Here is a 288,358-nt window from a genome sequence, read left to right on the forward strand (position 1 = left end):
CTTAAGAAACAGGGAACTGAAAAAGCTTTCGGTGCCTGAATCATTAAAATAGCATTTTAAAATAGTGTCTTGCAAGGAAAAAGAGGGGAAGTGGAAGCCTTGGAAAGAGAATACTGCTAAGCTGTGTGTATTTGTTTTCCTAGGAGGAGCTGAAACACTTTGAAGCAAAAATTGAAAAACATCATCACTACCAGAAACAATTAGAGATTTCACACCAGAAACTGAAACATGTAGAGGAAACTGGAGATAAGGATCATCTAAACAGAAACAAAGAGAAATATGCCATGCTAGAAGAAAAGACAAAAGAACTAGGGTATAAGGTCTGTATAAATCCAGTGTACATATACATGTTCAAAGTTTAGCTCAGCAGTAGAGAAAATATGGATTTACCAGTGCTGATGGTACATACTGTTGAAATATTATTCATGTTTACAGTCCTAAGTAAAAATTGAAGTTCTTTTTGTGTTGAGCACTGTTCAGTTATAGTTAGAACAAGCTCTAACCCTGTAGGTGATGTAATTAGAAAGGAAGATGGTGAAAGGGAAAAACTAGCATCATTTCCAAAGTGAATGAGGCACATATGGTTAGGTCTGTGCTGTACAGTGCAGTGCCTTGCAGAGATGCTTGAGCTTACACCAGAGAAGCTAGTGGATCTATACAACGTACTGCAGCACTGTGTAGACATGCTAGCTTTGGTCCTGGAAGCAGCTTTGTTAACACACTACTGCACCTAAGTTGCTCAGCCCTGCTTTTGCTGTGATTTATTCTGCATCCAAATCTAACCCTAGCATTTAGCCTTCACTTAGGGTAGGCCAAAGGGCCCCTATTTTTCTGCCACCTATGTCTTCCATGAGGGCTTGCTATAGACACAAAAACTTGATGTAACTGGCTGCGTACAAAACAGTGGTCAGCTGTCCCTGCTGCCCCTATGAGGTGGCAGGGCGTGATAACTTCAGATTCAGTTCATGCAGTTGTTTCAGGGGCTGAACCTTACATCTCTCTCCTACTAGGATGTTCAGTAGCCATAAGCCTAGGACAACAGTTCCTGCCTTTTCCTGTCTACTGGGAGACTGTGGAATAGGCTCTGTTGTTCAGACTTGCTGAATTACTTCATGCAAGTTGAACGGCTTCCACAGGGGGGAATTTAAGACACATCTGTTTAGCACAGGGTGTTTCTTGATAAGCACAACTGCTTTTTATAGACCTCATAAAATACCTGAAATCTCTCTGGTCTCAGCTTTTCATGTTATCACATACACTGATAGGAAAATCTGAATGTAAGAAAGATACTGATTTTTTTTTTTAAAGTACTGTTCATTTGTTTAGTACAATTTGTTTGATTTTTTTGTTTTCCTCTTAGGTAAAGAAGCACTTGCAAGACTTATCCAGCAGAATTTCTCAAGGTCTTCAACACAATGAATTATAAACAACTTTTCTCCTTCATGGGATCAATCTGTTAACACAAAACAGAATGTTTTTCTGAACAAGATTTACCAAGGAGTCGTTCTGAAATACTGAGGATTGAACAGAATTGTCCTCTGTAAGAAATTTCTTTTTTGGTCCACTTAGTTACTAGTTTTGTAACTGCACTATCAAGTTAAATGATTAGATTATAAATTTAATTTGCACACCTTTGATAATGTAAATCTTATGTCTGAATCAAATACTAGCCTTTGAAATAAGCAGTTGTGTCAAAAGGATAAACGTGAACTTTCAAAAGTTTCCTAGTAGTAAAAAAAAAACAACAAGAAAAAATTGATAACCAATCAAGGTGTCATGATCAGTGGACACAAACACTGAGATGCAGGAAGTTAAAACAGAGGCAGAAAATATAAGCAGGTCTTTTACTGAATAATTTCAGTGATGTTTGGCCTGATCCAATTCCTACTGAAGGTAACTAAATATTTCCACTGACTCTGAGCGTTGGCTCAGAGCTGCACTGTATATGAATCTTACAGGAGTAAGGAGAGAACAAGTATTGAGGTCAACTCACGCAATTTAGTGATGGACTAACATGTCTGAAGTTACTGAATGTATGTGTACAATTTTCTCATTCATGGTTGCTTGGTTTTGTTACACTTAGTCCTTAAAAATCAAAACAAGATACCAAGAGCTTTTATTTTTTTCTTCTCTCTCCTTCAGTGAGAAATTATTTCCAATCTTTTGTTGAGTATGTATGCTCAGTACTGGGAATTAAAGTTCACTCACCCATAGGCTTTTAAGAGTTGGAGGGTGGGGGGGGGGGACAGCTGCACAAGAGTGTGTTTCTGTATTCTGAATAGGCAGGAGGCCGTCAAAGCCAGCTTCTGCCCTGTACGTGTCCTAGTAAAATCTCTGGTTAACATTATTAGCACTTTCCCTTTCAAGACCTGCTCTTTCTATTGAGCTTCAGAACTCTGGCAAACATTAGCCATCTGGGTTGAATTTTCCCATACTAATAATGCTGACCCTTTATTTCTAAAGTGTTTCCACATGAAACTGTTCCAGTAACAAGGCTAGGCAAAGGTCCAGTGTAGGTAAATCATTACAGCTATGTAGTTGAGATGTTCCACTGCTCATGCATTGCATAGCTGTAATGTGCCTTAGGAGGAAACTTGTCTTCAAGCCTTGCTTACCATACGCAGGCCATGAGAAATATTTAAAAGATCCATTCAGTTAAAATCAACCACTCATTCTATACATTTATCCTCATCCGGAGTCCCAGGTGGATTAAAAGTAGTATGATTCTGTATATAAAAACTATTTCATAAAGCATAAGTGGTCTGAATCAAAACTGTGGTAGCAGTCCTGCTTTGGGATTCTGCATGTCTTTCTTTGCAGCATCAATTTTTACTATGTTTTTGTTTTAATGTAATCTGACAGTTATTTATATTTCAAAGAATTACTGTTCATCACTAAAAACACAGGCTACCATTAATAGCAGGAGTAATTTAATAACGGTACTCAATAATAATAATAATAATAACGGAGCTTAGTTGCCCTTAGGGAATTGCTTGAGAGGAGAGCATCTGAAATAGCCAGTTCCAGTTGTAATGGCATTTCCAGGTGGCGGTGATGTGACAGTCCTAGACTGTAGCCTAAATACTGTAATTGATCGAACTCAAGTCCCATGAGAGACTTGAGCATAACCATATTCCTAATGTGGTTTATCTCTCTGACAGATTTTGTGTCAAACAAGAGGGCATTCAGCAATGTGCGGAGCTACATGCACTTCTTCAGATCCTGAATTTCATTCAAAAGTAAAGTGACATTCCATGATTACAGTGCAATTCCACCCCCACTGGAATTTAAGTACGGAATTTCCAGTAGTGGCAGTAGAAACAACCTCAAATTCCTAGTAAATATAATTAGAAATGGTTCAGTTAATGCAGTTTATGGTGTATGCCCCCTTTGGTTGCTGTCCTAAAAAAAAAAAAAAAAAGCAAGCCCAGCAATAGCTAAAATCCATTTATACTTGAGGGAAAGAGAGCTTAGGTGCCTTTTTTCCCCCTAGATTATTATATTAAAGATTGTTCAGCCTTCTTTACCCCAGCAGTTGCTGCACTGGCTCCAAAGTTTATCATCAAGATCATAATTTTTTTCAATCCTTTAAGGTGAACACAGTATAGAAATGTTAACTCTACACTATGTCCTTCAGTGCTATTTTCCCTGTGGTAGAATAAGCAATAAATTCATGTACCATAGGTCTGTTTGGTATTCGGTGGCTGTAGCCTTGTTTTGCAACTTGCATGCTGAAGGGTCTACACCATGGTCTCCTGCGTGAAGCATCTGAACATATGCACTCTATACATCAGGAAAGGAAAGGAGATAAGCAAAGCACTAGAAAATCCAAGCAATTCCTGCTTTCAGAGCTAACACCTGCTTGCGTTTGAATCAAGTGCTAAAATTCCAGTCGGCTTGTACAGATTGGTATGATTACACTTTGTCTGCTCTAGCTCAGGGGAAACTTTCAGTAAGAGTGTTCAGAAATTGGTGACAGAAATTTCTCCTGTGAGGGGAAGCAATTTGAGTTTCTCAGCCTACAATAAAGAAGGGCAGAGGAGCTGTATGCTCAGGAAGAGAGGGTGTAACACAAACCTGTGTTTAATCTGAAATGGAATATACTTCAAATAAGCTCTACTTGAAGAATTTCAGAATACTATGAGGTGGTGAATTCACAGAGCATATAGCCGGAGTCAGAGCAGCGGTACTAATGGTTGTCTTCAAGTGCACAGCTGTTACAGCATGCATTAGCAGCTATTACCCTGGTGGGAGGTCACTCTCTTTAAAGAGTACAAGCAAGCTGCGACAGTAATCAGGCTCAGAGGCCAGGTAGCTTCCCACAGAGAAAATGCTTGGCAAGTGCTTCAAAGAACAAGAGATTCACAAAATATTTGCATGTCACAGAAATTTCGAATTAGGAACCAGTCACAAATCAATAGCTGCAACACAGGAGATTGATATCAGCGCAGTCACCTCACTTACTTTAGTCATTTAATCCTGCTCTTAGTGAATCAGAACAAGCCCAAAGGCTGTCCTCATTTTAATAAGAAAACCACTTGATCCAAACAAACCTAGAGGAGAAAAAAATACCAGACAACAGTGGCTGCTGTCTCTGAATCCAACTTCCCCTGAAATACTCTGCAGCTGAGTTGGAGCCTGCTAGAGGGTAGAGAAGAAACTAGTAATAGTTTCAGTTTCTGTCAAGGTTTTTTGCTGCTGTCCCTACGTTTTGAGAGCTGGAGACAGCTAGCCTCCAGTTGAAAAGCCTAATTTCACTCTTGTTTCTATATTCTCTGCCTTCCACACATCAATATATGTACAAGTCAGTTAATTATTGCTGTTTTTAATCCTCCAAAGACAAATCATATGGCCAAAATAACAAGAGTGGGTGGTCTTAGAGATGTTAAAGACTTTAAAAATAGCTTAAATCACAACTCTTGTGTTTTCATAAATAGCAACAAAAATTCAAAGCCAAGAAAAAAGGTATAAATTAAATCTTTAGGTCCAAGTCCCTGCCTGGTTCATATATACAGTCTTGTGCCTAGTGAAAGGTGAATAATGGAGTTCAGGAGTGAGACTGCATGGAAAAAACATCTGAACAGAAATGAACTAGCAGCTCTTCCACAATGGTTGAACCTTCTCCTTCTTTTCTTTAATTGGTATCATCTGATCCTTTTGTAAATATTCAATTTGCCAAGATTTTCAAACCACTCTGAGAAACAATTTGAAATACAGAAGTGGGAGCAGAAGAGGAAGGATGAGAACTGTATGTATTAGAGGAAAATGATCAGAAGGTTTTGTGCTTTACCCAGTCTGTCAAATTTTGCCCTGAAAAAGAACCTCACATTAAATAAATGTGTCAGTGACTTTATTTATTAAATAGGTTGGGGGGAAGAAATGAGAGGGAAATAAATACACAAGGCATTAAATACAACAAAAATAACCAAGACTTTCTTAAAATAAATATTATGTCCTACATGCTGGTAGAGGAGCTCAAATCACCTCATTCTATCATGACAAGTAAGGAACAGCCACTCAGGCAAATTTATTGCTGTAACTTATTTCCCCTCTCCCCTCCCAAGGAATTTTCATGCCTAACAGATTAGGCAGTAGAGAGAGAGATCTAAATCCACCATGCAGTTATCATTTACATTTTGTAAGCTGCAGCGGAGGTTCTGTCTGACTTCCCAGCCCCCACTCCCAGCAGCAGCCCAATTCCTGCACACTGACATTTTCAAGACAGACCTGAGTGCTTGGGAGCTAATCAAAGCAGGATACTTCGGGGATGTGGCTCCAGTCAGGGAGGCTTGGTCCTTCAGGCATCCTTTGAGCACTCCTGCTGCTTGCTACACACCAGGCTCCCTGTGGGGCTGAATGTAGCCAGCGTAGCATTTGCACAGAAGAGAACAGGGAGCATCAAACAAACCACTTCAGCTTCCAGGAGATGGCTACCTCAACAGCTGAGCCAGGCTGAGGGATTAACACTTGCCCTTCAGGAGAAGGGCTTCCAGCTCTGAATGTGGAGCAGAAGGTGGCTCCAAAGCTCCAGGCTCAAGAGCATGAAGCACACCTGTGTGTACACCCAGCATTTCTGCTGCCTGGATGTCAGCATACCAGGTCTGCAGCTATGCTAAGGCTGTCAACGTGCTCCATGAATCCTAGACGGAGCTAATGGAGGCCCTAACTCCTCACCATACTTTCACTCTGCAGTTTATTCAATACATGAGTTCAGGTGAATTAGTTCATTTAGATTTGGTGACAGAACGTAGATCCCTGGCCCTGATTCAGCATGCCACAGTGCCCAGAAACCAGGTCACCGCAGCTGGGATAGGGCTGCTGAGGAACCCCTTCGCAGCCCTGACCCAGGCTCATGTCAAAAGCATGAGGACGGTTTCAGCTCAGAACTAACCAGACAGAGGTAACAGGAGAGATCATGTGCTTGGTTCTCAACATACTCATCAGCCACAGAGCCTTCCTGATCATCATTTGCCAGCACTTCAGAGAGGTATTTGGGGGGTTTTTTGTTTGTTTGTTTTTTGGGTTTTTTTTAAGTGCTATTGCACATATGAAAACTTACCAGTACTACTCAGGCAGCTCTAAAACCATTTTTAAATATAATTTTTCTTTCCATAACATTTATTTAGAAGAAATAAGTCATGAAATAAAAGTCAATAGAATAGACCTCTACTTTCAATACAAAGAGAACTATCCTTGTAACAGGAAACAGCGAGCTATGAAAGACAAAAACTGCATTTTGTGTATGCAGTACCTCATGTAACAGCTTCTAACCACCAGCATCATTTCCAATATGGTACACTGTTGACTTGTATTACAGGCCATTCACATAGCACCTGTTGGGAAGCAGCTCATTAATCTATAGAAAAAATGTGCGTCTTTTACTAGTACCCACAGTCGTAAAATAAAAGTATTCATAAAATCTGTCCTGTTGAGCCAAAATAAATTTATAAATTGTCTTCCACAGTAAGTGTTTCAAGTTGAGCCATATTCAGTGCAGGAACCAAATGCATTTATCAATAGCCCTAATGCAGTCTCACATATCCACATCAGTGTATATTATGTCACCACTCGACAGAAGGACACTCTCCAAAATCAAAAAGACAACTACACAAATATTAATGCTTAATATGTGAACATAAAAATGATGGGAACATTGACATAGCATGTAGGTATTCTCTTCCTTCATCAGCATGTTAGCTTATCAGAAAGCTGCTCACATTGGTTTTAATATAATTAATCATTTTTTAATCTCAAAGGTTGCATGTCAGGAATTGGTCTACCATAAATTTAAACCTGCTGATCTTTATAGGTCAAAGTGAGTGTTAAATCACTTTGAAATAAGCCTTTTACTGAAATAAAATACTATATAATGTTCTGCAGTTACAATCTTCTAGGCCACTTGCTTTAAAGGGGGAAGAAAGCTACATTATTTTAAGAAGAGAAAGGGTTAGAACTGCAAACCATGATTTTCCAGGGATGCTCTTCGGAATTGTTTTCCTTCTCATTTTATTGCCATCTGAATGAACTGTTACACTAGAATTTTCAAAAGGAAAAACAGCCAACATACCCAAAGAGGGCAGTCGTGTGTCCAAATCAGAGTCCTCCAGCACTGCATATCTGGCGTTAGAGAAGAAACAGGAGTGAGCATATTTAGCCACATGGCTACAAGGAGATTAAAAACTAGTTCCCCTTAGCTCCTTCAAATCCAGGAACAAACCAAATCATCCTGTTCAGCTGCAACCGCCTACAGCTTTGCATTGACGCAGCAGAGGCTGGGAGGAGGGGTACTTCAGCCGTGTCTAACCTCTCTCATATGGGCAATCTTCCCGTTTGGCCACCAGGTTTTGTTTTACTCTGTTACTCCCGGCTTCTCTGGCACTGTCCAAGGCAGGCACCTCACCAGTACACAGGGACTGGGTTCCCGTGACAATCCAAAATGAAGATGTGGCCAGCTGCAAACTATAACTTGCATCTTGAAGGACAGTTCCCCAACTGAGTGGACATCAATGAGAGGGTCTGAACACATTAAATTTTGTCAGTATGACGGAGGGCTTGGCCAGAGGTATACGTGCTATGAGGAATATCTAGTGTCAGCAGATGGCAAATGCAGCCCACCCGGCACTTCAGGCATGGTCATCACAGGAAATACATTCTCACAGATGTGACCTGTGGTCACAAGCACCATGCTTTAACTGTAAAAAGCACAGAGACAGCAAAAATTCATCGAAGAACCAACTCTTGGGCTTCCAAGAGACTTGATCCACCGCAATTAAAATTGCCCAGCTGTTGTGAGTATCACTGACAGAGCTGGAAGACCACCACCTCCTTGTCAAGGCAGGTTGCTCTCCGTTTCCTACCAGGACCCAGTTGCCACGACCATCCACCCAACACACACATTAATTTTTCATATACAGAAAGGAGAAAAACCAGACACAGACTAGAGGTTTAATGACTCCAAGGTCCAGACTGTACATACAGTGCAAACATGAACCATTTGCATCACCTGATGCAGGGACAGCATGATGCAGATACACACATTGTTGTGAGTACAGCAAGACAGCGTGGCGCTAAAAACTGGCCATTTAACCACCCCGCAGTTTCCAATCCCAGCAGAGACGGTGCTGGCACATCTTCTGTTTGACAGTGGAAACAGCGACCTGTTCCAAGAAACTTCACCTCATTGCTACAAGCACACGCTGTATGAAAAGCGACGCCCTAACCGGCAGTCTCAGTGCCGGCCCAAACACTGCATTTCACAGACAGACTCTGACACCCTTCTCTCGCCCAGCTCTCACCGCTGCCCTTCTGCCAGCGCTGACAGCCCGCTAGGAACAACTGTTGCTTTTCAGCTCTCTGCTGACATCTACCTACCTACCTCTCTGTCAAACTCCCAAAATGAATTTTTCATGTGCTTCTAATTTGTGTCCAGTACTGTTAAATATTGGTAGTAAAGGACAAGGCGTGTTACAGCAGGCAAACGCAGCTCCCAGGGTACCTCCTTCAGCCATAACAGCGAAAGAGACCCTGCTGCGCAAGGAATCCGCACGATACGCTCCATAACGGGAACTCAGGTATCCGAAGGCCAGGTTCCCTACTGAACGTGAAGACTCAAGCAATCTGCTCTGTTTTGTATATGTTGAACAACCCATAAATTGCAAGCTCACCCACAGATGAGTAAAATTTAACTTATACAATAGCAGGTTCTTGGATTTTTTTTTTCTTTTTTTTAAAAGTATTTCACAACAGTATAATATATTCGTACAGAAAGATTACTGTCATGCTAAATCTTTTTGATCCCACCCTCCCCACTGCACATTGCTCAAATAAATTGACACCTATTATTTCAGTAAAATGGTTGTGTTACGTACGCCTCTGTATATACAATGGGATAAAAAATTTGAATTATTTCTAGATGCTCTGATGCAGACAAATGTTTAAGCAAGTACATTTTAAAGTTAACAGTCACGAACTTTCCTTCAGCCTCAAGTTTCTACTTAACTCAAAGTTTACTCGGCAGCTGCATTTTCCTAAACATGCACACTGCTTTATAAAACTAGTTATTGTATTGCAATCCAGAATGTGATTTACATGCATTTTCCTGTCACCTCGAACTCACCAGCATGCATCCAAATCAACAATTTTCTTGGCACTTTTCCTTAATTCTACTCCCCTACACTGAAAAAGGATATGTTTACATAGCTATCCCTTCCAAATTTCCATTTAATAACTTCTAATTCTTCCAACCCTTTTCTAATTTGTTTTGCCTTATTGCTGTATGATGTTAATTTAATGCTTCCTTTCAACCTAGATGGCTAAATAATGTTTGTGTAACTGGCTGCACAATAGTAGAGGAACTTCTCAGGTAAAAGGTGACCTAAAAATATAACACAAGACTGTCTTCTGAAAAAATACATAGCTTTAATGGAAATGAGCAACTAATCACCTATAAAATCCTGTCTTCTTGCTGTGGTCATTCTAGCAAAGGATACGTGGGCTATTGCAGACAATCTAGAAAAGGTACTTATTGAAGATTGCGCGTTTCATCACCTCATTTAAAAAAGTGACTTTCATTCTTCCTCAGTCCACCATTCACGTTTTATTTATTTAGGAAAAAAAGTTTTCCATTTCTGTGAACTCCTGTTCTTCAAATGAAAAAAATTTAGTTTCTTCAGCAGAAACAGCAAGCCTATCTAACCTGAGAGAGAGGCCTGTGAGACACTGTAAGAACAAGCTACCAGTTTTTAGAAGACATGATAGTAAGGTTTAACTTGCTTCTTCAGCTTCCTAAATGTTTTGCAGCATCATTTAGTGCATGAGAACATGAACAGAGCTTAAAAAAATTAAGTGAAAATCACTGGTCTGTTTGTTTTATTCCAGCTAAGTACAAAAAGAGAAATAAAAGCCTAAACTTTAAAAAGTAGATTACTTCATTTGTGGAAAACCTTATGGGATATTTCTAACAACATTAACAAAGACTATAAAGATAAATGCACATTCAGCTATCTAGCTAATCCTAGCTGAAGTTACTACAATATACACACACACACACACACACACACAGGACCACATGCATGCACAGATTCACATGCCCATTTAACCGGAAAAAATATTTTTAAAATTGTGATGCCTCCTTACTCTTGTGTCAAATCTCCACCCATGCTGCAAAGACCAGGATTCAATGCAAGTAGTTTTGAGAAATGTATGGAAAAACAGCCTTTGTAGAGAACCTGGGTAATACTTGTTCCTGGTAAATATGTTTTTACAATAGAAATGTGGCAGCTTCATTACGTGGCAGCATACTGCAACCATCACCAGCATGCAGCAGGATCTCGAAATGCCGAGCCCATACAGACAGCTAAGTTGTGTCCCATGCAGATGACACATCAAGGCCAACTGACCTGGAGTCAGTACACGAGGACACTGCTCCACCCTGCTGTCACGCACACTAGAGCACTGTTGCAACAGGTAAAAAGCAGCTCACGACATCATGGCATCAGCTCTGCACTGGCACAACAGCAGCAGTACAGCACAAGGAAAGCCACGCCACTTCCACCTGAACCCTGGCCCTCTGACACCCAAGCTCTTACTGCAATACCAAAAACCAACCCCAGGCTGCATTATAAAAACCTCTGACAAAAAAAGACTAAAACTGGAAAGCACTGAAACAATTTTAATGCATCACGCAAGCAATGGACATTTTAAATATTAAATAGAAATAGCTACATAATAAGAGTTTTAACCCTGCAAGTCCTACACTGGAGAAACCTTAAGTGAACAACATTTCAGTTGGGCCTGGTAAGCACTGGGCCCTAGATAAAACTGGTCCCAAGGAGCTTGAAGTTCAGGCTCTTGCATTTGTACTGAACACATATTTACAAATATGTATTACATATTCACAACTGTCCATTTGTCAAATACGAAAAATCTTACAAAATTGGGAAATTCATGAGGTAAATATTTCTTTTCCCTTCATAAGTATTCTAGGCTGATAAATAGGAAAGTACATCTTAGGACAGGAAAAATGACAGTGGCAATTGTCAACTCTCAAACATATTTATTTATTTGAGAGGTTTCTAATATTTCACATTACTACTGAGGTTACATTCAAATAAATTTATAGGCTAAATTCTGCCTCAAAAACAAGCACCCTCCTCACCTCCCAAGTCACTTAGTGCAACCCTCACTGGCACCAAACTTTCACTCACCAGCATGAATTGTAATGCATATCTGAAAAAAAACAGAATTGGGCTGTAATACTGTATCTTAAAAGTGCACAGTCAAATAGTCATAATAATCAAGACATCACTTCTGATTTAACACCTGGAAGCTCAAAGTTGATATGCTATTGCAGGCCAAAACTCTCTTCTTCTTCGCTACTTTGCTAGTGTAGGGCCACTGACATACTGTTTTATTTAAATAACATTTTGTCCCAGGACAAATACATAGAATACAAGAATTACATACACCAAGAATACAACACGAGAAACTAAGTCAAGTTTTGAATCCTACAGTCTCACTTCCTATACAAAAGCAAGATGCCGAAGACTTAAGGCTAAAACTGTATTACAGCAGAGCATCCCGTTGTGCCTCAGCTCGGCGGCACCTCTGCAGACACCAGGCTCTCGCACAGAACTGACTCTATGCTACTTCGGGACAGCAGAGAATTATTCAACACAAGTTTCAGTTGCAAGTTGGACGATCTGATTTTGATGCTGGTTTCCATTATAAGGTATAGTTTTGGAGATACAAATGAAGGGCTTGTTTTTCAAAAGTCACTGGGTTTTTTTGAGTACCTTAATTTTAAGATATTCAATATGAGAAACCTGAGACCTGATTTTGAAAACAATAGGTCTGTTCAACTCCAGGAAAAGCTGGTAAGAATTACAGGTACTCAGCAACTATGATATCAAAGCCTAAAGTGTCTAAAACAGGGTTTTCAAAAAGAAGCACCCCAAATAGCCCTTCAAATGACTTGAAAATTTTTGCCTCAGATATCTCTGATTTATACACATAATTAAACACCGTGTGTGTGTGTGTTTACATGCATGTCTGTATATAAATACACGCACCCCTGACACTGCAGCTCTTCTAGATCAGAGCAATTTTAGTCAAAGGTACAGAACTCTTGGCGAGTTTTAAAACTGAATTACCCACAGGTAAAGTTAAGCATGTCCATAAAAGAGCATAAAAATTGAACAAAATTGTGCCTGCCAAAAAAAAAAAACAAAAAAAAACAGGCACTGAATTTTCTTGCTTTTGTAATTAAGAGCCCATTAATATATTAATAAAAGTTTTAAATATTTTATACATTCAGATATATACATATATTTTATCAGAGCAGTCTGTGCTTACATACAAAACATACATATGCATGCACACAGACACATGCATACATACACCACATACACACACTCACATCATCTTATCTGCACACATCCAAATTCTTTATCTTTAAAGAAAATGCTTCAGTTTAATAACCACTAGATTTGGTTTCAGATTCTTCCAGAATTTTAGAACTATAGAAAAAGTTAATTTACATCTATTGTATATGAAAAAATAATCTGGACTTTACAACCAAATTAAAAAAAAAGAAGAAAAAAAATACACACACACACACCCCTCATGCTACCAGCTTTCCAATTAGGAATCAAGATATTGGAATGAATCTGGTATAAATACAATAAACAATGGTAGCTTTTGTATGAGCATATTTTTAACAATAAATGTTCATCTTTTGAAAGTTAAATTAGTACCAATTTACAGTGAGCAAAAAGTTCTTTCCCAGACAGGTCACTGCTGAGCCCCTTTCTTCTTCTGCTCCAGCTCCTGCAAGCGTTCCTCCCGGCACTGGGCATGCTGCGTTCCCACTTTGTGGGCTGTCTCTGTGGCCGCAATGTCAATCTGCGCATATCTGGATGATCCACTCCCTGAAACAACATAAAAACATGTAACAGGCTATATCCCTCAGGCGTTCCTGGGCAAAACTGACCCGGGGTTACGCCATTAAGACTCTTCTTCCACAGATTTCCTATATGATATTAATTTGGTCTTAAAAATAGATCTATAAACGGAATAAGATGATTACCTGTCAGCACACATTAAATCCACAGTTAAAAAACCTCAAAAGCTTTGTTATCTACATATGTTAGGCATCTAATTTTCCTCAGAAAGTGTGTGCCTGAATCGCTTGCATTTCTGTCCCAGGTTTGAAACTGCACCCATATTCGTCCCAGTAAAAGACAAAACTGAACTCAACTCTCCCACTTCTGGGGCACACCTCTCATCAGTTAGCTCTTATACAGTAAATGAACAACACCTAATATTTGAAAAGAAAACAATGCTGGCATGGCAGCACTGACAGGGATTCTTCTTAGTCTGGATTAGTGATATTCTGTGAACATTCACCAGATCAACCATCTGCAGCCTCAGGCACCAAGATGTTTAGTCCAATAAATAGTGATAAGGTAGATAAAAGCAGCTCGCTAATGAAGAGCAGAACAGCTCTCTGAATGCACAGACTCTGGAGGCTCGGAAAACTTTAGTATGAAAAAATAAAGTATTTATGGTAATTAGAGGCATCTTCAAAGCTATAGAAGTTGAGCAGGGTTTGAAGGTTGACATTTAGGAAAGTTTATGTCAGTTTATGGAATTGCCTGGTTCACTGTCTTTAAAATGAAGTCATTACCACTTTCGTATCTCAACAGGATGTTGTACAGAGAACTTTAATGAAGTCTGGGAGAAACTTAGAATTAATTCAACAAAGCCAAATAAACATCCAAAAAAAACAAAGGGAAAAGTGTTAGCATTTCAAAGCTGTAAATTTGCTAAAATTAAAAGTAAAAACCATCAAAATTAAAACACCCATAGCTGAAAACTATATAGGGAAAACCTATCAATACCAAGTGTGAAGAATTAAATGTCAAATCCTGATTAGGAGCTTTCTGGAAGGAGCACCACACCTCTAAGTGACAATACATGGTACTATAATGCATGTTTAAGTGGTAATTCTCCATGTTAAGCTTTAGAAGTAAAATACCCAGAACCAGATGAAAGAATAAAAAAACAAAACAAAACCAAATATTTCTGCTGGCTTCATCTCTGCAGCACTTTCACACACCCTTATGGAAAGCAAATAGAAGAACACTATGTTCTGTTCTTAAGCATTTGCTGCATGGCTACAGTCAGCATCTCCAGGAGCAAGCCCTGCTCCCCTGCACCTACAGCCCTGTTTCCAAAGACAGGCAAGGAAAATTAGGCAAGCTTCTAGTCCTAGTACATATGATGAAAACCTTGAAAACATGAGCAAATTACTGTCTGTCAAACTCTACAGACTCAGAAATGTTCACTTTAGAAGTAGTTCATATACAATGCACCTGTCAGAAGGATGCAACATCTTATAGAACCTCATTAGTCAAAAATCTTTCCAAAAGAGTTGACAATTATGAGAATTGCCTCGCTTATGTAGTAAGGTAGAACTCCTCTATTAGCAGAAGGTCATGGATAGATGAGAAAAAAGGATTCCCCATGCCACTTGCACCTCTGTATTATTGCCTCCTTCGTTGTTTAAATAATATTGTAGACTTTCTTACCTCTTATGCTTGTGCTAGGTTCTTGAAGTTCCAGTTCCATGTAATGAAGTTGTTTTTTGGATGTAGGACTGACAGGAATATTAACATAGGTGGCTGTCTCACTGTGGGGTCGATCTGATGCAGGGACGTCAGCTGAATAACCTACTGCACCTTCTAAAACAAGTAATGTTATTATAGACATTGTTTGCAATGACCAGTGATCCATTTCATAAAAAAGCACTGTTTCATCAAATATTCTGAAAGCAAACATTCAGCAGTAACAACTCAGCTTGCCAGATAGTATATCCTCAGTCCAGGTGAGACATGAGAAGAGTAAGGCTTCTACAGTAAAGATCCTCAAAGACAGACTAAGCAAGAATCTGTGCAGAAGACCACAGACCACAGCCTGGGATCTCATCCTGCTGTGAAAGAAAGCAAATGTTATGCAGAAGTTTTCAGACAGAAGTACTGCATAGAACATAACACTTCCCAAGGCTTTCAACCCTAACGCAGTATTAGTAAAGCCTTATGGGTAGCAATCTGTCTTAGGAAGACATGGACAATTATATCATGCATAGGAGACCAACCAAAATTACTAGCGGTCTAGAAACTATGCGCTAAGAAAAGGGATTGAAGAACTGTGTAAATAAGGGGAAGGCACGCTTGAGGAGACAATGCTGACAGTCTCCCTGCACCAATTTGAAGAAGATAGGAACAATGTCTAGTGGGGACAGACAGTAACAAAAGACTTAAAACGCAGGACAGTAACAAAGGACTTAAATTGCAGAAAAGAAGTAGATTAGACAGTGGGAGAACCTGGCTAATAGTAAAGACCGTAAGAACACTAGAGGAAACCCCACAGAGGTGGAAGAATTTCTGCATCTAAAAATATCTAGGAAAAAGCTAGACTAACAGGAAGCTAGACTATCAGGAAACATTTTTCTATGAAGTGGTTCTGACTAAAAGGAGATTTTTTTTGCCTGTTCAATGACTTCTCAAGACTTCTTCCAGTCCTACTTTCAATTATTCTAACCTTGCCTGGAGTGAAACTAAAATGGAAGATACAAGGACAATGTTCCTTTCCTTGGCCAACCAGGCACTTCAGCTTTCAACCCCTTCCTGACATCAGGCACCTACACCTAGTTTTTCAAACTATGAATACCAAGAGAAAGAAACCTCCCAGAATGACCCAGGCTATCAGAAAGCAAATACAAACATGTATTCTATCTGTGCTCCGGCAGGGATGTGAGTTACATCCTCATTGCCTGACTCACTAGGCTAGTAACCGGTCTGAGGCTGATCTCCTTCTATTAGTCCTGCTGGAGCTTTTTCCCTTAAAACGCTGACTGGGCCACTGCTTGAGTTTATGGCTCCGTGGCTGCAACATTCTCGCAAGACATGGTTAACTTAAAAATTATAGTTCAAATCAGCACAGAAAGGTGCCAAATTGAAATCTGACATGCTACATGCAAATACCCCTCATCACCAGAATTCAAATATGCACCATTTCTCCCATCAGCTGTCCTTTGTGCGAGTTGTACCCAACTCAAAGCACTTTACAGGACAAAATGGAAAGCCTATTTTGAGAATACTGCTTCAGGATCTCCAGAGTTTGCATGAAGAAGACTGGGCAGCTTCTTTGCTCCTCAAAAGCCACAGTACTCACTAGGTTTTGCTTTTGCTCAGCAGTGTACGTTTAGGTAGGCAATGAAAGAAGTCAGGGGCCTAGGGAGCAGGGATCCTGAGCACATCAGTGATTCTTCCACAGTGCAATCACATGCTAAAGACGCAGCCAGATGCATAGCCCTGAGTATCCTAAGAAGTCATCATTTAAGTAACTACAGAGCAAGTTACTGCTGTTGGCTCCTACTTCAGTTAGTGCCAGGAGGAATGCTCTGTAGCCTGCAGGGGATCAGCAAGTACTCAGTACTAAAATGCTTCTGTCAAATGAGTTCACAGGGAAGACAGGCTTTGACTGTTATTGCCTCGATGCCATCATTAATTTTTAATTCATTTTCTTTTTACACAAAGTTTGTTAAATATAAAAAATAGATTAGATTAGCACCACTGACCTGGTGCAAATGCATTGCTATTGCATTTTATTGCAACACATTTCCCATCTTCCTTCTTTAAGGTTTGTCTTTGGCAATAGCCTGGGTGCTGGAGGAGGAGAGGGTGTTTTGTTTTTAACATTTTAGTCCCTAATCAAAGCTAGCTTTCTCTAGAACCAGAACAAAATAATCCCGCAATTATACATTTACATGTATCTGAGTAAGTTGATGGAAAAATAGTTATCATAGGCATGCAGTAGACTCAGAGCCACAGGCACTGGCTGTCATCACTTGAGAAAAGCACACTACTGAACAAGAGGTAATAAGATGCCTCTGTGTGGTTGATCAGCTGTTAGGAAGGGAAGAATCTTGCTCAAAGTATGCCATGACTTTCATTTGGAAAGTCCATCTCTAATAGAAATGTAAAATCCAATACCAGATAAGGAAATCTAAATCGCTCCTGCATATTTCTCTGAACTGCTCGAATGACAGTTTCTGAGCACTAAGAACTGCAGAGAGAGCACCTTAGGACCATCAGTTAATTCAATTTGGGACTGAAGAGTGCAAGAGAAAAATGGTATCACATTCAGTGTCTTCCTCTCCCTGAAGTTCTCCCATTCAGTCCTTCCTTGCCCCCCCAGAAACCCCACCTCTAAACTTCATTTGTTCCCATTCCCTTTTCAGCCCAGTCAGACACTGTCTGGAAGCAAATGGAGAGGCAAGAAGGTGGCCAAGGCTATTTACAGCACAGAAGAGAATGACTTCTTATATCCAACCAACAGCAGCTGTGAATGACCATTAAAGGGAATCTTTTCTTCTTCTTAGCCTGTATTATAAACAGCAGAGATGGCTCCTACGCAGTCGAGCCACAGTAAGAGTTGTCAGAGACTGAAGCAGGTTCCAGGATATCGGAATCTCGCCAGACTTAAGCTATTTAAATCAAAGGAGCCTCTGCTGTGCAGTCCACAATTTTCAAAGGCTTGAAAGTCAGTCATTTTCTTTGACAGACTTTCATTAAGACGACAATGGAACAACCATGAAGTAACCCACCATTTTCCTGACTGTCACACTTCAAGTCATTGTTCCAAGGCAAGGTGTTGGGGAGGGGGGGGACGGGTCATCAAGTATTCAAGCAAGAGAAATCACTTTATCTTTAAACATGGTTTACAGAAATTGCTAAATTATTCTGGATTCTGAAGGAATTTGACCTGACCGTGCCAAAAGGAAACTGGCAGAACCATAGCATGGAAAACCTGCATTCCAAACAGTTAAAGTTGTTAGCAACTGACAGTGTTAGGACTGACACAGAGCCATGAATAGTCATGAAAGAGAGGATAATTTGGGGGGGTCTCTCTATACACTGTTAAAGTGATGTACAAGGAGTTTGAGTGAAGTCTCCTCAAAGCTACCTGGCACGAAAACAAGCAAACTACAGAACTAAATAGTTGAGAGGTTTCCAAAAGCTGAATGTAATACCTCATCCAGACTACCCAAGGGATTTTCCTGAGAAGCATATATGGAGAACAGTCTATTAATTGGTGGAGCTTTGCGCAAGAGAGGCAAAAGAAGCACACAGAACAAAAAAAAAAAAACAGGCAAAAAAAAAAAAATCAAATATTCCTGCTATAACTTGACCCAAAGGAAAAAACAAATCAAGGATGAAGTTGGGCAAACTGTAATGGTAGCAAAGGAACAATCTCCTGTTGTTTAGTCTGCGCTGTTTTAACAGAAGCTAGGCTTTGTAAACATAGAAATACTTTGCTTTTCATTTTTCCTCCTAATAAAAAACTCAGACTATAAAACCTGGCTTATGCGATATTTATTTGAAGAGAGATATTTATCTGAAGAGCAGAAGACAGCCAAAAGCTCCTGCTTAGAAAACAGGGAGCACAGCGCCATGGACAAGGGCAATGCTTTTGGCAGTACTTTCTGGATGAACTGAGGCTAGAAGATGGGGATTTAGAGGACCAGGATTTGAGATTATCATGGAGGGTGAATTTGCGACAAAAACAGATTGAAATGTACAGTTATAACATGGAGACATTGTGAAAGAATTGGCAGAATATGATGACTGCCTGGGGAAAAAAGGAAGAAAGAAAAAACAGTTAAAATCTGTAACATCAGAAAAGTAAAACAGAAAATACGGTGGCATTCAAGAGTGAAAAAGAACAGAAAAGATAGCATGGTGGGAAAGGAAGAAGAGAGTGATGTTTGATACTGGAGCTTCAGCCTTTCTTTTAGTAAATAGTTTTCACATTTCAGACCCTATGTAAGCACCATCCTCGGACATCTGCAATACAAACAAGTAACTCAGAAAATAAAACAACCAACACCATAAACAGAGCCCCAAAACGTGTGTGTTTGTGTGTGCACACCTGTGTGGGTGCGTGCACATGTGTGTGTGCACACATGTAAAGCTAACATGTTCACAAGCCAACACCTGAAAAATTAATATTCGGAAGAGATACACAACATACGGGAAGAAAGAGAAAAAAACAGAAAATACTAATGTCTTCTGCTACAACTGGTTGCAAAGATCTTTACTCACCAGATTCCTCAGGGCTAGTAGGAGTTCCAGGTTCTGCAGAAAGTGTCAGCATCTCATAACCACCTTTAGGACCTAGAATACAGAAACACCGTCAATGGTTTTGGACTTAATAAATTGCACAACGAAAACAAAGCATATGATTTTCTGTTTTTGACTTCTAACCTTTGAATCTAAATAATACTGAAAAAAACTCAGAAGTGACAAACAATGGCTAGCATTTACTTTTCTGAGGTGGTGATCTGAGTATTTTCTGATGAGTTCAACAGCACGGAAATAAGCGCTAGGGCATTTTTCCAGGTATACACACTGAAGGCCATTGAAGTCAATTGTGTGCCTTGCTATATGTGGATGTGGGAGCAAAGCTGTCTTGAATGCATGAATCAGGGAGAAGTGCGTGGGTGATCTTGGGAGCATCTGGAAGACTCTTGTTAAAATTCCACCTCCAGCATGATGGATAACTTCTCCATTTCTGACAAAGCCCTGTAGAAAGTGCTTAAACTAGCCCTTCCAAAGACAACGTTGCTTTGCAAGTGCAAATCATCATCATCTTCACAAGAAACCAGACTGCACAAGATCACTGATGCTTCCAGAGCACTAAGCTGGAAAAAGATGCCCAGCTTCCCTCATGACCTCAAACTGCACTTGAGTTCAGACAAGGCAAGTTAAAAAGCTATGCTCATAGTATTGACATGCTGGGATTAGCTTTGGGCTACAAACACAATTTTATCTGCTTACTTGCAGGTGTTGGTGTTTTTCTTCCATTATCACGAAATATCTTTAAATGGGAAGGGTTTTTTTCCCCACATCTCATTGCTAGGATACAGGATTTCTCATGGCCTGAGGTGATTTTTTTTTTTTTTTTTTAGTGGGTGCCCTTTGTTAAAGTGCTGGCAGTATTTTACTGCTGTGAATAAGATTACTGCCTATGTAATGACACTTATCTCATCTGTCACTGCCTCTTCTAAACTTATCCCATCTGTCAATGCCTTTCTAACAAAACCCTGCAAAGCAAAAAAAAAAACACCAAAGAAATACATGTGTCTTACAATAGGGAATCAATCATATATTATTTTTAACATTTTAAATTTAAATTAAGTTAAACTTATGTGCACACACATACCTCCTAACCACTTATACCTACCAGCTTGCAGAGTGTGCCCTTTATGCACTTTCAGAGATCCAGAAGCTGCCATGACAGAAGAAGCACCTGTTTTCAAGGAGAGATATTCACATTAATTCTAAATTCCTGTTGCTATTATTAGATATCTGCTGTGCCTCAACATTCTTAGTAAATGTTTCTGAAACACCACAAAAATTCTGGTAAGAATTTTAAGTTGCTGTTCTTCATTCAAGCAACATTCCTTTTTTTCTTTTTCTTTTTTTCCCCTCAAATCTTTATCCTGAGGTTGTGCCATTATAGTCTAATTTTGCTGATGTCTGTCTTTTGGAAGAGAAGATGCCCTCTATAAACCTTGGAGATACAACCTGTCTGTGCTCAGTAGCACCTTACTTGGAGGGACAGTCTTCTTGAACTGAGGAGTAAAATGGCAGTGGAAAACTCAGAGTAAGGAGTTGCCTCTGCAGTCCATAAAGTAGCTTTGGTTTGAGCTAACCACAATTTTTAAAGCTGTCACTAAAATCTCATCAGACTGGATCCAAAAACTATTAAAGTTAATGGAAAGAACCGTATCACAATTCCAGCTGTCCACCGTCCAGTTTTTGGCATGAATACGTAACAATCCATGACAGGGTGAAGGGTAGGGGAAGGATGCAGCTCCAGCAGGGTCTGAATGCAGGTCATGGCCGGCTCTTGTGAAATACCGTTCCAAGCGTTACGGCCAGGACAGCCTTCCCGAGGGCACGGCAGACAGTACAGTCAGCCTCCTTTCCCCAGCCCTGTTCAGATCAGCGTGAATCTGCCCTAACTACAGGATTAGATATGGGAGCTTGAGGTGACAAGAGTTAGCAAAGCAATTCAGAGCATCCACAAACATTCAGAACAGTACACGTGTAGGGTGGTTTGCTCACATACATACGTCCCTACTTCATTTTACCAGCAAACTGATCGGCATCATACCTACCTATTCAGTGAGCATTATCCCTATCCAACCATGAGTTTCTTGCCTCCACTGTTCTTGCTGCGGGCACCTTAATCACGATGACTGCCATTTACTTCCTAACACGAGTAATTTCAAGGAAGCTTCTTGTCCAAGGAAATTGTACTTAACTAAGGTAGGAGACTGTGGTTATGAGTAACCCTGCCACTAGTGACAGGGTGGCTGTGCCATGTGCTGCTGGGTGTTTGGGATCACGTACAGAATTAACACTCGTCTAAACTGATGAATCGTCCCTGAACAGGCAGGACCCTTTTCTGCAACTTGTTTTTAAAATAGCATCCAAACCCAACACAGCTTATACTCTATCCCTGAAGAAATTCTGTAATATAAATAGCAGTCTCAAACACCTAAGAAATCTACATTACCTATGAATCTAAAGAAAACAATAATTTCTTGATTTGTTTCTTATTTCTGGTATAAATAACTAAAATATATAACTAAAATATATATTCATATAATATAATTTCTAATTCTAATAATTTACATGCTTAAAAAATTATTCCTATACTTTTATAAAATAAATCTGAGTAATAAACAGAGGTGATACCACTTAATGAGAAATGTGGATTAAGAGTAGTAAATAGGTATTTCAGAAGCACACGACTGAAGTAAAATCTTTAGTTCTGCAGTATTTGTGTATTCAGAAAGTATATCCAGTGTATTCCAAGGCTACAACAAAAATTTTAAAGCATATGTATTCAGGAACTGATTTGGTATGTTAACACAAGATCAGACTGTAGAACCTTTACATATCCTGGTGAGAACTTAACCAGTAAAAACACTTGGAAATTTTGTGTTTAATGAGACTGCTGACGTAAATAAATGCAAAAATAGGACAAATAAAGCATGCATGCTCTCTATTAGGGGATTTACTTATATTCTCACCCTATCTGGTTTCCCTTTTTACCTTCTCAGAGCATCCTGTCCCTGCATTATTAAGAGTACCAGAATGCGCTTTGTGCAGGTGAAAGTTTTACCTTGCTTTCAGGAGAAGATGACAGCTTTAGGCTAATTGCAGCCTAATCACAAACTAAGTGTTCTTCCCCTCTTCCCCCCACCACCCAAAAAAACCCCTGGTGTTATTCTGTAGAAATCATTCTGCAAGGAAGGTGGATTTTTAAACAATATTTTCAGGATCTGTGAAAAGTACACAAGAGAGGAAAGGAAAGTTAAAACAATAAAATATTCAAATCCATCTATAGTCAAGCTGAAGTTTTTCCCATTTGGGGCTGGTTTAAAAGAACCATATTAATGCTTCAGGATTTGACCTGTTGCATTTTTCTCATGTTCAAATTTGGTGACTAACAAATATTTACATAGTCAAATCTCATGGAATTTTCTTTAAGCTTTGAACTGCCTTGTATAAACACATGTCAATAGAGATCGGCCCAGATGTTTTCTTCCTTCTTCTTTATAGTTACCATATATATTGGCTTGTTTATCATTTAAGAATCCTAGAATAACTCTTGAAGCAACGGAAAGAGCCAATTAGTAAGAAAATTTTCCGAACGTACAAAGCATCTGGTAGGAGACAGACGCTCCCTTCCTCACTGCTTTTGTCTTCCAAGGTATTAAGAATTAATTTTTCCACTTTCCAGTGCCATCCTGTTCAGTGTGGCTGACTCTCTCAAGTCTTTGCTAAAACTGAGCAGTTCAGCTGGAAAGTTATTTCCATTCTACTTTCCTCAATGTGCAAGAGGAAGATGATATGCAAAATGTGACAAAGTGAAAGTATGCCGTCTCCTCCCAGAATATTTTGTATTCCTACCTATGATTAGAATTCAGACATCTGATGTAGATAGAACAAAAGCAACTGCTATTTGAATTTTTTTTTTTTTTTTAAACATCATAGTCACTTCTTTATGCCCACTCTTGAAGAATAAGTGCAAATTACAGCACACGTGCCACAAGAAAAAGCCATGGGGGGAAAAAAAAGAAGTAACAGATATGAGAGAAGCTGGAATACGTGTCCTAAACAGAGCCCAGCTGGTGACATTTTCATATCCTGTCACTTATTATTGTGTGACCAGTCAGGAGACGCATGCAATACATACCCTGTGTATGCTAAGTGCTCACTTCCTACTGCCCAGCCTCTTCTTTGCCTCTACAGCTTAGGGCAAAGTTTGAAGGCCCGGACTACTGGATCTTCTGACAAGGAGTCAGGACAGAAGAAAACACTGTGCTCCAAGATAAAGTCCTGCTTCTTATTAAATTACAAATATCTCTATCATGAGGTACCTTGATCCACTCAGCCAATCAGCTTATCTCCTTTGAAAAGAGATACCTTGCTTAAAAGGGCATCCAAAGCCTAGAGCTACTGCTTTACAGGAGAAAGATTGCAAACACGCCACTTTTTTTTTTTTTTTTTTCCTGTAAATGTAATAAAAGACTTTCTGGTGCTATACAATTCACTTCTAAAGTTTTCCTGATTTTGTTATTCTTCTGTTTTCAAAGTGATTTCATATATTTTATGCTATACAAATAGCATTATCCGCAATACATAAAAGTTGAGAGGGATGTGTAAAAAATGCTTATTTGCTCTACAGATTTTACCATGTTCAAAAATGCTTCCTGTCTAACTAGCAACTTCAGAAGTAGTAGAACCACTCCTAATCAGAAATGCATTCAAGCACATTGACTGTTCAAATATTGCTCCAAAAAAATCATGGAGGACCTAACCACCTGTAACTATTATTCATCTTCCCATGCTGTAGGGCCACTACAGCCCAACCTTCCATCCTTAAAAATGCAAAACTGTTAGGCTAGAATCATTATCATTTTTTGTGCCAAGGATCTCATTGAGTGTTTTTTGAAAACTATACTTTCAGAGTTGCACTAGATACTTTTGTTCCAAAAGTCCTAATGAACCCAAGTCAGGACCTGTGCAGGCCAAGAATGAAGGTCACAATGAAGGTTCCTTAATAGAGGAGGGGGAAAAAAAAATCCCAAGCCAAAATAATCACTATGTTGGCAAATAGGGTTTCTCATCTCTGTTATCTAGAAGGTTGGGATAAATAATCTCCCCAGATTTCAGTGTCAGAGAAGGCATGGGGAAGCAGATCAGGAATCGAAACAAGCATCACCATGGCATGGACTCACTTTCTGCCTCGCACAAAACAGGAAACAGGAACCTGCTGGACCTACATAGCCCTGATGAAGAAGCAGCAGCATTTGAATCATTCACTAGTGGCTGGTTTCACAGCAAAGATTTTTTTCTTACCAGGCTCCCAGTAATTCAGATATGCACTAAGACCAAGGTTTAGCTTGTAAATGCAGTGCATGTTTTAATCGGCTTACCTAAACCACTTTTGCTGAGCTCCTATTTTTCTTCTCCTACAGGAATTATTTTAAGTGCACTTCTAAAATAAAGCACAGTCAAGAAAGAGCATGTCATATTATGGCAGGGTTTTATTAATCAATTTCCCATTATAATAATATTGTTCTATTAAAATGTTCAGCTCTATGACGTATGACATCGTTATGGTGGCCACTGTTCAGCACACAGGCCTTTGCTGGCTCGATAAAAGCACCATAGTGTACTTTGTCTTCCTTCATCTGAAAAACTAATAACATATAAAATTGGATGACCCATTAAATTATTTTCAACGTAAAGAACAACAGCCAACACAGTACAGGCCAGATTCTTCTTTCTCACTGATCTAAATTAATTCCTTAAAGCTTATTCCTAAGCTTGGAATAGGAGCATCAGGCTGAATAGATTTGCAAAAAAATAATAATAATAATTAAAAAACAAGAGTAAAAAAGAAAGCCTAAGCTGCCAGACAGCTGAGCTCATTTTCAGTACCCATTGTCTCTGTTATATACTTAATTTTATTCTTTTCTTCATTTCTCCCTTCCTTGGCTCCCTACCTACCTAAGAAAAATTTAATGGAGATACTGTGTTCCTAGTCACCATCTTGACATTTTAGCTGAATTCCAATCCACAGCATTGTTTTATGTTTGTTCCCTAATACAGCCTCTCTGAACATTTCCAGTCAAGCATTGTGTAAGTCTTGTATTACAAGCAAAGAGGTTACCAGATAGCAAGACAGTCTGTTGCAATGCTGATGAATTTGCTCATTTATGATATGGAAAAAATGAAATTGCACAGACAGAAAAGAATTCAAGAGTCACAAAACTTATCAATATTCCAGTACACTGCTTCCAAGGGTGAGGGAAAAGATTTTTTTTTTTTTTGCTTATTTTCCAATTCAGCTATTGATTTTTGCATTGCCAGAGCCTGCAGCACTGAAGTACAGGGAGGTCATGAATGGAGATGGGAGTCAAATTCAGACCTCCCACTACAGTGATTTAACTTGGGTGTTGAAATGCCTGAGGCTGGGTCTGGCTCCTGGGAATGCCCGAGCACTCTGACTCCTCGTAGTTAATGGGAAGGGACAGGTGCTTCCAAAAAAATGGTTCAGAGAGCCTGCATGAAATGCCTTCTCCAGGGATTGTAAAGGGAACCTAAGCACTTCTGCAAACCCACTCCAGCTCCGAATTTGGTTTCTCTAAATAGGAGTCTATGGCTTCGCAGGAGTCTTGGGTTTCCAACTGCTCGGTTCACTTGGAAGGGTTGGCAACTAAGGACAGAACGAGTGGGCTTCCCCTCCCCCCCCCCCAAGACAGTCTAGTGGTTTAAACATCATCAGTGAAACAGGGGATATAGGGCTGAGATCTCCTCAACTGAGGAAGTCCAAATATTTTGAAGGAGAGCGTGAAAGTATTGTAAGTAAGGGAACTTCCTGTCTAAGCTGCTGCAATGAGCTGGAAAGCAGCACAAGATTTAAGTAATAGGCCTAAATTACAGCAAGAAAGATTAAAGTTAACTATTTGGAAATACAGCCTAAATGTAAGAATAGCAAAGCACTTTGGATGGTTTTGGTGGCTAAAGGATTCTCCATCATTGCAGAACACGCTAAACAAAGGACTATTGGAGACATGCACTTAAGTACATCCTAATCTTGGGCAGAGGCATGAACTAAACAACCCCTTGAGCCCTGCTTTCTCTACAGCCCTGTGATTTATAGTACCAGAAAGAAGATAATCAAGACAACCACCAGCTCTTCATCTTACTCTTCTGTGAAGGAAAGTGCTGGGTTCTGGTTCCAGCTCTCAACACTGAATGGGTACCTCATTCATGACCCCTTAATTCAAAACCCATAAGCTGCTCCTGAAACAGGAATTCACATACATATCTCTGAATTTGCATCCACTAGTTCAGGCTACAAAATTTCTTAAGCATTCATGGCAAACTATGTATAGGCCCCATAAGAACAACTTAGTCCAAAGTGTGCTAAGTCTAGGTGCCTCTTGAATCCAGCAACCTCCGATAAAAGGCAATCTGAATCACTCTCTTGAACCCAAGTTTCTATCACAGTTTTTTAAGGTCCATAATGATCACAAATACAACTTATTAATTATACTTTAGAGCAGGCACATTTATATCACATAACTCCAACGCATCCCTTACCTTGATCTCTGTTAAAAAGCTATAGTAACTATCAGAATACTTTACTCCTGCAAATGCAAGCAATCTAATTCAGTTTCTTTTTCTAATCAAGCTTTACAAAGTTATTTATAATAAAAGTAACAAAATAATTTAGATATAATTAAATTATTTACCCTGGTTTGGGTAAATCTTTTTTTTCCCCTTTAGTAAAACAATTCAAAAATGGCATTTAAATAAGTTATTTAAGTTTATTGCCATTTTTATGAACTATTTTCAGCTTGGCATTAGACTTGAGACAAACTTCTTTGAAGTTGCTCAGTCTGTTCTGTTGCTCAGTATATGTAACCAAAGCTAGAAGGAGAATATCATCACCTACAGTCACCACCAATAAACGGAGAAACATTGAAACAATTGATTCTGATTCTGTAACTCCATTTGGTGATACAGAACTGAGGCATTCAAGAGCAAAAATACCGTACAGAATGTGTGGGCATCTGTAGCACTAAGAGTTTGCATTTGTATATTGTATTTGAATGAAAAAATTCAATTCTTTGTGAACAAAGAAACGTGCATGTGACTAAGTGGACCGGTACACTCACAAGCAAGGCAACTTTATCGAGTCACTGTACAATCAGGCAGATGTTAATGTAGAAATATCTTGCCATGTACCTGTGCGAGACAGGTTTTGAAAGTAGCTACCTCAGATCAGTACTCTCCTATGTTATCTTGAACAACGAATAAAAAAGCATAGTAGATAAATGAAGAAAAGTTCTAATGGCGTTCTTTAAGTGCAGTAGAGCTGTCTGAATTACTGTTTGGTACCAACGGACTTTCAGCATGTGGCTTGGATTAAAGATAGTGAAAGCAAGAAATACAAATATGACAGCATTATGTTCAAAGCATTGCAACACCAAGTTCAATTCAATTATACTTGAAATGACCACAAATACAAAAGACAATACTTTAAAATGAAATATCTGCAGATAATAAATATGAGACATTACTGAATCAGAGAAAAGCTGGTTGCTTTTGTACTCTGGGAAAACAGTATAGTATTTAAGAATAAAGTTCTACAAGTATATAATGAGACTATTTAAGATAAGACAAAGATTGCACAAAGAAGGCTAACTTAGAGTCACTAGCTCCAAAGGCTGCATCTGCCTAAATCATTACATATTTATTCCAAAATGTGTTGGTTTTTTTTCTTAGGCAATATTTTCCCATTGTACAACATTTAAAAATCACCCAGATTTCTCCAGTATTTTATCTTCCCTTTCTGTGGATCCAAAAATCTGTCCTGTATTTCTGCACTTCCAGTCTGCTTAATGGCAGATTTTATCATGATAACTAACTCCTTCATCAGCATGAATAGTCCAAGATTAAGTTTTTGTCAGGTATTATTTGCATCAACAATTAATTTATCACTGAAATTAATGCAGAGACAATATCCTAACCACCACAGGCAGCTATAGACCCATGTTCCCCTGTATTTACACACACTTCCATCATACAAAGCCCTCTGCTTTACTCTGGTTGATTAGAGCACTAGAAACCTGAGTTCTGAAAGGAAAGATAAAATTAGAAGTAATGATCCAATTTGTGCTTCTACTTGCACCTTTGCAAATCTAGAGTAATTTCACTGACTGGAATGGAATAACTAGGAACAAAATTTGCTAGATGCTTCTGGATTTTCCCCTGCTAACACAAAGGAATAGAATTATTCATGACTTCCAAAAAAACCTCCTTATCCTAGGAATCTAACTCAATTCACTCATACAAGCATCAGGCAGCTATACTTCTTTATGTATTTGTCAAGAGGTTTAAAAGTAATAAAGAAACATAAGCGAAACCAGTTGTCTTATGTCTATCAGAAGCAGGAAACCAGATAAAATTAGTGGATCCACTGAATTATCAAAGAAGCAATGGAGCAGTTAAGGAACATACAGATGCTTGAGATGCTAAATGACATTTTTGCACCGATTTCTCAAAGGAGTAAGATGAACACAGTACACAAACCCCAGCATACTCAAAGAACTATGAAAAGTTGTCTTTGAGGTGAAGTGATGATACAACAGGTGCTAGAACAACTTGGCTAAATAGAGAACTCCAGATGACTAAGACATTTTACTGATATTTACTGTACAGATTTACAGTGCAAAGATAGGCAACATGTTACTTGTGCCTAAACCGTCTTTGCAGGCCAGATACTCAGCTTCCTTCCTTTACTGATTTTGTCTGTCAATCAGTAGTTACACTGACATGTGCGAAGCAGCTCCAGGTTGTATCAAGTAAGGCTCTAACCCGTGTTCATGTGTTATTTAGAAACCTGGGCCTACACACTAAACTTACAAACCAAGTTTACGCTGGGTGCTAATATAGCCTAAAAGAACACTTTCTTGACCTTTGACTATGTCAGCAGAAAAAGCACTAAGTAGCTTTATATGAAAACTAACAACTTTGGGCCTCTAGACAATAAAAGGGAGGAGCAAACATAGTAACCCTTGCAATCAAAGATTCTACAGTCGTAACAAGAATAACTAGAGGATGCTTCTTTAGTCTGCAGTCTTTAGTCCTACTCCCATCAATCTGCTGTTTCTCTCATCACAAGTTTTTACTTAAGTGTTATTATTTAACAAAGCAAATAACTAAATAGCTCCTACCTGGTATAGCTGGTAAGACTCCAGACTGTAAAACTGCTGTTCCCTAAAGAAAACAGAAAATTTTAGAATGAAAAATCTCTTCACAAGACACAGAAATTTTACAAAGTATAGGAAAAATGGCAGACAAATCACTTGACAAAAAAGGCTTAGCCTGTGTTTTAAAAACCAGAACAGGAGCAAAGCAACACGGGAAGGTGTGCAGAACATGCATATTTAAGTTGTAAATCCTTAGTTTACCTTAGTAAAGGCTACCTAACTTTGCTTTGGTTGTTTTGCAACAACTGTAGCAGGCACAGCAAAGCTTAGCACTATTGAATCAGTCCTGAATTATACTGCAAAGGGCAACAAAATTCACATTCAGAGGCAGCTGATACCAAGATGGGGTAACAGGATTAAAGTATGTAAGTATCTGCTTGGAATGGTAGGTGCTGTGAGCAGCCAGGAGCCTGGTGGCTCATGACTCAGCTCCATAAAACCAACACATCATATGCTAGAGCTCAGACTGACTTTAGACTGCTGACAAATCCCACCTGTAACTTCAGGGTCTTTCTGGAAAAGCTTTGTACCATCTCATCTGCTTCAGGTTGCTCATGTCATGGTGGTATGGTGGCAGCTGGGACACACCAAAGCAGTTGGGCACGGAGCACCAGCGCTAACTCGCATTTGACAGTAAGTGTGTTCCAAAGTATGTGTGCAGGGCAGGCTTCTCCCCAAGTAAATTATCTATATCATTCAAAGTTAACCTGGATGATACTCTGACAGGCAGCATATTTGATTTCCAGCCAGAATCAAGGCTGCTCCTGCACTACAACATCACAGTGGGCTATGAAGTCAGTCTGCTCTATGCTACTGAACACCACCCTCCCAAAGAGATCTCTCTTCTTTCTGTGATCTGGGCAAGAAAAGAATTCTTCACCATCATTCATTCTTTTCAATTAATAAATGCATCTTCTGGGCTTTGAAGTGGAAAAACACTATACATCTGTTAGAGCTGAGCAGCAACACTGCAAAATTCCAAATCAATAATATTTTGTTTTATATTAACACCTGACAGTAATTTTCTTATTCTAAATGCAAGACTTGCTTGTAGTCTTAGATACTGCTCTGCTTGCTCCACTTTCTTATGAAGTGATAGCTTTTTAGAAGCACTCAGGACTCTACATACACTACTCATCTTCTACTCTATACAGGCACTGTGTTAACTTGCCCCAACATTTTTTAGCAAAAAATAAAATATATTTACTTAGTACCCTGCAGAAATTCAAAACATATAAATTCCTGCACAAGATTTTCACAAGGCAAACATACCAAGATGCAAAGTTTATTATATAATGCACAGTTTAACTCAGAACAAGGCAACACTGAACAATAAGATGGATGGGGGGGGGGGGGAAAAAATGTACAGGAATTAATTCTCCCCAAGACAAATCTAACTACTGAAACACCCAGTCATCATGTTTTCTGGGAAATGATCCATCTGACTACTTTCAAGTGCTGGTGCTTACTGATGCAAAATCAGAGCTTATTTTCTTCATAGTATACTGGTAACTTTCAACTTGTATTTGTTTACTACTTCCAAATCTTTTTTCTAAGCTGCCTTCCACTTTTCAGAGGTTAAAAATGTGAATTCAAGAAGAAAAAAAAAAAAAAAGAATTAGCAACTAGGTAAAACCTCAGTTAAGTGGAAAGACTCTCACTGGCTTTGATGGAAGTTGTAATGAACTGGAAAAAGATGAGAAAAGAATATACTGACTCTGTTTCAGACAATAAAATATACACTAAAAGAGCTTAATCAAACCTTTAAGTTTTAGAAAAGGCCAGTATTGAAATGTGCAACACAAAACAACCTTGAACACGGAAAAGAACACTAGGGACAAGACGTTCTTGCCCAATCCTACTGCAGACACGCCATCTACAGCCTCAATATTTACTTGCGCATTCATGCTAGCTGTACTTTTTTTTTAGCATATCAGACGTTGAATTTAAGCAACTGTTTACAGTTCATCTCTGAAACAAAAAAAGCACTATTTCAGAAAATTGTGTGTCCTATTATTAAACTGTAATGGATGATATTTGTTTCTATAGTTACTGTATGCCACCACAGAAGTTGCTGCTTTCAATGGGGAATGTGCATAGGCATCTGCATAGGTAACATGCAGAGGACTTTGGAGTCCACCGTGAGGAATACTCCATTTATTTAGGAAACCTAATATTTTTCCATTACAATAGAATTTATGACAATTTTTGGCATCTATTGTTTATAGCAGAGTTGAAAAATGTTTTTTCTCTACCAGCAAGATTTTATTAAGGGTTTGCTAATACATAATATCAAAAAAAAAAAAAAAATCCCAGATTTTGAATGTGTCTCTGGATATAAAGTGGATTACACCATCCTGAAAGCAGCACCTACTAGTTTAGTTAATGGACTAAAAATGGCAGACTGCAGTGCTGAAATGCATAAAATTCAAATCTTGCTAATGATAAAGGATTTCATATCTTTTTGGCAACTTTTTTTGCTTAAAAAAAAAAAAAAAAACGTTTTAGTAACTTGCAAGATGGGGGAAACTGTATGCTATTTAGTTTCCAAAGTCAATCAAAAGTTATTTGGGGGAAAAATAAAACCCTTTATCTTCCTCTCTGTTCTTTTACCTCTAGATTCATTAATCTGCACAGCCTTACTGTCATTCACAGCATGGACTCCCTGCATGAAAGCAGACAACAACCCCGAAAAATATTTAAATTTTTTTTTCCCCATAAATGCATTGCATATCAGAATAACCTAAATTACGGTACAAACATGAATAGCAATAGAGGACAGAAAGCAGAAGACCTGAAAGGAGACCGAAAGCCCTTTGAATAAAGAATGGCATTTTGATCATTTGTTTATACATAACCTCCCAGAGCAGGGTCCTCTTTCATCACCACACATCTTATGCAAAATAGCATTGGCTCCTACTTACTAAATAGCTCAATTCACCATGAAAATTCACATTAGAGCTACTTGCTTTACTTGCAAATTAAGGTTTGCTATTTTTCCCTCCTCTCAAAATTGCACAAGTATAGCACTTTAGCAAGAAAGAGCAAGATTAAAAAGCCAGAAATACTGAACCGTTAACAATACTTCAGTTGCAGAAACTTTTGGGGAGTGGGGGAGACATGCTGCTTAACATGAGTTAAAAATCAATCAGAGAGGCGTTCCGACCTCTGAATGTGACAGCAGAGCTTAAACCATCATTATCCTTCTATACTGAGCATCGTATTTGATATGGAAATAACTGAGAACTAAAGAGATGACATTTGTTAACATATGTACAGTTTGTTCCAAAATGGAGTTTTATTTCATGACTGGAACTCCTAGTCACTCTTACAAAATAAATTCTAAATAGTTTTTCATAAAAATGCACAGATTGGGTAGGTAAGAAAATTGTTAAAGGCTGGATTGATGATATCAAAAATATATACTTCCAAAGTCATCATTAAAAGATTAGATTAGATTTGCAAAAGAAAGATGCAAAGAGGCAAACAGATCACAGAATCACAGAATGGTTGAGGTTGCAAGGGACCTCTGGAGATCATCTAGTCCAACCAGATGTGTGAAATTAGATGGGATATGGTACACACTGATAAAATATCAGTGGAATTATAGTGAATGGATGGAAGACATCAAATAACTAGGAGAATCAGATATGATTAGATTAAAAAAAAGTCAGGGATAATAAAATAAAACAAGTCTTTTATTATGAGATGATTCTCCAGACTATAAAATTATTGTCATTTTCATTCCAAGATAGTACATTCTATTCCACAACTATGGGGCTTCCTGCCATAATAAGAGAGAAATTTCACTAACTCACAGGAGCTACTACTAAGGCAGCTGAATAGAAAGAATGGGATCAGAGACTCGCAAGCTACCTTTTTTATTCTACATAACTAAGACAAAATATGTTTTTGTCTGTAGGAGAACGTTTTAAAATTATTATGGCATAATGTACAAATGTAAATGCATGGTTTTCAGATGCAAAATATAATACAAATCTCAAACTACCATACAACTAGGCCAGAGAAGAAAATTACTCAGATAATATGCCTTTGTTTTGCCTGGTGTGACATTTGGACAATAATTAGCAACACATATATCTCCAATTCCAACAAATCTACTATTATTCATAAAATAATTTAAGTAAAATATCCTTTCTAATGTAGATTCCTTTATCTGTGACCCAAGAGCTGAGTAATGAAATATGTGATGCATGGACTTACTTCAAACAATCTCACCATTAAACACCCCCAGTAAGCAGATATGCGCCACTTGTATATCACACATCATGAACTGCATGTCCAGGGCTATTTTAACTCTGGTAGTGATCTGGCTGCTGTCAGATGACATTCATTTTTGATGTTCTGCTTACAAATATCTTGGGTAGGGCTCAATGATATATGTTAGGAGAATCCACTAGTTTGATACGCTGGATCGTTATTCACAGATTAGCTCTGTTGCCCTAACCAGATAAACAGAACCTAAGCTTTGGCATGTATTTCTGTGTGTGCAAATAACCATCACTGTACATAAATCCTTTTTACAATCAAAGAAGATTTTTGTCTTGTGAGTACTGGTAGCAATATCTTCCTCTTTTTCTTTAAAAAAAATATAAATCCATTTGATCACCTCAAATACCATGAAACATATGATTTACCAGATCCGTCTTCAGTTTAAAGAATTACCAGTCACATATGCAGTCATATATATATATATGTGTGTGTATGCGTGTGCGTGCATGTGTGTGTATATGTATGTGTGTGTGTGTGTGTGTGTGTATATTTTTTATGTATATATATATATATATATATGGCAATATACCTTTCTCTATATACTGAAATGACCTTCATGGGCTACATACCCAATCCTGCTCTGCTGCTGAGAATGGGAGCTTTAGTCTTTGGACACAAGATGCAGCCCCAAAGTGCAGATCTTCCTGTCTAAGCTCTACAACAAAGAGCAAAGAAAATGTTCCACACAATTTCCTCCTGTTGGAAGAATTTTTGCCAGATGCATACCGACAGAGGCATCACAACCATTTTGTAAGCCCATCTCTGTAGTGTAAAAAGGAGCCAGGAACTTGCGAGTCAGATGGACAGAGCAGGGGAAAAAAGGAATATTTGCTCTTCCGACTAATCCTTCCCAGTACTGGCTTTAAGGGCAGAAACTGAGAGCTGTTCTAAATAAAACATGTATTTTCAAAGAACCAAAACATTTTTGTTTCATATTTTTTAAACATGGCCAATTACAAAAGAGGAAACCACACTTCCAAGAAAAAGCAGATCAGCTTCTGTAGATTGTAATGCTGAGCTGGGCTCCATCATAGCTGGCAAGAGGAATGAAATGCCATTTGCCTGATAACTGTCAACATTTCAGACACACCTCATCAGCCACAGCTTATGTCATTCCCTGTGTGTATCTTTGGAAAGAAAGCTTTTCTTTCAGCTTGTTTAAGTTTGACAGCTTTTTATAGCTCCATTATTCGGAACCGAGTAAGAGCCTAGCTGTACAGATTTTAGGCACCAGTTGCTTTAGTCTCAGCTTTTCCCTAGTCCGGATCATCAGACTAGAAGAAAGGCTCAAAACAAATGAGAGGGTCCCGACTTCTTGTTGTGAAAGAGGAATTCATATTCAACAGTGATAGAAGCAACTATTTGCATTGTGAGATTTCTACCCTACACTTACAAAAATATACACATAAATGAAGCAAATAGACTGCAACATTGGTCAGCTGCTCCATTTACAGGAAGAATATGATCTAGATTTGCACCACCACCTTTTTGTAAAGCCATTATGCAGTATCAAGATGATGCAAAAAGTCCAGTTACCCAATAGAAAACCATCAAAATCGTGGCTCAGAATCCTGAGGATGGTCCCTGAAAAGTGGAAAACTTGAAGCAGACTTCTCTAACAACGAACAATCACTCTCATGCCTGCTGCATACAGCTGATGACCCTTGGTCAGCATCGTTTCACTGCTTCACGGAGTTTGTACACGGAGGGAGTTAGCAGGCAATAGTTATGAAGGATATATTTTGTGCCTAGAAGTGGCACCAACAGTCCTACGGTGATATACTGCTGGTGTCCTCAAGCCCAGACTCAGCTGTAGCAATCCACACTAGGAAAAGGAACCACAAAAATAACCATGACATATGCTGAATTCAAAATGCCAGGATGTTACTGAAAGTAACAGGCTCTCAGGAGATGCTCTTGAAGAGTTTCTGCAATCATAACTTCAGTCAAACATAATGCTTTTAAATATCGCATCTTGTTTGAATTAAATCCAAACTGTTAGGATTATCTTAAGGGATCTGCAACCAACAAGATGGACCTGTGTTTCTGTCAACAGTATCTTGAACTGTGAGCAATTCACAAAGGAGCAAAGGATACAATCAGAAATCCTAAAAAAAGATCCTGAGTTAGCATAGCAAAAATGGAAAAGTCTAAATTGCTTTTAGAAAACGGGAAAAATAAAGTCCTCAACATGCCCAAAGTTCTGCAAAGCTCAGATATTTCAGCAAAAAAACAGTCCCTTGTGAAACTGGCAGTTAAGGTACTTCTGTCCAGAGGATCAAAAACTATGACTTATTCTTGGAGCAAACCACCCGTAAAGTTTAAAGCTGGAATGGCTAGGCTGCCACAGAAAAAAAAAGTTCCCACGAAAGGTCAACAAATACGGACACATGAAGTAACCTTTAAAGGTCAGCCGCTTTGATGGGCTGTTTCACAATGCCTAGCAGTTGATCAGGTTTTAAACAAAATTACAAAAATTACGAAATTAGTAAAATCTAGACTCCTTCATGACAACTCCAAATGAAACAGAAACTCCTGTCCAAGGCAGGCTTCAGATGCAGGGCTCCAATTTCAGCCATGAACTTCTGATTACTCAGCTTCATCTGTTGCAAGCCAACTGCCGACTTACAGAAAGATTGCTGAAGTCAGTTCAGAAACATCTCAGTTTGCTCAGCCAAACCCAAACATCAGCTATTTTCTGAAGCAGTGAAGTTGATGATTTTAGTGGCACTGGCAACCAGCTCTTTGTCACTTTAAAATATACCTCCTAAAACTAGTGGGATAATCACAGTTCAACTAACCTACAGGCTATAGGTGTTGCTTAAACAAAAAAAAGATGAAAAACAAATGAAGACTATTGGTTAGTTCTAGTCCAGATTAGTATACATTTTTTTCTATGTTTTACAGAGGAATGCTTAAATTAGGACCTGGAAGTCCTATTCCACTCAAAGGCTTTTGTTGAGAGGGGCCTTTTTGCTTCTTGCCGTGGGCTTCCCAGCTGCCTGCTGGGAGGTAGTGCCTCAGTCCAGTGCATGACCATTGGTATCACACTGCAGCAGGGAAAACAACACGCTTGAAATCACTGCTTCCCTCTATCATCCTCTGAAACTGTTTGCTCAAGAGGGAGAAAGAATAGTTGGGCTGAGCCCTCTGCCACAGCTACCACAAAAGTCAGTACACAGCTCCAGCTGCCCAGCCTCCACCCCGAGATAAAAGCCACCTCCAGCTGCCAGCTAGTAGCAATAGCCCTGAAATTCAGATGGCAGGAGCCTCTGCTGCAATGTCAAAGGGTCAAATTTCAAGCCCTGCTACTGCAAATATAAGGGGCATGGGGGAGCTGACACAGCAGCAAACAACAGGGTTTGGGCTTGTCTTCTCCTTTTTGAAAACATACCAAAGAGCCGCAATAGGAGCGGGAGGAACAACCGGTCTGTAATGCAGTTACACGGCCACACAGCATTTTTTCCATGGGATGTCTGCCTCATTCACTGCCCAAGAGGGACACGTGTGGGCAAATCAAGATGGCATGAACAACTGTCAATCTGTCAATTCCTTAACAGTCAAGGGCTCTTCCACCTAAATAACATCCTTTTAACATCACAGGCATATCTAATTTTGCACAAAGTATCTGGGCAAAATTCTAGAGGAAACGGATATGCAATACTATCCAATACATACAAAATATGTGGTGTAAACACATCAGTGATGTTTGTGTCTGTTTCCAGGCACTACTACAAATCACGCTTGAAGCTTCCAGGCTAGACACAAAAAAAAAAAGTTAGGAAAAAAAGTTAGGACCACGTGCTGTTGGCCCAAAGCAATAATGTTCCCCCCAAGTAAATAACAAACTGAAGGCACACAGCACCAACCTATCATACACTGTCATAACACTGATAACAGCTAAAAACCCTTCAAAATCCCTTATGTTGAAGAAAATCCATTGATAACAGATAGAAAAATGTTTCAACCAGAGTCAAAATGCAAAAGTTTATTATAAAAACAAAAAAAAAACAAAAAAACCCCACAAACATAAGAATGGTGAACAGAAGACAAATTTCCAGGGCTCATGATTACAGAGAAATGCCCAGAAACTTAACAACTTAAGAAAGAAATAAAGACTCTCTGCCACCTCATTCAAATACATATTTATTTTCATTTTTAAGTCTTAAGATTTTTAAACTAATTTCAAGGTTTTAAACTTTCAAGGTTTGAGGTTCTCGTGGTTCTTGAACAAATGGGTATGACAAATACAGATGGAATAAGGTTACTAAATACCTCTGTGAATTTGAGTGTCTATCTCTCTGCACCCCCTTTAACCCCAGGCAAAACCAGGGTACAAGCACTGTGCTACTTCATGGAGGTATTGCAAGGACAGATGCACAGACAAGCCCTGAGAGAGCTACTGCAGTAGCAAATCCTCTAGGTGGATCCATAAGCAATTCAGATGAAAAGCCAGACACTAAGGATCATGAATATTACCAGAGGATCTCATCTAGTGTCCCAACAGCCCTCACAGCACCAAGACATTGGCGTATGAGCAGAATGCTCTTCACTCGCAGTACACGGCAGAAGAGGACTTTCATAGCAGGAGCTCTGACTGGGCAGAGGAGTTTAGCAAGCCAGAAGAAATGGCAAAGCAGGACATCCCAAATTGCCTCTGAGAACAATTCACTGGATTTGATAAACATGCCCAGAACTGAAGCAAGGGTTAGAGAGCAGAAGTAGAAATTAAAAACTATTCTTCATGAAAAATAAAAACACCATATGCAAATATCATGAAGTATGTTCATCAGATACGACAACTGGGGCATGGCATTTCCTGATTTCAGAGCACATAACTCTGAACAAATACACCTATGAATTGATGCTAGATACATAATAAAATGTATTAACATCAGCCTTGATTGCCTCATCTTTTACCAGATCTTTCTCATAACAATCATTCTGCCATTCAGAACATGAAAGCCTCCTTACGCAATTGCCATTAAAATAAACCATCAAATTCACTCAACTCAGAAATGATAACTTCTTTTTTTTCCAACTATGAGATTCCTCTTCAGAGAGATTCAGGTCTAAGATCCAGGGCAGGCAGCCCTGACGTATCGTAGGTTCAGCATATCATAGATTCTCAGGGTCATAATAAAGAGGGCCAATTCCTCCAGGTAATAAATTAGGTACATTGACTTCCCTCCAACCCCTTCGATGAACTGTGATGATTTACAGCAGCAGAAGATCAGTTCAGGAATTTTAATGCAAAAGAACAATTTTTTTATTATTATTATTTAAGCATAGGACACCCAGCAGATTTTCTAGTTCAAGATAGTATAGTCAACTACTAATCTGTTCTATTCATTTTTCTTTTTCTTCATGGGAGAAGGTTTTAGGGATGCTTTAACAAAATACTACCATCCCTTTTCTCCTCTTCCAAGCCTTGTTCAGCTAGACTCCTGTTACTTAAGCCACTTCTCCTAAGGTACATGCAGTAACTCCAACTGTAAGGTTTAAGCAAGAGTTCAAGTTCACATTTGTCCTGACTGCTGAAGGCTCAGCAGGGCACCTTGAGCATTACTTTAACCATTGCCACTCTCACAGATGAGCACACATGTACCGTTACTCATAATGCAGCTCAGTAACATTGTCTACAGCAGCTTTAGCCATGCAAAAAGACAGGACTGTGTTTCTCTTTTAGAAGTGATAAGGCCTTTTTGAGTAGACATATTTATAAACAATAAAAATCAACATTAGTGATCAGAATACAAATATATAGCCTATTATAGAAAGATGGTAAAATTGCAAGAATCTTTCCATACTGCTCTATTTTAACATCAGAAGACAACATTTTAAACTGAATTTAACTCTGGTAACTGAAGGAAAAAAGTCTTACATTCACCCTCATAAATATATACATTTTTTAAATCAGACTGGCACTTATTTAAGGGCCTATCAAGTGCAATGGAAAGTTATGAACACAGAGTCAAACAGACTTCACTTCCATATATTACAATTTATATTCCATATTTTCCAATTTCCAACAGGGGGTAGCATTACACTACTACAAGAACTTTAGATATTTAAAATACATGCAATTTCCCCACATTTGCTGAGTTTTCTCCTGCAATAGATCTGTTAAATCCCACTCATTCCGTACCAAGGGAAATCCACTCAGGCAGAGACCTCAGATAAAACTACTGCACCACTGAAAATACGGCTCAGATGGCACCCAAATAGGTACGAATAAGAGCAAATTTTACCATACTGTGCAGATAATAAGTGCTGTGGTGTTCTGAGCCCATTCTTCTTGCTCAGCATGTAAAAGGAGCAGAGAGGCCTGGTGCAGGAGAGACTGGATGCAGCACCTCACATGATCAGTGTCTTTTGTATTTTAACGTTCACAGGCCTAGTGGTGCCACTATCGAGCACCTCAGGACAGCAGAAATGCTTGGGAAATTAGGACAGCTTGACAATCGGAAAGTGTTGCTCTACACTTTTAGGATAGCACATTCCAGTAGAGAGAGAGTTCTCCAGCACAAGGAATGTTAGCCCATTTCAAAATTTTAAAAGTCAATATAAATATACAAAAGTACTGTTTCAGACTCTTCAAGCTGACTGCTAAAGCAAATGAAAAGGACAATCATAACATCCACATGCACACTCAAAGGGATTCAGATACTCTTGCCTTCTTGATTAGCCAATGGGCTATTTATGGCAAATTTACACCAGAAGAGACATATTAGACAAAAGGTTCAACAATTCATTAATTTCTTAACATTGAATCATTTCCCCTCTGATGAGGAAAGGGGATGAACTTCAACCAAAACGCATAACAGACATTTCTGGAAATTTTCGATGTAAAATAGCTTTTGTGCCACTGTACTCAGAAGCATCTTAACTTACCACAATTATTCTTGTTACAAAGTTTCAGATTAACAGAAAATTAATTCAATCAACTAGACAAAATTGCAATATGTTTTCCCTTGATGTAAGTTTTCTGTTTGCAACAAGACTTTAATACCAAGAAATCCATTCCTGAAGAGAAGGGAGATCTTTGCAAATAAAGGAAACTCAAGAATTTAACCACAGCAGCACAGCTACAGTGACAAACAGTAAGTGTAGAAGGGCTCAAATGTGGAAATATTTCAAAAGTTGACAAAGGGAAATCTCAGAACAGACAAATTAAGATCCACACCTCGAAAAATCTGTAGACACAAGCAAAGCAACCAATGAATTTGGCATTTATGTTAAACTGCAATGTTTTGAGATGTTCACCTAGGAACTGCTCTAGGAAGAGTCTGCTGCTGCTTCTATTCTCCCCAAAGAGGGTTGTTCCACAGCAATAGCTTAGCTTGTACTTCCCTGGACAAGCACTAAAAATACACCTGGGCCTGCTCTGTAGTTGATGGAGCTTTGCCAGTTTACATTAGACTGGTATCTGATTCCTTCCTTCCAGCCCATTCCATGTAAGGACAGGAAGAAAAAAAAAAAAGAGAGAAAAAAAAGTCTTGTGATAACTTGTGCATCCTAGTCCACAGAGTAGGATAGACAGAACTAAAGTGAGCTAAATTACGAACCAATAAAGAATAGAAAGGAAAAGCTTGCAACGCTACCTTTGCGCTCATTTTTTTCTGTTTTCCAACTGCAACCTCACATTTATAGCCAAGGCTAGTCAACTCCTCCAAAAAATAGCTAACAAGATAATCAGTAATCATTAGAAGGAAATGGACAGAACTAAAAGGACAAACAAGGGAGAGAAGGCTTGAAATAGTAAGATTAAAGCAAGTGTTTTCCTTTACCCCCAGCCCATCGCTGAAATTATAGTTTGTCAAAGGTAATGAAACTATAATTAAGCTGCACTGCTTCAAAGGATAGATACTTAACTATGCATGGGGGCTGCTCACAGCCTTTTCCTACATAGGAGAGCTTGGTTATAAGTTATTAGGTATAATTATTCTGTAGCTTTCCAAAGCTTTCTATAGCAGTTATTTCCATAGCCCACATGCTCTCCTTGACTCCGAGTCTCAAGGAATGAGTTGAATTGGCAGACTTCATCTGGAAAAGTTTTCCTAGACCTACTGAGGATTCAGGGATACAGTTACTAACCCTGATATAGCCCACTTAACATTTCTCTGTTCTTGTAATAAACCAGAGTTGGAAAAGGTTTATATTTCCTTAATATGTTCCAGGCTCAGATTTCTCGTACGTTCAAAATTGCTTCCAATCAGCATTGAATTAGCAGCAGATTCCACAGAATCCAGAGTCCTGCGAGGGATGGGGCTAGGGAAGAGGGAACACAGCCAGAGTTTATGTCCCACTGATTCCCAGCTGTTGAAACAGTCATTTTGCTTGATTGACACCTGGCTGCTGCAGTTCATACTGCAAATACCCAACATCCTGATGTCTCAAGACTTTGGAGCAAAAACTCAATTTTAAAGCCCCTTTTCCATCTGCCCTTTGGACCCGTGTAGGATTGCACAGCATCAGAGAAAGCCTCCTCATGAACTCTTTTCTTTCAGATGAAAGAAAAACCCTGCTTTAGGAAAGGAAACATGGAAACATAAAAGACAACAGAAAAGGAGACACACAAGCAGAGCAATAGAAAGGCTTTACTGCAGCCTAGACCCTGTACGTAGGACTGGTATTCACTCACCCCATCCTGGTTGTCATTTATATGTCATTTATCACATGGATCACATTAGTAGCAGTCACTTGTTTTGGTCTTAAAATACCCTCTCTGCCCCAACAAGTTCAGTTTAACCTTAAAAAAAACAACAACAAAAAAATCATGTTTTGTTGCAGATGGATGCATCAAACTTCACTGGAGCTAAAGCAGAGGGGATAGAAGAGCAACAGTAACTTCATGTTATATTTTTCCCACATTTTAGTCCTACACCCATGAATTGAATTAATCCCTGAAGCAAGTTAGAGTTGTTCAAGGGATCCTGTAATGGTCGAATGTTATTACACTAACGAGGATGGCCAGAATGCAGGCAAGTCCTTTCCTCCCCATCCTTACATAGGAATGGAACAGAAGTGGTTGCGTGTAACTGATAAAAGTGAACTAGACAGCATTTTTTGCACTATAAAAAGATTCACTCAGCTGCTCAATTAACGTTAAGGTTTCCTTGCGTCACCTTGATTCTGGCCCAGTGTTCCTACACTTAAAGCTAAGTTAGCCCTGCAGCAAGGAAACTCAACAGTGAGTATCTGCTTATTTAAGATGGGACTGACTAGCTGAAACACCTAACTGCGAGAACCTCAGACAAACTGAGTTGCTCCAGAAGTTCCTTGTGGTCTTCTGCTCTCACACGTCCTTCTGGGGAGTAAGTCTTGCAGTTTTGCTTAATCCCTGTTCAGGCAAAACTGCTTTTGATCTCAAAGGAAAAAAAAATATTAAAAATCATCACTAGATCAAAAGAATTAGCCAAACTGGATTTGACCCAATATGACTCTCCATAATGCTTTGTTAAGGGCAGAATATATGTGTCTATGGATCCTGAAAATGCAAATTTCTCCAGAAAAGAGAATTTCTTTGATGGGGCTGTGGCCAACTTTTATGGTTTTCTTCTTTTTTTTCCTGCTGCTGCTGTAATAACCTTGCTTGAATATCCGTCATATTCTCAAGCATGTTCTTGGTGTCTTGAACCTTTCTAAATGCCAAAGAGTTGCTCAACCCTCAGGTTAATCCCATAGTTGGAAAGAACTGATTTTCAATTGCCATATCCTCATCTGCATACCTTCTGTATCCATGGAGTGTAAAGGTTCCTGCATTAATAACTTCTTTCCAGTAACTTTGCAGTTCTTGAAAGACTCCATTCTTCAAGCACAATTTCACACAAAAAGTATTTTTGCAGATAATACATTCAGTGCCACTGGTCTGTGACATTTCATTTAATAGAGAATGGTTCTGAACTATTTGCTGAAGTTATAAAAATTAGTGATAGACTTCCCACTATTAAAAAAAAGAAGAAAGAAAAAAAATCGTAGAGCAGCTGCTCCATCCTGGCTGGTTGATTTTCTTTTTTTAATAATAATAATGTTATTAGAGTTCCTTTTCTGTCCACAGTTCACATGAAAGGCAAACAACTTTCTGGCTCTCATTGCAACCTGGAAAGCGTCATATTTAACAATATATTTAGCACTTAGAATTGTCCACATCCAAAGTACTAAACAAACACCATCTGATCAATCCTGACAATAGGCCTGAGAAGGATTATCCATGTTTTACACATAGGAAGACTGAGGTACATTGGTCAAAGCCACAGTAGCAAAACCATAAGGCAAAATTCCTAGTTCAATCCTAATCTCAAACTTTTTACCTATATGACTCTTAAAAGAAAAAAAAAATTTTTTTTAAACAGTCCATCTCAGAAACTGCTTGGCAGGCATCTATTGTTTTTTTTTCCTCTCTCTATACCAGAAGGGCTTACCTACATTTTCTAACCCTTCTACCAGTAAGAAGTATTGCTCTGAAAATATAAAAATTCATAGTTCATTCTTCAGATTGGTTTCAGTGTGTTTTTTTGTGGAGCAGGTAACGATTTTGTCTTCAGTACATTTGTTGCCACGCCTCCCATCCTCTTGCCAACCAATGCCAAAATCACAATACAAGTATGAAGATGTTGTTACTAGGCCAATATTGGAAAGCCTTATTTGCTCTTTACAGATCAAGCAGTACAACTCTGTATAGGGTTGTACCCTTATATTAGAAAAACTTAGATTTTGCCTAAGTCACAACCTTTACACAACTGATCCCTTACAGATCTAATCTGATTAGAAACCCATCTGGGATATTATCAGCCACACTGACAGGATTTTCATAGATACCTTGGAGTATTAGGTGTATCAGGCATCCTGATTCCCAAACTAACGTCATTCTTTTGCCTTCTCATGGGTTATGGAAGAATTTAAGCACGGTTTGTACAACTTTGTTTTAACAGAGTTCATCCATCTAATTCACATACTTCCAGTTTTAAGTGCCTCTGTGAAAAAGGGTTGTTAGGAAAGGTCCTATCCCTACTGACCATCTATTTTCACCTGTCCCATCTACCCACAGCAAGCTGCTTCAATGCTCCAGACATCCAATCCATGCGATTGCTATCCTGTGGACACTCACCAATTCCTTTTCTGAGCCATGCAATTACTTTTACATCAGTGAATGTTAATCAAAGCAGAACATTTGCTGCATAGCCTTCTTTACTCCATGATCTTAAAATATAATATTGATAAATACTATAATGACTTTGCAGAAAGGGAAGCCAGGGCAGTATTTTTTTTTTACTTAACTTTGTTTGTGCTGCTGTAGGAGGAAATAAATCAGATGGGAGTCAAACCTACGGCTTTCAGTCTGGGGCTGGCACTGGAATTATTAGCATCCCGCTGAGCTCACTTGGTTCACTGTAATCTGCCCTTTCCTATTCCCTTTTCATGTTTTCTTTCTCTGCAGAGGAATTCTACTTTCTCCTTTTTAGAAAATGAAGATAGAAAATGTTCCCTGCTAACATATTTTATAAGATTTTGTAAAATTATTCCAAAAAGAGATGGATTTCAATTCAGAAAAAAAAAAAAAAAAAAAAAGATTTCTTCCACATTCCCATTTTGGCCATGTTCCTGGAGAGCTAATGACTCTCTTTACCACTGAATCAAAAACAAAACCCCAAAAACCCTGCATTCCAAAGGAAGTAATTTTTCCCAGCTTTCATTATCAGACTCCTCTTTCTTCAAGACACTTCTTTCTCTCTCTCTTCACATCAGCTATTGCTACCAACAGAGGAAGAGGCAGTCATCAGCTGTGGTAATAATAAAAACTATTATCCTGCTTGATTGAATTTAGGGGAGGAAGTAGATTTTCCCATTTGTTCATTCCGAGGGGTATAAAAGGTCAATACTGTGGTTTAATCAATATCTTCACTGGCTCTCTGACAGAAAAACAATCCAATAACTGTATCTACTTAGGAGAAAAGAATTAACTCTGCTGAGCTGCATCGCATACATTCCAAGCATGCATGAAAGACACTCTTCTCTTGGCATTATTGACACTATTTCACTTACCAGTGCTTCTGTGGCAGGCACTTCCTTCCCATGGCAGATCACTCGCCATCTGTTCCGCCTAGTGTGCGATCCCCAAAAGTGCTGAGAGCTTAATTCTTACTATCCTGAATGGAGAATAGAACTTTTACTCTTGTCACAAACACTATGGGGAGTCTTTCATGATAGACAGAGAATATCTTCATTTTATATCGTTTTTCAGATTTCTGTTGTTCGTTGGGTAAGATGGAAGGCAGCCCCCTGCAGTGTCAGATCCGCGCAACTCTAGTGGGGCTGGCATGCCTATATTCCACTGCGAAGCCTGATGTTATATCCAGTAAGTGACCTCCTCTGAGCAAGCTTGGGAAGAGCCTAGTCACCTTTATCAGTCCTTACCAGCAACAGCAAAGCAAATGGAAACTAGATGTCTTCTTGCTTATTCAGGAGCGAAGCCTATTTCCAAGAAGCATTATAATATTGTAGAAAATAATGACAATAAACCAAGGGGAAAAAAAAATCCTTCCCCTGTGGACTGCCTCAAGCAACATCTTAAAACAGCATATAAGTAGACCTAAAAGCAGTTTAGTAAGAGGATGGAAGTTAACTCTGTGGAAGGCTTGGGATCCTGGCCAAGAAAAACAAAAACTATGACAAAAAAACACCCACAAGCCCTGAGCCCGACCCCTTTTATGCCCCTTTTCCCTGCCAGTTTCAATCAGAGAACTTTCTTTTGCTCCAGTCTTAGATGTGCACCGTGCTGCTGTGTGCTTTTGTCAGCAGAGACAGCCAACTCCAGAAATGACTGCATTTTAGCGTCAGGGATAGTAATGATCATGAATTTCTTCTATTCCAGAAAGACGTTGAGATGTTTTTAAAGATGCTTTTGAGTCTGTGCAAAGTCCCATGCATACCACTACTTCATTGTAACAGTTTCAGAGCCTTTTACAATAACTGCAACAGAAGTAAAATACCAGATTGCTAGATCACTGTCCAGTGCATAAGGTTACCTCACTTAATGGTGATATGTGCCATCAAAGATGCACCTCATTGCAAGTTAAAGTATCACAGTCAGAGCTTGAAGAAAAGCAAGTGTAATTAAATCTTAAAAGGAGGAGGGCACAAATGTAAGTTTTCTAATTCATGCCAAATGCCAACAGTACCCAGAACCAGTAGTCATCAAAGCATAAGAGAGCCTCAGAAAAACACTATCATTCAGGTAAATATAACTGACTAATGACATCCATATTCCTCTGAGGTGTGAACTGCTCCTGTTATAGCTCTGTTAATGTGTGTGTGTTGCCTTCAAAAAAAAAAAAAAAAGAAAAAAAAAGAGAGAGACAGAGAGACGGAGAGAGACGGGGGGAGACGGGGGGAGAGAAAGAGTAGATTGCTTTTATCACTGTTTATCACTAGAATTTGCCTGTATTACCTACTGCCCTAATGTACATGGGAATGAAGGCTTCTTTACTGCTTTCAGGCTGTATTAGGAAGAAAAAAAACATAAAACAAAACAACACTTTAATGGATTGACCAAAAAGAGAAATTAAGAATTAACTTATGGAAAAATTCTGCAACTCATTCTGTAATTTATCCAGCACCCTCTGCAATTGATGGCAAATCTTAGATCTCATGGTACAAGAATTCTAGCAGGTGAGTGGATATATAACTAGGAACTGCCTGGAGCTCTGAGGTTTAAGCAGAAATACAAGCAGGAGCAACACCGTAGATAAGGACAAATGCATCCTTTTCAACTGAGAATTTACAGCTGCCAATCTAGATAGGCTGAAGCTTTTCTGAAGATGGTAGGTAGCATAAAATGTTATAGCTTCATACATCAATAATGTAAAAAAGTTAAAATCTTTGAAAAGAGATGTAAAAGTTGTGTAATTACTAATAATCACATTCCTACACTTTAACAGAAAGCAGGGAAATACACATACTATAAACATAAGGTGTTCAGTCTCATGGGGGAAGAGGTAATGGCTTCAACAGAAAAAATAGCTACATAAAGTTATATATAACAATGCATCATGACTTCTTTAGTACCTATTTTAAAACCAGATTAGAAAAGTACCTGATTAAAATGAAAAACACTGAAAACATTCTCAATTGCATGGAAGCAACAATGTACTCTGCAGCCACTATTTCTCAAGTCTCACTACACAAGTTTACACCTTATAGGCCTTCTCTTTGACCACTTTCAAAAGCAGCATTTACAATAAAAGGAGACTTTCCAGCTAAAACCAAAGTTAAGGGTCTCACAACCTCAGTCTTCTGTATCCTGCACATTTTCAGCCCTGTTACAGGCTTCTCATGACCTTGGTCACATCAGTTCTGGCAAGATAACAAAACAGACCACAGCACAAGCTGTTCTTTAGAGCTCAAGCCCCTTCTCTGGCTCACACATTAGCCGTGCTTCTCTCTAGCTCCTCCCGGTCTGCAATGCACAATGCAAACAGACATTCGCGGTAGTTCTACATCTAGCAAGAGGCTCTGCGCTCACAAGAGGTTGCATTTGATTAACAAGCCCTGCAGGTACATGGTGCTACATGATTAAAATATACTGGGTACAGTGCCTGCTCAAACATGCATATGTCAAACTCTCTCAGAGCTACTGAGTACTTTATTTTTTTAATGCAAAATAAAGCAGTTTCTACAGAACAGACTAAAGGAGATAAATTTCCTATCAGCTAACTGGAGCAACTCCCCACTTAATCTGGGATGCACTTCCCCCCTGAGGCAGGTACCAGATCTCCCTATCACTGTGTAGGGAGGGGATCTTGCCCACTCACAGCTGTGCATCCTGCTACAGGACAAAGCACCTAAACTCTTTTGGGAACCAAAGCATTCCCGCGTTTCAGCTTACTACAGATATGCTGGGAGGTTCAAAGCTCATGAGGCATTCAGTTACAGTCGCAGCAGGAACTGTATTACAGAGGATTTGGGTAGAGCTGTTCCTAATTTGGGATCCTCATTTCCAAAGAGCTTTAGGTATTTTTAAATGACCAGCAAAAACAGGTGGCTGAATATCAATACATGATTGATGATAGCAGACACATACAACAAACTGGTGCTTTCTTTTCTCCTCTGTCATGGCAAGTTTCCTACTAAAACTGTAATCAAGCTATATTTCTACACACGTAAGGACTCCCACCAACATAAATATGAATTTAGGGTAAGCCAAAAAACACAGAATTCCTCCTAATAGGCACATTTCAAGTTGTCGACACTGATGTGAGCGCACCACTAAGTAGTACGAAGAAACAGCCAGAATCATTCCACATTCATTCAAAATGCAAGGAGAGGAGGGTCAGGGGAGAGAAAGCAAAGCAAAAATAAAACAGTACTTGGCAGACGGAAAGGGACAAAAACAGTTGGAAAAGAATTTTATTTTCAGACTTCTAAGAAAATTTACAAACAATGGTGGAATTTAAAAAAAAGAGACACCCTGTAAAAAAGGTTGACAATGTTTCTCAAACTATAGCATCAAATGAAGTTACAGAGCAACATATGTACAGTGAAATGCTATTCTTCAAACTATTACCAGCTAGGCATTTGAAAACTGAAAAATAGAACCTAATAATAAATCTCTAGAGCTTACTTAAAAATCCCACAGCAATCCAACATTCTGAGCTTAAAATATCCTTATACTACACAAAGAACCCATCTCTGCATTTATCTATAGCGCTGAAATCACCTAGGCAAAAATTAAGTGGCAAAGGCACACCTTGTCAAGTGTCTAGCGAGGAACCTCTTCAGCATGCTGCAATACCGTACAACAGAACACAAACCACCCTGCATGCTTGCTTACTAATCCCCAACGTCTAATACAAAATATGATACAGAAGTAATAGAAGCAACGTTTAGTGGTTTTATTCGTGCTATTTCTATTCTTCATCCAGAGTGAAGCACAAATTCCTTGCCCTATGTTCTGTTTGAATTTTGGCACTCTCCCAGGGTATGTTCTCCCTGCATTATGTTCACCATCATCCTCATCACTGGCAAAGCAGGTGATTCTTAACCTAGGCCATCCTGACCATAAACGCCACCATCCTTCCCCATATGCATGACTCCATCCTGCAACCTATCTCCAACCCTTCACATGCTGAACTCCTATACCCTGCCCAGATCTCACCTTGATTTTCCAAAGTTTACATACAGAGCAGAAAACAGACACTTAGGTGCTTAATTATTGCTGTAGACTTCACTTTATCCAGGTCACACATTCACTATAAATAGTAGGCTTTCGAAAACCATTAAAAACACAATTTTAAGCAAAATTTAATTAACAGCTTAACTTCAAATTGCACAGGCACTCCAAACATTGGCACAAAGCCTTCTGAATATGAATTTCAATAAATGTGAAAAATAACTGCAGCCCTAATGTGGCCCTAACCATTTCTCAAACATTCTTTTCACAGAATGAGCAATAAGAGTAATTTTTTTAGTTATAGCATATGGATTTGTGCTTTCACTGTATTCATCATGAGAAAAAACAAAGACAGTGTCCATTAAATACTCATATATAATAATTCATTTTGACCATTCAGGAAAATGTATCAAAAGGTTATTTTTTTCTTTTAAAAGTAGAAATAAACCCATGAATCATTTAATGAAGCTTCTTTTCAGAATACTTTCAAATGGGTATTAAAAAAAAAAAAAAAGAGCAAACAACATACCTCATGCTAAACCATGCTGCACCATTGTTTTTCTGTCACTAAGTTAAAATTCTGATTATTCCTGAGATTCTTGCCAACTGGTATTATTAGGGCAACTAGAATCACTCTGAAACCTGATGGTACATATAAAAATATAAATGAGACTTAGGATGTTGGGGTAGGAGAGGGAGCAAACAGGTAGCTACGGAAGGAGTGGCATAATTTAGCCTTAATGGTTTTGAAGATGTACAACAGGATTCGCTGTTTCAAGTGCCTGCCTGCCACGCTGTGGGGTAGACTTCAGTAAATTGCTGAAAGTATGTCTGAACTGACAAGTCAGGTCATCCACAAACACTTAGACCATGTGAACTAACCCCACCCCAGCCAATTCTTTCCCTGCTGCTTCCAACAAATCAATCCGGGAGCTTCCTGATCTCAGGGCAGAGCCCTTCTACGAATCAGTCTTGCGCCTCCTTCCCCGCGCCTCTCTCATCACAGGCAACAGACACGAGAAGCACACGGCAGAAAGAGCAGAACCAGGAGGCTGGATCACAGGCCCTTGAGTCCAACAGAGCTTTCAGAAGTAGGCTGGAGGGCTAAGGAGGGCCTTTGACATAGACTGTTGGCAAGGATGGCCTTGAAAAAACACTGACCCTAACCATCAGTGCAGACACAACCATAGCCTGTTACACCAACGCTTCCCTACCACCCAAATGCTGCAAGTATAAATACATGACACAAAGCAATGTCCAAGGTGCTCACACTGCTGTGATGCAGGCCATAAAAGTACCTCAGACGCAGAGCATCATCTAGTTTTTGGACATGTGAACACAGTCAATGATACAAACACATGAAAAGCTTCAGAACAAAATAGTCCCTCAAGTTTACAATCTTTTAGTTTCTCTCTAACGTACTGTACACTCAAGCCCTTTTCACAGCACTGATTTATGTAATCCCACATGCTCATTTAAAATGTACACACTTCAGTGGCAGTACTTAATTCCTCAAACAAACGTCTCTCTGCTGAATCCCTACTTCACACATTCCCTAATTTGAACATGCTCTCCAACCCTCCCAGCCTTTCAAGACCTTACCAGCACAAACAGCTTTATCTTGTTCCAGTTTAGCAAAAACATTAACAAAAAAAGTCTTCCCTAGAAGAGAGAGAAACGGAAATATTTTCTTCACACAACACACAATTAATTTATAAAGCTTACTGCCATAAAAAGCCAAGAATTTAGTAGCGTTCAGAAAGAACTTAGAGGAATATCCAAGCCATGCTAACAGAAACTGAAAACAAACGTGTTTAGAAAAGACATATGAATCTCCATGCTTCAGCATTTAAGCCTTTCTGCAACTGGTGATCAAAAAGAACTTTCCCCAGAAAGAGGTAATCCTGTTAGTGGACCGGTGATGAATTTCTGCACAACTCCTCCAAAGCATCTGGCTCTGGCCACCAATTATAAATATGATACCAGATTAGGTGACCGGTTATGGACTGCCAGGCTAATTAGACCATCTTCTCTTTCCCCAGTGAGATCCTTCACTGAGCTGGCTGCTTCTTGTGCAAGACATGCTCACAAGCATGATGAAGGAAAGAAAAACATCAAAAAATAAATAAAAATATGTACTATGGTCACCCTATATAGCAGCACATACTATCTGGCCTGCCTATGTTCTTCTCATGAAACAGCAGCAAGAGAGATCAATGTCCTTATTGCTACAGGACAAATTCAGCCCTCTTATGTGCCGTAAAGCTTTTATCACTGTCTCTGCAAGTCACTTACATACACCCAAAATCAAAACTGGCCAATTTAGAAGTAATGACTGATGGCTTGTATTGTTCAGTGTTTCCTTGATCAGGCACAGATTTTGAGGAAACCATGTACTAAGCCTCTCAGCTTGAGCATAAACACCACAAAAGTTATTACCTGATAAAAATATAAAGAAAATAACAACATTTGTGACTTGTAACTTAAGTAATTTTTAAATTAATGGTGTTAAATTAAGGAAGGCTTCGTTAGCATCTGCTCAGTGTTAGGTATTTACCTTTAGTCCACCACAGATTGGACAAGCTGAAAAAAGAGCTCTTGTCATCCCAAGGTGGGGGCTACATATGTCATAGGGGTCAGCTGAGACTCCACTAGGTGGTGCCAACTCACTACTTTTGGAGTCTGACACCTGTCCTTGTGGTTTTGTATCTGACCACCTGGAAACAAAATCCACATATGTCTCATCACTTGAGTCCTTGGCACTTTCTGAGAGTAAGGATGAAGGTCTCCCTCTGCCCTGGCTGTGCTCAGGTGCCCTCCGTGCTTCCAAGTGCGGTATCAGCAATTTTGGGTCACTAATGCCTTGAGGTGACAGGGGCTGGTCCTTGGGTTGTGTGGAATTGGCACTCTTCGGCTGCACATCTTTAGCAGCTGCCTGTAACAAACCCCTGGGTATATCATAAATATGTCTGAGAGCGCTGGGAACCTGATACTCTGAGCCTGCACCTCTCTGGGGCTCACTGTGAGGACAAGTACATAAATTCTGATCTGAAGGAAAGTTCAATGGCAGGCTTAGCAATGATCCAAACTCATCACCATGGCAAATGTCCAAGCTCCCAGCATAGGAAGAGAAACTTCCAGAGTAAGAAGAGTGACTACCAGTAGCTATTCCACTGTCCGAAGAACTCTGACGACCAATTTCCTGCAGCTGTCTGGATCGGAGAGGCTTTGGAAGTGGTTTTGTCATGCCACGTGCCCCTTCTGGATGGGTCTTTTCTTCCCCAAGATGAATGCCCTTTGCAGCTGCCAGTCCATGACTCTCTTGAGAAGTGCTGGCTGAAGACTGTTCAGGCCAAATTGTCAATCTGCTCCCAACACTAACATCCGAGTGGCTGGTATCTGAGGATGAACTTGAAAGACTTCTATCATCTCCTAGAAAAAAAGAGAACAGATCAACCCATGTTTAAAACAATGGATAGACTGGTAGCATGGCAAGAACGTTCAAACAGAAAGGATGACGAGACTCCATCTGCTTTGTAAGGGGAACTTCTGTCAGAAAGCCAGAATGCCTGCAAAAACTCCTATCTCCAAGGGAAAAATAAGATGCAAATAGTATACTACCTTACCATAACCCTATCACATTGCGGAACATACTGCATTCAGGGCTACATTTTTAGAGCTTATGCACCCAATTCTCCCCTGTTCAACCATAGTTACTCCTGTACAGTTAGCTGGCTTTAATGTTGATACTCCTATCTTATACCAGAAGGGAACAGTCACAAAATTCCATGTTCTCAGAATATCCGAGGAAGTTCTGAAGAAAAGTTTCCATTACCTATACCCCAAAGACTTGCAAGATATTTCAATGTTTCTGCTTGAATCAGCCAAATGATTATCTTGTTTTACTTTTTTATCTATTTAAATCTTACCTGAATGGTATCAAGGTGAATATTAAAGAGACAGCAAAAATAAAATCCAATTTAGACTGCCCTGTTCTCTGATGTACACTACATTGTACATCTCTAATATCCATATCAAAAACACAACCATACATCACTGGAACAAACAAAAATGAAAATACTACCATTATGACAACATTTCCATATCCATATGGAAAAAGATCTCACAAGATCCTTTTATGCATATATTGCAAAAAGTTTCTTCTTCTCACTGATACTTGCAAGAAGGACATTTTTACAGGTGACTACAGCTATGCAAGGCATCCAGTTTAAGAAAAAATTAATCATCGGCGTGAAAGGGCATGAGGGCACTTTCATCACAAAAAATATTCTCCTGTAGTAGCATATACAACACGCAAAGTTATTTTCCTCCTTTTTAATAAAACCAATGTGAAAACAAAGGCTGACAGCAGGATCATTTTGTAGGTATTATTTTTAAACATTGGGCAATAAGTTGCCAGATGGGGCAGGAAGGGTCCACTGCAAATCATGTTTATTTGCACGACCTGAGCTTCTGGTATTACAAAACTTTCTATTCTCAGTTGCTGGGGCAAATATTTAGAGCAATTCTCCTGTTCTCTGTGGAGTAATTCTAGATATATACTACCACAGAACAGCAACATTCATCCTGTGAAATCTAATCGTTTCCTTTCCCCCAATGCCCATTACATGACATTGGCTTGTGACTCTGACGTAAGTCCCGAGATGATATTATACAGCCTGCTAGTCAGAAGGCATGAAATACAAAAGTATAAGTGTATTTCTCAGCAGTATGTCCAGAGTCTAAAGAAACATATCTGGGAAATAAAAGTTACTCTGCTTATAAAAACTGTACATTTTTACTGAAAAAATAAAATTCTTGAATTTATTTGAAACCACTTCTAATAAACTATTTTAGGCACCAGGACTTTGGAAGGGAAGCTCTCTCACAATCCTGTAGAATATGCTCTAACTATGCAGAGCTCTAACCATGTTCTCCAAGGCAGTGGCGGAACCTAAATCTCCAGATCCAGGCAAATGCACTCCCAGCAAACCTACAGATGGTTGGGGAGGGAGGGACACTAAGAGGGATGCTCTTTCTATTGTAGGATTTCCCACAAATATTTTCCTGTGCAAGATTCAAATAATGGATTATGAAAACCCCACTCTAGGACTCCTCATTCTCTGAAGACTATGACATTCTTAGAATAACAGGGACATAAATGGAAGTGATCTCAAGCAGAGGATGCATATGAACCTGGACCACAAGTTCTCTAACCACTAAATGACTGGATAAAAGACAGTCATGTCTCTATCAGGTCTCATTTGTTTTGCATCATTCCAGTAGCTATACTATAACTAAGAAAAACCTCAGCAAGTCTCAGAGGAATTTAGTCACAAGCCAAATTACTCAGCAGCGTCAAGACTAAAGTAGTCATGGACATGTACAAAAGCACATAATCAAGCTTTTGAGGATCTTTATTGGTCAATTTTTAGGCTTGTAGACTTTAAATTCAAGAGTGAAGCAGAGGTTTTGAGGAACTAGAATTGTTCTTAAACAATTAAAATGGCAGTCCAGGGCATAGATTCTTTTACAAATCTAGTGCTAGGCACCAATTCTACTTTCACGTGTAAACAACTCCAGAAGGGACATGTACAGATATTACCATGAAGAAAAAGAATAATAACAAACAAAACCAAAGCATAGGAGTCCTGGGTTTTATTTCAAAAGTCTCCTATAAGTCTGCTGTGTGAACTACACAAATCACTTGATTCACTCCAACCTGTGAGATAAAGTACTTAATCAGGTATCAAACTTGATGCACGCAGTTCTTTTGAAGTTGCATATGCACAACTTCAGCAGGATTCAACATACTAAAGGATTTTTCTGTATTAATAATGCTTGATCCAAAATTCACTCTGCTCAGCTAAGAAACTCCAATCCACATCAATGGCCTTTACACAATGCTGTTAAAAACTGCCCCACAAGCAAGAGCAGCCAAAGCAAATATCTTGAACATTTATTTTAAGCTCAGCATCTTACAATTTTACATATATATGTGCATGCGTGTGTGTGCATATATAAAAATACACATACACACACACACACACACTTTTAAAAATATCTAAAGCCTAGGAGGGGAACACCATTTGTCTTTTTTTCTTTTAATGATATTTCTTACCTCCACTGCCCTGGCGACTTGTATGGGACAGCAAGCTCAAGCGCTTCTCTAATTGCAAAGCTTCATGAGCCAATCTCTCTTCTGAATAGGCTGGATTTGTACTGGGATCTTTAAAAAGGAACAGAAAATAAATAAATAATAACAAGAGACATGGTAAACATGTAAAAAGAAGAGAGAGAGAAAAAAAAAAGATGTATTCCTCTGTGTATTCTTATGTTAGGTCTTTATTACAGAAGAGGGAAAATCTTGATCAGAAAATGTCCAGGACAATGTGCCTTACAGCACATCCCAGAGAGATGCTACATAATCAGTCATAATTCCAAGTGTCACAGACTTTCGGAGCTCATACTCAAAGACTGTATGAGTCACCACCAGGGACAGATCCCTGAACACCACAGCACTCAAGGCAACAGGTACAAAGAAAATTAGCATCTAGCAGGTCTAGAGCACTAAAAGGTAACAACATGTGACCTGTAGAAGGAGTTGCAACTTCACTGATCTCATTAAGAAAGACCACATCCTACAAATGTGCAAATCTACATAATAAAACTGGAATCACAGTGGTTAAACTATTTGATATCCTCATAACTGATACAGATCATCTATTTACAAAGACATCACTTTAATGTTTGATTAGTTTCAGAAGTCAGAGAAGAAATAAACCCCTAGTGGGTCTCTATCTTCCTGTTTAATATAAGATTAAAGTTAGAATGATAAAAGCCATTTAAATGTATTATATAGAATTTTTCCTTACAATACATTTTAGTGGTTTTGCCATTCCAGCTAAAATTGCTTCACCGAAAAAAGTTCTCTTCATAGTAAAATGGAAGGAAAGACCAAAAGTTGTACAGAACGTGGAAGAACTTTCCACAGAAAATGGGCCAGTTTCCTCTAAATCATTTTGTTTCCAATCAGACACAACAATAAAACCAGATGTTGAAAGAAATCATCACCATCATCCCAAGAGGAATCTTACAGATTATTGCAAACAGCACTGACAAGTGTGCCATGTTTGGCAGTTGCAAATGGTCTGCTAACTCGTTCGTTATCAGAAGTTTCAGTAGCCCATATAATTATATACAGAAAGGAATTAATGACAGATAAAACATAGGTTAGCTTCCTCACAACTACCACTGTGTATCTGATCAACCTAGTAGTAAAGGCATACCACAAAAATCATTTAATCACTGAATCATTTAATAAGAGTTAAAAAAAAAAAAAAGTGGTGAACAGAGATACACATTGCTGTGGTTGAGTCAGTAAAATAACAACCAGCTGAAATAATGAAAAAAGTTTCATTTTCAACCCATGTCTTTTCATTTTAAAAGACCTGAGTTTGGTGTTGTCAACACATGAGGGTAAACATTCACCTCCACACAGCAGTCAAAGCAAGCTCAGTCAGGGGAAGCAGTTTTTTTCACATGAGCTGAAGCTCCAGGAGAATCTCTACTTTATTAACTACCTGAGAAACAAGCTGTCACATCTCTCCTCCCTGCCCCCGTTAACTTTCTGATCTACCTTGGATAGATCTGAGCACATCACAGGAGCCAAAGTGACAATGCTGAGCTTTCTTCCCCACGTAGAGGGGTTTTCCATCTTTGGCAGACTACAGTCTGGATGAGGTTAGCAAAACAAGCCAGACGTACTATACACAGTCCTGATATAGCAGCATGTATTGAAAATTAAAGATGTTCTAGGAGGGACAGGACAACTTTGCCCATCACAGCCTGCAACAAACAGGATCTGTGACCTTTGTGTTTCCCAGCTCAAACAGGGACTTGCTTGATGTCAGTGCCTGACACCCTCCAAACCTAACTTTCAGAACAGAAAAGAGGACCGTTTGATATGGATTATCTCCATATCAAACCCCTATTTCCCCTGCAATACAATTCCTACTAAACACTGACTAGCTCCAACCTGTGTAAGCGCTTACTCAAACAAAATCTTCATCACTTCCATATGGATCTTTGCCAAAGAAGATACAAGATTTGGCCACCAGCACCTACAGTGCAACCCAGACAGGTCTAAGCAAGGATCTGCCCAGTGGCATACGGTGCTACAGGCTGCTACTTGAATCTGTTTTAGAATGTCCTCTGCTCAAATTACCTTTACTGTATCTAGTTAAATGCCCTGAAACCCAAAAAGTTTCAACAAAGATGTTTTAGGAGCACTCTGAGTATAAAGCTGGCATAACAGATCAACAAATATGTCAAACCAAGATGCAACAAACACCAACTCTTCTCACAACAAAAAGCTGTCAGTAGGAAAGATCTTCCACTTTCCTCTGAAATATGATTGCATACAGATTTTTTTTAATGTTACTAGGGCATATACACAACTATTAGATTTTTTTAGTAACTGATACCCCTCTTGCAAACAAAAAAAGATATTGCAACTAAAAAAAAAAAAAAAATCTGGTCAAGCAACTGATCCTGCAAAACTGGCCTGTAATAAAATATGGGGGGAGGGGGGGGAAGAGCCAGGGGAAGAGGAAGCAAATGAGAAAGTTCTGCATTATGCATACTCAAGTGCTACTACTAGCCAACTCCCCTATCAGCTAATACACAGCTAAAGAACACAACAGGTTTCACCCAACAACAGGGAATCTCCAGGCATAGTCTTTGTCACGTAGGCCTGACAACTGTTTTGTTAAACATCCCCTTCAGGACCTCCTTTGATAGGAGGTAGATATTCTTTCCCCGCCAAGTAGCTCATTGAACAGAAACAGCTGTCTGAAAACTGGACTCATAGTTACATGCTGTGACCTCTCATTGCCCAGTTTTATAGAAAACTGAGACTAGAAGAACCCTTTCTCAGCAAACACTGAGAGATACCTGAAGAAACAACTTCAAAGCCTGCCATATACATATAGACTTAAAGTCTTAGGCAGATACTAATAGCAATTGTTCATCAGTCTTACTGCAGTCTTTGTTTCACCCTTAACTTTGAAAGAATAAAGCTATTTATCATTTAATCTTCTCTGCTAAAAAGCAAGACTTCTATTGAAAACACACACAAAATTATTCCCACAGAAGCAGTAAATTCTTACACCAGTATTTTCAGATACAGATTATCCAGTGCTAATCAGGACATTCTGCTACAAGATCACACTAAGGACTGAAGTCACTGGCCTATACCTTTTGGAGAACAGTCTTTACTGGAGAACAGAACCTATAACCTCCTGCCCTATGAGTCCAGAAATAAGGCCAAAAAAAAAAAAAAAACCTAAAACAAAAACAAACAAAAAAAACCCCACACAGTGATGATTATGCTTTTGTCAACAGTGAAGACGGATTTGTTGGCATCATCCTACACTTTGTACATGCACAATGAAAAGCCTCTAAACAAATATGCAGTAATTTGCCATATCACTAACTCAGCAGGACAACAGCAGCATGACCGGTACTGAGACAGCTGTCCAGGGAAGTTGGGACAGCTTCTGCCCACACAACATCCTACAGTAGCTCCAGCAACTCTAAGTGCAATTGGTACCTTCATTTCCCAAACTCTAGACAAATCTATCCTGTGATGTGATTTAGTCCCATGGAACCTAGGCAATCAGATTCACTCAGGCCCTTCAATTAAGGGAGCACTTTATCTTTTCCAAAATAGAAATGGATTCTTTGCTATGAAGAAAATTCTTTTCTGCAAGGTAGTCATTGAAATCTCCTTAAACACTGTTTTGGGGCAAAGCTGAAAGATTACATGAAATTTGGCTGGACTAAAAATGTCTCTGATGGAGATTTTATTTTTATATTACGTTGGTGGATATTCATTACAGCCACATCAGCTGCTCATCGTGGGAGATTTTGAATACTTGGGTAACATATGAATAAAGTTTCACAGTGATTCAAAGCTCCAGGGTTGTTTGGCAAGCACCTGTCAACAAGAATGTATCATATCAAGTTAAGTCAACAGCTACCTAAGATATTCTCAAATTATATCCATCTTTAAAATGCAGCATCAGTTAATTACTCTGTTAAACAAAGTCAGATAAGTTAGGCTGAACATCTGTCCTTTCTTCCTTTGTAATTGTAGGTACATTCGCAAATCAGACCTGGACCCTCACCTTCATGCTAACATCTCCACACCTTGTAAGATGTCTGGAGGAATGAAAAGATGTAAAAGTCTGAGGAGGATCCACTTGGTACAGATACTGTAGAAGGCAGCCACAGAGCTGTCTTGCAATGATCAAAGGTGCATCAAGCTTCGACAAAAAGAGAGCATCAGATAGATCCTCAGCAAGCAGCACTGCACACTCTCCAGTCAGTCACAGAGCAGCCTGGAAAAGCTTCCAAAATTAAAAGAGAGCATCAAGACTATCAACATTACACTTGGGGTCTCTCCAGCTTGCAGGACCAGACTGTCCTTTAGCCTTAGCCAGATTTGCGGAGTACTGATCTGCCCAAGCACCAAAAAATATCACTGATAGGCTGCTAGGTCTTTGCCTTGTAAGATTCCTCTTAAGTTCCAAACATGAACAAGTGAACAGAAAGAATGTAACACACACCTGAAAAGAAACATTTCTCAAATAATACACATGCAAATTCAGTATGGGTTACAAACCATGCAATCAGTGACTCATTATTCTGTCAATATCTAGACTTCTGTCAAGACAAGAACATAAAATTCTCTGGTCTACTTTCTAAATACCCTCTCCAAGGAGAGGGGGAAAAAACAAAAACAACAACAAAAAAACCCCACAAAACTACAGAAGTAGCCAATTATGGCAATTATTTTTCAACTAGCAGCTGGGGAAAAACAATCCATCCAATGACCTCCTGCCACTCAAAGAAGTCATTTATTAAAATGCTAGGCTGCCTAAAAACGTCTATGGATACCTATGCTACCTTTGCATTCCCACTCAGTGCCATCTGCCTCAAATTGAAGACCTGATCATTCAGCCTTTAACAAATAAAAACTTTCAATTGCCAATGGTGTTACCAAAGGGAGTATTTTGGTACAGTTCTGCATCATTAAAGGGCTCCAAAAATAAGCACCATGCAGTAGTAAACTGTAACAACCTCCTAACCTTCTGTTCCTTCTACATTTTATTTTAGATTTACATGTATGGGATTATTTTTATTGTGAGAATATTCACGTTCCTATGATAGCCACTTCCACAGAATCACAGAAGAGTTCAGGTTGGAAGGGACCTCAGGGGATCTCTAGTCTAACCTCCTGCTCAAAATAAGGTCAGCTGTGAGATCAGAACAGATTTTGATACTTTGCAATGGTCAGTCAAGTATAAAAGTTCCACTGCACAGTATTTTCATTATATATTTTACAGATGACATAATAAAATAAAGGAAATGAACAAATACATTTATATTAAAAGAACACCAAGCTTTCAAAGAAATAAGCTATATTTTTCAAAACTATATTCCTGAAGTGCAGAAGTGAATATTGTACTCAAGCAAATTTCGCTTGCACATGCAGTTTACAAGCTCCTTATGGATATGGTGCATTTTACACTTGTTTAAAGAATCACTATGGCAAGTAAAAACAAAAGAACTGGTCATTTTCCAGTCCTTCTCTTCAATCCTGTCTCTGTCACTTTCTATAAATTCCATGCTGATATTTAAATATTTCAGTGCTCCATTTAGTATATCGTTAAGCAAGCTGTTTGTACATAAGGAGTCACTGGCTTTATTTGTTATCCTTTTTCCAAAGATAGACTAAGCAAATGTTGACTGCATTACTTTGCTAGATTATATTTGTTCTGTGAGTATTGCTGTCCAAGAACACTGTCAATCTAACCTCTTCTCACCACATTAAGTTCTTTTCTCTGTAAAGATGCCCTTTGTGTGTTTTCCTTTCTTGAAAATACTTAAGAGTTACTCAAGCATATTTCATGCTTAAGTAGTCGGAGTGGCACAGCCAAAAGCAAGAAGCCAAATCCAAAAGGCAAACTGTGGAGAGAAAGCTGCTTCCTATGAAAGCTTCTAGGCAAATTAAGTTACATAAAACCAGAACATTGCATACATAAAGCACAGTTAAGGCTGTGTAGCACTCTACACTGCAGCAAATACCAATAACACTGACTATATGTTTCTGGGTAGAATCCACAACATGGAAGTTTTGATCTAGTTAGCTAAGGTGTGCAGAGGATTAACCTAGTTAACATATCACTTTCAACAGATTGGGTGAATTTCACTACTCTTGCCAGATACAGTATGCAGCTGGTAGAGACTTGATCTTTTCAAGTAATACAGTACATTCTGTGTAACGGCATAGGTAAGGAAAATCAGTCTATGGATGAATCACCAATGTTGAACATGTCTATGTGCATTAAACAAGTCTCTGCAAGCTTCTGAATGGGATAATAAACAAATGTCTGAGGAGAACATAAAAAATAAAGGATGTATGAAGGGGCAGGTATACAAGGGGTGACAGGAAACTGGGAGAGACAAGGGTAGAGATACAGGAAAATAAAAGTTATAGGGCTCAAAGTGTCTGCGAAAGGGGCCCCAGAGGAGCCTGCAAAAACCACAGCACATTTCCCTATTTAACATCGAATGGATGCCACTGCTCCTGTCCAGGGAACAAAGTGACATCTAGTGGCTAAGTGCATCTTCATCTCATTTTAGTGGCAGGCCCATGAAGCAGATGAGACAAGCAAGACAGATCCCAGAAAAGAGGGCTTCCCTCACTAACCCCCAGGATATTCCTGCAGCTGCTTCATGCACTCAATGAGGTCAGACTTCTTGAAGGAAGGAAGGGAATGTGGAATGTGACTATGTATAATAATGCACAAACACAAGGACTGAACTGATAACTGTAAGATGCAAAAGCAAATGCAAAAAAACTTCTAAACTCTCCTAAAAAAAGTTGGGGGGTTTTTTGGTTTTTTTGTTTTGTTTTTTTAAGTCTATGACTGAGAGAATGTGCCGGGGGGGGGGGGGGGAGGAGGGAGGAATCAAAAAACTCGAAGCAATTATTTTACAAAGATAACAGAATAATATATATAAGTAATAGAGAACACCTTATTTGGTAATTTGGGAGCATAATTTTTCTAGATATACATTTTTGTTAAATGAAAGATTTGGGGTTGTATATGCATAATACAGTTCTAGAAATGTAGAAAAATATGCCTTCACTGGCAAAGTTTTAAGTGTCAGTATTGGTTTTTTTTTCTTTTTTTTTTCTTTTTTTTTTTTTTAACACTCCACTTAGTTCAATGTGAGCACACATCATCATATAAAAAGAATGAGGTTTTACTGCCTGCTGTGCTTCTTGGTTATTTTATTCACTTTGGTGTTACAACTATGGGAAAGAAAAGATAAACTGAGCCTTGTATTTATTGCATTTGCCTTAATTTAACTAACTAATTCATTTCCACAAATTTCACATCTAGACCTAATCTTTTCCTTCACATTTCCTTCCCACAATGGATTATCTTCATGCTTGTAAGAGCGATAAAACTGTCAAACTCTTATCATTTGCCTAACACGAACATAAACTCTTTAACATTTTCTACAAATCCTGTCTCATCCTTCGCCATTCTTACAGCCTATTCCCTTCCCACAGCCACTTCACAGATATTTTTCTGCAGTCTCATTTTTCACACTCTTGCCCTGTTTGGCACAGTCACTCCAACTCGATATTATATTTCTTCATCTGCTAAAGTCAAAAGGCAACAGGGCTTACTATGATTCCATCTAATTTCCTCTCTGAACGTTACAGTGCATGCAGTATTTACCACGAAATGGGAAAAGGAATGTAATCCTCACACACCAGAAAAAAAGCTCAAGCTGCAAAACTGTAACGTGATCCAGAGGCCTGGCAAAAGTTTTCTAAGGTTGGCAGGACTTTGGGATGAACTCAAAATGCCCAAGTTAGTTTTCCAGGTTTCAGCTCATTAAACTATCAAAATACTAATTCAGACTTGGATCCAAATTGAACTGTGCAAGTTTAAAACTAAATGTTAGGGTTCATCTCAATTCAAATTACTATATTTTAGTACTGTTAAATAAGAGAAGGCTAAAGTTAACAGTATCATCAGAAATATGAATGAGCCAGAGCAGCAGCAGAAACTGGGTACATTCAACTGGTAAATTCGTACTGTGACATTTCAGAATGAAAACCACTTTGCACTTTCTATGCCCTTGGTGTCTGCAAGCTGTTATTACAATCAGAGCAATAAGTGCTAGACATGGCAAGTTGCTGCTTTGCATGGTTACTCTATACTTCCTATATTAACCTGGTAGGACTGGACGCAAACCAAAAGGGCCTTTCGTCGGGGAGATGCCACGGACAATGCAGTCGAACAGAAAGCTGATCTGCTCTCCTTCAGCACAAGAAAGGAAAAAAACACCAGCCCCTGCAAGAAAGCACAGCATAAAAATGTTTTTTACCTCAATACATGAGAAATGTATTTAGCTGAAGTTAGTTATAGTATGCCAATCCAAAGAGTGTTAATTGCAAGTCATGAACAGAAATCAACAAGTTCTACAGAGAAAAGAAATAAGAAGATAGATTTCAGGTCAGCACACATCACATCTTCAAAATACACATAAATTCAATAGCTGCTTAATCATTTACACTGATTTTCTGAGATCTGGGCAATTAGAACAATGCCAAAATACAAGCCACGTGCCTAACAACTGTCTGGGTCTTTTTTTCCTAGTTACACCTGAAACTTTGTAGATCAAATTTTAGCTATGCAAATGTTAGGGATTCTGAAAGTGTATTCATCAAATGAACCAGGTTAATTCTACTTCTACCCAATTTTAATGAAGAGCAGCCTTTTATGTCACAGTGGATCAGGTTTTGGTTATATTGCTGAATTATATTATAAATTAGTAGCTATTTCACCCATTTTCCTACTTACCAAGACAGCTCGTATATGCCTATTATTAACAGAACATAACATGACTCCACATGTTGTCATCAGATCTCTACCCTTTCCTCTATTCTGATATTTTGCTTTCCATTCATTAAGAATAGCCCTAACCAAATTAGAATGAGAATCACTAAACAAACAAACAAGTTCTGAGCTGCAAGGCTACATGGACAACACGCAAGACTGAAAATGCTCCACAGAACACTTTATTTGAAAGTTATCAGTCCAAATGTGACTCACATCAGGAAAAAAGTATGGTTGATCTTTTGGATGACCTTAAGCTGTCGGGCAAAAGTCCCCCCCTACCCCATCCCAAAAACAAGTGACTTCAAGAAATAATAATCAGATAGAAATAGAAATTTAACTAGTGTACACACCTTTAAGAAGTGCTGCAAGTTCACCAGAGCCACGCACACTAGAAATCCAGAATACCCAATCTTAGTCCTGCGGTAAAATGTTGCACAGTACTCTCCTAAGGACTTGGACCCCTAATTTGGGCATGAGTTTGAGCTGTACATGCCTCTCTAGTCTCCTGAGTGACATGCATATTTCTGACATTTTTACCTAAAGCAGTAGAGCTGAACTTGACCAAAATGCCTGCACCTCCCATCACATTCCAGACACACATCCAGTCACATGAAACAGGATACCATTTCACTTAAGCAATGGATATGCTTTTGATTGCCTGACAAGGGACTATGGGATTCAGAGAAAGGGGATAGCAAGGAGCAGACCACAAACCAAATGAACTATTTCAGTTAATTAGATCCAGCTCGCAAGCAGTAAATTAACCATCCAGGAGAGAACATGCTCTGATCCACAGTCTTATGTCATTCTCAGTTTATGTCACATCTAAGTCTCTGCCTGTGCTCCGCTTATATCCATTCAAGACAATGTTGCTAGAAGCATCTTCATAACTTGATTTCTTGCTCCACCACATTTCTTCTGCTTCAATTCTTACTGGTCAACACTTCTCTAGTCAAAGAAAGAAAAACTCTGCTCCTGGAACAATTTATTTCCTTTGGGGAACTGCTATAAATTGTACTGGCATTAGAATTGACTTGCTGGTAAAAGTTATATCTATACTTAAAGGTTAGCTTGCCAATCATTTCTAGGGTACAAGGTCTCAAACACATTACTCAGGATACACAAATATTAACACTATGTTCAAACAGCTCAGAAGACTGACACCCGCACACACAAGCACAGGAAAAGCAACCCAGAGCTAAGCCTAATTTCCTCTGCACTTCTCTGATGTTGTTTTCCTATTTTTTTAAAGCAAATTTGTCCCATATTTTCTCACTGCACGTATGTGTGCATTGCCTTCACTATTAGAGACCACCTAGGAGATTACAACACTAATTATACAGCCTGAAAGGAACTAGTATGTTATCAGAGGTTCGGGTTGCGACTCATTCACAGTCTTGTCCTCTAACCTCCCATTTCCCCTCCCCAAAAGACGACTAAGAGTCATAGAACTCTGCAGTGGAAGAAGCTGGGTGCAAAGTGTGTATTCAGGAATGATTCAAAATTTAGCTATTGCTTTGAGCTGCTTTCTCCTTTCCCCACTGAATTGAGGGAGCCTAGGAAAACAGTTTGCCTAAACATAAGAGACTTCCCCCATGAATCACACTGATGCCAGAAGCCATAGGACCTGCATTTCCTGAGGGAGCAGGGCAGCACAGGGGTTTGCTGGGCTCTGGACACACAGCATGCCCATCCCATGCACCAAAAGCAAGCAGGATATGGAGACAACATAACAGACGACATTTATTTCTCAGGCATGGTGATGGACTATGTGGCTTGATAACTTGGCAAAATCCTACTCATCCATGTTGTCATTCAGGAAGAGACGACTGCTGAAGTATACTTGGAACACTTCCTTCTTTTATTAGTATTAAGAAAATTCCTACTTAAACTCAAAAGCCTCTGCAACCCTTTATGCCTTTAACAGAACCAAAAACAGTAAATGTGTGCAAAAATTCATTTCCATGTCAGCTGGCTGATTAACAGAAGGGATGATTTCTGCAAAGAACTATTATACATTTGGAAATCCCCAGAACAAGCACGGCAGTCTTTATATAACAAGTGCAAAAAATGTATGTGCATTTGCACATGGATACTAATCTAATATAAACATATGCATAAAATATTTCTTTGTAGGTCTGTTAGTCACATAATCACCATAATATCTAATCAACTCTCACAAGAAATGTCTTCTTTCTTGTTTTGCTAGACAGAACTAGATTGAAAAGTTGGGGGGTCCTTGCAAAACACATCAGAATAGATGAATGAATAGCTGGTGTTTAACTGAGGTATGTTTTAAACATATACATAAAAACCAGCAATTACTTCTTTTTTTTCATGCTGCGTTAAAGAAAAAAAACAGCTGAGGATTTCTCTACTAGAAATTATACATCTCAGTCATGTGTTGGAACAGATTTGGTGCACAAGCATTTGGAAGCTGAGGAATATGTGGTATGCATCACTGTAATACCGTGCAGCTGTTTACTAGACTGAAGAGCTTGCTCATTCTCTCTTCACGGGGTAAGAGCCTTAGTGAAAAGCAGCCTGCAACCACTTGCACAAGGCTGAAACACTAAGCCAGTCCTCAGTGGCATTTAGCAGTAAAGCACTGTACTGTCCCCCAAATGTTAAAGAGAAGTTGCCAATTTCACAAAACTTCCAAGTATTATTAAACCTTGCTTAATGTTTGACTTTAATTCATCATATTAAAAAAAGCAAACCTCTGGGCAATCACATCAGGGAAATGCACGGTACCAGAAAATTACTTACTGCACTACCTGTGAAACCCAGGAGGAAGAGCCAATCATTCACCATGAATTACTATTCCTAGCATTTGCCAGACAATGCTGGAGCCTGAAGTCTCTTAGCTACAGGACAGGTACCAACCATGGCAGTTCAGTTCATGGCAGTCACCATGCTGTTCCACTACTATGCCTCTACAGACCTCCTTTAGAAGGCATCTCGGACTACCTGGCTCAGTCAGCCCTTGTCCTCTCTGCTGAAAATGCTAATCGGGGTTCCCATCATTGCCAACTGTGACATGAGCATGGCGATTAAAAACAAAATAGTAAAGTAAAAATACAGTTTACAGTCTGCAGTAGGCTTATATAGGAGACAACAACAGAACAGTATCTGCACATTAACACAGAAGTTTTCATCTACGCAAGCCAGTATCTATCAAGAAATTCCAGATGTTGCTCCAGGTCAACCATCTCCACTGCTTTTAACTTTTGAGAAAATTCCCACAAAAAATTTCCACTTGTTATATGGCTCTTCTCCTTTGGCCCTTCCAGCATGTCCACAGCCACTTCCACTATTTCAGAATGATTTTTAAGAGTCAGTTGCAAAGTCTTTAGAGTGAAGGCAGGAAAGCCATTTTACCAAAATATCAAAAAGATCACAGAAATACACCTGTTCATCCTGCAGCCAGCTGCAGCACTATCACTTATTCTTTGAAACAGGGCAGCTAGGGGCCCTACAAGTTCCTCTCCTCTAGGAGTTAGGAGACACTGGTGAAAAACATAAGGCACCTTCAAAATAGGCTCTGGAACTAGGCAAACAAAAGGCTGGGGGGGGGTGGTTTCTCCAATCTGATCCTGTAAGGAAACCTCTCAACTGCCCCACACTTTTTTTTTTTTTGGCAAATGGTATACGTTATTGAGCTTCTGCTACAGAAAGGCCGGGGGCATGGGAGGGGGAGAGAAGAATTCTGCCCCAGAGATGAACTTATCTGAAGCTGCCATAAACAGAAGAAAGGATTTTCTGATCTCTCGCAGTACAATGCAGTAATTGTGATATCAAGAGCAAGAGAAATTCAAATTGTAAATGCTTTTTTCCCTGTTTAAGTATAATCTAGTGTTATCTACCTTGAAAATCACCTAGATTTAATGTTTGAAATCTCAGCATTATCTCAGATGGGGAACCTCTATGTGGACAGAGCACCAAAGACTTGGGAGTTGAAAAAAAAAAAAAAAATCCACTGAACAACTAATTCAAAACCTTGATTAAGTACTTCACATTTATGAAAAATTCTGTGAGGAAGCAAGGAACAGAATGGTAAGAAAGATTCAGATTTTTTTTAGACCTCAGTTCTACCACAGCAATATCCAAAATTGAACTCTGCTCTTGTTTGGGGTTTCAGGGTGGTTTTTTTTATGGAGGCGGAATGGCAAAGAAAAGCAATCTACACTACAAGATCATCAGTTCTGCTTAGTAAGGAATTTATTATGGTGATATTTATCAATAAATCTTTAAATTCACTATTCCTCTACATTCAGAACTTTGCAGGAAGAATGGGAGCAAAGGGATGGCTTTACCTATAGGAAAGCAACATTAATAGATGCAGCATAATATTATAAAACATTTCTATGACAGGGTACTGGAAAGTGCTTTTGTTTAAGAATTAAAACAATTGCTGTAATAACAAATCATTTTTTTCCTCCACACTGTATGGTCTACTGCTGAAGAACTACAGAAGAATGAGGTGAAAGAGTCAGATACCTGAAGAAAGATGTTCTCTTCCTTTACCAACACTTTTCGGCTAAGAATAACCAGAGTTACATTTCTATTTAGGCTCCATTTACAAAAGCATTTTCTTCTAGGGGCGGTACTTAGTCAAATACTACGACTCAGCACATATTTAAATGTTGTTATGCTTATAGATGTGTGCAAGTGCTCAGTTAAGGGCATCAGCTCCTATAACTTCAACTCAGCATGCAAAGAGCTTCCAGCCATGGCAGGCTGTTTTGCCCCAAAATGAATGTGCTGTTCTTCCCTTTTAAGGTACACATGCAGAGGACAAGATGCAAAGATGCAAAAACACCCTTCCATGGCAACTGAAGGTTCTCAGCTATGCCAGGTATCAAGACAGACATTTCTGAAGAAAGAAGAAAGCACTAAGACAGTGGACAAAACTATAGTGCAACCCTTTCCAAAATACTTTTCCATAGCTCTGGTTGCCTGTAACCAAACAAAGATGAATTCATACCAAAAAAACAGGTACATAGGAGAGCTACTGAGAGGCTCCCATATCTTATAGGGAAAAATCAAGACAGTTGAGCTTATTTAAGTTAACAAAAGAGACAGACTAGATACATAAAGGCTCTATAAATACTTCAGGAGGTAAACATCAGGGAGAGAGAGAACATTATGCTAAAGGACAATGCTGGCACAACAGCAATCTAGGATAAAAGCGCAGATTTAGGTCAAAATTTTTAAAAAGAACATAGATATAAAAGGATCTCCAAAACTCAAGACCACATTCTATGCCTAAAACGCACTTTGTTTCTTTTTAAAGGATTAAAGAGTCATGACAACACCAATACTCAAAATAACGCTGGACCTTCAAAAACAATTGACAGTCACTCAGAAATCAGATTCATTACTTGTGCATGCCTCATCTCAGCTTCAAAGACCATTTTAATTAATGGTATATCAAGAAATGCAGCAAATCTTCCTGGAATCAGATGAGTTCTCTTTGGAAGACAAAGCATCACATTTGTTCCTTTTTACATCAGTTTCATTTTGACAATGATATTCCTGGGAAATATTCCTGATTTACGTTAGTGTGAGAATCGGGCATACACAATATTCCACCAGGTATAACCAAAATCCAGAAGATATAGTAAGGTTCTAAAAAATTTGAATTTTTGTATAATGTAAATAATTCCGGTGCTTCATGCTCCAGTAGCAAATTCATCACCATTCATATTTGCATCATCCATCCACATTTTATACCACAAAGTTCCTTGGGCAGCTGGCACCCTGACCTGTGAAATGAATCATTTAGGTTTTCTGCAACATGGAGATAAGATAGAGTGGCACTTAACATGCTCAAATCCAGAACAAGTTACAACTAAGGAGCATAAATGTTTATATTTCTCATTATTTCTGAGTTTTCTTATACAACTAAGCATTTAAGCTTGGGAACAGTGACCAGAATCTAGGGTCTGTACCAGCAGCTGGGCTCCTAATCACAAGGCTACAGAGTTACACTCCATTCTTCTCTTCTAATCCCAGTGACATTTGCATTCCTGGTTACACAACAAGGCAAATTCCAGCCTTTCCACTGATGCAGAGCTGTTCTTTCTCTAGGCACCAACCACTCTTCAGCGAGAGGGAAACAAACACTTGAAGCTCCGCAGGCTGAAGCAGGCCTGGAACCCAGGCTTTCCACTCTCTGTGGAAGTGCACAGAAAAGAGACACAGAATGGCAGCACCATCACTTCACGTTTTCTAGTGATGTTTTAGAGAAAGAGCACCCTCTCCAGCTAAACTTTTCCTAACTGAAATTGGGTCTTTTTTCCAAGACCCCCCCTTCTCTCGCACTTTTTTTTTTTCTTTCTTTTTTAACTGCTTACCTAGGGACCTAGAACATCAACTCCTATTTCCGAGAATCAGTCTGCAGGAGCAGACTTGGGCCCGTTCAGGGACCTGCTTGGAAGAATCTCATGGAACACAGCCCTGGAGAGAAGTGTCCAGGAGAGCTGTTTGATTTTGGAGGGTCACCTCCTCCAAATTCAAGTCAAGCAAAAGTGGTAGAAGGCCCGCACAGAAGAACATGGAGCTTCTGACAAAACTCAAACATAAAAAGGAAGTGTACAAGAGGTAGAAGTATGGTCAAATGAGCCAAGAGAATTATAGACACACTGTCCAAGCATGCAGGGATGAGATTAAGAAAGCCAAAGCTTACCTGGAGTTAAATCTGGCAAGGAAAGCAAAGGGCAACAAGGTCTTCTACAAGCATATCAGTAAAAGGAAAACAAGAAAAAATGTTGGCCTGCTGCTGAATGGGGCAGGGACCTGCTGACAAAGGACATGGAAAAAGCTGGGTACTCGATGTCTTCTTCACCTTGGTCTTTACTGGTAAGATTCAATTCACCTTCAGTAAATGCAGGCCCCTGAGACCAGTGGGAAGTTCTGGAGGAAGACTTACCCTCAGTGGAAGAGGATCAGGTTAGGGATCATTTAAACAAATTGGACATATATGAGTCCATGGGACCTGATGGGATGCAGCCCCAGGTGGTGAGGTGCCCAATGTCATTGCAAGGCCACTCTCAATTATCTAAAGAAAGGTCATGGGGATTGGGGGAGGTTCCTGAGGACCGGGGGGGGGACAAAAAAAACCCACAGATGTCGTTCCTATCTTCAGAAGGAAAAGAAACTTTTTACTGTGAGAGTGGTCAAACACTGGAACAGGTCACACAGTTTGTGGAGTCTCCATCCTGAGATATATTCAAACCATAGCCCTGGACAACCTGCTCTAGTCAACACTGCCTGAGCATGGGGGTTGGACTAGGCAATCTCCCTTCCAAACTCAATGTTTCTGTGATTTTTAGACTGTGACATCCAAACTGGAAGTTCCTCTCTGATCTCATTCTAAAACATTAGCTACTTACTGTATAATAGATGCTTAGTAATTAGCATTCTACAATGCTGCATAACAGATAGAAGCTCTTCTATGTTATTAAAGTACTGATGAGTGCTATAGCAAATTCCCTCTACTAAAGCACCACTAATCTTCGAAAATAAGCTACCGCGTTCATTTGTATTACCACACAACTATGCAAAAATTGACAGAAAAAAGTTGTTTTAGATCAATATTTTTGTTCATTTACTTGCTAGCTTTCAAAATCCAATCATTAGTGTGAATTGGCAGTATTCTGTGTATTAAAGAATAATTCTTTCAGATCAGTTAACAGTAAGTGAAAATTCCTAATATATTAGTAATGTTGCAATGTGTGTTAGCATTCACTACCCAAATGCAATAAAAACAAGAAGACTGAAACTGTTATTCCCTAACCACTGTACTCGAAATGCACAAGCTGAGGTGGTCCATATTCACATACAGGCTATTGAACATTTTTGATACCACATAAAAACAATTCATATTACTGGTCTGATTTTATTCAGGAAAATATCCATCATTAACAACATAGCATGAGCAATGCATAGAACTGTAGGGTGATAAACACGAGTACTACATTCCATTCCAATCATAAATACAGATCATGAATAAACAGTATATAGTCAACAACATAGATCCATTTCATTATAAAATCAAAGGAAGGGAAAAGATAAGGAAGAGAAGAGATGGAATGTTTGCTTAAACATGGTAACTCAGGACCAAGTATGTTAGCTAGATCTTACAGAAATGTACCTTTATTCTCTACCTTTATGTCCAAGTACCTTGTTCATGAATACTCAGAAGTTAGGTCACCTCAAATGAGTGACTGTGTAGGTGCTATACTCAGATTTCTGGACACAGGCAATCCTCAGACAGCAAATATAGAATGGAAGAACAAAAGGTTTGGGTAAGCCATACAACTAAGGAACATACACTGCATGGCTCAAAGCAAGGCTCTACAGGGCCTCCTAGGAAACTGCCGGGGAAGACACCTTCAAGCTGACAAGAATCCAGCAGGGAGGAGACTGGCTCAGAATTTGCTGCAACTTACTTCCTGTAGACCCTCTCCTTTGCTAATTCGTGGGGCTCAAAGCTACACAGGTTATAAAAGGAATATCAGTGGTCTCTACCTCCTTGAGAAATGTTTCCAGGTAAAAAATTCTTGCATTAAATACTAAAGACACTTCTTTACTCATCCATCATTCCCAACAGCACTGGGCTTAGAAAGCCAGCCTCACCCTGTGTATCTCCTTGCAGCCATGTTACACACTGAGGTGGTTTGACTATAGCAGTAAACACCACAGTAGAAAATTACTGGCTAGCTGTAAGACAAACATCACAAATGAGCCTGCAAAGTACTCAGGTCTAGTGGTGAACTCCGCATTTTCCAAACACCTTGGTTGAGGCAGCCACTAAGAAAGACCCTTCCACACAGAATGGGTGATAAACAAGTCAGTGCATTTCATTTTCATCTGCAATTATCCCTTACTTTTATCTTTTTGAGAATGAAAGCTGAAATTGGAATCATATCCATTCATCCCCTTATCATAAAAATCGTGAATACTAAGTAGTCCTAAATCTCTCGTCTGTATACCCAATCACAGTGTCCCTCTCAGAAAGAGTAACACACATAAGAAACGGACTCTTCAGACAGTGTGCTGCAAATGCTTTGTTAGGCAGTGCTGAACAGCCCCTCTGGAAAAGGCAAGAAAGAGAAAGACCCAATTGTTTCTTTTTCAGGGGAACGAAGTCCTAACAGCCATCATTATTTTCTGCTAGTCATTTTCATTTTTGGATATCGCTCAGAATAATATGTTGTCTCCTTCCACATTCTAATGAAAGTCTGCATAAAACAGATGCTTGCGATCCACAGACACTCCATTTGCAATCAGCTATGTACTCCAAATACAAGTCATTATGTAAAGCCCCTACTGGTAAGAAGATAAGCTCTTCCTTGGAGGCACCTGTTTGAAGAGTAATAGGAAAAACTGATGCCAACATATCACAAGGCTGTTGTACCTTTTACCCAAATTTAAAAAAAAAAAAAAAAAAAAAAAAAAAACCACACACACACAGACATTCCACTTCCCTAGACAGCCTCAGGACAACTAATCACTTAAATAGTTAAGTTTTATATTCTCTCATTTGATGAATTACATATTTACACAGATTAAAACAGTTATCAGTCTACCTAACCATTGCTAAACTTACTCAAAGGCTGCTAGCATTTCTATTTCAGTTCCCTATACTTTTTTAAATACAAGTTCTAAATATTTAAATAATTTAAGATTTCATTAGCTCAAAAATTGATACTTTACATAAACTGCCCAGAAACAGCAGCAGCTGTGGGGAAACAAACAAACAAAAAGCAATTCAACTCTAGAATGCTTACGGGGGGGGGGGGGGGGGGGGGGGGGGACGACACAACTTTCCAGAGGTGTTTATTCAGAATGTAAATTTTCTGGGGTATGTTTTGGACCCAAATTACAGCTGCACAGAAGAGCACACACTTAAGACAAACAGAAGTCTAGTTTGTATTTAAAGGGGTGTTTGCACACAGAGGCAGAAATGAACAACTGCTTTATTCTGCATGGAAAATAGCCTGCTCAAACCAAACCTGCAGGTGTTGATGGACCTACACAAATTCAGCCTGGGCCACCATCCACCAGAGAAGGGAAAAAAAGGTGATGCTGCTGACTTCCCCTTAAACTCTATAACCATTTAGTTAACTCAAGGTCTAGACACACCAGCAGGAAAAAAAACACTTGGGTTCCAGTTCCTGCACTGCTTAATATTTAAGCGAAGCAGAATAACCTTAAAAGAAAACAGATTTGTCTCCTCCCAGGCTATACCTATAATCCATTCCTTCAGAGGCTGGAGACCACACTTTAACCACAATCTCCGAATCAGCCACAGAAAGATTTGAACCAGAATTTTTCACATAACAAATGTCCTAAATTGGGAATTTTAAGGTAAAATGGAGTACAGTCAATACTTGCCATCTTTATAACTCAGCTCTGTCCTTTTTCAACAGACAAAACAGATAGAAAGCCTTCACTGTAGGAAATGAGTCAAAATAATTTATTTTCCCTTCCTTCCCAAATTTTGCCAGAAGTCCTGAAGAATAATCACCTTTGGATTTGGATCAACCAAGAAACCTTTTACTTTTTAGTTTGGCAATTGAAGAAATCAATTATTTTCACATTTCAATACACAAGTCAAACAGCTTCACATCTGAATTGGTGATGTGCATATCCATTTGCAATCACAGATCATCAATATGGAGTGGTTCCAAACTCTGCTTCTGAGGCTGAAAACTTAGCGGGCATTATTCTGAAAAATTAGGCAAGTATCAAACTGATCACTCCATCAACTATTCTATTCTACAAACCAGAATAGTAGGATCATTTAATTACTATACATCTTCGTGATTCCAGATACTTCAAAAAGACTTTTCCAAATCAACATTAAGTTGCTCATGTATATATTATGACCAGCTGCATTAACCTTCTCCCTTCTTTTTCAGGTTTTGCATAGATGCTTTGCATCTTCCTCAAGTGAGGATGTGAAAAGTCTCAAAACAAGATATTAGAACCAGAGGTTCCTCCCCATCTAAAGGGGTATCTTAGCTACTAGGCTACAGAAGCATGCTTCATCTTGCTTTCTTTCCTTTTGATCCAATGAATCTTATGTTTCCACAGAGTGGCAAAGACACTAATGGGGAAGGGAAGTAGCAGCAGACTCCTTAAAGTTGGGAACTTAAGTCCTCTACTGGATTTCGACATCAGTGTTTACACAAGAGCTTTGATTCTGCCTGTAACCTCAAAGCCTCCATATAATTCTCCCTCTGTAAATAACAGAATTAACCATAATTTCACCATCAGGACATTAAAACATTTTGCCTTACCTCTTGCATGACACAGGCCATAAAATTTCATTATCTTTTTCTTGTTGTGTCCAGTAGCAACAGTTGACTAAACATCTTCTGGAGAGCCACATAGCAATGCTCAGTTAGGATTCCACACAATCACATTTTTACTGAAAAACGGGTTCAGGCCTGCAGAAGTCTACTCAGTAGAACATAGTCTCTGATATCACAAGGCTGCTGGTATGACTGAAAGCTACACAGTTGTTTCTCAAAATTCAACATTGACAAAACTAGCACTGACATTTCTACAAAAGGTTTAAAATAACTTTTAGAAGGTAGTTTCCAATTGTACTTACAGAAGCCACACCTGGTACCCCCTTCAAAGATGAATCCATTTGGGACAGCTCCATATCGACGCAGATCTGAGAGCTTCCACTGCCCCATGACACTAGGAGGAAGGTCTTTTACGAGGACGAAAATGTCGTTGCAGAAATGCAGGGTAGCAGGCCCGCTCTCTAGTTTAGTGCCAGGTGCTACAAAAACTTGAAACCTATGAACTATTAGATAAGGAAGGAAAAAAAAGTTACTATAGAAAACAGAAGTAAGGTACCGTGACTTCTGTAACACAAGTCATTTTGTTCAACTGTGGTGTGAAGACTGATCCATGTCCACACCACTAGGCTCCACCATCAAGATTTTAGGTGAAGCTCAGACAACTCTATGTGAGCAGCTATAAGCTCATTACTCTCTGTTAGGCCAATTTAGTATTGGGAAAAAAAAGCATCTTGCCTTAATACTAGAACTGATTAGACACTAATTTATGCAAAGCCTTCCAGGCTATGCCCTATCTCAAATTAGCCAGTTATCCAGCCCACACTTCAGTCATACCCTTCTCCCACTCCTGCATCACTACAAGGGATTCTGTCTCTTCCTCCCAACAGCCTATGTCTCTTTCTTCCTACCTGCATGCCCATTTAACAGTGTCCAAGGAGCCCAAAAGGCAAGACTGAAAGAAACAGGCAAGTTCTAACCAGTGCTCTGTCACTGACTCATTTGCAACCTTTAATAAATTGCTTCACTCCTTTCCACATACTACCTTCCCTAGCAGTAAAACGGGGAAAATTATGTTTTCCTACCTTTGTGAATCTTTTGAGAGTTGGTGATTGTAGATGCCCAGACATTTAAAATGACTAGGAAATTAAATGATTCATCGGTAACTGACATCTAAGAATGTTTATTAACTCTTCATAGTTCACAATCCGAACTTCAGAAGAGTGGGAGAAAGAAAGACACCTCTCTCATTTGAGTTTACTAGATTCAACTTCAAATCCCAACTCTGATAATCCCCATATTGCAAGGATCCTTATCTAAAACATTGGCTGTTCTAGGCTGGTCTCCCATCTCCTCCTCCAGAGCTGCTGCATTCTGAATAATACACTCAAGGGAACACTTCAAAGGCTCAAATCTTCAAGTGTTTTAAGGGAACAATTTAGGTGAGCAAGCCCCTAAATTTCAAACAATTGTCTTGACCTCCACTGCTCCTCTAAGGTTTTGCTTTATGGTTAGACAAAAAGTCTATCTTGACCCGGAAAAGTGTCAGGACTGCTACATTTCTAGTCAAAGGTTTTCAGTAGGGCATTTAATCAAGAAGTGCATAGATTAAGCTTTTTGATTATCCATTAAAGATCATACAAAAGCTTCCTACCTATGAAACCTACAGGCTAACCTTCAAGTAGTCTCATTTCTTACAACCACTCTTGCCTTCCTCTTGTTCCTTCAAGCATCATGAATTTCAACCAGGTCTGAATCTCGCTTCTCATCTAAATACTATCTTTATTCCTAGTTACCAACTAGCAGTAAGTCAACTCCTCATCTGTGACATGCATTTGGTAAGTCCCCTGAGGCTCCAGCGGAATTAGCCACAAAGTCATTCAAGAGAAATGTATAAGGAGCTCGAGATAGATCTAACCACAGCTCTACTTACAGCTTTGCCACTAGTACTGCTAGGAGCAAATCAAGAGTCACATGATGTCCCCTTTTGGGCACACAACTATGCAACACAAGCTGTTTACCCATAAACTATGAAAAAGACATCAAAACCACCCGAATAAGTAATGTTCAATAAGGAATCTTCAAAACTATTCACGCACTTCTGAGCAGTTAACTTCAGAGTTACTTCGCTAGTAATGAAACCATAGGAACAGAAGCATCGGGATTTTTTCTGCCTCACATAAATGAAGAATGGGGCACACCGACACAACCTGTTGCAAGCTACAATGACTCCCAAAAGCAAAGAGCTGCAGCTCAGGTTCTAGAGCACCGCAGTGAAACAGAAGGCCCAAATCTGATCAACCCCAAAGTAGAGGAATATTCAAGTCTGGATGTAAGTATTTTGTCATATGCTGCTTTCATGAGAAGTCATAATTTTTCCAAAACTCTCCATAGCCATCTACTTCTCCTGTTCAGGAAAAAAAAGAAAAAAAAAGAAAAGAAAAACAACAGCTGCTTAGCTGAATGAACCCATGAAGAAAAGGTACTAAGTTCCTCATCTCCTCTAGCTAACCTTTTCCCTTTTCAAAGCGATTCACTGACCTGTCTCCCAACTTCCTCAGTATCAAGCTGTGGGCTCAAACACTCTTTTTCATACCTGACTTGTACCTCGCTCACTTCTGTGATTTTTGCTCAAGAACAGCATCAACTCCGTTCCATGTTATCATTCCACGCTTATAACCCCCAATTCACTGGGGCACATGGCATTGTCTTCTCCATCTCTCCTTCCCTGCCTGGCCAGATCCGCACTGTCAAAATTCAGTAAAAACTTCCTCTTTCCTGTTTAGACTCTCTTTTCCCAATACCTTTCTAATTTCACTTCTCAGATCTGAGGTCATCTCTCCATAGTCTATTTTCAGCACCCAATCACCTTAGCCCCAGGGCAAAGAACACACCCTTGTTAGCCTTTAAGAAAATAAGACCCAACAGTCACCAGCCTCTCTCCTTATAAAAGCCTCCCCTCTTCTGTCTACTATAGCCAAATTCCCTTCAATTTGGCTTCTACACTCAACTGAGTCTGCAGTGAAAGACAAAATCCTGACCAAGTTTTCTATGCTCTGGTCTATCCTCACTCTCCAGAGCTTTTCTGCAATTAATGTGTTCTAAAAATTATTGACAATTCAACCAGTTACATTTGTGCCCCGACTTCTTCATGTCTTCACCTCCACACACACTCTCACCTGCTGTCTCTACTCCAATGCTGCATCTGGAACTGCAGCTTCATCCAACAGGCCAAACTCTATCCTTATCTCATTCAAAGCTTTCTTTAATAACTCTGCTTCCCTCTGCTCCTCCATCACTATCACCCTCATCATCCTCACATGCAGATTTAGATCAAATACTCCTTCCATCCCAGGACTGCACCAATGCAAGATGACAGAATAGGTCTGGTTTTCGTGAACTGCACACTCTCCTCCAACTCTTTTAGTACAAGTTTATGCTGTACAGAGATCCCAGATTTAGCAAACTAATAGAACTGGAACACAATATAGCTACATTTTCAAAGTGCACCACGTACTTCAAATATATACGCCTGTATTATTCAGGGACCCACTCTAGCCCTTCCCCTTGTGCAACAGTTTGTATTTGATAGCTCCAAGTGGTATATCCATATGTCTCTATTCTGATACTGCTACCCAGATACAAGCTCAATAGCTATATCACATTTGTGCAAAATTCCAAGGCCACCTTTCTAGGCTCACATTGCCATGGAACAATTCCACTGTTATATATCCTTTGCCGTATGTTGCCGTAAGTGATTGTTTAAGACAGTTAATGTGCATCTCCCACACATCTATCCTCTTTCCCTGGTCATCACTAAATAAACCTAAAGGACAGTTACTCTGGATTATCAGTTTACCATTACTTGTTCACCACTGCATATTTCAGAGCTGCTGACCAGGAAAAAAAAGGATGCATAAGAGTGAAATTAGATGGGAAAATTGTGTCTGATGACACTCCTTATTATGAGAAGTCCCATCCTGAAAGAAGACACTAGCAGTGACATATTTTATCAAAGAGAATACCTTCTAGGCTAGTAGGCTGTTCATAAAACCGGGATTTAACCAGACAAGTTCTATTTAGGACTCCACTTCTCTTAAGTCGGGTTCCTTCTAAATTCTGTCATCAAAAACCCAAGTAAATTGCAGGGACAGAAGTGGAACTTGGATCACTAAAAGCTTTCAGTGCCCAAATCAAAAACCAAGTTGAAAGCTCTCACAGTTAGCCATCAGTACTGAGCAGTAATATACTCAAAAAATATCGTAAGAGACACCTGTTTTAAGGTGTAAAGGAAAGAACAGACTCTTCATCAACAAATGAGTGACAGTCTTTTCCTTAACTGTACTTTGTTATTTGCATTTTAGCTCTGCTTTTCTTTGCTTTCTTCCCAAGGAAAAAAAATGGAATATGACAAGACAAAGGTTACCTTCCCCCAAACTGTAGCGGATTCGTACATCCCACGCATACATTGTTTCCTTGTTCTCAAATCCCAGCATCACAACTTGAGAGAGACAGATGATTGCAAGTGTGTGATTCAAGCCCTCATAGGAGAGCCCAGGATCCAAGCCACAGATGTCTTCTAAGGTCACACTGCTCCTCTCCTTATGCCCTTTCACTCGTTCAGATTTATCCTTGTACACCAGCATGAGCAAACAGTCTAAAAGAAGCAAAACTGTCAGAGAGGATGAGGCAGAACAGAACACAACACAATTCTCAGTACTCTGATTCAAAGTAAGGCTGCTTTTGACAATTGGAGGGTCAGTCTGATCAAGTCAACATAAGAACTCAGTTTCCTCCCCCAGTAAGTAATTTGCAGTCCTCATGTGCAGGGAATAAATATTGAAGGCATTTTTCAAGTGTAATCTGCAGGCTCAGAAACAAGAAGGTAAGTAAAAACTCTTCCCAATTATTCTACTTTTCAAAAATCCAGTGATTTTCAGATAGCCTTCTGCATCTGCAAGAGAACTGACTCATTAATTCTGAACATTAGGAGTTACACTATGATAGCTATTCACATTGCAAACACTAAAGCTGAGAGACTATTGTCATCTATATTTCCATTAGAACATATTGAACCACAAATGAAATTCTTACAGTAGTTCACAGATTACTCAACTACTAAATGGTGAGCAGACTACACTGCCAGAGAGATTGTTAGCGTCAGCTCAGGTTTCCTAGTTAAATGTTACACAGTAGCTATTGCTAAATAATCATTATGTGCCGCATTTATTTATTTTAATATTTGCGTCACCATTGGTTTTTAACCCCTTCCTGGAGGTGTTTATTGCCCAGTAACTATACAGTGGCAAAATGTAATCCAAATGTCAGGGTCATATGGGAAAAGTACATTTCTTGTCCTTTGTGTTTGATCATGAAAAGAGAGCACTCCCCACCTTTTGCATTCGATAACAAGAGCATCTTCCTCCAGGTTATGTTCCTATCATACAGCACTCAATTCTAACTGAAAACAACGGTAAATATTGAAGTTTTAATATCCATAGCATAAGCTGATTTACACACTGCAAAGCAGAAAGCCCCCCTGTGCTCCATTTTATGAATGTTGGGGGGAGGGGGGTGCTCTGAGTCTTGGCAAGGCGCCTCTGCTGTGAAAAGGGCTGGCAAATCTCCAAAGAGGTGAAGAACGACTGAAGGACTGAACTGCCTGTTAGCTAAAGCAAAATTCTGCATGCACTCCCGATTGTTTTCTTGCACCTGTTAGCAGAAACAGCTGCAACTATGATATTTATGGATTCCATAATACAGCTGTGTGTTTGAAGAAAGAAAAACTAAGGTTTACAGAGCAAATTAGCAAAACATGGGGGGGGGGGGGGTGTTCAGCTACCATGGCTAATTTAAATGGCTATAATAAAAATAGTATCTCTGAGGAATAAGCTATATTATCAGTCAGTGGATTTTCAAAGAAAGTTCCCCTATCTTCCTCCCTTCAGACTTTGTTTCCTCATGTTAGAAATCCAGACCCATACTCACATATCTAAAAATTAACTCTAGGACCAACAGATGCCCATTGAGGGAGGGAAGTTCAAGAAATTCAGTCAAGATACAGGTTAAAATAAGTATTCAAGATGGTAACAAGTTAATTGTAATAATCCAAGTAACAAGGAGTTGGAGCTGAGGTCCAATTATGAAAAAAACATTAAGTCTACCAGCAACAATCTAGAAATAATTCCATAATCCATTCTGAAGCAATGTAGATTTACATTTTGTAAATGCAGGCAACAATTAGCCCTGGAAATACATACTTTTCAGGCCAAATATTTTCCCCTTTGCAAATAGATGGGCTTCTTGAAACCTATTTTTCCCCTCTCCAATAGTAAAACATCAGCTCTGAATAACATCTTCAATTTTCCCTTCAAAAACATGGAAATGAAGTTTTCAATTCAAAATGTCATTTTATTTTTAAATTGAAGTGTTTTATGTCAAAACACTGATTCAAAATAACCACCGAGCTTAGGATGCCAACTTTTTACAGCCTCCCTAGAAAAAAACTTTTTTTGAAAAGCTCTGAACTGACATTTTAAACGGGAACCAAAAAGGAGTAAGTTATGCCTTGGAACATCGCTTTTTGAAACTGTTTTACTTCGTATCTGGTCAGAACGCCCAGACTGCTTGAAGCTACTAAAACCTTCATCCTGGAGGCCGGGATTTACAGCCGCTGGCAGCGCCTCCCCAGACCGCTCGCGGCCCGACGTACAAACACCACAACCAAGCACCAGCGCGCGGGCTTCATCACCGCAAGAAAAACTCCTGCCAGCCGCAGCGCTACGAGGGGGCTGCAGGGATATACAGCGTGTAACCTGCCAGGGCCGCCACCCCCGGATTTCGCTCAGGCAAAAAGCAGTCCCCCACAGGCCCGCCAGCGCCCCGCCATTTTGGGGGGCCGGGGGAGGCCGCCCCGCCATTTTCGGGGGGCCGGTTACCACCGCGGGGGCGGCGCGGCCGCGGCGGGCGCAGCGGCGCCAGGGCCGGCGGCGGAGCCCTGAGGCAGCAGCAGTTAACGGCCGCCAGCCAGAGCGCCACGAGCTGAGAGGGAGGAAACATGAAGCCCTGCAGCTTTGCTTGCGCGCTGCCCTCGCCTCTGCGTTCATTACACTTCGGGGCTCCTTCAGTAGTCTCTATTTTTGGCTGCCTGGCCTGTTGCTAACCGAGCCCATAATTTCCCCCCCCCCTTTTTTTTAAACGAAAAAGGGGAAAGAGCAGCGATGGCTGGAGGAAAGCCCCGCTGAGAGCCAGGGGCGCTCTCCTCCTGCGACACCTAATCTCGAGGGGGTTGAGTAAACTCGGCTGGTGGCTCTTGTTCTCCAGGGCCCCAGACTGCGTCTCCCCGCCGCCGGGCGGAGGAGGAGAGAGGGGGCAGCCGGGGAAGGGACGCCCTGGCCCCCCGCCGCTCTTACCTGCCACCGGCGACGGCTTGCGCAGCACCAGCCACCTACTCTTCCACTGCAACGAAAGGCAAAAGGACAGGGTTAGCCAGGGCCGGGGCGGGCTCCCTCTCCCCTCGCGACGGGGGGCGCCGGCCGGGCACCCCCGGCCCGCAGCAGGGCCGCGCCGCGCCGGAGGGCCGCCGCGAGCAGGGACCTTTTTTCCATCTCTCAACTTGACGTGACCCTCCACCACCACGGAATCCGTCATCTTCAGTCATGATTCCGGACAGCTGCGCCCGGCTCGCTGCTCCCTCCCCGCGCTCTGGCCGAGGGGTCACTTTCAAAATAGCTTTATTAGGTCCCCGCACAGGCACAGGGAGCGAGGCGGGCGCACGGCCAGGGCGGCGCGGCGCGGCCCTCCCCGGCGCCCCCCGCCCCACCGGCCGGGGGCCGGGCCGGCTGCCGCAGAGGGGAAAGGTGGTCCCAGCAAACTCCCCGGGTTTTGTTTCATTATGGTGTTTTACTGTGTGGTTTTATTTCTCCCCCGCCCTCCGATTTGGGTAGCACGAGGCGCGAGCCGGGGCGCCCAGAGCGCCGCAGCCCCGCGACGGCCGCCACAACGGCGCTCCTTTGGGAGCGACCCCAGGCCGGCGCCCAGCTCCCGCGGGCCTCCAGCTCCGGGGTTTGCAGCTGGCCGCTGAGGGAGCCCCGCGCCCCGGCTCGGCCGAGGGCCGGCACGAAAGACCGGACCGGACCCCGCCGCCCTCCAGCAGCGAGGCGCGGAGCGGGGCGGCGGGCGGGACACCCCCTTCCCCGCTCCTCTAAACACGCGGCTTTGCCGTAACTCCCCACTCCTCTTCCAGCAAGTGCAATTGCCGTCCCCTCGGCTGCCAGGAGACATTCAGCTAACCACCCCAGATAAAAATATCCTTTTTTTTTTTTCCTTTGCAATGCAACTGTCACAAGATAGCAGCCCACTTGCACGGCACCCGGAGCTGCTACAATTAATAAAATAAGATGTGATAATGATGTCCTCAGATTTATTTCAATGAGCAATGGCCTAATTAGAGTCCATTATTCTAAAAATACTCCTACTGCATCTTATTTGATGATAATTACATCTTCAGCTTTTTTTAAACAACACCACAGCACATTTTTCTTTCAATAGGATAATAGAAGGGGGTATTTTTTAGATGTTTGCGTTTATTTCTCTTCTTTTAATTGGTCAGTTTGCATGCAATAACATATAATTTAATAAAACCATCTTTAAGTGCGTTTCATAATGAATTTCGGGTATGTTTGTTCAACTGGTTTTGCATTCTAATTCAGTTTCTAGATAGATGTTAGGAAAATTCCTATCAGACAAAATTTTGCTAGTAAATTTATGTTGGATTTTCATTCTAACCAAAGTAATAAGCACTTAAATAGAGGGAAAAGTGGGGCAAAATTACCATGGGGATTGCTCAACAGGAAAGGCAGGAGGCAGAGAGTACTGGAGCACCACATAGGAACGTGACCAGTATCCTCCAGGCATGGACCCCTCGCTTAACCTGGAAATTTGCTTCCCTCCCTACAGCCACAGAGCTTAGGGAGGCTGTTGGGTTTGGGGGTTTAGCACAGGGCTCTTCACCAAAGAGCAGATCCTGAAGCCATGAGCTTTGTGAGCTTTGTGACTCAGACTTCTCCACTCCACATCTTCTGTCTCCTGGAAATCTGTGTGACACTTGCATAAAACTGGGAGCACCACTAGCTGAAATATATCCTTATGCAGAGCTTTTCAGATGCTTTCCTGCACAGAGAAGTGTTATTTAATTTTTCATCAGCTCTCAACCCATTGAACAACCTACATAGTGATTCATATATTTAATTGTAATCATATACAACACAGACAAAGTCCAAGGAACAGACCATAGGCATTTTTATTAAACAGTCTACATCATTTATCTAGATTAACACTGTTATATCTTTGTTCTTACACAAATTCAGTTTTTGGTTATTTTTCCTTACAGAGTTTCTTTTAGGTACAGAAATAATTCACCACAACTAAGAAACCCATGAAGATACTGCTGGTATTATCAAACAAAATACATATCTGAGTCTCCGGTCATCACTTTTAATTTCTATACCCTGAAGACTAGCTTTGCTTGAAACACTTCAGACAATTCAAAAATGTTCACTACCAGAGACGAAAAACATTTCACGTCAATGCTTCCAAATGTTCATATCTGACGTGGCTAAAGGTTCCCTATATTTAAAAAGTTGTAATTTTCCATTCTCCTTTAACAGATTATATATATTTTTAATACTAAATCAGTTTCTGCCTTTTTGCCAACACAGCAGAGTACACAGCCACAGTCAGCAGCTATATATTGTAATAATTTCTTCAATTGTTCCCATAATAATTCCATAGACCGTGACAGCAAAGCATTAATGGTTAATGATATCATCAAATGCCTGAGGAAAATCCTAAGCTGTTCACCTCAGCCATCCAGTTTAAAAATCTAGAACAGAACCCACGTTTCTAAATCATCAAAACAAATCTTTACTACAAAATCTAAGACATAAAAATGTGCTAAAATGTTTTGCTGAATCAAAGCCTAAATCTTCTGTTTTTTTCCCCAGAACTGGTTTGCCGCAGTTAGCTGGGGAGCAGCTTGATCTGTATCACTCTGCTGGTGTCGCTCAGCGTGAACTTCAAGAGATTGCTTCCGAGGGGAAGGGAATTTCATTCTTGGTGCTCCTCCCTTTATTTATTTCCTTCAACTCAGCTGAGAACACAAGGACAATGTTGTTATGAGCTGGTTATGGGGTCTGACACCTCCACCAGAAACTGGGCGAAAACACTGAAATAACTCTTTTTATGTACCCCACCAGGCAGACAGCAACAATTGTGGGTTTGGTACCCTCTGTATTAACATATTTGTATCACTAGGCCAAATAATGACAGGCTCGTATACGGAGTTATCCACAGCCCTACAATTCTAGATCAAAGATACTGACATCAGCTGGATTAGACCTACTTTTAGGGATCAGTTCTGAAATTTCAAAGAATTACTGTGACAGTTTTCATATTATTTTACAATAAAATATTCATGCCAACTTAATGAAACCGAAAGACTCCTGCATGTTGCTTGTGCAATGGTAGCATGTTTAAGTGTTCAGCTCGAGCTTTTTCGGGGGGCTATCTTCTCATTAATCCAGTTTACGTAGTTAGTCACTCGTGTATATACTCCAGGTCTGTTGACTCTGCCACAGCCATCTCCCCAGCTGATAACTCCATACAGGTAAGAGATTTCATTTTTATCACAGGCCAGAGGTCCGCCAGAATCTCCCTGTGTTAAAAGGAAGGAAAGATTATTTAATTTGATAGAAAATAATTGGAAAAAGATCAGTCAGGGAAAGTCCCAAAGGGAGACTCACTGGAAAAGATGATAACTTATGTTTCTGACTTGTACAATGAGATTTCTAATGCAAAAACTTTTACCTTCGTGTAACCATGCATTAAATGGAAGTACAGGTACGATTAAAAAAAATTCACTCAATAAGAGTGATTTCTAAAATCAAGGTTCAGTAGACTAGTGCTTCCATATTCATTTTTTTAATCTAAATCTCATATGCAAACATTCTGAAATATGATGGGGAATTTTTTTTATTCCACATTGAACAGGAGTATCAAAATACCAGATCTTGCAAATACACGTTTTGAAACACTCTTAGATTCAGGTGCCTACTGAAGAGCATGGATGACTTGGCTCAGTTTCAATGGGAGCCAGTCAGGCTTTGGGGCTAACGCTTTCAGTTGTGATATGGATGGATTACATAAGGCAGAGAATGTTTGAAGAGTTTCTCAATGTATTGAAACCCTCAGAGATCATGAAAGTGTTCAGAGAGGTGTTGCATACACACACACTTTTCCATGTAACTGTGTGATACTGCAATTTTATGTGGCCTATGCCCAATTTTGCATGTGTTGAATGTGATGCTACTGAACATTTAGCATGCCATTGAAACCGTAAAGCAAAAATAAGACCAAACTAATCTTTTCTGACACACCACAGCAAGAATGAATTTGGCAAATTGCAGTCCTTCAGGGAAGGTATTCATTTTTTTTCTTCCTCTTACAGTGGCTTTCTATCGAAATGGAAGTGTTAGAAATGAAAAGGAAAACATGACTTAGTAAACAGCACTGGTGAAAGCAGCCACCCTTCTGATTGTTTGAGACGAAGAATAAATTTATATCTTCCTATTTAAAAAGAAATTCCCTGAGAGCAAAGCAGGAAGAAAAATTGTGTTGCCCTTATATTAGGAGATTTCTGTGATAAATGAGGGACATCAAATGCAAACTTGTCTCCGAGATTAATTTACTTCTCAGGACCTTGCTTATTACTCCACAACTTGGAAGTACCACTGATTTCTGTATCAATTCACTGATTTAAAAAAAAAAAAGAGTTACCAAGAAAAATCTTTAAAAATAATCAAGTAGAAAACGTTGTCTACTTGGTATTTATTGGTCTTGAAGTATTTTTATACATAACACATGGTTTATAGCTTAATTTCCTGAGCACACATTAAGAAAATTCAAAGGTCAGCTACATTTGCTGTGACATTAAGAGGTCTACACTATTCCTATTTAGACCGCACTGCAAGTCTGCTGGAAAGAAAAAAAAGGAATTATTGATTCACTAATAATGATTTCAGGTCATGAGCACTGTGTTGCAGCGACATCTGTGACTCTAAATCAGTGTTTCTCAGACTTTGCAACTCTCTTTAGACCATTTCTCCTTGTGCAGCTCCTCTCTCCCTCATTCCCTCGTTCTTTACCTTCTTTCTCCCTCCTTCGTTCCTGAGCAGCTCTGTTTCTCCGGGGCAGGGAGTGAGAACCAGCTATAATACTGAACACTTGTATTACTTCCCGGGCAAAGCAATGAAAACTGAGCAAGCGAGGCAGTTTCCAGTTCTCTAGCTAGTATGAACGTTTGCAGCCAATAACTACAACCAGCTCTTCCTGGCCTGGAAACCCTGAGCCACTGCTGGCTGCTGCCATTTCAATCTTGACACCTTTCTTGGGGCGCTTATGATCTCTGTGGGGGTTCCAGCACACAGTACGCATTATATTCTTTACTTAATCTCACTGCCATGTATTAGGTATGTGCTGGCTGTTCCCCAAATTACTGCTAATGGAGTGTAACCCTCCTCCTGCAATACTAACTAAAGAGACAATCGAAAGTTTATCCAAGTAACAGCCTGATCCTTAGTTTGAAAAGCAGTCTGATCTATCGCCACAACAGCTCTGTAGCCTCCCTGAGAGCCAGAGTGTGACACAACTCCAGAAGAGATGCAAAGCAGTAAGAATACGAGGTTGCTCCATGAAGGGTGGGAGTCATGAAAAACAGTTTCCAACAGACTGATATTCTACACTGTTAAAACCCATCCACTATAATAACCTCAGCTCCTTCCTCCTCCAAACCACACCTCCCACCCAGGTATCCTTATTTCCATGCAGGCAAGAGGCAGCAGCTACTGGCACTGGCTCCGCACGAGCTGCCAGCTGGCCACTGGAGCACTGCCATCACACTGCAATCTCCCAGCCACAAGCTAAGGCAACTCACCTTCTGCTGCATAGCTGTTTTTTGTGAAGCTAGGAGGAATATAATGCCGTCGAGGTTTTGCCCCTCTGTGGAACTTAGTTGACACTGAGCGTGTTAAAAAATTACAGTGGAAGCAAATGGTGTGGTCACATACGTTTCATTTCTTTAGGAAACAGGGCTAAAGAGTTAGCTATCACTGTAATGTCAAAAGGCAGTATCGTAACGCTGCAACATATCTTATGATAATACGCATGTGAGTCAACTCCAGGCATTGAATTCACAACACTACCTGGCAAGCATCAGACTTGCTGTCGAAGTAGCCAGCACAGAACATATTTTCACTGATTTCTGTTCCATAAACTTCAGGGCTTCTGCACTTCTCTTCAGGAATAATTGGTATCAGAGTTTCTTGCAGGACATCTGAATAATCAGATATATCTTTAAAAAATTTCCAGAGAGGACAAAAAATAAGTCATTTTCTTAGAATGTGAAGAGCGTAACATGGAAACACAATCCAAAATACAGCATAAAAACACATTTAACATCTCAGTGATGTTCATGTTGTGGATCTCTTTAGAAGATAATAATTATTCTAAATGATCAGATCACTTTTTGCTTCTTTGGTCAGATCCCATACCCTTTAAAATAGTACCATTTCATATCCAGGCTTTAATCTACTTTAGGTGCTCTCATTTCCTAGAGATTCAGGAACACTCCTTCAGCAGTCCTGTTTCAGCCCTTCAGTCCACTCCTCTTTCCAGATGTGATGTTTAATCTGCTATTTAATCATGATCATATCAAAGGCTCCGTTAGCTTTTGTTACCTTTAGATCACACAGTTAGATCAGGACTATATTTGCTCTTGCTAAATCTCTTACCAAATGAGGCAGCCAGCTCCCCCATCATTCTTGCCTATCTACATAGGTCCCTGCTGCCTCCACATCAAAGCAGCATGGTCAAGCCTCGCAATCTTGAAATTCCCCATCTCAAAGGATGGGTGAGAAGCAGTATTTCCTTCTTTTCCCCTTTCTCAAGCTGGACATTGCACTGCTTAGCCCCAGGTCTATCTGCCCCCCTTCAATAGACCTTTCCAGAGTTTCCTGCCTGGTGAAGGTAAAGATCTCCTCCATCATAGACTTCTGTTTAAGTAGATTGTGGTTGGTTTATGTTGATATCCACCTTGAGAAATCAGGGGTAGGATTCACTGGACTAAATGCAGGTATGCATGGTGTTGGTACCTACAGCTAAGCTACTTACGGTGAGATCCCCTCACACTCCACAGAGACCTAATGAGTTGACAACTCATCTCATCCTAAAATAGATGCAAATGTTTGGTCAAATGAACCGCACTCCGAACTCCAGCGACTATTAAGGATGTTCAGGATGACTATTCCAGATGTAAATATTGTAAACATCTACAGGCAGGTAAAATGAATCCCACCAGAGGTCCCTTTAGAAGTATTTTCTGAAACTATAAATTGTATAAATTGTATAACATATCCTTGAGCATTATGTTTTAATTACCATCATTTTTTACCCCAGACACTGACTGTCATTAACTCACTCTCATGCTTGTGTCCCCATCCAGAAATCTGACATTTGGACTGCTCGGGGAAAACGGTGTTACTTTCCGGTAAGCAGATTGGCTGGACAAACTGGGACTTGACGGCACAACGCTGGCCATTCTTCTTCAGCTTAATCAAAACTGCAGAACAGAAAATATAGGCGGAATAAAGCGACTATTCTCTTTTTTTAATGGGATTGGCAGCAATGGGTCTCAGATACAACTTTAATTATCCCCTAAGCTTCTCTTAATTAAGATATTTCAATCAAAAACAGACAGACTCATCTTAACAGCACCTGATTTCACAGTAAATTGAAGGCTGAAACATTCAGCTCCTCCTCTTGTGGGAATATTTGTTTTATGCTGCACTCGCTGAGTAGATTTTGCTTCACTGCCTTTGCAGAGAAGGGGGAAGAGAGAAAATATGTATGCCTCCTCCCACCTTAAATAACAGTGACAAATCCACAACTTCAGCTGAAATCAGTGGGATGTGTAGTGCTCACTGTTTCTGAAAGTCTGGCCACATGCCTAATTCCAGTTTGATTTAAAAAAATTAATTACTGAAAGAGCTGATGTAATTCAAACTCCTTGTTATCACTGAGTTCAGCAAAATTGAAGTTCTCTAAAACTAAGGAATGAAAAATTAGGATATTTCAAAACCAAGCTTCTGGAAATGACAGAGAACTACGCTACCTCCATAACCTTTACTCTGCCCTCACAGGGCTGAAAACAGCAAAACCTCTGGACCAGTCCTGACTGGTCAAGGGATTGCTTAAACCATTTTAGCAGTGCTTTGGTTGTTTCATGAGATGATTTCAGCGATTTGGGTCCCTCTGGGAGATGAAGCACTTGCCCTGAACCTGCATGTGTGACCATTGCATCTCACTGCACTGGGGGAAGGATGGGTCAGTGGTCAGGCAAGCTTGTCAGGAGGGAGGTGCATATAGTCTAACGAGTACATGTAAATACAGAGTTATACGGTATCATGAGCTTGATCCTGAAAGGAGACATCAGAAGTAGCCGAAACGCTGGTCCTCTGTAGAGAACTGCCTGTGTTTGGCTGTAGAGCAAATGAGAGGACTTTGTGTTTGGTGTAACAAGGGCAGTTGTCCGGTTTGGGCACACCACTCAGAGGTGGCCGAGCTGAGGTAACGTGGGCACATACATTAGCACTTTGTATCATGGCTTCCAGAAGCTGGCGGTTTTCTGAGCACAGCTGTGTGGAAAGCAAGAGATCCTGCTGGATAGTCTACTGGCAAGACTTTTTGTTTTTTATGGTACATGTAAACAGTATCTCACAAAGTGAAGAGCCCACACAAGGTGCACTTCAGCACTCAACAGCTTGCTCTTCCTCGCCTCCTCTCTCTTCCCTGCCAACTCTGCCCACTTCCGAGTCCTCTTTACTTCCCAGCAAACACCCCTGTGGTGGTTTGTTTCCTTTTGAAATGCAGTTTCAGCACCAAACAAATCTTCTGTTGCATCAGTAGAAGTCACTGACAGGGCAGAGTATGCCCCCTTATTTTCTTTTCCTCCAGATTTCTGCCTGTGATCAGGCCGTTGGTTTTTAATGGAGAACGTCTTAGGACCTCCATCTTCAACCAACCCTAGGCTTGGACACTGCGTATCTGTGAGGCATGCCAGATTTCAGAGCAATCAAAAGAGTTAGGAGATCTCGAAGTGCCAGCTCTAATTTACACCAGGATAGTTCAGAGCAGAGTAATACCTCAAATCAAGTTCAATTCGTGCTGTTCTGACAGAGCTCCCACCAGCACTGCATCTGAATGCTTTTTGCTATATAGTCAGAAATATTCACCATCCAGGAGCAAAAAAAGACAGTACATTCCTGACCTAAGATATCCCTGATGCCAGGCTATTAAATACACTCATAGACAGAGTGCTCACACAGCTTGATACCCCAGGGAGACATGCCAGCTTCCATAAGAGCAGATCAGGAAAAACGAAGCGAGTTTCTCTTCTATTGTCATTCTGACTAATGTTATAAGGTCATTCAGAAGGGCATTTAACTTTTGACTGATAAGACAGCTGATTTTTAAATCTCTCTTTCATGTAAAAAAGTGTTTCTTAGTAACATAGCTTTTCGGAGCAGATGGGGCTATTATATTCAACTAGTCAGATCCTCTATACAATACAGACAATAGAATTTTACCAAGTAATTCCTGCATCAAGCCCACGGTTCTTGGTTCAGTTGAAAAAGACACCCAGTCCCACAAAGACTTGAAGTGATGATGAATCTGCCATACATCTAGGTAAATTGCTCCAATGGCTAATTACCATAATTATTTAAAATTTGCAATTTATTTCTCATCTGAATTTGTCTAGCTTTTAGATGCTGCTATAATTCTGGTGGAACTAAGAACCCTCTGCTATGAAAAGCCTCTCCTAATGTCTCTGATTTTTTCACTGTGAAGGCAGTTTTCAACAGAACAACTGAAAAAAACTAAGTCAACTAAACAGGATATAATATTGTAAGAACAAAAATACTCACCAATATCATGTTCAGTAGGGTTGAACACAGAATACTGAGGATGCAAGATATATTTCTCTATTTCAAATGTTTGTGTTACATCAGTCGTTCTATTAAATATATGCTGACCCAGAACTACTGTAATGGTGGATTTTGGTGGACTATAATACAAAAGAAAGAACAAGCAATTCTGTGATTAACAGGACAAATAAAATCCAGTTTTCAATGGCTGTATGTCCCATGAACTATAATAACCGCAGCTCCCCAGCACATCCATTATATTACCTTCTCAAAATACCTTGACTTGTCTCCTAGGCTCCCTACCTACTGCTGGCTGGGAAAAAGATGATTATGGTTATAAAGAGATCCAGGCTCTGTGGGTCCTGATTAACCTAATTAAAGGCTGTTGCTCCTTGACAGAAAGAAATGACAACCCAAATATACTGCTGCCAAGCTGCTGGCAGACCAACTGCTGTAGGGGCTGCAAGCACCTCTTGTTCCAGAAACTCAATTACCTCTCTGTCAATCTTGACCAGACTTTGCCAATGAGTATAAAAATTAAGGAAGAAATGAGAGACTGGAAAACTAGTCAGTGGTGGATTTCTCTAGGAAACCAGGATTTTAAAGATATTGCAGGCATGGGTCAAGTTTTTAGAGGTGCTGGCAAACCAACAACTTGGGAACATCTGGGCAGCATTCACCTAATAGCTACCACCACTTTGCTGCTGAGATTAAATTGATCTATGTTATATCTGCTGTCTACAATCACAAACAGCTTAGTGGGGAAAGGTCTCAACAGCACACTGATCTAATGTGAAAAAACATATTCAGAGGAGATTTTGTTTTTTGTAATTCACATCATCTTTTTCAGTCATTGATTGTTTACTTTAAAAAGACCACAGTACTCTTATATCCAGTGTCCAAGGATGGACAACTAAGAGGAACCAGTACAACAGCTGGGAAGAAAGGGAAATTTGGGAACAATCAGGAAGTATTTGGAGAAGTAGTAAACTCTCTAGCTTTGAAAACAATGGAATTCAAATTTTGCTCTTGCTTTAAAACCAATTTGATCCAATTTGCAGGTGTCTTCCACATCAGAAAACTCATATGTTTTATTATCCAGTGCAGGAGTAGAAAACATCTGTCATACATCATGCACAGATGCAGAGTGATCTACACTACTAAGTTTACCTAGATGAAAAAATTCTGACTAACTGCAGTGCACAGAGAAGGCAGCTATCCTACAACAATAACTATGCTTACAATTAACAAAGGATAGCTCAAAGTTTACTTTTTTTTTAATGACTGGAAAAATAAAATACAATAAAAGATTCTTCAATGACTATCTAAGGCCAGGATTTTTCCCCTGTTCTTGCAGGGTAAACTGATCCCTTTGAAAATCAGATTTGGGGCCTGTAAAACAAAGCGGAAGTTTGCTTCCCAGGACAGTACTTAGACTAGATTGTAAAGGCTCTAAATGGTTCTGCTGTGACTATCTATGAATCCATGGTGAATCACTGAGGAAAAGAGAAAAAAAAAGGGAGGGGTTACAAAAAAGGAAGAAAACAAAAAGTTAGTTGCCCAGGTATCTATTGTCGCCTAGCGGAAAGCGATTGAAACTGTGGCTAACTCAGAGGTACTACCCAAACGGAAGAATGCAAATTACAGTGCAGCAATTAGGGAAAAATCTGTATGTACGAAACCACCAGCTGGAAGTGGGTGGAAATGTCCTGAATAGCTGCCAAAGTTAGTAGCTATTTCACAACATTTGAACAACAAATGCATTGTGGCTCGAGCTCCGAATGCCTGAGTACAGCATTCACAGTGGTATTATTAGCTCTACAAGCTATCAGGGTATGTATTCTGGCATGAGGTTTTCTGTTTCTCTTGGCTTCTTTACGATGCAAAGGAACAATGGGTATGAAATGATGTAATATTTTTCCCATCAATGTGATCAAACTGAAATCAGGAAAAGCATTCAGCATTTGTGGAAAAAGAAATAGAATAAAATAAGAGCATCCTATAATCAACATTTTCTCCAGTGGCCTACAGCTGGAAGAAAGAAAAAATCTCTCAAGGAAATCAGCCTCCAAAATCCCACCGATATTCAACAGTGGTTCAGTTCTTCCCTTTGGCTCTTGGAAAAGCTCGGCCCACTCTATTTGTGTCAACCAGTTTATTGTCTCTAATAAATCACTGCTTGGCTGTTTCAGCCTTTTTGAAGAAAACACAGCAACGAGAGTAGTCGTCTCTGTTATACCTCAGAGCAGGCATAAACATGCAATCAGGTAACTGCAAAGAAGTGAAATACTTACATTCCCCCCCTAGATGCTTGCATGTGCAAGCCCCTGTTCTGTACCCTGCCATCCTTAGACCCAGCACTACCTTATTCCTTTAATCAGGTCACTTAACTTCTTTAAGACTCCTTAAGGAACAAGATAAAAGCTAGTGAGAGAATAGGTCTCCAAGGTATTTGCCAGCTCATGAATTGCACTCAGTTTGCCCATAACTACTTTGAAACATTGGCCTTCTTTTCCGCTGTTGCAATTCAGGTTTGTTGTGATTCACAAGTGGGCTGTGACTATGAGGAGGGAACCTACTGTCATACTAATAGATGAGTTTACCTGTTAGCAAAGCAATGTGCTGCTGACACCACCCAGCAAGTCTGAATAAGGCTTCCAGCACAGAAACTGTCTCCAATATATATAGCTGCTGTCCAGGGATGAGATCCAGGCAAAGATGAAGATCCCCCAACAATCCTAGGTCTTACAAAACTTCTTTTTCTGTGTCTTCTCCCACATGGTCTTCTAGCAATTGCAAAATTTTCCACATCATCTGGAGCTGGTGGCCTCCTTTCCTTGCTTGCTGAAATGTAAAGGGATATGGTATCAGACTATAAATTCTAGTGATTTCAAAGGACTGGAACTTCCATAGAAGTCTTTCAAATAAAGACTCATTAAATTATCATTAAATGCAACTGAATCTCACTCAGGAGAGTTGCAAGATTGAAACCTATGCCTCTTCCAAACACTTTGGCTACACGTGTATTAGTATAAATTAAATGTGCCTGGGAATGTATAATCAGACACTGTTTCATTTACAAGTACAAATATAACTTTTATTACTGGCAGAGACACAATGCACAATACTGCACATCTTCATTTTCACATATTGGGCTGAGCTTTGTCATTCTAATGGCAAGGACGAATATGATTGTGTTAATGTCATCAATCACATGTATTTGAATCATAAATGTGGAATAAAAGGACCACCCTATACACTGACTTTTCAGATTATGACTCTGTTTTAAAGGCCTGCTTTAACATTAACAACAGTTAAATATTGATCTAGGCAAAGAGCAGACCTCTTTAGTTTTTGGATTTAATATACTTTACGTCATATGCCTTCAGGATCTAGTCATCTATTTACTCACAGAGGCCCATTCCCTCCTCTAAGCCTGCTTCCCTGAGTAAGGACAATTTGTATCAAAGCATCATTCATTTCTGAAGTCTTACATGTTCTAGCAGAAATTCTTGTGATATTGGGATGACTGTGGTCACTAAACTGTGACAGGGTTAGTGTAACACTGCTGTGTTGCAGGAAAAAAAATCTCATGTCGTATCATGACTCCAAAAAAATGCAAAAGCAGCTTGTTTTGGTCATTTGATTTACTGCAAACAGCAAGATATTCAACATTCTGGGAACAGTAGAACATTCAAAATTACACAGTGAAAACTTGTTCTAGTATCAGTAAATCTTCTTCATTAATTCATAACATGGATTTTAAGACAACCTTTACATACCACAAGATTGAACGTTACAATATTCCCAAGACAAACTGTTGTCCTTCATGATGTAACACCATGGTTTCTCATCATCATCTGGATTTCTAATTAATTCAAGGGGAGAATGAATTACAAGCATTAACCACAACGTTGTTCTGCACTTCCCAGATGTTTTCAACGATTTCTCTTGCACTGTGCAGAGGGCTGACAGGACAGCCAAGCATGGAGCCATCTGAACCTGACCTAACAAAGCTCCCCTAAATGGGTAAGTAGCCTTTCAGTAGGGTTACTCATGCTTAAAGATAAGCTGGTTAAGCTTATGGACAGAGGCCAGATTTCTTAGGTTCTTCAGGACCTGAAATGCAGACACATGACTAAATACGATTAAAATTTTCTTACAAGTATTTGGATGCATGAGCATGTTCACATGGTTTAACTACAGCCCACACTGCAGTACTTCAGCAGATTTCAGATCAGCTATTTTCAGGACTAAATCCCATGGGAGAGAATCCTTTTTTAGATGAATTTTTAAAGAGAGGAAATTCCAACACAGATAGATTCATAAAAAATCCATAACAAGAATAACTAGCAGAAAAATTTTTGAGATGCTCAAGTTCACATTCCCTGGAGAGTCTGTGGAAACACAAGACTACCTCAAGAAAGTATTACATTCCTCAAAAGCATTTTAAGAGGGGAAAAAAAACCAGAATCAATTTAGTCCTCTGTTACTTTTGTGTGAAACGGGTCTTTTCACTTGATTCCACTAGGTTTCTCCATGGTACAGCAAAACTGTCTTTGCCAGTGCTGCAAAGTAACAAGAAATTTGCCCAGTTTACTAATTCAAGAATATAGGGAAACTTTGAAGACCCAGAAAGGTCTTCAGTATGACCAAAAAAACAGACAAGGTAATTCAGGGCTCCAGATAAACCATAATTCTAATTTCAATTGAATTTATCAGAAGCAGTATCTATTATTTTAAGGTTCTTTTTTTTTCCTTTGCAATCTGAGTGCTATTCAGAAAAAGATTAAAACACTTTCACATTTTGAGAACTGAAAAAGCAATACAGGTTGAGTCATCTTCCACCAACAATGTTTCTAAATTAGACTATTTGAAGAAAGAGATATCTGCAGGATTATATAGTATAGCAGAGAGAGCCCCAGAAAGTGACAAAAGTGAAAAGCTTTTTTCTCAGCTCTACAGAATATGATAACATCAGCTCCTACACCATTTAATTCTTTGCATTTCAAATCTGCAAGGGAATATTTTGCTTAAATGATGCAAACTGAAGGAATCAGGATTTATCAGAGCACTAAGTATGTGCCCAATAATTTGCCATGCTGTACAGGGATACTGTAAATCTCATACTTAAGTGCTTGAATCAGGACCAAGCATTGGAAAGCAAGCCAGTCTGGATTAAGGGAGGGTATAGGAACCGTTCATTAGCTTGTTTTAGATCACAGAGAAGAGGAGCTACTTTGAGCATTCATGTTTTTTATCACCAGACAAATTAGGAAGTACAGTACATTCTGATCTTCCTGAAATACTAGTCTGACTTCCACACACACAAAAAAAATACAGATCAGCCAGTAAGTTATGGAGAAGCATCTAAACTTTGCCATTTCTAGTGTTTGCTCATCTCCAGAATTCCCTCTAAATGGAAATATTTCCTTATTTATGGATATCCATTGATCTCATGAAGACCTCAGAGACAGGGGGAGCATAAAATGAGAGGAGAAAGCCTATATACCACAAACCTTTTCATTATAACTATACAGAAAGTTTAGTAAAAATGTTGTCTCTCACCTGTGTAGTTCCATCAACATCAAAACACAGTGAAATCTTATTTTGCAAGAATTTTGTTTTGGAAGAAATCCAAGAAAGAAATTTGACATCCCATTTTGACATTATGTAAGTACAGTGTTTTGATTTCTCATTCTGAAATAACTTTTCACTTTCAAAATGGTTTTCTTTTCCTTCATATTGCACAGTTCACAAGTTAAGAATTTGAAATAAAAAATTAACCTTTTCAGTCCGGCTAGTGTGTTTCTTTCTCCTTGTGAATATACAGTTATGAACAATTTCAAAATTTTTGTGGTATGGTCCTATTTGAAAAAAAATTCTGGGGAAAAAAAAGTACCAGGAATTCCAAACATTATTTTATGACTAGCCTTCTCTTGGCAGACCCAGCTTTTGATCTAGCCTATCTATCAGATCTAGTCTTCTCCACACGTACATCCCTTGTGTCAGGCTGCTAAAGTCTGGCTTTTCTGAGATACGGGAAACACCTGCTTTGATATTCCTGGCCCTTCTCCCTGCCAAAGCTGCTCCTACAATACATCCACCTCTTGGCTTACAATTACAGGAAAAACAAGAACTTTTCTCACCTGCAGTAAGAGAAAGGTCCCAAGCCTAGCAATATTGCTTTTTCAACACTATTGACATGAAGCTCTTCATAAAGTAAATCTGAATTCCAGGGCAAGCAGCTGTGTCCAGAAACTGTCGTCTTCGCAGTACCTCTGTATTCTGTACCATTGCCAAGATAGCAACGATGGCTAGGAACTGGCAAAACATAACATACTGGTCAGGATCAGAGCAAATTACGCATTAAATAAGTACTTTTTTTCATGTATGAGGCCCCAGAAGAGGGTCTATGGGCCCAATTCTATAGTGCCCTTTACCTTTCACAGGGATTTGTTCCAGCAAATGAGAACTTAAAAAACAGTGAGTGGTAAAAACTACTGTTTAAAATGAATAGTGAGTTAGCCTCATTTCACACATGCACAAATGACTATTCAACAGACAATACGGCAGAGAATTAGACCTAACATTTTTACTGTGTATGGAAGATTTAGTCAGCAATCTGCAGCAAAGTCAGCAATATGGTTGGGATTCATCTAGCCTAATTTTAGACACTTACAGCTCAGCTCATTACTGGAGGTTCCCTTTTTAGTCAATTAAGAGAAACAGGCATTTCTGGAGCAAAACCGATCTAGCCTGTTTTAGGTAACTTTTTTAAGATGAGATGAATCTTGCCATATACTCCTGAAGGGAGTTTAAGTCAAGCAGCTCACATAGAGATGTCTATGTTGTAAGGTAGCCAAAACAATTCTGCCCTGCCAGCAAATGCTTGAAAGGCCCGATTTTGGAAGACTTTTTTTAATAACCTCAAACACACCTGTATACGTGTGTACGTGTGTATACACATATATGTATATAACACATTTATACACATACATATTGCAAATACACCAAATTCACGAAAGTTAAGCTAGTGGGTTGAATTCCCATATTCAAAACCTATTTCTTTGTTACCTGCACATGGGGTATTTCTTCAGATAGGTCTGACACATATATATTCTATGACCTGTATACTCAGCTGCCAAGATCTATCAATAGTACATACCAGCATTATGGCTGAAAAGCATATGGGGATGCATTTGTATACAAATAGCTATACTGAGCAGAAAGCCTACCCTCAAAACACAGCTCAAACTATCCCAAAGGAAACACAAAACCATCTAATGTACAAAGAGGATTAATTGTGACCAAGCCCCAGAGGGTTTCTTATCCCAGCCATGTCTGCGTGACCTATCCATGACATCTGCAAGACTGCTGGAATGTTCATTTAAACATATAAACATGCTTAAATATGTAACACCATAATACTGCTTGACTGTTGAGAAACAAACTGTGAGAACGATCTGTCACAACCCCCAGTGTGGACAACTATTGCCAAAGATCTGTTTATTTTGACAGAATAAGGTGACGTGGGAAATGGGGCATATAACCAGCACTGAACTAGTGAATTGCAGCAATAAACCTCTGATGCTGATTATCCTTCCCAGTCATCAGTGTAGCAACAGACTTCAAAATTACAAGCAAGCTCATGACATAAATTTGGGAGCTGGATGTCAAGGACATTGGTGCGGGAATTTAATGTGAGCTAGCAGACAAATACTTTGCAAAATTGTCTTTCTTGCTTGACTTGGCAGACACTTCTGAGATGGTGCAACAGCGTTTCCTGATCCCCTCCCCACCTTTAAATCAAATTCCTTTTATTTCAATAAGGGTGAATATAATATTAAAAACAAACACATATTTTAACAACCATAATCTTAACAGAGTACAGAGCTGTCTTCCATTTGTATCTCTAGTAATAGCAACCATTTCTTGGCAACACTGCCATTTATTTTTTGGGCGAGTTGCAAGTTAAGAGGCTCTGTTTGCCTGTCATGAAAATATCACCATCATGCTGTATGCTAAATTCTTTCATTTATCCAGGGACATGCCAGGTGCTGTTTTTATTTGTACTGTATTTATTACATTCCAGAATGATTTAGTGTTGCCTACTTTGGGGAGGATGAAACAAGAGATTCTGTTTCAATGCAGGATTGGGGCCATGTTCTGCAACACCAATGACTTGGACATCTTGCAGATGGTGTTTACAAGTTGTGTTCAACCTTGTCAGCCTTAAAATCCAATGTATCTCTGTTTCTGCAAGTTTGCCAGTCAGTGCTAAAGCTGCCAGGAGATTATAACTGGAAGATTTTGGCACCTTTCTGAATCATCCCTCATGTTCTCCTCCTGTAACGAAGAAGTTTGGCTCATGTGCTGAGCTTGCCGAGAGCAACAGTAATAGCTCTCACACAGTTTTTTTGTTTGTTTTTGGTTTTCTAAGGAGTATTTTGGGAATAGAGTAGAGTAACTTCATCTCAAAACTTGTGGAGAAATGTTCAGGTTAACGCAGTCATTAGCAACTTTCCATCAGTCTGTTGTTCACTCCAACAACCTGCATCTGCCAAGCTTGCAGTAGCACTCCAGGATCCACTGCACACCTCATTAAAGGGCACCTCATTATGTATCTAAGGCCATTAAAAAGTATACACAAAGCCTAATACAGATCATCATCTGTAATTGAGGACAAACAGTTCTTTAAAAAAATCTCTGGAATTTTTGCAATTTTATAGCCCTTTTGCTTCTAATAGTCTTTTTTCAACTGTTGCAGCATTGAAAAAAACTCCTTTTCCCTCTTTGTCAGAAATGGTGTGTAGGTGGTCTGCTTTCAGCAGTTTTAATGGATTGCTCTGACTGGGAATTGTTCTTTCTGAATTCTTTATAGCTTCTGCAGCTTCTCATAACTCTGAAACATATTTATTTCTTATGCGGAAGAAAGTAATGGAAGGCAGAACATATGTATTCTTCTTGCTCATTCACTTCCCTTTGGTGCTGCCAATCAACGTTAGAGTGGAACCAGCCTAAAATTTCAGAGGGAGCTTTGGTTTCCCAAAAACCTAGCTCCAAGTTACTCGGCAGATCTAGGTCAATCTTCTTTTTAGATAAAAAAAAAATTTTTGAAAATAGAAATAATTCCCTTTTATGTTTTATTTTTGAAAATCCCAGAGGTTTAAATAACTGACATCAAACATTCTCATTGTATCGGGATGGCACATTTTGTCAGAATGTCACACCAAGTTTTTGTGTTTTACTTTATCAGTAAAAAGCAGTTCCAGATCTTAAACCAAATTAAAAGCAAATTGAAATAGAAGTTATCCAACCAGTTCAAATTGCTGACTTCCTGAAAACATTTGACAAGATCTTTCTGTCACCATATTGTGTCTCAAGTTCTGTAGTTATGTACCTGAACATTTTTATGAATAACTTTCAGAAGTTTTTCTGTAGAAAACAATGCATTTGGGGGGGGGGATTTGCCCCAAACATCTTGTCAACCATTTTGCTAATGTTTTTGAGCTTTGACTGTGGGTTTTTTTTTTCCAGCTACATATATTCTGTTTCATTCTGTTAATAGAAATGGTTTTTTTTTCCTCTGATGGAATCCTGGGGCAGGACAGTTTTAAGAAACCCTTACATTCAATAATGCCTTGTCTTATCCCTGACCAACCTGTAATGTTTTTATTAAATACCATGTTAGATTAATTTCTAATCTGTATCGTTCTATATGAGCTAATGGCAGGAAGGGGGAAGAGGACAAGAATAAAAGTTCTGTCTCTGCTTACAACCACCCTTGAAGAGATTTTCCCCAGTGTCTTAATTACCAATTGTCCAGATGAAAAAGACCTTTAGAAAGTCATAAACTAAAGTCTTGGTGTAACTGGGAGGACATCGTCCATCCAAAGCTTCCTTCAAGCACACTTCCAGTCCGGATTCCGAGCCCTTTACAGGGTATAAGTTAATTTTCTTTCCTGTGTGAGCTCCGGCTCGGTCAGGTGCTTGCAGGAGGGACAGTCTTTGCTGATTCACCTACAAGTCCCCTGACTCCAGCCCTGGCAAACAGCTGGTAGCTGCAAGCTCACCACCGCAGAGATGACAGCTGTGAAGGGCTTTGCTTTCAGGAAGCGGCCGCTTGCCGCGCTGCAAGCCCAGCTAACCACGAGTCTGCACTGGCAATAAACGTGCGACGGAGAGGAGTCGCCAGTATTCCCAGAGATCGCTCTTACAGGTGTCTCGCTTCATTGTATAAAGCATTCAAAACCCCTCAGGTATTCTGAGAGCAGTAAGGCAGCAAGACATTCCTGCGCGAAATGCAAAAAACACCGTGCTGAGAGCTTTGAGAAACATTGGCATTTACCTAGCACTGTTCTTAATCGTCTTCCCAAAGGAAAATTTGGTTTACCTTCAGAATAAATTCTATAATCTTATCATTTGTTTGATATATATATGTATGTGCATGTTTGTGTGTGTATATGTATATAAATATATATATATATATTTCAGTATTTCTATTTGGGCATATGATTTAATACAACAGCAAATAATGAATGTAACTAATTTCTAACAAATAACTAATTCATATTATGTGCTGCTTTCCAGTTTGCTGAATAGCAATAAAACCTCCAATCTGACAGCACCTAACACTGAAATAAATCTCCACTGGAACTGTAGCCTGGTTATGAAACACACAAACAATCTGTCTGAGCCAAAAGCTATGCAGAAATACTGGAAAAAATTGGCATCCCTTTGTAGTGAATTAAATGTAATAGAAACTTAACATGTAAAATAAGAATGGGTTTAGTCCTGGGAAAACAAAGTGATTTGTAAAGCATAAAAGATCTCTTCAAATTGCGTCATAACTCCAGGAGATTGCACACTCCATTCATCGCAGCTAGACTTACTAATGTATTTCTCCCACAAAGTATCTTCATATCATTGCACTTGCAAATGCTTGTAAGATCAACTGAGCTAAAATTGAAGAGAGTTGTGTTTGTCATAAAAGCTAGTGCGCAAATCTACTTTCTATTTTCTTCGTAAACTGAATCCTTTCACTTAAAGGTTTAAGTCTAGAAAACTATAAACTCTACTGGTATTCTATTACAGCTTGGAAGAGCAATATCCTAGATAACAAGAAGGACTGGTTCTTTTTTCCATTTCATTTTTCTAGTGATAATCTTGAACTCTAGCACAACCATTATGATTTACAGGGCAATCAATGCAATCAAATATCCAGGTATACAGACTTAAAAGGAGCAACATCTTCAGGAAATAGGTTGTCAGTATGTAGGCAAAAGAAATTCTAGTAGAAACAAACAGATCCCAGGGTTATATTACCTTGACAGTGAAACTATCTCTTGTGTGGTTTACCTCATGGGATTTTCAAAAGTATCTGAGTGCCTAATTTGCATTCAAAGCTGCCATTCTTTTGAATATATACCTGTAGGTCTTTGCGTTTAGATCTTAAGAGCATGGTCCCAAGAGCAAGTCAATTTTGTAGGCTAAAGTAATGCTAATGTGAACCTGAAAAATGTGAAGAGGTGAGCTGAACACCTGTGAGCTGCCATACCACGAGTCTACCACATCTTCCCTTCAACCACCTCCCTAATTAACAGCTATACGGCTAAACAGATTTTATGGACTAAAAGATGTCAATTGCCTCACATTTCAGGAAAAGGCATACCCTCCATTAAAACTAATTAAAAATTAGCCAATACCACTGTCATGTCTCTTAAACAAAAACAAAACAGGACTAAAACTACAGTCATGTCCAAGGACCATATGGCTGCCAAGCCAAGGACCTTATGGTAAGAGTAAGGACTAAGCAGCTGCTACTGGTCCTAAAATGAAACATAATTCAGAAAAAAGAACAACCAACAAATCATTCTAGCTTACACTAGGATTACAGCAAAAATTTGTGATTTAAAAAGGCACTGCTGTATTTAACCACAGAAATAACTGGAAAAAACACTCTTTTGTAAAAATAAACAAATCGTCTGTTGACCTCCTACCTACACTTATCTCTAACTGAAGAAATTTTTGCTGACTCCTTGCTACTTGCCTTATCCTCAGTCCTCATAGAGCTATCACTTGCTCTACGCTATACCACCGACATCTCAGTAGCTTTCTCCCCTCTAGCCCAAGTTTGCTGAGATGTCCAGCATAGGTGACTCATCCATAACCTCCATACAAACAGTGCTCCCTTCTTCTTTGTTTGTGTCTTCCTCCATATCAGCCAAGATCTTTATGCTTCCTAACTCTATAAAGAAACCTGAGACATCAGAGTAGCCTCACTATTATTGCTCACATCTACCACCTCCATAGGCTATGCTTTATGTTGTTTTGAGAAGCCAGTTATCGCTGATCTCCTCTCTGCTAACTCATTTATTGGCACTACCTTAGTGCAATGAATCTCAGGTGGATTTTCAGTTGGTAATGCCATCCTCACTCACTTCTCTATCTTTCACTTCCTCCTACCATTTATCATTACAGCTGTTAGCCTAACACACCTAGTTTTTCCTCAATGAAACTAGCTCCAACAACCCTCTTGGAAACAATCCAAAATCTGGTAAAATCCCAGCCCACCCCTACTATTTCTGCAAGGGTACTGTAGACTTTCTCTTAATTATCCTTGCCTTACTAACCCTGGCCATAATCTCCCCTAATCTCCTAAGGGACCTGTAAAACTTTACCCCTGCAAACCATCTCTAGTCACTCCTCCAAACCATATCACACTATAACAATACTTTTTATCTATGCTCTATCCCTAACAACCCTGGCAGAGTACTAGCTTTATTATCTTCCATCTTACTTTTATTACTAATCCCAATGCTCCATACATGCAAACAGCATGAAACATCCCAATCACGCTTACAAATCTTCTTCAACTATTAGTAGTAGACCTACTTATCCAGCCTTAATGGGGAACCAGCTGGTTGAATATCCTTTTATTATTTTTAGCCAACTCACCTTGTTATTATACTTCACCCTATTACTTTTTTTTATTCGCTGGGATGCTAGAAAATAAAGAATTAAACACAAAACTGAAAGCATTCTTGTAGATTATAGAATGCATAACATTGGTAAACATAAACCAAAAAGTTAGGACTCATGGACTTCTTAGAGTTTCAGAAGAGAAAGATTTAAACCTTTCCCTTCTGCCCTCAGAGGTGGATTTCCTTTACTAAACTGCCTTTTTTGGCAGAAGACTGCAAACACCCTATTTCAGTAAAGCATGTAACCACTAAAAAGGTGGGCTCCTGTCTTTTTTTGTCTGCTTTTATTACATCAAACTCCCCCAGTTTAACCCTCAAAGATGTGGCCAAGGCATTTATTTTCCTGCATGTAATCACATATTCATCTATTCTCTCATCTTACTTTTCTAAAAATCCTCAACCTACTTCTGACATAAAACAACACTCATCTCCTTATATAACCATACATCTTCCACAATTAGCATCCCAACCCATGCTTTCTTTAAAGCTATGTTATCCCTCTAATCCCATCACCCATAGCCTAACTAGCAAACAAACACTAGAAAACAGGAAGGGTTTTCAAAAATACCCCCAACAATTTCATACTTCATCATGAACAAAATACTAGAAAAAACATTACTCTTACCTAAACCTTACTCCAAAGAGACCTCAAAACACATAATCCCAAAAAACCTCAAAACACATAATCCCCTGTGCCATCCTCCCAGTACTCTCAAGCCAACCATCTCCTGTAACCCACAACCACAGTGACACAAATCCAGACTTCTCCTATGCCTGCCTTCTACCCCATCACTTGTTTAAGCATAAAAAGCACTGAAATCTACCCTCAACTCATCAGTCCCAGTGATTTTCTTTATTACCCAGCTACCTTAATTTCATAAATAGTTCCACAAGAAAAGACCCTGAATAGCTGCTAAATCCATTCTAACTCCCCCAAACACCCCAGCTAGCAGTCAAGAACATTGTACCACCCAATGAATAAGATAATTCTACAGCACAAAAACCGATTGAGTAGCTAAACCCCACCTCAGTTACCCACGTATAACTACCATCTATTCCTCCAATCAACAGTAACGCAACAAAGTTATCAATATGGATTAAATGTTTCAGGAAAAGGCTTGGCAACTAATGAAACAGAATAAATAAATCCTACTAACATACCCCCCAGTAAATCAAGAATAAAGCTAAAAATAAAAATGAGACCTCCAAATTAACTAGCATCCCACATCTAAAAAACAATACCAAAGCAAGAACTCCACAGGAAGGAGGAAAAGGATTAGAAGAAATTGCTATTATCCCAGAAATAAAGCATAATATATACTAGTTTCCATTTGCACTCCAACTGAAGCCTGCAGTCTGAACACAGTGATGGTTTTTCAACCACAGAAACTTAAGGGCACCAATCCCTCAACAAAAAAAAAAATTCTCCAACTCCTTTTAACATCTCCATTAACCCCTTTCACATCTGCATGAATACCTAGTATAAATGAATAACCTGTATCCTCTGGGCATATAGCACCTCCTCTTTCTTTAGTTTTGTCTTCCTCTATATTCAGCCAACATCTCTACCATGGCTCCTACTTTTAAAAAGAAACCTAAAATATCATCGTAATTTTACAATCTCTTATTTATAACTGTTTGACAGACAGTTAGCTCCTCCCATGAAGTTAAACTTTGCCTCAAAAAAATAATCTTCACAATCCCCTTTCAACTGACTTCTCAGCTAGAACTATACCAGCTTGGCTGGGGGTAAAAGCATCACCCTTACGTGTTTCTTACCTATCACTTCTTCCTCACGTGTATCACTGCCCCTTGCGGCCAGGCCTGGGCTCTTTTGTAACACTTTCGGTACAAATAATACAGGTATTGCCACTCGTTGTTAGATAACTGATTCTAAGTTTTTCACTTAGTGCCTGGATTCAGAGCTCCCTCATCAAGAGCTGTGTCTCAGAAGTTACTCTTCATACAAAAATGATTTCTTTCTGAAAGTTTACAAGTGCATATTTAAGTGCAATTATTGTGAATTAAACTTAATTAAAAAAGGATCCTTGAACAATGTTGAACAGCATCTGTTTTGGGAGGGATTTTTCGTATCCAAACCAAATATCTAGTATCTAATTCTAATATCTAGTATGTAATTTCCTTTAGAATTATGCTCCATTGAAATCTTTTGCCTAAACTGTGTTAGAATATTTTTAAGAAGGCAGTTCTTTCTATAGTACTGAAGGCCTCTTCTTTAAGGGCTAGAAAACAATGTATTACTACAAAGAATAGAAATCTGTATTAGACACAGTCTTTTGTATATAGATCTTCTTTGTTACTTATATCTACTGTGTTACACTTGTCACCTCCTGTGTTTTTTAAGTCAGCTCATAACTTTTCAGCAATTGCAGAGCCATTACGAGAAGGGCTTGGCTCTACTGGTTGCATGCAAGAGAATTAGAAGAACAGCAGAGAGGAGATTTTGAGCCCTGACTGGGACTCAGTAGTCTGAAAGAGAGACAACTAATGGACAGATAAATAGAGATCTATAAAATCACAGAAGTTATGATTAATCTCTGTTATTCACAGTACAAAGTGGGGAAAAATGAAATGATCAGGCAGTAGGTTTTAAACTAATAGAAAATGCTGCTTCTCATCACAGCTTTTTATATTCTGGAACTTTTTGACACGGCGTGCTATGAAAGGCAAAAGCATAAATGAGTGCTAAACAGTTCAGAAAAATTTGTGCAAAACAGGTAAAGGTATATGAAATAGGATAGCCTGGCCTTCTACTAAGAAAATCCTCAAATGAGAAGTATTTCTCAGTACATTCTCTGCTACTTCCATTACTCCTCAGTCATCCTCTACTTTGCCTATGCTGGAGTCTCACTAGTAATGAGACTTTTGATCTGATCCAGGATGACATTTCATTTATTAATACTTGTGAATGTGATGGTAAAAAAAAATAGCTGTTCTTCTATTAAAAACATATGAAGATTGGTTATTCTTTGTAAATGTCAAGAGCAAAAGGCATCACTGTGATCTCACACATCAGAGCCCAGCAACATTTGGGGGTATTTTGTGTTTACTACATTGATTGTTTTCTTTTTTTGGAAGAGAATAAATTTTTGAATCACAACTTGGGGTTAAGGTTGACTCTATAAATTAATAATTTAGAATAAATTACATTTTAGAGATGCTGTAACTTTCTCTGAATCAAGCATTATACCCATAGGCTATTCAGATTTAAGGGTAAGCTCAAAACTCAGTCCTGTTAGGCAAGGAAAACTATACAAGATTGCAGAAAGCAAAACAAAGAAAAAAGCCAGCTGTGCTCACAGCATCAAATTGAAGGGTTGAAGCATAAATTAATCCAACATATATTTAAAAATCAATTCCACGTACTGTGAGATTGCAAACCCCTGGTGCTTTCATCAGAACGACATTGCTTTTGTCTGATATTACTATCAGGTCAGTAGACCCCAGCACTAATTTATTTGCTTGAATTTATAATGACTAAATCCTGACAAAGACTTTTTCATTTTTAAACTTGTCTGCAAGGCCCTGACAGATAAACACACTCTTTCAGTTCCCCGTTTTGTGTGTGGGTGTTAGGCAGCCGAATGCAGATGGTTTGTAAGCATCTAAAGCCATTTGTTTAGCAAACCAAATGCTTGCTTTATTATTTTCAAGTAATCAAAGAGCACCTGCTTATTTCTTGTTCTCAGCTAGTCAGACAGAAACCAGTATTGGAGCTGTAACACTGTCAGCCTGATATTTATAATCCAGGCCACACTCTGAGGATGCTTATGGACAGCTTTGCAGCTTTGGGCACGGGACATTGATAACTAAATATGAATTTGAAAAGCAGTTTCAGCTGAAGATGAGCAGGGCAGCGTCCTTCCCGGGCTGCCAGGTTGCACCCGCGCCATACGTGTGCCGCCCCCACCCAAACCCGTGCAACAGCATTGGCAAAGCCTGCGACAAGTCTCTACTGGTGCAGCTAAAGGACAAAGAAGCAGAGCTGCAATATCCTTCCTCCCCGTAGACCAGGGACTTGCAAGAGCCACAGGCCCATTTCACCAGGTTAGTCTGGTACCAGGGGACCGGCTATGTTTGAGGGCCAGGTCATAAGTCATTCGGTTGCTCATTCATTTTTGATGGTTACACCATTTTTTAAATATCAGAATAACAACAACAACAACAAAATCAAATCCCAATTAATATATTAGTGTTCATTAGTCTTTTTTTCTTTTTTTTTTAACTCAAGCACTCATTCAGGTCCAACTAGGTAGCATTGTAGCTGCCGGAAGCCTTGTCTTTGATTTTGGTGGGACCTATATCAAAGCCTGGGGATTCACGTACTTGGAAAGACTCAGCCAGAGAGCTGACAGGATCACAGACTGGTATGACCTATTACACAGCACCCGCTGTATTTGAAAAGTAGCCACTGACATAACTTGAAGATATAGTGCACAGATAAGCTTTAAAAACAGATTTAAACCCTGCAGTGAGAAATGTTAAATCTTCAATCGGAAAGTTATATCAAAACCTATGCAGCCTCAAACCAGAAGTAACACAGGACTAACAAGGAGGACCAAAAGCCAGATTTCTCTTCCCCGACCCATCAGTGCAAATGAGGATATTTAGCGGAGCTAGGCTGACCTAAATGTGCTGTTAATTTAAGGTACAGGATAACCAAAATAAAGTGCTGCCCTTTTATCTTCATCTATTGCTCACAACAATCTAAGGCTGCCAAATATAGTCAGCTGCAAAATTTTGTCAGAATATAAGTCCTTACTTCATGAGCGGACAGCATAAGAGTCATGAATCTGTGAAGAAACATTTGCGCTAGAATATAACCCTGGGACTCTGCTCCTGCAAAACTGAAGTATGTGCTCAGTTTTATGGGCGTGAGTAATTGGATTAAAATTTTTGTGGTTAATTTTCCATAAAATTAAGAACATAAACAAATATTTGTAGAATCACGTTCTTGGTGAAGAAGACAGTGTTATGTTTTGCACTGGAGGAATGCAGTAAATACTTGTGTGTCACGTTCTACATGACTCTCCAATTCAGTTATTACATGAAATACCTGCAAAGGCAGAATACAACACAGAGGCTGAAAAACGCCAGCTTCACACACCTGTGAAAACTCTGGATTGCCCCCTTCCCCAGCAGCTTGTTATACTTACCAATGTTGCAATACTTTCCTACAAAATCTCCTTTGCAATCACATACTATTTTCCCATTGAAGGTAATCATTTTACATTCACCACCATTCAGGCAAGGATTTTGAACACAACCTACAAGCAGAAACTAGAGGTCAAATGGAAGATACAGACTATACAAGAAAAGCAGTCCATTTTAACTTATTTGAGTACACCTTCTCTATGCATGCCTATTTTGAGGAATGTTTTCCCTTTTTACTCATCTCAGACTACAATTGATATAAATTGAAGACAAGAAAGCTATGCTGATTTACACCCACTGAGGCCTGGCTCACTGTTTTTGCTTTTATTGAATAATGTCAGCATAGCTACTAAAAATATTATCAACGAACAGGAGATAAAATGGGGGTGATGATTATTATTACTAGCAGTGGTGATGGTGGTATTAGCATTTCTTTCTGTGCAGATGGCTCTGCTGATTCCACATTTGCCCCTAAACTTCATTAAAATTTACAGTAAGTTATCTAGGAGGGAGCTTGGTCAAGTATTTAGAATCTATGACCAGGAATCATAAAGGAAATATTAAGTTATAACGATTTGTCCAATGCTCCTACAGACTCACAATGTGTCCGAGAAAGCCAGGATTTCTCCATGCTTCATTTTCCAGTTCTGTGAAGTAGGAAATAAAGTGCTTACCTATTTCAAAGGGCTTTTATGCAGCTTACTCAGTACTGCAAGTTACTTGGGAGTCTGGGCAGGATAAAAGTCATAATTAGCTGACAACACAGCCTGGCTGAATAACAAGGTAGCCGTACTGCAGTTCCTATGCAGATGAGGCCTCTCTCTTGCCTCTTCCAGAACGGAGATGCCGTGCTGGCTTCATCAGCTAAACGATCCCTGAAGCACATGGCCTCCAGCTAGGTGACCAGCTGTGCCCAGCACCTGGCAGCCACCAAGCAAGGAGCAGCCTGCAAAGCCTCAGAAACATCACCCTGGCCAGGAATGGGGACGTCAGCCCAAAAGCCACGAGGGTTCAGGGGCAGACGCAGGACAAATGGGATCCTGGAGGTGGGTACAGTGCATATGCTGGGAATTCAGGAGCTGGACAGGCTTAGGAAGAAACCCCAGAGGTGAGATGGCAATTTAAGGAGGTTGTAGGTGTGCAGGGAAAGAGTAGGGCAGGGTATGGCTCGTGGGCATGTTACAGCTCTGGAATACAGCTCATAAGGTCAGAAATTTTGCCACTTCTATCATATAATCTACTGCATATTCTTACATGCTGCAGCTCAGGATCAGTTCCCTGTTGAAGAAAGCAAGTGGGCATGTCTCTAAAATTCAGCTTAAAGTGTTTAATTGCTTCCTCAAATAGGGATCAACATACTGAAGTGATTTCCTGGATCAACATTACTGCTCACACGTGGAAAGGAAAATTAAAATGTTCTCTCTTGTGGGGTACATGAGCTGCAAGAGCAGCATTACTGTGTTAAACACCACGAGGGCTTTGACATCCCTGCTTTCATTTATCCCCACTCCACGCAGGTCGACGGGGTAATACAAAATACTGCCCAGCCAGCATTGCCCCTTACTTTGGTGTTCGATATTCTGGCACGCAATCTGGCCATCCACACACACACACTGCTCCACCACTCCTTGTCGGACTCTTGACCACCTCATGTCCACATCGAAGAACTCATGGAGACTGTCATCAAAACATTTCTCTAAAACACAGTTTAAAAAATAACACAGGCTTTCTGAGGTTATTTCTTGCAAGGGATGGCACCACAATCTCTGACATTCCCTCTTCATCCCTTCGTCTTGTTGAACGGACATATAGTTGCTGGCAGTTGGTGCTTCTCAGACAAGTTAACCACCATGGTGTGGAGGCCCTTAGCCACTGTAGCAGCTGCTCCAAGTACCTCCAGGCAGAGGATTTTCTCCTAAGGTCCTAAGAACATGACAGCATTACCTTACTTAAGCCCTCCTAAAAGTTCACTCAGGAAACACAGGTAATAAAATCAGTGGTGCATACTTGTCCCTCTGCACCACATCTTTTGGACATAATTCTCACAGGTGATGGGCTCTGATGGAGCCAGTGCTTCAGAGCACCAAGACTGAAAAAGGCATGTTTGCACAGGAGAGAAGTCCAAAGCCGCAGAAAAAAAGGCTTCATTAAACAACAGCAAGCACAACTGAAAACCTTCTGTGTAAAGGCCTAATTCCTCTCCTGAAGTGCAGTAAATTGGGAGTGGCACCGCTGACATCAACTGCTGCAAAACTGGAGGAATAACCCAAGGAGAACCTTTTGGCCTGACACCTCCTTTGGAAATAAATCCACTGAAGGTGGAGGAACTATATAGTTACAAAGCTGGCATCGCAATAAAAATTTTAATGGTCCTATGTGTGCATAAACAAAAGGGACAAGGCGTCACCTGAAATTTTGCTGCCTTTTCATGTCTCCCTGCCCTACCTACTGGATGATATTATTAGTCATTTCCAAACATGTAAGTGATATTTAAATCTTAAAAACAGCAAAGGGAGGGGAAGACGCACTTTGTGCTTCCCATAGTTTAATACCTCTCTGGCTCAGAGCACGCTTGGATTTATAACTGTATGATCAAGCTATTTTCAGCTGTCCTGTCAGTAATGGGTTGTCTGTCATAACCATTTGGAAACCCGCCTACACAAACAGTCGTGCTGCAGTGGTCTCTCCCATCACAACAGCACTACCTTTTCATTAAGCAAACTTTAATAAGCTCTACTTATGCATAGTATTTCATGTTGCAACATCTCATGGAAGAAGATACTCACTCATCTCACAGTCCTTTCCCGTGAATTCCTCTGGACAGGCACAGTGGTACATCCGATGGCCATGAGCGAAGGAACAGGTCCCACCGTTTTGGCAAGGGTTGTTTGCACAGTGATCTAGAAATGCCACATAAGAAGTCAGCATTAATAACAGCCAGATAAGCCACACTGTGTTGTTTTAGGCGTCTGCTTGGTTACATTAACCATTTTGGTTCGATGCACTGTCATTTTAATGCCACCTATTAATCTAACTAGAACAATGTTTATCCAAACAATTTAACTTGTTTTTGTTTTAAGCTGCATGGCAACTATATTTACCCAGCTTTCTATAACCATATAGTAAATCACCGAGCTGAACCTTTTCCCCCAGAATAACTTGTCCAAAGCTGGTGGGTTCAGGGAGGCATGAGGTTGCCAGGGCTGCCAGTACCATCAGAAAGGAGATGGGAGGAATGCCCACGAGATGGAGCTGTGCCTTTGCACTGGGGAGGGGAGGCTGGAGTGCTTCTTTCACCCACACTGCTGGCCTGCATATTTCGCATTTCATCAGAAACGACTGGGATTAGGCATCTCTCTTTCAAATGACACAAAGGGCAATTCCTTACAGAAAAGATATTGCTATGGATTTTTGGATTATTTCTAAAATGAATGGACAGTTGAATAAAGCCAAAAGTTTTGAAGAAAAAGGACACAGCTAAATAAGTCAGACCAAACAAGATTAAACTGGACCAGTCCAGTATATCTCCACCTTTTTAAAGGAATTTTCTAAATCATGGGAAAACTGAGTGGGAGAGGAAGGGGGTTGCCAGGACTACTCTCTCATCCCTGTTGGAAGCTTAGCAACGCGCAATGTAAAAGTTGTAAGAGCCTTGGTGTTGGACAGTGTCATGAGGTATATCTCCCCTGACATCACATTTACACCTGCTGAAGAGCTGGCCCAACAGCTTGCCTGCATTTGAATCCTCTTTTTTAATGCTAGTCAAACCCTGCAGGGGGAACTGCAGAGTTATTAAAATCAGGTGCTCCTTCAGCTAGACAGTGTGTTGCTACGCATAGTGCGTAACCTATAAAAACACGGACACACACACACGCACACACACACACACAAAGCTGAAGCAGAGCACTTCAGGCTCATTCCTGAACTTTGCTACAGCAGTGTAAATGTGAAGGTCCCTCTGCAGAGACCAAAATATTTGCTTCAGAATACAGTGGTGTAATTGATATCAAATACCAGTCCTGGGTGTATTCACAGGTAGTTTCACTGCAGGATAACATCAAAGAAGAGCATGTAAAGGCAGTGACTATTCTACTGCTCCTGCCACTTGATAGTTATGAAATTTTTAATGCTGTAATGTTTCCTCAAAGGCAAATTCTGTATTCCTTATCTCTGTCACATTCAAACCATGACTTGTTCTTCAGGCCATCTTCCAGTACAGTAGCAGTCAGGTCATTTTTTGTGCCCGCACTAAATCCACAGAGCGCACTGTCAGTCCTTCCTTTCTGTTCCCATTGGAGTCCCCCATTGCATCCATTCACTATTCCTCCTGGCACCGGCAGCCAGGCTGATTCACCTATGGCTGCAAATGCCTCCAAGATGTCTCCCTAAGCACATAAGCACATTGCATCTCCCTGTAGGGACTCCTGCCCTCAGTTAGCAGTCCCACTGACCTGCAGAGTGCCATGTTTCTGCCTTCTCAGACAACATCTAAAGCCGCCCAGCAGTAACTCCCCACCTCCAAAGGAAAAACACTTGGAGCTTGCTAACAGTCACTTTGACTGCAGCTTCACCTCTCTGAGGCTCTGCCAAAGAAGCAGTGAGCTTGTTTCGCCTTTCTAACCACATTTTCCCACCATAGCTTTCTACTTCTGCCACACACCTTCCCCAGAACTGAGCCTGCTCTTCCCCAGTCACTCCTGGGATGATGCTCTTCTGTCTGCATGTGCAGCCCACACCAGTCTAGTTCTTCTTTCCATATCAGTCCAAGCATCCCTTGAAAAAACTTGCTACTGGCACTTTCCTCACAAGTCACGAGGCTCATCACAGCATCACAGAATGGTTGAGGTTGGAAGGGACCTCTGGAGATCATTTAGTCCAACCCCCCTGCTCAAGCAGGGTCACCTAGAGCACGTTGCACAGGATGGCGTCCAGGTGGGTTTTGAATATCTCCAGAGAAGGAGACTCCACAACCTCTCTGGGCAACCTGTTCCAGTGCTCTGTCACCCTCACAGTGAAAAAGTTTTTCCTCATGTTCAGATGGAAGCGTCTGTGTTTCAGTTTGTGCCCATTGCCTCGCGTCCTGTCACTGGGCACCACTGAAAAGAGTCTGGTCCCATCCTCTCGACACCCTCCCTTCAGATACTTGTACATGTTAATAAGATCTCCTCTCAGCCTTCTCTTCTCCAAGCTAAACAGGCCAAGCTCTCTCAGCCTGTCCTCATAAGAGAGATGCTCCAGTCCCCTAATCATCTCTGTAGCCCTTCGCTGGACTTGCTCCAGTAGTGCCACATCCCTCTTGTACTGGGGAGCCCAGAACTGGATGCAGTACTCCAGATGTGGCCTCAGCAGGGCTGAGTAGAGGGGGAGAATCATCTCCCTCGACCTGCTGGCAACACTCTTCCTGATGCACCCCAGGATCCCATTGGCCTTCTTGGCCACAAGGGCACATTGCTGCCTCATGCTTAACTTGGTGTCCACCAGCACTCCCAGGTCCTTCTCCGCAGAGCTGCTTTGCAGCAGGTCAACCCCCAACCTGTACTGGTGCAGGGGGTTATTCCTCCCCAGGTGCAGGACCCTGCACTTCCCTTTGTTGACCTTCATGAGGTTCCTCTCCGCCCACCTCTCCAGCCTGTCCAGGTCTCTCTGAATGGCAGCACAGCCCTCTCGTGTATCAGCCACTCCTCCCAGTTTGGTATCGTCAGCAAACTTGCTGAGGGTGCACTCTGTCCCTTCATCCAGGTCATTGATGAAGAAGTTGAACAAGACTGGACCCAGTACTGACCCCTGGGGGACACCGCTAGCTACAGGCCTCCAACTAGACTCTGTGCCACTGATCACAACTCTCTGAGCTCTGCCATTCAGCCAGGTCTCAATCCACCTCACTGTCCACTCATCTAACCCACACTTCCTGAGCTTGTCTATGAGGATGTTATGGGAGACAGTGTCAAAAGCCTTGCTGAAGTCAAGGCAGACAACATCCACTGCTCTCCCCTCATCTACCCAGCCAGTCATTCCATCATAGACGGCTATCAGATTGGTTAGGCATGATTTCCCCTTGGTGAAGCCATGCTGACTACTCCTGATCACTTTCTTGTCCTCCACATGCTTGGAGATGGCCTCCAGGATGAGCTGCTCCATCACCTTTCCAGGGATGCAGGTGAGGCTGACTGGCCTGTAGTTCCCCAGGTCCTCCTTCTTGCCCTTTCTGAAGACTGGAGTGACATTGGCTTTCTTCCAGTCTTCAGGCACCTCTCCTGTTCTCCACGACCTTTCAGAGATGATGGAGAGTGGCCTAGCAATAACGTCCGCCAGCTCCCTCAGCACTCGTGGGTGCATCCCATCGGGGCCCGTGGATTTGTGGGTGTCAAGTTTGCTTAAATGATCTCTAACCTGATCCTCCCCAACCAAGGGCCTCATATGGGCCTCCCTGGGTTTTTGGCCATTTGCCCAAGATTTCCAGACCCTCAGCAGCCCTGTCAGAGCAGTAGTCTTAAAGGACTGCCCAAAAGCTGGAAGTCCCGCAGATAGGGGCATTTAAGCCTAAGCGTACATACATCAGCCGTGCACAGCCCAGCTGGCCCATGCATGCCAAGGGGCTCCAAGGCAGCCCAGGCTCCCAGCCTGCCCACACGTGGTGAGTCTGTGCCCCTCAGGTCCCCCCAGACTCCCCGCGGGTGCTGGCCCCTGGTGCGGCAGTGGTCCCGCATCAGTTCCTGCACCAGCACTCCTTGGGGATTTCCAGGGCACAGGGTGGAGGATCCTGCTGAAACCTGAATAAATATCCACCGAAGGCAGCGATAAAGCTCCTGCTGCTTCAGTGGGCTTTGAACATGTACTTCGGCATGTGATTACTGTGAACTCTGGCTCTGCAAAGTGCAGTACTAACATCTCCATTCAGCGGAGCTTTTGTACATGAGCTTAACTTTATCCTGAAGCTAAAGGCTTTTTGGTTAAACTTTCTCTGGAAGTTGGCAGAGGTGTTTTTCTGGATCAGTGCCTTAAACACTTGCTCAACATTAATTTATAAGCAGCTCCAATGATTTCAAGTAGATTTCTCAGGTACACATGATAGTCTGAGTCTGGAGAGAGTCTATGCTTCAGCCTTCGCTCTCCAGCAGTTCCTTTTCCCTCCCTGGTGTATATACTCCTCACCAACCTTTCACAGCCAAACAATACTTTCTCCCCTGTCAAAATATTTTTTTTTTTGTTTTCCAAGTGTCCAAGATTCCCTCAAGAACATCGTGTTTCAGTGCTTTTTTTTTTTCACAATAAAATCATATATTTGTCAGGTTTAAAAAAATCAGCATTGTTTTGTCTGACTGCTTCTTCCTTCTCAGCTGTCTTCTTTTGCCACTCCTTCCTTTTGCCCTCACCATACACCTTTTCTCTTTAAGTTATGGCTGATGTTCTGTCCAATACTTTCCAAGTCAAAATATAGTGTCTGCTGCTTAAAAAAATAAATGGGCCTATGTTTATAAATAAATAAACAGCTAAAGACTTTTTTTTAATTTTACAAAATTCTTAATACTAGTAGAAATAAAGTAACAGCTGGCAGTGATCTGTTCCCTCTACCCCAGCCTTCTTACTCTTTCCTTTCCTCTCTCTTGCATGTATAACTCTTTCTGCCACATGCAAGAGAGCAAGACAGCAGCGAGGGTGAGCCCTCACTTGGGAATTTGCAGGGGCTAAGGGAATCCCTCACTTTAAAGTAGATGCTAAATTAAACCACTGAATGTCCCCAGCCAGTCACTAGAATCAATGCCACGCAATATGAAACTTCAGTGAAGCTTCCCATGGGAAATTTGACAATAATACAGATTTTGGCAGCACGCAAGTGAAGCTGATAGCTCCTGCTGGCAGACCCTCCGGGTGGTGGTGTGTTGACGGAGATAACCCTTGGCTGTTTCCCTAGCAGGAGCCCAGAGCCAGCTCCAGCTGCAAGGCAGGGTGGGAGAGGTGGCACTTTGGCTATAGAGAACTTCAGAGCTCCCAAAATGGATGGGCAAGCGGAAAGCCAAAGAGGTGGGAGCCGAGAGGAGGTGCAGCGGACAGAAAGCCCTGAAGAGCCAGGCTGCGGCAAGCTGCAGGAGACTTCAGCTGTGTGGGATAAGGCCAAAGTGCACCAACATGCCACATCTATAAAGTTTAGCAGAGGATGAAATGCTTATGTGTGTGTGTGGGGGGGGGGGTTGTTTTTAAAACCATCCTAGTAAATGCTATGGTTGGTAACAGGCAAGAATGAGCTGGAAAATCCAAAAAGGCTTGTACATGGCCCACCAGCTTCAGAGGGCAGGAGACAGCCGTGCACGGGGCTGGCATGGCCACGGTGGTGGGGAAGGAAGCACAGACGTGGCACAAGGCACCCCCTGGCCAGGCATGCGGAGAAGCAGAGGATCCCAGCGAATCTATCCCTTAGAGGGACCCAGAGACACATGCTGTGGGACAGCTCACATGTGGGCACAACTCCTCAGCTTCACTGGGAAGTCCTGGAGAAGCAGATAATGGGTTTGGAGAGAAACCCACCCGGGCCAAATGGACTGTCTTGGGTCCCAAAAGTGATGCAAGTCGTGTAAGCTTAACTAGGTGCCTGTGTGGACACTGTGCTCATGTGACTGCCGTGCATTAGCCCTGTGTTTTCCTGCATAGAGGAGCAGCAGGTAGTGCTGGGATGGTTTGCATCTCTTCATGGCAATGGAGAAACAGCACAACAGAAACCCAACCTGAAGGACTAAAGTGGGAAATGAAAAGGGCCTGGAAAATCTTTGCTTTCTTAGGAGGGGGAAAATGAAAACAGTAAGGATGTAACAGAAGGGAGAGAGACAAGGGTGAGGCAGGAGCCCTCCTGTTAATCAACCACCTGGACAGTCAGTGTTTCACTGGGGGATCAAAGCAGTCACTAGTTACTGCTTCCAACATTTCAGTCTCTGGGAGGACACTCATTAATAAGTAAGTGAAACCCTCATAACTTGATTCTTTTGAGTGCAAACTGTCCATAAAGTCTATGTCTGTGTTTGACATGCTTGCATTACAAAGACACTTACATTGCTACTTGCTTTGGGGTTAAGTCATTTGTCTGTGATCTCCTGTTAATGTTTTAAAGGCAGGTTGGAAAATAATTTGAAGCTGTTAAGTTTAAAGTGATGCTGCTACACACCACTTAATTTTAGACTCTCAGCGTGATTCAGCTAACATCAGCCTTTCAAGTGTTCTGGTAGATTGCAACCAGTTTGGCAATAAGGCTCCTGACACGACGGAGAACTCCCTGCGAGGGAATGCTGAAAACCTGCCATTCATTTGCAAGTGAGAAGGGACCCTGTGAGGCTATCCAGCTGCATCCTGCAGACTAAACAAGACAGGTCACATCTGAAAGTAGTATGAAGGAGAAAAGAGGATTATCAGCATTTAGACACACATCCGAAAAGAGACTTAGGTGCATCAGGTTTGATCAGTGCAACACCTGACTTTTCAGTGCTGATCTGTCACTATATAAATTGCGAATTAGACATGTAGGTTCTTATAAAATGAACAGACTAAGTTAGATGCCTCAGAAGGAGATTGATCCACAAGCAGCCAGCTCATTAAATTTAAAGCTGGGGAGACAGAGGCAAGCAAGAGCTAGCTATCAAGGTAATGCTGAGGATGGGGATGCAAGCTGCCCAATGAATTGTTTGGGACTTAGTGCATTCACCCAGTGTGTCAGGGACCCTTGTTCAATACTTTCTTCAGCTTGGGGGCGGTGTCCCCAAGTGTCCTTTTCATCAGATGACAGGACATTTCTGCAAGACGAAGGCACTCTCTACCCTTTTGAGTAAACCTGTTTTATTTTGCCTTAAGGCACTCAAAGGCTATTTATTGGGCCTTGTGAAAAAGAGGGTACCTGACACCATGGCCTTGTGATGTAATTTGTTTGAGAAAGGGGACTCCCAATGTATCTTTAGTCTAAAATGTGTCCTAGGAATAGACTATAATGCTCTGGTCTCCTTTCAGAATCCCCTGCCATTTCCACTGAAGTTACAAGGAACTTATGGTGGGTAGTAGTCTGCATTTTACAAGGACAGGCTTTGCAAAAATAAACAACCCACTCGATTAAAATTGACTTACAGAGAAAGGAGAGGTTGCCACAGACCTTGGCTTCCTGTTTTAGACAGACTATCAGAGTGAGGTGGTTGCAGCACTTGAGTATGGTGACCACATGAAGCTGTGACATTGCTCAGCTGAGTAATCCTTGTGTTGTTCCTCAGTACTCCTGCCATGGATGCACCTATCTCTTTATATTCTCCAAAGCAGTCCAAAAACCCACTGAAGGCCTGCATTTTTCTCTGACAGCTTGAGGAAGGATAACTGTAGGTGATGAATAAGTGTTGTGGGCAATGTTTCTGTATCTTCTAAAAACATTAATTCCCCAAAGAGTCAGAAAATGTAACTGATTAAATGAGGAGAAAACTAAAAGGCACATCTAAGCTGTGAGGGAGAGGAAGACGACAGTCTCTGTGGTCAGCTTCCACAGGAGTTCAGGTTTCCATGTTGGCGCTACCATAATTTCCTTCCATGACTTCAGATTGGTCAATAGAGAGTTTATTAAAGATAGCACAACCTTATGCTGAGGCTATGGGGTGTCACAGAGGGACTCCAGAAACAGTTAATGTCAAGGCTTGTTCGGTTCCAGATAAAAGTAGCACAGAAGACATCCTTCCTTCCTACTGAAGGAGGCAAAGTAAAAGCCAGATATCTGGAGCAACTCAGCAGTGACTTGCCTTACCTGAGTGGTCTTCAGGTAACAAAGCACAGTATCCCCATTGCCTGTCACGGTCGTAGTTATGAGTCGTTGAACACCTAAAAAGAATTAAAGCGCAGTTTAGTGAAGCTTTAAACAACCTGGATATCGCACCAATTGAAGCAGGAGTATCCCTCATGATGACTGAGCATGAAGGGCGAGCACGGGAAGCTTTTCTGCCCCTGCTGTTGGTGGTGGAATCTGTATATTGGGAATGCTTACTTTAAATAAAAATTCCATGGAGAGGAAGATGCTCATGAGGGTTTACAGGCTTAGGGCCACTACAAACCACTGTGCCCCTGAAAGCATTACTTCATTAGAGCCAAGGGCCTTCTTTTTACTGTCAGTCTAGGAATGCCAAATATACATTTTGCACTAAAATTATATGATCTTCACACTTTTCAAGTGACCCCTTGAAATTCATACTAATTTCCCCAATTCCCTGTTTAATTCAAGCTCTCTTAAAAAACACCAGAGAAAAAATATGGGTTTTTTTGTTAAAGATGCTCTGCCTCATTTCTCTCTAAAGACAGATTAAGAATGAGATGTGGAAGCAGAACCTGAGATCTCCAATGAATCCTCTGGAAAAACGTGACTTTCTTTCTATTTCTAAGATTAAAAAATGAAAGACAATAAAAGGCAAAAACAAAGGAAGTAAATTACATCTCCTTTATTCATTACAAAACAAGCAGAACAGGACCCAATCCATTTCCGATCCCTGCCTGCTACCTTTAATAGTCTGTGGAGGCAGAAGTCTTTGTCCACAGAGGGACTTTTTCCTGGCTTTCAGTGGCAAACGTATTTTGCACCCAGTTCCTTTAAAGTATTTCTACTTTTTAGCTGGCCTGACAAAATGAGGAAATGACTGACATGGGGTGGTTTCCAAACGCACAGATATAGCCTCCCCTTTTTACCGAGCAGTGGGCTGCATCCTGCACACCGGGCTGCCTGCGGGAATCCTGCTGAGGCCCCAGGGAGACAAACTTTGACGATTGTTTTATCTACCTATCTGAGCACTTTTATTGCCCTCATCAGGCTGTTACCTTTCAGACTCGTAGCACTTCTCGGGAGTAGCAAGAGCACATTCACGCTTTGCAGAGGAGGTAGACGCAGAGGCTTCCTCCAGGCCACCCAAGGAGTGCGTGTCTGAACCGAGGCTGAACCCTGGAGGTCCACATCCCATCCCAATGCTCCCTCCACCAAAACATCCGCCCTGACCAGCTCTAATGCAGCGTAATAAATATCAGCTGTACCAGCTGTCACTACACAGGGAAACGTATAGCTACAGGGTGTTACACGAAATACGAGTGCACTTTATTTAAAGTGCCAGATAATTTATTTTTATTCTGCTCGGTTTTATTGTACATTGAACAGTTGCCTTATCAAATATCTTTTCACCCCAGGACTTCACAAGCTAGATTGCAATTTTATTGCAGAGTACATCTACCATTTTAGCTGCCCTACTTTGCTTCTTAATTAGATGCTATGTGATATTTAAAATGCTTTAATTGCTGCAGAACATCTGAATAGGCCATGCATATTAAGTTTGGTGACCTCAATTAAATAAGGTGCATAAAAAGAACAGTGCTCAATAGTCTAACACAGATTAATGCAACACATTCTTAAAGATGCTGTTTTCTCACAGACATTATGGCCCATGCAACTCTGCTGGGGGTTAATGGAAATTTCTCCATGCCCTTTTGGTGGGGAGTGGATCAACCTCTTTCAAAGGATGGTCTGTTCCACATTAGGATTAAATTGAGTATAAGTTAAAAGCTATTCTCAGCGGTGCACTTCTTATGTCATTGTTGGCAAAATGGCCTCAGATTTTAACACTTCACTTGTGCCAGCAATGGCAGGGAAGGAGAATCCAGGGTTTTATAACTGACACAATTATTGACTTAGCAAAGTAAAAGTACACTGAGCAGCATGGGAGAGGAGAACGGAAAAAGGCCCTGTATACTTGCACCTAAACGCAGAACTACCTGGATATTTGTCACAAAGAGTTTAAGCACATTCTGATCATTAAGGGAAAAAAACAATTTATACAAAAAGTAATATTCTTTGGATTCTCTCCAGCAACAGCTAAATTCTAAGCAAATGGAGAACTACGTCCTTTTCCATCCTAAATGTTCCTTGTCATTAGAGGCCCTGACATTGCTCTTCCACTGGCTTCCCACAGTCCTCTGGCCCTCACACCCAATGCTCTTCACCACTGACCCCCTCATTCCCTATCATCTTGCAGTGGCTACAAAGACACTGATCCTCTGCTCTGATGCCAGTCTGCCTCTCCACTGCCTGACATTTTGCATATTCATATAATCCTCCTTTATTTTCTGCCATGCTTCTCTTACTGTTTGAGAGAATTTCAGCACATCCTCAGAGCTATTTCATTTTTCTCCTTTCTTTCCTTTTAAAAATCTCTTCTTTGCTGGGAGACCAACCAAAAATGTGATGACATTTATGTCTCTCACGGGATTTTACCTCCAACAGCCAGACTGACCAGTACTGGCTTAGTATTTCTTTGTGCTATTTCTTTGTGTTTGGGCCCATTCTCTAGATTTGTGAGATTACAAATGTCTTACATGAGCCTGTCACACAAAATTTTTGATAAAAGAATAAAATCCTAAAGGAAAAGATACTCAATTAATTACACCAGAAAAGTCTACTACTTGGGACTGATTTAAACAACATTTTAAACTCATGTGTGGTAAACAACAGGGGAATGGAATCAGGAACAGGATGGACCAAAATGGTGCATCACAAATTAGGCCTAACTAGTAGGCAAAATAAAGAGGGGAGGGCTATGTTACCCCTTAGCAACATTTGGGGAGTCTTAAAAATAAAATTTTTTGGAGAGCAAACAAAGCCTCAGGCTGTAGCCAGATAGTTAGGAACAAATGAGCTCCACCATCATGCCTGTTGCTTTCACCATGGTCAAGGACCATAAGTTCCCTCAGACTTTTTAGGTGTTGTCCTGATCAAGAAAGAGGGCCTGACTATACCTAACAACACCAGAGCAACCACCAATGTCATGAGCATCAGCAAAATCTAGACTCTGAAGCTTGGTGTCTGATCACACTGTCGCTCATCCCAACATGTTCGTTCCCTGTCCAGAATCTAACTTGAAAATAATTTCCTTCTGCCTTCTGTCAGCTGGCTAAAAAGACCTCTTCTGCAATGCTGTTTTCAGTCCGTGGCCAGGGTACCAAATTTGCCTGTTTCCAGAGAGGATGATAAGATTGTAGCCTTCTTGCACAGTCCTGAGCCTATCCCTGAGACCTGATGCAATGAGCACCCACACATCCAGCACTCTCACGCGGGACAACACTTCTCTGCAATATAAGTCAATGCCTTCAAAGTCAAAGGAGTAGACCTGCCCTGAGCCAAAAATCTGCCACCTTGAGGAGGCGGGGTTGAGGAAGCAAGGAGCAACTTCTCAAGAACCATCTTGGCTACCAACCAGTGCTGCCACTGCTGGTACATCTAATGACATGAAACAGCTTGCCTTCAACTATGCTTGTCTCTGCTCACTAGAAAATGTGGCTGGGTGAAGCAAATGCTAATATTCTGACTGTGTTCCCAACAAAAGCTAGGCCAGCTATGCGTAAGGGATATAACTATTTGCCACGTAAGACCTGCAAGGTGTGCTAGAAGAGAGGCCGTAGCTAAGGGACCAGCCTGACGCTGCAGCTAAGCCCAGCTAAGTCACTGAAAGGGGTAATCGCCTCTCCACCTCTCACCCCATCAGCACATGCTCCCACCACTTCCCTTGAGCTGGACCTCAGCGGAAGTCAATTCAATTGGCTGACCAACAGAACATCATTCCTTCTTTGCATTTTTTTCCACCAGATCAGCCAGCTCACCCTGCAAGTGCCCAGCCACGGGCTTCCCCCTCCAGAGAGCGGGCAGGGGCCACCACCGCTCACCGTCCCGCAGCAGGGTCACAGCTCAAACCGCCCCCCAAGAGCTGGACCTGCAAATGGGATTTGCTGTCGCGGGTATTCATTGCACTCCCATTCTGTTTGTCCCTATGCTGTTTTGCCTTAAAGGAGGTAGAAATGAACTTTAGCAAAACTTCCAACTATTTTTTTTTTTTTTTACTTTAACAGAAAAGGTAAATTAACATGCCACCTTTAGTACCTGGTAAGAGACTGCTAAATAGGGATTCAGCTGTGAAAACAGATCATTATTTATAGGGAAATGCAATACAGGATACTGTTAAAGGAAGTTTATTATTTGCAAACTGCAATTCTTTTGTCTCCTTTCCTGTGTTTTCAATAAATGTTTATAAAAGTATAATGTTGTTTGTTGCTATCGGAATAAGCAGGGCAAGGTTTCTGCAGTCAGAACTCTGACAGATATTGAACTATTTAATGCTATAAATCAACAAGGTCATGTCTAATTGTCTTACTACGCTTATTCCTTTGAACGAAGACAGCAGCTATCCGAAAAGACGTAGTCTATCTTATGTTTTGATTGACACTGCTCTTAGATGAAGGAAGGACTGTCTTTTTATTGAACTTAATACAACAGGATGGTGCACTATATCTGTGTCATAGGTCGTACTGGAATACATATAATAAAATTAAAGCCAATGGGAGCAGGCTTTGGCCCATAGTATGAAGTATTGCCTTTAGTAATACAGCCTCAGGACTAAGAACACAGACTCATTAGGTGCATGATCCAGAGCTCACTGAATTAAATGTAGAAAGATATCTAAAGTGGCTACCCTTCAGTTTGGATCAGGCGGAAAAAGCCACTTATTGCACAGAAAACCTCCAAATTAAGCCAAGTGTCTAGAAAGCTTTCAGTGAACGGAACAATCCACCATTATCTCCTGGTTTGGTTTCATTGCAATCATTTCCAAAGAGCCAGGTTGCATCCCACCTACCACAGTCTCCATCCTCACTGGCAGCTCACACGTGGGAAGCAGCCAAGCTTTGCCCTTGCCTGCCACCCGGCAGGGTCCTCTGCAAGAAGTTGTTCAGCATCAGCCCAGCATGGCCTCATGCCAAGTCAGACAAAAATGCCCAGAGCAGGTCTCGCAGTTGCTATTCAGACCTCATTTCCTGGCATCACAGTGCCTGAACTTACGGTTTGGGTTGCTTTTAGCTTATGAAAGGAGGGTGAACACTGGCCAGAAGGTCAGCCACTGGGGTGAAATGGCTTGTCAAAACCAGGCAGCTCCAGCTGTCCTCCTCCTGATCTCCCCACTTGCAAACGGCTTTTCAAAAACAGGAAGCACAACTGCTAGTTGTCCAAGGTCAGCTCTAAAGTGTGCACTAACCTTGGATCCCATACAATCACTGGTTTTCCATTTCTGTGGCATAACTGGCTAAAAGCAAATATGCAGAATGTCATGTCTTAACAAGAACCATCTTAAACATTACATGAAATTCAGTGAGTCCAAAGGTCAAGTGCCTTGTGGCTACAGTTCATCAAAGACAGAGTTCAAACTAGAAAATTGTTCCAGTTCCTTTCCTTTTGTTAAGATATGCTTGTTTCTTTGAGGCTTTTCTTATCTGGTTGCTGTCTATGGACGTTCAGGAAAATCAGAAATGGTCTCCTAGGCTGAAGCTCTATGTCTATTTGCATAAGAAAGTATGTGTTGTGTTGTTTATATTACACCAGCACTTTACACTTAAAACAGATGTGCCATCACAGAAAGATGATACAGATCATGGAAAAAAATAGACAATCCAGTATAAAAAATAAGGAGTCTATCATGCATGTGCAAGTAAAGCCCATTCTATAAAATGATCTAATTTATCTCTAACAATGCATGTATGTGTTTTTCTGTATCTTATCTGTGCATTATTTTCACATTCCTGGTACCCACACATTACTGGTACTGGTACCCTGCTTTATTGCCTTTGATTTCTGTTAATACACTCATCAGATATGTTTGCATAGGTGTGTCTGCATAGATATGTTTGCATTAGGTATGCCTGCAAAGTTAGTCTTGTTTGTTTGGTGCTTACTGCAATAGGGTTCCCACCTGACTGCCTCTAACCCTAAATGTAAGTAAATGAATAATGAATACTTGTAACAGCTTCCACATATGTGAAATAACCTTTGCCCAAAATAAGGAGACCTGGCTTTAAGCATATTAGTAGAATAAATCATTACCTAAAGAACAGTAGTAATGACTCACCTCTTAGTACTGCACTGTCCAAAAGGGGCCTGGTGCAAATCTGAACAGAAATTAGAGACAAGGGAAGAAAAAAAAAATCCCTCAAAAAATGTCCTGTGCTGCAGTACAAAGTGTACGGCCCACACAAGTCAAACAATTCTTTAAAAGAGCACCATTTATTACCAGTGTTTATATATCTCCTCTTTCCTTGAGTAGAGGGGTTCTATCAGGTGGTTTCAGCATTTCTGCTTATTCTGTAAAATAATATTCTGTAAAATATTCTGACAAATATAACTGGAGTTCCAGTGTGAAGGCCAGGGAAAAGACTTTTCTGCAGTTCTTGAGCTTTAAGTGGCCCTGGAGCTCCTGCTCTTGTGCTCACTCCCTTCTGTGCATGAGTCTTGATCTGAGGGCCACGGACATGAGCAGGAGAACTTCATTGCTCCCACTGGGCATGGGAACAAGCCCACATTAATTATTATGAAAACAAGATTAAAGCCCTAAAACCAAAAATACATTTTTGTTCGAACATTGTCTTCTTTTGTGAGCAATGTTAACTTACCATTTCTTTCGGGAAAAGAGATTCGATAAACACAAGTGGTGAAACCGTCCACCGTACCGAAAAGGAAATCTACACAAATTCCCATCCTCTGTAAACACTGAAATACAAGAATAAAAAGCTCATCATGCAGCTGAACACCAACCCACAGCTGTATCTTATCTTATCTTATCTTTATAAAACATTACATTAAAGATACATAGCTTCAAGTTTTTCAACAGTACTTTGGATTCTGTGTCTTCACAACTTCTAGTATGTAAGAAGAGGCCTAGATTCCTGTGCAATGACTAAATTAACAGAGATTAATGGGTTCTGTGGTAGAATAAAAATCTCAGATCATTTCAGCTCAAAGTATATTGTTATTCTTGGTACATCAAATGTCAATTATATTCATTAATTGCAGTTATCATTTCTAATTATATATTATTGTAACAGCATATTAAATTGATTTCTGAAGTAGTATCCTTTTAGGCTCCGTATCACACTATAACATCAGTTTTAAATGATTAAGGCACCCAACAGCACAAATTGATATAGAAATAGTCAGGAGAAAGAGGGTTTTAAAGGTTGGGGGATGACAGATAACTTTGATCGTGTTGTCTTCCTTTGGGATAAGCAGATCCCTTATAAGTGGAGAGAAATAGATGGGACTGGGCAAGTTGTATGTCTAAAAAGGGCAAGTTCTACATTTACCATCTCAGTGCTAAAAGTCTGAGGAAGAGCAATGAGAGACTAACAGAAAAAAAGTCAAGTCTTTAGAATGAAAGAGACCAAAGATAAAAAAAAAAAGCCAATGCAAAACTGTTGGAGGTTGTTCAACTATTAAACTAAAAGCAATCAGTTTTAAGAATCAAGAGCATGAATGTGAAGCCAGCCACTGCTGCAGGTGGCATGTGGCAAATACAAAGGACCTTGCAGCGCCCCGTATTTCCATTTCTCTATGACAACGCACAGTTGTTACTTGCCCTGGGTTTGCCCCTTTGGTTGTGATCTGAGCTCCTGGAAGGCAACCCTGCTCACACGTATGACATCTGTTAGCACTCAGCCACAAGCCCAAACTGGTCACCTCAAAAAGCTGCTGAGGCCAGTTATTAGCATTACGGTGTACAGAAAATAACCCTAACACAGCCCTGTGGTCTTAATCTTCCCCAATCAATTAGATTTGTGGTCACTTTATCTGCCCTACCTTGTCACTTTATCTGCCAGTGCAAAGCAGCTACTGCCAGTTCATTTGCTATCACTTTTCAAGCCTGGTTTTCATTGTCTGGACTAATTGGGCAAATATTCAGATATTTACCTTGGCTGCCTCATACCTCCCATTAAAAGTGGCTAGAAGAGTTGTGCAAATACATCCATTTAGAAGACATAGTTCATCCCAAAGGTCATCAAAGAGTGTTACAAGCTATAAAGGCACCACTAATGGCCCAATCCATGCAATCCGAAACAGCAAAAGCACAAGACAATCAAAACGGTTCGTAATGTCCATGCACAGCAAGGCTGTCTGCTTTTGAAGGTACCATCAGAACAAATGCAATGGAGCAATTTACATGGAGCTCAAATCCTTCTCTCAGAAAGAGCCAGGGCTGTGTTGACTTGGTGGAAATTGAGCCCATATATCCAAAGAGCTTATATACTTTAAAGTTGCACGGCAGACACAGCCCTGATTAAAATAAAGGGAGTTGCCCATCTACAGCCACATCATGGTATAAGAGAATATACGCCACAGCAGCTCAGAAGAAATAAAATCTCATCAGCACCTTCCCATTAATCCATGCCTGAAGGCAAATTACCTTAGGTTCCTGAACTAATCCCAAATTCCCCTCTACATAGAAAGTAATATTGTCATAACCATTCCATAACCCTTATTCAAGAATTCATGTTGAAACAAAGACAGGCTTACTACTTATTTGCACAGCACGGATACAGACAGGCAGCGTGTTCTTACTGTCGTGAAACCTATTGGATTTGACTTTGTACCTTGTGGGCGAGTGAACTCATGTTTTGAGCTGCTTCGTGCCCCAGATTTGTGGTGCTACAAAGAGAAAAAAAAGAATGTGGATTGGAGACACAAATTCACTCTGGGAATCACTCTGTAGAGACAAGTGTACATTCCAGGAGTGCCACGAAATGTTGGCGCTCTCTCTTTCTTCAAGGATCTCATTATTTATGTGTAATTATAGCTGGGGCACATTCTGGTGAAAGAGGGTAGATAAACACCGGCTATTGAGAGGTCTCTGTTAAACCAGGAAAACCCAGCACAGCACAAAAAAAAAGCTGAAGCTCTGCTCCACTATATCTTTCAGTTAACAGGGGACACATCTCCTATTTCTTTCTGCAGGAAGCATATATGTATTCTGGAGCTAATTCATAGCTGCAAATAATAACCCAGACTTTGGCCTTTCCTGCCATTTAGCTGTATCCCCCAGGGGATTAGTTAAAAAAGCAATCTCTACTTTATTTGGGTTTACCAATCAGCAGGCAAAGAGCACTAGGCTGAGCTGATTTTAAGCCACAAGAAATAATAAAAAATGGTAATAAAGTGCTGCTGCCACCAAAGGTGCTGACAGCTATGCTGTAGTGAAATAAAAATATCACAAAAGCAGTCAAGGAAGCAGCAGATTACGAATGTAGAACTGGATATGGGACATAATAAGTAAGAAATAAGACAAAGGTGTTGCTTAGATATGTAAGGAGGGCTTGAACAAGTCTGAGGAAGAAACAACTTCTGCGCTCCCCGGTTTCCAGAGGCTCCAACCAAGGCTGATCTTTGTCCTAGGCACTATGAATTTTCTTTTCTGCTCCGAAGTGCAATGTCTAAGGATATACTTCTGTATTTCACGGGGTTAATTAGGCATCAATCAATTAGCATCATTTAAGCATATCTGAGCTAGTTTTAATCTAGCTGGCAAAGTAAGAACAACCATAGAGCCACACAGCTGTGGGTCCAGGGAGTTAGTTGAGCAGTTATTCCACGATGAATGCCAGCCCATGGCAGGCCCTAAGCAAACTAGCGGAGTCGAGCTCAGCAGTGCTGCTATTGCCATGCAGACATACCCGAAAACGAGACGCAAAAAACCACGTGTTCAAAATACTGAAGAACATGGCATGAAAATAGTAATAGGGGCGGGTGGTTACCTAAGCCAGTGTGTTTGGCTACCACATACCAGCAGATTCTGGTGGGTAGCACTCTTGCTCCATGCTATTGCAGGTACCTGCTTGTATCATCACATTTCTCAGATGCATTCTCCGAAGTATTTCAGTTGCGGTAGTGCCTGCCCCCCTGTTCTTCCTCTCTGGTAGGGCATGGATGTGAGTAATTTCTTTAAACACAGGCAACTAGTATATACGGGAGCAGCTGGGCTACAGGCCTGCACTTAGTCAGTACTGCTGTGAGCCTTGATCTAGCAAATCACTGCTGTGCCTCACTGGAAGCGCTCTTCCTTTTGGTCTGGTCGGCAGCTTCGCTCACTCAGCACTGAGGCAATATCGTCCTGCCAGCCAGCAGGTAGGTGAGCTCCAAAACATAAAAATCGGACTTACCATCCTTGAACAGTCGCTGCTCAGAGTCAAAGCCAAGCCAAGAGTGAAAAGAGCACAGGCTTTCATCTTTGCTTTCCTTTTGCGGAGGTTTTGCCTGGCAGAGGTAACTTTCCAGGGCTGTGCTGAAGCGGGAGGGTGAATCAGCAACGAGCTTTCACAAGGGACTGTGATTTACTTGACTTTAGGGTATTTTAGTTTTCTAAGTAAGCAGAGCTCTTATCGTTGTTAATCATTAATGTCTTTGTGGATAGATGGGAATGCCATTTAGCAAGATACTCTACCTAAACCACAGGGAGTGAAGAGTTTACAAAGTGCCTGACCCTCTCTGATGATCACCAGTGAACACCCTTCCTCTCCTTGAACTCAGCAAGCATCTCAGAGCACTCCAGAGGACCTCATCCAGTGTTGTTTGCAATCAGAAAGCATTTAGCATCCAGACACTTCCCATCGCTTTCCCTTCGCTAGCTAATTAAAAGCATGGTAAGTAATAACATGGAGCTCCAAACAAGCCCACTCAGGAAATGCGTTATATTAATGAATTATATTGCAAAATATGGAACAGATCAATGCCAATATCAGGCACAAGAATTACTCATTAACAGATGGTTACCTGCCCAGGAGTTACTTATAATAACAGTCCTTAAGCAACAGACTAGGAAAATTAGAAAGAAAGAAAATACATATTAGTCTGACAAAACATTTGGTGAACTAAAAAGCTGCCTTCTGCAGCTACCCGAATAAAGCCATATCTGTCCTTAAGCGCTTGGCTGAGATAGCGACACCAGAGAAGCACTTCTAACAGGGATGCAGAGTACACTGCTAGAACTGAGATTTCACCAGCAGAGTCTGCTTCAGCCCCACCTTGCCCCACAGCCAAAACCCACAGGTCTGGCTGGTATAACTATGTCTACGCTGGAGGCTTTTGCCAGCCACGGTCTGTCAGTCAGGGGCCACACCTCTTCACACCCAAAATCTGCAGAGCCACAACAGCAGGAGGAGTTTCATAGTCCTTGCTTAAGTTCTGCTCTACCCTTTGAAGTTTTACCAGCGCAGCTAGGGAAGGGGGGTGGTTTTGTGTTTTAACCCAGCACGGCTATGCAAGTAAGGCCCTGTGGTTCAGTGCAGCTACCCCGGCACAAGTTTGCCATGATGGTTTATAATGTTTGAAGGGATTTCTACTAGATGTGCCTATCACGCTACTGCGACTGTCGCCACAGTAATAGATCTTGATAGCATAGTTATGCAGGCATAATTTCATCTGCAAAACTTTCCTACCGTCAGCAAATTCAGCAGAAAACAAACAAATAGAAAAAAAATCCTTACTCTTATGCATCATTTGTTGGCTGAAGATTTGAAATAAATAAAGCTTCACAACAGACTAGAGGAATCAACCTGTCTTACTTTTCCTCATCTCACAAATGGGAAATAAAAGGTGCAGAGAGTCTGACTGAGCTGCCTGGGGACACTTGGCAAAGCTGAACATAGATTTCCACTTCCTACCCTCATTCTTGACTTAGCTGACCAGGCTTCAAACTGATCATTCCTATACAATGGTCTGTAGACATATGCTTACCGTCCTGGCTTCTCCAAATAGTGCAAAGAAAGTGAAACAGCCATTAGCTTGCTGCTTCATCCAGACTTCCCAGAAGCTCTGCAGAAAGAGGGGAACGGAGGAGTGAAGACCAGACAGGGAGGGGAGAAGGGCAACACCTCTTTAAAACTGTGGAAATAGCCTCCTCCACCCATTGCCAGAGCACAAACCATCCACTTCTGGGACCAGAAACACTGTATTCCAGTGGTGACCAAGGCAGGTTGTAAGATGATAGCTTTTTCATGTACCTAAAAGTAAGAAATGTCTCATGAAGTGCTAAGGCTGCTGTAATGAAGACAAGGCACTGAGCAATCAAATGTCACTTTGAAGTTATCCCTGCTTTGAGCAGGAGGTTGGACCAGCTGACCTCCAGGGTCTCCACCAACCTCAATTATTCGGTGGTGCTGTGGTTCTGTCATTCAGTCCTGGTCATGCTGCATGTGCTGTCTCTATGTCTATCCCTGGTTGCTCTTCGTAGGCATTGAACTACGAGCAAGAATTGCAGTGTCCTTCTGGGGAGTAACAATTCTAAACTTTTAGCTAAAGCTGACACTTAAATGTATGAAAAAGAAAGAAGCAACGACACCAGGAGCTACTTCAACTGATCCCCAGCACAAAGCAAAGGGGAAAGACATCAAAAAAAGTAGTTGCAACAGCTGCTTCCAGGAGCTGCTGGAGGAACACCACCACATAGTGGGAAATACCCCTGAGTAAGGGCTGAATAACAACTGAACAGTGGTTTCAGGCTTCGGATAGATATGAATCATTAAAAATCCCTAACTGCTCTGCACTGCCTGCATTGGTTCAGCAGAGAGATGTCTGAACAGGTCTTACTGCCATAGAGAAAAGGCAGAATTTGGGATGTTTTCTGTAAATTATGTTAAATGATTGGTGACCTTGTGGGCTATCTATAACCAGAACAAAGTCTGCCTTCATCAGGTTTCTCCTAAAATCAATAAAAATTAAGTAAGCCACATAATATCTTTGGTGGAAGAAACCTTTTATCTCGCTGGTGACAAACTACTCAGAAATATGGAGATTTAGTTTTGATCCTGAATTAGAAACCCCAGAGGGCAGCGGGAACCTGGGAGTTCATGGGGATGGAGGATGAGGTATCCTGCAGAGGTTTGTGTTATGTCAGCGTGACACTTTTGAACAGCAGCACAAGTGTGCGTACGGGGGCATCAGGGAGCAAACTTGGGGAAAGAAAGCTGACCTGCACAAACATCCACAATCACGTAAGCTGGTCTCATTTAATCCTTCTTCACTTTTATTGCTTTCCAGGTAGAGCAAGGCAGCAACACAGGCCTGGGGTTATCTGGGAATGACCCCATAGGTCAGGGAGGCACCATGCAGGGAAGGGACATCCCTTCTCCTAACACTCGCGTTCATGCCTGACTCCACGGCCGCTCCATGGAGAACCCGCAGCACTTGCGCGCACCTCTCAATGTGAAGACCGCAATGGGAAAAAAGCAAGCAGCGCAGAGCTGAAGCCTCTTCCAGTAAGTGGAGCTGGTTTTATTTACTCGTGTACACCAGTGCTGCAATCAGCAGCGCTCAGATAGTTTACAAGAATCTCAGCCCAGCCTCGTGAATTGACTAATCTGAGGCCAACGCACAACCAGCGCAAACAGTTGCTTCCCCTTTATGCAGAGCAGTGAATAAGCCAAACCAGCAGCAACACTGTGTGTCTTCCAAAGACTGCCGGGCTGCTCTCACGTTAAGATATTGCAAGACTGTATGTCGTTAAGATCTCTGAGGAGGCCTACCAGGAGAGAAATCTCCTTTGCCCTCGGGAGAAGACACTGCTTAGTGTCACCGCACCTGAAAACCCGCTAGCCCACTTCTCGCTCTGCCAGCACCCGTGTGCGGGGCACGAGACATGAAATGGTTGACTCAAAAGCCAGGCAGAGGAGTGTGTGAGTTGCCTTCCACAGCCTCTTAAATCACTTCATCTACGCTTCATTATTCCTGATGCACTGAGGTAGCTTCCCATAAAGGGAGAAAATGCACAGGTATGTTTGAAGCCAATGTAATAGCAACAATTAGAGAAACAATAAAAATATGGAAACAATCCCCAGCACATTCAAGAAATGCTAAAGCGTCTAACATTAGATTTCCATAAAATACTAAAAATGCGTTTAAGAAAGGAAATCTGAAAATAGGTAATAGAGGAAAGACCTGACTTTTGGAGGACAGAGTATGCGGCAGCTCTGAGAGCTGGAGCCTGTATTATAGCTCATCCCACCAGGGAAACTGCAAGTAAGATCTGGTTCTTGTTTTCTAAGAAACTTCCACTATCCTTTTAAAGACAGGCAAGTTCTGATTCTTAAATTTGCTACACATAATATTGAACATTTCCTGTGGAGCACACAATCCGAATGCTTTTAGAGCCAGATCCTGCTACTGCTGAAGTCAACGAATGGTTTCAAAATAAGACTAGGAAGCCTTTATCATGTTTGCAGGCTGTATCAAAGGCTAAAATCCCCCAGTTTCAGCAATCACTTTCACTTTATACTGACATCAGCACGGGAAAATGAAAAGGCAAAAAAACAGACAATAAACCAGCAGAAAGTGACAGAAATCCTTGCTGCAGGGGGTATATCACATACTGATTATGCTGCCTTTTGTACGTTCGCCTTTTTGTCACTTCCCACGTTGCAATGATTTTTATTTCTTTAAATTTAACATTAATTAATAAAAGCCAAAGCTGAGACTCTGAGCTCCTTAGTAATAATGAAACAATATTAACAAGCATCCTAAATCATTAAATGCTAATGAAAAGTAAATTGAGTCAGCCATCATATTAAATGATAAAATTTAATCTTTTTCATCTGTTAGTGCACTAGACGTAAATGGAAAAGCCAAGCTTAGACACACCCACACATCTATTTGCATTTTTACCTGTGCAGAAACTATGATATAGATGGAGGGGAGGCTGTCATATGACTGAAGGTTCATCAGTGTTCTCAATTTTTACATTATTTCCTGACCAACACCCATGTTTCTGAGAAATCTACCTATTGCTGCAAAGCTGAAGACAAATCGTAATCTTTTCTAACAAGTTACTGATCCCCCATGTATTTTTGCAAACTTCTATGTTTATTCAAGTAATAAGCTTTTCTTCTTTCAAAGCCAGTTTCTACTTGCCTTTTGAAGTTAACATATGGCAGCCAACTAATGGAGCAGTGTTGCCTCCTGAGATGATCTTATTACCAGGCCTTAGTTGACATTATTGTTATAAAGTCCAAACCCAGCTTCCTGAGTAAGAAGGCAATTCCAGGCAATGGGATCGTCAGCATGATGAACGGGTGTCAGATCTAGAGCCTCTGCATGAACCAGAAGTGTGCTGCGTCGAAGACACATTTATAAAACCCGATGGCTGCATGCAACTTGGAGGTGACTAAAAATATGGCTAGTCTGAGAAATGCAACTTTTTCTTCATCTTTTGGGGAGGGGCAGGATGCAAGAGCTCATGTGTGGCAACGCTGTTTCCTATGCAGCAGCAAGGGCTTCAGGAGAGCTGTGAGACAGATGCACAAACCCTCCCCACCCTCTTTTTTCCCTTTGGGGGATCTGGACAGGCAGTTACCCCACTGCAAACCTCACTGGAGCTATCAGACGCTCAAGGATTGCCTTCATCTCTGTTGCTGAGATCATTCCCATCTTCTGCTCCTGGGAGCAGTTACCAAAACTCCTGTCCCAGTTATGTGACGCAGGACCCTAATCACCAAAACAGGGAATAATACGTACGTGCTCCAAGGTCAGTGAATTTTTAAAGTTTTTAAAATAAGGGAAGATATCTGCCCCAGGAGCGCCAGAAGGAGCCTTCCCCTTTCTGCTACCACCTAGCGCTCAGGGCGCCCGGACGCGGGGGCTCGGTTCGGACCTGCCTCAGGAGAGGAGCCACTTCAGTCCGACTGCTCCCATCTAGAAGCGGGGTCTTCATCGCTGGGCAAGAAGTGAGCCACCGCCTCCTCTTCCTGCCGGGTTTGGAGCGGTGCCTAGAGAAAAGCTGTGGCATCGCTCTTGCTAAAGACACGTGCTATGGAAAAAAGTTGAAATCGTTTCACTTTTTTTTATTTCAGCAAGAAAAAAGCAAAGTTTGGGCTCAGATCAAACCAAAAAGCACCCCAGACTGCTAAGTTATTCATACGGACCTTAAACAATGTAGCACCCAAAAGGCTTCCGCACCCCACACTGTGGCCGCAAGGACCTCCGCGTGTCACCCCCCAACACACACACAGAGCAGTTTCAGAGGCCCTGGGAAAAAAAAATCTACATCTTTTTAGCCTTCAGGGAGAACTGGAGTCCTGTTTCATCCTCTCCCGCCCCAGACTTTCCTGTTAATATTCACAGTCCCAAAGACATGCATAACCTCTACCGCACTGTAACAGAAAAAAATCTTTCTATAAATCATCCTCCCCTCTCTTAGTGGCAGCAAGGCTGGCAAAAGCACAGCTGCAAAAGACTGGTTTCTGGGCAGCTGGGATCCAGCAAGCACAAATTTGGAGCGGCCGCATTTTAGCAGATAATCCTCGGATTGAAAGAAACGCCTTCATCCAAATGTTTGCTCCTCCTCACTCCTCTCACCTCCCACGTTTCTCCAGCACCACTCGCATCTCTCCTGGCTTCCCTCACCCTCCAGCTTACAAATCTGGGGTTTTCTGCACTGTTCTCCTTTCTCTTTTCTCCAGGGACCGAAAGTGCTCTGAAATCTATCATTTTGCTCATGTCACTCTACCTGACGCTTTCACCCCCCCATCTCACTTCTACCCCTTGGAGGTTGCCTCTTTGGTCTTGCTTTCCCCTAGGAACTTCCCATCCCACGCCACTCATTCCACCCGCCGAGCAATACCTACCTTCAGCTAAAAATATCAGACTTGGTGACTCACGGAGGACTTCCACATTCACCTCCTCTCCCTAACCCAGCGCTTCACAGCCTACCTGCTGCAGCAGCAAGCGGAGGATCCCAAACAACATCGCACCGAAAGGCAGAGCCTTTCCAGTGGCCTGTGCTACAGCCAGCAGCTCTGGGCATCCCCTCCTCCAGCTTCAGCAATCCTAGGCAGTCTATCTGCATTTTTTGGTTTTTGTTCTTCTTCCCCAGAGGTTGCAGCCCTGTTTCATCCATTCACACACCAGTCTTTCCTGCTAATATTTACTTTTCCAAAGAGGCATATAACATACTAATCAGACTGCAAATCTGCAAGTATGACCTTGTATTTACTTTTTTCCCATTGACATATGTGGCTTTGTGTTGACGGGCTACAGTATCAGACAACACCCTGCCTTAAATTTTTCTCTTTTTCAACTGACCACCTTTATGCATGCTGACTTTGCAATGGCTTCCTGCTCTCATCTCTGTGAAATCACATTTTTAGCCACATTCAGCCACTGCAGTTGTAGCTACAAATTAAAAATGCCCTGCCTTTACTTGCAGCTGTACTTAGGAATGTTTCATTCATGCATCCAGAAAACATTAGTTCTGATGTGAAAATCAAATCATATAAAGGTAAAAAATGGAATAGCTGAGCTTGAGCTGCAAAAAGAAAATCAGATTTTGATTACATCCACCTAACCACACAAGTTTATCTGGGATTTGTGGCTTTGCTACAAGACGCTACGTGCAGAAATTTCATTTATACAACCCAGAGCTGGATCTAGTCACAACAATTAACCAAGATTTTAGAAGAGGTCTGTTTCAAGCTGATACTTTGTTCTGTTCATACACCTAGATGCCATGACATATCTAAAATACTATGCCTGCAACCAGTCTAGGGTGTGTTTGCATGAAGAGGCTGTTCCTCCTACTGTATGAATAAAGAGTAGAAAGCAGGAAACTGTTTTTTCCAGGGACTTTGATACAAACCTTTATCGATAACCCTGGCTGAAACAGTAGGCCCATATAGCGAGGCGTATGGCTTCTTTTTTAGCCATGTACTCACTGAAAACTGACAAGAAGAGGTGTAGAGGCACCCACCTTCAACTGCTGCCAACCCATTTAGGTAACTTCAGCAGAGGCTGATTTGCAATTGTTAGGCATGTACATTTTTAGCAGCGCTCAAATTCCTGCTATTCCACCCACTTTCTTCATTAGCATATTAGACGCCCCCATTGCTTTAAAATGGTCTATAAGTCAGGCATGTGTGAGGGAAGGTGGCTTCGCTTCTGCAGCTGAAGGCGGCTGAAATCTTCCCTTTTGAAGGGAAGATTTCTCCTGTCTGGCTCAAATCTCCCTTGACCCCTTTTCTCCTCCTTTGTCTTCCCCCCATTACCTTTCGCCCCAGCTTCTCTCCTCAGTCCCTCTGCCTCTGAGCTCTTCTTTATGAGCATGATGAATGGTACAGCCCCAGCATGTCCTTTGGACCTCCAGCCCATGCCTTGGGGTAAATATGAGAGAGCTGGCAGGGAGAAGAAGTCCGCCCCTGACAAAACTTACAGGCCCTCCATCCCACAGTCCAGAAAATAAGGCAGGGGTCCAAGGTGTCTGATGTCCAAGGATGAGGTTGGAGTCCCTCTCGGTGAGCAGCCCTCTCCCTGCTGCGCCAATCCTGACTTCAAAAGCTCTTTGTGCCCCACTCACTACCTCAGTCCAGCCTCAAGAACAGACTTAGCTTGAATTCCACCATGTGACCAATATGCCGGCTGTATTTCTTTCTCTCTCTCTTTTTTCCCTCATTTGCCTGTACCTCCAGTGCCACTCCTTGTAATTGCTGCAAAAATATAATTGCTGCTCCTTGTAATTGCTGCAGAAACAATCCGAGCTGTCACCGACGTTATTGTTCACACGTCAGGAGGAACTGGCAGCTCACGTTCACCCCACCTAACTTCACAGATCTACTGCATATGTATTTACATCTGAGCTAGGTATCTAGGCTCCCAGCATAATCAATGGAGACCAAGATTCTAAGGTACGAGTCACCTGTCCAAATGTATGGATCGGCTCTAGGATGAAATAAATTATTCCTTACACTCCATTGACACTATTAACTATATTCTAATGATATCTGTATCCTGAAAAGCTGTGTCTACATATAAAGACAGCTATGGAGTAGTCACCTAAATTTAGGCAAGAGGATCCCACCTGGGGTCTCTTAAGAGCAAAATCAAGGCCCAGAAGAACTTCCAGATCAGCTCTGTTATGTCTATTATTTTGAATTAAACTGGACTTACTTTTCCTCGTACATGGCCCAATCATGTTAATTATGCAGTTGCCTAGCAGGGAAAATGAAATCTTATGGCACTGCAGAGTGAGTCCTTTCACAATACAAGCCATGGCAAGGATTAGTTATATGTCTTTACATTGAATGGCAGAAATCTCAAACCTTTTCTGTATCTGTCCCTTTGCTCACAAGAGCACAAAATAGGCAAGACACAATTGCAGAATCAGCTTGCTCTAGGGGACTGATATATTCTAGACCAATAGCACTTGCATAGCCATCTAGCACCTTCTCAAAGACTCAAGCTATTAAGAAAGGCCCCCGTTCTCTCTCCAAGGAAGACAATATCTCATGGGTACAGTTGAACACTGCAGAGAACCAGAGTGGGACTGACTGGCTGTTCTCAACACATTAACAGGGAGCAACATTAGTTTGGGGTTTGTGCCCCGACTTGAATTAAGATTATGCCACTCCAGGAGAATTAGCTTTAATGACATGAACTGCTTGCTGGCCTTGAGTTTCTTTATCAGCCTGCTCTGGAACGGAGGCTTGAAACTGGACATTAACCAGAGTAAGTTTTGTCAGTGTGAGCTGCAATACCTTGAGATTAAAAAAAAGATGGGAAAGCTCCTTTTCCAGAATGAGATCCTAGATGGGTCTGTTAAGAGTGACACCAACTGCTTGTAACTTCTGCAAGGAGCAAGTGCAGATAAGATACAGGTTGGTGGGTCCTGCCAGAGCAGATTCAAGATATCTAAGAATACATTTCCTGGAAATGGACTGCATGGTCTTTTCCAGTGAAGCAGATGATCAGTGTTTACAGTATTTGCCATGAGGCTTGATGCAGGCTATAGGCCTGCTTGCTATAGGATTGCTCTAGTGGTTTTACAACTCTGTGTACACATGGAGATGGGATTCAGCATCATCACTGGAAAGCGATACGAGATTATCCAGGGTGGCATAGCAGTGTCGGCATAGACCTGGAAGACTTACTTACATTTCATCCCAGTCCCATCAGCTATTACTTCCTATTAGTACTTCAGACTTCTGCATACCTCCTTTCTCCGGCCAGGAGCGCCAGAAGCACAAGTGGATAGGGTGGTCAATGAGAAGGGGACTGTTTCAGGACCATCATGTCACTGATTCAAGTTAGTGTACACAGATACTCATCCCCTGGGTCTCCAGTTTGCTCCACTCTTGCTCTCTGGTAGATAGAGCCTTCCTGGTTTTAGCAGTGCCTGCTGCAAGGCAGAGCAGTTTCGATGCATTTTGTCCACTCAGAAGTCGCACAGTTAGCCAACCCACCAAGAACATGCAGAAGAGCAGCCAGAGGAGGATTACACTATACCTGGAAAACGTTCAGCTCCTGCCTTACCTCAGGTTTGCAATCCCTTTGCATTGCTAGTATGGAGCAAAAGGAATTAATTAAAGCCTAAAAATCTAATCCACTACTATTAAATTCCAGAAGATGAGCTATCTTTTAGGTATATAAATATCTGGCAAAAATTCCCTTCTGAAGGAATTTATTTGTGTAAGCTAGGTTTAAGAAGATATCTTTATGAAATCTAATAAAATGCAGGCCATTTTCATATTGCCTTATATTTTCCTTAAAGCTGTGATGTACCTTCTGTGCTAGATTCAAATGGCAGGAGCCGAGCTCTGAAAATGAGAAAAAACGAGGGCAAGCGCTGCGACTGCCTGGAGGAGAGCCACCATTTCATCCTTTATGCCAGGGCCTGGTTCAGTCACGCTCTATCACAAACAAAGTTCTGGATAAAATACCCCCTTTTAAAAATATATCAACTTTAGTTCACATATACAATGCTTTTTATAATAGACTTGTTCTTTGTGAATAACTGAAAGTATTTTTTCTGTTTTTCCTTGTATTGAAATTAGTTGTCAATGAAATAGTATCAGCTACAGTGGTATAAATTATTTACTTACTACATACACAATTAACATTTTAAATGAATTTGACACACTTAAGATTCTATAAACATCCTTGTGCGGTGCAGGATTTCTCAATACTTTGGGGAGACAAAGCAAGAGAAATTAATCCAATGTGCATATTCATATTACAAATTCATTATATAGATGTTTAAAGTCAAAACCACAAATAAAACAAGAATACAAATCAAACTCTGTGCAACCACATTTTTAGACTGTGCAACAGTGATCACTTAGAAGAAAAAAACGTCAACAGCTTTCTTTCCTTATCTTCCACAGAAACAATTTAGAAAACACATTGGTACATACGCAATATATACTGGGTTTGCTAACATTTTGAGTAACGTGGGCGAGATTTGCGGACACCTGATCATCCAGCACTTCTGAGCAGATAATGGTTTTCTGAAATGACTACAAGCAACCAGGCTAAAAATAAGATAATATGTGGGTCTAAAATAAGTGTATCAACAGCAAGGAAATATTTTAGTAAAATCCACAAAAGCTTCTGCTGTGTTTTAATTGGCGTTGGACTAGGGTTCACAGATCTACCCGTTGCTCAGCACCCTGGCTCTGCGTACTGAGCTTCAAATGCTGTTGCAAGAGCAGAGGCAAAGCGCAACATTTGGCTCCGCCACTTGTTCTTGCCGCAGGGTGAACACGCTCACTCTCCTCAGAGGCACACCGCCGCCACGGTGTGCTGCGTTCCCACGGCCTTGGGAATCGGCCTTTTGGTGCCGAAGAGAGGCCACCTCTGAACACAGCGCCCCGGCCCGTGGCTGACGACGAGGACGAGTGGCTTGCGCTTGCAACGGCTTTGGCTCCTCACACGTTTCGATAAGGACTGGCTGCTGGGCTGTGCCCTTTGCCTCACCGAGCCCTGGGAGACATTTCAAAACCTCTCCGGACTGTTGAAAAGATGCGGCCGGGTGGCTGCGTCACGCTGCTGCGCGCCGCTCTGGTCCCCAGCTGCACCCTGCCATAGGAGGGACCATTTTATACGACGGCATTCGCTAACCATATCCGTATATCCTCGGCACGTCAGGGACGCTCGGCATGGCCGGTAGCACCAATGCGGAGAAGCGCTACAGGCAAGAACTTCAGTTTTGTGGGGGAAACCAGGCAACTTCTGAAAAATCAGAATAGACTCATAAACCACGACTGTCTCTACTCCAGTGAGACAAGGAGGCAACCGGCTGAGCCACTGTCCTTAACAGCTTTCTGTTAAGAATTGTAAATTCCAGCATAGGAAGAGAAGGAGGAACAAAACAAAGTGCTCTGTGGCAAAGGCAAGAAAACAGACCAAAACTTTCAGGCACAAAAAATAGGGCAAGAAGGACTTGTCATCTTTGCAAGACACCAAATAGCCCCCAGAAGACTTTCAGGGGCATGAAAAAGTACATGATACAGCCAGGTATCGGCTCCTTCCCGCAGAGCAGTAAATCTCTGCAAAGTCTCTTTGCAGAGCCTGTTTATGTGCCTTTATAAAGCATTGGTTTATTTGTCGTGCAATCCCCAAGAGCTAAACTGCGCAGTGGTTTATTTGGCGTGTGTGTTTTATCACAAATCTGTTGACAAGGCACACTGTTAGAGTAGTCCTAAGGGGGAAGTCCCTTTTAAAGTTTGCTTAGACGTATTTCTTTTATTCTCCATAGAGCCTTTTAAAAAAAAAGTCACTGTTGCTGAAACTATGAGGCTGAAACTACCATTTGAAAATCAGATACCATGACAACGAATGAAAGATGAGAAAATTGGTACATTAAATAAGATTTAAAATGCTGCAGTATTTTCTAAGTGTTTTTCGGATACCACTGGAATTATCAGTTTTTACAGTTTCAGGTTCAGGTACTTGATATATCATTTCAGTGGAGCTCTCTCATCCATATAAGAGGACTGGAAGACCAAATTCGCCTTTCATGTATCATTGTGGGACTGAGGAGACATAAGAGCAACTCTCCATTCGAGTGGAGTTTCAATGGAGGAAAGCTCCAGAAGTAGAAGAGAAATAAAGCCACATGCAATCTGATGACCTTTAGGAACTAACTGGCAAGATAAAGGGTTAAGCTATCAAGCAGTGCTTCGATAGGCCTGCTTTTTTAATTGCTAATAGATTTCATTAGTAGTGGAAATCACAGTATAATGAGGCAACTTAAAATCATATTATAATGTTGAAGTCACACAGTAATTAAAACTGGACAACATCCTTATAGCACAAAGCTTGGAAAACATCAGCCAGAGACAGGCTGTACACATTCATTTTTATTAACTCCAAGATCTGCAGCAACTGATTCCAGCAGGTTTAGATTTTATATTCTGCCAGATACTGAAAAGTACAGCTAATATTATTCTAAGTAATGAATTTCCTAGCTAAGAGGTCATTGTTTTAAACAATATTCCAGTAGTTGGCATTTCATATTCAGGTTTAGTTTTGAATAAAACAGTGCAGTTTATGGAAGAATTTTTTTTCCCATGTTCCTTGGGTTACAGGATTTCTGGCATTGTGCCAAGTTTTTTTTCCCCTGTGTTAAAGAAAACTCAGTTCTTTCACATCTTTCATTTCCCTGCCCTCAGCTTGATTCTCCAATGCTGTCAAATTCCATTTGAGTCTCTGATACAGTCAAATTTAGTTTACTGCATTCAGAATTTTAAAACAGCCTTTTTTTTTCTTTTTTTTTTTTGAGCTCAGCAGCTTTTGGAAAGAAAAGAAACTAAATTCTACTGCCTTCAAAAGATGGTGAAAGAACTATGATAAATATACATTTTCTCTTAGGTGAACATGCCCCATCCCAGTGCTATAACTCCATACTCATGCCTTAAGGTAACCAATTAGTTCTACCAGGTATGGATTTACAGAGACCGAATAGCTGAATGAGCTTGAATTTTGTACATCTGAATCTTCCACAAGCAGCTCCTTGGCTCAAACAGTAGGATTTCACCTCATTCCTGGGCAAGCAAAGCACAAGAACTGAAGGCGCAGGCCCAGGCGCCTGGGCGAAGGTCTGTGCAAAATCTGAGCAGCTTTTGGTTGAAATAGGAGCTCTGGCTGCAAAAAGGTCTTACAGAAACATAAGCTTGGATGTAGCAGCTCAGGCAAAGGTCCAGCTAGCGCTGCGCTGCCTCTGGCTGTGACCAGAACTGCATGTGCAGGGAAGAGCAAGAGCCCGGCAAGCCCAGAGACTGCTTCACCGACAGCTCTTTTCCACCTCCAGGGATTCGCAGCTCAAGATGTTTCCTGGATCCTGCATGCTTCGCCTGTTCAGTGACCCCCAATAGGTCCCTCTTAACTTCTTCCAAGTGCAGCCCTGGTAAACATCTCACATCCTCGTCATCCCTTGGCCGGGGGTTTCACCAGCCTAATACTCGTGCGTGAAGAGACACCTCTTTGTTTTCAGCCTGGCTTCTACTAGCTTCATCTGATGTTCCCTAATTCTTGTGTTAGGAAAGACAGTGAATAGTCAACCCCTATCCACCCTTTTCATGGCACTCAACGTTTTTAAGACTTCATTATATCTCCCCTCAGCTGTCTCTTTCTCTAGCTGAAGAATTCTCTATTACTCTCCGGGAGTAAGTCACTAAGGCGCACTTACCCAACGTAAGGTAAGCTACCTCATTTCATCTAAAATACCAATCAGCGATTATTTCCGACTCTAATTACTGTATTTGAGTTTCAAGTTTTTGCCTATATGAGGTCAGGTTTTCATTTTCCACGACACAAGGAAAGTGCAAGGGTCAAAGAGTCCTCTCTTGAGTTTTACCAATGTAATGTTGGTCTTGATTAGAACAAAGCAATTAATTTGCTGGAAGATAGGAAAAAATGTGGCCATTTATCTGTGCAAATAAATACCCTATTACAGGCAATGAATTAATATTAAAAGGCTACCAAAAAACAGAAAGAAACAAACACGGCAAAAACACTTAAAAAACATAGAGATGTTTTAAATATTTCTCACTATCACTGTGCTAATACTATTTAGTTATGTTGTGTCCCACTACAGATGATATATAATAAAATATATAATAACATATCCTATGGATCGAAATGAGCAAACAGTACAAAAACTTTCCCCTTTTACCTCTTTACCCTCAGCACAAGTATAGTCTGAGCGGTTGCAAAGTCAGATTGCTTACACTGTGTCACGGATATACTCAGATAGCACAGTCTGTTAAAGCATAGTATCAAGTTACATCGGCTTCCAAGCCTATTCCCTCACTCCCCGCTCTGATTCAAGGTGCTACCGTGTTCCTCCGACACGGATGCGCAGCCACGCTGGGAAGTGAGCTCCCATAACCAGTTCATTTCATTCACTGCCATTAGGAAACAATTTTTAGCTACCATCTGGAACTGAAAGCCTCAAAATACCACTGTAAATTCCCCAGGTTGCTAAAATTGTAACACCAGCGTGATTTTAGCGTGACTCTCAATTCAGTTTTAATTTTGAAAGTTTTCAGGGAACTGCTCTTTTCATAGCATCTACCCTCATTCATTCACACACCGAGTCGAACCTAATGCTAACAAGCGTATTCCTCAGTATCAGGAGTAAAAGTACTTACCAGTGAAAAAGAATGAAACGCTATTAAAGCTAATGGGTGCTGTGTCCATTTCTATCACTAGAGTATCTGACTTACAATTCTTAAGCTTTAGAAATCTTACTTTAGGGCTGTAAAATTATAAAAATCTGTACACCTTTCTCATTACAAACTAAGTTTAAAAAACTGAGTAACTGCCTCCAATAATCTCTGCCATTCAAAAACTTCACAATTCTTGGTAGGCCTTAGTAAGAAGGAGCACAGAAAGACAAGTTAATGAAGAATTACAGAAACGCTTTGATTTACTGCCTGTGTGGCTCTGCAGCCTAGGAGCTATGCAACATGACTCTGTGAGCCTCACAGTAACTTCAAAGCAGTGAACCGTCAGGACAGCTCAACGTATACACTCAATATTGTTTCAAAGAGACGAATGGAGGTCCAACGCTCCCGTTTCCTCACGTACCCCTTTGCCTGTCCAGACTCATAACTCTCTCTGAAGAAACAGGAAAGGAGGAAAAGGAGAAGATGGCAAAAGCAGTATATTTAGTATATTTACCTAAGCATCTTTTCTTTCTATCTCAAAACTCTGCCCAAGGCTAGAAGATTAACTGAAAATACTGTCATCTACAAGAAGAATGAGGTGTACTTAACTTCTTATGGAAAAGCAATAACAAAATCCAACTTATCCCGAAGCCAAGACACCAAGAGAACAGTGCTGAGTAGCAACCTGGGTGACCTTCCCACCACTATGTAATCAGTATATATATTTCTGCTATGGAAACATCACCAGTGTAGGCTACTGGAGCAGCTATTCTCAGCACAAGAAATTCACAGCTTTTTTTGCTTCTCAATTCCTGCTTGCATTACATAGGTCTTATTGCATATATCCATCCAGATAACCTGTAGAACAAGACTGAATTCCTCCTAGGCCTCTTCTCAATTGTTATCAGACAGATAGGAAGATATTAACAAAATAATCCTAATCTTTTTACGACAGTAACTGATTTTACTTCCGCTTTACAAGTCTACCAACATAATGGAATCTTGCAGACCAAGAAAAACCTTAGAAGGTTAAAGTGAATTCATCCTAAATAAAAATTTTGGATAGGGGAATTTAAAATGAGTTTGTCTTTATTAAAGACACTGAAGGATAGGGGTGGAAACCACGATAATTTTAATTGCACTGTGCAATTGAATCATGACAGGGAAAATGACATAGAAACAGTAAGAGAACAAAAACAAATACGTTCCTTTGTTGAAATACTATTTTTTCATTCTGCAGGTTCTAACCCATACAGGAACAGACTGCAGTCTCACTGAAGGCAATGGGTACCGAAAACAACTTACAACTTGCAGAAGCATTTCCCTAAGGCATATCTCCATTGCTGCTGATGCCAGGCAAAAATACCAGAGCTCTTAACTGAAAACAGAGACTTAAACAAAAGTAGCTTTATATTGATTCTCCGTGCCCTTATTTTTCTCACTCTTGACACTAATCAGAGATGGAAGGTCTGATGTCCTATAAACTCCAGTCCTCATCCTCCCTTGGCAAGACCTCAGCTCTGAGATGTAGCCTTCAAAGCTGAGGTTGCCTTCAGAGTCATCGCAGGAGCGGGTGCCAGCATCTTCCAGCTTGACTCCATCCACGTCGATTATCCTGTTCACAGGGAGCTCCTTAGGGGGCTTCTCGCGCGTGCCAGGAGGGTTAACGCTTCTGCTGGTCTTCGTTTTGTGAGAGGTCTGCTCACAAGCGTTTCCTGAAGCCTCTTGCGAATCTTTTCTCTTTTTGTGGTTTGCACCTAACAGAAGAATTAAAAAAAAATAACAGAACAGTTATATGTCTTTTAGTTTTTAGCAGTTTTCAATATTACAACTTCCTCTGAAGTATAGTGAGCTGGGATATTCCTCTGCCCCACCAAGGAGACTTATTTAGATACCAAGTAGCTAACTAAACACTGGATCTTAAAGAAGCATGCTATCTTAATCTGTATCTTTCTTAATTTAGCATTATTCAGCATAGATAAAACCCCCATTAAAAAATAGTTATTTACTATGAGTTTGCACACCTCTCAAACAAAAAATCTCACACCTCAAACCCAAACCCAAAGAAGAAGAATAAAGAACTTCCAGTGGGACAGACTGGGAGACGTTCCTTGATTTTAATTGACCTCCACTACCAGATCCCCACTGAGGTATTACTTTTACTTGGCTAGAGAGTAATCTTTTCCAGCAGATAAATCTTTTTTCCAGCAAATCAAAAAGATGGCATGAAGTTTGTGTTCATTGTAGTGAATTGCAATCCAGCAATTACGGACCAGCGTTTATAGGACAAGAAAATGAGAAATAGCTTAGTTTGTTGAAGAGACTTAAACACTCAAAAACACCTCAGTGATGATGCTGAGTTAAATGTGATTTTTAACTTTGAAGTTTCTCCTTGGAATAGCATTTCTAAAATCACAATTTGTTAGGATTTGGGCCTATTCTCTAGAACTAATCATATAAAATCATTGCTACCCCAAGTTTTCCGCATTCCCAGTGCTGCCTCTTTCACAGATACTGTAGTGGCAAAAAAAGCACCTTGGAATAGAGATATTGGTTTTGATATTCAAAGATTTGCATAAGATGGAAGATAAGAAATTTAAAAAAAAGTCGATATGCTTTAGCTAACACAAAAAATGACTTTCTCCTTAGTAAAAACAGGAACAATCATATTTAGAACGGGGATGGCTAGCTGGGGGGCTGGTTAACCCCGGAGGAAGGCCCTAAGCTCCAGAAAAACAGCTAGCTTCATTTCAGATATGACGCTCCAAACCCCAGGCACTTGCTACAGCAGCTGCAGCGCGGAGGGGAGGCCGGAGCACGAGCTGCTCTCTGCTTCGCACCATGTCTAGCAACACGATTTCTGTAGCGGAGGTGCCCTCACCGTAATGATGTAAAGTATGAAGTGGCAAAATTTGCAGAGAGCGCTAAATTATTAGAGCAACTGATATAACTACAAGAAAAAACAGAAAAACTTTCAAGGCACAAAAGTAGAGCTGAGACAGGGCTTCCATTTCACATGTAATCCTTTTTTTCCATCTCTATCAGCTAGGCTATTAAAAGATACCATTTTACGTAACATACCTTACCTACAATTTTTTTAAAACTTTTTGCCACAGTACACGTAACTGTCTGACTAGCACATTTAGCAGCACAAACCCATGAGACTTGTGTGGTTAAATCCCACAGCTAGCTTTGAAATCCTTTATTTGTATTTGTTTTATAAAGTGAACTGTACACTTCTGGCATTTTTAAGAAAAATAATTGTCAACATATAATCATCATAATCAAGAACTTTTTGATCTGGAGAAAGGGAAAAATGCATAGAATGGAAATTAAAAAGGAATAGAAAAGCAAATTTCATCTGTTTCATTCAAATCACTCTGAGGCTTGCACAAAGGTTAAATTTTTTATTAATGAAAATAAGTTAATATTCTAAGTGATGCAATACCATTTTAGTGTTTCAGCTATAGTGCAGCCTCGCATTAAAAATGTGGCTATTCCAAGTCAGTAATGCTTGCCTTTTTCATGTCCAAAGGAATTAGATCAAGCTCCAAACAATCAGCTGAGTAATTGCAGAGAGAAGGCAGAAAGCTTTCTCGGCCCTGCTAGCCCAGCACAACTCCAGCCTACCAGGCTGCAAGTAACCTTTAATGGGGCTATATTATCCTTCATGTTTATACCTTAATACTGCAAACAGAACATCAGCTTAATTTTAACTCCTGTTTGTATGGCTGCGGTGTAAAATGTTGTTCTTCTATCCTAAAATGTTTATTCTATATGAATGTACTGAATGGTTCTCCTGATCTTTTTAATCTACTGCTCTATGATGTCCTTTGAGAAAGATCTCTGATTCTTCTTTCATGTTGGCTTAAAAGAGATACTCTTTTTTAAAAAGCTGTATTAATGATAAATTACAACAAATAGTTTGCATTGACGGAGCATGATTCCTCTAGTAGTCTTATTATAAGAATATATCCTTCAACTGAACGTAAAGAACTTTTATGGTGGAGTAAGATATTGTAGTTTATTGACTTGAGCTGAGCTGGAACAGTTTCCACAGAAGACACGGTCCCCACTAATGGGGTTCAACTGACCAAAGTCCCTGAAAACTCCTGCTGAGGAGCACTATGGAAGTTGTAAGTATTACTGTATTTATTTAGTTACTAGGTCTTTCTATAACTTTCTATAACTACATATAAGAAATGCCACTGAAGTTTTGGGATGATGGTGCAATTGACTCCCCACATGCAGCAATTTGGCTTTCAAGTAGCTTAATACAAACTAAGCAGAAGCAAGACAGAACGTTAGTTCTCAGGCTTCACAGGACGCAAGACCATCTGAAGAGGAGTGGGATAGGAATAATTCATATTATGAGCAGTTTTTGCTATTAATGCCCATTGCTGGTGCAATCCCCCTGAAGCAGCTAATGAATTACTACCAGAGTCAGGACAGTAACCCAGAAGGCCTTATCTAAAATACTGGTTCTGAAGAATATGGAATTACTAAAGAATAACACTGTGCAGATGATTTCTCTTTTCCTGGCAGGGCAGAAAAATCCCGTCTCATCGATGTCACACAGGAAGGTGATTTCAGGAGCAGCACTGTGTAGTCACTGAAAAAGTAATTTAACATGCTGCTTTTTCTTGTTTTTCAAGCCAAAGCATTTACAAAGGAAGTATGAAGACTGTAAGAGATTCCTACAAGCAGCTTGTACAAAAGTGTATCCCTTCAGTTTTAAAATAGACTCAAGATCTGCATGTACTCAGTGCAGTCTTGTAACGGAGGCCTAAATGATGCCTACAAGAAGTCTGCACTGGTCTCCTTTCCATATTTGCTTGTTAAATAACAAAGATCTGAGCAGATTTAGCTATGCATGGTACTATTTAAAGTGTAGAGAGCTTCCACAGATAAAATTTCTCTTCATTTCTTTTTCTTGTACTAAAGGGATGAAAAAGTCCCTGGATTTCTCTGCAGATTGCTTTGCCTTGCACAAAACATGTCAGGAATGATATTACATTTTCCTGAATCTAATATGTCCAAGTTTCTAACTTCCAAAGGGCAAGAAAGCCTGTTCTTACAGCAGTAGTTGCACAGAATAATTTCCAAACAGACTGGAATAACATAATCATGTCTATAGGTAATCTTCAACTCGCCTGCTAAGCACTGCATAGAGCTCTAGGGGAATTTCCTTGTACATCTGATCCTGTTAATATGTTCCAGCTGGTTTAAAGATTAGATGATACGTGTCTTCTTCAGTCTTTAATCTGGAGAACTGCTGTTTTACACACTTGCAGCTAAATGAACACTTAGAAGGCTATATGTACAGGTCTGTATTTTTTAAAAGGTAATGATCAGGCAATATTTTGGGTGATCTCCTGCTTTCCTTTACCAACATTTGTCTTTTTCTGATACCTAGATTTTGTATATTACTTGTGTGATAAGGAGACTTACTTGTGTAAGCTTTCTCATTTTAAAATTCTGATTGTGGAAAGGTGTTTTTACATAGGAAGACAAAGGGCACCCAGAGAATTTTTTTTCTACTGTATAAAATCAAGCTTTAAGTAAGGTCTAAGCAAGATATCTACCTTTACCTCCAAGTAGTTTAAGACCATGGGAGCATTTGACCAAATTCTGGGCAGAGATCACCAAAAAAAAAAACAAAAACAAAAACGACCCAGAAATTTCAGAAAAGGAATTAACTATCCATGCAGATGATAGGGTCAAATAACCATAACTCTAATGGAAATGTCTTGGGTTTGTAGGTCCACCCACAACATCTTGCAATGGATGCAATGCAAGTGGTGATATTATTTCTATGCCATAATTAATAGATCCATTTCTTTTCAATGTGTAAAATTTTATAGTTATGATTCACTTCTTAAAGCATAATTTAGATCAGATTTAAAATTCAGCAGCTTTACTTCTAAGTGATTAATACGTGTTCTACTTCCATTCATACCATATTTCTAATTTTTATTATAAAAATAAGCAGATGTTTATTAAGTTTCACTGAGAGGAGTTATGCGTATTTGAAAGTCCATAATGAGTGGATTTCATATATGACATAAGGTTAAATTCTATTCCATAATTCTGCCAACGTCTGCCATTTCCACATAGACACCTGTTCCATATGGATTCATCATTTCACATAGTATTCTAGTTTTGCTAAAATTCTATTATTCTCATCAAAAGCATTTATTACATGCATGGCTCTGCGTTTTATTGGAAGATAATAAGGATACTCTGCTGATTGCTATACCATGCATTCAGCAAAGGTTAGAGAGAGAGAATCAGATTTTCAGTTAAATAGAATGAGCTGCAGGTTAATGTTTTTGTGCTGATTTACATCAGGTAAGAATCTGCTTGAAGTGTTTCCTAATGCTCATCTACAACTCATGTGAAATCACCTAAATTGCCAGGAACAATTTACCGGCATTTAGCACCACCAAAATTAAGCAGTCCAACATCATAGACGTGTGTTCTTCAGTGCTGGAGTTTGGGCAGATCCTGTTGCTGTCTCTGAATCAATACAACGGACCTGGGTTAAGATGGTAACGTGCTGGGTGAGAGGGCATTTATTTACATGGGAGTTGAAAAAGGAGCTTTGCTGAGGTCACCTCTGCTGTGGGTGTTCACTGTGATGTCCTGGAAAAATTTCAGGATCACTAACTCTATCCCCTAAGATACAAAAAATCTGGTACTTTCACTCTGGGAAAGATACTTCTCACTTCCTGTCCTAAACTGTTGTGAAACAGTACGCACTGGTCACACTGGTTGTTAAGTGCTTTTTACATTTATAAAGTGACTCACACTTTGGAAGGGAAAAGGATACTTTACATTTAAGATTTATCACTCTGCATGTTAAATACTTTTCAAATATATCCTTCCTTCTACCTCTAACTGATACAATGCTGAGGACGTAAAGGATTTAATAAAAGAACTCCTAGCTACAGCTAAGCTTAATCTTTTCAAAGGAAAATTGACATTATATGCTGTATTTCACTTGTATGATTAAATACCAACGGAACCATATGCTCGGTGCCTTCAAATTAGACTCTGTAACAGTGAGTGCATCAAGCTCGGAAATGGATTATTCTACCAAGAAGCAATAGTCAGCTTTGCTACCCTATCCACTTTTGTCCCGGGAAGTTCTGGAATACCTTTGTAGTGGTAAGTTTAGAAACCCAGGTGGGTAGGAATTCTTTCGTTGCTCTCATATAAAGAAGAACAAAGCACAAAAACATTATTTGGAAAGACGTTCTGAATGTTACCTAAAGAGGGAGCTTGCGCGACTAGAACTGCTCACAAGTGAAGCCTATAATTGAAAAAAGGAAACAGTGCAAACTGTTCGTTAGCGGCAGCGACTTCTTCCTTGCACGGTGACAAGAGCTGCAGTAGGCAACTGCGCACACTGTCGTTGAGAAGTCAGGAACAGCCCAAGAACGAGTAAGATAAAAAATTCTGAGTGCTGATCCAGACAGAGATGTATGTTCCCCAGTAACTTTGGGTAATTTCCTTAAACTTTCTGTTTCTCTACCACTAAAATTGAAATAAATTTCAACTGAGTATTTTCCAAATAATAGACATGGAGAAACACACCTGCAGTAGTCTGCAAGTATCCAGTCCTCAGCTTGATCTTCCAGATTTATTGTTAACATTCCTCTCTTTTTTTTTTTTTCTGTAGTTAGTAACACTAGGTTTAATTATTGCTGAGAGTAATATGTTGGGAAACTTATTAATGGATTGAATTACTTAAATCAGTTTAAATTTAATCTGCCATTATTTTTTTTTAATTAAAAAACTCTAAAATGTGGTTTAGCTGGGCTACCAGTTAGATTTGGGCTAATAATTATTAAGTCCTTTTCAAATGTAAGTAATGCTTTTGAATAGACCTGGTTTTGGCCTGTGTGCATTTGGTGCAAAGAAGAGGGGTAGTAATTTTTCTAGCATCGCATCCAGTCCGTGATACGCTTGTTAGTTCTCTCTACAACGTGTATCTCGCAGTTTGATTCAAGTGAGCTTACACCTCCAATAATTATCCTCAAGGCCTTCCTCACTTCCCAGCTGTTATTCTTAGCATAAATCCCTCCTTCTCCTTTATTTATCACCATCTCAGTCATGCACTACATGCAATCCTCCCAGGTAATCACGAGTCGCTGACGAAAGGATGAACACATTCTGGCCCGAGTGTTATCGGCCCCCCAGGAGCACCTCTTTGTATTGGTACAGAATCCAGTTATCTCCAATACAGTGGCATGTAGCCAGAAAGAATAGAATTACCTTCAGGACAACAGCCTTTGTTAAAAATAGTGATTTACATTACTTTTACATCTTTTAATCATAATCCCTTTCTCTTCTTAAATTTTTCTTTCATTTAGGTTTTCATTCTTGTGCTTAATTTATATAGGAAACACCTCTGGATTTTCTCTAAAATACGCTACATGAATAACAGACTATGAAAAATATTAAATATATAAAATTATAGAATTTATTACAAAAGTAAGGCTTTATTTTGCATTCTTTTTTGAAGTTATATTTACAATATTATTTAGTCTCTTTACCTATCACAAACTTTACTACACTTGGAATTCATTACCCTTAAAACTGAAAAGTTTAGTAGCCAAAAAGCGAAAGTCACAGAAATATGGCTGACAGGATCAGATGTTTATCCCTTCGCTACAGTGTACTGCAACCTCTCTGTGAATAATAAAATACAGCAGTTGGGAATTTTTTATGTCATTGAGAGCAACTGCCAGCCCCAGGCTCTGAGTCCACCCTGCATTTGATTTCTGCACAACTAATCTTTCAACGAGAAAATCCTAACATGGGGACTAACTATCCAGGATCCGAAAGAGTACTTTCCAATACGAAAGGAAGCAAGTTTATTTTGAGGATAATGCTGCCCATCTACTACAGAAACGTACCTTCAGAAATATTGCTATTGTCAGAAAAAAGTGATATCTTCAGAAAAAAAAAGTAACCCTTTATATAGTCTAAATTCGTTCTTTACCTTTCATAGCCATATTACTTAAACGCAGTTCCAGAGAGTTCGACATTTTTATTTTTCCTAGCTGACTCTTTTATCTTAACCAACAATATTATGTACCTATAAAAGGGAGTTTTGAATAAAGTTTTTATTGCAGTGGATTGCTGCATCCAAAATGTCTACACATCTGCTCAAAGCAAAAGAGTCCCTTCCTACCTGGTAGGCAATAATTCGATTGACTGTAATTTCATCTTAAGTATATTTCTCATCCTAAATGCATAAATTGGATTTTTTTGTAATAAAAGAGGGAAGAACAAACTGATGGAATCAAATCTGTAGTCTGTGTACCTTCAGTCCTGATTACTGCAAATTATCCTACCTAAGCATGAAAAGATTCCTCCTGAAAAAGACCAGTTGCTAACCCAGACTAAATGCCTGCCTACTTCGTAGCAGATTCAACAACCACAGTGAAAAAATCACTGGCCACAGTGGAAAATCACAGAATAAACAGTCCAGTTCAAGGCCTCTGTCCCAATATTTGCAGCTTGAGAAGGGACCATGGGTTTGAAAACCTGCCTCTCCCACTGACAGATGTTCTTCACCTGGATAACGCAGACACCTAACCACCTGGGAGAAACTTATGACTATGGAGGGCAGCATCCACAGTACCGAGATTATACCATGCAGTTTAAAAAGATTAAAGCCAATAGTTAAAAATTAATAATTCAACACTTTCAAAAATCAGTGCTTCACTTCAAGCCAATTGTTCCACATACTAATTAGTTATTTCTGCCACAGACAGGTACTAAGAGCAGTATATGTAGAGATATGAAGCAAGCACAATTCAGGATTAGCCTTCTGATTCCGGAAATCCCTGATTTTCAAAATGGGATGTTTGCCAGAAATAGTAGGCTCACTCAAAAATAAAGAAATTTTCTCTTGATGAGTAGCACAGTTAGAAACAAAGATTCTTATATTATAAGCTTATTTAATAATATACTCTTTATAGCTAACTATCAGGACAGTATAAACATATTTGTTTTACTTCACATACTCAAGAAGATTAAGACCTGTAAGTGTTTGAAAAATTGTTCTCAAAAGCTCTGAGCAGTGCAAACTTGATATGTCAGTTATGCTATTTTCCATTATTCACGCTTTGCTTTCTAGAACCTCAGATGAAAACGCCTCAAGAGTTGCCCCTTACCGGGAAACACCCACGGGAATTGGCCTGGCTTTGCTAAATCACCCTGCGCCTCGGCGATCCGGCCCCTGCAGGAGGTCTGCGCACCCGGCCCCGGCACGGCCCCGCTGGCTGCAAGCGCTGGTCACCCCTGCCCTTCTCCCAACATACAGAAACCCAACAGGTAGCACAAGCAGACGTGGCATTTGCCTATATATCAATTTCTAAACAAGGTCACAGATCACTTCAATTTACACAGTCATTAACTTCTGTTGTTTCCCCTACATTTTAATTTAATAAACCAATTAAATAAAATGCATTTTCCATTGATAGGAGATTATGACTGGAGAACCATTAAAGCACTTAAAAAAGAAATCATTATTAATAATTTAGTTTTTTAAAAATTGATTATTGACTGGAGATGGTATCCAGCATTCCTTGTTATAATTACTATGCATTACTGAACAGGCTTTACATGCAAACTCCATGAAATCATGAAAATAGGAAAGTTTTGTTTCAGCCCACTTGTTCACATAAAACCAAATTAAAAACAGTGGGCTTTTTTGTAGAATGTAGTTCCTATAAAATAATATACTGTGAAAACAGTGTAAAATAGTTAGTCTATGTAACAAGATTGTAGCAATGAAGGAAGGTGTTTTACATACTTTAAAAAAAAAAAATTCCTGCAAAAAAGATAAAATCTGGTTTGTCACAAAACCAAGAGAAACTAAGATTTTAGTTTTGCAGAATAGTTTCATTTGATTACTTAAAGGTCTCTCACAGGTGACTATGGCAGAAAAATAAAACACAATCACCAGTACTTGGAGTACATGAAATTAAAATCTGTAAAAAAAATTCTAAAATAATTCAATATGTAGGATATTAGTTATCTGTTGTGAAACAGTTTGAATGACTTTAAAATGGGAACTTCAACAGGGACTTAAACTGCTTCACTTTCTTTCATGGAGGCTCACAGCTGTGTGGGAATGCCGTGACTTTTGGAAAAATGACATTTGCAGTCCTCAGACCACGGCAAGGCCTAGATGACAGTGCCACAAGCTTTTCTATAGTTTTATTTTATTAGGTTTCACCATATCATTACGGAGGACCACGTCTAAGAACAAAAAGAGTAGTTCCATCTCCAGCGCCCCACCAACCCTTCATTTCTTAGGCAAGACTGCCAGATAAAGAGGTTGTTATATTGGTTACTCCACACCAAAGGAACTGAGATCACCAGCTCATTTTTTAAAGACCAGGGGAAAATTACTTTAGTTTAAAATAAGAAGAAGAGTAATGAATATAAAGTTTAGCCCAAGACCCCAAAGACAGAAAAGACTCTCCCTTCAGGAGTTCCTGTTATGACTCATTTAAAAGAAATCTCCTGTCTTATCTGCCTTCTGGTGCACATGTCAATGCGATGAATTTCACATGTGACCTATCAGCATCTCAAGACAGCATTTGCCCTTTGATATTTAAATTATTAACAAATATTAATTTGTCATCTTTGCCTCACAGTAATTGCTAGTTCATACCTGTTAATCTGTTTGTTATTAGAAAACAATTTTAATCAGAATTCTTGATCCAGGAGTGAGAGAGTTTTTTGTTTTAATATTTTTTTAATAATGAAGAAAATCAAAGCTTAAAACCAGTTTGCATAACTAGGTCTAGAATTTATTACTCCTGAGAGAACAAAGATACAAAATACATGTGAAAACTACACAAAGATTTCTACAAAGTAAAAAGTAGAAAGTGAGAAAAGGGAAAGCTACAGTTCAGTGGTTACACAGAAACGTATGGCATGCATTAAAATATTGTAAATTCATGAAGTTTTTTAAGTGCAAATGGTTTTTTTAACAGTTCTCACTGAAAAAAATGCAAATTGATATCTATGTTGTACACTTGTCACATTATCAGAAGGACACCAACACAAATCTATGCATACACACATCAATAGGTCTGAAGTACATTTTGTGGTTTCGTATTTGTAGGCACTGGTTACAAGTCTGTTCCATATTCAGTTTCAGAAATTAAAGTGGTAGCGTTTATAGAACATTGCTCAAATACTACTAATAAAGGAATTTGTTTTTAAAATACCAAGAGGATGAAATAATTTGCATTGCCATTTATAAGCATCCAACAATCAAAGAAGTATTTACAAATCATCAACCATACAGATAAAGAACAGTATCAAATACTCTGTGTAAAAAGATAAATAATTAAAATGTATATTCCCACATCACAAAGAAATGTGATCATACAAATTATGGCACCATGTGTGTGAAACATCAAAAATAAATGTAGCACATAGATACCTCTTCTTATATTTTACATTAAAATGTACAGTACAATGACTGTAAAATGTCAATGTCACAACACCCATCATCTTCAAACTCTTGTTTCTGGTAATGGCAATTATTATTATAGTCCGTGTTTATAAAGAAATTCCACACTTCACTCTTGGGCTAATATTGCTCTGTGATATTGCTAGACCGCGAAACTTGCATCCTGAACAAATTCACGTATTTTCTTTAAAATGATCTAATAGAAAAAGCTATTTCACATGTGAATATTCTGGGCAAAGGTGTGATAAATGCAACCTATTACTCTGGGTAGCAAAGTATGGATTAAAAAAACTAGCATTTTTATTTTTAGTCACAAATATCTAATTTATTAGAGAAATATTTTTTAAAATTAAGGCTTAGCCATTTCAAATTTTAATCATAAACAGTACTGCAATTTTCAACACATAATTAGTGTTCCTGCTAAAGCACTTAAACTTCCAGGCCCTAATCATGTATCTCATTATGACAAATGGATCGGAAAATCTGGAATGCACCAGTGTTGTGCAGCTCAAAATGCTGATATCCTGTTCTGTACTCCCTGGGAAAGAATAAGATAATTACAACATATGGATGTATTTTAAAGGTTTGTCTGCACGTGTCCATTTTTGGCCACATGCCAAATCCAACTAAAAGTACATTTTTAAAGGCAACCAGAAATATTACTGTTAACATAGACTAAGGCAATGAAAATCTTTTTTTATAAAAAAATTAAGGTGCAAAGAGAGTTTTCTTTCTTGTTTTAATGGGTGCCAAATACTGATTAACAGTGCCAGAGAAAAGTAGTTTTACATGAAAGGAAAGACTATTAAAATCTAGAAATACCTGAATTGGATCTTTCATATCCAGATTTTTCCTGATTACCTGCAAAAGGAGTTGGGGGTGGATAGTTGGCTTCTGTGAGCTTACTGATGTCTGACGGTGGTGTTGGCGGCGGCGGTGGCAGCAAAGTGCTGTTAGGGCTACTAATATCTCCTTCAGCCACAAGAGTCAAGTCTGCCACATTCTCATCATCTACCATCTGTATGCCTTCAGCTTGTAATTCTCTTGATTGCCTTTTCCATATTGTTGTACTGTTTTCCTGTGCATGTGGAATTGGAGACAATGTGGTACTAAAAGGAACACTGTAAGTCTTCTGACTGTTGACTGCTGTCAAAGCAGATTTATGTTTATTTTCCGAGTAACCCATTTTCTTAACTGAATTTTCATTATAGTTTTGTACAGACTCCAGTTTTCCACTTGGTGATGTACATCCATCCTTGCCATCATTTTTTGAAACTCTCTTGTTGAGGCCTCTAGGGCCTGCTGGAGTAGATGAGGATGGTTCTGGTCCAGTGGGTGGTAAACGAAGAAAGTCAGGCAGAATAAGGTCTTCTTTCCTTAGCAGTCCACGTTGGTCATCTGCTCTGTTACTTTGAGCTTTGGATATGAGTTCAAAAAATTCTATTGGGGAAAAACCCAAAATTGACAAGTTTTTGTCAGAAAGTGCAATGCCATTAAAACGTAAATTTTCAGCACATTTATTTTCCATGAAGATCTTCAATTCTTTCAATGCTGCCTTGAAATAAGATCCCATGTTAATTAGGAACTTTTTCAATTGCAGCAATGTTCACTAGCATCACTATAATTAAGACCATCAGGATTGCTATTGTAAGAGGAGTTTTGCAGTTTAGAACAGCTGCAATTCACTGAGCCTTGAACAAATCTTCTATTTTTATTTCCTATTTTATGCATTTAATAAATCTTTACACACACAGGCTTTTTTAATTCTTTATACAAAACAAGGCTCTGGTCTCACACTGACAACGCGTGCACTTCTTTATATTCTGGATGGGTTTTACCCATCTTAACTCAAAAATAGCCATGACATCTGAAAGTTCATAGATTCAGAATGTTGAAGACTTCCTTGTTATACTGAATTTCTCTCAGTTTACTAATATTTTATCACAGTTTTAAATTCAATTCATAGTGTAGTTTTAATCCAGGATTTTATCATCACAGGGCATGATCAGATGATGATTTAAGTAACCCCATTTTACTTTGCTCTGCAGTGAATCAATAGCACATAAATAGTCAATAACCATCAAAGGAGCCATTACTAAGAGTGATGGGGCAGGGCTTTTTTATGAAGTTTTTAACACAATTAGAAGCGATTTTCTGATCATGTCCTTAGCGATGTGCAATAGTTTAATATGTTTCTATATATATAAATAATACTTTTAATAATTCATCACTCTGTGGAGAAAGCCTCAAAACTTGGCAACAAGAAACTTTTCAGTCATAAGCCAAGAATTATACCACTCCTCAAAAAAGAAGCATTGGAAAAATAAGCTAATTCTTTGGTACCAATCATCTAAATATAAAAAAATATGTAACTCATAATATAGGGTCTCTGCATGTCCTCATTTTTCAAGAAAGGAGCACTGAGACTATGCAATATTAAAGGTGTTTAAAAGGTCATCTCCAACAGATGAATCAAAATCAATACTTTCAATCCAGCTTATAAACACTGTTTGAAGCAAAAGCCATTACAAAAAAAAGCACTGGATATTAGCATCAATTTTAACTTAGCATAATATAAAGTCATACACTTACACTTGTATTGTATGACCTTATTTATAACCCTCTAACCATATTTGGCAGGTTCTGCAACATATTTGTGAAAATGATTTTTTAACATGCTTTGTCAAATGCCATAAAATCTGAATGTGCCAAGATGGAAGCTTCAAAATGCTTCTTATTGCCAAAGTTTTGCAAAATGGCAGGATGCATATTAAAACATGCAACATTCTGAAATGTGTCATACAAAAATGTTCCTTTCTGAAATTTCAAACTTCATAGAACAGGTTTTTCATTAAAAAACAATCTACAACATTTGATAAGTATTTTCCAAACTTGGACAAATTTCACAAAATTCAAAATAAAATGTGAAAGCCTCGCATTCTGAAGTTTTCAAATTATGTTAATGATTTACTCAGCCCTAGGAAGAAAAATGAAAATATTAAAATATAGAAAACAAGTTAACAAAAGAGCAAGCAACAGAAAAAATAATTTAAAATACACTAATATTTTGTAATAACACTTACATGTTAACAAACATCTATTTTGCAATAAAGGTTTTAATTATAGCATTTTTCTCATTCAGGCAGTAGACACTTATTCATAGATAAAAATTAATATGCTGTATAACCATGCATAACTAGACTTTGGATATGCATATTTGGTGACATCAGGGGAACATTTAAATCTGTGGGTAAAATATGCCCTTTGTGTTTTCTGTTGGGCAAAATGGGGAAGCTGGCAAGACAGGCAATTGCTTCAGTTAATCCTCTCGGGCAGAGGGTAGTGTGTCAAGATTTCTACAGTTACACAGTTAGTATTCCTCCTTCTCCCATGGATATACTTTCTGTGAGGAAACAAATTCATTCAAGTTCATTTCCAGTGATATCACCAAAACTAAAAAGATGTAACTGGAGGTAAAAGTATGACTCCGAACAGAAAAGCTTACCAATAAAGCCTTTGCCTATCTCTGCTTCTAAGCACCTTTTCAGATCAATTACTGAATGTAAACCAATCTCACTCCTGCCTATCGCATCTCCTCCACAGTCATCAGATTGTACTAACCTGGCTATCATACACTTTAGCTAAGTTTTTCAAAAACTCTCACCTGAGTCAGTTAGGGCCTAGCCGACTGTTCAGGATGCCTTTCGGTGAGCTACAGAATCTCACCCACATAAGGGGCTTTTGAAAGGTGAACAGAAAGGCAAGTTTTTACCTGGCTTGTAAAACTGCAAAGGGTATCGAATAGGATATTCAAATGTAATTAAGTAACTAGTTCCTTTAGATTTCACCAGGAGTCAGGTAACTTTCGCACCTGAAAATGCCCCTAGGCACCTCCGTATATCTTTAGGTGCTTAACAAATTCTAGTGTCTAGCTTTTAGGTGTTCTTAAAATTTCACCTTCAGCTTTAAAACCTTTACAGTTCAAACATAATAGCAAACAAAAATATAAGGATCATGACTATGATTTTCACAATGCAGTATTAGATAGATGGTATCTTTTCCTACACAGAAATAGAATTACCATTTTTTCTAGAATATTTACATTATTACATAAACTAAAAAGTTCACATACCCTCTGCTTCATCCAAATTAATTTTCTGACATTTTTTTTTCCCAATCTTTGCAATAGAGTCTTCTCTCTTTGACAGCCGGACATCCCTAGCATTTTTTCCATTTTCGCCTTTCATTTTGATAGAATTAGACTTTCCTAGAGTTCTTCCCTCTCCCTGTATTAGAAGGAAAGTTAAGGTACTACTTACATTTAGGCTCTATCATTTGTACATAATCTAAGTCAATAGAAGTTATTCTGAAAACCATTTCTCCAACAACACCACAGCAAATAGTTTAAGCTTATTATTGCTAAAAAATTTTGCCACAATACTCCCCGAAAATGCATATACAAATATAATACTTACTCTGAAAAATTCACCTTACAGAAAGGCCCTTGAATTTCAGAGTAATTCAAACATTTTTAATAAAGATAAACCAATGAGACAAGAAATAACAAATATAAAACAGTGAAAGAGCTGTCCGATTCATCATGAAGACAAAATTCCCACAGATAAAGGCTGATGACAGTGGAAAAATAATGGATGAATTCTAACTATACTCAATCTAGTTACATAATCTGACAGATTCAAAATCATGGATGAATGCAGCTTTTAGTATAGGATTCCAGTAGAAAATAAAAGATGATCTAAGGGACAAAAATCATTGCAGAAGACTTACAGTAGATACTTGATTTCTTGAAGAAGTAGTTACAGTTGCACTCTGTTTTACTGATGCACCTTTTTGTTTATCTGTAAACACTGAACATAAATATACCTTCTATAACTATAAATCTGTAATTTTCCAAATAATTAATATTTAAGTGACAATGAAACACAAAACAGATTTATTTATTTTTTTGCTACAAAATTTCCCAAAGGTGTATCTGGAAAATAAACAGTGATCACAGTTGACATTTCCAACACTTTTCAACCGAAAGCTACCAGAATCTCCCACTCATCTTCAAATTTTCCTAATACTGGAAATGCTTATAAATTTTAAAGATTTTGTAGCTCCACTTAAATTCTTCTAAATTTTCTGTTGATTTAGGTCAAATAACTTTTAAAAGCTCAGCTAATAACACATTTTGTAATTCTCAAATTTAGAATACCCAGCTTAAATGAAAAAAATAATAATTTCTTTTCATCAGAAAAGGCCACTGAAAGGTCACACTGAATCTCTTCTGTTTTGTGCATCAATTGTTTCCTGGACATTGCCATATCCTCCTTGTCTACTGGTAAGCAGCTAAATGGCTCCTTCAATTTACATCTGCCTACAACAAATATACTGACCTAAGCCTCGAACACATAATCCTGCCCCTTTTTCACTGATATGCTGCTGCAGAATCAGCCCAGCATTAGAATGATCCTCTATGATTTTGGCTTTTATAACAGCTGGGAGCACATATGATTACAATTTCACTTGTAATCCTTAAACTAATTATCTTTGAGCATATTTAGATTGATAATCTCTTTTCGAAATGACAATTGGTTCTGCTTCCTGGAAAAATGACAAATCTGATTCTCCTCAATAATTCTCCTTTGCTCAAAGAGGATCTCTGCTCTAAGTCAATTTAATTTAACCAAATCTAATTTCATTTTTAAAACTAAGTGTTCTGTATCTATAAAAATAGCTCCTAATGAAATTGAACCTTTACTCCCAAGGCTGCTTACATTAATCTAGCACATGTTAATTGTGACAAAAGATTGTCTTCTAGCTGTTCAGAAGTTGATCTGAAATGAATTGAGTTTAGTTCAACTTCTATTTTACAAATGCTTTTGTCCAGAGAAATCACAAATTATATCCTTTTTGGTATTATTTACAGAAATCATAGCTTACAAACTGGAGATGTGGGCTCTGCTACTTTCTCATGTTAAGGAAGGGGTTTATCCCAGTAGTGTGTATATAGTTGCTGCCCAAACTGCATCTGTCCTATGCATGCAGAATGTCTTTAATGAATTAACTGCCAAATTCACAGAAGTTATTTGGCATTTTATTCTCATTATTATCACTAGGCACTATGTCTCTAGATCTGCGTATGCATCTAAGCTTCAATGCAAGTAGAATATTCAAGTTACTAGTTTTTATAATATCAAGTTATTATATTAGTATAATATGCACAAAATTTCTTAAAACAACAGTAAAGTATTTGGTATTGATAGATGAATTTAAACTTTAATCTTTAGAAACTGTACTCCATTTTATTTAAAATATATATGCTAGATGTGACATACCCAATCCTAACCCCCATTTACCTCACTTTTGCACCCATAGAAGAAATTAATCAAATTCAGGCTTCATGAAACTGGTTTGATATCATAAATAAAAGCTTTTTTGCCAACTTACCTCTACCCTTTGTTGGCTCTTTTTCATCTAGAACAACCCGCTGACCATCCAGATTAGATATAGGGACACCAAGATCAAGTGGTTCCTGCTCACCATTCTAAAGTCGGATCACAGTTTGTATATAATAGAGAAAGAGCTGTTTTCAGAGCAACTTTATGCAGTCTGACACTTTTTAACAGAAAATTAGCAAAGTGTTTTTACATAGTGTAGCACCAATGAATCCTTCTTCTACCTTTCCAAAAATGTTTATTCCAAGAGTGTGTAAAATTGCCTTGATTGCAATGAATATAACCCATTCATGTGAGAAGAATGGTATTCAGGGGAAAAGAAGATAGAAGGAGGTGAAATCAGTTTGCAAGCATGCACAAATAGTCTAAGACTATTATTGCATATGTTTAGCAAATCACTCTCTTCAGAGGAAGTTTGAGATTATTCTGTATTCTAAAGTGTCCATACACCGATTTGTTAATTTTCTAATTCATTAAATGAAATTATCTCATACCAACATGTTTTTCAGGCATTTGAAAAATGTGGGTTGGTGCAGCCAAGACAGTACACATCCTAGAAATATCACAGAAGCAACTTCCCATTACCTGATATTTCAGGAGAAAAAATGCTAGGAAAGTAGTAGTGAACAAGTTGAGTCAGGCTGCTTTCACAGAAATCGTCTGCAAAGGGACTTGATGCAACTTTCATGATTCTTGGGATAACGGAACAATAGCTTTAACTAATCTCAAGCAACTCTTTCTGGCTAAAAGATGGAAATGTTGGGCCCTGGAAGAATTTATGTTCAGGCTGCATTATTTAGGATGGGGGATTTATTGTGAATGAGAAGATAAAACAGATGCAGAATAAAGCCTTAGGGTAGCTACTCTTAAGCAAAATGATTATGACTATTATGCATTTTCATCTCAGCACATAGTCATATATACACATTTGAATGCCTAATTATAAAGATAAGAAAATTTTAGTACTATCATATGCTCTTCTCCAGACAATAAATATTACAGATTGAATTACATCAAAAGATACTTACTAGTCTTGCCACAAGTTCATTAAGATTTAAACCATATTTTGCAACCACAGGCCTTAAGACCTCTGTTACTGGTTTCGTGGGTTTAGCCTTCAAACCGACTGATCGATTGATTGGAACAAGATCCAGCCTGAAACATATCAGTTGTCACGATAAGTATAAATTATTCCAATATATAAAATATAGAAAATGTATAAATGCAATATACAGCTAAATAAAGTAAAAGCTGTTGACCCTGCATATACTGCAACTTAACTAATACAAATCCATCCTAACCTGAAGATGCAAAGCACTTTCAATACAAATAAAACCTCCACTGTTTCATTCTCTAGCGCTAAGTGAAGTCAAGAGCCAACCTAATTGTACGGTGACACTTTAGACCAATTGAATCCATTCTCTAGCACTTCCACATTTCCAATGAGATTGCTCTGACCACTGTGTTACTGGAACACTTGCAGACACTTCATGCCTTTTCTATAGCCATGGAGGCAAGAAAAATATTTCTTCTCACTGTCACAAAACAGACCTGCAATTTATAATTCAATTAGTGGAGATGGGCTTTCACAGTAACCTTTTTTTTTTCTTTTTTTTTAAATACAGGAACAAATACAATGGAATTTCAGATAATGATAATTTCTGACTAGATGCTACCATATCACAAGAATTTGCTGTAAGAGAAACCTAGATGGAAAAGCTTTAAGAGAGATTCACTTGGAATTTAAGCAGCTTCAGAGCCTGTTATGCCATTTCACATCACTTCATCAAAATAGCAAAGAACCAGGAAAATAAAAAATAAAAAGAAAAAGCTATTCCATTTACATCCGTTTCCCTGCACAGAACTAGGCCTAGCTTTTTTCACTGCTCTTCTTCAGGTGTGCCAAGATTCCTCCGTAACGGCCATGTTTGACTATAACGGCACAACAGGATGCAAACAAGGGCAGGCTGACGAGTAACAGAACTTTCACAGAAGAAATGGACATCACCAGAAGAAATTAAAATTATTAGTGATTTTGTCAGTCACAATTAAACATAAAACCCTTCTTTTCTCTCACGCAAATTACTTAAATACAAGATCTTTAGTCTCACTGATTCTTCCCTTCCACAAAAAACCAAATTGCTGAAACTTCATCTTTCATATTTTAGCACACAACACCTACTAAATAGAAATAATCAGTTTGAATGATTAACTGCTAATTGACACAGAAGTAACAGACATTCACACAACTGAGTATTGCCACATTGTATTTGTATTATGACGGAAAAAATTCCAAATATTTAAGTGTTTTTGCCAAAATGGTGTGTATCTACAGAAAGAAATAAGGTAGAGCATTTCTAAATTTTAATTAACACATAAGTAACATATGGTGCAGCTTATTTGAAGTTCTTTTTTAATTTGGCAACTGAACAAACACACACCTTAATAAAAGGCTGCTTAGTTTCAATTTATAAATTGAATATGTTATACCATATTCATAATTTTAAAGTACCCTTACATAGAAACTAGCCTACTTCCTAAAGAAAAGTAATATGAAGCTAAAAGTAAGAATGCTTGACAAAATACGTTTTATTCACTTAAAAAATGCAGCCAATAATGTAATAAAATTAATCAAATAGAACAGAATTGAGTGATTGCTGTGATCACACACATTCCGCTTCACAACTTTCTCCTAAAATAATTATTTCAACATTTTTCGTAATGTTAGTTGGGATTTTTAGAATTTAGAAACATTTAAAATGTTCTAGAATTTTCAAATAAAAGAAAAACATGGTTTTGAAATATAATTGTAACATATAATAATGCATTATATTATATATTAATATGTTCATCTTAATAACTTTGACTTGTTTAGCATTCAGTGCTATAAATCTATGCTCAGATGAACTTTTATTTATAGAACTAGACCTACCGAAATGTGCCAGTCAGGCACATAATTACAGGTAATGGAATGGGAACAATCTATTTAATCATAAAGGCTACATTTTTTATTGGGGTGTTTAGGATTAGACTAGGAGGCCCACAAATCAATTTCCATCTCATTCTTGTGCTGCTTCAATCTAGTAGGCATGTCTCTTTTTGACACGAAGCTTTCCTCTGGGCCTGCAGATCTGTTCTATATGCTTGTTCACAATTGTACCAGCTTGAGCAGTTAAGACACTGACACCATAAAAACATTTAAATGTTCACCTAGCACCTAAATTACCCTTGTATCCAAGAGAGCAATCCATAAAGCTTCCTTTTTCAGCACTGAAAACTCACAATGAGCTGCTCTAGGTGGTTGGAAATGTCGCTGGGGACCCACATTTCTCCCATTGATCCTTAGTCTGGTCGTCCTGATCTGAATTATCTTTTAGAAATACCTTAATCTTACCATTACCTGTAGAGACAGCACTTAGTAGCTAGCTCAGAATCTAAGGGACCCTAGTGCCTGAATTTAGGCAGAATGTCTGACTTAAGCACCTATGTACACTCAGAGAATCCCCACGCTGAATCCCTGCCTCCGGCTTAAGTTTTATTGCAATCTAGACTAAAAATGGACATGTGCTTATACTTAACAAAAATCCCAAACTGAGAGTTAACCACAAGACACGGTAATCATTTTCAATTACAAATGCTGGGTCATCCACCTTCACATCAGGCTGCTTCTGCTTGATACTATCAGCTGTTTCTTCTAATGTGCCTATACAATGGATGGGAACCTTAGATACCTAATGCTGGATTCTGGATTGCAATCTAAGATGTTGCATGGCTAACTGGATTATTTACTGAATTCAGACAAATTCTGTTCTGTATTAATTGCTGTTTTGCTGCACAGGTAACTCAGAAACTACATTAGTCCAATTACAAAAACTAGAGGCAACAAAGAGCACGAAAAGACAGTATTTTTGACTCTTACCGAAATAAAGTGCGTTTTTCTAAACGTAGGTCCCGAGATTCCAGGATGCTACTGTCTTGGTGCAGTACAAGTGGCTAAAGATCCCATGGCAGAAGCAGAAGAACAGAGAACAAATAGATTTTAAAATATGCAGCAAAGAAGAGCTGCATGATTAGAAAAGCTTTTCAGATAACTCAGAAAGAAAGAAAATTATTAATATAAGTTGTATGTATTCTAGTGTATATTAATTTACAATAAGCAACATGATTAAGGTGTACTTCTCCCTGGTTAGTTCTAACAGAGCAGAAGCCTGTGAGACAATGACCAAACTTCAACTTCCACTGCAGTCAGCAGTATTCTGGAACTCAACATTTTAAACCAAGCCTAGACCCTTCAACTTGAATAAACGATCACATAGAATGATACTTTAGAAAATATTGTAAATTAACAGTTGTTAAAAGATTTAAAAGAGTAGGCACATTGTACACTCATTGACTTCTGTCACTGTAATCATCTAGAGTGATCTCCACCACAAACTAAAGACAATAAATCTGCTTCACATCCACAGCTTCCCTCTGAACCACAGATACTTCTGTTGGAATGAGACCCATCACTTCCTGTCAAGGTAAACTGCTGATAATTTTCCTCCATATTAAAATACACACCTTAATTTTAGCATGAATTCATCTTGTTTTAGCTTTGAACAACTGAGTGACATTACGTTTATTTGCTCTTTTGAAGTACCATCTAAGACCTGCTATCAGTTTTCCATGTTGATATATTTTATTAAGTATGCTTTATCCCTTCCCCTGGACAAACTATGTTGACTAGATACCGAAATCAAGCTATTATTTTAAGGCAATCCTTGTCACAAGCTCACCTCTGCTTTTTGTAATGTGGCTACTCTGACTGGTCACAGTACTTCAGTACTGGTTTGACCAACATTCTCCTTCAACTAACGTACTATTGCCAGTGCAAAGCTGTAAGTAGAACCGGCAGATACGTATCACTATCGAGAGATCAGAATTCCTTATTAGTAAAATAACTCTGCACAGTCTTTAAAAAAACAAACAAAAAAACCCAACAAAAAACAGCACAGGAATATGCAGTACCTTGTCACCTCCAACTAAAAAAAGATCCACTGCAGCTATGTTAATGCCATGTTTCTCGCAGAGTCCAGATAGCATCTCTTTGATGGAGAATCCGGATTTAACAACCATTTTGCTGGACGAACCATCTGGAAGGTTTACAGAGCAGTATTTTGGGGATTTCTCTTTATCTGGTACAAATGCCGGTAATCTAGAGGCTTCAGACTTGGTAGAAAAAAGAAAGAAAAATCAACACCCAATGGGAAAATTAGGAATATGCATAAGCATTTAGAATCTGTACAAACCAAACTAAACCAAGAAGCATAATTTCAGCAATATTTACAGTTTAGTAATTCTTCAGAATATCAAAAATATCAGATGAATTTAAATACTGAAAAAACTCTTTAGACAAAGATAGCAGCACTGCACAAACTAAACAGATTTCTAGAATTGCTGAGTTTTTGACAGTGAGTGGATAAGACAGGTTATAAGATTCTCAAGCTGTAAAATAGAACACCTAATCAAAAAGCGTAACAAGTAAATGAAATTTTATTTAAGTTGCAGATAATCAAGTGTCCATACTCAGTAATTTTCTGCTGATGTAAAAATTATCATTGGACATTATAAATCAACAAAGCATTTTGGTGATGAGGAACACCTTTAAAAGTCTTCAAACAACACTTAATCTTCTTGTAACATAATCTAAATGATACACATATGAATATCCCACAGAGAAATTAAAATCTTAAAATAATTCACTTGATAACCATGCATTTCTTTATTAAAGGGAACAAAAAGTATAGTGTTAATCAGTTATGGGTACAGGGTACAATCTTAATCTTTATTCTAATGTCACAGGCATTAACCCTACTACAAAATACCAGAAGTATTTTTTGAAAATTTAATGAAAAGCTCAATTATAACTTAAAAGGACACTACCAAAATACTACTTCCAACATTATTTTAGGGTATTCATTTTACTTTTTCTCTTCTATTGTACTCGCTTCCTCTCATCCAAATCCCAACAACTTTTTGACTCAAATCAGTTGGAGCGGGAGAGAAAAGAGAGGTTGTTGTTTTAGGGAGGGTTTGTTTTTTTTGTTTTTTTTTGTTTTTTTTAAGATATGACTTTGCTGCAACAGAAATAAACATGACTTTGCCATGCTTACTTCCCTGACCAACATTTGTAGTGCAGGCAAAATACACATAGTTGATAGAATCCAGTCAACTAGAGGGATATACAGGCCTACAAAAAAAAAGCCTTTAAAATTACTTTCCATTTTATATACTTCCCCTGTGTTAGCCTAGTTAAAATAAGTTTTATATATTACATTTACTTTTTATAATTAATACTATTTTAATTTTGCCCTGTGAAGGTAGAACTTGATTGTTTAAAATCACAACATCACTACTTATTTCCCTACGTGCTAGCGCAAAATCACAGGGTTGCTGAGAAATTTTCTACCTCTCTCTTATCAAATTTTAGAAGCAGAGCTAAGTCACAATGTCAAGAAGAAAAACTCACAGTTGTAAAAGAAATGAGGAGGAAAGAAGCAAGACAGACACTGCTAGCATAGAAATCATCTTAACACAGCTTGAGTACAGGTCAAGCAGAGGAAAAGCTATAACATGCAGTTTTTCAGAATAGGCTCTCAAAGCTCTGGTAGAGGGAGTGCACTATTTATAATAAAGAGATGCAGGTAGCTCCCTTAGAAAGGCAAACTTTTATTCTAGAAGTTTACTGGTGCTTAAAGTTAGGATTGACAGGAGACAGGATGAAAAGGATATCCTTCTCATAAAAGGACAAAACAAGAAACAATATACGAACACAAACGCTATTGCATTTCTATATTCTAAAATTGTTTAATATTGCATCATGCCCTCTAAATGTATCATTTTAAAATGCTTTCTCAAAGTACTGCTTTAAACAAATGACTTCAGTCTTCTTAGAAAACAATAATGCACTGTTTTCACTGCTCCCCCACTATGTCATTATTAAGAACTGGCCATTACCAAGTCAAGACTAGCAGCTGATGACATGGAGCCTTGTGATTCCCGTCTGTAGGATAATCCATTGGGCTGAATAGAATCTGTTTGTGGAAAGAATCAGTGATTATTAGTAATCCTTAATTTTATTATTTGTTATAATACAGAAAGCTATTGCAAAACCTTAGCTCCTCTGGTGAGGAAAATCATTTTTTTATTAAAGAAAAGAACTCCAAATCTTCATACTATGTACTGAAGCATAGAAAAGCAAAACAATCTTTGGTTGAGTATTTCTTGGTCATGTAATCCTTGAACAACCCCACTTGTTTTTTACAGAGGGCAGAAACAATTTTTAAAACACATAGGAACATTTTAAAATCTTTAAACATTTTTAGAAATATTTTACCTATTCAGATATTTTGAAGGGAAATAAGTAGGTTTTTTTAAAGGGGAGTGCAGGTATGCGCTCTAATCTAAACAAAATCTAAGAAAATCACTAGTCACTTTCAGAAGTTTAGGCCTGTAATCTTAGCAAACGCCTCTGAAATCTTTTTGTATATGAGCATACTGAGAACACTTAAACAATTCATATGATTAAAGATTTCTTGTGGGACTGGGCCTTCACTCAACATAGAAAAATGAAAGGCTTTAACCCACAGAAAATAGACAAGCAGAAACAACAGAAACCATATGGTCTAAATTCGGTGCCTCGACGGGATTTCTCTATTACTGCAACTCAATGGAATGAACAATCCAAAACTTCTGTCTCTTCCTCTAGAGGCCATGTACTGGTGCTTTTTCTAGGGAACTATTCCTTCAACTTTGGAAAACAGTTGAGTAACAAAACAGCAGATTACAAGGTTTTTCACAACTCTGATTCTTTTTTCTTCATTTTAGTCAGGAAAGGGGGAAATAAGAATAGTGAGAGTGTTGAATAGAGAATGTACTTGTGTGGTGCTAATAAGAGAAGAAAAGATTGGATAGTGCACATGAAGAAATTTTAAAATAGCTGTAGTTTTAGCACTATTTGTATATACAGCTCTTGAACTCCTATGTAAAGAGTTGAAATTACTTTACTATAACAACGGCAGGTTCCTGCTTGAAAAAGAGATCGCCAGCGCACAAAATTGCAGAGTATACTGGAAAGCAGGAAAGTCTCTTGGAAGTCAGTAAAATCAAGTTTAAACATTCTCAGATTTTTATCTATTTATTTTCATATCCACTTTTATAAAAATCCCAGAGATACTAGCCAGGCTATGGGCTTCTGATTTAACAGCTTCCCTCTGTCACGTTAAAGGAAGTGCTTAGAAGCAAACTAAACATGATGATATTAGTCACATCTACTGCTGAAACAACTGTGCAGCAAAGTGGAATGTGAAAACTCACCATTTGGATAATCACCATTTTCTTTTCTCTTCTGTGATTTTCCCAAACTCTTACTTCTTGACCATGAGAAAAATGTTCCCCTTTTTTTCTTCTCAGCATCCTCCTCTCCTGACTCTTCATTTAAGGATCTTCCTGACTTTGATTTACCACTTAACTATCACCAAAACACAATTAAATCACTGGTCAGACCACAGTTGTAGGTATATTATCTAAAACAAACATTCCACACTTCTCCTAAAATGAGAGTGTGATCATCAGGTTAGCAGTCTTCACTACCCCACCATTACTGTATGTGCCAGTCTACCTCTCAGTAGCAATCAAAAAAAAAAAAAAAAAAAAAAAAAAACAACCCAAACCATTGGAAACCACAAGATATACATAGACAGAAACATACTACTGGGTAAGCAGAACAACATAGGAGCTGAAAACAAACCATGGAGAGCTCATGTAAACATGAAAGAACTCTCCACGCTCACCAGCAATGACCAACTTACTGCTAGAAAACCAAAGATGCAACAGATTGTGGGAAAGCCATTTGCCTTATTTTTGAAATGCAGAATTTCATTTATATATTTTTCCTACACTTGACACATGATATGGATTGAAATAATGAAATATTGGTTTTTATACATTATTGTTGATCTTCTAAAGAACTTGAAAAACAATAGTTAAGAATATAGTTTTCAATCAAAGATAACCTTTTTCGGTGTAGAGATATTGGACTTCTCTGAACTGATACTGTGTTTAGAAGTGGGGCTGCTGGGAACACGCTGAGGATCAGGAAGAGGACGACCTTCTACTTCAGCTAGGATGCATTCTTGGTAAAGGGGGGATTTGAGAAAGCGCGTATAGCTATCAAACTTCATCAGGTTAAAAATCTGAAATTAAAATTCAATAAATAATTGTTACGCAAGCTTAAATAACACATCAAGAAAAAAGCACTATTTTGCAACAGCCAACTTCTATAAAACTTAGGACATTAACCTGTAAACAGCATTAGGCATGATTTGGTTTAGATCTTTTAAATACCTTACACCAATTAAAAAAGAAACAAGATTTAATCTATTCCCTTAGCATAGATTACACTATGCATTGTACACAGTGCAAAGTGCAAAAGCAGAAGAGATGATGTGTAGTCTTGGCAACACCATCATCATATCCATCTTTTATTGTGTTTTTATGTCTTCACACATTCCTCACAAAGCACAGAGCAAACTAGCCATTTTAAGTATTTTTAATAGATTTTTACATCAGTACTACATACAACTTAAGATTTGTAAAATTATACAAGTGTGTTTCAAGGTAGCTGTGAACAAGAAAAAAGTTTATGCTCTAAAACTCAGGAATATGATCTAATCACGATATACAATACTATACAATGATATAGGATATGCAAGGTTAATTATTGATGCGGGTAGGGGCAAAGAGGGGAGAATCCGTAAGGTTACAATGAGTCCATCAGGTTACAAGGTTAAAATGGCTGCTCTGGGTGAGACCAACATCCATCTTTAACACCACAATAAGGAAGCAGCTCGGTACCAGACCTGGAGCAAACGCCTGAAACTAATTTAGCCAGACTAGCATGCAAGCGAAAGAAAAAAGTTGTTTTAACTGCTAAACATAATCTCATATATGACATAATATTATATCATAATTTCTCTGTTTCATTACACTGTCTTTCTATTTCTTGTTTTAAGTCAATGTGTTTTTTTACCTTTATGTCTTGTCTTGCGGTTAAACTAATTATACATGACCTGAAAAACACTAGGACTGCCTCTTCTTTGATTATGATAAATTCCCTACCAGCAAAGAACTTAAAAAATCCTAGTGTCTACCACCCAACTGGTTATGGCCTTCCCAAGTGTCTACAGGGAAATCCATCACTAAGTGACAGTTGCCCAGTTGCAGACAGAAAGCATCTTTCAGACCGTGCGGGGACACCTCTCGCAACAAGTACTAGCCCAAAGATTTTTTGACAAACAGAAAGTTAACGCAGAGAGAACGTTAGGCTGCAGTTTCACAGAAACCTAATCCAAACTGAATGCTAACTTCCACAGTCTTGCCTTTCCCCCATATACTCCCACTCCCTCTTGGGTGCCAGCTGTCGTGTTTCTTGGACACTCTAATGAACCATATTCAGCATGGTAAGCTATGAAAAAAGTATTAATTTTTGTGTGTTTAGTTTTGCCAGCTTAATGTGCTGAAATAACTCGGCACAAAGTCTGACGAGCCCTCAAAGCTGAGTACAAAAAGACAGGTAAGACTATGACAGCTAGGTTTCAGCTCTCAGCCTCGGCTGCCAGGCAAAGCAGGCCAAGACGTGGAGTCACCACGAATCAACAACATGTATATAAAAAACAGAAAATTTTAAGGGTCTCCAAAAGAGAAAAAAACATGAAGTATTTGTCACTGACTCTTCCCACTTGAAAAATCGTTCACAAAGAGGAATCTCTCTTCTAAGAAAAATCCAATTCTTTTCCAACCACAGGTACACTGGTAAAATTCATAAAAGGCAACTGGTTTCAGAGCATAGGCAGTCTTCAGGCCAAGACTCAAAATATTCAGCGTATATAATGCACATAGCTTTGAAACATGTCTTACTGTGGAACTCGAGCAATAATACTGCTACATACTGCCAAAAGTGCAAAATATGGAAAAGCAATGTCTGAATCTCATGGACTCATCGATGCATAGATTCAAGGTTATTGGGGAAGAGTAAGAGTACAGTCTGCATACACCTACACAGCTGCAAAACCAAGCTAACCAAAAAACACAGACTACTTCACTTGCCCATGGAATTTTGATGAAAGTAAAGCATACAGAGGTTACACTCCTCTACAAATCACAACACTTAAGCTAAATACAATTTGTGGCCAAAAATATAATACACTATTTTACAGCGCTGCTAATACTAATACCTTAAATTTAATACAGCTTCAGGATGCAAAACAAAGCTTTTCAGAGTTGACTCCAGTCACACAATCTAACACCAAAAGATGAGAAAATTGTTATCTATGCTCTGCTAGGTAGTTCTCTCTGCAATATTTTCCTTTAATCTTCCTAAGAGACACAAAGAGAGCTACCGGACTATTAAAGCATAAGGGAAGGCCTCCTTCAATTTGACAGGCATATTTTACAAACCACTTTAACCAAAATCAGACACTATTTCTGTACACACTTGTCCACTAAAGAAAAGAATAAGCAACTGTATGCAAACACCATATTGATAGTGTTGCACCACATGGACTAAACATGGATACTAAAGAATAAGCTTACTTGCACTCACCCTTCATTTCAATAACAGTATTTTTCAGATTATTTTTTAGTTAGTGGCAATTTTCTACACACATGCAAATGTATGGAAAAAGTGTCAAGTGGCACTCCATTACACAGCCTGTTTCTATGCTGCAAACAGAATCTATATAATAAGAAAATGGAGACATAAACATTATATGTAATAAAATAGACAGCATGAGAAAATACTTTTATACTTAACTATTTCAAAGAAATTCAAAGCACTTCAAAGGAAAAAATAAAAGACACAATTTTACAACAGTTACATTTTCTATGGTTACCTGAAGTTGCTGTTCCTTGAACATATCTGGATGCGGAGAATTGAGAATATCATCTGCCAGCTGTGCCTGGCTATCAATATTAACTGGGGTTGTAGCTTTGCTACACAAAAACTTACTGAAGATCTCCCGAGCTCTGTAAGAAAGCTACAGAAAAGAAATCTTTTCCATATTAATTTATATGCAACTTTGCATACATATTTTTTACAGCTATTTTATATGGATATATTCCATAAAAAAATACAGAGCCATTCAGATTTCCTGAATATATAAGAAATTTTCATTTGATAATAAGAAATAAAGAAGGAGCTTTATTTTTAAATTCTTAAACAAAGATAGGTCTCTTGTCTAATCGTCTTTCTCCGCAGCTCTCTCCTCTCTAGATCTCTCTCATGGACACATCTCATATTGCAGTGTTTACTGCAATTATGGCAAGCAACAGCTTTTGTTAGTTTTAGGGTTAAAAACAGTTTATTTCCTTTAAAATTACAAATATTTGAGTGTCAGATATTTCTTAAGCAGTAAAAGTTGCCATCAGACAAAATAAAATTTAAAATAATCAAACTATAAAAATAATGTCAAGCTCATCAAATGCTGCCTTACAAAGGAGAGTAGATATTTTTGATTTTAAACTTTATAGATAACAGTTACTATTTATATAAATTCTCTCAGCTTCAATTTCCATAAGTTAGAAAAATGTAAATGTATTTACTGTTTAAAAATCATGCTCTATTTTTAGCTTGTTTATTTTGAAACACCCACATTCTGGAAATAATGAAAAAGTTGCACCAAACCAAGCTCAGAGCCTTTAAGAGGATTTCAGAAAATACATAGTTTGAAGACAGAGTGAAGAGGAAGAAAAAATGGATGGTGCACAAAAGAGCAAAAAGTAACTCGGAAGCTGAAACCATTTCCACACTGTAAACCTGACCTGGGTTCAGTGCTGTGGTGTAGACAGAAATGTTACAAACCTGCACAAAAATCATGTAACCAAAAGTGCCTGACCAACGTAGGACAATGTTAAAAGGATGAGATGCAGATCCTCACAGTCTCTGGACAAACGTGTCTGCCACAGCTCACTGCAACACTTGTATATCAAAGTTACCTTATAAATGCATTATTTTGGCTAGCGGGAGTAGTCTAGCTGAAGGAGACACTAGAGGCTAATTTTCGCCTCTCTTTAGCAAGTTAAATTACCTTGCTGTGCACCGCATACCACTGGGCTACTGCAGTGTTTCCAACATCCAGAATACCTCAGCTCCTTTCTACTGAGCTACCTCTGCACTTCACCAAAGCATAAATACAACCAACATCTTAACCTTGGGACGGCACTCCCAGGGGATTAGGAAACTCAGGCTGAGGCTCCTACCCTGTTTTAGTGAAATCACAGTACTAAGACCAAGTATAGTTCCAATAATTTCAATAATCCTGAAGAAGCATCAGTTTTTAGCAAGCAACATCATGTATCAAAATATAACACTGGCTTACCTCTTTTTTATCATGTGCTGGTACATGGTTAAAATATTCACAGGCCTGCCAAAATAAAATATTTTCTTCACTAAATTCCTTCCGTAGAAATTCCTAGAGGAAAAATAAGCAAATAAATAAATGCAGCATAAAGAAAAGAAGTTACTTGCAGTTTTATACAACATATTTGTAGTGGTTGATGAGAATATTAAAGTTTGCATAATGAAAATATTTCAGTCTCACAGTCCATTTTTTTCAAAAGCAAAATTCAGTTCATTTCCAATTTGTACCTTGTGCTTTTCTTCTTTTGCTTTTTAAATATATACAATTGAGAATAATGCATTGAGTTATGATCAGATCATTTCCCTGTACATTGGTCAAGTCTGAAACTTCATGTGAAGTTACACTAGTACATACACTAACGAATAAGCTTTTAATAACAATTTCAATATTTTATAACAATATTTTAAAAATTGCTCTGTAAACAGACTATATTTAATTGTATTTCTAATAGTTTAATATAGACAAGTAACTGCTTCTCCCCAGAATGCAGTTCTATGCTCAAATAATCAATCCTCATTTACATGACTATTCATGTGAGTAGATGTTTATAGAACAGTCACAGTCAATTCTGTATTCATTACAGCATCTTTCTGCACCACAAGGCAAATACAAAATATCCTTCATCACTGCTTGCTTGCTTATGTGGTCACATAGGTTCTCCCTGGAAAATGCTTTCTTGAGAAAAAAATTAAATCATCCAGTACCACACACAATAATCAGGACATTTATATTATAGAAGCATCCAAAGGTCCAAGCAAGGACTGGGACCCAATTTGGTTGGGAAATTACACAAATATAAATTGTCCCTGTTTCAAATCTGCATAATCCAATATTCTCTCTGCATATGTTTCTTTAAAGCATTTTATGTGTTAAAAAAAATCTTTAAAAAAATTTTTGGTTCTCTCAAAAATCACCCAATGACTCGCATAATTGGAATGCTTGTTTATGCTTTATAAATTTAGGTATCAGAGTTTAACTGAGGATCTTATTTTAAATTAGCCCACAAGCCACAAATTTCACTCAAGCGTCATGCTGATATCACTTGAGTTTCCTTAACATACAAAAGCAGCCTCAGAAAAGCAGTATGAGACAAATCTTCACAGAGAGACTTAGAACTTTTAAGATTTACCTGGAATTTAGGGAGTCCAACTGTAGGAAAGCAATTGAGAAAGACTACAATACAGGGATCCTAAATCCACTAGCCACTTCCCAATATAACCTAAAAGCTTTTGAGATACTTCACCTGAGACACAGAAAGCCTAAAACACAATCCAGAGAGTAGTCAGGGCATATTTTTGCATTCTACATGTAATCAAAGATTAAAAGAGAAACAAATTTGTGAGCAGGAACCAGAATGCAATTGCCCACTTCCTAGCTCTGTGCCTGCACTACAAATCTATGGCCAATCTCTTTTTTTTTCTTTTCTGGCCCCATGATTTTAGCACACCTGGCTGCACTATTCAGCTTCATCAGGAAGAATGGACGGTGCCCCAGTTGGAACATTATGTAGCTTCTTCATTGTTATATATTTCTGGGAAGCAGATGTTGGTCTGAACCACATCAGGAGGGAACTGAAATCAGGTCTCTCACTTCCAGGATTACTGTTCTACTCAACACAGTATTATGCAAAATGTGAGTATTTGCAAAATATGCAAACCTCTTCCTCTTAGAGAGTAATTCCTGCTCTGTGACAAATCTGTCCTCAGGAGATGACTATGCATTCAGAATTCCAAATGGACCACGACGCTTACTACACAACCTTGAATTAAATGCTCATGCTCTGAAGGTGCTTGGTTACTGGCAGATATCTATATAGCAATTTCTTTTGGCTAGTTACAGGTGATTCCCTTCTCAGTCTGTGGCCTTTCTGGACTTCCCTTTGAAGGCATGTTAACCTGTCAGTTGAAGGGCATTTATTTTAGGCACCATGACTCACCAGCCTTCATGCCAGACTTCAAGGCATTATGATATCCAGGTTGCAGGTAAAACCTAAGTAGAGACTGTGAATCTCTCCTGGGCCTCAAGAAATTGGTGGTGCACACAATAAATTTCAACATCCCCAAGTTTTTCTTTAAATTGGGTATTTCTTTAACACATACACTTTTGTAATGTTCATAAAAATAACTTCTAATTAGAATAAAATAGAAAAAAAAAAAAATCAGTAAAACTTCCTGAATTTAGTATCTGAAGCTCATATTTTGCTGAAATGAAAAGTCATCTTTAGCTTTTTAACCCAGCAACTTAATAAAATAGTCTGTTAGCTCTTTTCTAACTTTTTAAGAGAAATTTTGAACTTTCATGGTACTGAAAAATTATTGCACCTATTTCTTAAGTGTATGTAAATAAGTTTACTGACAGCTTAAAAGTAACAAGAAAAGCCAACCAATTACCAGAAGCACTCCCCAAACTACATAATTTTTCAAGTGGACTCCAACATCAGATCAAAAGTGTAATTATTCTTTCAGTCTGAAGAGTAGTCTCAGAAACTAAGCAGAAATGCTGACAAATCTTAGGCTACTCTGCTAAGAAAATGAAAAGACAAGTAACATATATATCCAGAGTATTCTTATTTTGCTTTCATCTTCTGTTTCCTCAAACAGGTGTTCACTGTTAATGTATTTCACAGGCCCCCACACCATTTAGGATGGATGCCTGCTTATTCATCATTTTGACATTTTAATGTACTTTTGTATCTAGTATGAAGTACATACACAGAGATACCTAAATATTTGTTTGAATACCTGTTAATATAATTTTGAAAGACCTTGTAAGTTGAATACAGTGAATTAGGCTACATTAATTTTATAAAACGACAAGTCATAATCATTCAATGTTGCAAAAATATTTTAAACCTAATAGCAATATCCACCATTCGAGGCGGGCAGAGGGTTCCTGGTTATTTTTTTGCTAAACTCAAAAACCTAGAGCACAGAAATCCCTATTTTGAAAGTTAAGGAGTTGTCTTCTGAGTTACTGCAGAATTCTAATAATCTAAAATTCATACACACAGGTTTCTTTTTGTACTGTTTCTGAAAATGATTTAAACAGCACTGAATGGTCTCCTGTGATAATCTGAAACAGCAACACATACATACAGTTCAATTTTCTTGTATGTAAAATAGAGACAACTTCATAAAGGTAGTCAGGAAGCTTAATTTATGCTTTGCAAATACCCAGTATTACTCCTGCAAGCTGCACCTTTAACAAGTGCTGTTAACTATTTAATTACTTCCCAAAATATTTCTAAAGTACTTTTGCCTCAAGATCAGCCATTTTGTCATTGAAAGAATCTTCTGCATGGCTTCCAACATTTCAGTATGAAAACAAATGAATAGGCTAATTCTTAGAAAACTATTGACACCTGATCTTTTTCTTTCAAAATATCTTGACTACAGATACAACTATAATTGAACATAACTGTTTTACAAAATGGGGAATCTTACTAAATATTCAGACACAACCTACATTTTTATCAGAAACCTTTGCTATCCAGAAGTACATGAAAACATGTGGACTACTATGAACGCTTATTCAACTGCAAGCCAGTTCAGTTAAACTTAGAAAGATGTTCAGGTAACAACTGTATAACAATGATCTCCTAACCTTTTGTCCTATGTAAGGATAGTGGCAAGAAAAAAAAAGAACACAGAAAAATTACTGCAGCCATATCAGATATTTTGAAAGGCTTCTTATTGTCACTCAAAACTTACGGAAAAATATTTAATGCCAACAGGATCCTGAAGAAGACGCTCAAATGAAACAGCCCAGCTTGCAACTCTTCTTTCTCGCAGTCGTCGACAGCTCTGTACACTGGGAAGACTAGCATTGCTACTGAGGCTATTCTCACTGATGCAGTCTTTTAAATCAGTGCTGTTCAGTTCTGTTAAAAAAATTAACAAATTAGTCAATAAAATATTACTCTCTTTTACTCTTCTTTCTACAGCATTTTTTTCCATATATATTATTCCACCTGATCAAAGTTCACAGTAGTGCAGACTTCACAAGATCCCTTCTCATTCTTTTTAGGAGCAACTGCACAGAAAAAAAAAAAAAATACTCTCAAATTTTCTTCTGTTCCACTGCAAAGAAAATTATACTAGTGTCTTAACAGCAATTCCCTGGCAGAAGCAAAAGGGAAGGCAGAAAGACAAATTGTGTCTTTTCTTGCTGTAGAAAAAAAAGTATTTTGGATAATATTTCCTTCTTACATTCTTGTCCCCACAAACTGCAATCCTTTAGAGGATTATCCAAAGAAGGTGGACCTTTAAGAAACCACCTTTCACCAAAAAGTGGACAAAAACCTATCTGGCAATAGAAGATAGCAAAATTTTATACACTCTTATATCAGTAGACATGGACTCTGTGAAATGTTCCATGGAAATGAGAGATTCTTGCTAAATGCTGAAAATTTAGGAAAGGGGACAACTGAGCAAAAGAATAGCAATGAGAAAGGGCTAGTAATGGATGGCTTCTTTCTTCACCCATGGGAAACAGCCATCAATCCATAGACCCTGAACTGATCAACAGACTTTCTCACAAAAACAGGGATCCACGACTCTCTCCCAGACTAAAGCCAACATACTGCAATAATCGGGAGACGCCGATGTTCTCCCAGTCTTTGTGTGAACAACTCAGCAGAACAGTTCCAAGGGGACTGCTTTTCAGCTGCCTTTTGGGAGCCTTTTTCCAACCTGTCCTTGCTGGAGTATTTTGGGGGTCGTCTTGACATTGGTGATCATTGTAAAATTCTGTGGAGACCACAGAAGAAATAACAATCTGTTTTAGTAGAATAATGATTGTATCTAAATATAGTATTTTCCTAAAGAGTCTGAGCCAGGAGAGAAAGAATTAAACTAACAGTGTTTTCAAACTGAGCATAGGAAAAAATGGAAATATTCAAAATGAGAGAATACATACCACTACAACAGATTCGTAACAAAAATAATGTTGAGATGACATCCCATTAGCCAGCTCATACAAAATACTGTAACATGATGTTACAGGAATTTAAGTGCTAAAAGGGTAGCAATACTGCTATAAGAAATAAGAGAGAACAATAGTTGCAGGTTGTCAACAGATTTTGATGACACCTGGCAAGCAAAACCAACTGAAAAACTCAATGTCAAACTATGCTCACCCAATGCCTTCTCTCAGGATGAAGCTGAGAAATGACCAGATACTTTTGAACAGAAATGTCTTTTGTATTTGGAAAGATGAATTAAAAAGAATCCTTAGAGAATTTAGGAAAAATACATCCATGTGTAGTAGCATGACTGTACTAATTTCAAGTATTTATCATTAATCCAAGATCATCTTTGTCACAGATCAGTAAATAGAGTATACACAAAAAATATTAAAAATTGATCACTTGTTCACAGAAGTGGAAAGGTGAAAGAGAAGACTGTTCTAACAAAAAAGGGAATTGTACATTGATACAGCATGGTCCTGTTCACAAACTTCTCATTTATTTGTTGCATGCCCTTTTACAAATCACTACTCTCACCATCTCTCAGTTTACACAAATGTAAAATTGGTAGAGTAATACTCACAGTCACCCACTTCACAGATGTCATCTGAGGTTTAATTAATTGTGTAGACACAACTGAATAAAACCCTGAGCAACCTTGTCTGATCTCATAGCTGACCTTGCTTTAAGCAGAAGGTTGCACTAGAGTTCTCCTGAGGTCCCTTCCAAACTGAATGATACTGTGATGAAGTGATTTTATGAAAAAGGTAGTCATTGGATTCTTTGAAATATGAGCTGTAATAGAGGATACAAGAAAACCATATCCTCAGATAAATAGGTGATATCTTCAATAATTCTATGCCAAACATAAAAGCAAATATACAGCTCACTATAAATGCAAACTCATTGAAAAAATGGAACTCACAACCAGTAAGAAATAGCCTACTCTTCACAAGGACATTTTTCTTATTGTTTATTTTCCTCACTTAATCACCTGCACTAATGGAAGCAAGGAGTAATTTCACCGAAATTATTACTTTATAAGATCTCTCAAGGACTCCTTTTTTCTTATATATACAAAATGACTTTGCATTTCTATATTCTATGTTACAAAACATTATTGTTTCTCCCTGAAAGTATGAACTTTGAAAAAGGGACCATTCAAAGATAGTTATAAAGACAGCAAAAAGTTATAAAGACAGTTATAAAGACATCAAGATAAGAAAATTTAAAGAAAACAATTCTTATGAAACTTGATTTTTAAACTAAATGCATTCGAGAGCTTAGAAATATCTACTAAGGTGTAACAGCTATCTACAATTTCTGTAAGCAAAACTATTGTTTAAGCAAAATAAGACAAAGATACTGAATAAGATTAGGGAGAAGTCAAAATGTAACTATTTCTTATTAAACATTATCCTTGTTTAAAATATAAGAAGAATATTTTTCCTCCCTTTATGGCCATATTGATCAAATCTAAGTAAAAAGACTCAGCAAATAATTCCAGATTGTCTTATGTCAAGTATTTATTCACTTTTTCCTGTAAGACACATACCAAAGAACAGAAGCAAGTCAACTGTTAGCTTCATTAGAGAATACCTGTCACCACAGTGAAACTATTGTGAAAGAGGCTAATGTGAATCTGAAGTGAATTATTATCTTAATTTATTATCTAAATTATTTTGCTTTAACTCTGCAGGTGGATATATTTTATGCTACAGTCCAGGCTGTGAACAAACACCCACCTCTTGATACATCTGGAACAGTTACAGCTGTTACTAAACCCTGCCTCACTGCTAGAGGGTTCAGTCCCCAACGAATTTCTGCAGTGGAGAAATTCAGATGAATATTTCCTAGACCCTTTCAGGTAAAATCAGAAAGGTAAACTTATCCCACATACCAAACTGTTTAAGCCTACTTGGCTGATTTGGGGAAATTAGGGAGCAGTAGTCACATGAACTGCTCAACTTGAAACCCACAAGTCACCGTGCCTTAGGGCTGGGAAGGGATTGCAAAGCAGTAGGCCCAAGAGTCCTCAGAAGGTGAGTTTCCCCTTTTTGCCTCCTCCGCACCACAGGGAAACTGAACAGCCGCCACTGGGAGACAGAAAGACCAAACTGTAATTAAGGTCTTTGAGTATCTGCACCAGTCAGCGACTGCCAACCACCTTCAATCGCTAGAAGCTGCTCGCTCTCCCCAGCTTGTCAGAATTACATTTGTTATAAACTACAGTGGGTTCTCATTCCTCTGATATGCTGTCCCAGGGAAACAGATGAATCAAAATAAGCCTGCTTTTTCAAGAACTTTGAGAGCCATTGTCACAGGCTCTCCAAAGGGGGGCTGCTCTTAAAGCAGCATTAGGGGCTTATTTATTCACAGTAAACTTCCTCTGTTCTGTCAAATTGTATTTAGCTAACTCAGATTATTTCAGAAAGGACTAGTTTTATTCACAATTAACCCAGATGCTGCTTTTTTCTCCCCTGAAACAAAAATGCAGTTTCCTTTAAAAATCTGTACAGATTTCTGCAGGGGTTCCTATTAATGTGAAAACCATTCAGAACAAGATTCTTTCCCACAAAAGGCTTAGTTATTCAATTTTCTTTTACTACATATATGAACAGTTGCAGTTAAAACGGTTACAGCACAGTGCAGGTATAGCAATACATAATTTGGAATCAGAGAGAAAGAAAGGTCAGATGGGGAAAAAAAAAACCCAACAACTATATCTCTAGTACACAATTTATCCAAATCACACTTAAATGAAGAATGTATAAACATATGACTCCTGCTGCACTCCCCTTGCAGAGGAATGTTTCCAGCATAAGACTTGAGGGTCAGGTTTCCTGTCTCTCGCAGCGCTTGCATTCCCAGCTCCATAAGGACCACCTTGGAAAGGAGGAACCGAGAAACTTTCCAACCTAGCCATGTATTTCATCTCACAATCACTCTGCTGGGAAATAAAAGCAGTGGCCTCAACTCATCCAGGATGAGAAAAGCCGAGAACCCAGATTCCTCACTCTCCGGTCTCACCACTAGTGACCTCCTCCTTTTTGTTACGTGTTTAAAAAAGTAAGATTAGGTACTGTGAATCTCAAGATGCCAAAGCAGTTTACTGTGAAAACCCCAACTCAGGTGCCTGGAAGACACATCAGTGTTGTGAACAGAGCTTCCTAAAGCCTTCCTTCCTCCTTCCTAGTGTATGGAAGCACTGACTCATCCTGCACTGCCTGGAGGAAGGAGGCTCCTTCCTGGAGCACTCTGGATCCCAGGCATCTCTCTGTATTTCTCTTCCGTTCCAGACCCACCATACCCCGGGAGGAAGCCCACCATTTTCTATGCAAACTCATGCAGTTTCATTTAACTACCTCCTTCAAATGCAGAACTGACACAGAATGCTTCCTAAAATTCCGCACAGATAAGATCCTTTTACACCTTTTGTGTTTTAACATTTTGTAAAGTGTTTTGGGTTTCTTTATTTTACAAAAAACGGCATTCTGTAAGAGAATGCACACATCTAATCAACTAAAAGCTTGAAAGTATTCAAGATAAGATGGCTTTGAAAGTTTTGATTTAAATCCTATAAAGCAGCAAGTCTGAATACAACAAAGCATATTTTTGTAAATGTTTTTTCATAAAATCTACATAAACTTTTCAACCTTTTTATACCTCTTTTTTATTGTGAGCAGCTCCACAAATTCCTTCTAATCATCAGAATACCTACATTCATATAATTAAGATATTCCAGTTAATCACTAAAAACATTACCTGGATAAAGCTGATAAGAACCACTGTGGTGCCATCTAATCAAATACTTCAAGGTATTCACTGAGAGCCATCCTTCTGAATCCATACCAAATTCAGCTGCAGTCTCCCGGAACCCATTGGGTGAAGATTAGCCTTCCTAGTTGGTACATTGTTCCTCCCTAACTTTGGGGATAAGGGATGCTAATGCATTTCCCCCAGCAATTCCTGGTAGCCTTTTACACACTTCAGAACAAATCGATTCTTTACCTCGTGGCTTCAAGCAGAGGAAACCAATAGTATACTTAACACAAAGCATTATAAAATGCTACATAAATAATTTAAAGAAAAGACCTTTTGCCACTGCTTCTAAGGGAATTTGAATTATTTATGTTACCATGGAACACGGCTACAGCAAGCATGCATCGCCAGTATAACTAAAAAATAAGTCATATGCCTGTTAGAGGAAATAATCTGTCTGTATATAGTGTAAACAATAGTGTTCTGTTTTGTTTTGGAGTTCATTGGGGATTTTTTATCCTGCCTTCTTTAGTTACTTTTTAAAATACACTTCTACATTATTTATTATTCTAAATGTCAGATTCCTTTAAAAGAAAAATCTTTAAGAACATTTTTCCTTAGGAAAATTCTTTCCTGGTGATGAACACTAAAAACAAAAAAATCATCAGATACTACATACAGCAAAGTGCTCTACAAGAAAAAGACACATATTATATCTGTAATCTTTACGTATATGGAAATAATAGACTTCAGCTTCATGGAACTGATTCTGTATAGGGAATAGTAGGTAAGAACTGACTTAAGAGATTCTGAACAGCTCAGACACCTCACCACCTGCCTGTCTGGGAGATGACTGACGATGTACCTTTATTATATGTCCACTGACCCTGAAGTTTTCCCTTTGTAAAGCTCCACCCAGGTATCAATGGTGAGAGTGAAAGTAAGACATTAGCTGGTGACTGATGACAATTTAACTATTTCATCTCTGAGATGATCTAGATAGCACAGTGCTCAAGACAGCCTGTGTTAGAACTCTCAGTATTCCTACGCTAAGGAGAAATGTATAGTTTCAGAGATGGGAAACAGGAGAAATCTGCTAGTTATGGGTAGTTGTACTAACATGAAATGATTTATGCCATTTGTAGACCATAGGTGCTGTGGACTATTTGAGCTGTAGCAGTGATCTTGCATCTAAACAGTATTACTATTTGCTTTCTGATTGTAATTCATTAAGCAAATCAATTACAGTCATTTCTTAAGAGTTGTGGCTGGTCAGTATCATTGGAAATAACGCTAATTCAAGTACCTATATCTTTACATGTTACCTATTTTAAAAAGTCCAAAGTGCACAATTTTGGCTAATGAGAACATCCTAGCCTTGCACAAGCTGAGTTACTATCTAAAATAAATGCAACAAGGAGTAAATGGTTTCCAATGTCTGGCTCTAATGTAATAAAATCCATATGACATGAGGCTTCATTGACTTTGGGAAAAAAGTGGCCAGAAAGCTGTCATGCCTCCTATTATATTTCAAGGATGTATGTGAGCACATAATTATTACACATAAACTCTCCTTCCAAGACTAAATCTTAATAACATGTATGTATACATATGTATTATTAGTCTGGGAAGGGAAGTTTGTACTGCTATATTAATGGTTACACTGGTGCAAATCTTGCTAATCTAGACATGCCCTGTAATATGTGAATCTGTGGATCTATTAATGAATTACTGAAATTAGAGAAGATTGGAAAATTTTCAGTGCTGTGACATTTTCAATAAGAGTGAAAGCCTGAAAATGTAATTTAGACATGAATCAGAGCTTTTTACTCAATGTAGCTCTAAATGAAATGAATTAGGATTTTATTTCAATTCATTTTTCCTGGTTACATTCTCTCTGGTTCTTATTTTTCCAATCTGCTTTCTAGGTATTTAAGCATCTATTCAATATTACTAAATATGATTCAACTACTTCTTTTTACATAAATTAGGCCCCCTTTATAGTTTAAGTAGCATTTAACAATGAAAAGAAAGTCCATGTTAAATCTTCAGCACTAGCTGAAAAAAGAGTAGGTCATACAACCCATCAGAAAAACACATACAAGTTACTATCTTTTCTTTCACGTCTGCAGCCTACACAGCTCTTAGATTTCATTATTTCACAAAATTCTATAGTATTAATTGTAAAATTATAATCATCTATGGAACTGGAGTGAACTACAGCAGTCATATTCAAAAAGCTGAAAATAAGTCAGATCTTTTAAAAAAAATTTCAACTGGAAGCATAAAAAGCTTGAATATGACTAACAGAGGGATACTATCACAGGGATTTCCAAGTTTGGATGGGCCACAGAAGTAAGGTAATTTTAATTAGCATGGAACTAGAAACACAGTGCAGACAAGACACAGGTACATTCTACTTTTAACTAAAAAAGATCAATCTTAACTTTTTTTGCCCCTTAGCACCTGAAATTTAATTCAACTACATGGACAAATGAAAAATTCTGTGCTTCGTCTTCCTTCGTTTTTTACATCAAACAGGTAACATCTGGGGAAAAAATACTTACTTTTGCCATGAAAACATAGCCTATGCTTTAGAAACAGAGAGCAGGATAGAAACAATTATTTTCTGTTTCATTCTTTTGTCACTTTGTAGGTAAGAGAGATACATTATAAAGTCTATCTTCTCATTAGAGAGAAGTACTGTTACAGTAGTAGACTGTGACAGCAGTAGAGAAGGAAAATACCTTACAAAGTCAGCCAGCCAGCAGAAAATGGCTCTGTCAAGAGGCCCCAAACAGTAATATTCCTCTCTACTGCATTTTTAATTTTACAAGGAATCAGAAATTAGGACATGATGGAATGTTGTGAATAGGCTTCCTATTTTGCATTTACATTTGCATTTAATATAAAAAAAACCCTACCATCTAAAATATTTCTTCAGTTTCAGTGCACTAATTAAAAAGGAGACAAACTGTTGCTCTATTTAATAAAATTGTTTTATTATTTTTGGTACTCTTTGTAAGAAAGAGTAATAAAATGTGTGTAAGCGAGTTTTTTTGCAGGGTCAAATGAAGCAACTCCTGCCAAGCAGGACAAGTGAAAAAAGCCATCTCTTGTACACCTAAACTATACTTAATTTCTTTATTCCATTAAGGAAGCACACTAAAATTGTTTCAATTAACTTCAAAGGTTCAGAGAAATCATCTTACCATGTTTAATAAAGAGTGGACAGTCCCATAAAGCATTAAAGCCATGCTAAAATCAAAACAAACAAACTTAGGTGTCATAAAGAGGAGTTTACTCTAGAAGTACTCCTGAACTGCAAAAGTTCCATACTGTGATTTTATAAATATCAAATTACTTACCCCTTTCTGTGCCACACTAAAGAAGTTCCAGCCTCAACAAATGCACCAATACAGCTTACAACTTATGAGCTAGATAATCTCTCTTCAAAAGCAAAAAGGGATTGTAAAGGACAAAAAAATAAAGAAAAAAATTTTATTTACAATCCAGTTATATCAAAGACTGCTATCTCGGCCTTTTTGTTATTACAAATGAAGAATCCTAGACATAATAAAAATGTGCATATATAGATCTGCCACAAAACATTTATGCAAATAAATCAGTGAAAGTATGTGAACATAATCTGGCAACATTTTTTTTGGCACAGTTCCCACAGAAGTCACAGAGCTCTGCACCATTTAGGACACACATCTTGTAATATATCACCTTATTTACCACATCTTATGTTGCTTAATGTGGAAACTTTGATTTTTTTAGATTATAAAAGTAAAAACAAGCTTCAGCTTACCTCCATCAGAGACAGTTGCTGACTGCAATAAGAAAGAGAAAAGTAAGCGTTACTAAAGTTTCATGATAAGTATCAGAAATCTCTCAGCATCACACAATGTGTAAAGCGTCAATTAATTTTATCATCTCAATAGCGACAGATAATGTGAGAGAGAAAAACCTAAAGATACCAGCTGTTACTTTCTTACAAGTGCTTCCTCCTCACCACGAAATTCACCCCAGGCTTTTCGAGCAATGTGCTAGTCCCTCATCCCACAAACATCTACTGGACAAACTCCTTCCTGCTGTGAGTAGCCACACCGATTTTAACAGTCTTTAAAAGTGGCCTGCAAACACTTAAAATGAAAACAACACCTCATATACTTTATTTTGCTGCAATATATGGAGATATGTGGAAGTTTCTTCTTTTTTCAGACTGCAAATAAATCAAAATTAGAATTCAGATATGTTGTCAGTCAGAGGATTGCGAAAACTTCCCCTGCTGATGACTTCGGACTTCCGCAGAGCCAAGAGCATGTAAGAGTGTTTCCAATAAGCTGGGATGGAGGTAAGAACTCCTTGCCATTTCTGCTAGTCTTTACACCACGTTTTCAAGGACAATTAGACTTCTAGAGGAATGTGGACACTTCAGTGTTCATCTCCTCTAGCATTCTCACCTTTGCCTGCAAATTGCCTCAGGGCAGCAAATATTTCTGTCAAAACAAGTAGGTGAACGTTTCCCAAACATGAACTCCAGAGTACTGATATTTGCCCTTCGATGCTCAGCTGAGCTTTTGCTGAGATCTGGACAGCTGATTTTTAGATTCAAATTTGTTCTGATTTTAACAACTATTAAAAATTACTGTTATTTTAATTTGGGCAATCTTTTCCTGGTCATTTAAGCTGTCCTTGAGCCTTTCATTGACTTCCTAAATAGATAAAAAGAAACTCTTATACTGCTCTTCAACTAAACTAGGCAAGAATGACAAATATATCCAAGACAGAAGATACACAGAAGAAGAAGAAAACCCTACATATACACACCCAAAAGAAAAGCCGTCTATCCATAGCTCGTCTGTATTTTTCAGCCTTGGCAACAAATATTCCCTTTCCCCCTCAAAATCCATAAAAACCTTTAGTAACCATAATAATTTCTTCTTTTCCTTTTCTTTCCTATTGTCTTTAACTGCAGAATTTTGCATTACTGTTAAGCATTATCTGAAGAACATCACTGTGTTGTTATAAACTCTTGCATCATCATCAATCACATAATCAGCAGAGACTAGAGATCTAATTTTTAATATTAAATACAAGTATTCTGGAATTTTCAAAGTCTAATTAACCTCTATTGACATCATTCCTCTACTGCTAATTTAGATAAATACAAATGCATCCTTCATGGAAAACGTGTAGAAAAAGATGACATTTCTTGTGAAGCTACACAAGATGCTTCTGACTCTGTGAACTACAACAGTACAATTGAAATTGTATCTAGGCCTCACTTTTTATTAATAGCACTGTTTCAGGTATCAAAGTACTACTGTTTTGGGCACAGATCTTCAGTGAGATTTACCTATTCTACTTGCACCTATTCTACTTATATTTTGCAAGTAGGTGTAGCAAGCATGTTAGGTATTCAGAAGCTGTAATTTAATTCATGCTTGTAATTTAGAAAATGCATTTTACATTACTGAACATTTTTATAAATATGATTGCTTCTAATTTCTTATTCACATACTGTACAGTAAAGCTGATGAACACAATTTCAATGTCATTATTGGAAGAATGAAGAAAAGGATGACTCAAAATAAAGTAATAGCATCAGTTTACACACTAGACAAAATAATAAACAAGGTTGCAAAATATGCATATTTTAGGAACGGTCATTTAGTTTGGCAGCATGTGTGAATCTAAATTCAAACACCAAATATGATTCCCCTTCACGTGTCAAGTGAAATTAATAGGATTTGCATGACAGTAGAAAGAATATATACACTACTATTTTTGGTAACTGGAGGTTAACAATTGTAAAATAACGTTTGAAAGGAAAAACAGTATGATTTCATAATAAAGTTCAAACCTTACACTAAAACTACCACTTAAGTGCTACGGACAATGAAACACAGTTTTAACTCAATTAGCATAAGGTAAGGCAATCAGCTTTCTACACACCATAGGTTGGTTTTGTGTGTTTTGTTTATTTTAAAGGCTTTGGCTAATGTATGTTAGATAATGTATCATTATCTTAAAATCGCTCTAAGCAGCGCTTTTGGTAATTACTACATTTAAACGTACCAAAAAAAAAAAAAAAGAAAAGCTGTACCTATTTAGATAAGAAAATCTGGTTTTCCAATGTCAACAACCTACTTCTATGTTATTAAGATATTTCAAATTTGCTCTTTGGTTTTGATATATTCCAAATACACAATACTTTTTTATATATAACAGTGCCACTAAAACTCCAGAGCACTTTTCTAGATCACAATAAAATTTATAACAAGAACATTTATTTTGTTTCACCTATGTAACCTAAACTACATTCACTAAATTTAACAAAACCAGCTGGAAGCTACAGCTGGTAATTATTACATAAGAATTTATAGTCATATGTTCAAAACATGTTTGTGAGTACTTAGAAATCTTAATATAAACCTGTCAGAAATTGCATACAGTCGACATTTAGACAAAGCATTTTCTCTTCTAAAGTGTTCACTTAAAACTTGTCTAGATTTGTCCACAGATGCAAGTTGCAAGACCAGATTTTTTTTAATTGTATGATGATCTCATTTTAAAAATTCATTATATGTTGGGGGCCGGTTTTCATTCTTGAGTGCTCACTCCTACCACCACTGAAGGCTCTTCAGGGCAAAATTTGATCAAGTGTACATATAAAGACTGATTATGTCATGAAAGTTAACATTTAACACATACCTATTAAGAAATACCTATTAGAAAACTTACCTGTTAAAAAACTATTAAGATTCAACAATTCATATATGTAGCCATTTCTGAAAGATGAGCAAGGATGGGGTAGGAGCCTATGCCAGTTAGAGATAATGTGAAAGTAAATAAAGTATTTCATTCCAAATGACAGGACATATCTGTATTCATTTTGTGAATGTACACATGAGCTATCACTCAGAGATAAAATCAGAATTGTATTCAACCCTCAAATCTTTCACAACCAGATAAGAACTGAAATTAGTTCTTCAAATTAGCCTGACTTCCAAATTAACTTAGTAAAAAGCCCCTGGTATACGTCAGGAGTCTGACAGTAACAAATTACTAAAATAAAAAAAATAAATCCAGTTTAGGAAAACTAAAATGTCTTCCCATTATCTCTTCATGGGAACTCTGCTTGCTCATCCAGCTGGCTTGGCAACCAAGGTATACGCACATACTAAAGTTGGAGGATGCAACTCTTCCTTACATTTCAGGGCAAGATCTTGATCCCTGTGATCCAAGTGAGGAGGTTAGCGCCAGAGCCAGCAAGCTGAACAATAGCTTCCCAGTTTTCATGCTTCATTAAAAATGTCCTAGGCCCAAGGAAATAGGCAAATACTTCAACATAGATTGGATAGTAGTTCTGAGCAAGAGAGAACATGTAAAATTTCTCTTGGTATCATCTCCCTTTGCAAGGTAGAAAAGACAGACGGGCCCATGAGTGTTTTGATGCCGTGTTCATGATCTGCTTGCAATCCATCTAAAAGAGGATTCATTTAAAATAATTCACAGGAGAAGACTACTTTATGAGTATATGAACTTCTCATTCTGGAACAGAAATAGACAATGTAGAATCTGGTTACCAACAACAGAATAACCTAGGGAGAAAGGGCATAAAGGAGAATGCAATTCACAAGGTTGAAGTAGTGTAAAACATTTGTTTTCATTGTACATAACTTCTTAGACGTGTGCATCAGTGTGCACAAAACTAGTCTGAGACCATCTTTCAGTTGACAGAAACTGTCATTTATGAAAGCCACTTAGTTTCAGGGAATGCAAAAATGTTCTTTTAGATCGATCAGGTGTCAGGAAAGAGAATAAGCAACTATTGTCAAAATTTGCCATAAAACCATGACGCAGAGAAACAAAAAACACTGTAATTCATATCCCAGACACTACCCTGAGCCAAAAAATCCCTGTATGCAGACTGCCCAGGTAACAAAACACAGAAATGTCTTTTTTCCCCCCTAAAGATTTGCCATTCAAGTCATGCTGAAGTACACAAGAAGAAATGCAAAGATGGAGATACTGGGAGGGGTGACACATACTAGGAAATGCCAGGCCTGAGCAATAAAATGGAGCAACATGAAATCATCCATATTAATAGAATATGGGTGAGTGCCTTCCTGAAACAAAAAAGACAAACATTTCCAACTACTTCTGGGATGAGAAGGGATAAAACCTAAAACCAGAGTGAAAAAGTATTCCTCCCCTACCCTCACAATGACAAAAATCACAGACTAAACAGAAACATCTGTTTCTTTCCTGAGCATCAGGATCTGAATCAACAAAGATTCAGAGAAAAAGGGGTTAAAAATGACCTTTCTATGTGCCCTAGGCACTCTTTCTTCTAATATGGTCACCAACTTTTTGCTGCATCCAGAGAGTTCTCTGACTGCTGCCTTCAGATTTTGCTAGACTGACTTACTACAGTATTACACTGTCTAATATAATACACTATATAATATAATACACTATGTTACAAAAGCCCCTCTAATTAAGCCTTTAAGCTCAGAACAGCATTCCTTATCTAGCTACACCAATCTTCTAAACCAATTCTCTCATACGATTTAAATATACAAAATAAGTTTGGGAAAATTGTCATGCTCTTCCAGAGGCAGAACACTGAAGATTTAAATACCCACTACAAATAGCCACCTTTCAAACATTTTGTCACTTAGCTCCGAGAAAGCCTATCGCTCAGCAGACTGTCTGCTTGCATCTAGCTTTGCTCAAACTTCTCATTAAACCAGCTGAAGCAACTTCTCCTTTTGCCAGGGTATGAAATATAGGCAGGTCTCTAGATATTCAGTCACACTGCTCTAGGACTTGCACTGCATACATGTATTTTTGTCCTTGTAAATGCATTTGAGTGTTAACAGCATTGTACAAATGCCATGAACACCCATGATCTCTTGGAGGGGGGTTACGTCTCAAAATATGATAAACATTGTTCTAACATTTGAAATCAAAATTAAAGCTAGATTACTTGCAAATTTCTACTAGACCTTCCTTCCAGTAAGTCATCTCAAATATATTTATCACTTCAATATTAGTGTGTAGTTAAAATTCTAAACCATTAAATTAATTGCAGTAATATTTTAATGAAAAGGATTCCCTCTTACAATGCCACTTAAAGGAGAACTATTATATAATTTGTCTTTTCGATTCTCTGCCAAAGAAGTGCATTTATAGTTAATACAGAAGTATTACAGATATAAGAATTCCCAAGGAAAAGAAATATACTACAACTACTGTACAATAATTTCATTGAATATTTTTTCTCTGAAGGTCAATTATTTGTCAATCATTTTAATCTGTAAAAGCAACATATGAACAATAAGTTATGTGACATTTGGAATTCCTTTAAGAAATAAATGTTCAACTTTTTATACCAAACAAACCCAATCTTATCACATTTAAACACAGTGGCTTAAGTGTCAAGTCCACCCTTAAAATTATTTTGATAAGGGTATATACAAAAATATATGCAGTTTTACCTACAGATATAATATTGATATAATGGTACAAAAAGACATACACAAAATACTTTGTACAGACTTAAAAATACACAGATTATAAACCTACTGATTTTTTAGCTTTATATATATTGGACACAGTTTACAAATACATCCCAAAAATCTGAATGTTAGTTGGTACAATAAGGTTGTCTCCCTTTATTCTTCCACGATAATAAAACCAAATGTTTGCATTTACAAAGGAATTTTAACTCAAATTCTTTAAAGTAAAAGAGCTTGAAAGCTAAGCAAAAAGCTTTCTGAAGCTGATAATATTCTTCTCTAATTCCTTGCCAGTAACAATACTCTCTTCTAATTTCTCACTGCAACGATGTCTTGCCTTAGCTAAATATAATTCATATCACTTACCCGCTCTTCATAAGAAACAGCAGTTATTTTTCCTAACAGTACTCTTCCTAAATTCATCTTCACTTAATATGGAAAACACATTTCCTTAACACATCAGCTTCTCAAAGATTAAACTAAAAAATTCAACCCTATTCCATGCCTGTACATGCCAGTAAAGTTTAAAGGCATTTCGTATGAAGTTCTATTTTACTCCCTTTATGTTACCCATAGCAACAGGCCAATGCAGGAAGCTGTGGTTCGTCAGGGATTCAGATTAGATCTCAATTATCTCTCACCAGAAAAGCTAGATCATTTTGTATAAATCACGCTGATTGTATTTTAAAACATTTCCTATAACAACTCAGGAAAATAAAATGAAGTTGAATTGTGTGATAGTCCTGTATTCAATAAAACAGATTCCCACGACAGTTTTCAGCAAAACATTAGCTAATCACCCTAACATTAGTTTTAGAAACATTTACACAGTAAACCACTATTTTCAGAGGTTTACATAATGCAAGCCAGAATAAAGAAAGACCTCAAATGGTCTATTTTGCTTAACTTTTCAGTGATTAACACTGTAAACTGCATGTAAAAATCTGCAGTACAGGGAAACTTGGTATATTTGGTTCAACCTAGAAGTAATCCATTGTCATTTGAGACAAAATTCTGCTTTCAGGAATTAAGTGATATTCTGCCCTTCCTTCCTCACTGCTCAGGCCTGTGCTTCCCTGTGGATAGCTCTGGAGCAATAGAGAGCAAAATCAGCTACCTGTAATGTAAGAGACATTAACTTGCCCATTAGAGCAGTGTCTTCAAGAGACTGTATCTGGGAAGCAGAGAATCATTAATTTCTGTTTTTGGGGTTTTTTTTTTTTTTTTTTGAAGCAATCGGAATACAAGTTTCTGCTAAAATTAAATACCAGAGTTAAAACTGAAGAATGATTAGGGGGCATTTTTATGCTAGTGGTGTCCTTAAATCCAAGGTGGATTCACTAGAAGTGGTTTAGAAAAGAATAATCTTCTTCCTTCTTCAATGTAGCAGGTGCAATCCCCCACATACAGACAGTTCCTGGATTGTGCCCCTAATATAAAAACAACCCTATGAAGCAGGCAAATATTACTCTGAACTTATAGAGAGAGAAACTGAGGCAAAAAGCAGAGCCCTTTTTCAAGCTCTCACAGCAAGACTAGCTTGCAAAAGACAATCCAAGTCTGCAGATGCTCCTATTTTAGCATTTAGGATGAACAGTCTTGATTAACAGAACAATTCAGTCTTCTGGGTTTAATTTAGAGTGATCAGAGAAGAAATTTTAAGCTAATCACAGATGAAAATGGAGGCACTATGCTTTATCAAGCACTCCAGAGACACAGGCAAACTGCTACAATGGACAAAATCCATTTTGTGATGCATTCTTAGTTTGGATAGGCACACCAGTGCACTTCACAGTGTTGTCTTTTACAAGTGTTTAATACCACAAAGAAGTGTAATGAAAGCAAATGAGTAGGCAGACAGAAGGAATGTGTTTCACAAATTACATCCTCCATTATTTTAGGACTAAAGAAACAAATCCCTGTGATATTTGTGCATAACAACAGTTTTGTCACGTGTGGCTAAGTATTAAAAATTTACAATTTTTAAAGAAAAAAATGCCACTAACAGAGATATTTAAATGCTGCATATTGCCTGACACTAGACCAGGTGGGCTGGGGAAAGTATTTGCATTGTCAGTCCCTCAAACAACCACAGAGCAGCCCTGTTACAAACACACAGGTGATCAGGTGCACAATAATCACTACATCTCATAAATAAAAAGCACAAGTAGATCAGAGACATCCTAGAGAACTTTCCTGTGAACGCCCCTACAGGGGAACACAAAAAAGGACTTTTAACCATAGCGCTTGCTGTACGATAGACCTAAGTCCTCTAGGAATCTACTTGAAAGACCAACTGTACTAACACAGTTTTAACAGGTGTGGTTTTTACCCACAAGAACATGAGAATGACTAGAAAAGAAACATGCTACTGGATGTAGCTGCAAGACCAGCACTTCACTAGGGCAACTGTATTGGAACATTATTAGGAACACTGTGTGTGGCAATGTTTTATACATTCAAGGCATTCATACTTGGTGTTATAAACCTAATAATCCTGTAGTTTAAACAGACCATTAGGTTAGCTGATTCTATTTCATCCAACGGAGCACTGCATATCCACATTTTTTCCATACAGTGACTTTAGTAGCACTGAAAATAAGCCCCACCAATTAGACAATACCTGTTAATGGTAATGGCTATAAAAAGTCACCTGACTCTGAATCCCCTTGTAAAAATTATTTCTCCTCTATTTTTTCATAGGTTAATTCAGCAGCTTCCACGTTCAAAATCTTGTGATTTTGTGTATCAAATTCATATTTGTAAACCAGTCAGGCCAGTCAAAGTTCAAAGGTCAGAAGTAGAAGGATCCAGTCCCTTTCACAGTCTGAAGAACATCAATTTGCAAAGCTATTAACAGAAAGTGTTAAAATACGACACAACAGCTTCAAAACACTTATTCAGATATACCAAAGAAGGCATTTGTAAACCCACATCCATCTGCTTAGAAGCTAAACTGTGGGAAGGGGTAGAGACCCCAGATATTGCTGATCTGTTTTTCTCTTCTACCTCCTCTCCACTTCCTGCTCCCATCCTCTTTTGTACAGTTGTTTGCAGAAAAGAAAAAGCTCAAGAGAAAGACAGAATAACAGGAAGCCTGGGTAAGTTTTCACTTGTCACAAGATGAATAGAATTGAATATATTCTTGACTCCTAAAGGAAGAAAACGCATACAAAAAATGCCAGGCAACTAGAAAGAGACAAACCTCTGGATCAGCTCTTAGTAACACAAATTCCTGAAGTAAATTTGGCATTGGCAGAATGCACTAACAACTCTGCCAGAAAGCTTAATCTCATCAATATCAAGTATTTCTTTTTTTATTTCATGTCAAAGAAAGAAACAACTACTTGCATGAAAATCAGAATAAAACAATTTGTTAAGAATACTATTTAGCTCAGTGACTCTAGTTACTAAAATAAAAGGCAAAAGAATCAAAGTCTACATACAAATTAAGAAAACATTTAAATAAAACAGAATGATTTTTATTTCTAATTCTCTAAATTTTCTGTTAGCTCTCCAGATGTGCTTTTGTCAAGGATTTGTCAGCTCTTCAACAGCAAACAGACGGCAACGTGCTACTGATTAAAAGAGAGAAGATTCTCAGGTTCGCAACACTGCGGTTTCCCTCTATCAGCTTTCAAGATAAAAGTCCTTCCTATTCCAAGGTGATCTTAACAAAAATATCTTTTAAGCTAAGCTATTTGGAATTTGCTCCGTTAAAAATAACTGAAATGCAAGCCGTCTTTTTAAATATTAAGACTTCCAATACAATCAAGTCAGCCAAGAAACTGGATGCAAACGGCTGCTAAGAGTGCCCCCTGCTGTCTCCCTAAAACTCGAAGGCTTCGATTTTTAGAGGATTAAGGTTCAGGAGGATTTGCCACCCAGAAATCTACTCTAAAAACAAATATTTAGTTCTGAAAGCCATATTTTAAACACTGAAAAAGACTTCTGTAGTCTGATTGTAAACTGATTATAAAAGAATATACTTCTTTCAAAAATCTTTTCCGGAAAAGGAAACATCACTATTTTTCTTGTTCTGTTGATCAACATTTTAAGACATATGAATTCCTTCCACTAATAAAAACATGCATCAACAGCATGCATAACTTGGCCACCCAGATGGAAGATGACTTGCAGCCCAATAATAAATTAAAATTAAACTACTTATTAAGGAGGATATGATTAAGAGACAGATCACTCACATGCATTAAGCCGCTTCTGAATTCCCTACTACTGCAGTGGAGCTTCCAAGAGTCAATAGATTTTGGGGGAATCAATATAAAGCTGAACATGAAAACTATTTCTTTTTAAATAAAAACTGCACATATAACTTTTTAAGTCTCACAAGTCTGTTTTTTCCCTTTTCATTCTAAAAACACACATCAATTTTGCTGACATACTTTGAGCACTAAAGAGAATGACACTTTGCGATATATGTAGATACATATACATACATCTTTTAAGATATATGTATATAAAGAATAAGACTGTGTCAAAATTTGATAATACAGCTAGGATCTTTACTTACAAAATGTGTGTTTTCTGAGCAACAAGAAATTAAAACAGGTCTGAAATCTTAATATCCCAGAAATTCTGTATTCTATAAATACTTTATATAGAAGTATGCTTATTTTAATAACTCATACCATCTGGATTTTGTTTCATTGGATAAAAATCCAGATGGAAGAAGAATCGCTTTAGCTGTACACCTTAAAAGAAACACTGTGACAACTGGAAGGTAACTTATAACTTTAGCATGACATTCTTGCTTTATGGAAACATATGTACAAGCATAATGAAAATTAAGTGACTTTTTATAAAAAAGTTGATTAAAGAAATATTGTTGTATTTACTATACTCCCTCAACATTTTAAAAACAATATAATGCAAAAGATATATTAAAAATTTGGCTATAAAAATCACATATTCTTAACTTCATAATAGAGCTTATATAGAAAGTCAACTTAAATACTTATACTTACGAACTTTGTCTCTTTAAAAACTCATTGAATCCTTAGAAGCACTAGTTATATTTCATTGCGAGAAGATTTCTTAGCTCGGAAGACTAGTCATTAAACCATATTCCTGTTTTCTGTTCACTTTAGACAAACAAAAATTTATACTTACAGACACTTGACTATCAGTAAAAGTTTTCTCCATGTATAAATAGTTTAATAGCTCATTGTTAAGAAACAGTCCCTTCAACTTTATTATCAAGGTCTTTCTGAACACATATTTACTTCTTCAGAGTCCAGTAAAAAAATGAAGCTTCTCTGTCGGTTGCCCTATCAACACCTCTCCCATTCTCCTCCCTCCCCAGCACATTCTCCGCCCTCAATACTGGTTCTATATCTTCTCATCAAAAGGAACAGGCAGCTTTTAAAATGTTGTTTAGGCAGGTCCTGCGTAACAATGCAGCTTTTGTAAAGACAACAACATGCTGCTGAGGAATCTGCTAATGTATAAAGCATTCAGTAAAGGCCTAGAGGACTCTGCCTTAAACATTTGTCCAAACTTGTTTAAGCATTGAGTCAACATCATTTTCTCCTCCAAAGTATTTTCATTTTTAATACATTCCTCTTCGATGAATATATTATCTGAATGATCTTGGTCATCAATCCCTATTAAAAATACTTAAAATATAACCTAAATTTACCTTTTTTTTCCCTTTTTTTTTTTTTTTTTTTAAAGGATGGTTAAAACTAGTAAGACTCGGCAGAATTTTCTTTCAGTTTCTGGCATGTAGGTGCATGTCTCAGTATGATTACAATCACACGTATGCAGATTATGCAATCTATTTCATCCTACCCAAATGCTCCATGTTCTTTTGAGTAAGCGAAGCTTTGGCATTTACTAGGATCTTGTTCCAGGTGAAACATGATTCTTGTCATTTTTGACACCACACCTACTCTCCAGACAGATCAGCAGGATCTCTGTATTTTCAGAAAGAACTGCATATGCTTTCTGGCCAACTAAGTTTAAATACTATCATTTTGCAGGTCTTTGGTCTAGAGGGCAGGAAACAGGGGAGGGGATTTTTATTATATAGTTTTTAAGTATCAGAAAAAGAGATTAAATGTTTTGAGGATTTAACGTTTTGAGGAATAATGATGCTCATCTAGTAGAAGCTCCACAGGTAGCTCCCCCTTTTCTAAAAAAAAAATCTCACCAGATTGATAAATCCATAAGGATATATCCCATGGATCCCAGCCAAAATCCCAACAGTTTAAGCATGGAACACAGGGTCAGACTCAATCAGAGCCTATAGTGCTACCATTTGTGCCGCATCTATTCTGTGACTATATTCTAGAAATACCAATCCAGCCCATTCAGTAAGGCTTTAATTCATTTCCTAACATTAGCCAGGTCTCGCAGAGAAACAAATGATTCCTCACTCACATTAGCATGTGACGTGACAAATAGACATATCAGGTAACAGAAACAGAAACAGGAGAGGAGGAACAGAGACGCATGAAAAAAAAACAGTCACCAGTTCCTCATCCCCACCCTGGAATTACATGAGCAATCTATTTTGCAGCAGAAGATCTAACCAGTAAACATGTAGGTGCCGTCTCCCCCAGAAAGTAGATACTCCAGACTGTCGTAGCAGAAGCAGTATACGCTCCCCAGAGCCCCCTTTAAAAAAGCCCCCTTTACATTGGCCTTAGGAGGAACTGTGTCAGTAAGCCCTTATTTTGCAAACAAAAAATGAGTTGCATGCAAAGAGGAAGTATAAGAAAGACCACGGGAAAAAGATTAATGATCACAAGCAATAAAGCAAAAGTAATGAAAGTAGAAGGTAAAGGTCAAGTAAATGAGAAAAAGAAGGGGGGGAAAGAAAACACAAGTTAAATATACAATCAAGTAAAAAGTATGTGGGGATGTGACATTAAAAATTAATAGGAGAAGTTAGAACAGACAATGACACAGGAAAAATTAAAAGGTAAGCAAGAGTTAAAAACAAGAAATAGTAAATACCTTTCAGGCAAGATTTAAAATGAAAAAAAAAAAAAAACAGCTTAGTGAATATGAGGTTATATTGCATAGTTCAAATGGTCCCACCTCAAGAAACCACTTAATCATGGACTTAAGCCCACTTCTGTTGAGGAGAATATTTTAGAATACGCTAAGATAATAGATATCCATGAATTTTAAACTCACATGCTGGTAGAAGGAGAAAACTCTCCCTTTTGACAAATATGACATCAGCACTAGTAGGGTAAATTATCCTGCACCAAGACAAAAGTGCGACTGAGTGCTGCATGGCACTCTCTTCCTTAGGTAGGAATTGGATGCCACTGCTAATAAAGCTGGGAGTAAGGGCGTGCTAAACAATTTTTACATCAATTGAAAGGCAGCCCAGCTTCCTGTGCCTAGAATACAATCCATAATCCCACAGCCCTAGTAAAGAAAAGCAATGTCCATGCTTGAGTCTAAGATTATAAGAATGGCCACATCAGTTCAAAAAAGGGTTTGTCAAACCCAATATTCCCTTTCCAGTTGTGACCACGCATGGACATCTAGTGAAGAATAGTAGGGGGCAACGCATGGGATATTTACCTTGTTATACTCTCCCAGGCTCCAGATATTTTTAGTGCAGGAGATTTCCTAAACATGGCACGGTTTGTCTCTTCAGCTCTCTTTTCCAAACTCATGACCATTTTCCCCCTGAAGACATGCAGATTTCTTGCATCCACAGCACTCTGTGTCCTTCCATTTATTTTGCTCCTGGCTCCAACTACCTTCATTTAATGGTGCCTACTTCTTGACCCAAAAGAGAGTGAGCAGTCAATCCCAGCCACTTTTTCTATACCACTCATGATTTTGTACTCTTTTCACCCCTTCATAAACCTTTTCTACTTCTAATATATCCTAGTACATTTTTGAAATAAAGGGACCAGAACACAGCATTCAAGGTGTGTGCAAATCACAGATTTATACAGTGGAATCATTATGTTTTTTTTTTTTTCCTCTATTCCTTCTCTAATAATTTGTAACATATGATTTTCTGTTTCATTGCTACTGTACTGAGCTGATGTTTTCATGCAACTGTCCTTTATAACTCAAAGGCCTCACTTCTGAGAGGAAACAGTCAGCTCAGAGACATATATATCATTTTATATACGAAACTAGGACTGTTTTGCCCCATTTGCACCACGTTACATTTATCTACATACATTTTCACCTGCCAGTTCATTGTCCAGCCATTCAGTCTCATAAAAGCAGTCTGCTCTCATCTTCAGAGACTGCTGTTATCCTTATTACCTTGAATAACTTCACCTCACTGCTCACCTTCCTGGAAGGAGCCTTAAAAAATAGAAACTGAAGCAAGTTCCAGTCTCAAGCAGCAACTAATTCTGGGTTTCAATAGTAGGCCCCAGTGCCATAAGTTATTATTCTGCCTTAATGTCAGGAGGTTAAAGTGCCTCACATGAATTAGACCCACAAGAGTGAAGAGTTTCAGTTCCTAGACAGCAAGTCCTATTCACCCAGAATACTAGATACCGAAGGTTATGGAGAAGGATAACCCTGAGAAGTTGCCCACCTCGTAAGAGTCATGATCCTGCGAGTACTGACCATTGCCACTACCCAAAGAAACCGGAACCAAAGGGATGGAGCCAAAAACAAGGTTTGGTATCTTTATGCTGTGGCAAAACTGAAGGATACAACCTCTCTGTAACTTCAGCTAGTTACCTTAACTTGTTCACCCAGGCGGATCCTTTCAGTTCCACAGATGTGATGGCATCAGAGATGCTGACAGCTTATGAATTGACTGATGTCCATTTTATCACAAGCCTCACGAATGGCTATACTGGCTATTGGCACAAAGAAAGGTCTGCTGCCTGAATATTTAAGCAGGATACGAGTTCTTGGCTAGTCTCTGAAAGTATCTACTGTGCCTCTGCTTGTGTTAGAGAGCCGAGCCCAGAGGCAATAAGGCTTAGACAGTATTTGAGTGGCAGGGTCAGACAATGTACTTGCTTCCTCAGGGAGAAAATTCTGCCTACAGTGCCAGCTGTCTTCACACATATGGGCACAGAATTCCCTGTGGTGTCCACTCTAGGCAACGCTGTTGGTCTCTCTTCAGGCACCAAAGTATGAGATGAACAGCAGCACATCACAGAGAATGCAGACACAAGATCCAGGTCTCAGCGCAGTCTCTGACTACTCAGTGTTTACCTGCAAATCATGGCAAATTTCTCCAGAATCTGCAATAAAGAAAATATCTCAAAAGCAGTAGAAGAGAATAAACAGTAAAATTTGCCAAAGTCCGGTCGCTTTACCAATTGCAGTAACAGAAAACAAATGCTGTTATTCTCAGTGTCCGGAAAATCACAGTGTAACATTCTGGAAAGTATCTAGAAATAAAGATCTCCAATTCACAAGAAACTAGAGCTTATACACAACTGAGCTCATATGTTGACCAAGCCACCTTTGTCAGATACTTTATAAAACAGAGTGAAATGCATAAGAACTTTCTGTAATAAATTTTATAACCGTAAGAAAAACTCTGATAGCATATGTTGGTACAGTCTTTTAAAAATTATGTTACAGTGAAAAATAGCAGCAAAGGCTTACATACTAATGCCAATGCACAATCTGCAGAAAAATACATAAATGTATAATGCTAGCATTATGTTGTCCTTCTCTATGGAGTAACAATGGATGGAACTAAAGTACCTGATAAAAAGACTGCACACACTAAAGTTAAATCCTCCAGAGAACACTGAAAAGATTTTGAAATTCTAAACTGAGCAAGGCAATCTAGAGAACCAACTGTGGAAAAATGATGTTCTTGGAAAGCTTTAAGACACACTGAGAATGATGTCAGCAAAGCAAATCCTAAGGGATAACATATGCATCATCCAGAGCAAGATGGGGGCAACCTAGAGAAAAACCGGCTATGTCTGTACTAGTCAACTAAACAGTGCCATAAGATACTGCATAGTTCCAAGGACAGCTGTCACTTTCTGGACACTGTCATGCCACCAAGCTCTCCCAGCCTCCAAATGAAGTCGGGTGCATCCAACCTGCCTGTTGGGAATGGTGATGCTAACTATTGGTGCTAACTTCTAAAACATGTCCAGGAATTGTTTGTAAAAACATGCCTGTTGGCCCAGGACAAAACCACACAAGTGACACCTCTAACAATGTAACAGTATAAACCCTAGTATTCCAGTGTCTATACCTGTGTCCTGGCACTGTTTCATTTACCAACACGGGTGTACCCATTATGCAGCACAGCAGGCAAAGTAGTCCAACCAGTAATGTAACAGTCAAAAGCCTGAACGGAACAGCACAAGATTAGACCACCTGGCAGAAACCACTGGATGCTTTAAAAGCCTTAACGATGATCCCTACGACCATATATGCTGCAGTAATTCAAGGAAAAGAAATCAGTATCTAATGTAAGGTCTGATTTACACTAATTAAAGCTAGATATTATAGTTCGGCAAGCGTAGGAAGTAAAACCACTATGCACAAACCTTACACTTTGCACTGTTTTAAAAGCTGACACCTAGTGGCACATTCCAAGAAACAGAACTTGTCATTTACCGCTACTCCAGCAAGCAACACCATACACTTTCTCAGAAAGGGAAAACTGAAACACAGACTTTAGGGACTGGTCACAGATCTGTAAGAATTCCAAAACAGCAAAGTTAGGGGCTGGATTTTATTAGCATTCAGACTTCAGAATATCAGAATACTTGCAGGATATGAAACAGGCATACTTCTTTAAAAGTTTAAAATGCTAACGATATAGAACAACCTCTTACATACCAGAAATGGAGATTTTATTCTTGCAGCATGCAAAGCAGTTTTGTGCTACACCTGGCCTTTTTTACACCTTCATGAAAACAGACTGTGGACAAAATTGTCAGTTAGAGTTACACCTTGGCTATAAATTAGGACAAAATGCAGGCAAAAGATGCAGTACTGGAAGGTAGTAAACAGTGGAACCTGTGTATACCAGCAGTCCATGGTAAATTGTCATAGCTTTAAACAATTTGTGAAACCTAGGACAAATTATACATTATTTTTAAATTTTATATTCACAATTTTAAGCTGAGAATGAAGAGGCATCTTGATTTTAATTACATGATTATCCTAGCAATAGTGTTGGAGTTGTGGCTATGGTGATCTACGAATGTTAGTGAAGAAAGTTTTGTAGGGAGAGTTAATACTTTTTACTAGATCAACTGACAGGGTAGGAAAAGTTTGGAGCATGTTTAGCTCTTCTCGTCTGATTTTCCTGGTATACTAGTTGGTCTAATATCAGTTATTATGTCTCTGTGTAAGCTTTGTCTGATTATTTAAATCAGTCAAAGACAGGTACCCACTTAAAAACTCATTATTAAGTGAAATAAGCATTTAGGAGTTTTTGCCACCCACAGATGCCACAGCTAATATCTAGCAGAGACATGTCATTCATTAGTATAAAACCCCCATAATGAGGAAACGTGTTGTATGTTTTCAATTAACAGATGAAATACAAGATGGGATGCCTCAGTGGAATTAACAAAATAGAAAAAAAAAAAACAGGCATTATTATCTATTTTAACAGCTAATACTAGTACATTAATAATGGTTATAATTAAAACAGAACATGCTAACAAAATTTCTTACACTGACTTTTAAAAGGAATATATGCTACATTCCAAATTTGAAAACATTACTGAAATCTTGAAAAACAACAGATGTTCTTTTTCATATAGCATACGGCTTCAAGAATTCCAAGACAGGAAGAGGACAACAAAAAAAGGAGAAAGACCTATCTTTTTTGTTCTGATATTTAGTTAGAAGAAATAATTGAAGGCTCTTTTATTTTAAAAAGATTTTTAAATTAAAAGATTCTTTAAAAATACTCAAAGAGCCTGCCACTTGTTTGCTTAATACATTATGTCCCTCATGATACTATTCTGCCCAGCAGAGAAACACCAGAAGTGCAACATAGTGGAGGAAGATGTTGTCAGAATGATTTTCAGGAAACTCTGTAGCTTCCAAATGTTCTAGCTGGCTCTAAATTTGCCCAAATTTGTTGATTCTCACAGAATACTGCAATATCCCATTTTTATAGATTTTGAGAAAAACTAAGATATGGATGGAACAAGTTATAGTTGAAAGTGTTATAGGATTTGGTGCCAGAACTGTTGATTAGAAAAGGGACTACTCTGTTTAATCTAAATTTAAGAAAAGGCAGTGTTCCAGTCTCTGCAGTGTCTCACAGAGTCACCTTTAATGTGTTTATAAATCTATAAACAGTGTTTTTGCCAGGACAGAGAATGAGAGTAGTGACACTTATCTACGGGGAACGAAAAAACGGGAAGGAAAAAAAAGATTATGTTCTCTTATTAGTCCTAATATTAAATAATTTTAAATTATGAAAAGTTCCATTTAGCTTAAGCTACATCTTGCAAACATGGACCAGTAGGTATGCTGTAAAGTAAAATTGGTGAAAATCACAGATTTTTAACATGGTTGTTAATGTGAAAAAGTTCTAGATAGGTTCTTGCGAAGATGAAACAATTAAGAAATTGCAGGCAAATACTGAACACTAATTTTACTGAATTCAGCTCCAACTTACAAGATAATTATATTCAGCCCTGGTGTAAGCAAGCATAATTTCCACAGTTCAGAATTATCAATAGGTTTGTAATTAATATATACATATATTTTTTGTGGTTTTTGAAGCATTTTCTGTAGCACAGTCTTAGCATAATTGCATCCATTAATTTTACATTCTCATCCTATTTTGTTCCCTGCAGATTTGCAATAATCTTGTTTACAGGATCTATTAGTAAAAATAGCATTTGGAGGTTAATGCTACAAATTCATGTATTTTCATCTATGTTTAATACAGCTTCTGTATGTAAGAGGAAAATGCTCAAGTGTGGCAACTGTATTGTTACAGCTAATTCTAACCTTATAAGAATACTGTCTGTGCATATATGGCCATAAAATAACTACTGAAAGAAAAGGTGAAATATTCTTTTGCAATCTTTTCTTTTTTTCTTTTAATCAGTTCTTATTTATTAAAACAATATATATATAAAAATGTGTTCTATGCTTGGATAGTTTAAAAACAAAGACTCGCAAAGAAATCACGCCACCTTATGGCAGAAGGCAGCAAAACGGACAGCTGCTGTGCCACATAGTGCAGCACAGAGGAGGAAAGGTTGCCATAAGGCAAGTGGAGCCACTTCGGCCTCTCGCTAACAGGGCCCACAGACCCTTCCGCAGCCCCCTGAGCAAATGAACGGTATCCAGCGCATGCCCATAAAACAAACTTCTAGGAAACAACTTATCTTGCTCAATTTACAAGACTAAGTTAGATCCTGACAGGAATCAAATCCACAAGCTTAGAAAGCATATTCATTTTAAACTCAGTGTTTGGATCATTACCTTATCCATTCTGCTAAGATAATTGCAAAGAAGACAAAAACAACTAAATAGCATGTATAATATGTTCATGATCATTATTCCAAAGGTGGAGTCTCTAAGAATTTCCTGGTATTGTTATTTCCTCTTCCAGCAACTCTAAATAGATGCCCTGAAATAATCTAAACATGTGGTGACAACATTGTGTTCTACTACACCAAGCATAACAGTGGTTGGGAGTAGTGCTGCAGTAGCAATGATAAAGTTAGAACCAAAATGGAAACACTTTGACACTTTTTTTACTTTGATCTGTTAAGTTTTTGAAATTATTTTCTGGCTTGGTATTTCTCCTGGTGGAACTATATGAAAGCCAGGTGTCATTCTGCTATAGCATGCAGAAAAAACAAAAGATTGTTCAAAGTGAAAAGAAGCAAAAGATTAAGAGAACAGTCCACAGCCAAATAGCTACAGGTATAATGGCATTAATCCAAACACAGTTTTTGATACAGATTGTTCTGCTTCATCCAATTCATACCATAGCCTAAAACTTCAATTTCCCTAATCCAGAATAACAGCTCTAATTATTAGGGCATTGTGTAATGTAGGGAGTCTCTCAATCCCTCCTGTTGGTGCTACTCAATTTATATATATTACTGAATATCGATGGGGACACAAAGAGAGAGAAATGGAAATTTGAGTCCACTGACTATGATATCTTTCTGAATTTAATGCAGAGTAAGTTCCAAGTCCCTATTTTAATGAACATTTATGCAATGTAAAACAGCTCCTACAACATAAATTAAATTATATACATCCCATCTCAGTGTTTAAAACACTATCCCAGAATATGAGATGTGCACATAAATCTCTGAAATCTGAATTGGGCAAAATGAGATGTGAACCTTGTTTTTTCTATCACACATGAATCACTACCACTAGGCTCTAAGATATTCTGGAGGTCAGTTCTCTCTTATTATGACCAAAATTTTTGTCAAAACTGGTAACACATACCAGAAACTTTTTTAATTTAGAAGAATCACCATTTTCTAATGAAAAGAGGTGTAGCTAGATAGTTCCCAAATGCCTCTATCTAAGGTATCTTGCTCTGTTAAAGTTACAGGCTTACTTTGTTAAAGTTATGAGTGCAAAGAAAGAAATGCAAGAGTATTTTCTGTAACTAGAAAAAAAAAAAAAAAAAGCAAGACTTTTAAAAGCTTCAGACAACAAGATAGAAATAGACCACAATGAAAGATGCTTGCTTTTTATTTCCTTTAAAATATCTGAGAAATAAGTAATGACAGTTCCTACCTGCATTCCCTGAGTATGCCAGAAGCTCCTTCCATATGTTCTGTTCCCCAAGAACCCAATGGGCAGAGCTCCCCTCTTCTTTAGTTCAGACTCAATGAAATGCTTTCCTTCCTACATTTTCCCATGACAAGAAGCTTAGAATACCTTTCTTTCCTCCTCCCATGTCAAACGCTTTTTATACTCCTCCTTCCCATTTCCAGGAATCTGTGTGCTGCATTCCCTCCCTTGCCAAAGAGCAGCATAATGCATATTACATGGTTCCTATGCCAAGAGCTCTGCACATATTTTTGTTTTTCCCCAACCACAAAGCTTCTTCCAGATAAGCATGATAAAAGGGTAAGGAAAAAATCTCTCCATTTTCCTTCACATCACTACAGGTCAGGTTTTGAGGAGAAAGCACACTAGAAGAGAAAATATAATAAAGCTCTTTAAAAAACAACTTGCTCTAGCTGTTTGAGGAAGGATCTCACCTGAGCTGGGGGGCAGGGGGAGGCAGTTTTTTAAATTCAAAGGTCTTTTCATTCCTCTTTTCCACCAAAATCAATAAGCTTTGCCACCCACATCCAGGCATCAACTGATGTTTTAAAATTTACCAGATGTGAAATAGCATTACAATATTACACTCAGAAAGGCCCAAGATCACCATACTGATTACCAACACTGAGATTATTTTAGGGATTCCCTTTTCTCAACTGCTGACATATAATGAGAAAAAACCTATCCGAGTATTTGAAAACAGGAATTTTTCCATATTCAGTAAGTTACATTCCTTAATAAGCTACTTTAAGAGCCCTCACTTCATATTCAGGACCATCAACAAATTAAACCCCCCAAAATCTTCTCAATGTAATGACTATTAGCTGAACAAAAAAAGAATATGATGAACATTTGATTTCTATGTTCATTAGTCTGAAGAATTAATTCAAACTGTATTGATCTGCTTTGCATGACCAAGGGTGATGGGTAAAATGAAGTAAAATTCCCCACAGAAAGAAAGGTCACTGCTAATGTCAAAGTAAACTATTAAAGAAACTGAAAAAGACAGGTTAATACCTGAAATGTGTATTTCCCTTATGCAAATGTCATATAAAGATTAGTAACTCTACTATATTACAGCTACTGCTTTCCTTCCTTCATTTATCATCAGTTTTAACTACCTCCCCAGGACTTACTTCTAGGTTTTAAGAGAAAGTTAATTACCTCAAGGTCATCCAGTGAACGAGTAATACTAAATCGCTTAGATCTTCCAAATGATCTTCGAACAGAAGAACGCTGGGGAGGAGCCTGAGTTAATCCCAATGGATGTCCAAATTTTGCACCCTGAACAAAACAGAAAATACATGATTATTTTATTTCTATTTGTGTTTAGTATATTACTTATTGTAGAGACAGCATCTGAATTTTAAACATCCTACTTTTGTCCAGCTTGACTGCATTGCTCAGTACAGAATTCCAAGGACAAAGATTTGCAAACTTGTAACAGGACCATGGTTTCAACATAAATTGGTCACTTCCCACGTGCCTTTAAAATGGGCTATTCAAATCATTAAAGTTACGAAATTACTTTTCCAGACTAAAGCCAAATATCACAAATATTCAGCCTTAAGTTACTGTACAAACATGAGTTGTCATGTTGCTAATGTGTACAAATGCTACATGTAAGTACTAGTGGACAGAGCTTAATCAAAAGCAAGACAGTCCTAGCTCATTACTGTCCTAACTAGAAAACACCAGTAATGACAAGGTATTTGTCCTTTCTAGGAAATTACCATCCTGTAATTCATCTCACCCAGCTTCTGTTGGAATTTGTCTCCATGCTTTTAGAATTCCTACTTTCACTGCTCATATTCTTTTTTTTAAATAGACTTACAACTATAAAATCTAACTTTTTAAATCACGGACTACAAAAATGAAGGAACTAGAACTCTCTTTTCTTTTGAGGAAAGAAACTGCATCACTCTGATATTCCATGACTAGAACTGGTGCTGCAATAATTAAATCTAATGCTTCTCTGTTTTCCCCATAAGCATATTCTTCCTCCTAAAAAGTCATCAGATGTCAGTAAAGCTGCAATGACTCACCATGTGCATATCTAGTTCATGCCAAATGGCAACACATAAACTTAAACCTAAAAGTAGGCACACAGACAGAAAATGGTGCTAAGCAGATGTACAGTAGCTCACTACATTATGAAAACTTGTGATGATGTGCCTGAAATTTTGGATTCCTTTCACTAAGACATTCAATGTAGGGAAAATTCCTTCCTATGTCTTCTGATGTTCCTTTTCACTTTAGAAAACAACAGAATTTAATTCAGAGTAATTTTTCTCCTATCTCATTTCAGCAGCTTTATCACAGTAAGATTATAAAACTATTTATTAATATCTTTATAATTGCTTAATGGCAGCTCCATAATAATTGTTAAATTATATTTTTCTATTTCTTCCTTTACGCAAGTTGCTGCTCTCTTAATTCTGAAACATTTTGGTATCACTTTGGTCATTTGAAAGTATATATATGTCACATTAAGTAAAAGGACAATGATAGATTTCACATTTTTATAATCTCCTGTTAACAACCACCCATATAAAGTAGAGAAGACTATCAAGAATATTATACAGCCTTCTTATTGCAGTAAGACATACTATATCCAACAGAATGTGTCTGCCTGTTTATTTATCCCTATGGAGTCAATACTATTCTTTAGCAACAGGGCTTTGACAGTCACCAGTATTCACAACAGACTGTTTAAAAGCTCTTAGAAATGCCAAGACATGACACACATTCAGGAATCTGGACCCAAAGGATGTAGCAGGGCTCATCACTGCAACAGGCCAAGACTCCAACCTCAACGTTCAATATTAAAAGTCATCCAGTATTCCTTGAATTTTTATACAAAATCTATCTCTTTCTCTCCAAATTTTCATTTTACTAAGATCTTTCTTCATTGGCTGTGTTCGGTTATATGATAAAAAGCTCATCTCCATGAGCCCCTATAACCACATCCGAGAAGCAAGTCCCTGCACCAGCTCCTCCCACAACTGTCCCAGCAGAGCCATTGGCCCCGTTGCCAGGCGTGAAACCCAGCAAGAGAGTCAACAGGGGCAGCTCAGGACACTTGTCTGGTCGTGCCATGCACCTGATCACCACAGTCTGTCCTGTCTTCTTATTAAATTCCTTTTCGAACTGTTTTCCTGGGTGCGGGATTCTCTGTTCTACATGCATGAGAAAGAGAGAGGGAGAGAGAGAGAGAAAGAGAGGGAGTGTGTGTGTCTCTAAGGGTGAGACCACAGGAGGAGTTGGCTACTGGAGGGACCAGGGGAGTCCCAGGCAACTGCCAGAGAAACCGTAGGGTCTGAGGGTCGATTGAGACCCGCGTGCATGTGCATGTACATACACACTGTAGGAGTGAGGCACCTGGGGAGAGCAAGGATCCAGGACCACCTACTGGGTGGACTGAATGTCCAAGGCCAGCTACTGGGGGATCCACAGTGTGTGTGTGTGTGTGTGTGTGTGTGTGTGTGTGCGCGCACGCATGTGCATGTGTGCGTGATGGGGGCTGCACCAGCAACTGGAGTGGGGCTGCAGGCCTCAGGGGCTCATATGTCCAGGCACCAGCAACTGGAGAGACCAGGGATCCAGGTGCAGCTACTGGGTAGACCGAGTGTCTAAGTCCAGCAACTGGAGGGATCCACATTGCACGTATGTGTATATATATCTCCCATTCACGGACCTTCGTCCTGATCATCCAGAGAGGGGAACAGGATGAGGCCACTGGTGCCATTTGCGTGAGTGCTGTGTGTGTCTGTCTGGGCTGAGCTGTGTGGCCAGCTGTGCATATATGTATTGTATACATGCGTTCGTACGTGTGTACTGGGAATACATTCTTGGCCTCACTCCTGGTTGGACCTGGGGGCATGGAGCTGTGGCTGCCTCGCCTCTGTCAGGCTACCGGATTCAGCAATCCCTGGAGCAAGCAGAGAAAAAACTGGGCAGGTTCTGGAGATTAGCTTCTAAGGTTTTCAAGAGAACATTTAGAAGTGCAGTATAAACATGCTAAGATGGCTTTTGATAAAATGATCAAATAAATGTGAACACAGGAAAGTTGCTATCCATAAATTTTCACAAACAGCACACGCTAGAATAAGGGCAGTTCATACGTTTCTAAGCGACTTTTCAAATCATCTGTTGATCCAGGCAGGTATCACTGAAGTGTTTCACACTTGGTTCATATCTTACAATCACAATAGCCTCTCCCCTCTGAAATGAAAGCTTGTATCTAAGGCAATAATCCGTGTCAAGCAGCAAATTCCACATTAACCACTCACCAAATTTAGCAGAATCCATTACTATTATTACGTAGCAGATCAAAACACTAACTCCTCCTATAGGAGTATACAGGAGTATACGTGTACACCTATCAGAAGGGTTCACCACCTAACAGTTATGTCTATGCCAGCTTTGGAATTTTTAAATTTTTATCTGTAATTTAGTGAAAAACAATCAAACTAGGAACAACACAGTCACTTGTAAGGCTAGTGAAATTAATGACATTGTTAATCGGAGTACGACTGGTATTTTGAAACCAGCTAAGGAAGTAGTTACACAGTATGGATTCGCTTAATGGTCTTTCAAGCATTTCCCAAAACAAGATGCATCCCTTGGAGGTATTTATCTTTCATAAAATAATACTGATGAAAGAAAAAAAAGGGAAAAAATATCAATACCAGTCACGTCTATTTTGGATAATGAATACATTTTCACTTTTCTTTCTAATTCAGCACAAAAACAATATAAATAGCTGCCCAGCATAAATAGTTAGTATAAATAGTTAAATAGTGAAGATTGCCATATAATATTCTGAGAGATTAAAGACATACAACTAGAGGACATACATACAAAAAATTTTATAAAACAGTAACATTACAAATTGGAGGAAAAGGATCAAACTGAAGTAGACAAATCTACTTATATTCTACCGAGAATCAGATTCTAGGTAAGATTAATTATCACCAGGTGCCCATTTTAAAAGTGGCTTAATCACTTGTGGTCAGAAAAATAACAAAGAGAAAGTGCGAGAGTAGAGAAAAAACTGAAAATTGCGTAGTAGTAGAAAAGAGAACAATAAATTAGTACCCAATCAAAATTTTTCTGTACACTTTTTGACATTCTTACACAAAAATCACTACTGAGCATTGAATGAAATGATAAAGATAAGAGCAAAAAACGACCCTGAGAATAAAGCAGTGCTTAAGAAGTGATTACAAAATCTATAAAAATTCACTGAGCTAACCATTTCCTCATCCAATTTGGATAATGATTCCAATTAAGAAAACATCTTCAACTGACAGAAATCTTCTCCTTGCCTCTGAAGAGTCAAATTAATAATCTGCGAAATTAAGGAGGACATTGCTAAAAAAGACTCATGAAGTAGTTAATTTCCTGATAATGCTGCTGAGAAGTCTCCCTTTTCTTCCTTCCTTCTTTCCAGACATTTAGACTATGAAGATGGATCTCCTTCTGTAGATCAATTAAAATACTGTTTTGTGTACACAAAAACTTCAAGAAACATGTACATAAAGCAAATAGCAACAACATTTTGGCAAATGGTTTTCATGAGACTCTGAAGAGCTGGAAAAAAAAGCATCCATGACTTGAAAAGAGAATAGATATTGCAAGGAGAATGTATTAATCAGCATGGCTGGAGAAATTCACAGTATTTGATCAGGGAGAGATTGCTAAAGCGATGACTGACATTAACGTAAAGTTTGCAGTCTGGTAGCCATAAAGAAGATGTCATAGTTCTGTCTTTATTGCACTATTAAACAGAAATAAAAAACACTAAATGAACCTATAAAATTTCAAAGCAGTACACTGTATGACCAACAAAATACTGCTTTGACTGCAGGCAGCTGCCCCACTAAAACACTAAAATTTGCTAGGTGAACATTGGGGGGTTTTGTTTGTTTGTTTAATAGAGATGGCCTATAAACCCTAGAACTGTTTACTATTGTGTCTTAAAGACTCCCTTCCTGAAACTCTGTTGCTGAATCAATAAAACAGAACTTTAAAAATAACTAGATATTTAAGGAACATTAAGAAACATCTAATTCCTGAAACCCTATCACAGAACATAGAAAAACTAAAGTTCATCTGACAATTTACTAGACGTCTATATTTTAGGAACCCAGAAACAAACAGAAAAGCACAGAAGTATGTGAAAACAAGTTGACTGGTGAAAAAGCAAGCACTACAGCAATCTGAATTTTGCAACACAGATACTTACACCTCTACTACTACTATCTATCATGGTCAAAAGTGCAAAAGAAAATATCTCTAAAAGCCTTTATCCTGTTCCAATTTGGCAGATGGAAAAGAAAAACAACAAATATATTAAAACAAAAGAATTGACACACTGATGCTCTAAAAATCCATTCCATCTTCTATTCTTATAGCAAAATAAAAATTATAAACTAGCATGGACAGACATAAAAGCTAAATGTATAACTGTATGAGAAAAGTATTACAATGAATGGGTCTGCATATTTTTTAATTATATTACTAAATCACACCTTTTCCTTAAGCTAACAGAAAATGGTAAGCGAAAAAATATTCACTTAAAATGACCATCAGTCACGGACCACAGTATAATCTTTCCCTCTAAATACTTTTTTTTTTAACCTGCTTCTTTGGCCTTGTGAATAAGTTATCTCCTACTACACTTACAATAAAAGCATTAAAAAGAAAAGTCACCAGAAGAGAATGGATATAGCAGCAGTTTGTGAATGTGACCAACTGGGAAAATTTTCTGCCCGGTAACTAGAAAGATGTACAAGAAAGGTACAAATGGGAAACTGGGAAAGACTGTACTTCATGAATTAACAAGAGAGAGGAATGAAGCAGCACATGACTCAGACTGAACTACAAATGACAGAAAGAACAAAAGTGATCCAATACAGGTGACTTGCATAAATCTAGTTCTTTAAAGACTAAGAAAGAAAAAGGATGAGCTGTTAGAAAAAATTTTCACTGATAAACCTGTTAAGCACAAGTTCCATGTAACATGTTTTTCAGCTGTGCTGGCTTAAGGAGTTTGCATGTACCCCTGACCACTCACACCAACCCCCAAACTGCAGCAGGCTGCCCCCTCATCTCCACTAACACTAGGGTTTGTGGAACCCATTGCAACTCAAAGCAAATGAAATAATCCTGTTTACAACACTGACCTACAGACAGCCATATCAACATAACTGAAGAATCACACTGCCTACGCTGGATTGAGAGCAGCAAGAACTCCTTAAATCGTTACTAGCAAAGAAACGCAATGTGAAACTATGATATTCAATGTGATACTCCAACCTGGAGCTTGAGCACAGCGAAGCAAGTTGATGAAACCGTATCAATTATTCAGAACCAAAAGAAACCAAACACCTTTAGAAAACATCTTCAATTAGCTTAAAGAAATTCCTAGCTATAGAATTAGCTGCATCACACACTTTCATATTCCAGAAAATGCACTTGTCATATAACTTTTTTAACAAATTGTCATACATAACTTAAAATTTACATTTTGTACCATATATTATTAGTATCTCTCTAAAGTTAAACATATAATAACCTCTCCTCCAAATATCTGGATATAAATAATAAAACGAGGAGATTTCTCTCCTCTAAAACATCAGCTTTTGAGCTAGGAGGAGCAGAAAAACAGGCAGCAAGGTACTAAGGAGAGGACCCTGGAGTACAAGAGGCTAAGGGAGTGGGAGACTTTTGCTTGGTGTTCAAGGATACTAGACAACAATAAAATATAGGGAGTTGGCATCAGGATTCCATGAAGAGGAAAAAAATGGGAAAGAAACTAGGTGAGGCTAAGGCCAGCTTTACAAGATCTTGGAAATTTAATCTTTTTATGGACAACACGTTTGACAATACATTTGGGACCTTGAAGGGAAACTGAAGGAGGCTGGATGTTGTGCAACAGAGAGTTTGGATGCTATGGAGGTATAGGAATATATGGAGGAGCAAGAAGAGAAGAGAGAGGTAAATTATAAGAAAAAGAAGGAGAGTTAATCTAGAAAGTTAAAAAATTGCTACTCTAACAAGCCTGATCACATTTACATAAGGATGCAACACTTTCTACACACTCTTTCAAAACGAAATTTAATCTTACAAGATTCAAATGCACAAAGAGACTGAAAAAAAAGTTTGAGGAAAAAAGCCTAAGAAAGTAATTGCATGGCATGAATGAAGTTTCAAGAGCTCTAAAACGTAAGTACAGTCACTGCTATGTAATAACTTCGATAGAAATTCTTTTCTGTTTTTGTTGGGCTATGTAAGTATACTACCATCTCTCCTGACAGTTTAAGATAATCAATATGAAAAGATCATGCACATGCTAGAATGGTCATATAGGACCACTTGCCACCAGATTATAAGACTTCACCAGAAAAACAGTTTGGGGAGTCCCATCCAAACTAGCTAAAGACAGCATTGCAAGGACGCTTGCAATGGAACTCCCATCACCATCCAGTGACTGGCCACCCAGCTCACGAGGCGATTCCCCATGCAAGCATTACCCTTACCAAAAATGCCAATAAATTAGGTTCTCTGTTCATGAGTGTCTGTGCAACAACTGTCAACCTGAGTACTGATTTTTTGATTAATTGTCCCTAAAAAGCATATACCAAAAAGAGGATGCTTATATTCACAGACTTTATCACAAAAAAGGAATAACATCTTTTAAAAGGACTCGATTTAGGGAACAAAACTGAATTTATTACACTTCTGTGTTACAAAGCTTAATTACACTCACTATAAAAACATCTAATTTGAATTTGTCCAACTTCTATTTCCAGCTATTGAAGCTTTTTAAAACTCCCTCTGCTTTCAGGTTTGACTCTTTGAATTTGTATCGGAAAGTGCATACTAAGCATTTTAGTTCAGAACACAGTTGCACAGAGATCATATAATTTGAAACTTCTGTGGATATTCAAAACATGCCAAATCTACTCTCAGATAGAAAACAGCAGAATGGTAAGTCTTGAGTGTCAGTTCATCTTTACAAAAATGCATTTTAAGACTTCAGGAAGAGCTCCTAATTTAGTCCCTTCTGAAAAGGGATGGGAAACATGGATGCCACAGTAAATCCCTCTGTAGTCCGTGCACAAACTACCAAATCATACGGAAGGTCTTCCGGGATGATGCAACGAAGAGGTTGATACAAATGTTGTACTGTCTTCAATATTACTCTCAAACCCTGCCCTGGGCCATTTGGCTTAAATCTTACTCCATGCCACCTTGCCTTGCTGTCCTCTGTCTTCCCTAAGTGCCTGTTCTCCCGATTACGGGTTCTGTTAGTTGAGTGGCCCCTCCACTACAGCAATGCAAAGCAGGCAAGACTGCAGGCCGTGACCTCCCTTTATCTCTCTTTCATCAGCAAGCATCACACCTTCCTCTACTCAAAAATTGCCAGTGCAGAATTGCAGAACATGTAAAGTGAGGGTCTAAAGGGCTTGAGCAGAGGATGCATTTAAAAACAGGGTATGTTTGGTTAGGAACTCTCATACTCTGAAAGTGAGGACAGAAAAGAACCTGGGAGGGAAATGGGAAGAAACTGCTGTGGTCCAGTTTGCTGGACCATAACAGGAACAGAGGCAGCGAGTCCTGGGGTAGGAGTAGACATGCTAAGAGAAAGGGTTCCATATGCTATGGAATAAAAAAAATAATTCAGTAGCACCCTTCAGGCCACCCTGCACTACTGCCATCATCATGGACTGAAGCCACCTCAAAGTTGGGCTAGGTGGGGGAGGGTTAATGAGAAAAAGCCTAGCACCATTCAAACCTTATGGACTGCTCTTCCACAAGCTTCAATGACACTACAATTCCTGTAATGATTTTCTTTTTGGCACCAGTATGATAAAAGATTCAAGTGGTATTACTCACTATTATATGTCACAGAATCACAGAATCACAGAATCGCTGAGGTTGGAAGGGACCTCTGGAGATCATCTAGTCCAACCCCCCTGCCCAAGCAGGGTCACCTAGAGCACATTGCACAGGATTGCATCCAGGCGGGTTTTGAATATCTCCAGAGAAGGAGACTCCACCACCTCTCGGGGCAACCTGTTCCAGTGCTCTGTCACCCTCACAGTGAAAAAGTTTTTCCTCATGTTCAGATGGAAGCGTCTGTGTTTCAGTTTGTGCCCATTGCCTCGCGTCCTGTCACTGGGCACCACTGAAAAGAGTCTGGTCCCATCCTCTCGACACCCTCCCTTCAGATACTTGTACACGTTGATAAGATCTCCTCTCAGCCTTCTCTTCTCCAAGCTAAACAGGCCAAGCTCTCTCAGCCTTTCCTCATAAGAGAGATGCTCGCGTCCCCTAATCATCTTTGTAGCCCTTCGCTGCACTTGCTCCAGTAGTGCCACATCCCTCTTGTACTGGGGAGCCCAGAACTGGACGCAGCACTCCAGATGTGGCCTCAGCAGGGCTGAGTAGAGGGGGAGAATCACCTCCCTCGACCTGCTGGCAACACTCTTCCTGATGCACCCCAGGAGACCATTGGCCTTCTTGGCCACAAGGGCACATTGCTGCCTCATGCTTAACTTGGTGTCCACCAGCACTCCCAGGTCCTTCTCAGCAGAGCTGCTCTCCAGCAGGTCAGCCCCCAACCTCTACTGGTGCAGGGGGTTATTCCTCCCCAGGTGCAGGACCCTGCACTTCCCTTTGTTGAACTTCATGAGGTTCCTCTCTGCACACCTCTCCAGCCTGTCCAAGTCTCTCTGAATGGCAGCACAGCCCTCTGGCGTATCAGCCACTCCTCCCAGTTTGGTATCGTCAGCAAACTTGCTGAGGGTGCACTCTGTCCCTTCATCCAGGTCATTGATGAAGAAGTTGAACAAGACTGGACCCAGTACTGACCCCTGGGGGACACCGCTAGCTACAGGCCTCCAACTAGACTCTGTGCCACTGATCACAACTCTCTGAGCTCTGCCATTCAGCCAGTTCTCAATCCACCTCACTGTCCACTCATCTAACCCACAAATGTCAATGGATTTGATCACCTTTAAGAATGCCTCTTTAATAATTAGATGATAATGAGACATTTTACGACCCTCTAACCATTACAGCGGCATTTTTAATTGCAGTTAGGCCCACAGTGTTATTGAGAACCAGGCCAAATTTCATAAAAGATTCCTATACATTTTGCAAAGACATAGAAAAGAAGCTGTCCAGTCACACCAGATACCCAGGTAAATGAAATCTCTTACTTGTCTCCCCTGCAAAGGATACTAGGCACAGAACAAACTAAGCATCTGAATTTCAGTGTTATCCTAATCTCCCTTCACAAAATTTAAGTGTTGATGGTATTAATGCAGATGGAATAATAAGACCATTTTCTCAGAATAATTAGATAATTGCTTCTTGCAGGAGTTGGAAGCCTATTAGTTGGATATTACAGAGGAAAAGACCTGAGTATACTAAGGGAGAACACGGAGAAAATTACCACAAGTGCACACACATAACAGTTGGCTCTAAATTCACTAGTACTACTTAGGAACATTAAATCGTATGGCCCAATGTTCAGTTACAGTCAAAAACACAAATGAAGTAAGAATCATCAGAAAAGGAACAGAAAAGAAAGCAAGAAATTAGCTTTATGGTCTACCTACACATTTTCAAAACTGCTTGTAGTTCTGGTCAACCCATCTAAAAACTAGAACTAAGATTGGAAAAATAACTTGGAAAATAGCTTGGAAAATAACTGATTGGTGGTTCAGGTTTAAAACAAAATCAAATGAGTAGGAGAAAATTAATAGGGAACGAGATTATTCAATATTTCTCATGAAAAATATCAGCAGGTAGGAAATGAAATTATATGTATAATACAATTATGTATTATTTGCTTTCAACTGCATTAAATTGTGTATTTTATTGTCATGTGATGCCAAAAGAATAAGTGAGTTCAAGAAACAACAAATTCAGGAACACAGGCTCATTAAGGTCATTAAACACAATGATGTGGATGCAGTCTCCACCTTAGGAAAGTCCCCAAACCACACACTGATGAAAATTAGAAGGATATACCACCAAAAGCACATGCTCCCACATTTTTTCTAAGCAGCTGCTCCTGGCCATTGTCCAAAATCGACCTCCATACTGGACATCTCATCGGATACAAATGGATGTTCTTATTAGCTGATTACAAAATGAATGTTAACCATCAACATCATATGGCTATGAAAGAAGTAAATAATATATAAAGAGGTATTATACGAGGCATTCACAACAGATATAGGAAAACGTATACTACCGTTACAGAAAACCCCTACTAGGAAACCAGCATAAAATTTTATTCACTCATCGCCAAGAAATAATTTAAATTAGCATAGTTTCAGAAAAGGGCTACTAAAATTATCAGGAGAATGAAAACCTTACATTCTGGAAGACAGAGACTAAGCTCTTCAGTCAAACAAAATGAAAGCTGGAAGAATATGATTTCTACATATAAACAAAAGGGGAAGCACTGAAGAAAAAGAGTCACAAACTAAAGGAAACACTAGAAGAAGAAGAAATGGGTAGAAGGTGGCCATGACTAGAATTCAAACTGGAAAATAAATAAATAAAACTTTCTAACATCATAGTAGCGAGGTCCCGGAAAAATTTTCTTGTGGAAGTCTGGGTGCAAACAATTTTTTTTTTCCAAGGTGCAGCTCCTAAGTGTACAAAACAGATGATGTGATTACCTAAAAGAGCTAGAACTCGATTTGATGATGCAGCATATCCTTCTCCAGTACTATCTTTGCAAATTTAATGATGCCTTAATTGCCTTTTTATTGATGCAACAAATTGTCAAGCCTTTCTCTTGAAGCTTCACATCTCCGTGTTTCTATTGAAATACTTTAGATGTCCTTTAGAGATTCCATGTTTACTTTTGTTAGTTACAGATCTTTATTCCACATTGATCTATTTCTTCTCCAGAAAAGAACAGGTATTTCACAGCTCCTTTTCTTCTAGTCTTTAAATCTCAACTGCAAGGAGACTGTGATCTATCTGCCTACAATTGAAAACTCGGACAATAATCTGGCAGTTTCGTGTAACTGGAGCCATACTCACCCTGCCACTAACTGACAGGTCAGCCATGTCTTTATGGCTGCATACAGTAGAGACTAAATGTCATGAATCCACAGGCCTCATAACAAACAAGATTTTGTAATATATATGACAGGACAGGTTCACTTTTGGGGCTATTTTTCTTTAAAGGTAACATAGCATTTAGATAGCCCAGAAAGTAATTTTACTATCTCTAATATTAAGCTTTCAATGCTTATAACTTAAAACAAAACCATGTTTCATCATTTTCACAAGTCATTCTGTGCTAATTATCCTTCTCCACACCATTTCTTCGTTGTTTCTCAAGATGCTGCCTTCTCCTCTGCCCTCACAACTCAAAACTAACTCAGAAATCCTTAGGTGCTTGCATGTCCCTTTATTCTCATGATTTTAATTTTTTAACTGGAGTCTGAACCTACACTTGTTCCACAAAACATTGAAAGCCAGATATAATGAAAAATTTGAAATCTCTAAGCAAGTAAACTTGAAATGAGAGAATTTTTCAAAGTCAATATTGCTCTAAAGACAGATATTGTCCAGATTTTGTCTAATTTCTTTTTCAGAGTAAAGCATGTAGCATTACTCTAGTTTTTTATATATTTTCTAAAGATCCTAGAATTGTCCATTTTTAAAATCATTATTTTAGAAGATGACAGTACATATGAAAAAGCTGCATGAAATCACTAAACTTTATTAGCTTTTCATTTTCACCTAACAAAATGTATCAGAGAACCTACTTGATATAAATGCCTCTTTGAAGATTAATTCACATTAGCACTATTCTCAGATCTAGTCTGGTATTTGGGATTTCAGTTATGTTCTCTCTAAGGTATATACATACATCTCAAATCATACCAAAGCCTATAATTCCAAAAGTTACGTTAAATTGTACTGTGTAAAAATAGCAATCCAGCTGCCATTAATACTGCTTTATAAACAGCTGGGGTGGAACAACTTAAACTAGTGAGCAAACAGAACTGTAGAGGAAAGGGAAAAAACATGTAATTATACAACAAAAAACAAATATGGGAACCACACAGCTTTGCCAACATTGTCTTTGCATCTAAAATATCTGCACTTCAGTTAGTTCACCAATCAGTTACCAGCATTAAAAACTGAAATTCTTGTATTTGAAGCAAATGAAAAATTCTCACAAAACACCTATTCCATTCTTAACTTAAACAAGAGATCTTTTTTTGGTAATACCCGCTTTAAAAACAAAGGCCAACTCTAAAATATTTATATTTAAGCTTCTGACCAAAACGGTAAAAAAAACTGCTAATCCAGAAAACATTATCAAGCAAAGATGCCCACTGTATTCCTCACCTGTTTTCTCTGTTTTTTAAAGTTTTTACAATGTTTTCAAAAGCTTAAGTCATGATGGTTATAAAGCAGCTGACAATTTTTTCAGTTTTAAAAAACGGCCCTTCAGGATCAAACTCCTGAAGAAGCACAGGTCTGAGGATATTCACTTAAAATCTCTATAAATTGAAGAAGATACATACCTCAGAAAATGTGAGTCTCAGACAGCGAGTTAATCCATTTTTGCTTCCTCTAAGATCTAGAAATAGCATCCATTTACAAATTCACACTCTTCATGAGAAAAGAGTTTCTAAAAATCAATACTCAAAAATTAAAATAGATATATAAATTACTTTTTAATGGATTGTCATATCCATTTGAAACAGCCCTAGTACACAAATACAAGTTATGAAGCTCTGCTTGTAAAATGTGCTGTGATCTTAAATGTTATACTTGCTTCTACAACATTAAAATAGACCTTCTCAAAAAAAAAAGGTGGGAGGTCAACGCCAAGGCTTCTGTCCTCACGGAGAGAAAACTCAGGATCGAAACTGACTGTTATGAGGCTTTCCAGTGGAAAAAAAGAGTATTTTCCCAGTAAATTTAATTTAAAACAGTAACGGTTAGACATATTTTTGGCCAGGCCATAGCTTGAAAACAGAGAGTGAGGGTTGAACAAAATCAAATGTATTAGATTAATTTAGTCCAGAGGGAAAGGAATGCTTCCCTGTTCAGCAATTCCTCAAATCCCTTGCCAATCCTAATATCCCCTGATGTTTTCAGATTTCTTACAGTGCTTTTCTTTTGCATAACCCAAAATTATGCAAATGGATATGAGTAGGTAAATTCCTGAAACTTAGCGGGATGCTGAAGAAAGTGGAAATAATGAGACAACAGCAAAGTAGGACAACACAGAAGGAATAACAGACCAAGCTTGGGAGAACAAAAGAGCAGCAATTATTCCATTCCCACCGAAACCATAACCAGCTCCTCCATATGCTAGTCTCATAGACCTCACTAGACCACGCACCCCTGCCCAGTACAAGCCTTAAAGTAATTCAGAAGCTTATCACTACAAGAAATATTCCCCTGTCATTCTGAAATTCAAAGCCCCATAATACGATCCTTATTTTCAGTGAATCTCAATAAAATCATCAGGACTGCCACAATTAGTTGTAGACCAAGAATCTTCTAAGAGCCTACAAGAATCAAGGAGAGCCTCCAAAAAAGTCTCATAAGATTTTTCAACAGAAATCTGTTCACATGAAACTTTTAAGACACACAGGGAACATGAGCTTCAGTGCAGGAAATAGTAACTGTAGAGGTGCTTGCGACTAGAGATACCTTCCTACAAATCTCAGTCAGAAGAGGTGTAATAGAACCCAAATTTCTCTGATGAACTCACAATTCTCCTCTTCCATATATAATGATCATTTAAAAGCCAAAGATTTCAGATCCACAAAAAATATGAGTGTTGATAAAGTACATAAGAGTTCAATAACTTAAGGATAAAATCCTTACAACAACATTGGAAAGCAAAACAAAAAAAACTCACACTATTCAGTAACATTTAATCAAATTAGGTGATTTTCACTTTCTTTTTAAGAATTTGTACTTACAGAGAACTTTAAAGTGTTTTGTACCACTGTAAAGTATATCAATATAGAAAAACTGAGGTTTTTTTCCATTTTTACAAAATTACCCACAATTCTAATTTATGAACTGAAAAACTCATACACTAAAGGGAACACAAAGCTCAGAAAAAATAGTTTACTTGCCTGTAACCTGAAGTCTGAAACTCCATACATTCCTACCCACAAGATATACTTCCCAGGTCCAGTTCTGAAAGTGCAACTTTATATAGTTATGATCACTGGGGCTCTCTCACACCTACTGTTGTGTTCTGCACAATTCACAAATGTTTTGCAGGTGCAGCTATAAAATCAGGAAAGAGTTTATGGGCCATTAGCACTGTACAGTGCAGCATACACTCCTGTACTACATGCTGTGGTCACCACTGTTTGGCTGCACAACTGTTCTGCTAGATCAGAATTGCATCCAGTTATTTGAGACTTCTCCCCAACATGTATCAAGAGAGAATGTAATGAAGGCTGCAAGGAAGACAACAAGCAACGTGGATGTGCAGAGTTCATCTCAAAGAACTCTAGCTTTGGTAACCTCTTCTCCCTCTAGTGGTTTCTGCACATTCCCACTTGAAGGATATATTACCCTTCAGTACTAATGCAAAAGACAAAAAAAAAAAAACCTCAAAAAGCAATTTAAGGACTGCTCTGCCAAATTAAGCATTAGACTGAGCCACTAGGTTGTAAAAATATCAATGGAATCCCAGGTGGCCACTTTATATACTTCTATGACTGCAATGTGTCTGAGCATGCTGTGTAAAATCAGTCCTTACTACTTAAAAAGGTCACAGTAAGCTGAGGATGTATAATTTTCTTGAATACAGCATCCAACCCATCCAAATAACGTTTTGGAAAAGACGATCTGAACTCTTTTCTCCACACAAAGCAAGAAAGAGTCTGAAATTCTGAATATCATTCTATTATGAAAGTGAATTAGTGCTCTAATACAAAGAAAATAGATTTTCCTTATTTTTGCGGTACCTACAAAGTACAGAGGTATGCTCATCAATAACTTAACATCCCATAACTATTTTCATTAAAGATTTAAAATGAGAACATAGTACTACTTCATCTTTAGGAATTATTCTGAATCATGATCAGTGCTTGCAACCCATCCTTGTAAATGATTTCAAGACTTTCATGAACATTTTAAATGTATTTTTTGCGAACAAATTTGTTATTAATCAGAGAACAGAAAACCTGTTTTATCAGTAAATAGACTTAAAAGGGAAAAGGAATTGAGGGATTTTGAGTGAGAACATATATTCTGGTACATGCTGATTTGAGTGACACAGTAGGTGATAAATTTTTACTGTTTACCCAAATATAGCACATCTTTCATGTTAAGGTGCAAATTTTTCTAAGAAAGTGTCATTAATGTACTCTTGACTTCCATGAAATAAATGTTTCCAGCATTTCAAAAATAATGTGCTTGAGTTTTAAATCTGAAAAAATCCAATCCATATTACAATCACGTACAACGTTTCAGACACAACTTGCCACGCAGACCCTTTAGGAGTTTCCACAGACTCCCCTGGCAGCTGCTGCAGTAACTGTAGTTGAAGCCCTCCAGTCCCCCAAAAGCACTTGGGATCAGCATCCATTATGCATCTGTACAAGTACTGCATTTACAGAAGCCTTTCCCCTGGTCTGCCAGCACAGCGCTTGGCAAGCAGACCATGAGGTATGGAGTCATCGGGGCAGCAAACAGGATTGGATAGTAGGTGTTTGGCTGTGGGAAGCATTGTTTATAAATTAAATGTTTCTGTTCAGATTTCTATTTCTGTTTTTTGAAAAGTGAGAATTACCTTATACTTAAGACCACTTGACATTCAGGCCATTCCTTTGGGTTTGGAAAAGACTGTTTGCTGCAGCAGACAGGTTATATTAAAAACACATTAATGTATTACTAGTATATTATATACTAGTTTATTTCTCTTATTATTTTCAGCATACAAAACGTAAAAAAGAATGTATGTGACAGTTGTTGGCTTCACAGTGTAAGAAAAGCATTAAAAATGAATTTTTCTTTCCATGCCAAAAACAAAATGTTCTAAAATTCTGCATTCTACCCCAAAAATATCTATATGCCTGAGTGTCACAATGAAAATATTTTGCCTGTAACAGTTTCAAATAACTAACAAATCTCTACTGTCACCCCCTTTATATAGTCCACTGTACCTTTTTTCTCAATGAGCAGCACTTAGATATTTTTAATGAGTTGAAAAAAACATTTTTTCAAAAATAGATTAGGATAGCATGATGGTAACTTGAATCAATTATATAAGCAGTACTTCCTGACAAAAGAACAGGTTTTCTTGAAGACTAATTTGGAGAATAAGACTCTGTCTTTCCCTGGAGTCAGGAAATGTTTTAAATATAACTCTTTGCCACTAACTCTTTTAGTACGAGATCAATGACTTCCACTAGAATCCCAGCTACCAACACCAGACTCCCATGAGGTTAGTCCTTCAACAGGAAAAAGTGTACGTAGCAAAGGGAATGGTATCTAATTATGTTGGACACCTATTGCACACATTTTTTTTAAATCTTCTTGCTTTGGTTTATAGAAACCTGACAGTAGACAGAACAAGCCTACAGACAGCACTCAAAGACAAAGCAATACACTGGAATAAAATATGAAATGCAGCTTACTGGTAACATGCTACATTTGTGACCTAATAATGGACACTAACAATCATCAATATTAACTATCTTTGATGTAGTTTTAGCAGCACTTTTATTGAGAGATTTGCTAGAATGAATATTTATGGTCATAAAATAATCTTATTTCGGTAAAGTTAAAAGTTTATAACATAATATTTTGCCTAATGATTAGACCACATATCTATAAAAACAGGTATCACTAAAATAATTAACATTTGCAAGCCAAACTTCTCAAAAAAAGGAGCCAGACTGAAGATCCAGTCTGTTTCCATTCTTTTGTTGCTGGAGGTCAAAAGGGACTGAAGTTGCTAGAATGTCATGTCTCCTTTTATTGCAATGCCACTACAACATTTGGAAACAATGAAGAGACAAGAAGAAATATGAGAAAGCTCTAACAGGCAACACTTCCAGCAGAAGTACAATTCCAGAGCTGCACTCAATTAAACACGAATATGCAAAACCCCTACAAAGCAGAAAGATCCATATTATTTTCACCAAAAATTTGTAAATATTAGTATACATGTTCAAATTTTATTACACATATAATGGGGTTAAAAATATCAGAGGTTATTTGTTGGGGGGGAGGGGGGTTGCTTGTTTTTAAGCAATCAGTATCAACATCTTCTTACCTTTTTATCTTCTTTAGACTTCCTAATAATGTGCTGAGGGCCAAACTTGTTTTGCATGCAAAACATCTTCTTAGACCATTCATTTTTATGAGATTTTAACTGTGGCTGGCCAAAAGTGCCATCGACTCTGTATCTGTCAGCTGGAATCTTACTCATCGGAGGGGGGAGAGTTCCACAGTTAACACTTGACCAGCCATCCGTAGAATCCGTGTAAGACTCCTGGTCGCTAGCATTGCCGTGTTGCCATTCTTGTAACACGTGCACAGGCAACCACCTTTGATTGCCTATGCCTGCAGCACTTTTCTTAGATGGGGGTACTGAATTTCGGGCAGAAACCAGCGGGACTTCGATACGAGCAGAAGGACTTAGGTGTTTGCTTAAATTTTGGGATTTATCATTCTGAATTACTTCTAAAGGAATGTTTCCTTCTTGTTCATGACAGAAGCCATTCCAATGGGAAGCAGACTGATTTTGTCCCCTTCCTACTGGATTTTCCCACATACTGTTAGGAATATGTTTACTTGGATTACTTCCTAAATCAACCACTAAAACTCTATTATTCTTTTCCTCTTGATTAAAATTTCCAATTCCACTATCACTGTTACTGCTTGTACTATTATTCTGATGAGCATCTGCATCACCATCAAGAAAAGCCCTTGCACGCATTCCCTCAATCAATTCCCCCATATCCCTATAAAGGACAGAAATAAACTGAAGAACAGGTAGAGATGACGTTGGAAATTCTAGACAGCCATTTGTGTCTGGATCTGCTGTACATTCCAGTCCAAAACGTCTTGCTATGCCCTGGTGAATTTTATGATGAAATAATTCAGGATCCACCATAAACACATGGCAAGATGTCCTCAGAACTCCTTCATCTTCCTGAGCGAAGCTTGCATCGTCATTTGTCTGCATCGTAACCAGTCCAAAGAATCTTCGGTCATCTGGGCAAACAGCACTGAATGCCAGCTTCTCTGCAGGATATTCTGCCACTACACCTGATTTGTCACTGCACAGCTGAATACAGTCATGCATAATCTTCATCATCACTAACGAATGGATTTTTTGTTCTGCTCGCAGACGTCTCATGCATCCACGAATAGCCTGCAAACTCTCATTTTCCAAATTTGAGGTTGTTGAAGGAAGTTCAATCGAGCCTAGGTAACCTACGATCATGGCAACATTTAAAATACTTGCGTCCAATCCAAAGTCTTCGGCACTCTCCAGTCCAATTCTAAAAACGGAATCATCATTCAGGACTTTGGATATTTCTTCCTTGGACAGTAGGTTTGGGTTATTTATACTTTCATTTCCAGTTTCAAATTTAATAGCAGCAGAATCTGAAAATGATCTTTGTTTTGGTGTCAAAGTCTCTGAGTTACCAGCACAAAGAGTAGGATTCTCAAAGATCATGTTGAAAATGCCACCAGACTGCATTTCTTCAACAACTTTCTCTGCTCTATTTATACCCAGAGCTTTGGAGTCAGGTTTGGGTTTCAGCCAGCCCTTTCCATCATAAAAACCAACTTCTTCATCACTAGAACATGAATCTATATGACTAATCCCTTCAGCAATGACCATGTGCAGCACTCCAGAACATTTTCCTATAAGTTTCACCACATCTTCATGAGAGGCTTTTTTCACATTAATTTCATTAACCGCAAATATTTGATCTCCTGCTTTAAGTCCAACATAATCTGCAGGGCTTCCTTTCATAACACAACTAAGAATACAAGGAGCTTGTCCGGAAAGGGTAAACCCATAGCCAGCTCTTCCTCTTGCAACTTCCACACTTCTTATCCGAGGAGGAGCATGCATGTTGAGTCGACGTTTGACTGTCTCCCCTGGTCTATACATTTTGGGTTTTTCTCCTGGAGCAGGAAAGCTTTTAATTAGTCCAGCTTTTTGTCATGTTTCACACTATATAAGTTACGACTCCTTCAACTGATGAAGCTCTAAGGAGAGAAAAAAAACAGAGACATTTGAATTTTCAAACATATTTCAGCTTTTTTGTTCCTTTTACTGCTCAGAATACTACTACTGAACTCCACCAAAAACTATTACTAGAGAAATAACAGAGCACTTGAAACAATTTGAAAAGGGCAGGTATCACAGTCTTCATTTTACTTATAACACAGCAGTAGTAAAGGCAAATAAAGTGTCTGTCCAAAATCACAAAACAACTTGATGACAAAGCTAAGAACAGAATCTAAGTCTTTTGATGTACAGCCCAGTGTTTTCATACTGCATCATGTTCCTTCTTTCCCAACTCCATCATTTTACCTACTATTCAGTAGACTTCTGGCTTACTGCACCATTGGGATACCACCAACACATTCTGTAACACAGTGAAAATCCTGGATGAGGTTCATCTGTCCTTTCCCAGGCACCTTCAAGTCAGAGATTAAATTGATCTAGTCAGCTATAGCCCACTCCCCCTTTCTGCTCGGTGTACAGACACATGTACCAAAGGTATCCATCCAAAATAAATTAGATAAATTACCCCTGGATTTGCCTGTTTCTCTCCACTGACTGTAAAAGCAGCTTAAGATAAGTAACTCAGACTTTGATTTTCACACATGTATTTCTTTTACATCTGTAACAACACCAGATGCATACTCAAATGATGTATTAGACAAAGGGAACACAAAATCATGTTTATTCTGTTACAATAATTTGATAAATTTACTCAAAAATATCAGAAAACAAACACTATAAAAATTGCATTTCAGTCAGTCATTCCAACATCCATGTGTTTTAGATAAAAATTAAAAAAAAAGAACTCCACAGGCTGCCAGTATTAATCCAGTCAGCAGCAGAATTATGACTTTATGATTAAGATGAAGCAGCTTTATAAAGAGAGATAGAAGTAATTGATTTCATTAAATTTTGGCGTTGACACTGAAGTCTGGATGCCTTGTCCAAATGAACTCAGGTAAATTCCATTATTTTAGATGGGTTTCCTTCACTAAGCAGATTAAAATGCCTAAAAATGATTTCACACAAATAACAGAAATGACAACTTACTCAATTTTTGAAATTACCCACTTGCTGCATGATATGAACTCCTGCTTCCAGAGAGCTGGAGGATGAGCAACTGAATTAACTGGATGACTACAGCTACATAAAATTGCAATAAACTAAGTCTGAGCAAGTGAGAACTAATTTGAAAATAATTATTTCTCTGAGTTTGACCACAGACTATTCATAACTTGATCACCTTGTAACATACTTAAACTGTATAATGTACTTGAAAATGGGCAATGTTTTATATAGGTAGATAGATACAAATATATACATTCAGCTCTCACAGATGGACACTTTTGATTATTATATCTAAAAAGTTAAAGTTAGTGGTCTCTGACCCACTACTTGCTACGAAAAATTACCAAGAAGTCCTTCTGTCATTGCTCTCAGGTCCTAAGTTTAAAAAAAAAAAAAGTCTGCCATAAAGATATGCAGCGCGATGCAATCCACACCACATTATTTGCATTATTTTCTGCCCGGGAAAGAATAGAAGGGCCAGTCCTTCAGATGTTCCACAGAAAAAAAAATTTATTATCTAAGTCTTAACTACTAAAGCATTTTAACTCTTTGATTACCAAATTAAAAAATATAAGAACTGTGAGAGATTGCTTCCCACTTTCTTATTTTTTGGAAATTGGTTCTGCTAAACTGGAAAGCTCCCAGGTCAATACCCAACTACAGGATGCGATTCCTTTAAGAACCTTCCAAATCCGAAATAGGGCAGGCTTCAAAACACTACACAAGACATTCAGTTGGTTTTGTTTTGGGGTTTTAGCTTTTATTTTTTTGAACAAAGGGACATCAGTTTTTTACAGTCTCCAGGGAGCAGCTGTGACTGTTCAATACAGAATAGTTTCTGCAAATTGTTTTAGTGTAGCAATTATCTAGCTTCCATAACAATAGTTCCTCTATAATTTCAGAAAATAAGTTAGCTTTGGAAAGCAATGAAACTTCACACTTAACCTTTGGATGGAAATCATAATATAAGAAATGTTTCCTAAACATTATGCAAACTCACACACTGCTATAAAAGACCCCAGTCAACTTGCATCCAGTCTTGTACCTTAAACAGAGATTCACCTTTTCCCCACGAAGCTAAACTTATGAACTAAGAGATCACTGTGCCTTCCACTATCTATAATTAAGTCTGGTACTTCCTGAGAGTAATAATTAAATATTAATAAATCTTTTCAAGATTAATTTCTTCAGCCAAAAAAAATCCAACAAATGCCCAACAATAAATAAAAATCTGCTATTTGAGAGCATGAATAAATACATACTTTGTCTTTCAGGGAATATTTCTATTCTTGATTGTCTTGAACACACCCTAATATTTCTTATGTATATTCCAACACTGCACTGCTGAACTGGTCAACTGTACTGCACAGTAATTTCTGGCACCTAAAAGCATGGTACTAGCTTGCAAGAGAAAGGAAACAATTAGGAGAGTATTAGATTATAAATAAACTGATCAAAAAATAGAGTGAAAAGCAGTACTTGCAAAAGTTTAAGATTCAGTGTTGTAACGTTGAAGGGGCTGATAAGAAAAAACAGATTTTCTAACTATCTTTCTAATCTATAAAAAAAATAAGAGCTACTGCAAAAAAACTATGATAAAAATGTAGTTAGGCTGTTCTTGAAAAAAAGCAAACCTCAATGCTCTCCTACCTCATGATTACACACTTGTTATGAGAGGTTTCCATTTAACTCCATTCACAAGCCAGTATCTCTTTGCCTTCCTAAACTACTCCCCTTACATCAAGCATTTATTCCAGATGATAAGCACTGATAAGGAAACATCACTCCTATACGTATGGCCATATGTTTAAAAAAAAAAAAAAAAAAAAAGCAGGCTGCTTATACCACACTACTCTTCTCTAATAATGAAGTTCCAGAGGTGTGAAGACTTCCAGCTATTAATTTATTTGCATAATTTTGTGTGTGAAAAGTTAGCAAGTACTTCAGCACTAAAGAGCCTTTTGCTATTAAGGTATATACATTAAAAAATAAGAAAAAAGAAAACCGTATTACACCACTGAAAAAGCCATCACTTCCCGAACTCAGTTGCCTGATACTACTGTGCGTTAATTTTGCCTATTACATCCATGAGAAATAACACCTCACCGAATTTATCTAGGAAGCTTCAGGACAAAGAACAAATGTAGCTCTTCTGCAAGAGCCCTAAGCATTCAAATATGTTTTAGTATAATGGTATGACGGACTACCTGAAAAATTACAAAAACAATGTTTCTCATGTACAGAGAGATTCCAAGAGAGATTAGTTGAGTTACAAACTGTTAACAAACTAGTTGTAGAAATGTACTCCTCACAGCTTGATTTCAAAACTAAATTACCTAATTGTGTAAGTTTTATTTTTATTTCTTTGCAGACTTGAAACCTGTAGCTATAGAAAGATGTAACAGAAAAATATAAGTACAAATTTCCAGTTTAAAGTAATTATATATCCAAATGATGTTTACTGTAATTAACTACAAAATGTGTAGTATAAATAATGAAATATAGACATTTTAGTAGCAGTGATACAAACCTTTGATTATGTCCATATGTTTTTACTAAAAAAATGAATTTGTTAATGAACGATATAACCTGAAAAATGTCCTGAATAACCAAAGATAAAGTGATTTTAGCTGTTGAGTTTCAGTAAAATTAAATACTGAATCTTATCAAGCCTACCAATTATATAGTACTGTCATTACTTCTAATAATTCTAGCACTGAACTTTATTAATTTGATAGCGTAACTACATTTGATCATATATAGTATGTCAGAAAATGGTTGCACCCCGATACCAGATATGGTCAGACTTGCTTTGATTTCCTGGTATCATTAAGTATGAAAAAATAAGTCTCAAAGAGAAAAAGACTGTACAATATCAAAAAACATGCATCTCAATTATTTGTCAGGAGGATAAATGCGTTTTAAAAGAGGAAACAGGCCTATAACTGCAGAATAGTTTGTAATGCATAGCAACTAAATCTTAAGCAAATTATATTATTTAGTGACATTTCAATATATTTGTTAAAACACTGAAAAGATAAAATTACCATTATGATTTGAGAAAGGTTTAGCAAATTTGTACCAACACAGCTTAGTAATATGATACAGAACAAATACAGTTTAATAACTATAAAATACTTCACAGTGCATTTCAGACAGAAACACCATCACATACAATTAAAAGAGTTGTTCGAGTACACAAAATAGCATAGTTTGCCCATATACATCAGCTTTGTCATAAAACAGCAAAGTGAGGTGAAATGTTTGAGTTTTCTGCCAGCATACATTTTGGTCTATCATTTCAATCAATTATCTTTTTGAGGTATAAGACACCACACATACCAGTTACAGCTGAGCTGTACTTTATCCCACAACCATTGTATTCCTTTATGCATTGGCTTTTTTTTTTTTTTTTTTACACATCCACTCTAGCTTTTCATGTCACTTTTCAAACCCTTTACTCCCTTTACTCCAGAGAAAATACTACTTGCTTATGTATTTTCAGGGGAGAGAGGTAGCTTGTTTCCTGCTTCTGCTCTTGTTAACTCATAGCAACAAAAAGAGCAAATAGAAACAGGAGATATATTCATAAGTTAGACTATAGCCCAACAGTTACAGAGGGCAGTGAGGGAGCATGTGAAAATTAAGACTACAGTACTGACCACCAGTTCGTTTTGAAAAGCCTTTGGAAATAAGCTGATACTTGGCACTACAGTATCCATGCTAATGTGCTTCTTTTTAAAAAAAGAAAGCAGAGAAGTAGTTGGCTTCATTTTGTTTTTCAATAGGGAGATTCTAAGAGGATAACCTGTGGGAAGGAAGCACACAGAGGGGAGAGACTGTCTCTTCACCCTTGGTCATATGCATCTTTACATAAAGCACTGCAAAAGAGTCTTCAGCATAGGAGCCACTCATTAATGCAGAACTGCAACTGCTTCCACAACTGATGCCACTACAAAGCTCAAAAGAAGTTAAAGGATTTGGTTTCTGTTCACTATTAAAATGTGGTACACGTTTATAGGCAAGCTGCACAAACTGCAGAAGACACTACCGACTGCTTAAGAACTTGGGTGGGACAATATTTTGATAAAAATGTTTATCAACATCCCACAATTGGCACAACATAATACCATTATTGTTCCTATATAAGCAGGAACTGCTCTGCCAGAAAATAATTAGGTGTACCTAGCATGATGAAAACGACTCACTTTAATTAGTAAGAGTAGACTAAAAAATATTTGTTAACAGAAACCTCTTCTCAAGCCGAAGCCAAAGTACAAAACGTAAAAAACACAAACAGAACATCTGCTGTTTTGTTTGACTAACAGTCACACGACTACGGACAAAGTTTTCTAAAGCTGTTGTGTCAACAGGCGTGTATTTATCACTCAGGTTACTTAAAATAATTAAAGTTCCTCCTGACAACAAATAAGTTACATGAAAAGATTTTGTTAGCAGCAAGGCTTTTTGTTTTCTTCTTCTTTTCTTACAAATACGCTCCAAAACAGCTGGGATGCCTCGGGAAAAAAAAAAAAAAAGGAAGCATTTCAAAGTGAAGCAGCGATAGGCGAGCTCTGCTGCGGGACTGAAACAGCCGGGACACGTTCGTGATGGTCTCAGGCACCCCGAAACCCAAACTCTCGGCTCCCTCGGCGGCACGGGGTGAGACACGGCGCCCACAAGAGCTGCGCGAGGCCGAGTGCCGCCCTCAGCAGCGCCCGGCGGCGGCAGCATCCCGGCGGCACCGCAGCCCGCCGCGGGCAACGGTCCGGGCAACGGTCCGCGCGCGCGGCGGCGGCGGCGGCGGCTGCGTTACTCATTAACCGCCCTCCGCCAGCGCCGCTTCCCGGGAGGGTGGAGCTGCGGGGAGGGGAGAAGCGGCACCTGAGCCAGCGGGGGCGGTTTGAAAAATCAAGCGGCAAAATAAGCCGGGAGGCCAGCGGGCACCCCCGCCCCCCCGGCCGTAGAGGGGTGCCGCTCCCCGCCCCCCCCCCCGGCGGTGCCCGCGGGGGGTCGCCGACAGAGGGGCGGCGCGGCCGCTGCCCTCCCCCTCCGCCGCGCTCCCCTCCCCCACTCGGCTCCCCGCACAACGCCCATCTGCCGCCCCCCTCCTCCCACCACACCCCGAGCGGGGTCCCGGGCCGGCTGCGAGGGGGAGGGGAAAGCCAGGAGGCGCGGGTGGCGGCTCCCCCCTCGCAGACCCACTCACCTCCGTCCCCCAGGACTCCGGCTACTCTACTGAGGCACCAGCTCCCCCGGTCACCGAGGAGACGGCGCCGGGCTCCGCCGCACAGCGCTTCGGCCACTGGCTGCGAGGAGCTGTCAGTCACCGCACTCACCCGGCAGGGGTGGCGGTCGGGTTCCCGGACAGAGAAAGGGGAGAGACAATGCCGCGCGCAAGAGAACTACAGCTCCCAGCGTGCCTCGCGAGCGGCCGGCTCCCTGCGGCCGTGAGAGCGGGCCGCGCGGGGCATGCTGGTCCGCGTAGTTCCTTACCCCCCCACAGCAGCCTCACTAGGGCGCGGTGGGCAGCGGGCGCCCCGCCCCCTCGCCTCCCCGCGGGGCAGGGGAGCGCGCAGGCGCGGGCTGGCGGCGCCCGTTCGAACGGGCGTTCGTTGGGGCGCGGCTGCGGCCGGTCGTGAGGGAGCGCGGCGACCCCTCCGCGGCCGCCGTGAGGCGCGAAATGCTCCCGAGTAGCGCGGCGGGGACAACCCGTTCCGTCCCCTCGGAGTCGGGAGGGCGACGGGAGCCGGTTCTCGCCCGAGTGCTTGGTCAGGGAGGTGTTGAGAGGAGCGTGAAGCAGGTATGTCATTCCTCTGGGGCCCAGGAGGAAAGCGAGCCGGACCCTACGAGGGTATAGGTAAAGATAAAAGTGGAGGTGAGCGTTAGGTTCAACCGTTAAACCATCACGTGAGGACGAGGAGGTAGGTGAGGCATTTCGTGAGTAATCAGGGATCCAAAGGACAAGACTATGTGTAAAGGGGAAGTCTTTGCCACCCAGCTGGAGCGGGTTAAGTGAAAAATTAACCAAATAGGTTTGACTTTCTTAGAGAACATGAGCTTTGTCAAGTTTTGTGATCTGTTTATACTTTACAAAAGTTTATGACCTCTGATTGTGAACAAGGACTGGTAGAAAGTCTTTGTGCACAGGGGATTCCTTCATTTCAATGTTAGTTATCTCTGTGCACCAAAAACCTGAAAAGGGAACTGAACCAACTAGTGACAGGCTGAAGGAGAATGCCTGCCCTTTAAATTTCTTTCAGTGCTTTTCATCCTCCAGAGCAAGAGATAGCTACCACAACTCACTACTGCAGGTGTGTCCATAAGAAAACTTTTAAATTTTAAACATAGTGACTTGACTGTTTACCTTCAGTAATTTTTCTAATTCTTATCCAGTCAGCCTTGGAAAAATTGTTTCTTAATATCTCTTTTGCTTTCTAAGATGTTTACAGTAACCAGAGAGTTCAAGAAAAACAAAAACACACAAAAAAGTTAGAAAAATAAAGGACTGCTCCACCACTCCCCCTTCCTCCTTCTCATTCTGCTGTTATTTTCTTTGTCAGTCAATCCCAAGGAGATTTCTACCAATATGGAACTTTTCAGATCAAATTAGATCCCAATGTTGTTATCCCTCTGACCAGGTTTTATGGGAAAAGTTTCCAGAGAGGAAAACAACTTAATAAAATAAGCATTATTTCATTTTCTCAACCTTGCAGAAGACATCTTGGTAAATGATTGTAAAACGACAAGATGATAGACCTGCTAACTTTTCCAGACATTCTGTGCATCTTCCCATAAAGGTAATTATCCATCCTTTAGGGGAGACTAAAATTTCAAAACATAGAAAAAGAAATTGATTGATTGATTTTTAACCTCATAAATGATAGCTTCTTTCAGGTCCGGTATAGTAATTATTTTTAAAATATTCTTTAGAGATCTAAATTTGCCCAGGCAAGCTACAGCTGTGTTTACCCTTTGGCTGGGGAGACTTCACAGGGCCAAGAATTGCCTTCTACAACCAAAAGCTGTTATTTTTTGTTACCATCCCTTAATAGCCACATTATCTCCAGCTTCCATATGAGGTTGTTAAGGTTGTCTTTTGCCACTGTCTTCCATGCTGCCTCAACAGATCTAATGTTGACTTACGCTAGCCCGTTCGCCTACAGAAGGGAAGATAGATCAGCCACACATTTCAGTTTGAAGTTATAAACAGTTGTAACTGATGAAAATCTCTCTTTGACAATGACAGCTAGAGTAAACATAAGAATTGTAACTATCCACAGAGGTATCTGCAAGTAGCCCAGCTGGGCCTTTATGAAGTTAATACAAAGAATCAAATTTTGCTTTATTGTGTTTCAAAGAAAAGTGATACCAGGAAGTGGTGTCATGGTTCACTAACTACAAAATAATTATTCCATGGAGGTGTCAGATTACTTCCTCTTCCATGGATACTGAACCTGTTCTATTCAGGGTAGCCAACAGAGCTGATAGGACTTTTGTAATAGCACAGAAGTATGTAATTAGTTTGACTTCACAGAAGAATTCTCCACAGCAGAGCAGAATTTCCTGTGTTTGTGAGTATTGCTCAACAAAGAAGACATGAACACCCAGACTTACCTGGAAACAGGTGTGTTCATACGGTTTACTTGCATTCAGAAGCGTCCAAGTCATCATGAATCGATTTAGTGCTTTTCCTCAGTCAGTTTGGAAATTGTAAAGAAGCTGACAACAATTCTGTCAGAATCTGGAACAAGCTGATTAATGCTCCCTCAAAAATCCACAAAAGGTCTCAGCTATAACTTCTCTCATCATTTTCACCACTGTTGGAGACAATATAGAAAGTAGAAGGGTGAAACAAACAGTAATAATGATTGGTGACTTTTTGGCTGAAAAAGTTTTGGCTCATAAGCCTAAGTAGCTTAATGTTGGGTGTACAAACATCTCTCTCTACCCAAGGGTGGCTGTCATAAAACTGTCAGATTTGATCTGGAGAGATTACAATGCCTATTTTAATGAAGAATGATTATTGCTTTCACACGTATGAGGAGTCAACAGATAAAACTTAGTCCTGATGCATAGTCTATGGTTTTAGTTACCATGGTTTAATTACCTTGGTTAAACTAATGAAAGTCTTGGTTGCTCCAAAAGGGTTTTATTTTAGGCATACATAAATATCCTTGCATAAATGTCAAGTTTCTTCATTTGATGTTTGCATCATGTTCAAAAAAAAAAAAAACTTATACAAATGGCAGCATTAAATGCTTCTTAAGTGTCTAAACTTCATTGCAATATTCCTAGCTTAATTTTTTTCTTAAAGTCAGGGAAGATTATATTTCATATATGTTATAATTAGCTTTGTGTTGGCCAGTTAATAAGTAGTTGGGAGCAAAATCCTCATTAAAGAATTTCTCCTAAATTTCAAAAGCTATTCCTTCTTCAATTAACCATCAGAATCCAATCCAGAGGATCAGTGACTAACATTTTCCACACTGAGGTCTGCAAGAACACAGAACCATCAATATAAACACTGCTAGTTAATCCAATCTTTAAAAATGCCATTTCCTTTCTGTTAAGTATAGTCATCTCCCCATTATACTGCCAGTGGGAAAACAAAGAAAATATTTTTATGTAAATGTATTTTGGATGATGGTGTTTCCTGCCCTAGCATACAAAAACTCTTTACAAGAGCTGGGAAGTAGTAGAACTAAATAGGGATGCTGATCTTGTTAAATGTAGACTGGCCAATAGAGGATGTATCTTCTCAAATCCTATTTAGATATAACAGGATTGATCTGTGTATCTTTTGCATCTACTTGGCTTTGTAATTGCATCTGTACCTCACATGTTACATAAAAATTTATTTTCAGGATATTTAACTTTTTTCTGTCCGAAAAACAGTGTAAATTAGTGTTCAGGTGTGCACAGAAAGTGAGGATTGCACATTTAAAAATTATAGTTAAAATAAAGATTCCTTTGCCTAAAGATTTGTGTGTGTGCTTATTCTAAATATGTGAATGGTACCATTGCAAAATTGTAGTTTTACAAGGTAAGCAGTCTAGAATATCTTTCTCTGCATAAAATCAGGCACAACCAGGCCACAATCCTGACTGGTCCTTTGGATAGCACTGCAATATAAATAAAAGTATTAAAAGCAGTAATTACATTAGAATGTGCTATATTAAAGAATTTTCCCAAATCACTTATATGGATCAAATAAAGCATTTTGTTGTATACAGAAATTGTGAGAAACACAAAATGTGAGAATACACAATTTCTCATCGAGCTCCATTTTTTTCTCCTTGCCCAGGACCAGATATGATTATGGTTGGTGTCTTGTTACACCTCCAATGCTTATGAGCAACCCCAACAAATAAAACCAAAACATCTACTGCAAGTACATCTATGTAAGCATATCTGATATATTTCTGCCAAGAACTAGAGACCAAAGATTTCGGTTTTGGCCTTACTGATGTCAGTGGAAACACAAACCTGTAACCCCCACTGTTTCATGTGGACAAAGAAATACCATGTACCCTACATTCCTCAATTCCTGAGGAACAGGAATACCTTGCCGAGCCAGAATGATTTAAAACTATTAATTTCTTATTGTGTATTAAATTACTGTTCTTCTAATAGCTTTAAAACGTAAGCACAAAAAAAACTAAAAAAAAAATTTTCTAATGTATTTCATTCTACCTTCTGCTCTGAAGGGAGATCTCTTTGGAACATTACTGAAGGGTTGCCTTGTTTGTTTGTTTGTTTTTTCCTTTAGGCCTTGGAGCTTTATTCTTACAATTCAAAATTGCCTGACTAATTAACCTGCCATGGCCTTGCTGCTTAATTTAAGTATGTTCAGTCCTATTAGGCTCAAAAATGTGAGTCATGTAGTGGCTGAATTTACATGTTCTGAAGATGCACTGTATATTTTTGTTGCTGTAAGAAAAAGGGATCTCTCAGGCAGGTATTTCTTGTGGCTTTAAGTACCATGCCAAAAAAGTCATCATAATCTCATACACCAGTAGCTTCTCATGAAAGGAGCAAGTTCCATCCTTGCATCTTAGAAGTCTATGGAATTAGGATTGTGAATGACATCTCCTAGTATTCTACTCCCACCTCCCTTTTCTTTTCTTTTTTTTTTTCTTTTTTTTTTTTTTTTTTGGTCTTTGAAGCCATTTTCAGCGTGACTCTCAGGTACACATCACACCATTGGTGACATACCAGGACTCTGCTGCCTAAATTTATTTCTAAGCACAAATCTCAGTATAGAAGTGTCCCTCGTATCCCTAAACCACAAGGAAAATATGCTAAGAGTTCTCCAAGCTCCAAAAGGCTTCCATGAAAAGAAACTTAAGTGAGAACGAGCGCCTGAGGCACTAAGCAGGTGACATCAGTAATAGGCAGAGTAAGTGACTTTGCGTATTGCCATGCGATTCCCGTAGGCTCTGGCTCCAGGACAAACTATGAAGCATCAAAGTGAGGAGGAAGCACCCTCCATTTCCCGTTGTTAACCTTGGATTCAGAAAACATGTTTTACCTCCTCCCCACCTGGGAGGTGACAAGGTCAAGTCCAAACATTTTCCTATTTCCTCATCCAAGCCTTTAATCTCCAAACTTTGGAGACCAACAACAGGTCCTTTTGGACCAAGTCTGTCTTTAGGATACCTGCCAGAGGCACTCTTCATCACATGGTAATCTCTTCTCATGAAATTCAGCTAAAAAGGCATGACACAACTGCAGTGACTTTTAGGTCCACCCTGGCAGGTGCTTATTTGGTGTTAAGAGCGTCTGTGCCTAATCATATGGAATTACAGGATTCTGCCCTTGCTCTTGGATCTGACCTAAATCAGGCTGACTTCAACTTCATCTACCTCATAACTAGATTCTAAATGACCTTTTAGAATGAAAAGAAATGGATTTCTCCATTAGGTGCATTTGTTAAGAGTAATTTTGGCCTTGCCTGTGTACGTGTATGCCTTTTCAGTACCCTCAGCATAGCTTCTTAAGATTCATCTGAGGACTAGGTTGAGGTCTTCCCTCCTATTAAAATTTCTATTCCACAGTAAAACTTGAATTTTGTACTTACATATCTGATGGATTAACTCTTTGAACTCATGACAACCAAATTCTTCCTTCAACTTTTTAAGGATACATTTGTGGTGGCCATTATACAAGCCTAGAGAGCTAGAGAAATCCAGGTGTGGATGGCTGGTTCTCCATAACCATCCTTTCCCTGATAAAGGACTCACTCCAAATTCTTGCCTACCATAACATCCTAGTTTAATCTGAAATAGGAAATTAGCCTATGCTTTTTTTCCTAAGCTTTATTTTTCCTAAGTCTAAACCTGAGGCATGCCCACATACCTTGCATGTGAAGTATACTTCATTTTTATTTGCAGAGGACAAGACAAGATTACAAGACTCAGTTGTGTCAACAGCTTAGAGATTCAGAGGTATAGCTTTATCTAGAGACAGATGGCTGACTATAAGGACTATCGGAGAGGAATTTTTCATCTAGCACTGAGGAACACTGCACCAGTGTTCAGGCAACTTGAACTTTCACTAGGCACCATGCCTTTCCTGAAGTCTCTGCATGTGGGCTAACTTTGTCTTCAACTGAAGACTCTGGTATCTTTCTGTAAATAAACTATGATGTGCATGGGATATTGCCTGGAATTGTTCATTGCACAAATGAACGCAGTCAGACATTCAAAGAGAAGGAAAGTCGTTCTTCAAGATATATTGCACATTCTTTAACCACCTTCCTAGTCTGTTTTCTCGAGAGTCTGCGGGAGTTCCTGGGATTCTGAGAGTGAAGATCAATAAAGGGGTGCAGGCACAAACTGTCTAGAAAAGTCAACACATGAGAGGAGCTGCATGTTTTTTTTTATTACTGAGATAAAAATTTATACATCTCCAGAGCATATGTAGTGTCACCATACATACAGGCAACACATCTTTAAAGGTTCCAGCAATCTTCCTGCTCTATCATTTGAAATGAATGCATCTAAATTTAAGTTTGTGGCTTATTCATATAAGTACATAAATCAAATCATATGAAGTCTTAACCATCAAGTAGATGTGAAACAAGGGCATAGATTCTGGTGTAATCTGTGTTATGCCATTTCAACGGCAGTGGAATTCAGTTGTAGTTTTTACTGAATATTATATAATGTAAACCAGCTCTAAATGATCTTAAATCCTTGTGTACAGGTGAAATGTTCAGGTTTAAATCCTATGTGGACAGTTTTATTTCTGTGACAGATTTAATAGTGGTATATTTCAGCTTTATCTGGTGAGCTATCACATTAAGCTAACTTGGAAAGAAGTATTTAAAGGCTTATTTATACTTGTTTAAATAAAGTAATGTTAACACTGTGCAAGTTCACATGGACAAGGCTTTATGTGTCCATAAAGCAGACTGCATTTGATTTAATTATGTTGAATTAAAGATAAATTATAGTTAAACCTGTGGGGGGGAGGGGGGGAATGAGGATCACTGAGAGTTTTTAAAGTAGTTTTAATTAATTTTCTAAATATGTTTACTTTGCAATTCATACAAAATTGATATTTCTATAGCCTCCCTCAGTGAAACAAGCCTACTTCAAGCTGTGATAAGTACTCCTCAACATTTAAGTATGTAGCAAATTTTGTACCTTTAATTGTATGCACCAATTCATTTCTTCTTACAATGTATACCAACTCAAAACTTACCACTAAGATAAAACATAAGATGAGGAATTTAGAATTTTGATTGAAAAAGCTATAGAAAGATTTTAAAATGCAAATTCAGACATGTTTCACATTTAAAAATTTTAAGAAATAACTGCCAAATTTTTAAAACCTGATGGAAGAAGCACATTTTAAGGAAATTAAATTTAAGGAATTAAGAATTTAAAGGGAATTATAAAAAGGATTAATTGCAGATGATTGAAGGCAGTTACTTTTGTATGAGCTACTTTCTATTTCTTTAAAAAAATAGTTTTAGCGCTGATTTGGATTCCAAGCACACCCTTCACTACATAGCAAATATATTAAGAAGACATAACTTTCAAACAGGATCAAACTGAGACCCTATCTGTGGTAATTAGAGAGCTACAGATAACTGGATATCGTTCACCACAGATGACTGGTCTGTTTTTCAAAGAATATACCTGAAATTAATCATCCTTATTAGGAATGTGTTTCAATAAAACAGTTAAAAATAATCTGGAGACAAATGAAAATTTTCCAGCCTAAGAAATTATGCATAAAACCACAATTTCATCCCAATGTATTTTAAATATTTCTGTTAAAACACTAAAAAAAGATCAATACAAAAGTTTAATGATGTAGTCTCAAGCTTGCACACACAGGAAGTATGCTACCCATAAAATTAGGGGAAATAGATTAGCAATCTAGAGACCAGATGGTTGTATTTACTTGCTGACATAACACTACCAAATGTTCCTAAACTTATTTTTCAGATTTTTCTTTCACATTACATTATCAGCATAGGAACCGATCCTGCAAACATATACATACATAGTTCAATAAATTTACTCATTTGAGTAGTCCCATTGACTTTACTACAAGCGATTTTATTCACAGAACTAGGCTGTCATCTTAGGGTATGTCTACAGGGTTGTAAATTCTCTCTGCCTACACTGAGTTGTGCAGACTAAATCTGGAAAAAATAATAATAAAAAAATTGTGTGTGTGATTTTCTGTTGTTTTTGTACTTTGCAAAAGAGATGGCCATCTCTGGAGGAAATGATAAAAGACATTCCGTGTCCATAAATATGTTGCCTGTTTCTCTGTAAAACTGTTAAATTTGGCAGGGCCTGAAGTAAACTGAAATCTTAAAATGATTCGCCAATTTAAAACCAAGAAAAAAAATAATATTGTTAATAACAAACTATTTTAACCAGAAAATCATTACTATCAACATAAGATTATGCTTTGTAATTATAATGGAATTCTCTTACAAATTACCTAATTTCACTAATTTGTGAAAAATTTATTTGCTTCCAAATATTTGTCCAGAGACATTATTCTCTAATGAGAAAAAAATGTCACTACTTGCTGTACACTATTTATAATTTGACTCACGTATCTGTAGGAGTGACGTCTAATCAAAATATACTGAATTTCACTTGCATTAGCTCTTATTCATATTCATACTATAACTTTTCTCCTTCACCATCATGCTTTTTCTTCCATTTTCATTTTCCTATCTTTTTAAATCTTTTTAAATCTAGTGTTCCTTCTCTCACCTGTAATTACTAGTTTTGAATAGGGCTAGTTTAGAGCCCCTTTATCCAACATATTTTTTTCTATCTTTCCTTCCATCACCATTCCCTTCTCCTCAGTTGCTTGCATGTTTCCAAAAATCTTATTTTCTCAGGTCTCCTCAGGTTCCTTTTCATTCTGTTTTTACATAACTTAAAACGTCACCTGCCTCCAGGCACTGTATTTCCTCCCCTATTTATTTTTCCTATTTGCACCGTGTGTGTGTGTGTGTGTGTGTGTGTGTGTGTGTGTGTGTAATACAGGCTCTTAATTTACTGGAATTGATATCATGCTATGGTGACTCCATTACTTCCCTGAAATTAGCAAGTTTGTTTTCCAGTGCTACAGTTTGTTGATCACACTTCCAGAAGCCATGAGGGAGTTACTCTAATGTCATAGTTACAGTGATAAACTTGGGTAACCCATGATGTGCTCTCCTTGAATACTTATTACACTCTCAACTCCTTACTCATACAGATACAGAAACAGTCTCTCAGTCTTGCAAAACCAGGAGTTCTACCAAGCACTTTAATTCAAGGCAGGTCTTTCAAGTTATAATTGGTCTGAACATCTCAAATATTCAAATATCTTTACCTGCAGCCAGCTGTCCCATATAGATGAGATACGTTCCTACCTTCAAAAACAAAACCAGAAAAATTACTCAATTTTTCAAGTAAGTGTCCGGGCATTACTAAAACAAAATGAACAGCAGCAAAAAAAACCTGTTTAGGCAGGAATTTTTCAATCTGTTGTCAAAAAAAATCATTAGAAATATTCTAACATATGTGAAACTAGTTATATTTGTTTACAGCAGTACTTGGCTCACCTTCTGGACAAAAACAAGGCTATAACACAAATAATCTGGAAGGGTTGAAATAAAGCATTTTACTAAAGAGATGAGGTTTTAAAAAATGGAACTACTTAAAAATGGCTTTTTATGTAGAAATAAAAATCTCTCAGCCTGCAAACAAACACTGCTTCCTTTAATGTAGTTATATAAGACAATGCTCAGAGTCTCACCTGGAATACTATATGTCATTCTGGTCATTCATCTATAAGAAGGATGAACTCAAAAGAGAAGACTTAGCAAAACAGTCAACAGATTAATCCCTACCTTCTAACAGAAAAGTAGAAGTGTTACTCTTGAAGAAGGGCTGCATGGGTTCTCAGGGGTAAACACTGGAGAAGCAGCTAAATCACAGTGTTGACACAAGAACAAACAGATGTAAATTAACCATGAATAAACTTAGAAACAATCTTCTAAATTCCAACTTACCCATTTGTAATGCAGCTCTCATAATTCTGGGGACAAAACACTGGACTCACTTTAAAATGCAATTCCATACATTTACTAAAGGGATTATGTGACATGGTTGCTTGTAGTAGCAGGCAAGCAACCAGGAGATTTCTTGCATTCCTGTGTCCATACAACTGTGGAATTATAATTCTCATGGCAAACAAGGAGAGGGGCTACCTGCTCTGCTGTACAAGTTGTCATTGTTATTGCACATTGATTGGATTTAATTACTACAGGGTTAAAGTAGATAATATGAGTAAATGTTAATCCTGTGGCGTCAAGGGAGAGTTTCTTTTTACATACAGAATGTCAGGAAGCAGTACAGCATGGATACGTCAACCTACCTGAATCTATAATATCTCTACATTTGGAATGTGCCAAACACTAAAAAAAACCGCACAACACATTCCCTCCCACCCAGATACATGTATGATGATGTCCTTAGAAGTACGCTGATCACCTATACAACCTTAGGAACAATCCTGCTTTCAAAAGCAGTTCTGCGGGCATACAGGTAATGAGGTTTCATTATTCTCTTTCAGATGCAACTAATTCAATCTACATACACAAAAGTATTTGGAATTTCACTTTTGCTAAATGTCAACCATACAAATTCAACTTGACTTTGCAAAAATCAGGCCAAACTGCCCTTTTTCAGTACCAATCACCATAGTAAATGTGTGAAGGAAGAATTATTTCATCTTTTCATTTAATTTTCATCATTTCATCTTGAGCAACCACTATTTTCTTCAGGTTCAGTCTTCTACTGCATTTGCATTATCCTGTTATCATGATTTAGACTATGTAGGAAGGGGCCACATTTACATAGAATAATCATTTTTTAGAGCTGTGTCATTCTTAATCTTCATATGTAAGGGATCTTCTAAGGAATATTTTCACATTAATTTCCTTGGTGAGGCTAACCTTTATCTTATTCACTAGGCATAATTACAAATTAATTGGTCAGGCCTGGGTTTTAAAATAGCTAACATTAATTTAGATAGCAATATGTTAGATTATAGGGAAAATACAAAACTTCAAAAACAAAAATTCAAGCAATTCACCACTGTTTAATGGTGAGAATGTAAAATGGCCTGAGTTCCTACTACTAACATTAATTCTTTACTTCTATATCTGAATCTAATCTTGGGTACTCAATCTTGCAAATACAGTGAAAGCAGGAGAAATATGTTTTTCAAAAAATAAGCAAAAAGAAATGGTGTATATGAAATTCAGCTGATGAATTTCTGAATTTACGTTAAAGGTTTTTCAATGCCATATGTCATTAAAGAATCAAACATTTGCTAGTACTTCATTTTAACCACTTAAATATAATCCTTTATGCCTTCAGCTCCCTCTTGTGGTATATCAATGTTGATCTGGTTTACTGACCACTCCGTAAAACATCCACTTGCCTACCAAAGTTGTTCCATCAGCAAATACTGATATGTAGAGGTGTTGAACATTCTTCATAAGTTCTGTCTATATATTTTAGGCATTAGTACAGGAAATCTTTACACTGCAATTAAGAATTTAAAACTTTGAACTTGGTTATCTCTCCCGCTATTTTGCACTGTCCCAAAGCATACTGTCTGCCCAGCAATAATAAATAAGCTTCTTCTTTTTCTTTATTTCATTTGAGATATATATATATATATATATATATAAGTATATACACACATTACAATATTTTTCTTTTGTGATAGAGAATAAATGAGAGTTTTCATTGCTGGTTCATTAAGTCAACAGATTCCAGTTAATAATGAAAAAAATTATACATTTAATATCAAAAGCAACTTCAAGTATCTTCTATACATTTTAGTATTCAGTATATAGTAAGGTTTGTTTGTTTGTTTGTTTGTTTGTTTATTATTATCAAAAGTGTTTTTTTACCGTAATATCTTAGAGTACTATTCATATCAGCCATGGAGTTTAAATTGATGTATCTCATGGTCCCAAGTAGCTCTTCACAAGAACCAAAGGTCACTTGTACAATCACTGCATATGTTTCAAAACAGGGTTTACTCTTCAGCAAAGTCAAGATGCAATTAGCATGTTTAGAAATACACTACTTTGTTCTCCTACAACAGGTCAGGCTGCAGTCCTTGATGTGAAGCAACATACAACACTGCTGTTCGTAAAACAATACCTGACCTAGGCATAAATAGTACTGAAAAAAGTTCCCAGAGCTATTCATCCCTTAATCTTTCTGTATAAAAATACTTCAACTTAGGCATTTATTGCACTAGTTTTCTCATACAGAATAGCTCTCACCCTGCATTATCTCTTCTCTTTGCTTAACTATGATTACACTAAGATTTTAATTTCCATGGAAAACCTGGGAATAGGGCAATAGACACACATAAGGTGTGCAATAAAGGGATGTCTATAATATCAGTAATAATCTCAGAGGCATTCACAAAGGAGACTAAACATTAGATTTGGAGATCATTTTCTCCAGTAGATTCATCATTCTCTCCTGTAGCTGTAAGCTTTGAACTTGAATGATGTTTTGCTGATCCAGAATCCTGCGCACTTCTCTACAGGTTTCTTCCATAGCTCTACTTAACTTCTTTTGTTCTTCCAACATGGCCTCCATTAATTTTAGCTTCTTCTTTTGGAAGCTGCAGCTTTGCATTTTTCTTTTCTTAACTGGTCTTTCTTCAGCTCTGAAACATGAATATTTGTTATCCATTAAACTCACAAAAAAAAAATGTTAGGTCCTAAAACTCAAGCTATAACTAAGGCTGGTTTTTAAAAAATGAATCTTCCAATAAATTCATTCTCAAGTTCATGCCAAAACATAAGTATTTACTTTAGTATTGTATAGTGTTACTGACTGTAAAAAAAAAATTTAATCTTTGTTTTTAACAAGAATTTTCCCTGCAGAGTATGAGGCATAGTATTTTCTTTTTATTTTGACATTTCTTACACATCAAGTTTAAAAGCTATATTGGGAGAGACCTTTTGCTTATCTAGCTATTATATTTATTCCAGTTATTATTTTTTTTAAAACATTGTATCAGTGAGGTTGATCCCACTATGGCATACTAGTCTTAGAATTTGCCCTTAAACTGAGGCAAAGCAGTTGCACCAACCACTTATTTATATACTAGAGCACAAAGCATTATAAACTATATACAAGTTGAGCAGGATACCGCTTGCAAGGCTCCTTTTTATCATACAGGCCACAGGTTGATCACATTTCATATTTGGTTTTACAGATATTTTGGGGTGGCAGTTTAACAGCTTGGTTTTTTTCATCAAATACATTTACCAGAAATACAGAATACTACATCTACCACCTTCCCATTTTTAGAGAAGCTGGTGAGTGCTCTCAAGATGTATAGTTCACATGGCCATCCTAGCTTGGGGTAACTATGCAACACATGAACTCAGGACCACAGGCTTTTTACTGTAGCAGAATCCATTGACACGTCTGCTCATTGCTTACTGACACAAAGTGTGCATCCACACACACAGACACAAGATCTGTTTCTTTTAACCTGTAATCTAAGAAAGAAGCATGCTAGACTGTGAAGGAGGAGGAACAGCAGGCAGCAAGCAAACATGCACGTGAACAACACATCTGAAAAAGCCTTCAGTTACAGATAGGTAATTTGTTTTTTTAACTCAAGAATGACAGTCCATGTGTTCATTCATTCTTTTAGTAACTCCAGAATGGAGATCCACATATCAGAGGTATCCAGTGATGGGTCTCAAAGTCCCTTCAGGCAAACAGCGATCTCAGCCATGTTCTGCCAAATGCAGCATCCTCTCTGGATGAAATGCAATAATGAGACAACACAGTTGCGAGTAGTGTGCCAGGTCAACACCCTGCAGGTGTCAGGACATCCTTGAATGAGGATATCAACACAACCTGAACTCTTGAGGAATGTGTTTTTAGTAATGTGAAGAAGTGGAGTGTGGAGGGATGCCACTCAGCTGTGGCAGATTTGTATCATAATTTCATGCACCTTATCCTACTTGATAGGCTTCAGTTGCTTTGTGCAACAGTGACTGTGACATTCTGATCTCTCAGAAAGAGAAATAAACAATCCTAAGCACCTGAAAGACTTAATGCTGCAAATAAAATGAAAAGACACAGTCCTTTTGACATTCAAGTGTGCAATAACCCAAAAAAAGGGTGAGGTCTATGAAAAGAAATGTGGATCAAATTAAATGCTATTAAAATCTTGGAGAAAAACACTTGGAATAGTCATTTGAACATGATGGCCAAACATGACAATCATGTTTGATTTTGGGCATCAAAGACGTGTTGTCAAAAAAATACATGTTGCTTTTTGCATAAACTGTGGCCCAAGCCTTCAGCTGGTCAATGAGATTATCATAGTTGGACATCCTGCAAAAAACGGGTCTTGGCTGACACCAGATTCAGTTTTGCCCTGTTAATTCAAAGGGCCAGAATTATTTGAAATGTGTTTCTCAAAGACGCTGACCAAGTGGAAAAGGTCTACAGCAGTCTAAGGACAACACGAGATCTGCTTATTCTAAGGTTCCTATCACTCCGCTCGCACTGGTTAGAAAAGCATGTATTCTAGGAGACAGAGCAACAAACCAATCTGCTTTCTGAAATGATGGCATCATTTCGGCCAAAGTCACCTTTTAATTTGATTTTTTTTCTGCATAGAGGATCTAATTACCAGAAACTAGGCAAATCTCTATCCTCTGCCCCATACAGTACTAGAAAGAAGCTGTGGTAAAACCTCTCTATCTGTAACTGGTGAGCACTGGGACCTAGGGCAACAAGGACATCTTGTCAGAGTAAGTCTTAGTGAGAATGGTCCTTAATAAGGAATGAGGGAGAAAATCTGGGGCATGTCAAGAATACTGAGCTGCACTGAATATTGCATGAGCTTTCTTGGTAATTGTGGCTACCACTTTTTTATTTCAGTCAGGACAGAAAATAGTGCAGGAAAAGGAGATGGAGTGATTTGGATTGAAAGATCTAAAAGGAGCCTTATTTTTCAATATAACTGATTGAAGGGTTGTCATAGAGTCCATACAGGAATGCAAGATGTAATCTGTTTTTCAATTAAACAGATGTGGCCCATCAAAAGCTATTACATATATAACAGTGCATCCAACACAATAACTGTCTTGGACAGCTCCAGAGAGGAGAGAGAGGCAAAATGTCTGATGGCGATGACAGCTACCTGGGAAGCCATATCAGCAGTATCTGCAGTCTGCGATACTGAGCAAGTACCCACTGACAAGTGCTTGCTCAAAACTGGGTGGCAGCCATAGCACAGAGAAGTCTCCCCCAAAACCAGGGCACAAGTATTCTTTAAGGTCTCCTAAATACTCACTGTGTTTCTGTTTATAGTTAACAAACACAGCTTGGTAATTAGCCAGCCTTCATTGAAAAGAAATAACGTTTTCAGACACCCCTATCTTTGGTGTGCTCCCAGCCTCATTTTCTCTGCAGCCATAGAGGCCATCAGTGAGAGGGTTTCAGTGACCACACACAAGTCTGTAGTAAAGACCTGGAATTTACAGTCCTCTCTTCTTGCAAGATAGCTCTTGAAGGAGACCTTTTGAGAAGGGGTCTACGAAAGAAGGAAAGAAGAATCTAAAGAACCTAATTTATGAGTAAAAAGCCCTCAGGGACATGGAATGATGCAAAACGTCCAGTGATTCCTGAAGGAGTCATTTGAATCCTGAAGTGTTTCCTAAGATACTGGGTCATCTTTCTTGAGAAGCTGGAAGTCTCCTAGGTAGGGCCAGAGAGCGCTCTCTAGTGTCAATATCTCTTTATAGCAGAGAGACCAGCAGGAAGCAGGGCTAGAAATATGGCATATAAGACTCAACACTGCGCATCCTACCAGCATCAACAGCCTGAAATAGTTTCAGCCAGGACTACTTCCAGTTGAACAGTCTCTAGGCACCAGCATAAGAAATGATCAATATCTGCTGTAGCAAACATCATTTGGTTCCTGTTGCTGATTTTCTACATTGCATTCCTATGCAGTCAACACCTCTGTAATGATGAGGGGTGCAACAGATCCTGAGAGAGAGCATCCACACGCTCTGTAAAAGAAGCATCTCCACTCTTTGCAAAGCCTAACCTCTGAGGGTAGATTTTGAGGTCTGGAGGAAAGAGAGGTCTAGGAAATCCAGGACCTCAAAGACAATCTGCTGGTACTCTTGGGAGTCCAGTGTCTACGACAAAGAGTCTCCAAGAGAATTGGCACTGATGTTTCCCTGAGCACGCAAGCAAAGAAAGCATGGAAGAGCTTTGGCATTGGGACTATGTTCCAAGCGGAACCTTGGAAAGCTATGTCCACACAAAGGTCCAAAACAGCAAAGAAAACTAAGGGATACAAATGTTCCCCCTCACCTTGGAGGCTGAATAGAATTGACAGTGTGTGCTGGGACCAGGCAGAACAAAGCAAAACCTCCAGATACTATTAGACAAAATGTCTTCAGTCTCAAATGCTTGTGCTCTCTACCTATGTAAGATAGATCAGTTTAATTCACTGTTCAATTAAAAAGTTCCTCAGCTGATTACCTACAACTCACCAAGTAAGGCTCATATTTCAGGGATGTGTGTGAATAATTAATGAAACAGGAGTTAAATATAAAAAGTAATCCATTTACCAAATGCGTTACCTCCACAAAACCACACTAACAATTTTTCCTTTCTGACTACTTCATGTCAAATGGGTCTCCAGCACTGTCAGTATCTGCAGTTTATGGCTCTCAACTGCTAACCACTGTATCTGGCATGTTTGTGCTTTTGTAGTTATGTACAAATCTGAGTAGACCTCCATAACCCATATCTTTATGAAAAAGAATTAACAATGGTCTGGATATAAATAAATAAATAGTAGAGATGACAAATATCTTTACAGTGTCAGGACTGAGAACCAGAGCAATCTGGATCTTGTGGTAAACTAGGTTCATCCCAATACAGCCAAATGTATTCAGGAATTAATGAGACTCTTCCTTGAAGTGTAGAGAAGAACCACAAAAATGGCTCGAAGGGTGGGCAAAGAACCTTGCTATGATAACAAGTCTGCATAATGAGTTATGCGCTATATAATGTGCATAACCTAAAGCTCAAATTTCTTTGTAGCTGCTGCCCATTCAGATTTTGAATAGCCATTACTTAATTTTAAAAAGATTAAAGGTCTTGCCAAAACTGTTACCTCCTGAATTAGCATCCACACCAAAATTTAATGCACTTCAAGTTCTATCACACAATTCACATCTTGGTTAATTCATGGTACCTATTCTTGCTCTTTCTGTGTGTGTAAACCTTCTGGTACCAAACAACTCAACCTACCTTTTAAAAAACAAAGAATACTAAAAGATGATATGATAATAGTTTACAACTACCTCAAGGCAAAAAATATAAAATATTGAAAGAGCCTCCAATAGAGTGAAAAGTTAAACTTTCAGATGTTACTTCTATTTATCTCAATATATTCAAATTAGAAACAAGATACTGGTTTAAGCGAGGGATTAATCACTAGAACAGATTTCCATAGAGATGCATGAATTCTCAGTCTTCGGAGCATATCAGATCTAGACTGGATATCTATTGGAAAATTTCTAACAAACAAATCATAGGAACAAAGTAGTGGAGGACAACATAGATATGGGGTTTCTGAGTGCAGTAGTCCACTACTGAAGGGAACCACGTCATAGAAATAAAATTTCTGTGCTCCACATCAGAGTAATTGGATTCAGTACATGGATGGTGTTTAATAGGATATCAGACTAGATGATATTGTGGTCTTTACTATAGTTTATCGATCCATGAATGTAACTTTTCATTCCAATTTTCAGTATGAAAGCAATGGCAGAACAGATAAGATCTGAACCACATACATGAGTTCTGTTACTACTTTGACAATAAAAAACAAGACTATAAATTAGTTCACAGGGTGGAAAAAAAACCAACCTGCTTTCAATTAGATAAAATGTCATGTATATTGTTGCTACAAATTTTGGTTTAAAATTTTTTTTTAAGCTGCAGTACAAGACTCCATCACATTGTATTATATTACTGACAATTCTATTATTGTCACATGTTTTATGGGCACTGCAATACAATGCAAGCTTTGTTGAAGCCCAAGAGCAGTGTTAGTACAATACTGAACCATTAAAGGGAAATAAGGATTCCAAATGTTTTTCTCATCTGGAAATTGCTACAAAAAAATTTAATTTGATCCTATGTTAATTGTACTATCATTAACTAGAAAAATGTAAGGTTTTTGCAAGAAGCTCCCAAACTCAAACTTCAAGTAAAATGCAAAGAAACCCAGTTTCAACTATTTTTAGCTTGAAAGTATGTATGTAGTGACTGAAGTATAAGTCTTGACATCTTTCTCTGTCATGAAATTAAACATTAAATCCAATCATTTATGTTGTAACTTATATAATTCTGTGTAGCCTCCTGCTACATTCAGGGATACTATGGAAAATACAAAGCTTACACTCAAAAGCTCAAGTGTTTAAAGGGACAAGGGTAAGATTTTCAGAAGTTTAAATTTGACTCTAAAAAAAATATATATATATATATATATATATATATATACACACACATACATACATACACAGACACACACACACACAGAGCTTGAGGGTTTTTTTACTGATCTATTGTTGCCATAACATCATGATTTTTACTACTGGAAAAAAAAAAAAACATTGTGTATATTTGACCGATCTGTGTATAAACTGTTTCACAGAAAAATAAGAAATATACAGTTGTAAAATATACTATACTTTAAAAATAGATATATGTATATGTTTTTCAAAATACATGTTTTACATATAGTTGTAAAACACAAAAATTGAGGGGGAAATTGGGGACCTGAAATGTTTTTTTTTCAATTCAAAATCCCAATATTGTCTTTAGGTCTTTTTTTAGCCTATTGGACTATCCATGCAGTTTCTAGAGACAAGGCATTTACAAAAAAACAAGATGGATCTAAATTTTGTATGCCAATTCTTTTCTCTCTGGTTGGTTATTTCAAAGTGTTTTTGATGTATAGTACGACACACTAATTGCTTAAGCTGAAAATTGCTTCTCAACTCATAATTCCGTTAGTAACCTCTAAAAGAAATATCTTTCCTGTCTTATGATGGCAGCTATAAGTGATTTCAACCCATCTGATATCATTAGCAAGTGCTGTATTTCATTCTGGCCAAAAAAAGGATTCCCTATACTTCTGTGTTTCATCCGGCTGAACTAAACAAGTCAAAGCTGTACAAGCTTTTCGAGACCCACTATGACTATTGTAACACCTCTCTTTTCTTCCTTCCAGATACAGGCCCCATTAATGTCACAAGTACTTGCACATTTTTAATCATATCATGTCACTCACCTGATATGTTATACTAATCTCTCAAGTGGTGGCTATAGATCACCAGATCACTTTTTTTTCTTTTTTAACACAAATACACAACTGCACTTGAACTGATGAATATGAACATATCTTGCAGTTAAATGAGATGCACAATATTGCATTGTACATAATTCTTTAATAACCGTAGTAAACAATAGTATGGTCAGAGCATGGCTGCATTAGTAGTTGGGGAGCAATGTATTACAGAGGCCCTACTGTGCAGACAGCTGACCTGCCTTTCCCTCCCCTTCACAGACCTACTTTCACAGCCATCCTTACTGGACAACAGCACCACCGTGGCCTGAGCTAGAGCAAGGGCAGCACGTCATTACCTGCCATATGGACTTGCAGCCTGTTCAAAGCCAGTCCGTGCTATTAAAGGGTAGATTTAAATGGTCTGAAGTTTCCAAACTGGCCAAGTAAAGTTCAGATACTTTTGACTGAAACAGGTTAGGTAATTACCTTGGATGAAGAAGAAATCACTGAACCTGAAGTTGGCTAAAATTCATTACAGCCTAAAATTTTCAGACCTTATCACTATGGAGAGAATTCAGTTAGAGCAATACAAGCCCACTTTGCCTGTAGATGAAAATATCTACGCGAGAGTGGGAGTAAATATGCAAACCAATAAACACAACGGATACACATTGTGGTTGATTAGCTTGACTTCTGTGATGGCTTGTCTACACCTTGTAATGAAAACTAGGGTGGAGACCTCTCTCCTCCCCTCGTACTTACCAAAGCCAGTGTTGGCCTGGAGCTGTCCCTAAGCTGAGGTAACTTACTTTTAAAAATTATATTATGTTACCAAATGGTCTAGTGAATAAATATACCTCATGTTTACAGAAAAGTGACCTTTAAATTAAATACTAAATAATATTATCAGAAATAAAATTCTGATTTGGAAAAAAAAAGTCCTTGCATAAGAAATGTGATCTTGGAGTTTACAGATTCTAAATCAAGACAGATTATGTATTAGGGATATCAACTACTTAATATGAACTATGATTAAAAGCATTGTTGCTTGTGAACAAAAAGGCTGTTACAGTTCAAGAATTATTCACAAGAATACATACTGAGGTACCAAAAATATGCAAAAAAGTATGTTTTTAAAATTATCAGCTATTCAAGTACCATTTCCTTGAATCATTGAATGAATTTATCCTGGTTTTACTCTTGCAAAAGTAGGCCTGGAAATCAATAATCCAAACTTGTTTGGTTGGTGGTTCTTCCAGCTCAGCAGCTTCTCAGTTGCATGACTGACAGATAATTTTGCTGTTATAGTTAAAGCCTCATAGACCCATGATAGGGATCTCCAAGATCAACTTTTTTTTTCCTGCCAGAAAACTGTAATCAAGTCTTATTTCTACAGCACTCTGGATGAAAAATGAGACCAGTAAAGTCTAAATTTTGCATCAACTGTACAATCCTGCATTTTGTTAAAATTGTGTTTCCCAGAGAATTCCAATCTTATCAAAAAAGGAAGCACAAATTTGCATTCTCAAATTAGCATTTACTTTGAAAAAGTGACATTCTTGATTATATTTAAAATGACTGTAATGTACTTTCAAACTGCATGAGTACCATAGTTTCAGTGTCCTCAGAAATATTTAGTTTGCATCTTTTCGCCATTTTAATAATAGCTGAAGCCAGTGAAATTTCATACTCATGAAATTCAAAAGTACTACCAAAAGCAAGACTAGATTAAGAAAAAAAGTACATCTAAGCAGTACGTTACATCTCTCATTGCACTGTTATACTAACTAGAACATGCCTGTACTCCTATTACAAATACTCTGCCTCATGTGATCAGTGACATGCATGCTGAATTTTGGCAATAATATATGACCTTTTGCCCAGTCTTTCTACTCCCTTCCAGTCTCTCGTGAAGGAAGAAAGTACCCTAGTTTAGCAGAATGGCTGAGACTGGAGAACTTATCTCATTTGTGATTTACAGAAAAGCTACAACAGTCATCAGAGAGCAATGTTCTAGGATCTTCCTTTTATACAGCAGATCTGGTTCATTCCGTGAAATATAAGAAAGGAAAAAGAATTAGATGCTACCTCAACTTGTAAGAAAGTAAGCTGGATGAGCTCTCTGAATGTTCATCTTCAAAGCACTCTTCCCTTCCTTCATATGTAAACTGGTTATATGGCAAGTACAGGGGTGTAGACTTAGCTGATGGAGACTGCGAGGCCTCTGTCTGTGATGTAGAAGGACCTGGCTGCTGATTTTCATGCATTTTCACATCGCTGTGGTCTGTCACTTTGGATAAGATCCTATCAATGGTTTTGTAGTAAGGCCAGTCAGGTGCAACCGTTTCACTGTCAGTCATGCATTTTAATTTCCTGTAAGAAAAGGCACACAACATTAATGCTTGTTTTCCCTTAAGAATACTTTTATATAGATCTTATACTACTGTCTCAAAACATTTGCTCAGGTCACATTTGGGAGTCAAACTGAAAATTGTTAATGAGAACAAAATTAGACTTTTTTTTTCTTTAAATCTCCAATGAAGCCATTAAATTTCTTTTCCTAGTTTTAACTTGGGATAAAAAGATGCATGTTACCCCAAATGAGATTCAATAGAAATAAAGAATACTACAGCTTTTAGTGGGAAGGAGAATATGTTTAAATAGTACAACCACATTAATCATACAATAATTTTTCCTTCCCCTTACGCAGTGCCATACTAACCAATCTGACAGAGGTCCCTGACAGTGCACTAAAACAACTAGAGCAGGGAACACATTGCTGCCTTTATCAAACTAAACAGTTATGGTAAGCCATGTCCTTTCATGTGTTGAAGAACAAATATTTATTTTCCATTATGAATACAAGTGTCTATAAATAGAATTAATATCCTTTTCCTAATATATCCTGAAAACTCTGAATTGCCCTGGTGACCATCCTAGTGACAACCATAAGATGTAGATTTGCATATATCTGTTACAGAGTAAAGATCAGTGTAGGAAGAGGCATGAATTTCATCTATTTACCAAAAAAACAGCAAAAACAGTTAATAATGCATTATAAACAGCATGTATTAAAACATTATAGTGAAAGGAATCTCATTAGCCATGAGCTTGTCCTTCACATGCATCTTATTATGAAATCTATTACTCAGTCCTAACACAAAGTTCACCCCCAGCCCACTTGGTACATATTGTTATTTTATTTGTTTTTAATCAAGAAACATAAAACTGAGGTGTATAGATAAGTTATGCATCTCAAAGAAACTCTATTGCTGAGACAGAGTCCCCAGCTTTCTCTTCATTTGCTTTCTCAGTTGGGATCTTGTTACTCTACATCAAAGTGCAGTAAGGGAACAAAACAGGAAAGGCAAGACCAATGACAAATGCTTCATTTTTATAAGGTAGACATTCAAATCAACAGCTGAACCAAATCCTGATTCTCCTAGCTAGGAAGAGGTTTCTATTTGCAGAAAAAAAAGGGTAAGAGCTATTCTTGGGCACCTGGCCCATCTCCTTTTCTTGAAGCATTTCACACTCTTTTCTTCCTCAGAATCCATCCTGCCCACACTGGCCCTGCAAAGGATAGAATTAAATAACATGTAAACATGCTAAAAATGGTGCCAAACTTAAAAGTGAGAACTTGAAGTTCTTCCTTTTAAACAACTCTCAGCCTAGAGAAGGGGAAATCCACCATTGAGGAAAGAAAGGAAAAAATATTTGCTTAGACTTTAAAACAGTTTAAGGATTCTTCTTTTTTTCTTGTACTTGCAAGGTCTGATGAGCTTTTCCAGCTATTTGGAAATGCACATCATAGCCCTGCATAGCAAAGCCTCCACAGCCATCTGTATTTTTAAGCCCTCTGTGCATTCAAAATTTTAATTTCATACATGTTTCACAACCTGCTGCTGCAATTTCATAGTCAGAAAATATCCAGTGCAACCTACATATGAATACATATCCATCAAGCACAGATACAAAATAGCTAAATACGGGGTTGACAGCAACTATCATTTAATATTGATTATTTTTACTTTGTTTAAGCTGTTTGCATTAAAAGTCTATCAATTATACTACTAAAACCTACTAGCCAAGTCCACATTTCACATTGTTTTGTCCATCTTCAAACCCTCGATATATTTGAGCAACATATTTTACAATATTATCATCCTCAACTGCTCTTCACAATTCAGTCGGTCATCCCCATGGGTGAAACAGCAAAAAGCCATGCGTGAGCACTTTTCAGCCATGCCAGTGCAAAGTCCAGCAGCTGCCAACTTCACCAGACGTGGTTTGAGCCTTGAGAGCTGCAAGGCATTGTGCCAGAGAGGATGGATAAAGCTCAGATGTGGTGTTCTGCCGACTCCACTTGGGGGCAGACTGCTTTCTCACTTCTAGCCTGCTGCCAACCAGGACCCCCAGGTCCTCATCAGCAAAGCCACTACCCAGCTAGTCAGTCCCCACTCTGTATCAATGCAGGGCATTTGACCACCTCAGGTGCAGGACTTTGCATTTTTCCTTGTTGAATTTCATGTCAGCCCGTTCCTCCCACCTGCCTAGGTCCCTCTGGATGGCAGTCCTGCCCTCGTGGGTACAGGCTGCACCCTCTAGCTTGGAGCCATCCATAACATACTGAGAGTGCACTCCATCTCCTCCTTCGGGTCATTGCTAAGATATTAAACAGGACAGGTCCCAGTATAGACCCTTGCTGTCCTCTGCTCGGAACAAGCCTCCAGGTAGAGTATAAGCTATCAGCTATTATCCTTTGAACCCAGTGATCCAGCCAGTTTTTTACCCATCTAGTAGTCTATCCATGTGGAATGTAATACCCCAACTTGGAAAAATGAATGCTCTGGGAAAAGTGTCAAAATACTATTGTCAAGCTAGATGACACCCACTGCTCTCCCCTCATCCACATATCTAGTCATTTAAACACAGAAGGCAATCAGGTTGGTCAGACATGATTTACCCTTGGTAAATCCCTTCTGGCTATTCCCAGTCTCCACCAAGATGAATTGCTCTATGACCTTCCCAGGAACTAAAGCGAAGCTGATCAACCTGTAATTCCCTGGGCCATCCTTCTTGCCCTTTTGAAGATTGGTGCAACACTGGCCTTTCTTCAGTCATCAGGGACCTCCTTCAATCTTCACGACTTTTCAAAGCTGATCTTTGACTCAATCCTCTTCCACTGCTGGTAGTTTCTCTACAGGAGCAAAAACCTGGGAGACCTGGTCAGTGAAGACCTACACAAAGAAGGCACTGAGTATCCTTAGCCTTATTATTTGCAGCTGAAGTCACTAAATCACCCACCTCATTCAGCAGGAGGCCCACATTTTCCACATTTATTCTTACTGCTAATGTAACACTAGAAATGTAGCAGTAAGCAACTGCTACTAAGAGAGTATGTGGTCTAAGTCCCAAATGAAGGCAGCTCCAAGTAGTAGTACCTTGCTTTGAATCACAGATGGTGCACTAATGACCATTCTGAACACATTAACTTTTAAGTGTTAATTTTTCACTAGAATAGCACTCAAACTATTCTCCCTTTAGCATTGTCTATTATATCATTCTGAGCTAAATGTTGACATCTTTAGCAAATTTTTCAAGAGTAGGTATCTTGTCTGAATAGGCCAGTACTTTGTTTTTCCATGTTTGAGCTCAGATGTGTACCTGCCACTTGTGACAAAATAATCATGCCGACGCAGCTCTAGGGTTGCAGCTATACAAAACCAGACATCTCCCTGGCTCTAAATGCATTGTATGGATACCAATTCTTTCACTTCTGACTTCTTACCACAGCCCTAGGGTAAGAAGAGAGTTCACTGCCACAAGGTGGGCAGGAGAACTTTGTTAGCTTAAAAGCGGGGCCAGCAGCAACCACCTACCTGTATAGAGTTTGGCTCATACGTAAAGACAAAAGGATGAAATAGATGGAGAGATCAGAAGATAAGGAGAAAAGGAGTTTTCAGTATTTTGGAAAAGGAGCAGGAACACTGCAGGTGGAGGGAAGAACATTCACTGCAACAGTGGTGGTGTTTTACCTTTCTGGTAACAAAAAAAATCAAATAGCTAACTTGGTAATATTGATATCAAGTCTCTGATTCGCTAATTTTACAGTGTTTTCTTCTGAAAATGCCAGAGAAATTCAGAAAACCTAGCGGACAGCTGAGATTTTTTGCCTATAAGCATAAGCCCAGCAGAACTGAACAGAAGTCAGAAACAAAGATGACTTCACTTAACTCAGTCATTATTGCAAATCACAGCAGTTGCATCCAATATGTAAAGGCTTGTTTTACCTTTTTTTTTTCTTAACGAAAAATGAAGAAGTTCATAAAGAAACAGGACAATAGTAAGGCTGGGACACAATAGTTATGAGAGAGGAAGATGAGCCTAACATTCAATACTGATCAATGAGGAGTTTGTGAGCCAGACAGAGAAAGTAAGTAGGAAACAAGGGTAATAAGAAAAGTCTCAGAACTTGCAAAATAAATTTGTGCTGATTTTATTCAGCATAGTAGTCCTGTCATTGTTTCATGAGGCTCTATTAAATTCTGCTCAGAGCAGAGGCAACTGAGAACTGTCTCCAAATACCCAGTGATCAAAATTGAGTTTCCAGTGGACAAACATCTGAAGTATGAAAAACACTATCACCCACTTAATTTGAAATGTGGTTGTCCATCTTACTATGGAGAAGTGAATAAATTAATGGGCTTTGAGATCCTACTTCCAAAACATACTACTGAATGAACTGAGACACCAGTTGAGTAATTTGTGCTGTCATTGACCTTTTTTCAGACTTTATCTCTGTGCCTATTAATCCACCTTCTAAAATAAAATCATTAGAATATTATGTTCTAGAGAGATTTTAAAAATCATGATTTAGTTAGTAAAAACATGCAATCTATAACTTGCTTTTTCTCTCTTTGCTCAACACACTATTGCTTTTTTATTATTATTACTACTATAGTATTTGATATTACTACTTGCCCTAAGGAATGGATACAAGATGCATCTCCTGGGGTTTCTGAGAAAAGCTTTCAAAATAAATAATAAATAACAACTGTTCACGAACCAAGCAATGGTGAGGGAAAGAAAGATGTATGAAAGTACAGTACTTAAGTTGTGCATCTGCTATAAATTATTGAAATTGAAGAGAAAGCTGGTAAAATATTCAAATTTAACTTTCTGCTGTAATTTGGCTGCACTTATCTTTGATCATTTGCTGTAGCAAAGGTCAAATATTCCAGTTGCTTAATGTCATAGAATATAGCAATGAATTACACAAGCAACAGTGTTTAATTGCTATCATGTACACATGAAAATAAAAAATTAGACTAATCTTTTATTCAAATCATGAGACTGATTCAAATTTACCAATCATTAACATTAATTGACTGCGATTCAAATCAAAAAGCAACAGCTGCATCCTGTTTCCTAGGCTTTGGGGAGGGTGATGTTTTTGAAAATAATAAATTTGCATTTACACAGTTCTTATTTTTAAACATCAGAAGGAATCAGTCAAAACTACAGACCACTGTGCAACCTCTAGAAACCCTGTATTATTTTTACAAGCCAGTGCATATTATGTCAGTAGTAATATAATAACAACAGATACACTGCACCATTACACATTAAGATCAGTGTATTAGCAGTGACAGGAAAGTGCTTCTTTGAGAATGACTAATTATAGGGCTATATGTGCTGAATGCCCCAAGCAGCCTACATAATAGAAAGAATTCAGCACATGCTCTAAGTGATGCTAAACTGCAAGAGGTGGCACACTAATCTAAGCAATACTTTTGATGCCCAGCCCATCAGAGAGCTTAATTTTGAATTCCAGCAGGCTTGACTCAGCCCTTCCTCCTTCCAAGGCAGATAAATAGGGAGTTCACGCAGCTCACTACACAAGTGTCTTTAAAACTGAACATTAAATCCTGGTGGCTGATCTATCCACAACAGCTATTTCAGATTCCTCTGTGATTCCTGAAAGTACAATTTTACCCCAATGCACCTACAAATATTTTCATGTCATCTATGGCCCTGTGCAGAGTTTTCCACCCAGGCAATAACTATTTTCCACAGTGGATGAAATGGTCCTTCAACATAGTGCAACCCCACTAAGAGTCATTTTAGCACATGATATATTTTGCCCTGAAATAGTCTGCTCCAAATGCACTTGGACTATCTATAGTAATGCAGGGGAACACAGGAACTGCTACCAGATCAGCCCAGTGTTCCCACCATCTCTCTTCTGACAAAGGGTGATATTAAATACTTCAAGAAATGTTTTGATGGACTGTTTTAGAATAATACTCCCATAATGATAGTTACTTCCTATTCCATTGCCAGCTAGTAATAACCCTGAAACCCGTTGTCTTTTATAACTGTGTCTAATTTGAAGACAAACAATGTCTGCATTTTTATTTAATAAACATCTGATCCTTAGTATAAAAAAAAAAAACTACTACACTCTTGGTCTCAGTGATTTTCAGTGGTAATGAGTTTCACATGCTGATTATGCAGTGTAATACAAATTTATATGACTTTAGTTTTACATTTCTCATCTTACAATTTCAGTAAATAACTTCTTGTATTATGGCAAGAGGAACACCTGCTTTATATTCTCAAAATCAGTACTGTATGTTTTTATGCACCCCTAGAACTCCTTTCTATTTATTTGCCTTCTTTCCAAACAAGTCACAAACTTTTCCATTTCTTTTAATAAGGAAAGCTTTCCACCCCTCATCCTAATCATGTTTTCTAAACATCTCTTTCTCTTGTCACCTCTTTGAAATATAGGGCAGTCAGAAATAAACACAAGAATTCAAGGAGGAAATAATGACATAAAATAGGTTATATAATGACATTTTAACATTTGAATAATGTTTTTACCTCAGATATAGAGGAATGCGATACAATCACCCTAAAATTGCTTTTGTGACAGAAGCGCACATGCACTGAACTTTTATCTGGCAGCACAAAATTCCACTCAAGATCAAAATGTACCCAAGAACCTATGTGTATACTTGGGTCTGTTAGCCCATACTGAGCTCTGTGCTACAATGAGCATGAGTATATTTACATTAACTGCAGCAATTGCAATAATTATTGGATGAGAAATGCTCCTCCCCTCCCTATGTATATGTTCATCTTCTCATTTTGATTTCTTCTGCACAATGGCTAATGGCTTTCATTGAGCAACATAAGCAAAGCACTATTTGTAAGACTGGATCTTAAAATGCTATGCAATCCTCAGATTGGAAAGCACCATTATAAATGCATTGACTGTCAAAAAAATACTAGTTTTGTATTTTAGATCCTTTAAAGTTTCAGATCATTAATATCTATTTCAGGAGATGTCCCAAGATACAATTTGCCGGTGATAACACTTTCAACACCAAACTTGGTTAACAGGACTAGTAGAAGCGTTCAAGTACTGCTTTTCCTTTTATTAAAAAAAAAAAAAATTATCTGTGTATACATGCATATATGTAGGTATGTGTAGCAGTTTGAAGAAAGAATATTTTTATTTTCCTTTATGAAATCATGGCACATTGCTAAATAGTATTATTATCTGATCACATAGTCTAATCAGGTTCTTTTACAACTGTGACATCGCTATCAAAATCAGACTGGAGACCATAGCACCTTAGCAATATACCGTAGCAGTTGTCTAAAAATCAGAGATCCTGAAATAGTTACTTGGGTGCAGATGCCCCCGCCAATCCTGCAACTGGTGCTGTGTTCTTGCACATCACATTTAGTAACTCTACGTAAGCATTACAAAATATTGCCTCAAAAATTTTGCCCACTCCAGGATCTCCTTTTCCAGTTTATGCCACAGTGCAGGGACGATGCACTGAAACACACTAAGGTGAGGCACCTTCTCCAACTATCTTCCGGGCACCAAATGTGGATTAAAACTCAGGTGCCTTAAAGCAAAGCAAAGTGAGCAACTAACATCATTTACAGTTTCATTACAGTGTTTGCCATCCTCACACACTAACAAAAAGTATCTAGAAAACTATAAATTGTAAGTGATCGCTTTTGTTTGTGCCTATTCTTTATATCACCTCACCTCAACAGCATTCAGTAACACGAGCATGCTTTGGATAAGAACAAACAATAGGAAAGATGCATTTCAGATTCGAGAATACAAAATGAAACAACACCATGATGGTGCAGGGCAGTTTTCTAACTCTCCTAAATTAGCATCTTAATCAATGTGCAGGGAGCTGCAATGCACTGCAAGATAGAAAAGCAAGATGACAACATGCATCAGAAGCAATCTTAGAAGTTCACAGAAGCATTACAGGGAAAAAAATAGGAATAAAAAAAGGTCAATGTTTACACACACACACAGAGTGCATGTATGAGTGATTTTATTTCTTCCCTTCCCCCAATGCAACTTTAAAGTAAAAACATTAATTAGAAAAACTGAGATGGTCTGACTGATGACAAAATTGAAAATTTAGAACAAAGGCTGACAGAAATAACCTATTACACTTAGCAATTATGACACTTAAAATACTGTGCAATGTTGCTCGACACCTGTAAAATCTCGGTGCCACAAGACGTGTTTCTCAATAGGGAGGACTGCAGATTTAGCAGACTAAGCAGAGGCCTGGCAGCCAAGAACTCCCGAGTTGTAATGCTGGATCCCAGTGTGAATTGCGGGGTGATGCTGGGCAGAAAAAAATTATCTTACTTCCAGCTTTCTCATCTACAGTCTCAGTAAAGAAAATTGTAAGGATTACAGCAGGGTTAGTATGACATTTTGAAGACATTAGCCTTTGATACAAAATATCAAGTTTAATATTATGGAAAATGATCTTAAAGATTATGCTTGTGGATCTTGCAAATATAGAAGAAGGACATTCAAAGTTAAGGGGTTTACAGGATTTCCCCTAGTTTTCTATTTGATGAGTAGAGTCTGCATTAAACACAGTAAGGGTGCCTTACAGAAAAGCAAGCATTTTTAACATGGTTGCCTGCTGTAATAACCTTTTTTATTATTAATACGAGCTTTGAGGAAAGATTAAATAAAAGAGTCACATATTTGATTTTCTTGCATTACAAGCACATAGCTAAAATCACCACTCAGGATTTCCAGTATGAGGCAGTTTGTGTCTCACAGAGATAAGAATTAAAAAAAAAAAAAAGAGAGAGAGATATGCAAATATTTCTGTTAATTCCCCCCCCCCCAAACAACACATGCACAAATGTCTCACATTTTCTAAAGCCAACTTCCCCTCCTGACTGACACTGCCTGTTCTTTATCATTGCCTTGTAGACACCTCCGCCCTCCCCCCAACTCTTTTGGAGCAGTATTGACAGTGCACATTGATTCTCTCTCTGCAGATATAATAGTTCTTTCGCTGGTGCTGCTTATAATTATAGCAATGTGTGTCACTCAGCAATAAGACGTTCAATTATTCTCGGCCCTGTGAAGTGTAACCCTTCAAACTCACAAAGCCAAAAATCGAGGAACTTCATTCCCAAATAAATTATTTTGCATTTTTTAACTTTTCCTTGTGAGCCTGATTCTAACTGGCCACTTCAAACTGCAGTAGTTTCACTGCAAGGAACTGCTGCCAAGCTAACACAATCAGTCCCTGCAGCAGAAAGGAAAAAAAAAAGAGAGAGAGAGAAAGAAAAAAAATCGGTTTTGCCACTAAATACATTTCCATCCCTCTATTTCATTACAATGTTAGTTAATTATAAAGAAACAAAGTTGTCCCAGAGTTTGAAATTAAACGGGGAAAAAATTAACAATGACGTAACAGCACTGGCAAGAGAGAATTTTAAAAGCGATATGAACAATCTTTAATCTTTTATCTATAGATTTCCTGTAGGAGACTTCTTTCTGAAAGGCAAATATCACTGCGTTGTCCCTGCTAAAATCTCTTAAAAGAAAAAGAATTAACTGAAGCTTACCTGTACTGGAATGTCATATTTGTAATTTTTATCTTTATTTCCTCTCCGTGGCGAATTTCTCCAGTCATTTCAAAGAGTTTGTTAGCCATTTTCTCATAAACTTTGGCATTCCTTTTAGTTTGTTTCAGTTCATCAAAAAATTCTTCCCAAACCAGCATTAAACCTCTCATTTCTGCATCAGTCCAGTTTCTGGCCCTTCTGTGTTTCTCAGTCTGAGAAGAAACAATGTAACTGGGAATTTCTGCTGCAGCCATTGCTGACTGACCTAAAAGGGTTTTAAAAGAGGACACTTAATATAGATTGAGTTTTTAGTTTAGGTTTTTGTAGTGCAAGACATGCATATGTGGATAAAGAATTTGAATGACAAGAGAACATATGAAACCTTTTTGCAACAGCTTGAAGCTTGAGTGCACAAAATGGGGCCTACATCTGACAGGCAGGAATTTAGTTAAAAGCTTTTAAACAGAGAAACGTCATTTTGATGTCACGTTTCCATAGCAACAGAGCAACTGCATAAGCTACAACAACAAAAACCTTTTAACTGAAAGCCAAAGAATCAGGACAAAGTTGACAGGCCATCAATATTAAAGCTTTTAAACACTTTAGGTTTAACAAAAAAAAGATCTATGCAGCCTTTGAGAAGCTACTTTTAAGTTTCTACTTCTTTTTAGCTTTCCCTTACCTTTTAGGCAGACAATCTGCTAGCAGGGGGTCATGGTCGCCTGAACGAGCTTTTAAGTTGCGCCTTGACAGACTCTCTAGGAGGTTGCAAGGACTGAGGCCATGTACACAAAAAAAAACGCTTTTTGCAAAGATATTCTGCAAAAAGCTTCAGCCAGCTTTATGAAAACGATATATCTATAACCTAATAAATGTTTAAGCAGGCAGTCTCATTAAAAGGTGCCTGCATCTGTTTTTAAGAACACGCACAAAACAGTATTTAAGTGTTTAAATATATATAGAAATGCATATGCAATTTTAATATAAAGCCACTTTTTTTTCCCTGAGATGTTTTGCTGCTGCTAAGCACATACTGCAGTCCTGTCAGTATGAATTTGCCTTTGTAGGTATGTATTACTGTATGTGTATTTTGTATTCCTAGTAATTTAGATGCTATTTATGCAGCCTGTGTTCTGCCTTAGGACTGCAGCAGAAGCATTTCACCTGCTTTATGGGGAACCTAAAAGGATTATTCAACGAGTTAAAAAAGGCTGCAAGATGCTTAGAACTGTGAATAAATTGCTTTGCTGTAAAACAAGCATTTTGAGCTGCTTTCTCTATAGGGCTAAATTCTGCCAGCAGTCATACCGGAGAGGCACCGCTTATTCATCACATTAAATTGTGCAACACAAACAGTGGGCCAAATCCTGCCCCCACTGCCATTCACACAAGCTCACAATAACCGTCCACAAAACCGGGAGATGCATGCTATGCATTAATTCAGGCAGCGCGACCCGCTAAAGAGAAAGATGTTAATTCTCTACATTCCAGATACAACTGTGTTATGTAAAAATAAATAAATAAATAAAACACGGACCTTTTTTATTATTATTTTCTGTTTCAGCATATAACAGCAATAACGACCTCACTGCAGGGCATTTCCTGAAGATTAATGACAGGCAGGGGTTAATGGCCTGAGGCTCACCCAGTCAGTCGTTAATCCCCAGGAAATGTTCTGTGCCTCAATCCTTAATGCTTAAGTATCCTATAAATTGTAAGTCTTCTCATAACCACATCCTTGATCTTAACAATAGTTTAAAAATGCACAGCTTGGTTTGCATCCTGGAGATGGCAAAGAGAGCACATAATGTTCCTAAAAGGTACACTAATAAAATTTGTAGTCTCACTGCCTTCTTTCCATTTTATTTATTCTATTGTTTATTCCAAATGGCACAAAAATGCACCATAGAACAAGGGGGGGAGGGGGGGCAGGCAGGAGGGAATCAAATATACTGTACATAGGCGCTTCCAGTGCTCTAGCCCTGAACATGCCTCTGTTAGAAATATACCTGCTGAGTCACTGGCTTCCTTAAAGAAAAAAAAAAAAAAAAAAAGGCTGGTTTCCAAATAACTACTTTTAACTACAAATATAACAGCCTAGCAACTATTACCTTTAAAAATGTGTAAATAGCAGCATATGTTGTCATGATGATCTCGCATGGCTTGTCTCTTGGGTGGCCAGCTGGGAGACATCACATGACCAGGGGACAGATGGTGGTCAGAAGAGGATCAGCTGGTGACAGGTTCATTTTATTAATTTATTGTTTTGTTTTGTTTTGAAAAACCCATCACTTAACCTTGGTCTCCATGCAGCTATATTAATAAAAACATACCAAATTCCATTGACTGCCTTTGTAGGCAGCGACAGAGGATCACTAGGACAAATTTAAGGAAGCAATACAGTGGCTTAGAGAAAAAGACCACCAGCCTCTTGCTACAGTTCAGGGTCTGATTTGGAACCAAACCCAATGTATCTTTTTCCAAAGTCTAGCCCACTTCTCAAACTTTATTAATTCATTAGAGGATTGCTTTTCACCTCCAGACTTTAATCCACCTGAGTTCTGAAAATGTTGATTAACACTGCTGAAACATATATAACCTATATATGTTATGTATGTAGCAAAAAAGAAAAACCAAAGGTAAGTATGATCTCTGCTTTAAAGAATTTTTATTCCCGTTTCCAACATAACAGCTAGCACAGATAAGGACAGGGTGGAAGAGACCTTGGCCAGCTGCAACAAGTTTTTTTCTCTGATGGTCCACAAATATTCCACTTTTCACCCACATATGCCTTGCATATGTGCAACTGCTTCTTTTGCACAGCGTCATCTGCCAGGGCCATGCCTGGCCCCTGGATGCAAACCCTGTACACTGCAGAAGGGAGGCGGCTGTTTCTCTGCATAATGTGCATCTCTATTACTTCTCTATACACTGTTTTCTATTAGTATAATTGACAGATTGATATAGTGGTATAGTGCTATTTAACATCTGTTTAAAAAAAAAAAATGGAAAGAAAGAAAGAAAGAAAGAAATGCTTTCCAATACCTCCTTTCTTCCCCTCCCCTCAGCACCAGAAGGGAATCTAAGTCTCCAGGACTTGAGTTTTATCCCCTCCTCTGAGAAAGTCATTGATATTAATTATAGGGACTCCATATGCCTCCCTCTGCCTTGCTGAAGTGCACGTTGGTTGATAAAGCAACCGCTTCCCTATGCAGAGCTGAAATTGAGGAAACCTAGCCTCCAGCTTTCCTACCCCCAAATCCTCCTTGCGGTCTTCCCCAAAAGCCTGAGCAGGGGGAAAAAGGAAAAAGAAAAAAAAAAAAAAACTCTGCCTCTCTAGATTGTCTGGGAGAGGACCACCGATCTCTGCAGGAAGGGCACCCCTGGGGCCAGCAGAGATCTGCTCCTCTGAACCATCCTTCAGAAGAGATGTTCCCTTAGCGATTTTCTCCTCATCTTGCCTCTTGAGCCAGAGGCAAGCTCAGTTCTCTGGCCAGATAAGGTTCACCATTTGTCTGAAGACTGGCTGGTCACCAAACCACCAGGATAACCACCAGCACAACTCGGTGCCTCTGCCAGACCCACAGCACCAACGCACTTTGCACCAACACCCGCAGCACTTCGTTCTGCCGCCTCCTCTCACGGCGGGGTCCTCTGGCATCAGTCTCCTCCACACTGAGGACCAGCCTGGTACTAAGTACCTGGCAGGAGCAGAACAACTGAAAAAGTTACTATTCTCCACAGAGGAAGTTGCTTCTCTTGGAAACCATGGCCTTGGTTCACTGAAAGACACAGCAGAGCTCCTGAGACATCCTTATAAAGACACCTTCCCTCTGTAGCAGCAAGCTCCTCTTCTCAGCTCTCCAGTTCACCTTGGTCCCCTCCTCTGACCCGTGCTGCAATGGTGAGTCTGGAAGACGTTCCTACGCACACAGACCTCAGGGGACTTGAGGATTTCATTCACGCGTTTCCTTTCAGTGCCACACCCGTGCCCGCGAGCGTGGAGTGGTGCGAAGGTAACGATCCTCCAGAAATCTGTTCTTTGTGTCATCTCTCTAAACAGCTTACCTTTCTTGCAGCCATTATACACCAGCTTGAATAATAGTTCTCACAGCTGTTTCACCTTTCACGGGGATGTCTAAAGATAGCATGCCACAGGCACAGCCCTAAGCTGAGTGAAAGGGTTTCTCATTTGCAGAAGCGGATCTAATGCGGTTGGCCTGTAGAAGTTTCTATTACAGAGTTCAGAAAACTCAAATAATCATGTGTGTTGACTGTACTTTATGTGATTTGTGATAACTGACTGCATATACAGTCTCCAGCTTTGCAAGTGTGAACTAAAGCTACATAAAACCTCCCTTCATCAAGTTTTAAGGTAAGAGGTTTATCCCTTGCTTTTGCCCAGAGATGACAGCTTTAGTTACCAGAGCTCAAACAACAAACTTTAAGTCATTAAAGTGTGATTACACAAGAGCATGTCTGATCCCATTGTTAGGGATTTGGGTAGAATAACTCAGGTAGTGCCTCCTTCACTAATTAGAATTTATTCCATTAAGACCCAAGAAACTTCTGCATCTTCTCCTCAACATACTTCCATTTCTGAAGGCCAAACAGACAGCTACCTATAGAGAGGTAATGACATACAGGTAGCTGTCCATCTGGATTTCAGATATAGAAGTACACTAATTTTGGTTCATATAAGTCCTCAGACAAGACTTTAAGGTCTGATGCCAGTTGGTAGCAAACACCATTTGAGGCACAGAGACTCTGGGCACTGACCTCGGGAGGAGAAGGTCCCAGCTGGAGGGCTACCAGAGACAAGAGTACACGCACCCCTCAATGACAGAGATGCAGCTCTCCAAAATACGCCGTCCATGGGTACTGCAGTCCTATGTCTCGATTACGTACAAGTCAAAAACAAGCTGTTTGGGTCCTTCTGTGTCTTGGGCAAGTTGTTGAAAGCAAGGGTATCGAAGGCACAGGCTGGTCACCGCTCCCTGAAATCCTCCAGTCTGCCCCACCAGGAATGTAACACACACGTGGACAGTGTTAAAAGAGGATAGTCACTGCTGAGCATATGCTCGTCCTCTGCCTTTTCATCTTTGGCGTGCACACACACATACACACACACACCTTGGTAACTCGCTTCAAAAGGCTGCCAGTACGTGTTAAGAACAAAGACATCTGGGTTTTCCGTGGCAGTGGGGGACTATGTTTCAAGTTCATAAAAGCTGCCTGCTTATGTCAGGCGGCTGGCTCCTTCCGCACATTTTACTGTCCGCTAGGCTAATATGCCCGCTTTCTAACAAATTGTTAAAGATGTTTTTAGTGTCTCTAATTACTGTGCAATGCAATTTGCAACAAGGGATAAAAGTAATGAGGGAAGAAATACATTTCCACTGCTGCTGAAAAACTTGGCCAGAGGAAGCAGGCAGTGACGGGTGACCGAGGAGAAGAAGAAACCTTCTTCTCACCTCCATTAAAGAGCAGGTTCAGGGCAGGAAAGCAGCTGGAAACCAGGAGACTCCCCAGGGCAGGGAATAGCCCTGCAGAGGGCAGAGTCAGCCCCGGGAGCTCTGGTGAGCTCCCCGTTCCCTTTGGGGCTGCCGGTCTCGCTGGGGTATGGAGTTTGGGGGGCTTATAGAAGCTGTAGAAGCTTAAAGTGACAATCTAATCTGGACATGACACAAGGGAAACAAAAGACTGGGACCAGGATAGACCAGGAAGGACAAGCGACAGCAATATCATTGCTGAGCAAAGCCCGTCACATGGCTGAACAGCTTTTAGATATGCCTAAAATAAATGTTTAACACCTGCAAAGTAGTCTGACAACAGAAACGGGTACTCTGGAGAAAGCTAGTGCTGTGCAGAGAAAGACAACTCTGCTTTGCAGAGAATATTTTGATATTTCTAAACTTAGAACAAAATAACAAGAAAATGAACATTTCCACGCGGATTTGCTGCTTCAGGGCTGTCTGTCTGGTGGGTTTCCCTGCCTGTTGGGCCAGGGCAGCCAAGGAGGAAGGTGGTCTGAGAAGGTGCAAGTGAGTTAGGAGGAAGCCATACAGGTTTCCCAGTTTGCGGTTTGGTGGGCAGCATCCTGCTTGAATTTCATTGTAATCAGAACATTTTCCCAAAACAGTTTGATCTTGCTGAACTGGCAGATTCTGACCAAAAATATCTCCATTGCCTTTTTTAGTAGTAACCATGGAAGCCAGCTTTGCACAGAGTCAGTCTGAGAGAGAAGGATGGAGAGCGGCAGTGAGGTGAATGTAGAGAAGCCGGGAAATGGGACATCCTGGACAACCGCACAGTTTTCATTATCAGACCACGCAGAACAAGGGAAGCATTAGTGCAAACGCAGCAAAGAACTGGAATTATGTGGGTCTTTAGAAGGGGAAATTTATGGACTGAACAGGGAACCCAGGGAATTCACTGTTTGGAGGAACCACTGAGGTATAGACTTGTAGGTTGATAATAATTAGATTAATAATTACAGTACTAACTTTGTTTTGGTTTTTTTTTGTTTTTGTTTTTTTTTTTTTTTTAAGTTTAGCAGGGACACAAATGTTTATGCTTTAGACCGTAACTTATCATATTAGGGAAAAAAATTCCATTATATCCAGACTGTATAGCACAAATACCCGCTTCCAAAACATCTGGCACTTACAATATACAGTGACAGACATTGGACCAGACGGACTTTTAGTCACACATGTTCCTAAGCTTTCATAGCTATAGGGAAAGACAGGCATTATTCTTAAAAATTTAGACAAACAGCAGAGAGAGCAAAGACATCAGTTACGTGTGTGTCTTGCTCCCAGTTCAATTTACGGTGAACAGAGCATTTCTGAGATTTGCTTAATCTTAAGAAATCATTTGCAAGTCCTTAGCATATGCAGCCATCACACAGTACGTAGCATCGGCTTCTTCTTCCAAAAAGCAAGCAGCAGATAAGATTGCAATGAAAATCAGTCAGTTCCCAACTAATGGTTTCCTGAAACCCATCTGAAAAAAATGGTTTTGGTCCTGCCTACTTTGGGGGTTAGTCAATAAGTCTTCCTGCCCTTGTTTGGTTTTTAGTACATTTTCACATGCCACATGCTGGAAAAGGGTCTAGTTCATTAAAAACTGCTCCTAAAACGCTACACAAATATTTCTCTTTAAGAAGTAAATTCATCTGAGAATCTGTTTTAAACAGTTCAGTTTAGATACAGATCATGATTTAAACCAGTCTGAATTTCAGATGTTTAAAAAAAAAAAAATCCTGTTATCCCAAAGTCTGTACTCTGCACCGTGCTGTGCAACATTGCTCTGACTCAGCAGGGCAGAAAAAACAGCCGTGCCACGAAAAAGCCGATCATGGCAGTAGCTTTGCCCAAGGGTCTGCTCCACTCGGTCTCATTTCTGCCCCAGCAAGCATTAATGCTGCCGCTGTAATCTCTTGAGTAGAAGGCAGCAACATTTAAATAAATACTTGAAGGAGGTTATCACCCCATTAGGGAGAAGTCACCCCCCAGATTCGAACAAGTGACGAGAGGCCAAGCGCAGGTTGCCGGGAACTGGTGCAAGACTGAGGTTTTGCACGGTTTTGGTAGCAAGAGTTAGGGCTGTGTTGAGTAAATGGGTTCTAGCTTGCTCTTCTTCCAGCAAGGAGAGTGGTTTTGGCCCTCTTCCAGCAACCACCGGCCTGGGAGAAACTGCAGAGTGAGTCGCTGGTGGTTCCCTGCCAGAACCCCAGCCTTTCTGCTCAGAGTTTGCTACTAGCTTGGCAGCCAGCTAAATCCACCTAGCAGCTGTTTGCATCCGCGCGCTGTCTCCCTGACTCCCTGCCAAGAGCTGCGAGGGAAGCCGAGCGAGCGCGGGAAGGCTGGCAGGGCCACGCCGTGCTGTGCCGTGCCGTGCCCTCCGGCCGGCAGCCCTGCTCCGCAGGAGACTGGCAATTACCTGGACGTGCTCAGGGGAGTCTCGCCCAGGCTCCATCGCGGCAGGGGACAGCAGTAGGATTAGGCCCTGCTGTTCTGCAGTTTAATCAGCCACAGGCTTTTGAAAATAAAAAAAAAAAAAAAACATAACAACGAAGTTGTCTGCCAAGTGGAGAAGCACGGGAGCTTCTCCAGCTCCAGCGCTGTGTTTCTGCTGAGACCCCAGGCTGCACCTAACGGCAGGCTTTTCCCCCCCTCACAAAACTTTGTTCAGCCCTACAGAGGGAATTTTCCAAGATTAAAAAACTGTTTCAGATAAAATATTAAGGGCACAGGAGACTTCCATATTAATTCTTAAAAGATTCAAAAACTGAAATGTAAATGGTGTTTTGGGTATTTCTGCAAGACAGCTTGAGGAATGGAAATTCTAGAAAAGTGTTTCAACCTATGAAGTTCAGACAGTACTAATAAAAGACTGCCTGAGCTCAGAGCTGCCAAAAAGATAAGTAAAACCAAATTCACCGCTGCGATAGCCAGCCAGCTTATCGGCTCAAGTGGCTGCTAATGGAAATTGGGACCATACAAGAGGTAACTGCCACTTCTGGAACAGGCTGCCAAGCAACTTCAGTCGTCTCGGAAGACCTCCACGTGCTTGCAAGGGGAAAGGGTACAGCTTTCAGGGGACCGAACTGGAGACATCAGCTGGCCTTTACCCTTGGGACTTTACTTCCAAAGCCACGCTCAAAGCATTTCAGGAGAGTTTAGTACCCCTATCGGGGCTATGTGTAAAAGCTATTATCCCCAGCCAAAACACCCAGGTTTCTGGTAGAAGCACATGTTTCCATGTCCTTCCATGAAGGCCGTGCAGTGATGCGGCCCATGAAGTCCTGCACGGCCTCTATTCTCCAACATTTCCCCCTCAGAGGGTGACTTTTGCCTTCCTGTAGATGATCCACGCAAATCCTTCAGCTCCTGAGACACCGAGTTGCACCTCCAAGACAAACGTGATACCAGAAGCCTAAACGTTACCTCTCACACCTCGTGAAGGCAGGACAACAAGCCATCTCAAGGTAGAAAAGTTTATTGTGATGTCCATATAACGTTGCACCTTTCAACCCAGGTGGTTTGCCAGGTCTTGTGAGGTGTGCCATTAGGAGAAGGCATTCAGATCAGTTACTTTCTCTGGGAGATTCCTCTTCATTCCCAGCATGCACAAAGCCCTGCTCCCTGAAGGTCTGTGGGGTGGCCAGGAGGAGATGTCCCCGTCCCCCCGCGAGCCTGCGCTCACCTCCGCAACCTGCCTCCTGCTCAGGGAAGCTGCGTCTCTTCTCGCCGCTGGCCTGTCCTGCAAATGCTCTCATGCTTCCCGTTGACTCTGGGCTTTCTCCAGCTGTTTTCTCTCTGGGGCTCTCTGCTGTTTATCATACACAGCTACAGCCCAATCAATCTCCAGCCGCCAGGGCTCAGTTTGTATTCCAGCCTTGATATGCTCCTCCGATCTGGGCATTAGCTTCTTTTGTTTCGGCTATCACTAAACAAAGGAGCGTATGCTTGCTTCCGCCTTTGGCCTTGGTGAAATGCTGCCAGCAAACCCATCAGCCCGTAGATCAAAGAAATCCTGGTGAGCAGTTGCACACAGGAGTATTCTGGCCAGTCTTGCTGCTTCAAGTTTGAGGAAGTCCGTCTGTCTCCTTTCATAAATCCTCCTGAACTAACGCACACCCACAAACCACTTCTAGATGCAAACTTTCCTACATCCAACACCAGCTGTCAAATACCACCAGGGATTTTAAAGTTCTTCCTGCTGTTTTTCATTCAGCACAGCATTTAGCCTTGTAAACCAGGGTATGTGCCCTGCAAAAGTATAGAGCTGAGCATGCACACACACATACACGCGCGCACGCGCACACACACACAGTTTGCTTGTCAAACTGGATGAAAATACAAAGCACAGAATACGCCATGAACACTGCAAGTTGGGTGTTCAGATTTGGAGACAAGTAAAACTGATACCACCAAAAGTAGTGACAAAGTACCTGCTATCCTTCCTCTGCTGAAAAGATCACACAAGTGAAGCAACAAGATTATTTTGAATTATAGATTAACTGGATTGGGTTTGCCTGGAGCAGATTAGGGAGCACTCGCACAATTCATTACAGCAGCAAAGCTATGGGGGCAGCTGTCTCCAGCAGGTGAGCAAGGCTGAGTAACTGGAATAGACTGGGCTGTTCAGGCAGCATGGGAAGACCTAGAAGTCCTAGGATGTCTGTCCACAGCCACAGAGGCTGCGGAGAAGCCAGACTGTCAGAAGGACGGACTCCACTGCTATGAATTTAAATTAATATATGCACGCGGGGGGGAACTGAGGAACAGACATAGCTAGGTAGTCATTAATCCTAGTTAACTTACTCTGAACAGTAACAAAACTGAGGATCCATAGACCCCATTCGCAGTAGCGCAGAGCCTCCCCAAATCCAGCTGAACTCCAGGGGAGCTGGGCATGTTCAGCATAAATAAGAAACCTAACCCAGATGATTTAAGGGGGGGAACCTAAAATATATGGGACCTCAGGATGACACAAAGGTAAGAGACATCTAGACTGAAGATGCAAGTAGAAATGAGTTGTGCAACAGGAGTCTGTGGCAGATACGAATGGCACTAGGGAATTCTTTTTTTTGTTTTAGGCCTGAAAATTCAATTGACAGATTTCTGAATAGCCACAAGAAGCTTTTTTGGATCCCCATGGTCGTAAGCAAATCTTTAACTGCTCAGAAGGTTGGGATTTTTTGGTTATATAAAATAGCTTTAATGACTGTAAGGCCAGAGATTTTTTTTAAACAAAACAATAAGGACCTGCTATCTGATTGCAGAGACACAAGACTAAACAATTTATAAAAAAACAAGCCATTTCACATCACAGGATCTCATTCTCTCAAGTTATAAAAGTGGCCAGTGTTTTTCGTTTGCTGTGCAAACAGAAAGCAGCAGTGTGGTTCCCAAGGGAGGCACTCTCGTGCAACTGTTTGCTGGAAGCAATCACCCAAGTCAAAGGACTTAAGGAAGTCAGTCCCTTCTCCCACCACCACCTCGCTCACCTTACTGTAAAAGGGTATTGCAAAAACTACTTGGACTGGCTTTAGCTTTTATTTTGCTAGGGATTTAGAAAGAGCTCAACAGCCCAATCCACAAAACTTCCCAGATAAGGGCAGACCAAGAAGTGCAACTGCTTCTTGTCAGGATCTCACTAGTAACATAAAAGAAAATATTCTTTTTTTTAATATACTCCAACTTTAATCTAACAGTGGCGGTTTACATGCTTGAACTTATTGTTCGTGCTGGCTCTTTCCCCACACTGCCTTTAATCCCCTGTAGTGACATCTCAGTGGCTGAAACCACTCAAAGCAGACCAAAAACGTGCAGCTGAGGCGGCAGAAAGCATGGTCTAAAATATTCAGCCCTAATGTTGTGATTTCTCCATTTGCAACATCTTTCCCTGCGCACACTGTACTTCATGACAACTGGACAAGCAGATTATATTAAACCTCATGCACACCTTTTCAAATGATTTCTCATTAAATCTCAGTGGGAACTAATTGAAGATTAAACTAATCATTCCTTGAGGCCTCTTACAGAGTATTTTATCACTTTTTATGAATACATTAGGAAGACCTTCAGCAAAGTGCAGATCTGGCAGGACCTCTGAAGACACGCATTAGAGTGGCTGGACAGTTAAAAACACATCTGGGAAACGGGGACTTGGGGCATCCCCAATAAATAGGACAAGATAGACGCTTGCCCATGTCTTCCAGCTGTAAGAGCTGGTCTAGGAAAAAACACAATAGTAAGCATTTTCCAAAACATCATCCTGCCTTCCTAAAAACAAACAGCAAGTCTGACAAGGGCTGCTCCGCATTACATGAAATATTCCTGACAAACTCCCTAATCTTCTCTGCCTCCTGAGATCTACAGCATACCACATTGCCCATCCAAACACGAGTGCTACCAGTGCTCGTGTTGATCCCTGGTGCAACCCTCAATAACCAAATTCTTTAGTGACCAACTTGCAGTTCCCTTCCTGACCTCTGGTCCGCACAGGGCCTCTCTGGGTATTGTACGTAAGCTATCAGATAACTATAACTGACATCCAGACTTCCACCAGCCTCTGGGTAAAAGCTGTAATGTTGGGTCATGGCAGACCCTGCGACTAAAAAATAAACTTTTTTTTTCTTTGCAATGTTTTGCAGGGCTAAGGAGTCATTTAAGCAGAGATGAAAGCCAAAAGAAAAGTCCAAAGAGGTTTTGAAATAACAGAAAATATCCCTTGGTGTGTCAGAACCAGATGGTTATCTGTTAATAAAATGGCAGGGATTCACGGTCTTGAAAGCGGAGAGAATCACGTACATCCTTCCTAATGTTTGGTTTGAGAGAAATAATACACATTTTCAACTTTCTTCTGAAGACTCCTCTGCTGTGAGGCATAAGGAAAATGAGAACCCTGGTCATGACAACTATTACAAGTATTTGGGGAGTATTTCTATATTTCATTGCTGTGAATATTTTAGAAATATTATTGTATTCTGTTCTACTCTGCCTCCCTATGTTGTTTTATCTTACAAATGAGAACTCCTTCAGGCAGGTATCACATGTAAATTCCTGCCTAAGCAGTTAAAATATTATGGGTGTTATGAGTTATCAGTCTTAAGACTTCTGGAATCACTTTCAATTTTAAGGTAATTCTGATGTTTCCCACTACTTTCGACATGCTACAATGTGGGAAAGCAAGATCAACTTTGTTTTAGAAAAATTATTAGTATGATATAATATTTACATTGCGCTACACCCAGAAACGTTCATCAAGATCAACTTTCTATTTCATTCCCAAACGCTCTACTCTTTATGAAACCGCAGTAAGACAGTACATAAATCCTGTAAATAAGGTTTTCATATACATTGATTAGTGTTAATTATCGTCAGAGAGCCAACATCTCTGCTGCTGCCTATTTTATATATACATATACAAACACACACACATAATTTTACATGGCTGATTTCTAATAGGAACTATTCCAACATAAGTCCTGGAGGAGGAGAGGAAGGGAATAGCTGAAGGAAGAATGACCCGCCTTCTTACGGAAGAGCCCAGGGAAAACACTCTACACAAAGCACCCGTCAGGAACGGGAACAGCACTATGCGTTCCCTCCAAACGTTCAGAAATACGCTGCATACCCTTAGATACTCTGCACAATCTTAGGACAAATCCAAAACTGCTAACATCAAAAGCAGGCCTGGATGCCACCGTGGACAAGTTCATTTCCCTTGTTACTGATTCCTGTTTAAACTTACAGCACACAGAAAATCATTGAGTCCTCCTCTAAAGAATATTCTCATCAAAAAATCCTATATGTAAATGCTTGAGGAGCCTGAGACTGTGAGTTGCAATCTCATGCTGGGTTATAAAAAGGCATGTCCGTCAGGAGACACAAAATGATGTTGGAAACTCAAAACAGCGAAGAAACGTTAAAGGCCAACAATTTTTAAAATAACATTCCTCCCAATCTACTAGCTAACGTCTCTGATATCAGCCAGGCACCAGCAAGCTCAGAGCCAGCACACCAAAAGAAAGAAAACGAGTTCAAGGACAAAATACCAGCCAGTTAAACCCTATAAAAACCCAAATCAGGGACCACCACCAGAGAGCAGACATTTTAATGGGGACTTCTCCATCCACAAGGAGCAAACCTGTCTAGTGGCTTCTTGCAAGGAACGGAAATGGTGACTGACTCTAGCTCCTTCAGCTGAGCAGAAGGCAACACAGCACTTCTCCACAGGCTGATATTACCACATTGAAGCACTCTTCTCCTGTTCTCTCACACTGCTTTTCAAAGGTGGAGCGGAACTGAGACCCAGGGCACAGAAACACACACAGCTGCACATTTATAACTTTAAGGTCTCTGAGTTGTGGGGGGAAAAGAAACCTTTGGTACCTGCTGTCCTAGGAACAGAAGATCCTCCATGAGCCTTGAAGTCAATGCAGGGATCCTCGCAGCAGATCACCGGCCCGGAGCAGAATTTCGTATCTGGAGAGAGAGAATTTGGCAGAACAATGCAGCGCATGGGGAGGGGAGAGAGGAAATATTTTGGAACAATCGAGGAGGAAGGTCAGCAGTGCTTAGGTGAGTTTATCTTTTAAAGGTCTACATGAGAGGGTTTTAGTTTAGTTTACAAAGTAGTTTAGCCTTTCAAACAGTGTGGACAAACATATTCCCTGGGCTATGTAGTCCCACCATAAATAACTTGAGTTGGCCCATAAGCCTTCGATAATCTCATTCCTACATCCAGACAGCTACTCACCTTAAGCCAAAAGAATATGACAGGCACCCTCATCTAAACATCTTACAACTGCCAGCAAAAGGTATCTCTTTAAAAAGGATACCAGCCTTGGTCCTTTAATTACTGAATATCCACTAACAGACATAAATTTTTCCTGATTGTTCTCTCATCTGCCAGACTCTTCCATTGGTGAATTAAGGCTCAATACTGAGTGTGTTGTTCTTCAGAGGATCACAAATCTTTTTAAATTGTGGTGGGTCTTGAAGGTATTGTTATCTCTATTTTACACAAGGAGAATGTAGAGATAGTAAAAGTAAAAATTTCAAAAGTTTCTAAGTGACTGGGAAACTGAATTCAATTTTCAAAAGAGAACTGGACACTTGGGGCTTAAGTCACCCTTGCACATCCTTCAGTCACATCTCAAAATGAAACATGTTCTTAATTCACTTAGGGCCAGGTCCTCAAAACCGTGGAGGTACCTAAAGAGTGTCATAATTGGAAAAAATTTCTCGGTCTAAGACTCAGAGCTAAATGAGCCGTGACTTCTCCCCTCCTCCAACAAACCCATCACGTGCCTAGGATTCCAACCATTTTTTCCACAAAAGAAGGTATTTAGGTACCTCAAGTTCTGCTTCCTCTGTGCTGAGATCCCACCATTTTGGCCGAGCTGAACCTCTTAGCACATATTCATGTGAAAGCCCACTTGGGATTAGGAAGATGTGAACCCGAGCTAACACTCCTCGAAACAGCTCTGGCTTCAGTGCAAAACAGCATCTGCATCAACTTTCATTTGAAGACATGGCTGGAGGAAGAGGTGTGGTTGGGGTGGCATGAAAATAACACCTGCTGCCAGGGCAAGGTGGTTGGGACCTCTCCCTGCATGGAGACGGCTGCTGGGCTTGGACTCTGCCTCCAAGGCTGTGTTTGATTTTTATCCAATGATTCTTTCTTCTTCTTCTTCTTCTTTTTTCTTTTTTTTTAATGCAAAGAGTGTATAGTAAGCGACTTTGGGAATAAAGCCAGATACCTGTTCCCATCTCCGATCAGGGGAGTTCCCTGCCGGTAGGTCACAGTCAGGCTCCCACTTGCTTCTCCTCTCCAGCTCTGTGAATCCACAACTTCACGAGGCAGGGCTGAGAGGTTGCCTACAGCCTGGGAAGGGACAGGTGGATTTGAATATCCCTTAGGAGGAGGAGGACTTAAACCCAAGTTTGACCACTTCTTAGAAAAGCTTTACGACCATTAAGTCATTACATGAAAACCACCACACCAATC

General features: G+C 39.0%; 5 protein-coding genes and 1 pseudogene across 10 annotated transcripts in view; 2 read left to right on the top strand and 4 right to left on the bottom strand.

Moving 5' to 3' along the window:
* The window catches only part of LRPAP1 (LDL receptor related protein associated protein 1), an 11,981-nt gene extending 9,851 nt beyond the window's left edge, over window positions 1-2,130 (top strand). The window contains exons 7-8 of the mRNA XM_067298276.1: window positions 144-320; window positions 1,361-2,130. Of these exons, the coding sequence (XP_067154377.1) occupies window positions 144-320; window positions 1,361-1,426 (243 nt within the window). The 3' untranslated portion in view covers window positions 1,427-2,130. The remainder of the gene's footprint in view (window positions 1-143; window positions 321-1,360) is intronic.
* Window positions 2,131-12,844: 10,714 nt separating this feature from the next.
* On the bottom strand, window positions 12,845-84,368 carry DOK7 (docking protein 7). The gene is made up of 11 exons (XM_067297193.1): window positions 84,310-84,368; window positions 84,126-84,171; window positions 81,140-81,370; window positions 77,019-77,219; window positions 56,518-56,625; window positions 52,954-53,828; window positions 29,897-29,939; window positions 20,809-20,874; window positions 19,668-19,739; window positions 15,090-15,242; window positions 12,845-13,427 (listed from the first exon to the last, which is right to left on the bottom strand). Exons 1-11 carry the CDS (start codon window positions 84,361-84,363, stop codon window positions 13,291-13,293), a joined length of 1,986 nt encoding a protein of 661 aa, XP_067153294.1. The 5' UTR covers window positions 84,364-84,368; the 3' UTR covers window positions 12,845-13,290.
* Window positions 84,369-85,989: 1,621 nt separating this feature from the next.
* Window positions 85,990-133,074, bottom strand: HGFAC (HGF activator). 5 transcript variants are annotated; one of them, XM_013960107.1, is made up of 15 exons: window positions 132,923-132,993; window positions 131,360-131,414; window positions 129,386-129,482; window positions 128,845-128,884; window positions 122,673-122,746; window positions 114,700-114,813; window positions 113,478-113,609; window positions 111,916-112,026; window positions 99,902-100,076; window positions 97,535-97,620; window positions 96,356-96,596; window positions 93,753-93,892; window positions 91,247-91,387; window positions 89,973-90,121; window positions 85,990-87,427 (listed from the first exon to the last, which is right to left on the bottom strand). In XM_013960107.1, exons 2-15 carry the CDS (start codon window positions 131,378-131,380, stop codon window positions 87,254-87,256), a joined length of 1,695 nt encoding a protein of 564 aa, XP_013815561.1. In that variant the 5' UTR covers window positions 131,381-131,414; window positions 132,923-132,993; the 3' UTR covers window positions 85,990-87,253. The 5 variants fall into 5 exon arrangements, with proteins under 5 accessions (XP_013815561.1, XP_013815559.1, XP_013815560.1 ...); XM_013960105.1 differs by lacking the exon at window positions 131,360-131,414 and having other exon boundaries at window positions 132,923-133,074; XM_013960106.1 differs by lacking the exon at window positions 128,845-128,884 and having other exon boundaries at window positions 89,973-90,103; window positions 132,923-133,074.
* LOC136992121 (cytochrome b-like) lies at window positions 104,943-106,770 on the top strand (annotated as a pseudogene).
* A 16,230-nt stretch (window positions 133,075-149,304) lies between the features above and the next one.
* Window positions 149,305-234,972, bottom strand: RGS12 (regulator of G protein signaling 12). The gene is made up of 17 exons (XM_013960057.1): window positions 232,928-234,972; window positions 214,774-214,893; window positions 193,161-193,182; window positions 184,329-184,498; window positions 180,577-180,669; window positions 179,092-179,235; window positions 176,215-176,394; window positions 175,517-175,670; window positions 174,158-174,234; window positions 172,169-172,369; window positions 171,078-171,151; window positions 168,187-168,313; window positions 167,151-167,247; window positions 165,486-165,565; window positions 164,830-164,983; window positions 161,520-162,137; window positions 149,305-149,946 (listed from the first exon to the last, which is right to left on the bottom strand). The coding sequence occupies exons 1-17, from the start codon at window positions 234,782-234,784 to the stop codon at window positions 149,582-149,584; spliced, it is 4,533 nt and encodes a 1,510-aa protein (XP_013815511.1). The 5' UTR covers window positions 234,785-234,972; the 3' UTR covers window positions 149,305-149,581.
* An 18,244-nt stretch (window positions 234,973-253,216) lies between these two features.
* On the bottom strand, window positions 253,217-286,788 carry MSANTD1 (Myb/SANT DNA binding domain containing 1). 2 transcript variants are annotated; one of them, XM_013959937.2, is made up of 4 exons: window positions 286,738-286,788; window positions 272,828-273,092; window positions 262,982-263,266; window positions 253,217-254,206 (listed from the first exon to the last, which is right to left on the bottom strand). In XM_013959937.2, the coding sequence occupies exons 2-4, from the start codon at window positions 273,079-273,081 to the stop codon at window positions 253,966-253,968; spliced, it is 780 nt and encodes a 259-aa protein (XP_013815391.1). In that variant the 5' UTR covers window positions 273,082-273,092; window positions 286,738-286,788; the 3' UTR covers window positions 253,217-253,965. The 2 variants fall into 2 exon arrangements, with proteins under 2 accessions (XP_013815391.1, XP_013815392.1); XM_013959938.2 differs by lacking the exon at window positions 286,738-286,788 and adding an exon at window positions 273,210-273,227.
* Window positions 286,789-288,358: the final 1,570 nt, after the last annotated feature.

Source organism: Apteryx mantelli, chromosome 5 (genome assembly GCF_036417845.1).
Source record: "Apteryx mantelli isolate bAptMan1 chromosome 5, bAptMan1.hap1, whole genome shotgun sequence".
Lineage (NCBI taxonomy): Eukaryota > Metazoa > Chordata > Aves > Apterygiformes > Apterygidae > Apteryx > Apteryx mantelli.

What these genes read in the sequence shown, in the direction of transcription:
- MSANTD1 (XM_013959937.2), bottom strand. Translation starts at nt 273,081, where the DNA reads ATGGCTGCAGCAGAAATTCCCAGTTACATTGTTTCTTCTCAGACTGAG. An exon ending in AATATGACATTCCAGTACAG is followed by an intron (nt 263,267 to 272,827) that starts GTAAGCTTCAGT and finishes CTTTTCTTACAG; the next exon opens with GAAATTAAAATGCATGACTG. An exon ending in TTACTTTCTTACAAGTTGAG is followed by an intron (nt 254,207 to 262,981) that starts GTAGCATCTAAT and finishes TTCATGTTTCAG; the next exon opens with AGCTGAAGAAAGACCAGTTA.
- RGS12 (XM_013960057.1), bottom strand. Translation starts at nt 234,784, where the DNA reads ATGTATAGACCAGGGGAGACAGTCAAACGTCGACTCAACATGCATGCT. An exon ending in TAATTTGGATGAAGCAGAGG is followed by an intron (nt 162,138 to 164,829) that starts GTATGTGAACTT and finishes TTTCCCCAATAG; the next exon opens with AATTTTTTGAACTCATATCC. An exon ending in ATATGAAAGATCCAATTCAG is followed by an intron (nt 149,947 to 161,519) that starts GTATTTCTAGAT and finishes TTCTTCTGTTAG; the next exon opens with GTGCAAACCACAAAAAGAGA.
- HGFAC (XM_013960103.1), bottom strand. Translation starts at nt 132,988, where the DNA reads ATGAAAGCCTGTGCTCTTTTCACTCTTGGCTTGGCTTTGACTCTGAGC. An exon ending in GCAGCGACTGTTCAAGGATG is followed by an intron (nt 131,415 to 132,922) that starts GTAAGTCCGATT and finishes TTCTCTTTGTAG; the next exon opens with CACCACAAATCTGGGGCACG. An exon ending in GGACCTTTCTCTTACTGCAG is followed by an intron (nt 97,621 to 99,901) that starts GTGAGAAAAGTT and finishes TGAATTAATTAG; the next exon opens with AAATCCAGATGATGATGAGA.
- DOK7 (XM_067297193.1), bottom strand. Translation starts at nt 84,363, where the DNA reads ATGACGGATTCCGTGGTGGTGGAGGGTCACGTCAAGTTGAGAGATGGA. An exon ending in CAAGCCGTCGCCGGTGGCAG is followed by an intron (nt 81,371 to 84,125) that starts GTAAGAGCGGCG and finishes TGCTTCTTTTAG; the next exon opens with ACTGTTTGCTCATGCTGGTG. An exon ending in CCGCTACAGTTTGGGGGAAG is followed by an intron (nt 77,220 to 81,139) that starts GTAACCTTTGTC and finishes CTTATCTAATAG; the next exon opens with TTCATAGGTTTCAAGTTTTT.